Source organism: Rhinopithecus roxellana, chromosome 8, assembly GCF_007565055.1.
Source record: "Rhinopithecus roxellana isolate Shanxi Qingling chromosome 8, ASM756505v1, whole genome shotgun sequence".
NCBI classification, from domain to species: Eukaryota; Metazoa; Chordata; class Mammalia; order Primates; family Cercopithecidae; genus Rhinopithecus; species Rhinopithecus roxellana.
Genome location: NC_044556.1, coordinates 59,664,084 through 59,952,441, shown reverse-complemented (window position 1 = coordinate 59,952,441; position 288,358 = coordinate 59,664,084). Strand labels below are relative to the sequence as shown.

The 288,358-nt window shown below is 40.0% G+C and overlaps 3 protein-coding genes across 6 annotated transcripts; 1 reads left to right on the top strand and 2 right to left on the bottom strand.

Annotated features, from left to right (window-relative positions):
• Nucleotides 1–95,612: 95,612 nt before the first annotated feature.
• On the bottom strand, nucleotides 95,613–194,045 carry TGFB2 (transforming growth factor beta 2). Of its 4 annotated transcripts, none has more exons than XR_004058961.1 (8): nucleotides 192,278–194,045; nucleotides 176,312–176,395; nucleotides 134,195–134,358; nucleotides 106,392–106,524; nucleotides 106,158–106,268; nucleotides 104,456–104,518; nucleotides 102,784–102,937; nucleotides 95,613–99,040 (listed from the first exon to the last, which is right to left on the bottom strand). XR_004058961.1 is itself a non-coding variant. In XM_010363252.2 (8 exons), the coding sequence occupies exons 1-8, from the start codon at nucleotides 192,621–192,623 to the stop codon at nucleotides 98,882–98,884; spliced, it is 1,329 nt and encodes a 442-aa protein (XP_010361554.1). In that variant the 5' UTR covers nucleotides 192,624–194,045; the 3' UTR covers nucleotides 95,613–98,881. The 4 variants fall into 4 exon arrangements, 2 of the variants coding, with proteins under 2 accessions (XP_010361554.1, XP_010361563.1); XM_010363252.2 differs by having other exon boundaries at nucleotides 104,456–104,633; XR_004058962.1 differs by lacking the exon at nucleotides 176,312–176,395.
• On the top strand, nucleotides 193,114–194,005 carry LOC115899242. The gene is made up of 2 exons (XM_030936886.1): nucleotides 193,114–193,733; nucleotides 193,941–194,005. Exons 1-2 carry the CDS (start codon nucleotides 193,147–193,149, stop codon nucleotides 193,987–193,989), a joined length of 636 nt encoding a protein of 211 aa, XP_030792746.1. The 5' UTR covers nucleotides 193,114–193,146; the 3' UTR covers nucleotides 193,990–194,005.
• Nucleotides 194,046–207,882: 13,837 nt separating the features above from the next.
• RRP15 (ribosomal RNA processing 15 homolog) lies at nucleotides 207,883–260,638 on the bottom strand. Its single transcript, XM_010363242.2, has 5 exons — nucleotides 260,488–260,638; nucleotides 243,464–243,738; nucleotides 240,590–240,687; nucleotides 238,076–238,277; nucleotides 207,883–208,507 (listed from the first exon to the last, which is right to left on the bottom strand). The coding sequence occupies exons 1-5, from the start codon at nucleotides 260,624–260,626 to the stop codon at nucleotides 208,364–208,366; spliced, it is 858 nt and encodes a 285-aa protein (XP_010361544.1). The 5' UTR covers nucleotides 260,627–260,638; the 3' UTR covers nucleotides 207,883–208,363.
• Between the last annotated feature and the right edge of the window lie 27,720 nt (nucleotides 260,639–288,358).

Sequence of the window (288,358 nt, the reverse complement as noted above, 5' to 3'; positions counted from 1 at the left end):
TGGTGTAAAGTGTAGGTGCAGGGTGCTCTTGGGTCACTTAGCTGCACATTGTATCTACTGGACCACTCTTTAGCCAGGACTTCTGAAGGAAGTGTCTAAATTCCCACTGCCAGCAAGACCAGCCACATTTCTAAAGTGGGAATGACAATATCACTACATTACCTCATGAAGCTGGAAAGGAGATTAAATAAAATAATACATGTAAATCACTTCTGATGATGCTTGGTACATTTTAAGAACTAAATAAAATTTGTTATGCAACTCCCCTTACTCAGTCTTAACACACATACAAGACTGTATGCTCCATAAAAGCAGGAGCCAGGGCCGGGTGTGGTGGCTCACACCTGTAATCCCAGCACTTTAGAAGGCCTAGGCGGGCGGATCACGAGGTCAGGAGATGATCATCCTGGCTGTGGTGAAACCTTGTCTCTACAAAAAATTAGCCGGGCATGGTGGTGGGCACCTGTAGTCCCAGCTACTCAGGAGGCTGAGGCAGGAGAATGGCGTGAACCCAGGAGGCGGAACTTGCAGTGAGCCGAGATCACACCACTGCACTCCAGCCTGGGTGACAGAGCGAGACTCTGTCTCAAAAAAAAAAAAAAAAGAAAAAACAGCACTGGCCAGATGAGCTGATTCATAACAGATGAATGAATGGATGAAGAGTCCCTGGCCCAGGTTTAAATGGCCTTAGAGCAAGATGAGATATTGATTTATAGGTAATTAGGAAGCCCAATATCTAGCACAGGCCTGAATTTTACTGGGTGTTTCATTAATATTTGATAAAAGAATTATCAATAAATTAATGAAATTTCATCTTTTTGTCAACCCACAGTCAAACTGGCATGTCTTGGCCCATTGCAGGAAACAGTGCACTCCTGTTGGCATAGAATGAAACACACTCAGTCCTAGGCCCTGTCCTGTTGTACCTTTCACAGAATGATTTGGATAGAAGCAAAGGGAATGTGTTTGTTGAATTTAAAGATGATACAAAGCCAAAAGGTATGGGAGGAGCTAATAGAGTGTGTGCCAGAAAAATGATTCACCATCATCTGCAACGATGACGTAAAATGATTCCATAAAAGCAAAAAGGGGCTTCATTTAAATGACCACTGGCTCCGCTTTTGTGTAAATCCTTCCAATATTTTTTGTTCATATTTATCTCTCTCTCTACCCTTATATAAATATGTATATTTAGAGAAAGATAAATATGCACTTTTATTTTTTAGAGGATAAGCATCACATGCAATTGTAAAGCTTAATTTTTTTCTGACTAATGCCACGTTATTAAATATTCTTCTATAATGTCACTTTTCAACACCACAGTAGGCATTCTGTAATTTATTTAACCATTGCATGATTGGTTTCAATTTTGTTCTTTTGGACATTGTTGCCATGAACATTCTTATAACTGAATGTTTGCCCATAACCATTAATTCCTTAAGATAGTTTTTGGAATATGATTGTTGACATGGTATATATATGTTGCTAACTTGCTTTCCAAAAAAGCCATATATATATTACTCTCCCACAGTGGTATGTGAGGGTCCTTGTTTTCCTGCTCCTTTGCCAAAATTCTTGGTTTCATCTTTTGTTAGTCTTTACTCGTGTATACGTTCTAAATGATACCTCATTGTTTTAACTTACTCTTTTTATTGCTGTTAAGATGGAATTATTTTTAAAATTTTATCAGCTATTTGTATTTCTCCTGACAAAATGAAATTTAACAAACGTAAATATGAAGTTCTACATTTGTTTTCCAAAAACAATCATATAACTGTAAAATGGGGAAACTTGGCTTAACTGAAGGATACATGAAAAGGAAAATTAACAGAAAAAAAAGCAAAGGGAATGTGATAACTGTTTTTAAATGTTTGAATAGTTATCATATAGAAAAGAAATCATGTTCAGTTTATATTTTTCCAAGAGGAAAAAGTAGGGCAAGCAGACTGGAAAGTTATTGGTTGGCAGATTTTAGCTCATCTTAAGAAAGAACTTTTTAACTGTCCCAGCTAGCCAAACATGGAACGGGTTGCCTCATGTAGTGAGATCCCCACCGCTGGAAGAGATCAAGAGTGTAAATGGTCTACTGTGTGGAAATTGTAGAAGGGCTTTCTGAATTGGGTTAGATGGATGACTGAACGTCACTGGAAACTCTGTGATTCTTTGCTTCTATGAACATGAGCTCACAGTAATTCTCTTAAAAATGCATTATTATTCACTCATTTGCTGTCAATTCCTATGTAAATGAGAATAAAAATACCTTTAAAAGTACCATTTTTATATCACCTAATCAAAAGATTATGAAAGTTTGTGTTTGGGGGTTTTTTTGTTTTGTTTTGTTTTTTCACTCTTGTCTGAGCACAAAAAACTGAAACTCACTACATTTTCAAATCTAGTCAACTTAGCGTATGTTTATATTATATTATAAACAAGATTACTATGGTTATTACACTTTAAAGTAAATCATTTTATAGAGCATAAACAGTTTAATAACAGACTAACAGAAATGAAAGAATTGCCTAGTTAGCAGGCCTGCTAGAATTTGGGAGCATTTCACTGACATTTAGTTTAAGTAACATGTGCTCTTTAAAGGAATAAACTTATGTTAAATGAATCTACAGATTTTCACTGTACTAGATGTGTCTGCAACAGAGTTCAAAATGTCTAGTTATGGAGGGTTGGCTTTATTTGAAAAAATACAGTTGATTCGATCAAAATTATGAAACATTTGCATCTTTCCTTTAGCTATGTTCCCTCTCCTTTCCACTCTTGGTTCACTTAGTAAAGTAACACCTATATTTCTTTCACTGTTTTCCAAGTTCTAAAGAAAGGACTGTACTGAACACCTCTCATGCCAACCCAGAAGAGTATAATCATTCCATAGGGCAGCCCACTTTGCTGCATTAAGCTGCAGAAATCAGTCTTCACGTTTGGTTTTATGAGAGAGGGCATCACATTGCAGAGCCCAGGGATTCAGAGTCAATTAGTCAGATCTAAAGCTTTAACTCATCATAATACAGTAAGGAGCTAGACATGCAGTGGTATGCATTAGCACCTCTTTCCAATACTATGCCATGGGTTTGTTGTTTTTTTTTTTTTTAACTCAGCTTGTTAAGTGATACCAGCCTACGTTGTGTTATATGATCTTGCTGATACTGCAGATAAAATATAGCTGCTATTTATTTTAGTAATTTAATATGGTAGAAGGAGTTTGAGAAAATTGTGGTGTTCACATGCTATTTCAGGATAACAGTGACCCACCCTGATCCAGAGAAATCGAGTTAAACAGGGCCTGGTGTTTTCCATTCTGTTTTGTAGCAACGTGTTTCTGGGCTATGTATAACCCCAAGAAAGCTGAAAACACTGACCAGGTCAGGGAGGAAAGTCCACAGCTTGACTGTGATGTAAGAGTAAGCCTGACTTCCGCATCAGTGCAGCATGTATTTTTGGGAAGTCATTTATGGTGTCCCCACTCCCATTTCCAATTTAGGGAGCTAATAGTCCCTTTTAGGATTGTTTTCTTTCTAAAATTATGTGGCAGAAAGGAGACTGTCTCTAGCTTCTTCATTTGGCGAATAATGGAAGTGCACACATCCACTCTAAAGAAATTTCAGGTGATAGAGAAAATTAGATGCCATGCAGAGTTTTTCTGTCTTGTTCTGACAGTCCATTTGAGGAATGTAACTAAGAGTTCAGGAGGAAAAACTGTCGAAAATCTAGGCACTCAAAATAATATGCTTTCTCAAAATGAAGTTTATCTGTTTTCCCAAAATGCTATACTTCTTCAGTTTCACGCCTTTGGATATTCTATTCTCTTTACCAGGATATGAATCCAAATCTTTTGGGGGTGGTTTGGTGGGTTACATTGGTTGTGATTTGTGTGGAGAAAAGAAGGGTATCTCACAATTACCTGGATAATTTTCCAAATGCATGTTGCTTTTTCCTCTATACTTCCTGCCCACCCCCCATGGGAACTCTGGTTTATTGCCAAGTAAATACTGACTTGGTAGAGGTTTTTATGCATTTGATGAAAAGGAAGATAAGTGAAATAGTGAATATTTTTCAGTCATTCAAACTAACTCTGCTCTTTGTTTCTTTTCCATCTACCCTTCTGTTCATTCTGATATTTCATGAAGGAACGTTATATGTCAAGACCTCTGGTGAGTGCTGGAGATGGAGAGAGAAATCCTACTTCGTTCTTGCCACTGCAGAGCTCATGAAGATCTAATTAGAAAAACAAATATCTGTCTATCTACATGCATAAACAATTCATATAGTGGAAAAAATAGACATAGTGTTTCACTGGAATGGCCTAATTAAGACTAAAGTGAAATGTAGTCTAAGTGCCAAGAGATGCAAAAAGAAGGAGCAAATTCATAGAGTTGGGTTTGCGTTACTATCCCTTGGTTAGTGTATTGGGTACAAACCTTGTGTGTCTTTGCAGTTGCTCCACTGTTTCCTTCATTCATTCTTTGTCAGTATCCCATGCATGCCAAGCTATTCCTCCCTTTCCAAACTTGGTCGGAATGCCACATTGTGGAGCATGGGCTCTGGCTTCCTGAGAAGCTGCAAGGAGGCAGAGGCTGCAGCTAAATTCAGGAAAATTAACTCCCCAGAGATTAAACCTTGACCAATGGGAAACAAGAGACTGGAGGGAACACAGCTCACAGTTTCTCTCTCCATTACCCTCTCCATGAACTGCTCTGAGGTATTCTCCTTGCAAACCTACCAGAAATGTCTTCTCCATGAGATGAGTGAACATACATTTTGAGTGACCTGCTATATATGTTTGCAACTTGTTGTGAAGCAGTGGTCACCAAAGTTATCCATCACATCACATTGATTCTCATCTTTCCTTTTTCTCAGTGTGCCATTCTTCCTCACTCCTATTGTCCTATGCTTGCACTTCCAAAGTAACTTGTTGATGTAAGCAACAAAAAATCATTGCCTCAGGCTCTGTTTACTAAAAGATCCAGAATATAACAGCTGGAATTGAGAATATCCAGTGATCCTTCTTCAACTTTGATTTTAAAGAAATTGTTAAAGAAAAGAAAGAAAACTAATTCCTCTTTGAAATCTTGTCTGCGTATTTATATATTAAAGCAAAAATAACTTAAATATAGACAAAACATTTGTTAGTGGTTACACAACCTCAAATGAGCAAATGTTTAGCCATTTTCTGGTAAGGGGGATTAGTCTATTCTTGGTGTATTTATGGACCCGTCCTAGCTCTGCAGATTATATAAGATACTGTTGCTATTTATCTTTTCTTCCATAGTTGATCTTCCTGTGTGGATTCAAGGGTTGTGTAAGACAAAAAGCTTGAAAGTTACTTGCAATGCATCAAGAGACTAATTCGCATATTCTCAAGTGGCCACTAGGATAATTTTTCTTCTAAATCTAACCTTCTGCTTCCTAATCTAACCCCATACACTTCATATTTCTTCTGCCTTGCATCAAGTACTACAAGTGGTGCAAGTCATTTCATTCCTATTGCTTTAATTCTTGTTCTTTACCTCTGGTGGAAGCTAAGGGGTTCTTAACCACTATCATCTTCCTTTCTCCTCAATTTATTGACAGACTGTACACAATTCATGTGGTTTTTTCTAATTGTTTCTTTAGGAAATTTAAATACTTCTATAATTTTTGCTTGAAGTTTTATTTGTGCATATTTGAACTTTATCTCAGCATTTTCCCTGACACCTACTCTAAAATCTTCTAAGAAGCTCAAACTGATTAGTTGGAAAAACAACCTTGCTCCATTTGCAGCAAATACCAGTAGTCTAAAGTCAACAAATGTTTGAAGAAAATAAAATGTTCAAATACCACCACTCCACCCTAACAAAATATCAACTTGATGGAGAATATTTGACTGTTTGGTTCTATGCTCCACCCCTAGAACCTAGAATACCTGCAGTGGCATAAAAATTTATTAATTGAGCAAATGTGTCAATAAATGTTCAGTGTTCTATTGAAAATTTATGCAAACCTATTCAAGATCACGTCTCAATCCTGTCAAATCTTAATGGTGCATTGTAAATACTATTTCTTTAAGAAGACTCTATTGGACCTCATCCTGTCTAAATCATTCCTCCATCCTTCAAACTCTCATAATATTTCATCTGCCCATATCTGTGACATTTATCACTTCCTTTTTTTTTCTTTTCTTTTTTTTTTTTTTTTTTTTTTTGAGGGAGAGTCTCACTCTGTCACCCAGGCTGGAGTGCAGTGGTGTGATCTTGGCTCACTGCAAGCTCCACCTCCTGGGTTCACACCTTTCTCCTGCCTCAGCCTCCTAAGTAGCTGGGACTACAGGTGCCTGCCACCACGCCCGGCTTCTTTTTTGTATTTTTAGTAGAGATGGGTTTTCACTGTGTTAGCCAGGATGGTCTCAATCTCCTGACCTCGTGATCTGCCCACCTTGGCCTCCCAAAGTGCTGGGATTACAGGCATGAGCTACCACGCCCAGCCGACATTTATCACTTTCTACCTTGAATTATTTTTTGCATTTGTATTTATATCTTTGAATTCTATTTCATCTTTTTCCTATTCTTCATTGCACTTAGCACAAGGCCTGGCCAACCTTCATGTTGTTGAATAGGGTGCGTGTATGTGTGTGTGTTTGTATGCGCATGTGTGTTTAGACCATGGATTATGAAATCAATTCAAACCATTAACTTTGGGAGTGCCATAATTATCACAGTCAGAATAATCTGCATAGATAACAGGAAATTAATCCTAATAATACTTGGTCTAAGCAACCAAACAAATTTTTCCTCATATGCTCAGCAATAGTTTACTAAGTCATATAATCTATCCTAGCAGTTGAAAGGGAAGAAAAAAAAAAAAAGCAAAAATTACATGACTATCACATTTCCCCAGAGTAAGTACCTTAGGCATTCATCTGCTGATTTATCTTCTACCATGCACATAGTTAAAACTAACTGTATTATTATTATTACTTATTAAAAGAAAACATAGGATTTCCCCCTTATACATTCCTTTGGGTTGACCCCAAATTTGTTTTGAGTTCTTTGCTCTAACATGCACTCTAATTTTCCTCTAAACTTCTGGGTCATAATTTACCCAGATCATTAGCAATTTTCTTTCCGTATTGTATGATTTCTGTCTGCCTCTGGGTGGCTTTATTTTAATTAGAAAAAAATAGAATGGAAAAGTTTCAATTGTAAACACACAAAGGTTCTGTTGGCAAGTAGGAGTTTGGCAGAAGAAAGACCCATGGTGAGCTTAGCTGCAGTTTATTGGCTCAAAAACAAGAACAATTTTGAAGGAAATTAGGATAGTTTTTTTAAAGTGACAATTTTCTCCATCAGGTAGATTACACTATTTCCTGTTATTTTATGATACTGATATTCTACTTATACATTTTCTCCAGAGCCCATAAAATTTTCCATCTGGGGTGCAGTTTTCTAATCCCTTTGTAAGCCTTTGGATTCAGTTTCTCCTTTCCTTTTTTTCCCCTCTTACTTACTTTCTTTTTTTTCCTTTTTTTTTTTTTTTTTTTTTTTTTTTAAGTGTCAGTCCCCAGGAACCTTTATCAGATACCAGGGAACATAAGTTTACATCTTAGCTAAAGAGCTTATCCGCTCACAGAAAGCTTCCCATATAGCTCTGGAGGACAGAGGGTGGAAGTAAAAATCAGACTTAACTACTAAAATTACTTCTGCCTGAAATTTTAGCTTATACCTTGAACAGCTTACAACGAAAATCCTTGAAAATGAAGTCTTAGCGCTTCCAGCCGATAGATGTTTTCCACACAGGAGATGAAAGAGCAGGTACGGCCTGGGTTTCTTTCAACGGGAAGGAATAGCAATTGGTTGTGGTCTGTAGGAAAAGAAAAAAAGCAAATGTCCTTTAAAAGCTTAATAGTACCAAGAAGATCTTTTTCTCCCTTTCTCTCCCAGTGGAACCATAAAGTCCTCCCAGGCAAAGACCAGGCCGACAAAAAGAAAAAGAGATAACAAAAAAACTGAAGTATCATGTGGATAGACTTACAGACTGATCACAACTCACGTGTTGACATTTTATTACTGATGGAACAAAACGGGAAACAGTTATTTCTTAATGGACATTATTTCCTGTTTCTGGAATACAGTAGTTTGTTTCTTTCATTCATACCACATAGCAGGTCAGTTGGCTTCCCAGCGCTCACCTTTGTTTATTGGCCATGCAATGGTTTGACTTTTCTCCCACTGGACATATCCTTGCTCTGTCTCCTTCCTGTACCAACAGTTTTTGTCATCGCTTTCGGAATTTTAACAGCATTCTGAGAAAGTTTGTTTAGAGAAAAATATGGGAAGGATAATAAAGGAATTTTTAAGTAGGAAAGCTGGGAGTGAATACTGGGTTCTAAAAGGTGAAGAGTTTCTTCTGCTCAAATGAAGGGGAGGATAACCAGGCTGCTGGCTGTGGGATCACATCAGTGACCAGCAGTGAGTTTGGCACTCAGGCAGAGTGCACATGGAGAGGGCTTGAGAATATGAGTGTGCAATGAGACAGAAAAATGTAAGCTATGCCCAAGAGCCTCTTGTGGGCAGGATGTCGTGGCATTTAAGCATTGATAACATTGCTTTCTTCCTTCTCAATGTTCTGGAGTATCATTTCAGTGTTAGGACTCGGACTATCTGCTTCAATATACAGGCAAAGCTAATATGAAGGTTTACCCAATTATCTGGATAATTCATACCAAAAAGAAAACTACCACGGAAGCAAAAGCTTCACAGTATCTCCATTCAAAAGGCATCCCTGACTGCTCATCTACCAAAATCAAATTCAAAATACTACCTGACATAGTAAATCCTTGGTTCATATTTGCCCAGTGAATAAACGAATGGGATGAATGAGTAAACTGAGTAAATCACTGACTCTATTTTATTCTCCACTTTACTTAAGCCAGTAGCACCTCAGCATATGAACTGAGATATTATATACTGAACATTTCACATTTCTTCCCTAAATATTTTACACAAGAAACCAAAAGTTGTCAGCTGTTTGAAGAATCCAGGTTACTTTTACAAAAGCAAAACCACTTCTTAAAATTATGGCGTTAGCCAAAAAACTGCCTAGTCTTATGGCTGCAAAAGTGTCAAAATGTAGGCTTCTTCCTGGGGACTAAAATTGTCTCTTGGAGAAAAATATCAGGTGAGAATTATCCGGAGAACAACTTACTAAAAGGGAGTCATTAACATCATGTTAAAGACATTGCTTAAGGGAGTAGCATATTGATCTATAACAATTACAATAAATGACTTATTCATTAATTTAAATATCATTTTATCATTGCTCTAAATGGTTATATTTGGAGTCTGACTTTTCTCATTTATTTCTGTACCCCATTTAGAAGTTAAATATTCTTCTGACTTTGTATAGCAAGAACAACACATGTAAGTAAAATCAGGAAATACAAAAGGAACACAAAAGAAAATTGCATTTTGTGCAGCTCCTACTAAGATAGCTAGTCACATTTGTTTTCCCCAGTGCTGTCAGAAATCCTTATCCACACTATCCACACATCTCCCTTATTACTCTAATTTGTCAAAATGATGGGTAAGAAAATAAACCCTTTTTCTCGATCTGTAATCAAATTATTAAAGCAACATGTTTGTAGTTATTGAAGCCGAGACAAGATAAATCCAACAACCAAGGGAAGGATGAGGTAAATGTCCAATAAGAAGAGATAGAATAGTTCCTGTTTTCAAAATGTCCTATTAATTTTCTAACTAATTGAGCAATCTGATGTATTTACCCAGCCAAATAATTTTTAGTGGATGAGTTAATAACACTTTTAGACAACTTTAGAGAAGAAAAAAATCAAGATGCTGGGTTTTCTTTTGTTTGTTTTTTTTTTTTTTTTTCATTTTTCAATTGTGGTAAAATACACATACAGGTTACCATCATAACCTTCTTTTTTTTTTTTTTTTTTTTTTTTTTTGAGACGGAGTCTTGCTCTGTCGCCCGGGCTGGAGTGCAGTGGCCGGATCTCAGCTCACTGCAAGCTCCGCCTCCCGGGTTCACGCCGTTCTCCTGCCTCAGCCTCCCGAGTAGCTGGGACTACAGGCGCCGCCACCTCGCCCGGCTAGTTTTTTGTAGTTTTTAGTAGAGACGGGGTTTCATCGTGTTAACCAGGATGGTCTCGATCTCCTGACCTCGTGATCCGCCCGTCTCGGCCTCCCAAAGTGCTGGGATTACAGGCTTGAGCCACCGCGCCCGGCCCATCATAACCTTCTTTAAGTGTACAGTTTGGTGGTGTTAAATATATACATTATATTGTCCAAAAAAATAAAAACTCGGCTGAGTAAAGTGGCTCACACCTTAATCCCAGCACTTTGGGAGGCCGAGGAGGGTGGATCATGAGATCAGGGGATCGAGACCATCCTGACCAACATGGTGAAACCCCATCTCTACTAAAAATAAAAAAAATAAAAAAAATAAAATAGCCAGGCATGGTGGCACCTGTAGTCCCAGCTACTCAGGAGGCTGAGGCAGGAGAATTGCTCCTGGAGCAATTGCTCCTCCCCAGGAGGCAGAGTTTGCAGTGAGCAAAAATCGCACCATTGCACTCCAGCCTGGCAACAGAACGAGACTCTGTCTTAAAAAATAAATAAATAAATAAATAAATAAATAAATCTCACATAAATAAACAACTTTTCATTTCTCCCATCACCCTAGCCGCTGGCAACCACCATGTTACTTTCTGTCTTTATGAATTTAACTATTCTAGGTACCTTTAACTATTCTAGGTACCTATCTAGAATATACCTTATCTTACATATATAAGTGAAATCATGTGATATTTGTCCTTTTGTATTTGGTTTATTTCATGTATAATGTCTTCAAGGTTTATCCATGTCATGGCATGTATCAGAATCCCCTTTCTTTTGATGGCTGAATGTTATTCATTCTGTCTATCTATCTATGTATCTATCTATCTATCTGCATATGCGAAACTGTCCCATGGATGGACATTTGCGAAGTTGTTTTTATTGACAGACGTTTGTGGATCTGTTCACTAAACTGTTGCCACCATGTAGCCATAGTGTCCCTTCCCTCTAAAATGAATTACATTTTTACATTATAAAAATGGGAAATAATTGCTCACATTGCATTTCCCATAAAATGACCTTGTATGACCCAATCAATATGCAAATATTTTGACTTTTCACAATTCAGGTGTCTGAATCATTAGATTCTGTCACTCGTTTGATGTAAATAAAAAGTTATTCGATTCCTAAGGATTTATTCGCAAGCCAAACTCAACGTCCATGCTTTTGGAAATTCAAACTATAATACTATGGAGCTAGCTTTTGGATATTAAACTTTAAGGAAACCATACTTTTTTTTTTTTTTTTTTTTTTTTTTTTTTTGAGATGGAGTCTTGCTCTGTCGCCCAGGCTGGAGTGCAGTGGCCGGATCTCAGCTCACTGCAAGCTCCGCCTCCCGGGTTCACGCCATTCTCCTGCCTCAGCCTCCCAAGTAGCTGGGACTACAGGCGCCCGCCACCTCGCCCGGCTAGTTTTTTGTATTTTTTAGTAGAGACGGGGTTTCACCATGTTAGCAGGATGGTCTCGATCTGCTGACCTCTTGATCCGCCCGTCTCGGCCTCCCAAAGTGCTGGGATTACAGGCTTGAGCCACCGCGCCCGGCCAGGAAACCATACTTCTTAAATGGCATATTAACTTAGCCCTGGTCCACAGCTGCATTGCTCAAAGTACTTGTATACTAAAATTTGCTTAAGAAAAGGAGCCAATTTCTTTCTTTTCCATATGTGATCTGTTACACTAGCTATATTCTGAGTGTAACGAGGGGCTTGAAAATGAGGAGATCACTAATTTGGATCTAGTATTTATTGATAAAATACAGGACATCCAATTCAATTTGAATTTTAGATAACCAGTGAAGAATGTTTTAGTATAAGTATGTCCCATGCAACATTTGAGACATACTTATGCTAAAAAATTCTTCATTATTCATCTGAAACTCAAATTTAACTGGATATTCTCTACTTTTATTTGCTAAATGGGACAGTCCTCTGTGATTCTTGATCTGTAGGAACTTGAGCCAAGAGACAGATGGAAAAGACAATTGAATGAAAGTGTGCCAACACTAGGGGGCGCTGCAAGAAACAGAGTGAGGCCATTCTGGGAATTAAAGAAAGAACAGTAAGGTTCTCCTGGCTCCACTGTGAAGAGCACTTGAAGAACACATAGGAGAGGAGTGACATCGGCATGTATAACCATCAGAGCCACATAAACCAGCCCCAGCAGGGACAGGGCGCAGCCAGGCAGGCCGGGTCACTAGCAATCAGGAAGCCTCCAAGTCCAGCAGCCAGGGCAACAGAAGTAACAGCTATCGCTACTGAGCAGCTGATCAGACGCTGGCCTCCACAACCACCAACAAAGAATTTTACTGGCTTCCAAGAAGGACAACTGAGCCTCCCAGGGATCCTGCCAACGAGGGTTGAGTGGATATCTGGGAACTGAGTTTCTAATAATTCTGGTGGAGTGGTGGGGATACAATTTAAAGCCTCTTTTTAATCCCACTGGTGTGGCCTCCTTCTTGCTCCCACACAAGACACACGCACATTCCCAGAGTGACGTTCTCAAAAGCCAAAGCTAACCAGACTTCTCAACAGCAGAAAATATATCATTTGAACCCCCACAACTTCCCAAAGTAGCCTTCTCCATGTTCTGCATTACTCTTCCCACCTTGCCTTCCAATGTAGACATCTCCACCAACACAGATACCTCACTGAGCCCCCCATCTTCCAGATATAAAGGAAAACACTTCAAAGTTAAAGAAACATTTGTGATTCCAAAAATGATAAAAAAATAAAATAAAAATAATAAACAAAAAAAAGTCTGTGCCAAAAATAACAGCAACAAAAAATGTGTTAAGATAAGTCTTACTGACCAGACACAGTGGCTCACTCCTATAATCCCAGCACTTTGGGAGGCCAAGGCGGGTGGATCACCTGAAGTCAGGAGTTTGAGACTAGCCTGACCAACGTGGAGAAACCCGTCTCTACTGAAAATACAAAAATTAGCCGAGCATGGTGTCCCATGTCTGAAGTCCCAGCTACTCCAGAGGCTGACTCAGGAGAATCACTTGAACCGAGGAGGCAGAGGTTGCAGTGAGCCAAGATCACGCCGCTGCACTCCATCCTGGGCAACAGAGCGAGACTCCATCTAAAAAAATAAAAAGCAAGAAAAGTAAGTATTACCAAATGTCAAAGTATCAGTTCTAAGCAAAATGTTCTTTTAGTCAGACACTTCCCTTTCTGGATCCTTAAGAGAAATATAGGAATTGTAAATAACATAGCTGAAAAGTGAATAATCTCTTCTCATCTTCCCTCTGGCTTCAAACTTCATTCACTTTCTCTGTTCAAGAAACTTGGCAGCTTGGAAACCAGGTACTGAAAGTATGAGAAGCTATAGTGTTATAAGCGTTCACACATACTATAAGTGTGCACACATACTATAGTTATCCGCCAGCTACACATACCTTTCCTTAGAAAATGGCAAATCCATTTGAAGTCAGAGCAAAACATTGAGACAGGCTTAACACTTATCTGTCCTGAGTCTCTCTTATCAGAGGAAAAAAATATGAAAATAACGAATCCTAGATTTACACAGTGACCTGAGCCACAAGCTGGGTGCAAAAACCCAGGCTTTAGGTTTAACCAACAGAGGAGAAATACTGGCTGGCTCTTCTGAAGCAAATTACTCACAATGCATTGCTAAAATTCATTCTTGAGAACAAAACCAGAAAGAAGGCATGAACTGGGACATAGAAAAAAACTTAAGCTTGATTCAGCTATCAACTGAGAGGGCCTAGAATTGATGGCGACAGAGCAGACAGCAATTGTCTAGGGAGTACTTAAAACACCTCTAGGTGTGATCACTGCCTCTATGATATGATTTCAGGGTTCTGGGAAATGTTTCTCATGTTGTTTGGCCATATATACCAGGTATTGCCAATATTAAGTAATAGAGACATCTATAAAAAATGTATAAGGAAACAGAAAACAAATAGACAAATACACCATATTATTGCAATTTATGTTTTCACAAAAAATTCCTGTCACATTGCAACTTTGGTCAAAAAGATCATCAGAGCATAACTCTGTGCAGAACTGCTCCTGCTCCTGGAAAAGTGAACCACAGTTCACAGCCAACACCCAGTCAGAATATCTTGCCTTTGTCCAGTGCTTTGTAGATTACAAAACTGTTCTGTGAAAATTTTCTCCTTTGATTCTCAGAATTTGTATCTGTAGTGGACATTATTATTACGATTTTGTGTTTAAAGAAACCAAAAATCTTACCTACTTCTTCCGGCTTATTTCCCACCACATTTCTCTTATCTCTGCCCCCCAACCTCTCCAGGCTCCCTCCGGCCTTCCTCATGCATCGTATTTTCAGCAAACTGAAATTCTCTGAATTCAAGTTCCCTGCTTGCAGCTCTCTTGTCTCCCTGTCTAAAACGCTGTTCCTTTCTTGCAAAACACTTGTTCCTCGAATATTTATTTAACCTCTTCAGAGTCAGCTTAAACCATGGAAAGTTCTCTCTGACCCTTTAAGACAGATGTATCTCCTCTGCACTGCTATAGGCTCCTTCCTGTAGGTCCCCTAAAATAGCACTTACGGCACTTGGTTTTAATGACCTGCTTAATGGTCTGTCTTCCCCATTCAGCTTAGAGTCCATGAAGGCAGAAATCATCTCCAGTGCTAAAAAGATGTAGGTACCTAATAAATATTTGTTGAAAGAATGAATAAAGTGACTTCCCCAGGCTCACAGAAAGGTGAGTGCCAGACCTGGGATGAAAATTCTTATCTGATTCCAGTAAAGGGCCAGTTGTTTATGTGGTTGACTGATGTATGTGTTTTCAAGATGAAAGAGTATAACCATGTCAAAGAATGTTCAGAATAGCTAGGACCAGGTGAAGAACTCTCAGTAAATATTAATCAACAAAATGTTAAAATTCACTAGACAAATCTGGGATGTATCACCAAACTATTCACAATACACCAAAGTCACACTCTTGACCTTCTTCTAGTGGAAACCACAGCTCCAAGAGGAAAAACACATTATGTAATCTAAATGTTGGCCACAATGTGCCTCAAAAAGCATTAAACTGGAGTTGACCATCTTGTCCCTCAATTAAGCAACTTTGTGTTAAATGTAAAGATGGTGCTGCTGGCTCACACAAAGTTCTTTGCAACTTGAACACATGACCTTATCCCTAAACAAGGTGAAAGTTGCTTCTGATGTTGTCTCAGCATCAAAACCTTGGCCAAATTAGTCAACATTCTTCACCAGCATCAACGTCATCTTTAACTTATGTATTTGTCTGCAGCTGTTATATCATCTTTCTATGTCTTTCTCCTTTGCTGTTCCTTTGTTCACCTAAATTAGCATTCAGGCCCTCCTTCTCCACCAAATGTTCTGACTGGTTTCTTTTTTCCCCCTTGGAACAGAAGCATATGGCTTGCATCTGAAATCTATCCCCCTCATTTATTTTTTGGCCAATCCGGTAAAACAATTGGCTTCACTGCTTTTCTCCACTAAAATGACTGGGTGTTTCACTTGCTTACCCAAAGGGTAGAGTTATCTGACTTTAAGCAGAGGAGCCAACATTAATTTTGCAATTTGGAAGCTAAAGGACTGTCTCTGATCACAAAGTTTATAGGCGTTAGAATCAATTCAGCTCAACTAGAAATCATTTCAAATCTTTTCTGCAAATTCAAAACAAAAACTTCTGAAAAGACAGTTTCATTACTTTTAGGGAGACATTTAAACTCTACCTCTTCATATTTCCTTGGAAGGGAAAAAAGTTCCATTTCATTCCAAAGAAGAAAAAAATGGAAAAGGTGTTTTGTCCTTTCTATCCATTCTTTACTTCCTAAGAGTAAAGAGTAAATTATCAGATTGGCAAGAATGGAAGAAGGAACTGAACACTGGCAAGAATGGAGGAAACAGGAGTGTAACCAGCCCCTTCCAACAGATTCCAACATGTCCCAATTTCACTCCTTCCCAGGGCAAGCAAAGTGGGGCAGGGGGAAAACCTGCAGTATTCTTTACTGTGCTGTCTGCAGCTGGGTGAGCACATTGGTTCAACTCATGGGGAAGCAATTAGGAAACCTAATTATAGCCTCTTTTCCAAGCCATGTTTTCCAATCTGCTATTTCCAGTACAAAAAAAAAAAACGATATTCATTTATCTTATCCCACTGTCTATCTGGTTTAGAATTTAGAGGGAGACAGGAGAATGATTCATTACCAAATTTCAACATGTGTCTAATTTTCTGTTCCTTGGCTGATTACGTTGCCTACATCTCACGGCCACCAGAGAAATGCAGGCGTTTATAATCTTACATACCATAGTCTGAATCCTGCTGCTTACAGGATTTGTGAGCATGGGCTAAACAAATTAACTTCTTTCTGCCTCAATTTTGTCACTTCAAAACAGGCCCAAAAATAGCTATCACATTCTGTTTCTACAGGAAGGTAATGAGTGAATTATATACAGTTTCTATCTAGCTTGGTACCTGATACAGATAGGTCTTGGTAGCTCTGTCACTTACAAACTATAAGATGCTTTCCCAAAGTACCCATAATGATCAAACTAAGCAGAGAATAGAGGATGTTATCGGCATATAGTGTGGAACTTTTGTGTTTTTTTTTTTTTTTTTTTTTTTTTCTGAAGAGAGGGTGTCTTATCTAAAAGAAACATCCCAGGTGGTTCAGATTTACTAAATACAGTTCAGCTCCCTCTGTCTCTCCTTCTGGGGATCTCTTGCCATAGTACTGCTGAGAAAAGAGTGTATAAGAAGCTCCCTTTTATTGTAAAGCTAAAAGAAATGGCATAGCACCTGGTCACCCATTCTAGTGGTAACGAAACTAAAAACTATGATCTTCCCCTCAAGCCTGCAACAGGATCTTTTGAGAACCTCATGAGGAAAGCCTCTGAGATTTTCAGCTCATGTGAGCAATCCAAAGAGTTAGATAACTGAGATAAAGAACTCTGGTAGACTAAGTGGAGGCCATTGCATTTGAACAAATACCTTTGAAAGGTAGGAATATTCTTTGAATTTTTTCCCCTCCTAGAAACCGAAACTAGGGATATTTAGGATCTCTTTATCCTGCCCTCTTGTGCAATTTCCTTTTCACTCTCAACTTCGTTTTGCTGTGCTTGTCATCACTTCATATTCTATGGACTGTATAAGCTCTCCTTTGTTCCTGCTGTTTTCAGCTTCCTCCTTATCGCGGGACTGACGGTCTTAGCATCAGGTTTGAAACCCCTAGACATGCTGGAGCCACACTGCAAAATCACAGCAGAGCTGAAGGGGTCCTTTTTCTTTCCCGAGGTGTTCTCAGTTTCTGAGGTTCAAATCATGAAAACAAAAGAGTTATTTCCTTTAACAGAGGCTCTAAGAGCATTTTTATTCTAACAAAATGCTATGTTTTAGTAAAAGAAGCTGGTTGGAGATTGCCCCTGTAGTAGCTTCCTATGAGAAAAACTGGCTTCAAATGGAAGTGGTGTGTAGCATGTATGTATTTTGATTTTTCTGATGCTACGTGTCCATATTAGAATGATGGAACATAGTTAGCTTCAGTTTGAACACAGGGTCAGTCTTATCTACATGTGGCAGCTATCTAAGGCACTTTAGTCTTTCTTCCCTGCTTGCTGTTATCTGAGGTTCCCTCAATAGAAGAAAGAGCCTTTCAATTCCCAGTTAGCAATAAGGATTAACATTGAAAATGCAAAAAGAGTGGTTCTCCACCTGGTCTATTTCCACCTCAGTACACCTGAAGGATATGACACACATAGTAGGAGCTTATGGTAACAGTCAATCTCACCATGTTGAGGTTAGGAGAGCAAAGAGCTTTCAGAGAGTAAGATTTGATAGGGAGATAGACACTGGGAGAAAGGAGCCATAGAATGGAGAGGTCAGGAGCATTAAGACAAATTTGGAAGACTCCCAATTCCTGTCCAAGGCTTACCCTGTCAATAGTAAAAAGCAAAAAACACTTACATGCCCCGTAGTTTCTGTATCATGGAGACTCTCATCTAGTACTTATATACCAATTGTTCAAATCACTAGCCTCCCTATATCTGCTTTTAAGTGGGTCTGCCAAAATCCACAGTTTGCAGCAACCCCTGCCTTCTCAGATGCATAACTCGTCCAGCTGTCTCTGCAGAGCAGGTAGGGACCCCATGACAAAGTTATAAATGCAGGAACTTAGTCACCGTTTATTAGGAAGTATTGGGCGTTCCATACAAAAAGAGGGATCTTATACACTTTTAATTCTTATACCTTCTTCATGAAGTATTAACATACCGCTTTTTGTTTTTTTCGAGATGGAGTCTTGCTCTGTTGCCCAGGCTGGAGTGCAGTGGTGCGATCTCGGCTCACTGCAACCTCCACCTCCCAGGTTCAAGCAATTCTGCTGCCTCAGCCTCCTGAGTACGCTGGGATTACAGGTGCACGCCACCACACCCAACTACTTTTTGTATTTTTAGTAGAGATGGGATTTCACCAGGTTGGCCAGACTGCTCTCGAACTCCTTACCTCGTGATCCACCTGCCTTGGCCTCCCAAAGTGCTGGGATTACAGGCATGAGCCACTGCGCCTGGCCAATATACTGCTTTTAAGAAGAGAAAAATGAGTCTTACAGTGTTTAAATAACATGATCACACGGCTGCTGACTCCAGAAGTCTTTAGTCTTTCTATAACATCCTCCTCCCCTCTGCCTTTATATCCTACAAAAATGTTCAAGACCCACAGGTAATAGTCCAAGTACTAAGGAGATGGGCAATCCTAACCCTCTTGCCTGGGTTGGTACTTTTCAGTGGTCACATATTTGAAAGTATCCCTAGAGCTTTGAGCATAATGTTTCTGTCCTAACATTGTAATCAAGTATGTTAAACATGACTCAGAGACGAACTAATAAAAGTGCTCATGAAACAGACAAAGCAGCTTGTTCCTTCCCATGGACATATGAAAGGAAGGTTGGAGCACCACTCTCTAGACATAAATTATGGTCAGGCTGTCAGACCCTTGCAACTCAACAAGATCCTGCTCTGTCTACCAATCTCCCAAAAGACAAGCCAAATTCATGGTACAGTTGTGGGCAGTGATTCTTAAAGTGTGATCCCTGGAGCAGCAGCAGCAAAACTTAAGAACCTAAGAACCTAAGCAACAGAAGAACCTAAGAACTTGTTAGAATGCAAATCTGGCCAAGCACGGTGGCTCACGCCTGTAATCCCAGCACTTTGGGAGGCCGAAGCGGGCAGATCACGAGGTCAGGAGATCAAGCCATCCTGGCCAACATGGTGAAACCCCGTTTCTACTAAAATACGAAAAATTAGCCAGGCGTGGTGGAGCATACCTGTAGTCCCAGCTACTTGGGAGGCTGAGTCAGGGGAATCACTTCAACCCAGGAGGCAGATGTTGCAGTGAGCTGAGGATCACGCCACTGCACTCCAGCCTGGCGACAGAGCAAGACTCTGTTTCAAAAAAAAAAAAAAAAAGAGAAAAGAAAAGAAATGCAAATCCTCCCACCAATCCCAGGTCTACTGAATCAAAAGTTTTCCAGGTGATTCTAAGCATATTAAAGCTTGAGGACCACTCAGCATCACCTCCTGTACCTTGATAATTTCAGCTCTCATTGGTCCAGTCAATCAGCTAAGCCACAAAAATTGAGCCATCACCAGCTGTACCAGTCTTGCGTACATAAAACCTTATGTACAGTGCCTATAATCACAGCTATTGGAGAGGCTGAGGCGGGAGAATCGCTTGAACCCAGGAGGCAGAGGTTGTGGTAGATCTCTCCCTGTACCACGCTATCTCTAGAAGATAGAATCTTCTCTATCCTCAAGAAGTTGCATATAGACTTAAAACAAGTAAAAAAAATAAAAAAGTTAGTACATAATACCATGCTGCACTATGTATAGGCCAGACTCATACAAAGAACCATGTGACTATTACATATGGTTAGTGGAGATCAGTCAATTCCAATTTAGGTGTGCAGGGAAAATGCATATTTTCTTTCTTTCTTTTTCTTTTTTATTGAAACAGAATCTCACTCTGTCGGCCAGTCTGGAGTGCAGTGGCACGATCTCAGCTCACTGTTACCTCTGTCTCAAGCAATTCTCCTGCCTCAACCTCCCGAGTAGCTGGGATGACATGCGTGCCACCATGCCCAGCTAATTTTTGTATTTTTAGTAGAGACAAGGTTTCACCATGTTGGCCAGGTTGGTCCTAACCTCAGATAATCTGCCCACTTTGGCCTCCCAAAGTGCTGGGATTACAGGCTTGAGCCACCAAGCCCTGTCAGAAAATGCATATTTTCAAACAATGCAAAAGATCTATGAATCACTAAACATCTATGGCAGCCAATGGCTGTCCTGATGCTAATTCCTTGAAAATAGGGTGGCTCTTGGAGAAAGCATTAAAGACATGAAACTCAGAATTACAAATAGCTTCAGATTTTACACATAATTGCCTTTGGCTGCCAACTAAAGGCTTGTGTGTTCAGTGAGAGTAGTATTTTTGATCATCATCAAGTCATACTCCTGTCTGCAGATAGAGATCTCCACATTAAAGAATTTCAGTCTCAGGGTTTAGACAGATGGCTATGCAGGCCAGTCACTATAGTAGATAAGAGAGTTATATCTTGGACTTGGCTCAGGCCGAAAAGATTTAAGTACTGTACCAACAGAAAATTGGATATTAATTAGCCATTTATTGAGTGCTTTATGTATACAGAACACTTACTGATTATAAGAGGTAGTTAAAACAGCACTCACTTTTGAGAAGCTCAAAAATGCCATTAAGATGTCAAAAATAAACAATTAAATAAACAAATAAACAATTAAAAAAGTAAAAAAGAAAGACATGTGAGTACAGAATAACTCTCTGAATTAAGTAGAGTTATCTAAGGAGTGACTAGAAACAAATTATGTTAGTTAAGGAGAATGCAAATAAAATATAAAAAATTAACAATAAGGAAAGGAAAATAGAAAGGATGATGACTGAAGACAGGAGGAACAAATGATATAAAGAATGTGGAAAAGCTAGGCACAGTGGCTCACATCTGTAATCCCAGTCCTTTGGGAGGCCCAGGTGGGTGGTTCACTTGACATTAGAAGTTCGAGGCCAGCCTGGCCAACATGGTGAAACCCCATCTCTACTAAAAAAAACAAAATGCAAAAAAAAAAAAAAAAAAAGAAATTAGACCAGTGTGGTGGCAGGCGCCTATAAATCCCAGTTGCTGGAGATGCTGAGGTGGGAGAATCGCTTGAACCCGGGAGGCAGAGGTTGCAGTAAGCCGAGATCGTGCCAGTGTGCTCCAGCCTGAAGACAGAATGAGACTCTGCCTCAAAAAAAAAAAAAAAAAGAAGATGGAGAGTGTCAATCTACTTGAAATCTACAGAAAACAGACCAATTTCTAAAGAGAAATGGGAAAGGACCTGGAAAGGTCAATGAGTTGGTAACCTTGAGTTCTGTTATCTTAATTGTATTTATTTAAAGTAGACATTCAGAATTCAATACAGAATTCTGGATAGAATAATGCCTCGATAGAAAGTATGCTTGAAGACAACTTCCTGTTGTGTATCAACTAGATAGAGCTATAGGAGAAAAACAGCCTAACTCTGTAAAAGATTCTACACAAATGTTGAGAGTAAGAGGATCACCATCTTGCCTTGTGGTTGTGGAGTGGAAGCAAATGAGAGAGGACTGAAGAAATGCACAGAGAACAGTGAACAAAGCCGTGTAGAAGAGCAGCCAAAACCCAGGGCTTAGTTAGGTTGCCTTAACCCTAGCTGTACAACAAAATTACAAAACAGTCCAGGTAGAGTGGCTCATGCCTGTAATCCCAGCACTTCGGGAGGCTGAGGCAGATGGATCGTGAGGTCAGGAGATTGAGACCATCCTGGCTAACACAGTGAAACCCCGTCTCTACTAAAAATAGAAAAAAAAAAAAAAAAAAAAAAAAAAAAAAACTAGCTGGTCATGGTGGCAGGCACCTGTAGTCCCAGCTACTCTGGAGGCTGAGTCAGGGGAATGGTGTGAACCCGGAAGGTGGAGCTTACAGTGAGCCGAGATTGCACCACTGCTCTCCAGCCTGGGCGACAGAGCGAGACTCTGTCAAAAAAAATTTAAAAATTTAAAAAAAACAAACGACCAGCCCAGACCAATTAAATTCTAGTCTCTCCAAGTTGACATGATATTGGTCCTTTAAAAAAAACTCCTCACACACCTCACACATTTCTACCATGCAGCCAGAGTTAAGAGGCACCAGTCTAGTGCCCAGGAACACTGCAGTCACAAAGATTATTAGGAGTCAATGATTTTATTAAACTGACCCATTCAGTGAGTTGGTGGCAAATTCTTTCAAGGTAGATTATCTGTAGGGAGAAGGAATATGGACGTTCAAGGCAAGAGATAGAAAGTGAAAGTTATTAACTTACAGGGGAATTTTTTTTTTTTTTTTTTTGAGATGGGGTCTCGCTCTGTCACCCAGGCTGCAGTGCAGTGGCACAATATCGGCTTACTGCAACCTCCACCTCTTGGGTTCAAGCAATTCTCCTGCCTCAGCCTCCCGAGTAGCTGGGACTACAGGCATGTGCCACCAAGCCTGGCTAATTTTGATTTACAGGGGATCTTTAAAGCTGTGTTAGCAGGTACCTCTGAGAGACTGCAGAGAGAACAGAGTAACTAACACAGATTTGTGGACCACTGCTTCCATGGTTTATCAGGGTAATGAGTGGATTATGGGTAAATAAAATGGGAAATCAGCAAACAGGAATCAAAAAGCAGGGGCGAACCTTCAGTCATCAATCACATGCAATGAAATGATTCCTTGTCAATACTGAGCTCTGACTTTTTGCATTATTTTCTTCCTTCCTTCCCTTCTAAATGGGCTTAGCTTTACCAGGTAGTCTCCTAGCTTTGTAGAATTTTTCCTATAAAATGCTTGCCAAAAGAAAGAGAAACATTTGCCTACCTTTTCATGTCTGCCCTGAAACATGTGAGTGGCCCTCCCAGTGGTATTTTCCTCCATCTCTGCTCTATTTTAGTTGACTATTTCCTGCTGCCCCAAATTAGCCTGCCCCTAACTGTATGGATTACTTAGGTATGGCTTGCCTAGAGTAATAGATCCTAGTATTACAAACATTTGAATAATTCCTATCCACTAAAGTTATTTGATTTTAATTGAACTGAGCAGAATAAACTGACCTCTCCCAAATATTAATAAGTCAGATTGAATGAATCTTTCTGGGTTTTATTCTGCCTCTTATCATCAAAGCAGAATTTTCCAATCTTGAAAATCTCAAAAAGAGACCCTCTGTTATAGCCTGCTTTTAATGTCTGCTTAACTTAACTCATTCTTAAATAAATAAGTGGTAAAAGGAACAGGACTACCATCATCCGCTTAGGTTAATCATTGGTAGTGGAAAAAAATTGCTGAGTCAGCCACAGAGATAACTGTGCTGGTTAAACTCTCACAGATCCTCATGGTTAATGACCAAGATTGGTGAAGCAGTTCTCCAGCATCACCTTTAGTGTCTGTATGAAATCCTTCATATTTTGTAAGAGATGTAATTTCCCTCTGTGTTTGCATGGTATTGTCAACCACCAACAGTCAATGAGAGACAGACAGCATAAGATGGACAGAGGTGGGACAGAGACGATAGAGACAGAAACCAGGGTCAGTCTGTGGGGAAGAGAGAGTGCAGCATGGGTTAGTTTCATAAATGGTCAGTTCAATCATAAATATTTTTACTTTATGATCACTCATTCTTTCCAGTGTAATCTTGTAACTTCTGGGACTCATACAATTCATTTTCGAATGAAAAGGTACTTATGCTGTCCTATATATTGTAGTATTTGCATTTTTGAGTATATACCTCTTGTTCTCTAGTTAATTTCATCAAACATATATTTCTGATATGACCCCTGTTTAAAAAAAAAAAAAATGTGAATCTTTTGAAACTCGGGCCTATTCAAGCTACTTCTTCCTTAAAATACTTCAGTGGTTTTCCACTGGTTTTTAGGAGAAACATCAAAATCCCTAATAGGGCCTACAAGCCAAGCAGTGTGTGACCACTGCCTGCCTTGGAACATACTCTACCTTGTCCTTTATATTCCAGAATTTATAAAATGGCTCAGTAACAAGCTTAGTCACATTATTACAGGATGTTCTCTCTTGTTCTCCCAAATTTTCGTGTAAAAATTCCTTATACAGTTATAATGCACCTCAAACGCAAGGCATTAGTTAAATTCTTATATGTTCCATGTTTTTGTATTAAGACTTTTAAAAAAATTTATCAAAAAGAACTTTTCAATTAAAAATCATTTTATCGCACAGTTGGTTAGTCCTAAGGCAGAGTGTTCATGTTGCTATTTAAAATGTCATCTTTTCTTTGCCAATTTTGTTTTGTTTTGTCTCCCTCACCATCTTTTCACTTTTCATTATCTCTTGCAGCACTCAAACTTGTTGCTAAAATTTGGTGAAAATGTTTGACAAACTCTATCATGAATCACAAGTAGATCTTATTAAATTTGAATTCTGAAGTCTGATCTTGGGTGACCTCCTTTCTCTAAGCGTTTATTTTTCAATTATGTCATACTTGGGTAGGGGAGAGGGTAAGAGGTAGTACTCGTTTCCTGTGATTACACAAGTAATTTATTCTTTGTAGAAAATGTGCAAAGACTAAAAATATATAAAGAAGCAGAAAAATAGACCATAATCTTAACACTCAGAGACAACCACTGATAATACCCTGGCGTGTTGACTGCTCCCACTCTGGTGCCAGTCACCAGCACCCCACACTGAAACCAACCCAATAGTCCCATAGATCAGCAGTCTCCCAACCTTTTTGACACTAGGGACTGGTTTTGTGGAAGACAATTTTTCCACAAACTGTAGAGAGTGGGTGGAGGGAGTGCCGGCAGGTGATGGTTTCAGCATGAATCAAGCACATTACATTTATTGTGCACTTTATTATGCTGGGGAACTGTTGGCATAACTGTGTTTTGAAATGTGAGAAAGGTGAGATTTGGGAGGGACCAGAGGCAGAATGATATGGTCTGGCTCTGTGTCCCCACTGAAATCCCATCTTGAATTGTAATCCAAATTGTAATCCCCACGTGTTGGGGAGGGAACTCATGGGAAGTGATTAGATTATGGGATGGTTCCCTCATACTCTTCTTATGATAGCGAGTGAGTTCTCACAAGATCTTATGGTTTTATCAAGGGCTTTTCCCCCTTTGTTTGGCACTTCTCTCTCGCCGCCATGTGAAGAAGAACATGTTTGCTTCCCCTTCTGCCATGATTGTAAGTTTCCTGAGCCCCTGTGGAACTAGGAGTCGATTAAACTTTTTTCCTTTATAAATTACCCAGTCACAGGCAGTTCTTTATAGCAACATGAGAACAGACACAATTATGCCAACAGTTCCACAAAGTCTTAACTGATTTCAGCATTAACCCAAAAGTCTAAGTCCACAGTCTCATTGAGACAAGGCAAGTCCCTTCTGCCTATAAGCCTATAAAATCAAAAGCAAGTTAGTTACTTCCTAGATACAATGAGGGTACAGGCATTGGGTAAATACATCCATTCCAAATGGGGGAAGTTGGCCAAATCAAAGAGGCTACAGGTCCCATGCAAGTCCAAAATCTAATAGAGCGGTCATTAAACCTTAAAGTTCCAAAACGATCTACTTTGACTTCATGTCTCACATCCAGGTCATGCTTATGGAAGAGGTGGGTTCCCACAGCCTTGCACAGCTCTGGTCCTAAGGCTTTGCAGGGTACAGCCCCCTCGTGGCTGCTTTCATGGGCTGGCATTGTCTGTGGTTTTTCCAGGCTCACGATGCAAGCTGTTGGTGGACCTACTGTTCTGGGGTCTGGAGGATGGGGGTCCTCTTCTCACAGCTCCACTAGGCAGTACCCCAGTGGGGACTCTGTGTGGGACCTGTGACCCCACATTTCCCTACCACACTGTCCTAGCAGAGGTTCTCCATGAGGGCTCCTCCTCTGCAGCAAACTTCTGACTGGACATCCCATATATACTCTGAAATTTAGGTAGAAGTTCCCAAACCTCAATTCTTGATTTTTGTGTACCTTCAGGCCCGACCCCTTGTGCAAACCACCCAGGCTTGTGGCTTGCACCCTCTGAAGCAATAGCCTGAGATGTACCTAGGCCCCTTGTAGCCACAGCTGAAGCTAAAGCACCTGGGACACAGGGGACCATGTCCCAAGGCTGCACACAGCAGGGGTCCCTGGGTCCAACCCAGGAAGGCATTTTTTCCTCCTAGGCCTCTGGACTGTGATGGAAGGAGCTGCCATCAAGGTCTCTGACATGCCCTGGATACATTTTCCCGTTGTCTTGGTGATTAACATTTGGCTCCTCCTCATTATTCATGCAAATTTCTGCAGTTGGCTTGAATTTCTCCCCATACAATGGGGTTTTCTTTTCTATTACATCCCCAGGCTGCAGATTTTCCAAACTTTTTTTGCTCTACTTCCTCTTGAACACTTTGCTGCTTAGAAATTTATTCTGCCTGATACCCTAAATCATCTCTCTCAAGTTCAAAGTTCCACAGATCTCTAGGGCAGGGGCAAAATGCCACGAGTCTCTTTGCATAACAAGAGTGACATTTACTCCAGTTCCCAACAAGTTCCTCATCTCCACCTGAGAACTCCTCAGCCTGGAATTCATTGTCCATATCACTATCAGCATTTTGGTCAAAACCACCATTCAACAAGTCTCTAGGAAGTTCCAAAGTTTCCCACATCTACCTGTCTTCTTCTGAGCCCATCAAACTGTTCCAAGTCTCTGTCTGTTACCCAGTTCCATAGTCACCTCAACATTTTTGGGTATCTTTACAGCAGTGCCCCACTCTCTGTGGTACCAGTTTACTGTATTAGTCCATTCCCACACTACTAGAAAGAACTTCCTACGACTGCTTAATTTATAAATGAAAGAGGTTGAATTGACTCACAGTTCTTCAGGGACACTTACAATCATGGTGGAAGGGGAAGCAAACACATCCTCCTTCACATGGTGGCAGGAGACAGAAGTACTGAGAAAAGGGGAAAAGTCCCTGATAAAACCATCAGCTCTCATGAGAGCTCACTCACTATCATGAGGACAGCATGAGAGGACCACCCCTATGACCTAATCACCTCCCACAAGATCCATTCCCAACATGTGGGGATTACAATTCAAGATGAGACTTTAGTGGGGACACAGAGCCAAACCATATTATACACATATGTTTATTACAGCACTATTTACAATATCAAAGACATGAAATCAACCTAAAAACCCATTAATAATAGACTGGATAAAGAAAAATGTGGTACATATACACCATGAAATACTATGCAGCCATAAAAAAAAGAATGAGATCAGCCAGGCACAGTGGCTCACGCCTATAATCCCAGCACTTTGGGAGGCCGAGACGGGCAGATCACGAGGTCAGGACATCAAGACCATCCTGGCAAACATGGTGAAACCCCATCTCTACTAAAAATATGAAAAATTAGCTGGGCGTGGTGGCGGGTGCCTGTAGTCCCAGCTACTCGGGAGGCTGAGGCAGGAGAATGGTGTGAACCTGGGAGGCGGAACTTGCAGTGAGCAGAGATCGTGCCACTGCACTCCAGCCTGGGCAACAGAGCGAGAATCCGTCTGAAAGAAAAAAAAAAAAGAATGAGATCATGTCCTTTGCAGGGACATGGATGGACCTGGAGGTCATTATCCTTAGCAAACTAACAGGAACGGAAAATCAAATACTGAGGGTTCTCAGAAGGACGCAGAAGTGAACAACATACACTGGGGTTTTTTGGCGGTTAGAGGGTGGGAGGAGGGAGAGGATAAAAAAAAAACGACTAATACATACTAGGCTTAATACCTAGGTGATGAGCTAATCTGCACAACCAACCCCCATGACAGAAGTTTACCTATGTAACAAACCTGCAATGGTACCTCCAAACTTAAAAAAGTAAAAAAAAAAAAAAAAAAAAAAAAAAAAAAAAAAAAAAAAAAAAATTGACCTTTCTGGTCTTAAAGCTTTAAATATATTTGTTTTGTCTGAGTTCCTTCCTCAGGAAAGGGCCTTCAAGTTTCTCTAAAAAAGTATGAAAAAGCTGAAGCTCACCAGATCACCACATGAAAACAATGAGATGCTGGACCCCTCATTCATCATAATTGCTTCTTGTCCTTCCACAGTTCCTGTTTTCTTGCACATTGTTACAGTTCTTCCCGGCTAGAAGCCCTAGTTTTAGTCCATCATGGAGACGGATTTGAGACTGAGTTCTCATTTCCTCTGCTGCAGCACCCAATTAAAGCCTTCTTCCTTGGCAATAATCGACATCTCAGTGATTGGGTGTGTGGCAAGGCCAGCAGTAGGACCTAAACCAAACCCCTAATGTTTCAAGTACAACACCTGGACTATCGCACCAGGCCTCTGAGCTACCCTGTCTCATTTTGTCATCCACGGAATCTTTCACATGCTGTTTCTCAAATAAGCCATGCAGCTCCTGTCTCTTTTGCCTGCTACTACAGAAGCTTCTTTTTCCAGAGAGACACATGTTTTACTCCCTTATCTCCAGGTTTCTCTCCTAATGTGTCCGGAATTTGTGGGTTCTTGGTCCCACTGACTTCAAGAATGAAGCCGCGGACCCTCGCGGTGAGTGTTACAGTTCTTAAAGATGGTGTGTCTGCAGTTTGTTCCTTCAGATGTTCAGATGTGTCCAGAGTTTCTTCCTTCTGGTGGGTTCGTGATCTGGCTGGCTTCAGTAGTGAAGCTGCAGACCTTCACGGTATTACAGCTCATAAAGGTAGTGCGGACCCAAAGAGTGAGCAGCAGCAAGATTTATTGCAAAGAGCAAAAGAACAAAGCAAGCTTCCACAGAGTGGGTTGCCACTCCTGCTGGGGCAGCCTGCTTTTATTCCCTTATCTGACCCCACCCACATCTTGCTGTTTGGTCCATTTTACAGAGAGCTGATTGGTCCATTTTGACAGAGTGCTGATTGGTGCGTTTGCAATCCTCTAGCTAGATATAAAAGTTCTCCCCACCCAACTCAGGAGCCCAGCTGGCTTCACCTAGTGGATCTCATGCAGGGGCTGCCAGCGGAGGTGCCCGCCAGTCCCACGTGGCATACCCGCACTCCTCAGCCCTTGGGCAGTTGATGGGACTGGGTGCTGTGGAGCAGGGGGCGGCACCCATAGGGGAGACTCGGGCTGTGGGGTGGGGGGCTCGGGCATGGTGGGCTGCAGGTCCTGAGCCTTGCTCTGCCTGGAGGCAACTGAGACCTGGCAAGAATTCAAGTGTAGAGTGGGCAGGTCAGCAGTGCTGGGGGACCCGGTGCACCCTCCGCAGCTTCTGGCCCGGGTGCTAAGCCCCTCATTTCCCGGTGCATGGCATCAGCCTGCTGCTCTGAGTGTTGGGCCCCCTGAGTCCATGCTCACCTGGAACTCGAGCTGGCCTGCAAGAACCATGCTCTGCACAGGTTCCCGCCCGCACCTCTCCTTCCACACGGCCACTGCAAACAGAGGGAGCTGGCTCCAGCCTCGGCCAGCCCAGAGAGGGGCTCCCACAATGCAGTAGTGGGCTGAAGGGTTCCTTGAGTGCCTCGAGTGGAACCCCAGGCTGAGGAGGTGCCCAGAGCCAGTGAGGGCTGCTAGCATGTTGTCACCTCTCACTGATGTTCCCTTATCAGACCTTTTCTAACTAGTCTATCTGAAATAGCACCCTCCCTGTAAGCACTTAGCACTATCTGATTGCGTGTGTGTGTTTATGTACATGCCTATTTACTTATTTATTTATTTATTTGCTAATTGTCTGGCTCCTCTCACCATAATGGAAGGTTTATGAGAGCAGGGACTTAGTTTTTGTTCACTGCTATATTCACAGTGTTTAACATAGTGCCAGACAAGTCACAATTGAGAGGTGACAATGTGCTAGCAGCCCTCACTTTCAGCGCCGCCTTGGTGTCCACTCTGGCGGTGCTTGAGGAGCCCTTCAGCCTATCATGGCACTGTGGGAGCCCCTCTCTGGGCTGGCTGAGGCCTGAGCCTCCTCCCTCAGCTTGCGGGGAGGTGTGGAGGGAGAGGCACGGGCGGAAACCGGGGCTGTGCTTGTGGGCCAGTGTGAGTTCCGGCAGGTACCAGCACGGGCTCGGTGGTCCCGCACTCATAGCGGCCTGCCGGCTGGCACCGCCAACCCAGGGCAGTAAGCGGCTTAGCACCCGGACCTGCAGCTGCCGAGGTTGTGCCGGGTCCGCAGCAGTGCCAGCCCACCAAGGTGCCGCAGTCAAATTATCGCCAGGCCTTAGCTGCCTCCCTGTGGGGCAGGACTCGGGACCTGCAGCCCGCCATGTCTGAGCTCCCCCGCTGCAATGGGCTCCCCGCGGCCTGAGCCTCTCCGATGGCTGCTGCCCCCTGTTCCCTGGTGCCTGGTCCCATGGACAGTCCAAGGGCTGAGGAGGGCAGGCACCATTGGGGACTGGCAGGGAGCTTTGCCTGCAGCCCTGGTGGAGGATCCACTCGATGAAGCCAACTGGGGCTCCTGAGCTGGATGGGGACTTAGAGAACTTTTATATCTAGCCAGAGGATTGTATATGCATCAATCAGCACTCTGTATCTAGTTAATCTGGTGGGGACTTGGAGAACTTTCATGTCTAGCTAGAGGATTGTAAATCCACCAATCAGCACTCTGTGTCTAGCTCAAGGTTTGTAAATACATCAATCAGTACTCTGTATCTAGCTCAAGGTTTATAAATACACCAATTGGTACTCTGTATCTAGCTAACTCTGTATCTAGCTAACCTAGTGGGGACTTGGAGAACTTTTCCATCTAGCACTCTGTGTCTAGCTCAAGGATTGCAAACGCACCTGTCAAAACGGACCAATCAGCTCTCTGTAAAATGGACCAATCAGCAGGATGTGGGTGGGGTCAGATAAGGGAATAAAAGCAGGCTGCCCGAGCCAGCCAGCGGCAACCCACTCTGGTCCCTTTCCACACTGCGGAAGCTTTGTTCTATCGCTCTTTGCAATAAATCTTGCTGCTGCTCACTCTTTGGGTTCATATTGCCTTTATGAACTGTAACACTCAATGTGAAGGTCTACAGCTTCACTCCTGTCAGCGAGACCAGGAGCCCACCAGAAGGAAGAAGCTCCAGACACATCTGAACGTCTGAAGGAACAAACTCTGGACACACCATCTTTAAGAACTGTAACACTCATCGCGAGGGTTGACAGCTTCATTCTTGAAGTCAGTGAGACCAAGAACCCACCAATTGCAGACACATTCCCACCATAATGGGAGGTTTATGAGAGCAGGAACTTAGTTTTTGTTCACTCCTATATTCACAGCATTTAACATAGTGCCAGACAAGTTACAGGCCCTCGAAAAATATTTATTAATGATTGAATGAAACAATTGGTATTTTTATTACCGTGTCTTCTTCCAATACATGTTGAAACTTCAGTTCTCCTTGAATGATCTCAAGTGTAGCTCTAAATTTGGGTTTGGTTTACATAGCTGTTCAGGCTGAGGTGCATCTATCTGCAAATCAGCAGGTTTCTAGATGGGTTATAACAAATACAGTTAATTTTTTTTTTTTTTTCTTTATGGAGTCTCACCCTGTCACCCAGGCTGGAGTGCAGTGGCACGATCTCAGCTCACTGCAAGCTCTGCCTTCCAGGTTCACTCCATTCTCCTGCCTCAGCCTCCCGAGTAGTTGGGACTACAGGCACCCACCACCATGCCCAGCTAATTTTTGTATTTTTAGTAGAGACGGAGTTTCACCATGTTAGCCAAGATGGTCTCGATCTCCTGACCTTGTGATCCTCCCACCTCAGCCTCCCAAACTGTTGGGATTACAGACGTGAGCCACCGCGCCTGGCCACAGTTGACTTTTTGCCTGTCTTAGTCTGTTCGGAATGCTGTAAGAAAATACCATAAACTGGGTGGCTTATCAACAACAGAAATTTATTTCACACTGTTCTGTAGACTGGAAAGTCTAAGATCCAGGCACCAGCAGATTTGGTGTCTTGTGAGGGTCTGCTTCCTGGTTCATAGGTGGCACCTTCTCAGTGTGTCCTCACATGGTGGAAAGGGAAAGGCAGTGCTCTGGGTCCTCTTTTATAAAGACGCTAATCCCATTCATTACTGCTCTGCCTTCATGATCTAGTAATTTCCCAAAGGCCCTACCACCTAATAGTGTCATTACATTGATAATTTGTTTTCAACATAGGAATTTGGGGGAAGCAAAACGATCAAATGATAGCAATGCCTTTATGCAAGCTATTAATTGTTCTATGCATTTTTCTATCAGAAACAAGGCTCAACAACTTAAAACAAGAATAATCAAAGTGGACCGGGCACGGTGGCTCACGCCTCTAATCCCAGTATTTTGGAAGGCCGAGGTGGGTGGATCACAAGGTCAGGAGATCGAGGTCATCCTGGCTAACATGGTGAAACCTCGTCTCTACTAAAAATACAAAAAAATTAGCCGAGCCTCGTGGCAGGGGCCTGTAGTCCCAGCTACTTGGGAGGCTGAGGCAGGATAATGGCGTGAACCTGGGAGGCGGAGCTGGCACTGAGCCGAGATCGCGCCACCGCATGCCAGCCTGGGCGACAGAGCGAGACTCCATCTCAAAAAAAAAAAAAAAAGAAAGAAAGAAAAGAAAGAAGAATAATCAAAATAATCAGCAGTAAAAGCGGCAGCACCCCAGTGTCTGGAAGATCTTCATTGTGTGCACAAAGTGAAGTTGCCAGCTGGGCTTGGTGGCTCACGCTTGTAATCACAGCATTTTGGGGGGCCGAGGTGGGTGGATCACAAGGTCAGGAGATCGAGATCATCCTGGCTAACACAGTGAAACCCCATCTCTACTAAATATACAAAAAATTAGCTAACACAGGGAAACCCCGTCTCTACTAAATATACAAAAAATATACACAAAATTACATGTTTGTGACCCCACCCAAATCTCCATAATCCCCATGTGTCATGGGAGCGACTGGATGGGAGGTAATTGAATCATGGGGCGGGTTTTTCCCATGCTGTTCTAGTGATAGTGAGTAAGTCTCATGAGATCTAATGGTTTTATAAAGGACAGTTCCCCTGCACACACAGCAGTAAAAGCGGCAGCACCCCAATGTCTGGATCATTTGTGGATGGTAGGTTCATTTCCATTTCTCTTTGGTAAGACTCCTGACTGGTCCAGAACTTTTATTCTTTTCTCTGAACAATCCCAGATTATGCCTACTTCACTTTTTATTTATTTATTTATTTATTTATTTATTTATTTATTTATTTATTTATATTGATGCGGAGTCTCGCTCTGTCGCCCAGGCTGGAGTGCACTGGTGTGATCTTGGCTCACTGTAAGCTCCACCTGCTGGGTTCAAGCTATTCTCCTGCCTCAGCCTCTCAAGTAACTGGGACTACATGAATGTGCCACCATGCCCGGCTAATTTTTTGTATATTTAGTAGAGATGGGGTTTCACTGTGTTAGCCAGGATGATCTCGATCTCCTGACCTTGTGATCCACCCACCTCGGCCCCCAAAATGCTGTGATTACAAGCGTGAGCCACCACTCCCAGCTGGCAACTTCACTTTAAAACTGACATTCTGTAATTTCACATTAATAAAGACTGTGATGATGATGATGATGATGATAGGTGAAATGACATTATATTACAAAATTACATGTTTATGACCCCACCCAAATCTCCATAATCCCCATGTGTCATGGGAGCGACTGGATGGGAGGTAATTGAATCATGGAGCGGGTTTTTCCCATGCTGTTCTAGTGATAGTGAGTAAGTCTCATGAGATCTAATGGTTTTATAAAGGACAGTTCCCCTGCACACATTCTCTTGCCTGCTGCCATGTAAGATGCACCTTTGCTCCTCCTTCACCTTCTGCCATGATTGTGAGGCCTTCCCAGCCATGTGCAGCTGTAAGTCCATTAAACCTCTTTTTCTTTATAAATTACCCAGTGTCAGGTATTTCTTCATAGCAGTATGAAAATGGATTAATACATTTATCTAACTATTTAAATCTTCTGGCAGATGCAATTTTGTCAGTCAGAGCATTTATTGACCATCATGTGTAGGACAGTATGCCAGGTCCTGAGGGAAATCATAAAGGTTTGTGTTATAATGTAATTGTCTTGGCCATGAAAATGTTCAATAAATATGTGTTGATTGATTCATTATTAAACCCTTTGGTTTCTTTGTTCATAATCCTATTCTGGTTTTTTTTTCTGTTAATTTTTATTCCAAATTCAAGGCATATTTTACAAAATCTCTGGTTACAACCCAAGGAAAATACCTAATGGCACAAATTAGGAAATTAAAAAAACATATAATAAAAGAAGCATAGTAATATTTCAATTGAAAGCATAAAATAACTGGCTCACTGTCACCAAAAAAGAACATTTTGTGACTGCAGCAACACAAAAAAAAGGTTAAAAAAAATCTATTCCCCTTGTGCAGTCAAATTCTGTAACTTACACTCAACTTACTTAGACTATGTGGTAATTCAAACAAAGCCTGAACTGAAGTGTATTTTTGCCCTATATATATATTTAATCTATTCTGTGAGAGTGAGTGGTATAAGCAAGAGTTTAAGTGAATATTTAACCTACATAAGGGAATGTGGCAGACACTGCTGGCTGCATATTCAATATGCGTTCTTCCAGTCTTCATTACTAACAGAGCCCAGATTTTGTTTAGGGCAGCAGTTTAGCCCAGTAAAAGTAGTCAGCTTTCCAGACTCTTTGCAGCTCAAGGTGGTTTTCTTACCCAGCACAGGACGTTGAAATTGAAGTGCAAGGTGATGGGGTTTTTTTTCCTAATAAAAACACCAAGCACAGCTGGCAGGCATCTTTTACTCTCAGCTCTGCTCCCTTTTTCTCCATCTTGAATAGAGATGCAATAGCTAAAAGTGAAATAGTCATCTTGCAACTATGTAAGGATGCAAAGCACATGGTAAGAATGATGGGACAGGAAGTGTGAAAAAGCCTGTGCCCTTGGCTGGACACAGTGGCTAACACCTGTAATCCCAATGCTTTGGGAGGCCAAGACGGGAGGATTGTTTGAGCCCAGGAGTTTGAGACAAACCCGGGCAGCATAGCGAAACCCTGTCTCTTCAAAAAAGAAAAAAATTAACTGGGCATCATGCCATGCACCTGTAGTCCCAGCTACTTGAGAGGCTGAAGCAGGAGGATTACTTGAGCTCAGTTTGAGGTTATGGTGAGCTATGACCATACCTGTACACTCCAGCTTGGGCAGTAGAGTAAGACTTCATCTCTAAAACAAAAACAAAAACAACAACAACAAAAAGCTGTGCCTGTGATGGCTTCCTTGAGTGATTGCCAGCTCTCAACTGTCAAATTTCTGTAACATATAGCCAAGCACAATTCTAGCAGATAGGATAATCTCCTGATCTCTTGAAGGTTTCATTTATGTGCAATTGGATATAGACATGACAGACACATTATAAATAATTCATATTTTCTTTCTGGTCATATGTGTTAGTCTCTACCACTCTATTAGTCTACTTCTAGTCACTATTATTAACTATAACACTTTCTTTCTATTTTTTTTAAGACGGAGTCTTGCTGTGTCACCCAGGCTGGAGTGCAGTGGCGCAATCTTGGCTCACTGCAAGCTCCGCCTCCCGGGTTCATGCCATTTTTCTGCCTCAGCCTCCCGAGTAGCTGGGACTACAGGCACCTGCCACCACACCTGGCTAATTTTTTTTGTATTTTTAGTAGAGACGGGGTTTCACTGTGTCAGCCAGGATGGTCTCGATTTCCTGACCTTGTGATCTGCCCACCTCAGCCTCCCAAAGGGCTGGGATTACAGGCAAAAATTTTTTTTCATAAAAATAATGCATAATTCCATATTTTCCACTGAAATGGCCCACATGAGTATGATTGTGGTATTATTTTATCTCAGAATCTAAGTATTATTTACTAATTATTCAAAGTCAGTGATGTGGACAACTGAAGAAAGAGTCATCAATCTTAGTGCATACACGCACAGATTTCATAGTCATAGACACTGAGATTGAATCCTGCCTCTCCCTTTCCAAGCTCTGTGACCCTGAGTACATAACCTCTTCTTTCTCTGCCAACCATCCCTTAAGGCCTATGCTACCACAATCATCACAGCACTTACTACACTTCACTGAAATCACTAACTTACTTCTCTTTTTCCTCAACTGTACTGTGAACACTTTGAAGTTCAGGAAGGTGTCTTTAACAACTCTTTTCTCCTAATATTCATCCCAGTACCTACTACCTAGACGGTATTCAATAAATATTTGTTGAATGAATCAATAAGTAATTCTGAATCCATAATTAAGTAATTGGCTTTCCAAATATGACATTCCCTACAAAGGAAATTTAGAAAACACAAAAATTGAAGATACGAAAGGTGGCTGGAAAGTGACTGCCATGATCACCAGAGAGAATTAATCCCACCAGAAAGCATTTAAACAAACCAACATGGTAATGCATCTCAAGTGGGAAGGGCCATGTGCCTTCTAAGTCTCTCTCTTACTGAGTCTTAGTGGAACACGTGGGAATTTAAGAGGCTACTGGATGGCATTTAAAGTCGGTATAAAACGAAATGGTCCCCTGGAATTAAAGCCCATTGCGTTCCTTAGATTTGGCTTCTTTCCATCTGTGGAGGACTTTCTGTGCTCTGGACCACATGGTGTGGCGGAAGGGAGAATCCCTCTCTCCACATACAGGACTCCAGTATTAGTTCCACAGAATTGTGTGTCATGTGCACCCATAGCCTTACGTGGGAAGCAACAGAAGCAGAACCGGGAGTGACAGTGCTTCTCCAGATGGCTGTGAGAGACAGCTCTCTGAAACAAGAATCCACATGCTGCTATGAGTCAGACTGTCAGCTACATACGTGAAACATCCACCAGAAAGAAAGAAAAGGAAAAGAGAGGGGAAGAGAGAGGAGGGGAGGGGAGGGGAGAGGAAAATTGCTCTTGGATCTGTGAAGGGAGGAGATTGCCAATTAATGATACCTAAGATCTCACTATTGAGAGCTGCTTATATCAAGCACTGTGCAAATCACTTCCCACACACTATCTCACAGCAGCAATCTTAATAAGGTGGGTGTTACTGTCATCTCCATTTACAGGTGAAAAAACAGAGGCCAAGATAGTTTTTTTTTTTTTTTTTTTTTGAGATGGAGTCTCGCTCTGTCACCCAGGCTGGAGTGAAGTGGCGCAATCTCGGCTCACTGCAACCTCTGCCTCCCAGGTTCACACCATTCTCCTGCCTCAGCCTCCTGAGTAGCTGGGACTACAGGCATCCGCCACCATGCCGAGCTAATTTTTTGTATTTTTTTTTTTTTTTAGTAGAGACGGGGTTTCACTGATGAAACCAGGACGAAACCAGGATAGAGCCAGGATGGTCTCTATCTTCTGACCTCATGATCCACCCACCTCGGCCTCCCAAAGTGCTGGGATTACAGGCGTGAGCCACCGTGCCTGGCCGATGAGGCCAAGATAGATAGATTAAGCAGCATGTCTGCAGAGAGTCATGCAGCTAGAGAATGATGGCACCTCGATTTAACCCTTGGTTTCTGATTCCAAAGCCTATGCCTTTAAATATTCTGTTAAACTGCCTGAAAGAGCCTAGAGTCTACAAGAAAATGCAGTCACATATAGAGGTACACTTATATACACACATATACTCACATACACATACACATGTACATATACACATAAACACACAGTCACGTATATATGCATATATACTCACATACACATATTCACACATACACCGACATGCATAACATATTCACACGCACACAAACATATACACATATACACACATGACTAGGGCTGCGCATCCATGGAAACTCTCCCAATGTATGCTAATTATTTTTATTTTATTTTATTTTAATTTATTTTATGAGACAGAGTCTTGCTCTGTCGCCCAGGCTGGAGTACAATGGTGCGATCTCAGCTCACTGTAACTTCTACCTCCCTGGTTCAAGGGATTCTCCTGCCTCAGCCTTCCGAGTAGCTGGGATTACAGGCGCCCGCCACCACTCCCGGCTAATTTTTGTATTTTTAGTAGAGACAGGGTTTCACCACGTTGGCCAGGCAGGTCTCAAACTCCTTACCTCAGGTGATCCGCCTCCCTCAGCCTCCCAAAGTGCTGGAATTACAGGCATGAGCCGCCATGCCCGGCCTCGTGCTGATTTGAGAGAGCACTTTGCTGCATCCAATGCACATCCTCCCTTTTCTCTCCCACTCCTCATAAAGGTCCTTGGAGTTAGCCAAGAACTCTCTCTTACATTTTGTTTAAGGTTCTGCAGATAGCAGAGGGCTAAAAAGACATTCAAACCACAAGGGGATGTTCCTGTGTGGGGATTTTTCAATAATCAATTAGAACATGTTTTTATGGACCCTCTGAAAACACTTTTTAACTCAAGGGAGTAGCTTGACTCTGATTGGTTTTGTTAGAAATCAAAAGGAAGAGTACAAACGCCTGACCTCCTATTTCAGGCTTAAAAAAGAAAAAAATAGCCTCATCTCATTTTGTGGATTTTTCCCCTTATCTGTTTGATACCAAGGGAACTTATTTCTTTGTTTTTGATTACACGTATCACAGACAGTGAGTGAGGAGGCAATCCTTCAAGAGCTTCTATTTGAAGTGGTTTAACTAAAAGATGAGTCGCATTCTCAGTGCTGTTTCCCAGGTTCCGAGATATTTTTCACTCTTTTTCTTTCCCACAGCCAACACAAGGAAAATGAACTGTGGGTCAGGTAATATAAGCAACAGACCACAAGATTATTGCCAAAAGTGTAACCATCCAATCAACTTCAAAGGAAAATATTCATTAAAGTGACACATGTTAATAGTATTGAATTCAAAACACTTGTTTGGACACCCAGGTGCCGGAAAGTGCCATATCCTGATTAGCTGAAATATTCTCAATTCTCTCAGATCTTCCTTCCTTATTTTGATTGCAAGTCAGGTTTCAGGGAAATTCTTTCCCACTACTGTTTACTGATCACATCACTAAAGCATTTAAAAATCTTACTTGTTTCCTATAAGAAGAAATGGAAAGCACAACCACAGATATTTGTGTAAATGTCACCATTTATTATTGGAGGCTTTGTTCATGCTGTTAGAGAATTATTGCAGCAAGTTCTTGTAGCTGGACTTCTCTTCAAACACTTCCTACACTGAACATGTACACTCAGACACGCCCATATGCTCACTCACTTTCTTTTTTCTTTTTTATGCAGATGATTTTCCATTTCTTTTACCTTCTATATGTAGTCTTCAGATAGAAGGTATACTTTCTACTCTGAGTGTTTTCAAGCCTAGGGGAAGAGGAAAGGCGAGGGAGTTGTTATCTCCCATAGAAGGTAGAAAATAAAATCCACAGAAAGAAAAAGAAAGCACTTCCAGAAAGCAACAAGTTCACGTCCTAGCCTATCATTCACCAAAAAGGAAGAACAGAGTGAGGCAGCAATATTAGGCTTTAACTCTTTCCTGTAATGCTCTGAACCAGATGCCCAGGATTTCATTTTTATTGAATTAGATCATAAATGGGACCAAGCTCCCGGTTCAGTCATTTGTCACCAAATAGCAAGAATGTGGTGTCCTAACATGGAAAGAATGTTATGTCCTAAACATTTATTTCTGGCTATGTCTTTCCCAGCCTTGAGATCAAAACTTCACCTAATAGATAAGCATGGGGCCTGGACCCCTTGTCCTACCCACTCCTCGATAGATAGCACCCCACTTGCCCAGCCTGGCACAGTAATCTTCTCCATGTTGCAGCCTGGCTGGGGCTGCAGTGATCTTTAGCCTCAGTTATGTTTATGCATCAAGTCTCCCTCACATTTTCTCACACCCATTCATCTCTCTGGTAGGAGCAGGATTCCTCTCTCTGTTTCCTTTTGCCTTGCTGGTGTTTCTAGGAAAACAACTCTGTATTTTATTAACTGAATAAATATTGGTCATTTGTCCAACTCTATCACTCATTCATGCTTGTTGCTATACCAGGAGTGTATATGTAGGGTGAGTATGTGGGAGTCAGGGAGGGATCCAGTGGATTTCCAAACAATCCAGGTGCTAGACTGAATTATCTTCGGGCAACATCATGAAATGCTGGAATTGGTCCCATCCCCATTAAAAACTGTGTATGAGGGGTGATTCACTACAGCAATGTCAACAGTTTCTGGTCCAATAGTCAAAGGCATTAGTCTCTGCATTCTGTACCAAGGGAACTATACTTTCTTACACAGAGGAAAAATCTAGATTCACAGTTTTTCCTCATTCTGTCTTTGTTTACTGTGCCTGTCTTTCAATGCCCAGGACTAGCATTTGCCACATGGTTACACAGGAAGAATGCAGTGTATTTATTTGATATCAGATTTTCCAAAACTTAAAAAAAAAAAAAAAAAAAAAAAAAAAAAAACACAAAAAAGCAGAATTCTTAATGATGGAAAGGAAAACATTGGCTAAAACGAGTAACATTTGGATCCAGGCCAAGGGTTAATATTTTTATTTCTATTTACACCTTTGTTATAGATGATTGCCCAAGCTATTTGTACAGATGAGCTGCTTTGCATAAGAGCCATGGAACCCCAAAATACAGAAATACTGCTGAGAAGAGGGAGGTACAGGCTATAGGATCAGAATCCCAACTACATCTCTTATTAAGATGTGACTCTGGGAGAGTCACTGAATTTTCTAAACCTCAAGGGTTGGTTTGTTCGTTCGTTTTTTCAATGAGACTGAATATCTTTTAAAAATTATTTTAATTTTTATTTTATTTCAATAGATTTTTGGGAACAGGTGTAAACCTCAAGTTTTAAAATACAGAGGATAATGATGTTACCTTACATCCTAGCATGATTGGGAGACAGAAATGAGGTATTTCACATAAAGCCCTTAGCTCAGTACCTGGCACAAAAGGTTTATAAATGCTAATTGTATTATTATTGTTATAAATACTCATATAGCAAATCCTATTTTAAGGGACCTATGGAAGTTTACTAGTTCATTCACTTATAATCTTGTGAGGAATCATTTTGTGAAGGAAAAAAAAGTTTTGCAAGGTGAAAAATTATGCTCTTATTAATTGTTATATACATATGAACTGTTTTTAACCCAAAGATATTTACATCAATTTAATATTTCATTAATAAGTTTTACCAAAAGATGTTTACACATACACAAAGCATACATAAACATGCATATACATATGATATACATGCATAGGTATTATATGTGTGTATATATAGAAATCTATGCTTTCTTTTTTTTTTGAATCAATTATCAGTGCCCCATAAATCAGAGGACTTATTGAAGACACACACCAATGTTTTCTTCTTAAGGTTCCAAGAGGGAAAAATCATTTGATAATCAACAGCTTCCTATACTGCAATACTCCAGGCTCCTTTCAGAGGACAAAGTTTAGTAACATTTGTATCATCATTACTCCATCTATATTCTCAGCCTCTAACTGCCTTAAGGGATACAGTCACTGTGAGCACAAGCCTCTGAGGTTACCAGCAGGACAGGGTGGAATTCCACCCTCCCCTAAATGCTCAGAACATAAGTCATCACTGATGTTGACTTGAACTGATTCACACTGCCCAGGACTTCTTCCTTACTGAGTAGCAGTCCTTCACAGGATCAAATGAGATCATCTCTCTCTCGCTCTCTCTCTTTTTTTTTTTTTTAATAGGGATGGGGAAAAAGTGCTTTAAAAATTGCTGGGTCTTGCAATGTTTTCCAACATCCTAATACAGATAGTATTTTGCCTCTCCTTTGACTTCATTACATATCTAACTCTTCTAACTTATGTATATAAGTTAGAATTATGTATATAACTCTTCTAACTTGTGTATAACTTTCCTATTGAGTTCATATTTTCTTACAAAAATGTGTCCCCAAGAAGAATGCATAAGAGAAGACAGACAGTATTTTTAGAATTCTTAAACACCCTGTCACTGGAATTTTCACGTGAAAAGCATTTTCAGTTGACACATGTTATCTACTGCAATGTGTATAGATGTTGGGCCTCAAGAAAGAATACCCCAAAATGACAGCCTCAGCAACAGCCTCAGAAAGCAAAAGTTTTTCTCTGACCTCTGCCCTCCTGTCTCACTCTCATTCTCTCCTAAGGCTAGCACAGAAACTGGAATCTCTCTTTTCTAGCGAGTCTTCTGGACAAAACTCCTTTGCCCCAAAGCCAGCCATAAGACCTAAAAATATTATTCTAATTTTCCCTCTGTATTTCTGTGTAAAAACTGGTCATAAAGAAATGATCTGACCTACCTTGTTTGACTGTAGGTCATAAGACCGCCATTCCAGAGAGGGCCCTGCCCCATACTCAAAAAGAAAGAAGGGATGATCAGAGAGGCCAAGAAGAATCTAGGCAGACAGGCCTTGCTGGGTTACCCCACTCAGTCTATTAGCATTAGACCATAACCCTTTTGTCTAATCATATTTCTACACGGCTGTCCGTACTTTGTATAACCTAAGCATAAAAATGGACTATTTCCTCTGTATCCTTGGGTGTTCATTCTGAAGACACTCACTGTATACATGTTAAATAAATTTGTATACCTTTTCTCCTATCAATCTGCCTTTCGAGGGTTGATTTTTCAGCAAACCTTCAGAGGGCCCTTTGTCCCTACATAGGTCATGTCTGGTCAGTGAGGAAGTATTTTGTTCAGGAACTACCATCATTACATTTATGCAGGACTTGAAGTCGGGGGACAATGGACACTTCAGTAGTTGCTTTTTATCCCCCAACTCGGGCTCTGCTTAAGCTTTAGGAGAAGAAGAGGATGCGAGAGGAATGGAAGGAAAGGAAAGAAAGAAGAAGCCGGAGAAGCAGCTCCCTCATCTATATAATGAGCAAAAGTAAAGACACTAAAAGAATCAAAGCCCCACCTAGCCCCAAGTTCAAATCCTAATTTAAAACAGTGTTTAAATCACCCACTTTGACTGGATTACTGACCACATTCACACACTGATCTGGCCAATATTAGTTAAAACAGAGAATGTTTCTTCTCAGATATAAATGTATTTATTCCTTGTTCGTTCTTTGAATAAATTGCTCTCTTTCCTTAAGTTCAGGAGGTTACCTTAACTTTTTCAGTATCTTGAATTTTCCTTCCCATGGATGACAGTTCATGGACTTTAAAATAACAATTGAAAAGCCGTTAATTTAACTGTTACAATAACAATTAAAAGCACGCAGGTCTTGTTATTTTGGCCCTTAGCAACAGCCATCCTCTAGTTTGTTTAAGGGTGGGAAAGGAGAAGAGAGAGCAGAAACCTGCTGGGCATTATTCTAATCAGGGTTCTCCATTTGGCAGCCAGCACAGACCAGCTCCTGTTCTGCAAAGCGGTTATCCCCAGGGTGCTGGAGAGGAGAATACAAAGGCAGAGCAGGTGCTGGGCTTTCCCGACTCACCATTCAGGAAGGCGTTCTTTTGTTTTGTGCCAGAAAGTTGTTGGTAAGCCACTAATGAAACTCAGAAGTTGCAACTGGGCATGTTCAAGTAGTATAGCAAAAGCATTCTTAGTGCCTCCAGACCAAGCTAAGGGTAGCAATCTGAGAAAAAGCTCATAGAAACAATATCATCTTGGTTTCAAGAATATAACGGTTATTTAGTCAACAAGCTGGGCTGAGAAATGTCTTTCTTTCCCTTGGCCAACCTCGTGTGTTTGGAGGCATGTCTCCAAATGCATGATGTCATAGAGCAGAGATATGTAAGCGGAAATTGATATCCATCAATCACCATATACCACACGATCAACAGCTCCACCGAGAAATCCCTAAATGCCAAAAAGGAGCAACCTGCAATGCAATCTCCTTTCTCTACATGATATGAGAAAGGCGTGTGGCACAGAAGCACAGAGGGAGGTTTTAACAGCACTTCTCTTTTTCAGCTTTTTGGTCAAAGGTCTACTCTTGCTAGCAAGGGGAAATCTGCCACTTCATAAAGATTTGAAAAGTAGTACGAAGACTAGAATAAAATAGAAAAAGCACATGGAATGGGAATCAGGAGAACCTGGGATTTTGTCCCAGATTCAAAAGACATGTTATCTAATCTCAATGGATCTCTGTTTTCTCATCTGCAAAATATGGGAATTAGATAGATTGACCCCAGGTATCTTGTCACTGTGGGGTTTTGTGACTTATGATACCTTATTATCAGATATTGGCGCTCCTATACAATGGAGCTGCACTGGCACATGGAGGAGAGTCAGCAAAATTTTATGGAATGTATTTTCTCACTATGCAAGAGTGTAATCATCCCCTTATCTTTGTCAGCTAGTCACTGCTCATTCATTCAAAAACTATGAATCAATCATTACACTAGATGTTGGAGATAAAATGTCATTTAATCAAACGTTCTTCGTCATGGAGAGCTCACTCTAGTAGAAGACAGACATTCATCAGATAACCACATAAAAATTCAGTCTATAACTGTTGATATGATGGTACAATGAAGGAAAAGGCAGAGCAGTCTGAGGAGAGGCCCCAACATGGTCTTGGCCTAAAGTGAGAAAGCCTATTCCAGAAGCTTCCTTGAAGCAATGACTGTTGAACTCATATCTGAAAGATGACTCGCAGTTGACAATGTGATGATGAGGAAAGGGCAATTCAGACATAGGGACTAGCGTGAGGCGGATGTCAGCATGGAAGGTTGGAGCGTGATAGCCAGAGCACAGAATGTGAGAACAAGATTCCCAAGGCAGGAGACATCGGCGGGTACTGCATCCCAGAAACCATATTAAGGACTATCATCAATTAGCTGAGTATGGTAGTTCACACCTGTTAAACCAAGCACTTTTAGAGGATCCCTTGAGGCCAGGAGTTCGTGGCTGTCATGCGCTATGATGATGCCCCTGTACTCCACCCTGGGTGACACAATGAGACTATGTCTCAAAAAAAAAAAAAAAAAAAAAAAAATAGAATTTCCGTCGATAGATCAATAGTAGCCAATTCCAAGCAGATGCTTTGTGTAGGGCACTTTTCTTATGTGCTGAGCATACCAAGGAGGTAAGGCTCAATCCCTCACCTCAATCAAATAGAACTCTAGTTTGTGAAAATAGGATGTTTTTTAGATGATTAAAAATTAAAGTTAACAAGTGCCTTCAGCTAGGGGCCAAATGAATGGGTCACAGGCATTGACAGAATGGAGAGCTCACTGGAAGCCATCCCAGAAGAGGAAGAACTTGACCTGGACACTGAAGAGCAGACAGGACAAATCACACCAGAGATTCCAAGTGTGAAGACCAAGACCGGGGGAGGAAATTTGCTAGGATGCTTGGGGAGTCATCCTAGGATGCCTTTGACATTGTCCACCTAACAGGGTAAAATCCAGTGAAAAGAGGACCACCAGACAAATCATAATAGAAACTCTGACACGGTGTCTGTCTGTCTGATTTCAACTGAGTTTTTTCCTAAATTCCATCAAAACAGAGAGTAGATGACACACCGATTATTTGCTTTTTGTATGTATCCCGCAAAGATTAGTTAAGGAAAAGCACAGTCTGCGTGTAAATTTTTCCATCTGCAACAGAAGGAAAATGTATCTGCTCATACCAACTAACCCAAGATTCAACAGAATAAACCAGTGAAGGAGGGAAATGAACTTAGTCGTTTGTAATATGTCTGTCAGGATAAATTAAATGCACATCCCTACATTTTGATATACCTATCCTCAGTTCTTTCAAACCAGTTTCAATTACTTTCTCACCATACAGTAATGTTCATGAGTATGTTTCTGGAAGATTTTAAGTATTTCACAAGTATTAACTCATTTTATCTTCACAACCACCCAATGTGGTTAGTATTGCTGTTATCTCCATTTAATGGTTGAGAAAACTGAGACAGAATGAGGAGGGGTGACTTAACTAAGGCCGCAGCAGGGCAAAGGAGGAAATGGCATTTGAACCTAGGACATCTAGCTCCAGAGCTAAACTCTTACTCTTTACATTATACTGCCTACCTAATGTGTATAATAAAACAGAGGCCAACAAACTTTTTCTGGAAAGTCCCAGGTAGTAAGTATGTTTGGCTTTGCAGGCCATACATTATCTCTGCTTTTACTACTCTATTGTGTCATTGCAATGGGAAAGCAGTCACAGACAATACTTAAAAGAAATAAATGTAGGCCAGGCACGGTGGCTCATGCCTGTAATTCCAGCACTTCGAGAGGCCGAGGTGGGTGGATAACTTGAGGTCAGGAGTTCAAGACCAGTCTGGCCAACACGGTGAAATCCCATCTCTACTAAAAATACAAAAATTTAGCCAGGCATGGTGGCATGCTCCTGTAGTCCCAGCTACTCAGGAGGCTGAGGCAGGACAATTGCTTGAACCCAGGAGGCAGAGGTTGCAATGAGCTGAGATCGAACCACTGCATTACAGCCTGGGTGACAGAGTGAAACTCTGTCAAAAAAAAAAAAAAAAAAACAGAAAGAAAGAAAGAGAGAGAGAGAGAAAGAAACGTGGCTGGATTTGACCCATGGCAGACCTGACAAAGCCCTTCTATAATTTGCCATTGCAAATTAAAATAAGGTCACTTTTCATACATTTACATAGCGTGAAAAAGATCTTGCTTGTTAGCCCTTTACTCCCCATTTGTAAACATTCATTTATTTACTCAACAAATACACAGTGAGTCCATACTCTGGGACAGGCACTTTTTTATGTATTAAAGTAACATCAGTAAACCAGATAGTTTCTATCCTCTGGAGCTATATTCTAGTAGAGGAGACAGACAATAGGCAAACAACAGAGATAGGCTAGATAGATCATAGAACAGTAGGTGGTAATAAGTGCTATGAAGAAAAACAAAGCAGAGCAAGAGGCTAAAGACAGACAGTAGTTGCTATACAGGGTGCGTGGTCAAGGAAGGCCTCCCTGTTGGGGAGGTTTCTGTAGAAGTAGTCACTGAAGTCTGGGAGTTGGGTGAGATCTCCAAGGGCATACCTGCCATTCAAAACTGAAAAGTGAAGGATTCAGCAAAGAAGGCTAAGAAGAATGCTTCAGTAAGGAGAGTGAACCAACTGCAACTGCATTGAATACTGCAAACATTCACACGGAGGAGATCTGAGAGGTGCCCATCGATTTGGCAATAAGCATGACCCTGGTAACATTAATGAGAGCATTTTCAGAAGAGGGAAGAAAGCCCAGTTAAAGGAGATTCAGGAGCAAGTGAAAGAAAGAGAAAGGGAGACAGTGAGTGTGAAAAAATTCTTTCCAGAAATTCTGCTATAAGGAAAAGAAGTAGAACAGAGTAGACAGAGGATAGTATAGTATAAAGGAAGTATTTTGCTTTGGTGTGTGTGTGTGTGTGTGTGTGTGTGTGTGTTTAACTAGGAAGACATAATACACAATATGCTTTTATATTAATAGAAATAGTCTAGTAGAAAAGATGAAATGGATGAAGTTGAGACAACGAATAAATACTCTTGTGTTTGATGTTGCTATTCACCTGTATAATGGACATTAAATGTAATTTAGATGTTTTATGTGTTGATCTTCACCTGTAAGAGATATATAGTGTGATTTTCATGTAACACAGACCAGTGAGCTCAGCACAAAAGCAGGGCTGGTATTAATATGCACTGGAACAAACATAGCAGTTGTCCATAGTCGGTATCTATTCTGACTGTTTAATGCATTTCTAGTTAAATATTTTATTTATCATCCCTGCTCAGAGTGCTTCTTATATAATCTTAATCTTTACACATAGTCACTGTATAATATAATAAAATTTCCTTGAAATTGAAAAGAATCTTTGCTTTTCAATAGAATTCACCACCAACAATGAAATAAATAAACCACTGGATTAGAACATCAGACATGGGTTACCAGTTTTCTGGTTATTGGTTGATTTTAGCTAGAAAACATGTCTCTATTACCCTATCTATATTTTGGGTAGTCATCCTGAGTTGCTTGCTGTGGGCATTTTTAGAAATCTTAGGTCACTCTAAGTAGAATGATACCTTATACCCAAGCCATTGTGTTTGTGTTTTGCTTAACTGATCTGAGGCTAATGTAAGTGCAGAGCAAACAAGCTTTTGCCCATGTAAGGACTGATTGTGAGTCCTAAATGTGCCGAACCACAGACAGGATTCCTGCAGAGTTTATGACATTAGACCTGGTTGGCGGCGGGGGTGGGGGGGCGGGGAGCAGCTGCCACTAACTACATTCCTGAGATGTACAACTGCCTTTGGAGGAAAGGTATCTTGTTTGAAGGAAATTCCAGAATCATTTGTGAATTCCCAGGTCTGGGGACAAAATCATGAATTAAGTGGGCATCCTTAAATTCCTGTTGACAACACATAAAGAATAGTGCCAACCTCCCTTCAAATGTTTTTTTAGTATTTTCTCATTTTATTTTATGCTATAGAACATACACATTTAGAGTGGGGGTGGAGAGGGAAGTAGCTGAATATATTTGGAGTAGATATATGGTGAGCTCCTTAAAAGTGATCATTTTGTAGGTTTTGTATCCCACCAAATGGCACTTACGCAGGTGTTGTACGAATGAATGAATAAATAAATAATTGGACAAATACATACCCAGAAGTCCAGCTTTGGGTAGATTACATCTGGTCTCTCACTCACTGATTGTGTGGTCAATACTGTGTAGTTTACTCATCTTTCCCTTGTATTTCATATCTAAATGATTGAAGTACAATTTCTCAAGCCAGATTTACTTAACAAAGCCTTAATGAGACACTACATGTTTATAACCCAGTATCAAAAATATATTTGAGTTTTGGTTCTTGCTATTTATTTTTTCTCTCTCTCTCTTTCTTTTCTTAATTACAAAGCTATACTTGTTTAGCCACCTCTCTCTCATCAGACCCTTCATTCATTCGACACACATTCACTAATGTGAGCTAGACAGTGTTCCAAATACTGGAGATACCAAATGAAAGAAAGTGCCAGACCTCTGTGAGCTCACTGACTGGAGGCTGTGGCCATGACAAAGCAAGGGGTTGTTTTAATAACAGCTCGCTTCTCCATCAGCACCCTCCTTGATGTCTCTTAACATTCATCTTTGAATCATCCAGGTCATATCAATGTCTGAATCTGGCTCGTTTTCCATTGGAAATATCTCTACTATGCCTGTTAACTAACAAGGTGGCTAATAACTATCACATTGTTATATAACCCTCATGAGGGCAAAGCCTTCCTTCATTTTCCTCTGACTTACCCAAAGATGACGATAACTGAGTGTTACCTTGGAAAGACTTCTGTTCCTGCTCCTGACTGCTATAGGAGCCTTCAGAAAGTCATTACCTCTTTAAAATTCAATTCCCTGAATATAAAACAAGATCAAGGAGATCAATAGTCTTAAGATCCTTTCTAATTTCCAGTGACTGTGATTATTTAATACTCAGAAACATTCATTACTCAGCTAGAAGGAATTTCTGGCACCTAAACTTTTTTTTTTTTTTTTCTGTCGCCCAGGCTGGAGTGTAATGGTGCGATCTCAATTCACTGCAACCTCTGCCTCCCGGGATCAAGCAATTCTCCTGCCGCAGCCTTCTGAGTAGCTGGACTACAGGTGTGCACCACCACACCCAGCTAATTTTTGTATTTTCAGTAGAGACAGCGTTCGCCATGCTGGCCAGGATGGTCTCAATCTCCTGGCCTCGTGATCCGCTGCCTCGGCCTCCCCAAGTGCTGCGATTACAAGCATGAGCCACCGTACCCGGCCTAAACATGTATTTTGAAGGAAATGTAGCTTAATAGTGAAATTTGACCTTTGAAGTTTCCCAAAGAATCAGGTACCTGCTTTCAAATGCAAATACCTAGTCTAATAGGAGTAACACAAAATTAAGAGTCATGAAAAATCACAATTAACTTGAAAGGAAACTACACTTTCTGAGTATTGGCCCCACTGATTTTCTCAAGCCAGACACGAACAATAACTTAAATTTGGTTAGATAAGTTTTGTTTTTTTGAAGCTGATCTTTCTTTTAGTTATAAAGGATCAAAACAGGGACTGCCCTGAGAAAATCGAGGCAGTAAGTTGCAGCAATTGAGCCCCGGAATAGAAGCACAGGCTTTCGACCCATGCCTCACTCTAACAGCGATGGCTGATGGTATCAGGCACCTCCCTGGCCCTGTTTTCTTATCAAAAAAATTAAATAGTCAAATCCAGAGACTGCAAAGGTCCCACACAGTTCCATCATAACATGGTTTTAGGAAGTCTGTAACATTAGCATAGTTAGTTATGTACTTCAGTAAATATCCTAATATTTCAGAAGTCCTTCATAGCATCAATTTAGCAACCTTAGTCAATAATCCAAGAACTTGTAATTCCAATTTCAGCCTATATTGCTACAAATTCCTGTAGTTTCCTGGGCTCAAGCCAAGCAGCACAGACTAATTCATTTGATAATTACGGACCTACTATATGCATGGACCTTGGTAGACACTTATAGCTGACAGGGATAAATATATCTTAGACCTTGTCTTCAGATAATATGGTAGGTAAATACATAAAACACACACAATTCGTTGACTTCTTTTTTTATATATATACTTTAAGTTCTAGGGTACATGTGCACAACATGCAGGTTTGTTACATATGTATACATGTGCCATGTTGGTGTGCAGCACCCATTAACTCATCATTTACATTAGGTATATCTCCTAATGCTATCCCTCCCCCTCCCCACACCTCATGACAGGCCCTAGTATATGATGTTCCTCTTCCTGTGTCCAAGTGTTCTCATTGTTCAGTTCCCACCTATGTGTGGGAACATGCGGTGTTTGGTTTTCTATCCTTGTGGTAGTTTGCTGAGAATAATGGTTTCCAGCTTCATCCATGTCCCTGCGAAGGACATGAACTCATCCTTTCTTATGGCTGCATAGTATTCCATGGTGTATATGTGCCACATTTTCTTAATCCAGTCTATCATTGATGGGCATTTGGGTTGGTTCCAAGTCTTTGCTATTGTGACTAGTGCCACAATAAACATACATGTGCATGTATACATGCAGCAGCATGATTTAGAATCCTTTGGGTATATACCCAGTAATGGGATGGCTGGGTTAAATGGTATTTCTAGTTCTAGATCCTTGAGGAATCGCCACACTGTCTTCCACAATGGTTGAACTAGTTTACAGTCCCAACAGTGTAAAAGTGTTCCTATTTCTCCACATCCTTTCCATCCTTTCCAGCACCTGTTGCTTCCTGACTTTTTTTTTTTTTTTTTTTTTTTTTTTTGAGACGGAGTCTCGCTCTGTCGCTGGAGTGCACTCCACGCTGGAGTGCAGTGGCTGGATCTCAGCTCACTGCAAGCTCCGCCTCCCGGGTTTACGCCATTCTCCTGCCTCAGCCTCCCGAGTAGCTGGGACTACAGGCGCTCGCCACCACGCCCGGCTAGTTTTTTGTATTTTTTAGTAGAGACGGGGTTTCACAGTGTTAGCCAGGATGGTCTCGATCTCCTGACCTCGTGATCCGCCCGCCTCGGCCTCCCAAAGTGCTGGGATTACAGGCTTGAGCCACCGCGCCAGGCCGCTTCCTGACTTTTTAATGATTGCCATTCTAACTGGTGTGAGATGGTATCTCATTGTGGTTTTGATTTGCATTTCTCTGATGGCCTGTGATGATGAGCATTTTTTCGTGTGTCCATTGGCTGCATAAATGTCTTCTTTTGAGAATTGTCTGTTCATATCCTTTGCCCACTTTTTCATGGGGTTGTTTGATTTTTTCTTATAAATTTGTTTACATTCTTTGTAGATTCTGGATATTAGCCCTTTGTCAGATCGGTAGATTGCAAAAATTTTCTCCCATTCTGTAGGTTGCCTGTTCACGCTGATGGTAGTTTCTTTGGATGTGCAGAAGCTCTTTAGTTTAATTAGATCCCATTTGTCAATTTTGGCTTTTGTTGCTATTGCTTTTGGTGTTTTAGACATGAAGTCCTTGCCCATGCCTACGTCCTGAATGGTATTGCCTAGGTTTGCTTCTAGGGTTTTTATGGTTTTTAGGTCTAACATTTAAGTCTTTAATCCATCTTCAATTAATTTTTGTGTAAGGTATGAGGAAGGGATCCAGTTTCAGCTTTCTACATATGGCTAGCCCGTCTTCCCTATAATAAAATCTTGAGCCAACACACAAATACAACAATGAAACAGATAAAATCAAGCATGACAGTCTGAGTTCAGAGGAACAGAGGAGTGGGGAGGCACAGCAACTTAATATGGTTAGAAAGAGCTGAAAGAGAAATGAAATTTGGAAGGAGGATTGGTCATTGGGCAGAAGTTTCACAGAGAGGCATGGAGAGAAGAGCATTTTAGGTAGAAGGAATGGCATGAACAGTTACGCAGAATTGCAAGTGAAATGAAAAAAGAAAATGACTTTTCCCAAGCTGTGAGTATGACTGGAGTTTAGAATATAAGAGAGGTCAAAGGTGAGACTTGGAAGGTAGACCGAGTCAGACTATGAAGTGTGTTGGATGCCAGGCTAAGGAATTTAAATCTGTTTTGCTGATGTGCGGATTTGCATCAAGGAAAGGCACATGCTTTAGGAAAGTTGCTCGGTAGCTGCCATTATGCTTGTAAGTAGGGAAACACAGAAAACCGGAAGAGTGAAGAGGATGTTGGCACAAAGATTCTTATTATTAAATTATTTATATTAAGTAGAAAGTAAGAAATTACTTGCTGAGCGTGGTGGCTCACGCCTGTAATCCCAGCACTTTGGGAGGCCGAGGCAGGGGAATCACAAGGTCAGGAGATCAAGACCATCCTGGCTAACATGGTAAAATCCTGTCTCTACTAAAAAATACAAAAATACAAAAAAAAAAAAAATATGTAAGGACTGATATAAGAGTAAGTTGGATTATTACACAACCATTAAAATATGATTACCAGGAGTTTGTAATTACATGGAAAAAATGACTATTTCATAAAGTTAAATTAAAAGTTTACGAGACAAATTGTATATATATATAATTTGTATATATATATAATTTTTGTATACATATATATATGCACACAGAGACATATATATATGTGTGTATATTTGTATGTACATTCATGCATCATTTAACGACAAGGATATGCTCTGAGAAATGCATTGTTAGGTGACTTTGTCACTGTGTAAACTCCTTCACATACTTCACAAACCTAGAAGGTATAGCCTACTACACAGCTACAGCTATCTACACAGCTACAGCTACAGCTATCCTAGCTGCACAGCTAGGATACAGGGTATAGTCTATTGCTCCTAGTCTACAAATCTGTACAAGACATTACTGTACTGAACATTGCAGACACATGTAACACAATGAAATTTGTTTATTTAAACTTACCTGAGCATAGAAAAAGTACAGCAAAAATATGTTATAAAAGATAAAAATCGGTACACCTGTATAGTGCACTTACCATGACTGGAGCTTGCAGAACTGGAGGTTGCTCTGGGTGAGTCAGTGAGTGAGGGGTGAGTGAATGTGAAGGCCTAGGACATTACTGTACACTACTGTAGGCTTCGTGAACACTGTACACTTAGGCAGCACTAAATTTACTTTTAGCGTTTTCTTTGTTTAATGATAAATTAACCTTAGCTTACTGTAACTTTTTAACTTTATAAACTTTTTAAGTTTTTTAGCTTTTTTATTCTTTAGTATTATCCGTGAGCTTAAAACACACATTGTACTGCTGTACAAAAATAATTTCTTTATATCCTTGTTCTAAAAGCTTTTTCTGTTTTTTAATTTTTTTTTTTTTACTTTTTAAACTTTTTTGTTAAAAAACAAATCACAAACATACACACTAGCCTAGGCCTACCTGTGACTGGGACAGGACTATCCTTATCGCTGTCTTCCACCTCCACATCTTGTCCCAGTGGAAGGTCTTCAGGGACAATAACACACATGGAGCTGTCATCTCCTATGATGACAATGCCTTCATCTGGATACCTCCTAAAGGACCCGCCTGAGCCTGTTTTACGGTTAACATTTTTTTTATAAGTAGAAGGAGTACACTAAAAAATAATGATAAGAGGTTGGGCATGGTGGCTCATGCCTGTAATCCCAGCACTTTGGGAGGCTGAGACGGGCGCATCACGAGGTCAGGAGATCGAGACCATCCCGGCTGATAGGGAGAAACCCCGCCTCTACTAAAAATACAAAAATTAGCTGGGCGTGGTCGCGGGCGCCTGTAGTCCCAGCTACTCCGGAGGCTGAGGCAGGAGAATGGTGTGAACCCGTGAGGCGGAGCTTGCAGTGAGCTGAGATCAGGCCACTGCACTCCAGCCTGGGCGACAGAGCCAGTCTCGTCTCAAAATAATAATAACGGTAATAATAATAAGAAGAAATCATAATAAATACATAAACCCCTAACACAGTTGCTTATTATGATTATCAGCTAGTATGCATTGTACATTATTATATGTGCTATACTTTTCTATGAATAGCAATGCAGTAGGTTTGTTGACACCCACATCACAACAAACGTGAATAATGCATTGCACTACAGCGTCAGGGTCGTCATAACACAACTAGGCAGTAGAAATTTTTCAGCCCCATTATAATCTTATGAGACCACCATCATATATGCCATTCGTTACTGACTGAAACACCATTAGTGGTGCATGACTATACATATGTGCATGTATAACTCTCAACTATAATTGGAAAAATAGCTAAAAGAAAATATAACCGCTATTCCTAATTAGGGAACTTGAAAGTGAAATTTCTTTTGATGCCAACTTTTCTTTATTTTCCATAATTTTGACAAAATACAATTATATTAAGTAGTAAGAAATAACATTTTTCAAGGGAAGTTTGAGTAAGAAGAAGTGAGAAGCAGCCTGAGCTCTGGTATTAGCAATAGGAATGAAAAGCAGAAACTTAGTGATGTAATATGGAAGATACGCTTTTGGAATCCACAGATTATTTATATATATTTATTTATTTATTGAGATGGAGTCTCGCTCTGTCACCCAGGCTGGAGTGCAATGGTGCCATCTCGGCTCACTGCAACCTCCTCCTCCCAGGTTCAAGCAATTCTCCGACCTCAGCCTCCTAGGTAGCTGAGATTACAGGCGCGTGCCATCACTCCTGGATAATTTCTGTATTTTTTAGTAGAGACGTGGTTTCAACGTGTTAGCCAAACTGACCTCGAATTCCTGTTTTCAAGTGATACATCCACCTTGGCCTCCCAAAGTGTTGGGATTATAGACATGAACCAACCATGCCAGGCCTGGAATCCACAGATTATTCAAATTATTTCTCCATTTTGGCCAATAACATCAATCTTCTCTGGTATCAAACCTTTCAAAATTCATATGCAAGGGGCTCTAAGGAATAGTGTTCAAGAGCATCAGCTCTAGAGTCAGATTGCATGAGTTTGAATCCCTTTCTGCCACTGGCTAGCTTGGTGACTTTGGGCAAGTCATTCTCTAAGCCTCAGTTTTCTCATCTTTAAAAGGGGAGTGATAATACAACTTCATAAGGCTGTTGAAAGGACTGAATGAAGTTACACATTAAATCATTTAGTAAAATATTGCTCACATAGTAAAGACTCAGGAAAGGTTAACTGCTATTTTTATTATTATTATTTGTCTTGTTCATCTCTAAACAAAGATCAAGTGAAAATGGGATCATCAGAGAGAAAGAGGCAATATCCATGCAAGTGGATAACAAAAACCACTGGGAGCCAGAGTCGCATTCATACACAGTCAATAAACTGAACCTCCTTTCTTGTCTGCAACACTAATTTAGCTATTCTCTTTTGTTCTGGACTGAACTTCAGTTCTCTAACAGCTCCTGAAAGTTGTTGATTATGCTGTTACCCACCTCGTCAGCCCATCCTCCTAAGTTACAAAGTACATTTTATTTCTTTATTCCTTTTTTTTTTTTTTTTTTTGAGACAGAGTCTTGCTCTGTTGTCCAGGTTGGAGTGCAGTGGCTCACTGCAACCTCCACCTCCTGAGTTCAAGCACTTCTCCTGCCTCAGCCTCCTGAGGAGCTGGGATTACAAGCATGAGCCACCATGCCCTGATAATTGTTGTATAGTTAGTGGAGACAGGTTTTTGCCATGTTGGCCAGGCTGGTCTCAGACTCCTGACCTCAAGTAATGAGACCACCTTGGCCTCCCAAAATGCTAGGATTTCAGGAGCGAGACACCGCACCCAGCCAACAAAGTACATTTGATTTCTGACTGTATGTATGGAACACTTACTAGTGGTCCTTGGACACTTGTTCTCACTCAGCCTTGTGCCACAAAGTATTATGTGGATCTACACATGTTCACCATGAAATAATAGAGCTGCATCACTGCATTAAAGAATTTCCAAAAGATGCCAAAAAGAAGCAGAATTTCTTCCTCCGGGGAACTTCTTGTGTTACAATATGTACTTCAGGAATTAAAATAGAAGTTTTGTTGATTGAAAACTAAAAACCAGTCAAAAGGAAGTAGTACCTTTGTACTGTGACTTTTCTGGACCATAAAATACTCTTCATTATTTATTGCTATAAAACAGAAGCATTTCTGCTGTTAGTGTTGAAGAATTATGTACCTGTCATCCAAAATATATTATTGACCTTCATTTATCCAATGGAAAACATGCATTTCTTTTTTCTGCTGCTTTAAATTCTACTTTCCATTATCCCATACTTCCACTCTTCCTCCTGTCTATGTTAATATATACAGCATAGGCAGAAATGACTATCAAATAGAGTATAAAGTGATAAAATAAATTCGGGGCCGGGTGCGGTGGCTCCCACCTGTAATCCCAGCGCTTTGGGAGACTGAGGTGTGCAGATCACAGGATCAGGAGATCGAGACCATCTTGGCCAACATAGTGAAACCCCATCTTTACTAAAATACAAAAAAAAAAAAAAAAAAAAAAATAGCTGGGCATGGTGGTGCGTGCCTGTAATCCCAGCTACTTGGGAGGCTGAGGAAGGGGAATCGCTTGAATCCTGGAGGCAGAGGTTGCAGTGAGCTGAGATCATGCCACTGCACTGCAGCCTGGTGAAAGAGCAAGACTCTGTCTCAAAACATAAAATAAATAAATAAACAAACAAACAAACAAATAAATTCGGACTGGGCACAGTGGCTCACGTGTGTCATCCCAGCATTTTGGGAGGCCACGGCAGGCAGATCGTGAAGTCAGGAGTTCAAGACCAGCCTGGCCAATGTGGTGAAACCCCATCTCTACTAAAAACACAAAAATTAGCCGGACATGTTGGTGTGCACCTGTAGTCCCAGCTACTTGGGAGGCTGAGGCAGAAGAATCGCTTGAACCTGGAAGGCAGAAGTTGCAGTGAGCTGAGATCACACCACTGCACTTCAGCCTGGGTGACAGAGCAAGACTCCATCTCAAAATAAATAAATAAATAAAATTCATTTAAAAGTTTTTAAATGAGATCCACATATCTGCATATAAACCCATGTAGATAAATACTCAAGCTAATTATGTAGTCTCATGGTTAAATTCTTCTTCCTTTAGTCAGTAGATAAAGAAACTTATTTAGAGAGAAACCAGAAAAACTAACAATGGTACAGTAGCATCTAGGCAGTTGAAGAGCCAGGAAAGGAATACGGTAGCCCTCCCTGCTTATCCTGTTATTTCCCCACACTATCCCCTTCAGAGCAATGATAACACCCAACCTTTCTTGGAAAGCACCACATTTTTCAGGCTATGTTTCTTTTGGAATTGTTCTGGAGACAACAACATCATTAAAATTTGAGGGAAGGGACAGACACAATACCTATCTGGTTGCTATTAGTGTTTTGGAAACTCCAGATGAAATACTGCTAGTTAGCAACTAGAGATGTTGATCAAACAATAGTTCTCCAGCCAACATAAAAACTGGCTGTACCCAGATGACTTTGCTCTCAAGCATTGGAATTTTGGGGTATGTGGGTAAAGCTTGGCTAATTATGATACTGACCACAGTAAAGCACACATATGTATGGCAAAACACTCATATATTGAATTTATGGCATGCCAGAGATAGCCATTCCATATGACACTACCAGCTTTATAAAAACCAAAGCAACTTTGTCTCAATGTAGTAAACTGTTAGGGTTCGTGATAATCCATTGAACAATTAATCTATCTCACAGCCTGTCTTGCACTCCACTTTACAAACTGAGAATATACTTCAGGACTGAAAATATGGGAAAGCATTCAGATATGAATTGCTGAAATAGCTACAAGGAAATCTCATTGCAAACCATACAAGTTATGTTGACATGGAAGAATATCTCCCCATCAGTCTGAGTAAACTATTACATAACAGCTAAGCTATAATAAAATCCTGATTCCAAATCAAATAAGTCTCCCAGACTTCTAAAATGAGTCACCAACAGCTTTATAAACATACAAAATACTTGACAAGGAAGTCTCTGATAATTTTTTAGTAATTATGTCTGCAAATTGTTCCTTGCTGACATCACCATTAGAAATGGTTTCCCATAAGCTTGTATTGCCTCTTCACATCTGTTCATTAATCACTAATGCTTTGAATATTTCTATCATTATTAGGTAATTCACAGGGTTTACATGATTCCACAGCACTCTCTTCAGTGGAATTTTTAATTAGTGGAATCAGGGTGATCAAAGCTGATATAATTATGGTCTCATACTCCTTGCAGTATTTTTAGTGCAGATTCACGATATTGACAAACATTCATCCTAAAACAAAATAATATTTCACAAACAAAGATGACACAGTTTCTAAACATCTTGAAAAAATGTGCAAGGGAGAGAGAGGGGACTGAGTTGAGGGGTCACTAAGTTGACATGTTTTGTGTTTAAAGACATTTCAAAGCACTGGCGTCATCTTTCTTTGTGTTGGACATGAGATTTGAAGTCCTGCTCTGACATGTGATTCACAAAGCAGCCCTGAGCCAAGTATGAGTGTCAGATGCTGGGTTCTGTATACTGTATTGTCTGGCAATGGGTGTAGGAGAGAGGAAGAGCTATGCAAAGCAGTCCTGCTGTTCTAGAATAAAGAAAGAGCAGTCCCAGCCTGGCCACATGGGTTTATCTCTCAAAGGAGGGCAACATGGCAGAAAATGTAAATCTTAGACCTGGGAAAGTTGTTGGGGACAAGAGGATTCCTTGGCCTAAACTATGCCATTATAATGGATGTGACCCAGAATAAACTAAGTCCTTGATCTCTCTGTAACTGTATTCACCCAGTGATAAACACTGGCTCCCTGGAAGCCTGAGAAAGTACAATATTTAGAGGAGTTCAAAATGTGTCTAAGTGGAATTTGGATTTCTCCCTAAATGACCTGCGTGGTGGGCATGCCAGAAGCTTGCCACTGGAATGCCACTGGAATGAAGATGGTTGAACAAGCAAAGGAATAAGCACAGTACTTCCTGTTGAAAACAAAATTGCTATCTTTGTCAGGCCTGAAGCCTTCAGTTTAATACATAAAATAAATACTTGGGAAACAGAAGATGTTTTCTATGGGAAAATGGAAGTTCTGAGGGTAAGATTTAGGTTAATACAAAATAAAAGCTTTCTATCATTAGAGCTATCCAACATACTTGGATAGGGTTGAGAAGCAAAGTAGCAAGTATTTCACAACAGGAAGCTTTCCAGTGGAAACTGTGTGTGTCATATAAGCAATTCATTTATTAATTTATTCACCCATAACACATTATTTATGAAGTGCTTTTAAGTAATCATAGGGTACAGAGAATGCAAAGATTGATAAAATATAGCCCCTAACATCCAGGAGTTCACAGAACAGTGGATGAGACACACACCAAAGCAGAACATTAAAACAATATAGTCAGTAATAAGCTAACAAAATGACCCAGCTTTGGGACCCACATAAGACCCGATTTCCAAAGGAGCTGGAGAAATAGACTGTATTCTTCCACTGGGCTTTTGAGTGGTTGATTTTCTGTGCTTCCAAAAAGACAGAGCTTCAGACCCATTGGTCATGTTAGTAGAAATTGATGCCCACTCCTTTAACTTGAAGAGAATCAGCAAGTTGGAATAATAGAAAGATAACAGTAGAACAAGCAGTGCTGCCAAACAAAAGTGAATTGGTAGGGGAGGAAAAGATAAATAAAAAAGAAAGTGGTATTGGTAGACTCTTGGAAATCATGGTTTCCATGGCAAAAAGTTTGCTTTCTCTCTGCCTCTGACCCAGGAAGTAAACACTTTCTCATGACCCTAATTACAAGATACTTGAAACTGTAGAAATTTGCAATGACAGGAAAATTCACACACACACACACACACACACACACACACACACACATAAGCCTGTTTCCATAAACTAACCATGGAAACTGTTTGAAAACTGATAGTCATATAACCTATACCAGAATGTATGAAAATAATTTTTATACCCAAAACATAGAATAAATATCAAGAGAAAAGAATTTATGCTGAAATAGAATGAAAACCATTTATTTTATATAAGCTCCCTGATATAAAAAACCAAAAGCTGAGACCCATGAACCATTAGCAATTGTTTTGAGGAAGTATGAAGAATTCAAAGGGTGGCAGAACATTGGAGAAGAAAAAATGCGGTTCCAGACCAAGCCCACCATGAAGTTCACGAATTAATCAAGATATACGAACTTATTTCCTGTTCCGACAACTAAGAACTTTGACTGGGAAGGACAGTAGACAAGGTGAGTCATGATGTCCTTGTGGGGAAGATGAAGTAATGTGGGCTGAGATGACCAGTCCATTGGTGACTTTGTAACTGGTTGAATGACTGTAACCTAAGTGGGATAACTATGGAGGGCATTTAACCTAGAAGAATTCTCAGAGTGAGCCATGAATGGCTCTTCCTCTGTCTTATGCCTTATCTCAGTCAACATGTTTACCACTGAATTAAATGAGAATCCTGACAGTGTGTTGACTACATACATAGATAACAATAAGCTGAGAGGGATACCTGATTAGTTCTTTGAAAGAATTCTGTTCCAAAAGAAGTTTTGTCACTCTGGAGCAGTGGGTATAATAGCTCTGAGTAGAAAATTCTGTAGCTGATCTAAAAATTCCAATTTCCAAAGTAAACCAGGGTGAAATGAGATTCAAGAAGAGACTACTTGAAAGTAATGAGAGTTATACCACAATATATTGCCACTACTGAAAACTATTATAATATGAAATTTTCAGTAGTATTAAAAATATGATTGGGAAGGTAGAACAAAGACTAAGGTAGAAATGGAAAGTATGCAGGTTTTAGTGCAACACAAGGAAGAACTTTCTGATATCGAGAACTGTTTAATACCATAATGGATTTCTGGAGGAAAGTCAGAGGGTACATCAGTGAATTCTTCCTCTGTGACTATATAAAATTGTCTTGTCCAGTACAGTATCCACTAACCACATATGGCTAGATAACACCTGAAGTATGCTGGTCCAAATTGAGATGTACTTTAGTTGTAAAAAAACACTCTGAATTTTGAAGACTTGGTATGAAAAAGAGAAATACAAAGTATCTCACTGATGGCTGGGCACGGTGGCTTATGCCTGTAATCTCAGCACTTTGGGAGGCCAAGGCGGGCAGATCACAACGTCAGGAGATCAAGACCATCCTGGCCAACATGGTGAAACCCCGTCTCTACTAAAAATACAAATATTAGCTGCGTGTGGCGGTATGTGCCTGTAATCCCAGCTACTCAGAAGGCTGAGGCAGGAGAATCACTTGAACCCAGTAGGTGGAGGTTGCAGTGAGTCGAGACCGTGCCACTGCACTCCAGTCTGGTGATAGAGTTGAGACTCCATCTCCAAAAAAAAGTATCTTGCTGATATGGTTTGGCTCTGTGTCCCCAACCAAATCTCATCTGGAATTGCAATCCCCATGTGTCAGGAGCGAGACCTGGTGGGAGGTGATTGGATTATGGGGGCAGTTTCCCCCATGCTATTCTTCTGACAGTGAGTGAGTTCTCAGGAGATCTGATAGTTTAAAAGTATGCAGTGCTTCCGCCCTCTCTGTCTCTCTCTCCTGCTCTGCCATAGTAAAGAACTGTTTGCTTCCCCTTCACCTTCTGCTATGATTATGTTTCCTGAGGCCTTCCAACCATGCTTCCTATTAAGCCTGCAGAAATGCCAGTCAATTAAACCTCTTTTCTTCATAAATTACCCAGCCTCAGGTAGTTCTTTATAGCAATGTGAGGACAAAATAATACAAGCATTAATTCTTATAATGATTACATGTTGAAGTAGTAATCGTTTGAACATATTGAGGTAAATATAGTGTTAAAATCAATTTCACCTATGTCTGATTACTTTTTTAACATGACTACTAGAAAATTTAAAATTACATATGTGGTTTGCTTTTTTGGCTCACAGTCTACCTCTAGTGAACAGTTAGTAAAAGAGGCTAGACAATTCTAGATAGTTTGGGATGGGAGTCACATGCTGGATAAGGACTTGGCTCAGTCTCTAAGTCCCCTTCAGATTTCAAATTTTACGCTGTAGGTTAAAGAGCTGCTAATAGAAGCTGCAAAACAATTAATATCTTCATTGTTAAATACAAATGCCTTTCTAGCAACTAACATTTGTTGGTTTAAGAGTCGTGCTCAAGTTAAGACCATTTGTGGAAGAAGCTAAATAGCAATGACTCATTACAAAAGTGTCTCTGGACTCATGGCATTTTCTAACAGGATCATCATGTTGATTAGCCGTCACGTTGATATCCGTTGACACAGAATGTCAAACTAACAAACGATTAGCCTTTAAAATAGACACCAATGATAATCGTATTCAAGAATTTTCTAATTTTTGTTTCCTACAGTATTTTATAAAGATGATATTTAGGAGTTTGATAAATGAATTTTAAAAGTTGCAGAAAAGACCAAAATAACTCAACCTCAAATATTTATTCTATGTGTTAAGGAAAATTGAGGAGGCAAGTACAGTCTACATTCCTAAAATCTCTATAATGGGTGTTCTTCACATTTCAAGATTGAATTGTTTATCTCCTTAACCAAGTTATTATAATCACCTTAAACTTAGTGGGTAAGTACTTCATATGTGAAATATGAGCTTTGTACAGTAACAGATCTGTTAGGCACCAGACAGATGCTTGCTATGTATAGAGATTATAATAATTAAGTATTTGGGAATAAGAAGTTCATTTTCAGTGAGGAGTGGAATTTTCAGATAAGCCCTGGAAGACATATGGGAAGTTATCCTAGTTCAGATCACTGCAAATTCTAACCCCACCTTCCTCCCTCCAGAAATCAACAAGCCCTTCAAGGAGTTTATAATCTAGCTAAAAAGTTCACCGTCACATATCATGGGATATTAGGGCTGAATAAGCCAGCTCTGAAAATTCCTCTGACTCCAGTCTTGATCTCTTAAGTTCTACTTGCGTTTGTTACTACCTAGGCATCTCGTGTAATTATAGTTTAGTATTTTATGGGACGGGGAGAAGGTCAGGAACAGAAGTAGTGGTTAATATTGATAACAATCCTCGACCAGAAATGTTCTGCTTTTTACTTATCTTAATCAGGGATCCAGAAATTTTGAAAAAATGTCAGTATTCCAAAGCTCTGCAAAGACTGCTTATATAACTGTTATCCCTATTGTTTCATAGGCATTTGGCTTGATAGAAAGCTAATGATGGGCACTTAAAAGTCAAATGACAGGAGTAATTAAGAATAGCCATGAAGGATGATGTAAAGGCATCTCCATTTCAGACTGGGGAAAACACAGAAATGTTCTACCTAGTGGATCATAGATAAAAATAGCTGCCATCTGCTGGTGCCAGGTACTTTTCATGATTCTCTCATTGAATACTCACAGCCAATTTATGAGATGGGTGCTACATTACTCCTATGTAAGACATGAGGAATCCAAGGCAAGCAGAGGTTTTGCTACTTGTCAAAGGTTACAGTCGCTGGGGCTGGAACTCAGTCCCACACTGATCTGGTTCCAAAGCCTCATTTCTTAACCACTTAACTAGTGCTGAGATGAGATTGTCTCAGATGAGTCCCTGCTTAGATCTGGATAAACTTGTAAGAGTTGTTTCCTCTGAAGGAAAAATGGGTGCTTTTCACTTTTTCCTGCTATAGAGCAGGAGAGAGAGAGGGTGAACTGCCAAGACAGAGCTGGATGTGCTCCTGGGTCCCACTGTAGGCCCTCAGGGAAATCTATGCCTAGCAAGCTCTTGATGATACAGGACATTGCTCCAAAGAATTCCATATGTCTCATAACTGTACACCTCACTCAGGACAGCAACTAAGAAAAAAAATTACCTAAAATTCGAGTTAAGTATTATTGGCAGCACAATTGCAGTAATAATTCACTCCCTAACTCCCACTAGAAAGAGGTAAATCAATGCCTCTTATTTTTCATTGAAATCTGTCTCTTTTGTACCCTTAATCATTTTGCTGCTCCAGTGGAACTATGTGCAAATTAAAACCCTTAATGAACTTGCTATCTTTGTTTTCTGATCTGAATTCAGTCAGAAAATGAAGGACTCCAGTCCCAATCACAAGCCAAGAGAAAACAAATGCATGTAATTCATTACCATTAAAACCTTAGAATCTTTACACTAATGATGTTGGGTAAGAAATGTTATCTTTGGGTAAGAGAACAGAAAAAAAAAAAGTGATGGCATGTCTCTCAAAGAGTCAAGCAGGAAATATTCTGGAAAAGTGGGTCATATCAGAAAATCTCTGCAGTTGTTACGAAGCCGAAAAGATATTGACTGTTTTGTGCAGAGCACAGTTCTAGGCACTATGATGGGAAAGTGCAAGAAAAGAAGGCGGAAAGAAAATAGGGAAGGATTAAAGGCAAGAGGGTGGAACATATGGCTAGTTGAAAGGAAACAAAACGTACTTCCTGCTTTTAAAGCCTTTATATTTGCACAGGCTTCACTCTCTGAATTATTTGCAACCACCTGATAATCAAAGCTGTAATAAAAGCAAAACTATTCTCCATCGCTAAATTAGCTAATGGTTAAAAGGGAGACAAGATGAAAGAATGTGGATTACCCACTCAAATTTATCATCAGTAAAATAATAATTCAAACCACAGGACCCAGAAGAGGATGATTTAAATAAGGATAGGCCTTTGCTTCAAAAAAAGAACAAAGCAGTTAGGGCATTCAATGAATAGCACAATGCAAGTGGCAGATGTCTTAATTACCTAACCTTAGCTGAGTTAAATTGTGTGCCTGCCCTTGCCAGTGAAAAATAGCAATCTAACAATGCGGCCAGTTGTTAATAAAGTAGTATTTAGAAAAAGAAAACAATTCCAGATTTAATATCATATAAAGGTAATGGCCTCATTAGGTGTGCATCAAAAAGATGCCTAACCAGTACCATTACTATTATTTATTAATAACAGCGTTATGGAACCCGATTTCACAGTGGCTGAGGTCAGCCTCACATGGATGACTCACACACATGGCCGATCTACATAAATAGCATGTGCTAAGATTACCATCTGGTATAACAATCTACATCACAAGACTCCACATTTCCTGTTACCCAGGGTAAGTAAATTTCAAGCATGAGGGAAAATTTTAGCAAGTTTCTCCAAGTACCTTTACTGAGAGACTAATGTGGCTTACACAGAGAGGAGGGGAAAGGAAATTATGAGGTAAAGGTTATTCTCCCTTTCATCTCCCCCTGACTTCCTCTTCACATGAGAGGAGAAACACCACCTTTGCAATTCTGGCTCATATCATCTATAAAATCAAATTTGTCTAATTAATCTCTAACAAAGGCACACCAGGCATACTGTAAGACACCTATTTGAAACAGCATTAAAAACAGGTGGCATGCATTTGAAAATTGTTTATTCCTTTCCTTGTACCTTTCCTCTTTTTTGATCCCTATTCTTTTTTCTTGTCCTACGTGAAGACATCGGCATACATCATGAAATGACACAGGAGAAGCTGTGGCCCCTGAAGATTACTTTGATATTTTGGATTTCCAATAAAGACACCCACATTTGAAACCATTTTCACACAAAACTAATTTTGTCTCGTGTTTAAGATTGTACTACCCATCAGATTGTTATTACTGCCATATCTACCACCAGAGATGGGTGAGGGACCTTTTATATCTGTACCTGCTTGCATGAGGCCCTCTAGTGCGTGATCTAAACATCCCTCACTCTCTGAGAACTCCCCAGGGTGTACCAGTCTCAGAAGCCCTCAGATGGTCTTTCAGAGCATGGGGCACACCAGCATCTCTACTCTAGGTTTAGTTATTCAGATTCTTTTTATGTTTTAATGTAACTGAATTTTTTCCTTCACATTTAGACAAATCTAGAATTTTGCAATTCAGTTTATGAAAACAAAGATTACAAAATTCAGGTTATATAATTAGGCAAGTAATAGATTTCTCTCTCTCTTTTTTTTTTTTTTTTACTATTTGTAAGAAAGAATATCATATTATACTCATTAAAAGTGTAAACAAACAGATTTAATATAACTAGGAGGAAAAGCAAACAAATAGTTTACAGCAACCTTTGCTTCTGAACAATGACTATATTTATTACTAATAATATAAATTCCTTTTAAGTACAACACTTTATAGCAGAGATCAACACATTTTTTTTCTGTAAAAGATAAGATAGTAAATATTTTGGGCTTTGTGAACTAAGAGGTAAAATAGAGGATGTTAAATAAAAGCTTATACAAGGGAGAATACAAATATCTACAAAATTTTTACTAATGAAATGCAAAATATAATGTTAGTAATTTAGCACAGTTTTTTGTAATACCAATCTACTGATGAAAAGAAAGAAATTCTTTAAAGGGGGCCTGGAGGAAGTGATATTTTTTATAGTTGGGGTTCAAATGTAATGTTTCCCATTAGCAAACTGGTGCAAATGTTCATCTGCATCATTCTTAGCTCAGCGGTTATACAAAGGTCAGTGACAGGCTGGATTTGGTCTATGGGCCATAGTTCACCAACTCCTGTTTTAGAGTCTTGAGTGCTTTCAAAGGAGCAAAGTGTTCTTACATTTACTATGTCAGTTATGTCTCACCATAACTCCATGAGAAGCCTGGCTAGATACCTTATTCCCACCCTATGGATGAAGTTCCTAAAACTTCCACAAATGAAGTGGCTTCCTGAGGGAATATACACCAAGTAAATGTTGGAACCAGGACTTGAATTTGGACTTCGTAGCTGTTAAGTAGATTCCAATTTAGGGAATATATTAAGTCTCTTCTTCCTCTGATTTGCCAAGGTAAATATTAAATTAAACTCTAATGATATTTCAAGTATTGATATCACCCAAAAGATTTTTGGAACCTCATTTTTGGTAATGTTTACCAGAATATTTTTAATGGTAGTCTATCTTCATCCTTAGATGTTTAGAAATGGCCCCAAATCTTCTCATGCCATCTCATAATGTAAACTTCATTTGAGTCACAAACAAGATTTAGCCATAATGTAATGAGATATTTCTTCTGGATGGGCCTCAAAAACCAATTCTGAAGACAATGTTTAAGCAGAAACACCCCCCAAAATATCTTTAAAGCAAAGACATCTTTATTAGATGAATAAATAGCCTTTCAGTTAATTGATTGTTATAGAATTTTAGAATTTACAATTTAGGAACTTTGAAAATAAATGTTTCCAATTTTCTTATTTATAGAAGAAGAAGGAAACAAATTTAGAAAAGTTACTTTGAAGAACAATGTTCAAATTGTGAAATCTAATGTTTGTTTTAAAACCTTTCTCTCAGTGGTAATAAACAATAGTGAATTGCTCTCCAGTACACATCTTGTAAATTACATTGTGTATAGTGACTTTAAACCAGGAAGGGTAAGATCTGGGAAGTTTGGACTTTTTAGGCCAAGCTACCGTTCAGATGAATTCCCAAAATCTCTTACAGTCAAAACCTCAGTGATACTATGTAAGATCAGCTGGAGTCAAAGCCAAGCTTTGTAAGTAGTGATAACTATTTACTGAGTGCTTCCTACATGCCTTGTAGAATTCTCAGCCCTGAGCTCATAAAATCTTCACAACAATCCTATATGGTAGTTAATGTTATTCCCATCTTATAAATGAGGAAACCTAGGCTTAGAGATGTTCACCTAAGTTCACATGTATAGTTAGAGACAGATATTGGATTCCCAGTTGATTGGTTAGTTAGGATTAAATCAGAGAAAATTATTAAGAGTGATATATATTTGACATCATACAATTACAGGAATGGTCTAGACTATTTACTATTGCTTTTGCATTTGGTGCTGGGTTTAAAGTCAACAGAGCAGGCTGACAGGAAAGAAAGATAGACATAAAGTAGAGAAGAGCAAAGACAAACTAAATTCATGAGAATAAGCTGGAATCTATGAGGATGAACTGGAACCTGTGTTATCCTCTCACCTCTAAACCTCAACTTCAGTGATAATGTGTATAACCTGCAGAAGAACTGGCTTACTTTGCCACAATGCTCCATGTGATACTGATCAGGTAGCATTCTCAACTTCCAGTTTAATGAAATCATTACTGTGCTCACTCCTTTGGAAACTCAAACTTCTAGACCAGCAGAGCAGGACCAGGAAGCAAAAATTCCACTAGTTTATCTCTAGGAGAATAACTTATTCCCATAGATAGGATTTGCCATTCTAGGATTCGAAGGATTCGAAGGTGCATTTGCATAAATAGGTGAATTTTATTTATTTAATTTTTTTCTTTAATTTTTTTTATTTTTATTTATTTATTTATTTTTTACTCAGAGTCTCGTTCTGTCGCCCAGGCTGGATGGAGTGCAGTGGCGCGATCTCAGCTCACTGCAAGCTCCGCCTCCTGGGTTCACGCCATTCTCCTGCCTCAGCCTGCCAAGTAGCTGGGACTACAGGCACCCACCACCACGCCCGGCTATTTTTTGTATTTTTAGTAGAAACGGGGCTTCATCATGTTAGCCAGGATGGTCTTGATATCCTGACCTCGGCCTCCCAAAGTGCTGGGATTACAGGCGTGAGTCATCACGCCCAGCCATAAATAGGTAAATCTTATCTCTGGCAGAAAGAGCATTATATATTGGTCAGTGAATAGAGCAAATAAAACATCCTAAAGGATATTACTCTTGTCTTCCAAGTTATTTACATCCAGTTGGCACTGTATCCCAGTCTTCAAAAGGCCATCTCACTGTTCTACAAGACCAACTGCTTTACAGTGATTGGGAACATAGAAAGACCAGTGAATTCCATGAGTATGAGCCCCATGTTGCACCTAATTTGCTGTAAACTGAATTGCTTTGTCAGCAGCAATGTGTAGTGATAACAGCATTCTGTGAGTTCATAGATGGTAGTATTGGCACAAGCACTACAGGAAGTTAAGGCAAATCTAAATCTAGAGTAAATGTCTGTTCTACTAATAACAAAGTGCTGCTGCTATCTCTAACCTGATGGAATTGATCCAATGTAATCAGCCTCCAACCAGGTGCCTTGTTAAACCCACCAGCTAGTGGTATCATACAAGTGTTGTTCTTGCTGTTGGTAGGACAGACCGTTAGCAGTGGCTGAAGCCAAGTCAGCCTTAATGAGTAGAAATCTATGTTGCTGAGCCCATGCATAACTTCTACCCTTTCTTTTATGCCTACTTTCTTCATAGAGCCCCTTAGGCAAGGATGGGTGAAGCTGGAGAAAGAAACTGACTGAAGTCCATAAGACAAGTCATCTCATCCACCTGATTGCTGAAATCCTCCTCTGCTTAGATTGCTCTTTGGTGCAAATTCAAAGAGGCCCATCGACAAATCTTTTCCCCAGACCTCTTTGTCACTAATTTTCTAATAGGGCTTCTTCAAAGTCCCTAACGATCCAGGCATACTAATAGATACAGTCAATGAGTCACTGTACATCCATACTTTTTGCCCTTCTCCTTTCAAGCAAAATGAGCAACCATGTGCACTTCTTGAAGTTCTGCCTACTGGTAGGTTTTTTCCTTACCACCATATTTAGGGCCACCCCAGAGTGGGGCTACAGGGATGTAGCTATCTACTTTTGGGCACTGACCGCACATCATCAAGAACGATCTATAAACCAGGCTGAAATTGTTTCTTCTTTAGTCAACATCTGTGCCTTTGCATGTGCAATTTACCTTTGCCTTCAATACCTGCTTCAACCTGATCTCATTTATACCACTTTCCTTTAATAATGGAGCACTTCTATACACATATGACTTTTCTTTTTAAGAGATGGAATCTCATTCTGTTGCCCAGCCCAGGCTGGAGTTCAGTGGTACAATCATAGCTCACTATAACCTCAAACTCCTGAACTCAAGTGATCCTCCTGCCCCAGCCTCTCCCAAGTAGTGAGTAGCTAGAACTACAGGCATGTGCCACCAAGCCTGGCTAAATTTTTATTTTTGGTTTTTGTAGAGTCGAGGTCTTCCTGTGTTGCCCAGGCTGATCTCAGACTCCTAGCCTCAAGCAATCCTCCAGCCTCAACCTCCCAAAAAGTTGGGGTTACAGGTGTGAGCCAGTGTGCCCAGACACACACGCACGACTTTATGAGACAAATATGTGTGTCTCCATAAACCCATAATCTTAACTATTGTGCTACACTTCTGTCATAACAAACAGGAACTAATATATTTAACATAGAAGGAAAGGTCAGGTGACCATCATTCTTTTCAACATTACTGTAGACATTTATCATGTTAGTACTTGTAATTACGAGTATAAAGCAGAATTAAAGGAAGAGCTATGACTTAAGCAGCTTCTGAGAAAATAACAATGGAGGATGTCTGACTTACACTCTTGGAGATAATGACCTGTGACTAATAACTAACTACACAGGAGAAAATGTCTCTCAGATTATATATAATTTAAATTCTAAATATCTTTTAAAATAAATGTCTCACAATATTTTTTTCTGTTAACGATGCATTCCCATTGCAGAAGAATAAAGGATTTGGTCTCTTCTTCACTCTTTAATTTTCTTCTCAGTCTTTCTAAAATAAAACTTTACACAGATTATGGTAATTGGTCAAAAAACATAACATTTATTCCATCACCAACCTCAAAACGTTCTGTATCATATGTTGACACGTTATAAACTATAGGTATTTGGTAACCTTGGTTGTCCTTTTGGGAGGTTCTAATTTGTTTCAGGCAGGTTTGATCCCTGAATTTATATAGAGAAAATAAAAAAAGAGAGAAGCAATTCCTTCATGAAGCACAAAAAAGAAACCACGTTGCAGGAAACAGAGTGCAAAGATGACACTGGAAAAGCACGGCTGTGATGTCAATGTTGCTGCTTCACCCATCATGGACCAAAGGAAGGCTCCATCTAAGTGGAAAGGTTGTGCACCTATGAATTAAGAGACACTAGCCTCATCAACATTGGACACATATGAATAACAAGAAGTAATTTTCTTCTAAAAAGTTCTAGTATTGCATTTATAAAGATTAAAATATTAAAAATGGAGTCAGCTATCCCTTGAATTTTCCGTCTCGTCTTCTAGGTGACTTTTACTCTCTGGGCTTCACGATGGTGGCTGTGACCTGCAAATCTTGGCTCTACTCCCTTAGTTTCTGGTATCTTGGAATTTCTCTAGGTTTTTTATTTTTATTTTTTTTCACTTTTCTTGTATGATTGTCCTACTCTGGCTACTAGTTGACATAAATGAGAAATGAAGTTAAAAATGCAGTCACTGTCAAGGGTATAAAAAAAAGAAGGAAGTGGTAACAAGCATAATCCAAGAACTGCAGTTACTGTCAAATGCAAGGAGAATCTAAGAATTGCAGTTAAGCCAGAGCATTAATGCTTGGCTTTGGAATGGATCATCAAATTTAGATAGCTTTCTTGCTGAACTCTAACAAATACTAAAATAAGTCTGTGCCCTGGGGATATCCACCAACTTATAGTTCTGAGAGGCCAGGCTGCATTTCACATTTTTCTTCAGTTGAGGTACAAAGTGGACAATCCACATAAATTAATGGAAAATCAATTGTATATGTTGAGTGTTGAGAAATGCCAGTGGGATGAGAAAAGGGAAGAAGAGATGAAGCAAGGAGGCACATTTCACATGTAGCCAGGCCTACAGGGCCTCCAATCAGATCCGTAATTCTATCTCCCACACTTTAGATGATGCTTACAATAGTCAGGGTCGCAACACGAAATCCTTTATTCCCATGGCAAATAGCATTTGAAAATGAAGCTCCGTGCAATTAAGGTTTGTTGGGAATTTTTTCTCTTTTCACATATGGCAATATTTATCTTCAAAGTCCTTCTCTTTGGCTCACAGGCTCCTTTATAAAGCAGCTGGTCTTGTGTGGCCTAATTGTGAGATGATTTGTTGTGTGATTCAGTAGCATTGTTTATTTGTTCAGCGGTTCAGTGGAATTTATAAACTGCATAATATTGTTCTAGACTGTTTTCCTTTTAGTAAGAAGCCACATTTCTCCAGCATTCATGACTGGGATATAATTAGGTGGAGCACTTGAGATATTTTCATCGCAACTTCCTCTGTTAATTAATGACATTAAATAAGAAACTCTTGCAATTAAATGAAAAGATGTGAGCAGAACATGGAAAGAGAACTAGAGTGATGAATCAAGTTGAACTCAATCTTTGTTTTGCATATGAGAGCTTGTAACAAATGCTCACATGTAAGTAATACAAGCTGTAAGTTATTTCTAATTAGTCCTAGCTGTTCTCAGGAAAACCGAATCGAATCATGGAGTCCTTTAGAAAAGATCTCTTTCGCTATTCTTGGTCTGTCCCTGAGAAACCCTCAGCAAATGGTCCCAGTTACTTGTCACATGTTCTTCAATGATGAAATGTCTCCAGTGCTGCCAGACCTATAAAAAGTTCTAAAAGCAATTTGACCTTCCCATTTCGTTTCCTTTATTAAAAAGAAGCTGCATGTGGGCATTTTGGTTTTTTTCTGATAGAATATTTCCAGATCAAGTATGAATGGAATTTTCAAAGTACTTCGGAGATTAAGAAACAAAGTGATAATATCAGGATCTGGGATGAAATCATTAAGATTTGTTGAAGCTCAAGAAGAATGGCTTGGGGCAAAATCAGGATGTCACAGAGGAACAGCCAGTTAGCTATTGGTCAAGCAGTTTTCAACGTGACATTGCTTTAGTGAATGAGTCACAAGCCAGGATCTGGCCCTCAGACTTTGCAGCCCAGCAAACGGACCTTATCAATAATCCCAGACAAAGTCAGCATCTTGGGGAGCCACTCACACCCTAGTCCACAGGAGATTAATGTATAAGCCAAAAGATCAATTTACTAATTTATTATGGGTGGTATCTCTGTCCAGAGTCTTGAATGTTTGCCCCTCCTAGCTAAGGCATCCTCTTGCGCACGCTGATGGAAACATTCCCATCTTCCCAGCTGGGAAACTGGCTTATTAATCCGAATGTTGTTTGGTTGGCATGGAACTGAAACAAATGGAAGGGAAATGTCTCAAAGATCATGTCATCTAAGTGAAGATAGGGTTCAATAAAATTTCCATCATATCACAGGGAACAATCCTCTACACATATGTGTCCCCCAAATTCAGCAATTTCAATCCTCTTAAGATTGAAGGTAAATTATTAATTTTGTTATTCCTTTCTTCTTGTGCTGCATGTCTTTATTTAAAAGTTTAAGATTATTGTTAATTAACATCCAATTAATATTTCTATAAACCCCAGAAGACATGCTATCTATTTCTGTTATATGCTTATTTAATTTCTTTAAATTTCTAAGAGCAACCATTTTTACCCTATGTCTAAGTTTCTTGGGAAAGTTGCCATCATCCCAATGTATCATCTTTTTTTTTTTTTATCTAAATTCTGAATTTATTTTTTCTCTTGAGTATTTGATGAAGGACAGTCAATAATTGCTAACTAACTTACCTTCTAACAGAGAATCTACATATATATGAACTCTTCAGAGTGAGAGTTTTTTTTTTTTTTATACTTTAAGTTCTAGGATACATGTGCACAATGTGCAGGTTTGTTACATACGTATACATGTGCCATGTTGGTGTGCTGCACCCATTAGCTCGTCATTTACATTAGGTATATCTCCTAATACTATCTCTCCCCGCTCCCCTCTTCCCACAATAGGTCCCGGTGTGTGATGTTCCCCTTTCTGTGTCTGAGTGATCTCATTGTTCAATTCCCACCTATGAGTGAGAACATGCGATATTTGGTTTTCTGTTCTTGCGATAGTTTGCTGAGAATGATGGTTTCCAGCTGCATCCATGTCCCTACGAAGGACACAACCTCATCCTTTTTTATGGCTGCATAGTATTCCATGGTGTATATGTGCCACATTTTCTTAATGCAGTCTGTCACTGATGGACATTTGGGTTGATTCCAAGTCTTTGCTATTGTGACTAGTGCCGCAATAAACATGTGTGCATGTGTCTTTATAGCAGCATGACTTACAATCCTTTGGGTATATCCCCAGTAATGGGATGGCTGGGTCAAATGGTTGTATCATCTTTAGGATTCAGCCATTCACTAAAGATATATTCACTTATCTGAAACATATTGAGTACATGCTAAGTGCAGAGCACTGGGTTGGGCATAAAGGCATAAAAAGAAAAGAGGAGATAAGTCCTACTATCAGGAAACTTCAAATTCATTTAGGGAGATGAACTATACACACATGCATTCAAAAAAATAATATAGTGCAGTACATCACTTAGTGACAAATAACGTAGTCAAGTTCAAAGGAAGGGATAACTAGAATTGTTCAGAGAAAGTTTTTGTTTTGTTTTGAGACAGGGTCTCTCTCTGTCACCCAGGCTGGAATGCAGTGGTACAATCATTGCTCACGGCAGGCTTGACTTCCCTGCCTCCAGTGACCCTCCCACCTCACCTCAGCCTCCTGCATAGCTGGGTCTACAGGCGTGCACCACCACAGAAGGCTAATTTAATTAATTAATTAATTAATTAATAGAGACAGTGTTTCACCATGTTGCCCAGATAATCTTGAAGTCCTGGGCTCAAGCAACCCACCCACCTCAGCCTAACAAAGTGCTGGGATGACAGGCATGAACCACTGCCCCCCATTCAGAAAAAATGTTTAATGGAAAAAGTGGAATTTAGGAGAAAAACTGAATAAATTTCTTCTTAGATTAAGGCAAGTTTTCACAATCTAGGCACTATGGATATTGTGAGTCAGAGAATTCCTTGTCGTGGGGGCCTTTCTCATGCATTCTAGGATACCTAGCAACATCCCTGACCTCTACCCACCATGCCAATAGCATCTTCCCCTTAAGTTTCAACAACCAAAAAATCTCCAGAAATTGTCAAATATCTCCTGAGGGGCAAAATCACCCCAGGCGAGGACCATAAGGTTTAGGTTACCGGTGATGTAAGTGAATTATTCAACTGACCCTTAGAGATGGGTGAACAGTGCTCAGGGGAGAAGTTAGGGCTTTAAAGATTCAGAGCGGTGAGTTGGCAACACAAGGATGCAAATAAATAATTCCAAGGACTGGGCAAGAGGAGCATCTAAAGAAGAGGTGGGCCTGGGACTGGATATAACATAATTGTCGTTATGACATTTATTTTTTGCATGAATACTAATGTTTTATAAGTGCTTAAAAGTTCCCATCTTTATTCTAAATTGGTGACATTTTAAAATAGAGTTTTCTTTGAAAACACTACAAATAAAGGGGAGGGGTGGAGATTATCTCAGAAGACATCAAAATAATATCTCAGGGCCAGGTGCAGTGGCTCACCCCTGTAATCCTAGCACTTTGGGAGGCCGAGGTGGGCGGATCACTTGAGGTCAGGAGTTCCAACGTGGCCTGGCCAACATGGTGAAACCCTATCTCTACTAAATTACAAAATTAGCTGGGTTTGGTGGCTCTTGCCTGTAATCGCAGCTACTCGGGAGGCTGCAACAGGAGAACTGCTTGAAACTGGGAGGTGGAGGTTGCAGTGAGCCAAGATAGCGCCATTGCACTCCAGCCTGAGGGACAGAGCGAGACTCCCTCATAATAATAATAATAATAATAATAATAATATCTCAGAAGACACGTAAATTTGTACTATAAGAAAAAAATGGATTATGAGAATGCTACCAACAAAAATTTGCAAGGGGAGCAGAGAGTTTCCTCCTTACTATGTATAATTTTGCTTGAGAACTTGAAATCTAAACTGAGTGCCTGAAATATTATTATAAAGCACATTTCAAAATAGCAGTCGTCATAAGAAATGTCATTCACAGCTATCATCCAATACCTTTCCAGAGTGGTGTTTTTTCCCCCGCATTAGGGCTGCGCATGAGCAAAATCCCAATCAACAATAGCCATTTGGTTTTCCCAAAATGCCTAATGAAACAAGCCAGCTCGGGAGAAGTAATTGTTATCTATGGCCAGTCTGTGTCTTTGCTAGTGACCCTGGAAAGGGGACCAAGAAAGAGGGCAGCTAGCCAAGGGGAGCCTGATCCCACAGCAGGCCTGTGTGTAGTCTGTGAAGGGAAGTCATCAGCAGGCTCACTGTCTCCCAGATATATTTTGTAATAATTCTAGCAGGAAGTGAGAAGGCCCAATGAGTCATGCAGAAATACATCCTTAAAAAGAAAAAATCCAGTTGACCTTTCCAACTTGTCCAGATGTACACCGTTTTTAGATTTTGCTTGTTTTTAACTCACCGTACAAACAGGTACTGTGAGGAAACCCGGTTAGGTGTTGGTCCCAGGATATTCTTTTGCCTAGAGGGTGGTGCCCAGAAGCATAAAGGGGCAGAGAGGAGAACAACAGATTCAGAGAGGAAACTGGGCTCTATCTGAAACTTTTACCAGCCTTGCGGAATTAGTTTCAATTCTTTTTATTTTGCTCTTTGCCTGGCCTCCAGCGTGTCAGGAGCAGCGGTGCAGAAACAATGCTGATTCAGAAAGTCTGGTTACCAGACATTCTGTTGGAAACAGAAATCCGAAAGGGATTCTGACCTGTGTTGAGGGGGCAAGCTGGACATGGCTAGGGCCTGCTATCCTTGCATGCAGAGGAAAGAATCAGAATCCCTTGAGTCAAAAAAAATCACAGTGCAAAGCAGACTTAAAAAAGAAAAAAATAAAATAAAAGTGCTCACTTTCCTTGGATTTTCAGTTTTGGGTTAGGCTCCAATGGGAAATGCCACAGTGGGGAAAATATTCTCAGACAATTTCTCCCCCCAACAACCCCGCCCCAGATAAAACCTTTTCTATGCAGTGATTCTTTCAAGCCACAGAGAAATGTTTAGGGTAAATTTTATTTTATCCAAACCCTTTATCCATTCTTCACCATTTATTCCTTTTCTTCCCCAACCATTACCATTTGTTTCCTTTAAACAAAGAAGAAACTGCTCACATGATGGCACACACTTGAATACCTCCAAGACCTATTCTTAGACTGATATATAAGGAATTTACTCACCACTCCCTTCAGTATTAATGGGCATTAACCTTTGGAATACAGTCTTTTTATGTATGTCAGAGTATTTTTAAGAATGGGAAAACCCAGGATACAGATAAACAACAATGGTTCCAAAGGAGAGTTATTTTTAGACCTGACATCCCCAAGTATATAAAGCTACAGACACCAAAATGGTTCTCACTCATGTGCCCCTCCTGTCACTTTTACAAATCACTCTCCACCCACCCGCTTGGTCTGGTATGTTCGTGCATGTGCACAAACATAAACACACATGCGCACATACACCTCAGACCTCTGCATAAAATCCCACTGTCACAATCTCTAGTTTTGATCAAAACCCAAATCATGCTGAAGAGTAGAATTGTAACAGTTTCCCCCAGATAAAAGACCATTCTTGATAAGCCTTTCTCCTAAAACTTTTGTAAAAATATCTGGGATGGTTGCAAGTTTTTCTATACACATTTAAATGTTGGATGTTTCTCCAAACCAGTCTTGATCTCTTGAGGGCGTCATGAGAAAATGCTAGCGATGTTATCCTTCCTGCTGTTACTACCAACAACCAGCCTCTGAAAAAATGGACAGAGACTCCATTGAAAAGAATGGAAAAAGCTCACTTATGTGATATTGCATATAAAATCTGCAACAGAAAAGAAAGTAATAACACCTGAAAGTTTAATTCATTTATGCTGATCTAGAGCACTCTGTTGAGGTTCCACTTGGGACATGCAAAATTACATGTTTATTCCCCAAATGTGAGTCTGTCTAAAATATGGAGTACACTTTAGTGGATCTCTTTCTTTCCACTTATGTAGGGTATATTTCGTACTCTAAAGAACTAATAGTGTCTGAGGATAATGTGAACTGTTAGCCATATATATATATAGCAGCTGAATAGTTCTAACACCCAGAAGGAATCAATTTCTAATTTCTCTGGATGGTTTTACCAAAATTGTTCTAGGCATGTTTATGTTCCAGGAGCAGAAATATCATTGTGTTAACAACTTTAAAGATCTTAGTCAATTGAGTCACTATCTGGGATTTCTTTCCAAATAATCCAGTGGAGGAAAAGGGAAAGTGAAGAATAATGCAAATAAAGCAGTTGCAATTGAATAAAGGATACATGAGGCTTCTGTACTCTTCTTGTTACTTTTGTGTATGTTTGAAATTTTCCATGATAATAAACTTTTAAAATTTCCACAAAGCCATTCATTTATTTCCAATATTAACTCTTTGAGTGACTTTCAAAAAAGCACATTTTTCCAGTTTGATTTACATAATCAAAGCATACATATAGGTAGAAATCTAGTTTGGGGGCTTTATGGAGCAGTGTAAGCAATAAGACACCCAGAGACCCAAATCCCGGCTTCGCCACTTCCCAACAGAGATCCCAGGCAAAATTACTTACACTCCCTTAACATGGTGATTTTACAGGTAATTTGATGATGATGATAATAATATCTACTTTATCATAAAGTTGTTGTGAAGGGTAAAGAAGTTAATAGAACTAAAAGGGTCTTGATGCAATTGGTGATTAATAAATATGAGGTGTTTTTTCCATCAAAATCATTATTAGAATGTTAAAAGCCACAATTATTTCAAACTAAAAAAAAAAAAAAAAAAAAAAAAAAAAAAAAAAAAAAACCAGAGTAAGTGCTTATTTAGGTATGAATTTGACCTACATGTATTAAGCACCATTTGTGTGCTTTGAACTGTGCCAGGCTCAACACAGAATAATATATAATCATTGTTTTAGAGAATCCTATAGCCTTGTGGTGGACAGATACACAAATTTATACACCAGTGAAGAAGAGCCAAAACAGGGGTGTGGATGTGGAACTCCTGGAGTCCTAGAGAGGACATTGTGAGCCCAGCCCAGAAGGGGTCACTGAGTGGTTAATCAGGCACTCAATTAGGGCATCCTACTGACCACTAAGCCCTGTTCCACAGTCTCCCAGGGAATCCATCCAAGCTCCTGGCCAATCCTTTGCCTCCCCTGGCCATATCCTAGGTAACCAACAGACAACCACGGAAACGGAGCATACACAGTGGAAGGAAACCAGAACAAATAACCTCTGGCATTTCCACTCATTTCAAGACAGTACATCTGAATTGTTAATAAACAGAGAACAGAACTGTTGGAAGGAGCATAGCAGAGTGGAGGGTCTAGCTAGAGGGGCTAGGGTGGGGATTTGGGACAGAGGGGGATATAACGGGAACACTTGAAAGGTTGTTTATTGCCAGTACATGGGGTCAGTTGCACAGCCCCTTGGCCATCAGAAGGCTGTCTCTTGCAGGCTTTGCCTTTAGGCAAAGAAGATGTGAAAACTGAAAAAGAGAAATAGCTGGCAGGGAGGAGAGTGTGCAGAAAAAGGCAATGCTCCAAATAACTTGCCCCTCCTATTTTCTATTGGCACTATAAATACCATTCTAAAATGTTACCGTAACTTAAGGAGTCTCTTTTAGGAAGCATTTGGTAGTGAGTCATCCCACAACTATGTATAAAGCTGAACACCCTGCTGTGACTCTGTGAAACTCCTCAACTGGCTTTTACTGGGTCTGTTTTGGAATCCCATCTCTGTGGCAAGGAAGGACATGTGCAATTTGCAGACAAGGTCACCTTTGCTGCCATGATCTCGCACACTGCACTTAACTCCTGTCTTGCCCAGGGGACTTCCAGGAGAGGAAGGGGAGCGTCAGAAACCTGGACGACACAGATACACTTTCAGGAGACGAAGGCAGGGGCTAAATTTAATGAATAAAATGTTTTTGGAACATGACATTTTTCAGATGACAGACTACAGACAAAAGAGAAATAGACCCAGGGTTCAAGGCAATGGACTTGAGACAATTGAGTCTTATTCCCAAACATCCTAGATGCACTTTTGCCCGGTGTCTTTGCTGCTGCAGCCGCCAAGCCGCCATCTTGGCCGCCTGCCTAAGTAAGCTCCACGCACTTCCCTTTCAGGCCTCATCCCCTCCACCCCGTGGCTCTTCAGAAAGTCAGCAAGAACAATCAAGGGCCCGCACTGTGCTGACACGATGCTAGCAAAATTGTCACATTAGCTTACACAGAGAGGGCCTTTCAGTTTATATGGAATCCTTACCAAACCCCTTGACATACGCAGTGCTTATTAGCTTTGGGTTACTGATGTGGTTTAATGACTCTATCTTTTGAATAAAGTTTATTTGTCAGTATAATAATGTATGTTTACTATGTGAAGATAATAAAGCAAAAATAATAACCCAAAGAGATAAAAACTAGTCTCGCATCACACAGAGATAGGAATGATGAGCCTTTTGGTCCATTTCTCTGCTGTATTGCATAGCAGCAGGTCAGTGCATAGGCTCTGGAGCTCATTGCCTGCTTTTGTATTCTTAGCTCCTCGTTTTAAGACCTGTATGACTTTGGCCCATCTACCTCTCTGGTTATCTCACAGTACTCACCTGAAAAATGGGAACTGTAATAAACTCTATCTCATAGGATTGTTGTAAAGACTATGCATATTAATAAATGCAAAGCACTTAATAACAGTGCCTGATAAAGTAAGCAGTATAGAAGTGTTTGCTCTTCTCAAGGTTCAGCTGTTCTATGCATGCACTTTTCTATCCTGCTTGCCACTTCAAATCGAACCAGATATATTTTTGTATATCAGCAATTCTTCATAAACATAATTTTGTAATATTTCTGCTTTCTAATGATAAACTATTAAATATTCGTGCAGTAAACTTAGAAAGTATTGAAAAGCACAAAAAAGAAAATGACAGTGTCACCAAATCTTACTGCCCTTAGGTAACAACTGTTAAAAATTTTCTATGTGTCTCATTATTTTTGTATATAGAGATATTGGCAAAATTTAACCAACAATTGTGAGCATTTTACATTTTACTAAATATTCTGCTTTAGCACTTTAATAGCTCGATTGAGGCATATAGTTTACATACTATAACATTCACTCAACCATAAGTCTATAGTTTGACAAATTTTAACATATTTATTCTGCTGTGCAACCATCACCAAAACACAGCTTGAAAACCCTTCCATCTCTCTAATGCAATGTGATTTTAACCACTATGTAATATTACCCTATAGGGTTATACTGTGTTATATATATTACATAAGTAATTCATCTAATTAAATCCATATTGTTGGGCCTCTGGATTATTTTAATTTTCTGTAACTATAATACTGTAATTTATGCCTGGAGTTATTGTGATTATTTTATTAAGATAATTTCTCACAAACAGCATTACTGGATGTGTATAACTATGTATAATCATCTTTTTCTAATTTTAATTTTTGTGAATACATAATAGGTGTATATATTTATGGGGTACATGAGATGTTTTAATACAGGCATTAAATAAGCACATTATGGAGATTATGCATTTACCCTTTGAGTTATGAACAATCCAATCCACTCTTTAGGTTATTTCAAAATATACAATTAAGTTGTAGTTACCATCTTGTACTATCAAACAGTAGGTCTTATTCATTCTTTCTAACTACTTTTTTTGTAGCCATTAACCATCCCCACCTGCCCCTCATCCTCCCACTATCCTTCTCAGTCTTTGGTAACCATCCTTCTACTCTATGTCCATGAGTTGAGTTGTTTTGACTTTTAGATCCCACATATAAGTGAAAACATGCAATGTTTGTCTTTCTGTGCCTTGCTTATTTCATTTAACATAACAATCTCCAGTTCCATCCATGTTGTTGCAGATGACTAAATCTCATTCTTTTTACGAGTGAATAGTACTCCATTGTGTATATGTACCACCACATTTTGTTTATCAATTCATCTGTTGATAGACACTTAGTTTCCTTCCAAATCTTAGCTATTGTAAACAGTGCTGCAATAAACATAGGAGTGCAGATATCTCTTTGATATACTGATTTCCTTTCTTTTGGGTATATACCCAGCAGTGTGATTGCTAGATCATATGTTAGTTCAATTTTTAACTTTTTGAGGAACCTCCAAACTGTTTTCTATAGTGATTGTACTAATTTACATTCTAACCAACATTGTACGAGGGTTCTCTTTTCTCCACATCCTCGCCAGTATTTGTTACTGTCTGTCTTTTGGATATAAGCCATTTTAACTGGGATGGTGTATCTCATTGTAGTTTTGATTTGCATTTCTCTGATGAACAATGATGTTGAGCACCTTTTCACATGCTTGTTTGCCATTTGTATGTATTCTTTTGAGAAATGTCTATTCAAATATTTTGCCTATTTTTTGATGGGATTATTAGGTTTTTTTTTTTTCTATAGAGTTGTTTGAGCTCCTTACATATTCTGGTTATTAATCCCTTGTCAGATGGGTTTACAACAATCTTGATAGTCAAAATTGGTTCTAAAAGGGTTAAGCACGTTTATGAATTAACTTCATTGCAGAAAGATGTTCATTTCACACATCTTCACCAGTACTGAGTGTTAACAATTATTTCTATTTCTTAATAGAGGAAACAGAAAGTTTAGTTCTGTGTTATCTAGTACTGTAGCCACTAGCCACATAAAGTGTGGCTTATTCAAATTGAGATGTGTGGTAAGTGTAAGATACACACTAGATCCTGAAGACTTTTGATGAAAACATAATAATATAAAATGTATTACACATTGGAATGATAATATTTTGGCTGTACTGTGTTAAAATATATTGTTAAAATAATTTCACTTGTGGGCCAGGCACGGTGGCTCACACCTGCAATCCCAGCACTTTGGGAGGCTGAGGCAGGCAGATCATGAGGTCAGGAGATCAAGACCATCCTGGTTAACACAGTGAAACTCCATCTCTACTAAAAATACAAAAAATTAGCCGGATGTGGTGGCAGGTGCCTGTAGTCCCAGCTACTCGGGAGGCCGATAGGAGAATGGCGTCAACACAGGAGGTGGAGCTTGCAGTGAGCCGAGATCGCATCACCTGGGCAACAGAGCAAGACTCTGTCTCAAATAAATAAATAAATAAATAAATAAATAAATAAATAAATTCACTTGTTTCTTTTTACATTTTTAATATAAATTGGTCTCAGTTCATTTTCCATTGCTATACTTGAATACCACAGACTGAGTAATTTATAGTGCAAAGAAATTTTATTTCTTACAGATCTGGAGGCTGAGAAGTCTAAGATCAAGGTGCTAGCACCTGGGTGGGGCTTTCTTGCTGCATTGTAACATGGCAGAGGGCATCACATGGTGTGAGGGCAAGAGCATGCCAGCTCAGGTTTCACTTCTTCTTCTTATAAAGCTAGCAGTCCCATCATGGGACACCACTTTGATGACTCTATCTAATCCGAATTAGCTCCCAAAAGGCCCACCTCCAAACGCCACCCATAAGTAAATTTGGAAATTAAGTTTCCAACACATGAAATCTGGAGGACACGTTCAAACCATAGCAGGATTCTAGAATATTTAAACTATATATGCAGTTTTCATTCTACTCCTAGTGGAGAGTACTTTCTCTAAGATTAAATGATGTATCTCCAGTATTTATGTATCTGGTGAACAGCAAAACGAAAACCGGGCTAATAATGTCTTACAGCTTTGAGTCCAGAATTTTCCTACTTTATCACTGGAAGAAAGTTATAGCACTTTCTTTGTATAAAAGCTACTATTTATTGAAATGCTTTTCTGCCACGTGCCAGAAACTGTCTTAGCTATTTTATAGACACAATCTGTAATTCTTAAAGATATGTTCTCCTGGCCGGGAGTGGCTCACGCCTGTAATCCAGCACTTTGGGAGGCCAAGGTGGGCGAATCACGAGGTCAGGTCAGGAGATGGATACCTTCCTGGCTAACATGGTAAAACCCTGTCTCTACTAAAAAAACAAAAAATTAGCCAAGTGTGGTGGCACACACCTGTAGTCCCAGCTACTCGGGAGGCTGAGGCAGGAGAATTGTTTGAACCCAGGAGGCAGAGGTTGCAGTGAGCTGAGATCATGCCACTGCACTCCAGCCTGGATAACAGAGCAAGACTCCGTCTCAAAAAAAAAAAAAAAAAAAAAAAAAAGATATGTTCTCTTTTCCTTATTTTACAGCTGAAGGAAAAAGAAGTTCAATGTTGCCTTTCTACATAAAGAAACTATCTCACAGCCCTCAAATCGCTGATTTCTATGATTGTGTTACTCACGGACCATGATCTCAAGGGAGAAAAAATTACATTATGAAGACAGGAAATACAGATAAAACACAAGAAAAACATACAAATATGTAAAAATGAAGCAAAACTCTATTAATAAGAACACACTAATTTAGAAATTGTGATTTTTCATATGGAGACTGAGCTTGGCACGGTTTTCATTTTCATTAATGTTAATTTTTCCTTTTATTTGTATTACCCATTCCTTGCCTATCTCCAGAAAAAAATGAGTTGCAACAAGAAGAGAGGTAACAGAATGGGGTTTAAGTAACAGACAGCAAAGGAGGAAGAAGGAGAAAATTCTACCTGGCAACCTAGGCTGGGCTAAGGAAATTCGCCTGTGGTAAGCTATAATTTAGCTCTGAGTTCACTGGCAGCCAAGATAAAATATAATCTATGCATTGTATTCTTTTTTTTTTTTTTTTAGACGGAGTCTCGCTCTGTCCCCCAGACTGGAGTGCAGTGGCGCAATCTCGGCTCACAGCAAGCTCCGCCTCCCGGGTTACGCCATTCTCCTGCCTCAGCCTGCCAAGTAGTTGGGACTACAGGCGCCTGCCACCACTCCCGGCTAATTTTTTTGTATTTTTAGTAGAGACGGGGTTTCTCCGTGTTAACCAGGATGGTCTCGATCTCCCGACCTCGTGATCTGCGTGCCTTGGCCTCCCAAAGTGCTGGGATTACAGGCGTGAGCCACCGAGCCCAGTTTGCATTGTATTCTTATAATCTCATTTAAGAAAGTTTCCTGCGACATCAGGAAAGATTTGTATTTTATTAACAGTTGACTCTTATAGTAATACAGAAATTATTATGTGGTATTTTATGTGTGGGGCCATAAGGAACATAATAGAGATTATATTTTAAATTTTTACCCAAAACAGATGTTTCTTTGGCAACCATTTCTCATCTTCTCTCAGTGCTGTCCAAGTGCATAATGATTTGCTTTTAAAATTGAATAATATTTGTAAAAACAAATTTAAATCACCCCCACATACAATAGATCATCCTTAATTTAGTAATCTATTATTGCTTTATCATAAGTCTATGTGGGTTTTTGGTTTTATATTTTAAATTTCTGTGGATAGTCTACGTGGTTTAATGTAGTATTTTATTTTGCTACTATATATAATTACGATGTATGCTGTTTCTTGTTTGTTTGTTTGTTTGTTGAGACGGAGTCTTGCTCTGTCACCCAAGCAGGAGTGCAGTGGCACGAACTTGGCTCACTGCAAGCTCTGCCTCCCTGATTCACACCATTCTCCTGCCTCAGCCTGCCAAGTAGCTGGGACTACCAGGTGCCCGCCACCACACCAGGCTAGTTTTTTGTATTTTTAGTGGAGACGGGGTTTCACTGTGTTAGCCAGGATGGTCTAGATCTCCTGACCTTGTGATCTGCCTGCCTTGGCCTCCCAAAGTGCTGGGATTACAGGTGTGAGCCACCGCGCCCGGCTTGTTTGTTTGTTTGTTTTGAGATGGAGTCTTGCTCTGTTCCCCAGGCTGAAGTGCAGTGGCACGATCTGAGCTCACTGCAACCGCCCAGGTTCAAGTGGTTCTCCTGCCTCAGTCTCCCAAGTAGCTGGGAATACAGGTGTGTGTCACCATACCCAGCTAATTTTTGTATTTTTAGTAGAGATGGAATTTTGCCATGCTGGCCATGCTGGTCTCGAACTCCCGACCTCAAGTGATCCACCCGCCTCGGCCTCCCAAAGTGCTGGGGTTACAGGCGTAAGCCATCGTGCCTGGCCCAACAATGTGTACTGTTTCTTGATAGAGAGAATGTATAAATTCATTCTGCTTAAGGAGAGAACATGAATTTTTAAAATAGTGCCAAGACAGCATGTTGACAGTGGTATCAGAAAGAATTTTTTTTTAACAAAGCTTGAAAAGATTGCACTGAACTTATTAAACATACGTGATAATAATTTAAAACTCTTCAAAAGCTGTTTACATACCAAAAGCTGACCATTAAAAATAGTTCTTCTGTGTCTTATCTACATCATTTGTGTGATTTCCCAAAGCCTCTATTATATAACACTTTGTTCTAGAGTCACTGCATACTGAATACTTGAAAATATTAACATTGCATTCTTAAATCATAGCTTGCAATTAGACTTTCTATCAATTCAAATGGTTCAATGAATACATCCTATAATTATACTTGCCTAGATAATCAGGGGATAAAAATAGGTCAGTGATCAGAGAATCAGGCCCTTAGAACTGTGGAAATTTCCACAACCATCCATGGAATAGGACTTCTCTTTTGAACTCCTGGTTGATTTTTTCCAAAGATCATAAAAACCTTGAAATAGCATTTTGTTTGTGTGAGAGACTTAGGTAAGAGTTAATGGTATTTGTAATTAGAAAATGATGTCACAGCACCTTCTCCAGAAGGGATTTTGGTTCACTACATAATTTGTGCATGTAGTATATCTGATGGTTAGTCGATTGTCGTGGAGGTGGGGGCAGACAGATTTTTTCCATGCACCTCTGTTGCACTTTATAGTGTAAGGGCTGCTTTCAGGCTGTGATGTCACTGGAGGTGACTTGAGGTTTTAAACTATATTTGTCTGAAATGGTCCCTGAGTTTTGCAAGTTCAACCTCAGATGGTCCATGTTCAAGTATTATACCACTACGATCAACCTCATTTAGCCACACTGCACAGCATCCAATACACCATATGTCCCTCCTAGACTTGTGGAGGTTTTAGGCAGAAGACATAGTAAGAGAGTACAAGACAAGACAAGCTGAGGAAGAAACTTCTGTTTGAAGGCTTCATGTACAACTTCAATTGGTTCCCTTTATTGGTAAAGTTTTCCTTTTGTTGGTTTTCTTTCTGGTCTCTTGGGGACTTGACCAATAACTCATGGAATGTGTCAGCTCTGATTGCCTGTGTGGATTGGCACAAGTCATGCCTCAAAATTGGAATGTTGTCACATATAACATAGTCCTGCAGGGGGATAAATGTGGCCTGGAAAATGTTTTATCCAAACATTCCTTAAAAGCAATTGTGTTCTGCCATAGTAAGAGGCAGACAACCTTTAAGAACCAGCTGAGTGAACTCCCAGGATGCCAAAGTTTCAACAGGTGTCAGGACACTGCTCTCTTCCCCTTCCCTTAAAAATGGAGATGACTTCCTTACTCCAAGGACATCAGACAATGGCCAATTGCCCTCTGGGGTACTGTGGCACAGTTGTAGTCAGGGCAGCTTTCCAAAAGAAGTGGGTAATTGGTGAGTTGTGAGGACAGATGAGGGATCTATGAACCTGGGCTGGCTTTGGTGAGTGCTTCCTAATTGATGAGTAACTTACGCAAGTGTTGCCTGATGGCCAGGTAATAGCTGTCAAGCAAGCTCCATTGGAATGGGTTTGAGGAAAGCATAGAAGCTATCTGTAGGGGGAGATTTGTTTTTAAGAAGCATGCCATGAGGTAAGCATATAATATGATTAGGGAGAAGAAGAGTGGACACAAATATCTGTGGAGCACCTATTGTGTGCTAGGCACTATGAGTTGACATTTTCACATATTTTATTGCAGGACTCCATATTACTTACATTCTCATTGCAATGTCTGTTTTCTTTAGAAATAAATTGTGGCAACCTGGTCCCTGGCCACCAATTAAGTAGTAGACTGGGCTAGGCAGACGAATCAGTTCTTTGCTTATTCATTCTCCTTTCCTCTGCACCAGGCGGACAGGTGCTGGGGAGGAAAACAGATGCTTGAACCAAACACTACAACATAGTAGGGAAAACATTCATTTCAAATGTAGTAAGCTCAGATAATGTTCCTCTTACCTCAGAAATATTCCTCATTAAAGGTGCATATGCAGTTACCAAAACAGTTGTTGAATATAGAAAAATAACAATTATTATTTTGGCTACCTAAAACTAATCAACTCGTTAATTTAATTTTTGGAAAAAAAATGTGGAATTGAATTGCTCTTTTTATCTGGAGAGACTGAGTTGGCTGGGGACTACTAGCAAAGCCAAAACTATCAGCTGGGGAAGGATAACCAAAAGCTGCCACCAGGGATGGGCTCTCTACAAGAGAAACATTCAAAAAAGTTCCCATAGAAAACTTCAGGCCCACAGGAAATGTCTAGTTGAGATGATGGATCACAGACTGCCCCAGTCGCCAGACTTCCATGGCAACCTTTTGCAGGCACCATCATGTGAAGGAACAATTCTCCTTTTTGTCCTAGGATACGTCTTTTTTGGGAAATGACAAACCGTGATCTTCTAAACATTTCATGTTTGATATTTGACATTTTCCCAAGACTTCCAACCCTGACCTTGCCATGCAATAGAATGGGGAGAAGGATGCTTCTTTTTTTAGAGATGGGCAACATTGCCTTTAGAGAGCTGGGCAGATATACAACCATCTCCTAACAGAGCATGGAGCTGATATGATTGAGATTCCTGGAGAAGTGAGTATGAATCTGTTACCAGACCATATCACAGATTCTTATCTTCTGATAGTAGTTCAAATATTTGCAGTTATCATGAAAATATCTTTCATTGAAATGGTCTCATTTTTGTGAAGACTTCCTCGTACACTTATATCCCACTTTGTTAGACAGTAATTGACAAATGCTAGCATTGTACTGCATTAGACTTACCTGGAATATATTTCTTCTTTACTATAAAATTCCCTTTCTATTCTCCCAAATGGCCTGACCCAGTGGGTTTGGGATACACCTGAAAATCTGTAATTTTAGAAGCTGTCCAGGTGACTGTTGTGTGCCCTGGTTTGGGATCAGCAAGGAGAGGAGGAAGTACCCATCCGTACAGAAATGTGTGAGCTTTGCTCTGAAAGTCTACAACTCTAGACATTTTCAAAGTGTCTTACAAAGAAGACCGGGTTACAGAGATTGATCTAATTGACTCAAATTTTTCCCTATTACTGGCAGAAACATCTGGCCTTTAGCAGGTTGGTAAAACCCATTTTTCATTCAGTTTATTATTCCTTGAGTTTCCTCAGAAATAACTATTAATAGTCACTCTCTTCTGCATTTCGGAGTTAAATTGTTATAGGTTGAATTGTGTCCTCTCTAGAAAGGATAGATTGGAGTCCTAACCCCTAGTACCTCAGAATATGACCTTATTTGGAAATAGGGTCTTTATAGAAGAGATTCAATGAAAATGCAGTTATTAGGGTGGCCCCTAATCCAATATGACTGATGTCTTTATAAAAGGGAAATTTGGGCACAACAACAGACACATATTGAGGGAAGACAGTGTGAAGAAATGCAGGGAAAAGATGGCCATCTACAAACCAAGAAAAGAGGTCCTGAAACAGATCTTCCCTCACAGCCCTCAGATGACACCAACTATGTCAACACCTTAATTTTAGACTTCCAGCCTCCAGAACTGACACAATAAAACCTTGTTATTTAAACCACCTAGTTTGTGGTACTTTGTTACAGCAGTCCCAGCAAACTAATACCTAAACATTAGTGGCCCAGCCTCCATATTTCTTCCTAATAAACTTAACTTTTCTCCTGTGTAATCGTTTTTTCTTTACGTAGGCAGTCTTCCTGGGAGAGTAGCTACTCCCTGTTGCTCTTCTTACCACAGAAGCCAAAGGACTCAGATTCTTTCCCTAAAATCCCATGTTCTAGCAAAGGAACTGGCCCATGACCTAAGTTCAGCCAATTGATTTCCTTCTTTTGGAACTTTCCATCTTGACTGAGGGAAGTACTGAGTAAGGAAGTATTAGGAGACCATGCCCATAGCCTCCACAGAGCGGTGGTGTCTCTCTCAGCAGTGACTCCCCTGAGGCTATGGTCTGAATACTTGTCCCTACAAAATTCTTATGTTGAGATACTAAACCCCAAGGTAATGGTGGTAGGAGGTGGGGCCTTTGGGAAGTAATTAGTTCTTGGAGGCAGAGCCTTTAGGGATGGCATTAATGCCCCTATAATAGTGGCCTATGACACGCTCCATGGCCCTTCTACCATGTGAAGATGCAGTGAAAAGATGACCATCCATGAACCGGAAAGCAGGGTCTTATCAGATACTGAACCTGCTGGTTCCTTAATCTTAGACTTCATAGTCTTCAGAACTGTGAGAAATAAGTTTATATTGTTTATAAGCCACCCAGTCTATATGATAGCAGCCTGAATGTACCAAGACATCCCTCTATTCCTACAACAGTCAATTGGATTTCCTCTTTTCTGCCTCTAGTCCCTCCAGGGCTTCCTTGATCTCTGCTAATCCCCAAGTCTGTTTTCCCTGTGTCCTATTCATTCTGTGAACTTCATGTGAAATAATCAAGTCGGTTTTTTATTTTTTCAGTTTTGGCCCACCAAAGAAAACCCCCAAAACCCCAGTTCATATGGTTTAGCCAGAGTCATTTTTTTTTGTTACTAGTAACCTCAATATTTCCAATGAATCTCACACATATGTTACAACCTAATAGTATAATTTACATGTGTCTGTCTTCCCAGAATGACTGTATTCTCAATACCTGTAAAGTCATTTGTAATTTTTGTTTCTGATTCTTTGGTTGCCCTGGTGTGTTTTTCTGTGATTGTACCAATGAACAGGAAGCAAGCATCTATTCATTAATTCAACAAATAATTATTGAACATATTCTATATGTCAGATTTTGTTTTAGATTTTAGGTTCTAGGTTTACCAAATAAACAAAACAGGTCTTTACAGGTCAACCAATCCAATGCTTTTGTCTTATTGACAAAGAAAGCACTGAGAAAGTTAGGTGATTTTAATGAGTTCCACAGTATGTTAGTAGCAGAGTTGGAGCTAGAGTCCCATCCATGCCCTTTTTCAATTTAGCAAACATTTGTCAAATTGCCATAAGCTCAATTGTGTACTAGAGGCTGGAAATAGGATAAATAAGGAGTTGTATTAGTTTGTTCTCACACTGCTATGAAGAAATACCTGAGACTTGGTAATTTATAAAGGAAAAAAAGTTTAATTGGCACAGTTTCATATGGCTGGGGAGGCCTCAGAAAACGTACAATCATAGTGGAAGGCACCTCTTCACAGGGCAGCAGGAGAGAAAATGAGTGCCAGTAGGGGAAATGCCAGACGCTTATAAACAACTGGATCTCGTGAGAACTCTCACTCTCATGAGAACAACATGGGGAATATCGCCCACATGATTTAGTTACCTCACATGGTGTCCTTCCAACAACACATGGGGATTATGGGATTATAATTCAAGATGAGATTTGGATGGGAACACAGAGCCAAATCGTATCAGGAATGGTCTCAAATAAGAAGCATAGGACTGGGAACACTCAGTGATTTTAGGGAGGCCCCTGGGAGTGGGGTCCGACAATTTCAGAAATCCAGCACAACAGGGCAGATACTGAGAACAAGGAGAGACTTTTTCCCGCCACATCACTTCTGCAAATAGCACTTTGGCTTTTAAAGACTCCTATTGAAAGACAACGGCACAATGAGAGTCCTTGACTGAATCTTTTGCTTGAAGTTAAGCCCAGTTGACCAATTTGTTCTGTTTTTATCTCTACATTTGTTTATTGCTGTGATGGTATACACAGGACATCAAACTTGACTAAATGTGTGGCACACATAATGTCAGTGCTCAGGGTCCCCAACTCCCTTTCTGGCTCAACTCCATTTGTCCCTCCGGCCTTTCCACTTCTATCTTGCCTTGAGTTATTCAATGGTGGTCTCACTATTCCGGGTCCCAGATGGAGATTAAATCAAAATCTATTCTAGCATGTTTCGGTTGAAATTGTTTCCTGTGCTGCCCCATTGAGGATATTCATATTTAAAACTGTATATATGAATGTATGTATATTCTTGTGGAAAAATCCTACAAGAATAATTCCTCATGGAAAACTCTCAGAGCTTGTAACAAAGGGGTAATATTCAGGGGGTTGCTGGACTTCCTTGGAACTTCTTGGTGCCTCTCCCACCAGTTTCTTCTGAAATTTCAACTTTCAGAAATTTGAGTGGAGCCAGTGATTTCTTGGAAGGCCAGGTTATGGACAAGGGGAAGATGTGCACACACGGTGATGTGAAATTTGATACTTTACTAAATGAACAACTGCCACTTGATTTAACATTCTCCCAGTTTTCTGTAGAGTTTAATTTGGTTCAAATGAAGAAATTAGTGTTACACCCATGCTTGAGGACAAGCCAAACTGCATGACTTCACATCGCTTTTAGAGCAGTATTGAATTACATAACTTCTTAGCTTGTTTGCTCCCAGCAGCCTGAGATTCAGGATTTTCAGAATTGAGATTTGGGCCTGAGGAGAGGGTTTCCAACTCCAGGGCTGGCCAGACCTTGGTGATGTCACCTGAGGAACACATCTGTGTTCTTTCAGTTGGGTTGGCATCTATAGGAGAGAAAATCCCATGTTGGAGGGAAAGCCTAAGAGATTATATTGGGCCTCTTTCCTTACCACTAATTTTTTGTGTTTCTGTTTAATTATGTCTGTTCTCTTAGGCTGAATGATTTTCCTAGTTCTGATCACACAGCACAAAGTCTCTCTCAGTACATTCTGTTCCTTTTACAAGGTCTCTGCCCAATTACAGGAACACACTCATCTCTTCTCCAAACAACCATTACTTGCTGAAATAAAGAAACTAACTACAAAGTATTTCAGGGAAATAAAGACTCAATCAGAGAAAAACCTAAAGCAACACTTTCATTTAGAAAAGCCAATTAAAAAGCATGACATTTGCAATGTTAAGTAAAATTATTTGTATATATTGATATAATTACCTAATATTTATATTATTTCTCTAATCTCATCAGATCTAGTTATTATGCTCCAAAAGAGGCATAAAAATAACATTTCCTCTACTATCTCTGACCTGACCTGGCATGTTAGTAAAATCAGGGTCCTAGTTTTCTTTGTTCAGCACAGAGGATGTGGTTGCAGAGACAAAGGAAGGACTAGAGAATAGAGTGATGATTTAGTAGATTAGCAAAAAGAGACGCAATCTAGTTTTTGCTAGAATTACAAGGTAATAGTCTTTGATAGAACAAAGGCATGTATTAGCTAAAGTTCAGAGACAGGTTTGCCATGATGTGCTTGAATTCCTAGTCTTTTGCTTTTATGGGCCCTTTCTAAGACTTTGAATCTAATTTTGTATTTGAAATTTTGCTTCATATTTTTTTAAAGCAATCCCTTTCCCACACACATTATATGTGTTTCAGGGAGTTTACAAAGCATAGGTCTATCCATAGTCTAAGGCTTAAGTCTAAGCAAAAGGAGCACAGCTCAGCTTATTCCCAGATAGAAAAGTAATGTCATCTCAAGACTAGTGACTACAAGGAACAGTGAGTTTTTGGCTTTTTCTTTTTATTCTCCCCTAAAAATGGTAGAAAATGTTGTCACAGGTACATTAATGAAGATTTCTAAGGGCTGAAATCATTTCATACAACAGCCCATCTTGCTTAGGAGTAGGTTGTGCTGTTCCACTTAGTGGTGCTTTGCTTGTACATAACCATCAGTTTCATCAAGGACTTTGCCAGTGGGGCTTAGGTAATATTTGTACTTTCATTACCACATTTTTCAGTCAGCACCACCTTTTATGTTGAATTCTATAGAATGTGAATATTCAACAAATTTTGACCTACAAAAACTGCATTTTCATAAGGTATGACCTAATATAGTTCAATCATATGTAAATTACAAAAACAAAGACTGGTAATACTATAGATAATGGGAATCATGTAGTCATTGTTTGTAAACAGAGCTGCTTTCAAATTCTTCGCCAGAGGTGTCTACTAGAAACACAAGAATACAAGACGCAAATGTGAGCCACATATGTAATTTTAAATTTCTGGTAACTGTATCAAATAAGTGAAAAAAAAAACAGGTAAAACTAATAATATACTTTATTTAATCCCACATATTCAAAACAGTATTATTTAGACATGTAATCAATATAGAAATCAATATAAAAATACAAAAAAATTACATTCTTTTTTGTACTAAGTCTTCAAAATGTGGTGTATATTTTACACATCTGTCATATCTCAATTCACATTAGCTATGTTTCAATTGCTCGATGGCCACATGTGGCTAGTGGCTAATATAACAGACAATGAAGTTCCGGACCCTTCACTAACAAACTGAGTGGTCTTGGACAAGTAATTTAAGCATTCTGAGTCTGCTCACTTCCCTTTAAAATGGAGTCATATTTTTTTAAAAAACTACATCCTAGGATTAAATATGAGATTAAATAAATTAAAAGAGAGCAGTGTCTGGTAGATACTTAGAATACTATAGCTATCAATACTGCATTATCATGTTAGGGAGTGGGTCATCAAACTAGCCACTGTTCTCTTTTACTTTGAATTTTAGTTGGTGGACTTCAGCAAAGCTTAAAATGAACATTTTCCCTGTAAATAACTTCTGTCAGTCCTGTAACCAAAAGGTTAACATATAGAGTTATACAATATTCTCAGGAATTACTGATGTCCTGATCAATTTATGAGATAAGGGTCTGGAGATTTTACACATTTAGTATCAAGGTGGAGAAATATGAGCCCAGGTTATAGTCTGGAGGTTAAAAGTTCATTACAAGATTGCCAAGAAACCAAAAACAGAACAGGCTTGGAAATATTGTCAGCCTGCCTGCCATTTACTCAGCCAATTACAGAAAAAACACTAAGCAAGGAAGCTTTTCGCGTGTCCATTCACTTAACAACGACAAGGGCACTAAAACACACTGACAAAATGCTATAGATCAAGTATTCTCATCTTCATTTTAAAGCTAAATAGAGGCCCAGAGTTGCTGACAAATTTGCCAAAGTTTGTAAGGCTGTTAGGTGGCTCTTTTCATCTCTCTGATTCTATGATACCCTCTATTCTTACTCATCAATTAAATATAATGTTGCAGTGATAGGTCTGGGACTAGCCAGGCTGCACAGAAGCATGAATGAATGAGTTGGGTGACAAACTTCCTCTCTCTATGAGTTTACTATGAAAGATCAAACACAGATGAGATTGCAGACAAGGGAACCATTTTCTCTTCTCCCTCAATACTCGAATTGATGGTTTGTTTCTAGATGGTGTTTAGACAACATAACAGGCACACACTAGTTCTTTCACTAGACAAAAAGCAAGACAACCAGATTGAGTCACAATTACTATTTTTATTAGTCCTGTTTATTAAGAGATTGGCAACTCATTTGAGGAGTCTGGTCTTGTAGGTAACAGCCAAAAAACTTGGAGGAAATAGGGTGGGATTTTTTGTTTGTGGTGCAGTGGTACCAGTGAAACTGACAGGCGAGTAGCTGATCCCAAACAACCAACCCCAAAGAGCACGTGGCTCTTGTTATATCTGGCTGGCTCAGCAACTATCCAAGTTATGGGGCTACAGGGGATACTGTCTAGACCAGTTCTTTTGGCCCTGGCGTTGGCAGAACATAGAACCAGAAAGCCAAAGCATGGTGCAAACATCTCTCTGCATTTTTTCTGGTCAGCAGTCAAGCTGGATGGAAACTAAATCTCAAACAATTACCAAATACCAATAAATAAAGGAATAAAAAGACTGCACAGGGATTTCTTCCATCCTTGATGAATATGGCCATCTTGTGCTTTAAAGCATGACTTCTGAAGTGACTATCCTTAAGAGAGAAAGCAGAGGGCAATGTGAAAGGTGGTATGACTTTTCCAGCTTGAGATAGTCTTACTGCATCACAGGTGTTTTCTAGACTTGATGATGGTACTGATAGGAAAAAGACATCCATGTATCATTGAAATAATTTATTTACCACTAGAGCACCACAAAAACAGACATACATCGTGTTAAAATACAGCATAATTGGTCATCAAAATACAAAACAGCTAATCTTATATTCCATTTTTTAACCATGCCAACGATCAAATTGTACTGCTGATTAACACAAAAATAATTGCTGCCCGCTTGCATACTAGCACTTCCCCCCTTCCTTCCCACCTCCACCCCCCTCCCATGGCAATATTTACTTATGGGAAATAAAGACCTTATAGAACCCCCAAATTAAAAAAAAAAAAAAAAAGATTCAAGAGATCTTAAAATAGAGCATTTAAAATATTATCAGTGCATTCATGAGGAAAGACAAAATAATACAAAACAAAATGTCATCCTATCTGAGAGGAAAATACCTGCAGAAATAAAAGTGATTTACACATAATTAATAGAAAAGTGGAAGACAAAAAAAATAAGCAACACACACTCAAATCCGGGATTGGGCTACATCCAACACAAGGGCTGTTTACTATTATGGCATCTCATCTCTTGCTTTTCCAGTTTTCAAACTTGCAAATCCAATTCTTTACTTTAATTAATGGTCAGGAAATTCCAAAAAAGAAGTAGACCATATCAAACAATTTCACTTTGGGGAATCCAAAGCCTCCTTATGCTGTTCTTTAGGTGAAACTGCAAATATTCCATTGCTTTACCTATTCATTTTTATTGTAAAGCTAAATAAGTGACAAGTGACAAACTGACATATTCTATAAACCCCAACATGAGGATACCTCTTCTGCAATGATGTGGCAAATTATTTATTAAAGCGAGGTAAACTTTAGCCTCAGATATAGATAAGTCTCACTCAGAGGAAAGAAAGAATTTTTTGATCATAGGAAAAATTGGCTTGTGCCTTTTCACCTTCAAAGAACATTTATAAAAACCTTAACTTCAGTGAAATACACAAAATGACTTATGCTAACCTGGACTTTTTTCCCCGTTTGAAAAGTCGACGAAAATGTGTATCTTTCCATTTCCCCCTGAATATTAAAAGCCTGACTAAAGAAAAAGAGGTTTCCTATGAAGTGTCCACTTTGTAATAACAATAGGATTTTATGAAAATATTGATTAAACCAAGGTAGAGAAACTTTTCTTAACGAAATCAAGATTCTGAATTTCAGTTAGAACCTTAAATCCTTACTAAAACTAAAACATTTTACCTCAATTTTCTATGTATCTGTAACATTCCTCCTTTTCCTAACATAAAAGTTTGTTAATGTCTGACTTGGTTAGTAATGATGCTTGGAAGATGAAGGAAGACCACTGAACTTGAATCCATCTTTTTTGTAAAATAAAAAAAAAGGACAAGTAGATCCAGGTAGCTTATGTCATAATAATGAACAAAACACAAAGCACAAGTAGGGCAAATGTTATAAAAAATGCATCTGTAGTGCAAGTCAAAATATAGGGGCTTTACTCAAAAGTACTGGCCAGCTAAAAGAAACATACATTTGTGAGTGATCATTAAAAAGAGCCCAAATTTAAGTCAATCTAAATCGTAGTTGACATTATTACAGAATATAAAAAATATGGTAAAAATTTACACATTACACATAAAGTAGTTAATGTTTTGATTTAATAGTTTGCAAAAGAGATCCGCAGATGTGTTTTCAATTATGCTGGCTTCTATATCCATCTATTTTAATAATATAGGTATGGTTACATATACCAAAACAAAGGAAAAAACCTATAGCATAGCTATACAGCAATATTTTAAGGTCTGAAGTTTGACCAGTACATGTCAAAACATTTCAACATTTCACTGGTTTACTAAACTGACAAAGAACCATTTACAATTAAAAAGAAAAAAAAAAAATCTTACAGACTTATTCTGACTGAAAGTTTCTTTTATTAACAGGCTTTTTAGTTTTTGGACCTTACAAGAAGCTTCCTTAGGCAGCTGGTACATAACATGTGTTTTCAGGGTCTTTATCTTAATGCAGACTTTCTCGGTCATATAATAACTCACTTGGGTTTTCATCCCATTAATATGACCTCTTTTTTTCTGGCTCGTTTGAGTTCAAGTTCCTTAAGCCATCCATGAGTTTCTGGCAAAGTATTTGGTCTCCACTTTATACACCTGTTTTATTTTCCAAGGGCAATGAAACGTTCATTATATAGTAACACACAATAAATAACTCACTGTTAACTCTAAGAGTAAGAATGGGAAGGGTGCCTATTGCATAGCAATACAGAAAAATCAAGTGAGGCGTGGGATAGGAACGGTACGTACAGCAACTCCACTTAATGGGATTTTCCTGTTTTTTTTTTTTCTTTTTGTTGTTGTTGTCGTTGTTCACATAATTAACACTAATAAATTCTTCCAGTGTTTATTTTTTCTTTAAAAAAAATTTGCTTCTTGTCTCTCTCACTTACAAAGTAGGTGAAATGTAGAATAAGGCCTTCAACTTTTTTTGTGTCAGATGCCAGTTTTAACAAACAGAACACAAAATTCCTAAGTGTCTGAACTAGTACCGCCTTTTCAAAACTTTTTTTAACACTGACGAACCAAGGCTCTCTTACGTTTTCTTGTTACAAGCATCATCATTGTCGTCGTCATCATCATTATCATCATCATTGTAATTTTGGTCTTGCCACTTTTCCAAGAAGTTTAGCTGCATTTGCAAGACTTTACAATCATATTAGAAAGCTGTTCAATCTTGGGTGTTTTGCCAATGTAGTAGAGAATGGTTAGAGGTTCTAAATCTTGGGACACGCAGCAAGGAGAAGCAGATGCTTCTGGATTTATGGTATTATATAAGCTCAGGACCTGAAAGGACACAGGAGAGGAGAGATATCATAGGGAAAGATGGAAAATGAACACAATTAGTTTTTAAAAAACAATTCTGCATTGTTATCAGTCACAGCACTGAGTAGGTAATTTGAATTATTTTCTGTCGTTAATTTCCTAAATTACAGTCAAACTGGTATGTGACCTTCGCAATCATCAAAGTAATTATTTTCCCACACAGAACTCGTTTTTTACACATCTTAAGCAAATGATTCTATAAGAGCCAGATTGGAAAAAACTGCTCATTCAACAGATTTTCCCAGTTTTTCCAATAAGTCTTTCCTCTGATCAGTGCTTGGCTGCACATACTTCCTAGGTCTCCACAAAACTTGATCCTTGTAGCATTTGGTCTTTATTCTACACTACTCTGTAAATGAAGTTGTTTCTTGAGTATACGTTTCAATTCCATCTAGATTAAGAGCTCACTTCAGGTCAGGAACTCTATAGACTCTGCTTTTATCTTATAGCCCCAGTAAGTCTTCTCTGGACAAAATGAGATTCATGTACTAAGTGAAGAAATGAATACATGAATAAGTAGAAGAATAAAAAGTTTTATCAAAGCTCTCATAAGAGCTTTAATCTACCCTTGGGTAGAGAAAAAGACACCTGTAAGCAACGTGAAATCTTTCTACAGACCGGGCACAGTGGCTCACACCTGTAATCCCAACACTTTGAAGAATCACTTGAGTCTAGGAGTTCAGGACTAGCTTGGACAACACACTTAGACCTTGTTTCTTTAAATAAGTAAATAAGGAAGGAAGGAAATGAAATCTTTCTATGTTAAGTGTCTCCTCAGGCCAATTTAAGGTATCCTCAATTTTCATTAAAAAAAAAAAAGTCTCTTTATTTACCATTGCTTCATAGACACAAGGATGCTAGAAATGACATAAAAGCGATCTCTAAGATCTCCTATGAGAAATAATTATTCACTTTCTTACATTTTGCTTAAAACGATCCTAATCATAATCACAATCATAATCAACCCTCCATTAACTTTCTATGTGGTAAATAGTAGTTGCTGAGTTGGAGGAGTTAACGGCAAGTCCGAAAACAGGATGAAGAGACGGTTCTATAATTAGACTTATACCTTTAACCCCATTCTGTATCAGAGGGGTGTGCGACTTTTACTAATGGAAGTATGTAGGTTCCCCACTGATGATACAGAGACATTTCCAAGGATGCCATTAATGTGTTAGTCAAACAGCAAGTGACCTTTTCCTCGAGATTCACTGCAATTTTTTCAGCCTAAGACAGAAGATCTGTTCAGCACAGCAACACTGACTACTTTATTAAGCTACCTCTGGCTTCTTGGGTAACTGTCCAAACCACATATTTGTGACCATGACAGTTATTCTTCCTCTCTCCTTGAAAAACAAGCGTGGTCTCAGCCTTCACACACTCCCTCTGTGTATCAGAGAGGAGAATTATGTTTCTACTTGGCAACAGGGCCTTGCCCACATTACAGCTACTGCTGCCGCAGCCCAGAGGAGGCAGCCTGGCCAGAGAGCTCAGACAAAGGGACAGGCATGAGCAAGCTTCCCTCACATGGCCAAGCACACGGTCGCCCCCGAGTGCCAAAGTCTACAGGGGAGTTGGGAAAACAGCTGAAGGAAGGGGAGCCATATTTGTCAATTTAAATTCCAGCATATGCAGTCATTTATAAATAAATATACTTTATGCTCCATGAACACATGATTTTTCATATGAACTAAAGAGGAATTTTTATAATACAGATTGTCTAAAATAATTGATAACCCCCAAACTCATGAATTCAGCTGAATGTAGTATGTGATCTTTCTGGCAACTGATCCATTTTCCTACCCTGCAGTGAAGGCAATTTTTCTAATGCCTCTTTAATAGGGAGATTTACAGAGGCATAAAGAGGAGAATAGAAACCCTAACGTTTAACCATATTTTAGGAATTAAACCCAGTAAGACAGGGCAAATGGAAGCCTGGTTATAAAACAAGGAGGCCTATGTGCCAAGCCTTGGTTTGTCACTAATTTTCTCTTTGGTCTTGGGTATCATCTAGACTACATGATCTAGACCTCAATTTCTTTTCTTTTTTCTTTTCTTTCTTTTTTTTTTTTTTTTTTTGAGATGGGGTCTCACTCTGTCACCCAAGCTGGAGTGCAGTGGCACGATCTCGGCTCACTGCAACCTCTGCCTCCCGGGTTCAAGCAATTCTCTGCCTAAATCTCCCAAGTAGCTGGGATTGCAGGCGCCTGCCACCATGCCTGGCTAATTTTTTTGTATTTTTAGGAGAGATGGGGTTTCACCATCTTGACCAGGCTGGTCTTGAACTCCTGACCTCGTGATCCACCTGTCTCGGCCTCCCAAAGTGCTGGGATTGCAGGCATGAGTCACTGTGCCTGGCCCCTAATTTCTTTAAGAAAATGAAAGAGTTGGATAAGATGTCCTTTCTATCTCTAAAATCCTGATGAGCCATCAGGAGGAAGCATGTGAACAAATATCATTATTACATAGAAAAACTCTTCTCTAATCTTGCTGGAAACCCATACCATCCAATCTGGGAATTACCTTCTGAATTAACTCTATCTTCACTGAAACAACTTGATAAAATACTCAGATTCTCATTTACTTTGTGTTACATTTTAAAAAAGTAGAGAAACTAATTTCAAGTCATTTTTACATATATTATCTTTTGTACTTCATATCAACTCTTGCATTTGGCATTATTATTTTAAAGATGACTTTTAATACAGACATTCCTTCTTACTGACAAGAAACTGAGGTTTAGAGATGTTAAACTACATTCTGACTGTCATACATTAGTAAATTGCTAGTGTATTTACTAATAATCAACACTCACTGGCATTAACTGAAATGCCCAGTGTTCTTTCTAATATAACAGTCCCTGATGACAGCAGATTTTTTTTTAGACGGAGACCTGGGTCCTGTCACACTTTATCTATAAATGATACTATGTGACATATTGATTCTAAAAAGGGTGTGCTTTTTTTTGGCTATTTATGCTTATAGCTGTTAAAAATATAAAACTCATGGAGGCAGACAGTAGAATGATGGTTACCAGAGGCTGGGAACAGGGTAAGAGTGAAGAGAAGTTGATTAATAGATACCAAAATACAGTTAGATAGAAGGAACAAATTCTAGTGTTTTATAGCACAGTAGGGTTACTATAGTTAATGGTAATTTATTGTATATTTTTAAATAACTAGAAGAGATGATCTGGAATGTTCCCCAAATGAGGAAATGATAAATTTTTGAGGTGATGGATATCCTAATTATCCCGATTTCATCATTACACATTGTATACATGTATCAAAATATCACATGTACCTCATTAATATATGCAAATATGTATGAATAAAGATTACTTTTGAAAAAAGAATATAAAATAAAGAAAAAATTAAACAAAACTTCCCTCCAGTTGTTTATAACTGGGCAGGTGAGACCTGTGGTCTGAAACTGATCAGTGTCACTTTCTGATTTCATCTGCAGCCTACATTCTTCCTCCTCATCTATTAGGGGAGTGCGAAAGTAATCGCGGTTTTTGCCATTGAAAGTAATGGCAAAAACCGCGATTACTTTTGCACCAAACTAATAAAAGAATTTCTCCAGTACCCATACATGTGTGATGGTAAAAGGGCACCAAGTTAATTACAACTCATTTGGAAATACTATCAGTAGGTGCACATGGTAACCCAAGAACAGAGACAACAAGTAAGCTGAACACTCACCCTGCTGTGCTGAGTGTCTGAACTCCATAAATACGGGCATGCTCCAGCACAGAAGTTGGCATTGTACCCTTTGGGTTCGTGTATCCATTTCCACCCTAGATCCCTCTTGAAATCAATGTAAAGTGGACGTAGGCAGCAATTATCCTGCACATTTCTGTTAAAAAAAAAAAAAAAAAAAAAAAGCAATGGAGATTTTAAAGCTGATTCACCACCCTCACTCTACCACCACCTCACCCCAAACCAGAAAAATGACTCATTCATTTATTCAACAAACATCTAATGAGCAAATACCATGGGCCAGGTGTTTTTTGTTTGTTTGTTTGTTTGTTTGAGACAGAGTCTCGCTCTGTCGCCCAGGCTAGACTGCAATGGCATGATCGCAGCTCATTGCAACCTCCGCCTCCCGGGTTCATGCCATTCTCCTGCCTCAGCCTCCCAAGTAGCTGGGACTACAGATGCCCGCCACCACGCCCGGCTGATTTTTCATATTTTTCGTAGAGACAGGGTTTCACTGTGTTAGTCAGGATGATCTCGATCTCCTGACCTCGTGATCCGCCCACCTCAGCCTCTCAAAGTGCTGGGATTACAGACGTGAGCCACCGTGCCCGGCCCATGGGCCAGGTTTAAATGGCTTTATTGTAATCTTAAGTGACTTTCATGATACGGTGTTGTGTGTGGTGATCTGCTGGACTACTTGCCCTTATGAGTTCTATACCCTGACTTCCTTGTCTGTGACCTGGAAAATCATACCTTTACCTTCAAGTGACCAGATATAATCAGGGAGTGGCTGGGCATGATGAAGCCCTTTCCAATCAACACTGGGCAGTTCTGCCATCCAGCCTCTATTGCCCTTTCAAATACAAAATGAAAGGAGTACAACAGCAATTTTCAAAGAACCGTCTAAGGCATTTTCCTTTGAGAATCGATCCTTTATTTCACCACATGTTCCCCAATCTAGGAATGAACCAGAGATCAAGAAACATGGAGTCTTGCTGAGGGCAACCACCGGATCTGGCAACCAAAAAGTGCCACTTTACTCCTGGCATCTGACATTTTGAGCCCTTCATCAGTGAGGACCCTTCCCTGTCCTGTACCTCTCAGAATAAGGAAAGAGCCCTCCTCTTATGGAGACCACATAAGAACATTCACATTCTCCCTCCATGCACTCATGTGGGAATGGGAAATAAATTCTTCTTGCTTCTCTCATATGCTGTTGCTAAAGGTGTGACACATGGCATTCTTCAGCTGTCTCATCTCTGTTACTATGACAGAAGTGTGACTATGAGCACTCGAACTTGGTGAGGGTGAAGGCATCATACAGATGGTGGGTTTTCCTTGATTAAGAAGTTGACATCACGCACCTCCAATAAGCTTTTATTTGTTCTGAGTGGCAGAGAGCTTTTTTTCTTCTTCAGTGCCAAAGAACTTCAGAGGAATGTTGGGGAAAAAATTCAGGGGGCTAGTTTTCTCCCTTCACATTTGGTTCACTGCTAAAGACCTGATGAATATAAGCCTCTGGGAAGAATGGTGGTATGAGATACAGGAGCTGTACTGCACTATATCTGGCCTTAGCAATGAGTTCCACTCGGGTCAATACACCGTAGAAGAAAGGGCAAAGGCAGTGTAAGAGTTAACAGATGCAATTACTTGATTTTATTTTTATTTCCTTTACCTAAAGCAATAGGCCGCATCCAAAGCACGCTTCTTCCGCCGGTTGGTCTGTTGTGACTCAAGTCTGTAGGAGGGCAATAACATTAGCAGGAGATGTGGGGTCTTCCCACTGTTTTTTTTCCTAGTGGACTTTATAGTTTTCTGATCACCACTGGTATATGTGGAGGTGCCATCAATACCTTGAAAAAATGCATTTGGGTAATAAACATTTAGCTTCACCTTCATCAAATATAATCAGCCATATTTTTTTCCTTTGTATATTGTCACAAATAGCAGTGATGACCACCAAAGCAGCATCAGCTGGCAACAGTCATTCCCCATGGAAATAGATATGGCACAACAGGACTTCGACTAACCCACGTGACAATTAACACTTCTAAATGGAGCTCTTGTCAGAAGGCAGTTCAGTGTCAAAGCCAGGGCTGTTGGTTATGAAAGTCACTACAGAAGCAGTCTTTGACCTATAGTCCAAGGGCAATCTAGGCAGTTTATTTTAGTCAATCCTCAGTTTAGGCAGTGTTCAAGTCCTCAACAACTGAACACATGGCAATAGAACATGCCTTGTCACCCGCTGGTTAACACTCTTCCTAAGACTACTAAACTCAAAAGACTTTCCTAATGAACATAAACTGAGACTTAACTGAATTGGAGTGAATTAGGTTCAAGTGAAACAGAAGTCACCCTTACCTAATGCTATTTTGGGAAGCTGTGAAGAAAGGGCTTTTTCATTTATTTTATGGCATCCTCAACACTTTCCTGATTCCATCTAAGATTTAGAAACATGAGCTCCCCAAAGCATGCTCAAGAGACTGCCAGTTTAAGCATTTAATCTCCACACTCCAGAGAATCATGACTAGGTTAGAGACTGAAATAAATCTCTAGACCTCTGGGAGTATTTTTCCATGAGCGAGCACTGCTGTAGTCTTCTAAAAGTGGATGGAGGTCCTGGGTGATGTTAGGACGGCAGGGAAATCAATTCTCTGGCCTGGCATCATGGGCAGATGCTGCATTGGCACATGGGCACAGATTTCCTCTCACCTCTCATCATCCAACAACTCATCATCTAATACATGAAGTGACTTGAACCCTTGGTATCTCCTCACTCTCCATGACTTTTGTCCAACTTACTTAAAGGTGAGCATGGGGAAAGCCAAAACCTTTTTATGTGTTTATAAACTAATATAAAATTCTAATAAGGAACCCATTTGAAATATTGGGTATGGGCTAGAAAAGGTGGAATATTCTTATACATGGAAGGTTAGTTATGGGAGCTGTAGCATGAGGAGACTCCTTTCTTCTGTGAAATATGGTTGTCAGTTCCTGACATTTGGCTTGGGGGATTATCATTGAATTTTCTTAAATACATTCTATCTTTCTCTATAATATCAGTAGAGATGGAAAGTTGATTTGCTACAATGAAGAACAAAGGTCTTAACTTACTACCAGAGGGTTAATGAGTTAATAATCAGTTATTATTGACCAAGTCATCACTGGGCATTGAGAATTATAAGCAGGGAACCTATCCCGTTCTTCCAATCCTTTTTCCCTTCACATACGTATATCCAACCATATCGCTGTCCAAATGAATGAAATTCCCCAGGCCTCACCAGTCTCATTTTCACATGCAAACTGATTTTATCCCCCATGAGATTATCAATATAGACCCTTCCCTCCCCCACCTCATATGACCAAGTTTCAGTTACCTGCAAATCTTGCTTCTAGTTCTTCGCTTTTATTTGGGATGATGTAATTATTAGATGGCACAAAAGTGCAGCAGGGACAGTGTAAGCTTATTTTAAATCCCAGGTTCCTGTCTGGAAAACATTAAGTCAAGGAGGTCATTTTTATGTGTGTCTATACCCTTAAATCTGCAATCAATTTAAAGTAACTTAGGGATACCAAACATCTTGGAAGGAAAAGAGAGAGTGGCCTGTAACCTTTATGGTGAAGCCATTCATGAACAGCATCAGTTACATCGAAGGAAAGCCATTCGCCTTCTGCTCTTGTTTTCACAACTTTGCTGTCAATGTAGCGCTGGGTTGGAGATGTTAAGTCTTTGGACTTGAGAATCTAGAGGGAAAAAGAGCAAGAGAAAAGGCTGAGTTGGCATTCTGACAGCATGACTAAACCAAAACTATTAACAGTGTTCTAATTCATTATCTAAATTTAGCTCTACTATAGTATAGCCATGTATTGTCATCTCAATAGCATGGTCACATGCATAAAAACATAACACCAGGCTATTTGCCATGAAAAATAGAGCTTCTAAATCAGCTGCATGTTATGATAAAGGTGACAGGAACCATAAAGCCAAGTGTCTTAAAGAAAGTGACAGTAATTATTTTACTTTGCTGACATAAGCTTTGCAAGGTTTCAGCCATAAATTCTATGCTATTAAGTTAATGGTTTTCTTGTTCTGCTTCCCTACTTATTTAATTTGGGGAGTTGGGGTACAGGAAGGGACAAGAGGAGAAGTCCAGTTCAGAGGACCCAGACTCACTCTCAAAGGCCCTGAATTATAAATCTCTTTCTAATAAAGAAAGAACGGTCCTAACCTTGGTTTCCGGATCCGTTGCCATTAAAATATGTGTCATGCCTCAGCTTTTGAGGTAAGTCCCTGGCTGGGATGTTTTACTCTTAATGTGACTTGTTATGATTTATAAAGATATTCCATCTCCTGTAGACTCAGAATGAATCTAAGCAGAAGTTGTTTAGTATTCTGCATAGATGAATGTCTAAAAGCAAATCAGCCTAAACACTGAGACTTTAGAAAAATGTATTTATCTCAGGCTGGGTGAGGTGGCTCACTGTAATCCCAGCACTTTAGGAGGCTGAGTTGGATGGATCAGTCGAGGTCAGGAGTTCAAGACCAGCCTGGCTAACATGATAAAACCCTGTCTCTACTAAACACAAAAATCAGCAAGGCATGGTGGTGGGTGCCTGTAATCCCAGCTACTTGGGAGGCTTAGGCAGAAGAATCACTTGAACCCAGGAGATGGAGGTTGCAGTGAGCTGAGGTGGCACCACTGTGCTCCAGCCTGGGGGACAGAGTGAGATTCCCTCTCAAAAAAAAAAAAAAAAAAAAAAAAAAAAAAAAAAAAAAAAAAAAAGCAAGAATAAAAGAAAAGAAAAAGTGGTTTTTTTTTTTTTTTGAGACAGAGTCTCGCTCTGTCGCCCAGGCTAGAGTGCAGTGGTGCGATCTTGGGTGACTGCAAGCTCCGCCTCCTGGGTTCACACCATCCTCCTGCCTCAGCCTCCAGAGTAGCTGAGACTACAGGCACCCATCCAGGCACCCATCACCACTCCTGGCTAATTTTTTGTATTTTTAGTAGAGATGGGGTTTCACCGTGTTAGATAGGATGGTCTCGATCTCCTGACCTTGTGATCTGCCCGCCTAGGCCTCCCAAAGTGCTGGGATTACAGGTGTGAGCCACAGCACCTGGCCAAAGAAAAGAAAAAGTTAAAATTTTGAGAAAGGTGTATTTATCTCAAATGAGTAAAGCGCAACTGCAGTATGTTCCTAGGTTTCGACAGGAAGTGAATATTTTAGGTGGTTTTTTTTAAATTCTATTTTGAAATGATAGTGTTTTAGGAACTAAATCATGATTCTAAGTCTACTAGAGCTATAGTAAATCCCTACTGAAACCCTGTATCGTGCCTTTCCTCAGTACTTAGGGGTTCAAGCTCTCTCATTTTTGTACTACTCTTTCTGATTTTTGTACTACTCTAACTGTTTTGTGGTCATTCCATACCAACGGGCTTGGTCTCTCCAGTAAGCTCATAAAACTTCTCAGGTCAGGGATCATGTCTTCAATTTGATGTCATTTCAAACCATAATACTCAATTGAATCCATGTCTATTAAATGTTTATTTCAGTATCTAGAAGATTTATTAACTCTCCTTTAATCCTTATAAAACAAAAATGCATCATTTTCCCACTGATTTGAAAATGCACTTTCCTTCCATGTGTTTACATGATTTGTTTCAGGTACTTTGGCAACAAATGCTTCCTGAAATACTTGTCATAATGGTAGACTTTTTTTCTGGATTAAGTAAGTATAGTAAAGGAAGGAGATTCATACAATTAGACCCTTGGGTGCCCTCATGAATTTTACACAAGTCCTGTTCTACAGACCTGACCCTGTGGTCCAAAAATTCCACTAAAAGAAGAGAATGTGGAGGCAATAATGACTCTATGATAGGCAAGACATGCTCTTGGTGAATTAAAGAAAGCAGATAAACATGACTTGAGGGCTGAGCACACTACTCTCTGAGCTTGGCACACATTATTATATTTTATTTAATTCTCAAAATATTCCTGTAGGGTAGATTAAGGAAACAAATTCAAGGACGTTAACTTGCCCAATGCCTCCCAGTGAACAAGTGTGAAGAGAGGATCCAACTCAATCCTGAGTCATTTTCCCACTTCAGTGCTGGATTTTTAAAGACCAAACAAGTTATCTAGTCAGGAAAACATTCAATGATAGAGGCAAAGATTTTTAAATAAGATTAAAATGAATGTTGGTACAAGATGAAAATATAAGATGGTGGAATGTATACACAATGAATGTTGGCAAAAAGCTATAGCTTTAAAGATACAGCTTAATAGCAATCCATCCCTTGGGAATCAAACTTGCCTTGAGAATATTCCCAGTTGGGAAAATAAAACATCACTTATCTAATTCTGAATAAGTGGTATAATTAACCTACTATGGAATAGCAATGATAAAAACAATGGTTGAGAAGAAGTTTTCAGGCATTTTGATCTGCCTCACTGACTAAAACCTGGTAACAGTCACAGAACTCATCGTTCTGTCTTTAAATTCTTCCTGTAGCTAATCTGCAACAATGCATTTTTACATAACTGCTTTGCATATTTCTGTACTGCTAATTAGCACAGTGTATATCTTATTCCTATAGCTCACACTTAAACATACTACCTAGAACTGAACATTGTCTCCATTGCTGAATTAATTACTTATGATATACATGTCAAATGTGTATGACATTGTATATATGTGTGTGTGTGTATATATATATCTATATATATGTCTAGTGTCACTAAAGACACAGAATTTTTTAAAATTATGACCATATCAACCAAATAAGCAGAAAAGACACATAATGCCAAATCTATAGAAATCTTTCACCTTACAGAAAAGGAGTACATTTAGATTATCTTGCCTGGAAAGAGTCCAAAGAGCAGCAAAGAGACTCTGAAGCTTTTTCTCTTTTAAATCTCACTAGGAGACTTATGATAAGGGCTTCCTCAACCACAGAGCACTGGTAGGCTCAGACAATGGACAACTTCATCCCCTCACTTGAGTGAAAGGTCCTCTGGATCTTTTTCACCTAGCTCCAGATTCAAGAACAGGCCACATATGAAGCACCCATGAAATACAGTTAGTTAGCCACATAATTCTCAAACATAGTGGCGACTTTTGTCTGGTGGATTTGTTGTCTTGAATTTCATGGCCAAAGAGTTCTTAACCCACTTGTTGCATGTTAACTCCATTCTTCTTATCCAGTCCTTAGTGGAAACAGGAAACAGCTGCTTTCCATCACTCAGAGAATATCCCTCATATTCTTGGAGACTATGATTAAGTCCCCCTCAGCGTGCTTGCTTGCTCTCTCTAAACTAAATAAACCCAGTTCCTTTAGACTATATTTAGAGGGGTAACTTCCCAAACCTTTAATCATTTGGGTTGCTAACAAGGATGAATGATGCTATATAAAAGTATTCCTCCTACAGCTTCATGATTTTGCTTCAGAACTGTCTAGAAAACCCTCTAATCACATCGTAAAGTCTTGAATCTTAACTTGAAAGGTATCTTCTTCCTAAGAATAGGCACGACCTCACTGGCCTCTGTTTATCTCCCATTTATCACCCACACTAAATTGAACTGTAAGAGAAGAAGGCATGGAAAATCAACCTGCTGCTTACATTCAAAAGTTTATACAAGAAGTGACCGGATCAGTCAACTTCCCATTCTATTTTAGCCTTTGCTGTCTGTCTTTCTCCGGTCTCTGAACAACAAGAGTATTAAATGTTAGCAGTTGTGGATATGTAGCTGTTAATTGTTTTTCTAGATTCATGAGTCATTTGCTTCTAAATTTCTTCATACTTTTTTTTTTTTTTTTTTTTTTTTTTTTGAGACAAGGTCTCACTCTGTCACCCAGGTTGGAGTGCAGTGGCACGATCTTGGCTCACTGCAACCTCCGCCTCCCAGGTTCAAGTGATTCTCTTGCCTCAGACTCCAGAGTAGCTGGGACTACAGGTGCGCGCCACCCACCCCTGGCTAATTTTTTGTATTTTTAGTAGAGACAGGGTTTTGCCATGTTGCCCAGGCTGGTCTCGAGCCACCTGCCTTGGCCTCCCAAAGTGCTAGGATTACAGGCTTGAGCTACCACTCCTGGCCTCTTTATATAGCTTATCATGACTAAGATAATTTAGTTGAATAGTAGAAGCTCTCTTAACTGGCGTCCCCTTAACCGGCCAGAGTAACCAGCATTCTCCATTAATTTCATGTTTTACAATATGTATTGACTGATGCCCAAAGCACACTGCTGATCATTGGGGAAAGTTACTCTCCAAGCACTTCCATTCTTACCAGTTGAGTTGTATGCTTAACAAATATCAATTATACACATTTCTTTTTTTCCCTAGAAAGCATGAAATGATATACATTTCTAAACCTGTTTATGACACTTGGACTTGTTATTGTAATTATGCAAGTTAATTAAATGGTCTAGAAACTGATGAAATGCAGGACCAAAAGTAAAGAGAGCTGTTTCTTCTCTGAAAGTCAAGTTGACTGTCTTGGAAAGCCTTCATAAAGACAAGTTCCTGTAGGAAAGAAGTTTTTTGGAAAACAGTTTGGTAGTTCCTCAAAAAGGCAAACATTGAATTATCCCATGATCCAGAAATTCCACTCTTACATATATAGCCAAAAGAACTGAAAGCTGGCACTCAAGCAGTACTTATACATCAGTGTTCACAGCAGCATTACTCACAACTAGTCAAAAGGTGAGAAAAAAATTGAAGTATTCATCAAGAGATGAATGCATAAACGAAACATAGTACACTCATCCACTAAGATATTTTTCAGCCATAAGAAAGAATGAAATTCAGACACATGCTACACGACATGGATTAACTCTGAGGATTATGCTAAGTGAAATAAGCTGACACAGAAGAACAAACACTGTGATTCCACTTACAAGAGGTACTATGAATAGGCAAATTCACACAGATAAAAAGAAGACTAGGCCAGGCATGGTGGCCCACACCTGCAATCCCAGTACTTTGGGACGCCAAGGTGGGCGGATTACCTGAGGTCAGGAGTTTGAGACCAGCCTGGCCAACATGTGAAACCCCATCTCTACTAAAAAAAAAAAACAAAAATTAGCTGGTTGTGGTGGCACACGCCTGTAATCCCAGATACTCAGGAGGCTGAGGCAGGAGAATTGCTTGAGCCCAGGAGGTGGAGGTTGCAGTGAGCCGAGATCGTGTCACTGCACTCCAGCCTGACCGAAAGAGCAAGACTCTGTCTCAAAATAAAAAAGAAAAACAAAAAAAAAGAAGCAGAATAGAGGTTAGCAGGGGTGTAGAAGGTAATTAGAAGATATTGTTTATTGGGTACAGAGTTTCTGCTGGGGATGAAAAAAAGTTCTAGAAATGGATAGTGGTGATGGCTATACAATATTGTGAATGTACTTAATGCTGCCGACTTGTATACTTAAAAAATGGTTGAACTGTGATGTTTATATTATGTATATTTTATCACAATAATTTTTTTCAAATTTTAGGTGCAAGAGAGACAGCTATAAAAGAAATAATATGACAAAATTTAGAATAATCCTGCACTCAGGTTGCTCAGCAATTGTCCTTAAATATTTCTCTCTGCTTCAGAGAAACTAAAGATAGAAATTGTAGATGATACACTATGAATGTGATTTATACAAAAAAAAAAAATGACATGGATTGGCACATCCATGTCCAAGAAAAGTCCTTGGCCTTTCATAAAAAAAACCCAGCCTCAGCATGTGAATGTGTATGTATACATCCATATGTACACATATATATATTTGTTTTAAGTTTTAAAAAGTTAAGGTTTGCATCTCTCTCTTTCTGTTTCTCTCTCTTATGTTTTTCTAATCCCTTGCTTTAACTGATTTTTTAATCTTTAAGTGACCAACAACTGTTTCTGGCTGAATTAGAAAAGAGGGCTTCTCATGTATTGAAAATGAGATTTAGCTGTATCTGGCTTAGCTGCCACCCACAGTGATGTTTGAATGCCACCTTCATTGCATTACTGATATATACTCATTAGACATAATATGTGCGAAATACCCACATATCGCCTTCAGCAAGGCTCTAAGCTCTTCATTGAATTACCAAACTCCCTACACAAAAGCATCCATTCATTTCTCTGCCATTGGAAAGCAGCCAACCAGGGAGTGGATAAAGGTGAAACTCACTGATGTTACCCAATAGTTTCAGGGGGAAAAAACAAGTAGAAGTCTAGATGCAAAATTATAGCCAGAAGAAATTTTAACCTTAAAAAAAAAAAAAAAAGCTGTAAAACAACTCAGGATTTGGGTTAGACACTAAGGGCAACATCTCTTACACATCTATGAGACATTGCAAAGAGTTATTAAGAAAGCATTGGGAATTCAATGTTACTTTCCATATTCATACATCAACAGACGCACAGGAGATCATGGGGCAATTCAATCAGACTTCTAATGCAAAGGGAATTTAACTATAGCGCTGTAGAGAAAAATTGACACCAGGTTCATTAGTGTGGGCCTATCTTGTTTTTAAATGCATTTAATGTTTTTAACGCTTTACATATGTTTAATCATTAAATATCTTTAAGTGTATTCAATGTTTAAATGTATTTAAATGTTTGAAATGTTTGCAGTGACTTGCAAGGAGTGATGAACAAATGATGAATCAAACATTCACTCTGCTGGCTATGAGCATGAGTCTCCCAGATCTGCCTGACCTCAAGTCATTCACTTCAGCGTTATGAAATACTAGCATTGGCAAGGCACTTGGAGGCCATCTGCTTCAATCCAATACAGTTCATTCTCTAACATCTCTTTGTCTAAAGGCCTCTCATGACCGTGAACTCACTATTTAACGAGAAAGGTCATCCCCGTTTTGGACAATCCATATTGTTGAGATTCTCCATTACCTTGGACTTAAAATTTCCATCAACTAGTCTTCCTTAACAATAGCGCCATTGCCTCATATTTGTACAACCATTGTAGTTTTTCAAATATTCGAACACTTTGCCATGTTTTTGGCCCTTCACAGAAACCCTGTGGGATGAATGTCATGGCCCTTATTATCTGCATTCTTAAAGAAACAGAAGCCCAGGCCCGGCGCCGTGGCCCACACCTGTAATCCCAGCACTTTGGGAGGCCGAGGCAGGCGGATCACGAGGTCAGGAGATCAAGACCATCCTGGCTAACACAGTGAAACCCCGTCTCTACTAAAAATACAAAAAATTAGCTGGGCGTGGTGGCGGGTGTCTGTGATCCCAGCTACTCGGGAGGCTGAGGCAAGAGAATGGAGTGAACCTGGGAGGCGGAGGTTGCAGTGAGCTGAGATCGTGCCACTGCACTCCAGTCTGGATGACAGAGTGAGACTCCGTCAAAAAAAAAAAAAAAAAAAAAAAAAGAAGCAGCAGCAGCAGAAGCCTGAAGCACTCAGGTGTGTTAATAAACCCTTCAGGAAGAGCCTGGACTAATGTCTTTCCCTATTAATACCAGTGGAGAAGGCTTTCCAGTATTGTGTTTCGCCCTCTGGAGCAAGATGTAAAATTCTTTCTTTTCCATGTCAGGCTCCAATCACAAGAAGTGGCTTCCCTCAACTGATCCCTTTAAGGCAAAGTTCAAGGTGTGTCACCATCCTTGTTAAACCTCTTTCCAATGTCTTCTTAAAAACCTCTTAAAGGCCGTGCGCGGTGGCTCAAGCCTGTAATCCCAGCACTTTGGGAGGCCGAGACGGGTGGATCACGAGGTCAGGAGATGGAGACCATCCTGGCTAACACGGTGAAACCCCGTCTCTACTAAAAAATACAAAAAACTAGCTGGGCGAGGTGGCGGGCGCCTGTAGTCCCAGCTACTCGGGAGGCTGAGACAGGACAATGGCCTAAACCCGGGAGGCGGAGCTTGCAGTGAGCTGAGATCGGGCCACTGCACTCCAGCCTGGGCGATAGAGCGAGACTCCGTCTCAAAAAAAAAAAAAATCCTCTTAAAAACTCCAGATATAGTCTAACAGAATATGGAGATACACAGAACCTGTCAAATGTGAAGAGGGGAGTAGCTATTGCTTCCCTTGTTCTGGTCACTACTTTTAATGCAAACTATTTACTTTTGGCAGCAGCCACATCACACCATACAGTCAGAGAAATTTTTTGTAAAATAAAACCTTTGTTCTTATTCACAAACTGTTGTTAAGTCAGATTTTTCCACTCCAGATCCTTTCTGGAATGAGGTGGAACAAAGAGAAAGAAATAATGGAAAGCAAGAAGGGAGGGAGGACTGGTCTTTCTAGCCTAGTGGTCTCCAATGTTAGCCTGCTTCAGAAACATCTGGAGTGCTCATTAACACAGATTGCTAAGCCGCATCCCCAGAGCTTCTGATTTAATAGGATGAGGTGGAGGCCCAAGAATTTGCATTTCTAACAAGTTCCCAGGTGATGCAGAAGCTGCTAACCAGTGATTACTCTAAGAACCACTGCTGTAGCCTGTATTTATATAATTCATTTTTCAAACGTAAATGCAAATTACACATACATATCTGTTAATGCTGAACTCTATTATCTGACCCAAGTTTTAGCTTCTTGGAATCTCTCTGAATTTTCAGTTTGCTATTCAATGCATAAGCTACTCTTCCCAGCCACAGAGCATCAGCAACAGTGCAGCCAATGTCTTCATCACATTAGCGATAACAATGTCAAAATCATAAGGCCAAAACCAGAACCTGTTGCTGGCTTCTTAGTTACCTCCTTCCTGGTAGCCATTTCTGAAATCAACACTCTGTGGTATGTTGTATACAGCAGAAAAAAGTGGAATTTCGCTTATTGACTAAGAGTCCTGACCATCTGGGCCACCTGACAATCAATCCATTCCATTTACTCAGGGGTCCCTAAGAGTTCTCTGAAGAAGCCATGAGGGCTGTGCCAAGTGCCTTTGAAAATCATTAGCATAGTGAAAAGGTCCAGAGGCTTTGGAGTCAGACAAGCTAAACTATGGCTTACTGGATCTATAATTTTCTCATCAATGAAAAGGAATAATAAAATCCACTTTGGATGCTTGTTGAGAAAGTCAAGTGTCACAGAGTAGGAAGAGCATCAGTCACATTGTCTGGTATTCAACAGTGTGAGTTATTGTTATGATTATGCTCCTTACCTGGTCAGAAACTTTCAGAGGCTTCTAATGCCTAGTGAATAAACTCCAGATTCCTTAGTTTAGTATTGATAACACAACTGGCCACCAACTTATCATCCCAGACTTGCCTTTCATCCCTAGAAGCCTAATCTAAACAATATCTCTAAAACATGGATTATGTACTCCAAACTTTGGCTTCTGACTAGTAACCCTATCAGAATGCCTTTCTCTCCTCCAGTTTTCCCCTTAAAAAACCAAAACAAAACAAGCCTTTCCACTCTTCAAATCCAAACTTGAAGTCCAGTTTTTCAATGACATGCTTACTTTCACTCTAAACTAAAGTCAGTTCCCTTTTCCTAGTTCCCCATTCAGTGCTACAGGGTTTGCTGAGCATTTGGTCCCTTGTGCATAGTGGCTTCAAGGGTAACCCTGGATGTGTGGAAATGTCCATTTCCTCCAATAGAATATTAAGCCCATAAAAGATAGAGGGAAACATAAACTTATTTAAATCCCCTCAAACCCTTATATTTTGGTTTGCTGACACTGGTAACTTAAAGAATACATATTCATTGATTAATTTTGGAGGAATCTGACTCTCTAGGTCAAAACCCTGTTATTAAAAACGAAGATTTTCTCTCAGGCAGACAGGCACAGAGAACACACTCCTGTGAGCATTTCTTGGCTTAACCACAGCAGGAACAAATGATTCTCCAACACATCATTCCCACATCCATACTCTGGAAAGCTTTCATTGGCTTTGGAGGAGCCTTTTACCCTCATTCAAAGTAATGATAATAATAATAACTAATAATATTCAAATATTTAATATGATCAGTTAATTTGTTTGGTCAGTCATTCATTCATTGCCGAGCATCTTGTATGCACCTGAGTCCTCATTTATTCATTTGTTTGATTTTATTTTATACCTCACTTCCCCCAGTTTAGTTCAACGAATATTAAGCACTGGCTGTAAGCAAAGCATTGCATTATACGTACACCCTGAGACAATAAGATGGACCCTGTTCTCAAAGGAGTGCATTGAATAGTAAGAGAATATAGACATCTCAACAAAAACTTAAAACAACGTGTTCATAGGTTACCAGGAAATGTTACAGGCAGGGCATCTACCCTTGCCAGGTAGATGGGGTCAGGGAAGATTTCCTGGAGAGAGGAGAGTGTAAAAGGATGACTATGAACATCCAAAAACCAGCACTAAGAGAACACAGTCCAGGTAATAGGGACGTGATGGTTCATTAGAAAGAAGAACAAGGCCAGGCGTGGTACCTCACTCCTGTAATCTCAGCACTATGGGATGCTGAGATGGGAGGATCGTTTGAGCCCAGAAGTTTGAGACCAGTCTGAGCAACATAATGAGACCTCATCTCTATGAAAACATTTTTAAAAATTAGCTGGACATGGTGGTGCACATTTCTAGTCCAAGATACTCAAGAAGCTGGGACAGGAGGATCCGTTGAGCCTGGGAGGTCGAGGCTGCAGTGAGCCAAGATTGTACCATTGCACTCCAGCTTGGGTGACAGAGTGAGACTCTGTCTCAAAAAAAAAAAAAAAAAAAAGAAAAGAAAAAAGAAAAAAAGAAAGAAAGGAGAACAAATAAATGCATCCTCCACTTTTATCTTTTCTAACAATATATACTAGGATTTAGGGAGAGTTGGCTTGATAGGTGTATGGGTTTCCTAGAACTGTAGTAACAAAGTACCATAAACTGGGTCGCTAAAAACGACCAAACTTATCCTCTCACAGATCTGGGGGCTAAAAGTCTGAAATCAGGGTGTTGGCTGGGCCATGTTCTCTCTGAAGCCTCAAGGGAGGATCCTTCTTTGCCTCTTCTAGCATCTGGTGGTTTGCTGGCAATTTTTGGTGTTCCTTGGCTATAGTTGCATAGCTTCAATCTGTGCCTTCATCTTCACATGGCAGGCTCCCTGTGACTGTCTTCACATGGCTGTCTTTTTATAAGGACACCAGTCTTACTGGATTAGGGACCCACCCTCCTGCAAGATGACCTCATCTCAACTAATTATATCTGCAATGACCCTATTTTCAAATCAGATCACATTCCAAAGTACTGGGGATTAGGACTTCAACATATCTTTTTTAGGTGTAGGGGAGGGGACACAATCCCACTTCCAACAGTACGGATTCATAAATCATATTGTGGGGAGTATAATGCTAAATCTATGAGCTCCTTCAAAGCAAAAAATGTTCTTTCTCTCTCTTATTACCCCCACAGAGTCTTTTTCATGGCAGCTTACACAATCCCTGCTTGGTAAATTCTTATTAACTAACAGACTTCATTAGAAAGACACATTTGATCAAGTGACAAATAAGCCCCCAAAGAGTCTTTTCTAGTGATAAAAACAAACAAACACAAAACAACAACAACAGAAAACTGCTTCTTGGATTTTATACCCACCCAGAAACCCACCACAGAGATTATATATATCAAGGACAGAAAGCATCATCAGACAGAATAAGCAACTTAATACTGTATTTTACCCTTTCTGTTTATTTCATTATGAGAATGAAATGAGGGAGAGAAAGCAAGAAAGAAAATTTCCAACTAATAGCCAGTGGAGGCTTATAGAGAATCAGAACTGGGTAAAGTGGTTTTTATTTCACAGAGGCACAAACGGAGTTCTCTCTTTCTGTCTAACTGTAGCCTCCTTGATTACGCTGGGTCACTTTGGGGGTGCCTACCACACTGACACACTGCATGATTATCCTTCAGAAGTGGCTTAACCCGCCCAGTACTTATCTTGCTTCTGCCATCACCATGTCCTGTAATTGCCATGGCTCCTTTATAATTGCATCTGTCTAAGAGGTCGTAAGTAATGCATACCTGGTAAGAGCTTCATGAGGGCCTGCAGTCAGCTCCCATGGAATACACATCAGCCTCAGAAGACTGAGAATACAAGTCTCTTTGGAACTCGGATAGCTACACTTCTATGTCACAACGTGAACTCTTTCTCTTTACAGTACAGAGTATTGCACATTGATATATACCTCTATTATACATACCCACATGCAATTATGATAAAATATGGCATACGCAGACCTTTGATGACCTTTATGGAAATGTCAGTAGATGTGCTTTCAAGTTACACACGTATATACACATGCTCACACACACGCACACACACACAGGAAAGTCTCTCCTCTGTGATGAAAACACCTTATAATTCCCTATTGTTTCTTTCATTAAAAAAAAAAAATCTTTACAGATGAACCTCTGTGCTAAGTGCACATGTGCATAGCAAGTAAATACATTTCTCCAGGTCGAAGGGATGAAGGAGTCCTTTGTGTGAATAGAAAGTCTCTTGGATGCTGCAGCTCAGTAGCATTCATGAGACCATCAGGCACAAATCACACAAAAGAGAAAAGGATTCAACTGGACTAAAGCCACATCAGTATAGACCAGGAGAGAGAGGGGTGCAGTACAATATGTAATGGCAGAATTTGAAGGAGAATTAAATCAAGACCGTACTGACTTTTTCTTAGCTGAATTCCTACAGTCTTTGAGGCTGTACCACACAGCCCAGCACTATGACAATGATCTAGCTGTTTCCTGCCATTGAGGGAAAGACTGTCCACAAGACCTCAAGCTCTCTGGAGCCATATCTTCTAATTTTTATTTGACCTCCCCCTTCCAATTCCACTCTGACTTTAACACTAACATATGTGCACTTGGGGAACAGACTTCTAACACTCGATTTCTACCTCCTGGCACCTATAACACATGTGGTCTGTACTATAATTTAAGTGAGCACTTTAATTTAGGGCATGTGACTATAAATCAACAAGCCCAGATAAGTAAGTAAAGAGTCTGTTTTTTCTAAAAACATCAAGTTTATGGGGTACCCAAGAATATCAGTTTCATTAATTTGTTACATCACTTTATTTTATTTTTCACCTACATGGTTATTATCTATTCATATTAAATACTTTATCAGAATTAGCTCTGAATAAGTCATAGAAGAAGCATACTTATGTACATTTCTTTCTTCATCAATATTTAGATATCTTTAAAACAAATGGAGCAGAATTTCCAAATCCGAAAAAATGAGTGATGTTTCTCAATAGAATCCCTGCATAAAGTTACAGACTTATTTGAAGGATGTTCCTTGTAGTTGAGTCTTATTTTGACATTTTAGTTAAATTCATTCAAAAACACTTATGAACACCCACTGTGGACCAGACACATCTCCAGGAGTTTATGGTTAGAGGTGGAGATAAGATTATAAACAACATAAAGATGGAATAGATCAAATATGGCAGACAATGAAGATTATCAAAGAGAAAAGCACAGTAGACACTGGGGCTAGGATGTGTTGGGAAAAGTGACTCTGACCTCTTAGGTAATGGTGGCCAAAGAAGGTCTCCCTGAGCAGGTGATCTCTGAGGAAAGACCTGAAGGAATAAAGGGAACCAACCATATGGGTAGTTGGGAAAAGCACTGTGGGTGGAGGGAACAGTGGCCACAAGCCACAGGAAGGAGTGAGTGCAGTGTTTGAGGAAGAGCAAAGAGGTCATTGACACACAGGGGAGCCCTAGGAATGAGGGGAAAGTTATGGCTGAGGGGCAGGTGACCAAGGAACAGGTCAGAGCCAGCCTCCTAAGTCATGGTAAGGACTTGCCTTCTACTCAGGGTGAGATACGAAGTCACTGCAGGGCTTTAAAGAGAGGATTTTGATCTGACCAACATTTTATCTGGAATCACTTTGACTGCTATGCTGTAAACAGCTGCTGAGGGGGTGTATTAGTCCATTTTTATGCTGCTGATAAAGACATACCCGAGACTGAGCAATTTACAAAAGAAAGTTTATTGGACTTATGGTTCCACATGGCTGAGGAGGCCTCACAATCATGATGAAAGGCAAGGAGAAGAAAGTCACATCTTACATGGATGGCAGCAAAGAGAGAGAGCTTATATAGGGGAATGCCTCTTTCTAAAACCATCAGATATCATGAGACTTATTCACAATCACAAGAACAGCATGGGAAATACTTGTCCCCATGACTCAATTACCTCCCACTAGGTCCCTCCCACAACACATGGAAATTCAAGATGAGATCTGGGTGGTGACACAGCCAAACCATACCATTCTGCCCTGGCCCCTCCCAAATCTCATGTCCTCACATTTCAAAACCAATTATGCCTTCTCAACAGTCCTCCAAAATCTTAACTCATTTCAGCATTAACTCAAAAGTACACAGTCCAAAGTTTCATCTGAGACAAGGCAAGTCCCTTCTGCCTATGAGCCTGTAAAATCAAAAACAAGTTAGTTACTTCTTAGATACAATGGGGGTACAGGCACTGGATAAATATAGTCATTCCAAATGGGAGAAATTGGCCAAAACAAAGGGGCTATAGGCCCCATGAAAATCTGAAATCCAGCAGGGCAGTAAAATCTTAAAGCTCCAAAATTATCTCCTTTGACTCCATGTCTCACATCCAGGTCACGCTGATGCAAGAAGTGGGCTCCCATGGCCTTGGGCAGCTCCGCCCCCATGACTTTTCAAGGAATAGCACCCCTCTTGGCTGCTTTTATGGGCTAGTGTTGAGTGTCTGTGATTTTCCCAGGTATGTGGTGCAAGCTGTTGGTGGATCTACCATTCTGGGGTCTGGAGGATGGTGGCTCTCTTTTCACAGCTCTACTAGGTGGTGCCCCAGTAGAAACTCTGTGTGGGGGCTCCAACCCCATATTTCCCTTCTGCACTGCCCTAGCAGAGGTTCTCCATGAGGACCCTGCCCCTACAACAAACTTCTGCCTGGGCATCCAGGCATCTCCATACATCTTCTGAAATCTAGACATAGGTTTCCAAACCCCAGTTCTTTACTTCTGTGCACTCACAGGCTCAACACCATGTGGAAGCTGCCAAGGCTTGGGGCTTGCACCCTCTGAAGCCATGGCCCGAGCTCTGTGTTGGCCCTTTTCAGCCATAGCTGGAGTGGCTGGGATGCAGGGCACCAAGTCCCTAGGCTGCACACAGCACAGGGACCCTGGGTCGGGCCCACGAAGCCACATTTTCCTTCTAGGCCTCCAGACCTGTGATGGGAAGGGCTGCCGTGAAGACCCCTGGCATACCCTGGAGACATTTTTTCCCATTGTCTTGGTTGCCATTTGGCTCCTCATTCCTTAAGCAAATTTTTACAGCCAGCTTCAATTTCACCTCAGAAAACGAGATTTTCTTTTCTATTACATTGTCAGGCTGCAAATTTTCCAAACTTTTATTCTCTGTTTCCGTTTTAAAACTGAATGCCTTTAAAAGCACCCAAGTCACATCTTGAATGCTTTGCTGCTTAGAAGTTTCTTTCACCAGATACCCTAAATCATCTGTCTCAAGTTCAAAGTTCCACAAATCTCTGAGGCAGGGGCAAAATGCCATCAGTCTGCTAAAACATAGCATAGAGTCATCTTTGCTCCAGTTCCCAACAAGTTCCTCATCTCCATCTGAGACCACCTCAGCCTGGACCTTATTGTTCATATCACCATCAGCAATTCAACAGGTCTCTAGGAAGTTCCAAACTCTCCCACATTTTCCTGTCTTCTTCTGAGCCCTCAAAACTGTTCTAAACTCTGCTTGTTACCCAGTTCCGAAGTCACTTCCACATTTTGGGTATCTTTTCAGCAGCAACCCACTCTACTGATACCAGTTTATTGTATTAGTCCATTTTCGCACTGCTGCAAGACTGGGCAATTTACAAAAGAAAAAGGTTTATCGGACTTACAGTTCCATGTGGCTGGGGAGGCCTCACAGTCATGGCAGAAAGTGAAAGGCACATCTCACATGGTGGCAATCAAGAGAATAGAGCTTGTGCAGGGGAACGCCTCTATTTAAAGCCATCAGATCTCATGAAACCTATTTACTGTCACAACAGCAGCATGGGAAAGACTTGCTCCCATGATTCAACTACCTTCCACCTGGTCCCTCCCACAACACATTGGAATTCAAGATGACATTTGAGTGGAGACACAGCCAAACCATATCAAGGGGCCAGGGTGGAAACAGGGGACCAGCCAGGAGGCCACTGCCATGGCCCAGGTGACAGACAAGAACTGCTTGGACAAGCATAGTAATAGCAGAGACATGGGAGGTGGTTGGCTTTCAGAGATATAAGAACCAGTAAAATCAGTTGAATGACTTATCATTTTCCTCTTCCATAGAACTTTGGCAGTCTTCAAAAATCAACACTACCTTTCGCAAATCTGGATTTGTCCCCTTTGAGGGAATTCTCAAGTATGTATGCTAGGCTCTGCCACAGTTCTAGAACAGGGGTTCCAAAAAATATCCTGGGTACTGTTGGCATTGAGAAATAAACATACATGCTCCCTTGAAACAGCTTTTGCCCTAAAGGAGGTTACAGAAGAGTTGGCATACTGAACATTTACAACTTAAAAAAAAAAAAAAGGAATCTTATTAAAAATCAATTGGGAAGCATATATCAAGCCTATTTGTGTGGTGGTAGAGCAGGAGAGGTAGTAACAGGACAGGAGATGAGATAAAAAGACACCCCTATTGGAGTTAGTCATTGTAATCATTCTTCAAAAAGAGAAGCAAGACAGAGCACAGCCCCCAGCTCAGCACTGCAGCTCTTAGCATCTTGATAAAGCGAATGTACACAGTGATAAAACAATGGCTGTTCCCCAAAACCCTGCTCTGTCCCACTGTTAACAGAAAACAGATCAGACCTTATCCAAGCAGAGATGACTGACACCACTGTGGTGGAGTGGTTTTAGAATCACAAGCCAACCTTAGGGGGAAATATGAACCATGTTCAAGATGACAAAAAAAATCCTGACAGTAACCTACTCCTTCTGCATCTTATGTGCCAGACACTTAACCTAGGTGTTCTCCTCATAGGAACTCATTAGGCAAGAGCTGTTATCTCTGTTTTCAGATGAAAAACTGAGGTTCAGAGAAAGGGTTGACTGGCTACCAAGGTCTTCTCCTTTCCCACCCTTTTCTTTTTTCTTTTCTTTTCTTCCTTTTTTTTTTTTTTTTTTTTGAGACACAGTCTTGCTCTATCGCCCAGGCTGGAGGACAGTGGTGCAATTTGGGCTCACTGCACCCTCCGCCTACTGGGTTCAAGCGATTCTCCTGCCTCAGCCTCCTGAGTAGCTGGGATTACAAGCACCCGCCACCCCACCTGGCTAATTTTTATATTTATAGTAGAAATGCGGTTTCGCCATGTTGGCCAGGCTGGTCTCAAACTCTTGACCTCAAGTGTTACACCCGCCTCGGCCTCCCAAAGTGCTGGAATTACAGGCGTGAGCCACTGAGCCCGGCCTGCTCATCTGCAACTTAATGAGATGACCACAAGCTGAGTGAGTGGAAAATATTCTTGAAGGAGACCCTGACAAAAACTCCTGGGACAGCAACCAAGAACTCAGACCCCACAGCAAGAAGGGCTAGGGGAAGTGGTTCATTTTTAGCAGATTCTGAGCAGATCATAAATTTCACACTGTTTCTTACAAAAGTTCAAACTCAATGCTCGGAAACTGTAATGATAATAATAGTAACCGTTGAGGATACAGATACTGTGCTAGAAGTTTCCATGCATTATCTCTATGCCTTACAAAATCTTTGCCAAGTAGGTGCATTTATCTGCATTTTACTGGTGTGGAAATAATGTTAGTGACATGACTTCCTCAGACTCCCCAAAGGACCAAAGCTATGCCTTGAACCCACCCTGATCAACTTAAAAGTCTGTGTTCTTTCTGCTAGTATGGAATCATGGTCAAGAGCATGACCCCTGGGGTCAGACTGCCTGGGTTCAAATCCTGGCTCTGTTTCTTCCTACCTGCCTGGCCTGGGCAAGCTACTTAACGTCACTGTGTCCCAGTTTCCCCAGTTGTAAAATAAGGATGAGACCAGTACCTACCTTAGCACACAATAAGCACTGCATGTATTAGCGATAATGATCAATATTGTTACTGAGTCACATTATAATAAAAGAATAAGATTATTAGATAGTATTGGATATTCATTAACATTTATTTGAATACAGTGGAGAAGGGCTGCTGTTCATTCTACTTTTTGGGGGGTCTTGTCTGCTGACAAGGTTAACACACTTGTGCTAATGTTATAACCTAGTACAAATGATAACAATCCAGTTTCCTTATGAGGCACGCACGCCATTTGATCAGTTTGAAAAAAAACCGGAGATATTAATAGCCTTGTGCAAACAATGTGTTTATTATACCTCATGTTTTTTTTTTTTTAGGTGGGTTACTATGCTATGTATGTCTCCAATGTGGCGCCGGGGACAATCTTCTTAATTGTAGATTATATGCTGTAAAATTATGTACAACAGGAGCACAGTATGGCTTTTTGTTTGTTTGGTTGGTATTCTTTTTTCAGTAGCACTTTTATAAGTCTAATTTAACAGACGGTTTTTTTGGCTGACCTCTTTTTATTTTATACCCCCTTGGGCAATATGAGAAATGAAAGCTGAAGTGTGTGTGTGTGTGTGTGTGCGCGCGCGCACACACATGCACAACCACAAGCACATGCATGTGTTTAGGGTTAGGAGAAAGGGATAATTTTCATTAATCCCATTAGTGCTGTGCTCCCTGGTATGATAAAAACCCCACCTTTCAATTTTGCAGCATTAGGATCCCTTAAACGGTAGGCCTAGGCCATCTACCCTGAACTTTCACTATGAAGCCTTAAGAATGTGCATTTTAAAATCTGTTGCAGAGATGTTACATATGTAATGTCCATTAAAGGTAGCTGATGATTCACTCCCCCCACCACAATCTTTGCTTACTTATTTTGTTCCACAAACATCAATTCACCCTATCATCCTCAAGTCTGAAAATCATTTAATATTTACTATACAACTTGAAGCCAAAACTAAATGGACGTAAATGACTTAGGATTTCACCACTGTTTTATATATCCTTGCAACTGATAGCCTCTAGAAATGACATTTCATCACATTTGACAAGCTGGTTACCGTTTAAATGCAGATTCAATGAGGCATTAAAATCCTAAGGAAAGAGGTCAGAGCAAATAGGAGAACAGATTTTATTTTACAGATGCTCCTCGACTTACAATGGGATTGTGTCCTGATATCATACATATGAACAAAAGTAAGTTGAGTCACTTTTACACCATCATAAAGTTGCAAAAATCAAAAGTAGGGGATCATCTGTACTTTTCACTTGCCAAAGTCTTGTGAGTTTTCTGTAGAGAGGGGGGTTCCTTTGCCATCCTAGGGGTGGCTTCAACTGAAGCTGGAGTTCAGTGGCGCAATCTTGGCTCACTGCAAGCTTCACCTCCTGGGTTCACGCCATTCTCCTGCCTCAGCCTCCTGAATATCTGGGACTACAGGTGCCCGCTACCATGCCCAGCTAATTTTTTGTATTTTTAGTAGAGATGGGGTTTCACTGTGTTAGCTAGGATGGTCTTGATCTCCTGACCTCGTGATCCACCCGCCTCAGCCTCCCAAAGTGCTGGGATTACAGGCGTGAGCCACCATGCCCAGCCGAGATGGGTTTTCACCATGTTGTCTAGGTTGGTCTTGAACTCCTGGGCTCAAGTGATCCACCTGCCTCAGCCTCCAAAAGTGCTGGGATTATAGGTGTGAGCCACCGTGCCCAGCCTCTGGATCTAGTTTTTAAGAGGACTTGCAGCTTCTGCCTTGGACATTTTCACACTTGAGTCTCCATCTAAGAAGTCAGACTACTCTTCTGGGAAGACCACATGGAGACAACTGAGACTATCAGCCCCATGGGAAAAGGCAACATTTTAGTGATTTTTTCTCCTGATACTGTAAGATGTAGGAACCCAATACATCACTCTTCTTCCCCCAGGGAGTTATTTTTGCATGATTTTATTCAGTGGTCTGAAGCTAATAAATCGGTCTTAAAAACAATCTGGCAACTGACTTTCACAGGTAACTCAGGAGAGAGCTCTTCCCACTGCACGAGTCAAAGACATAGAAGTCAAAATCTAAGCAGTGACAGCAAAGGAAGGGAACTAACACATGTGGAACATGCACTCCCCACCTGGCAGTCACAGACATTATTTCATTTCACCCTCACAATAAACCCCAAGCTAATTGGGAATTACTAAGAAAGTTAGGTCACAATGCCCATACCATTGCATACTATGCCATGCTGCCTCAATAAGGTAAACGGGGAGGCCAGACGTAGTCATCAAATCCTGGGACATGAGTGTGCACACTGAAACATGAGGAAGGTCGTTCTGACAAAATACTATGCATACCAATTAACCAAACCCACTCCTATTTCAATCTAGTCTATTCTGATATCTCTGCAACAAATATTGTTGGGTTCAAAGGAATCTCTTGATTCAGGCATATGGCTCAGTTCCTTGGAATTATGTGTCTGCCCACGAAAGGAGCCCAACCAAGATGGCAAGTTGCCCACAAATTCTCACAACTCCCTTTCTGGCAGGAATGAGTTCTGAGGCATTTCTCTGGATTCTCCAGCTTTTGCTCTAAAAGTACCTTGGGTATATCTTTATTCATATACAGATACCACTTCCATGTACATTTCTTCACAAGACCCTGAGCAACCAGAAGGTGGAGGCTAATTTATCTCTAGATGGCTGGCACGAGGTATGATGCTGATGCCAGGAGGTGTACACTCACAGTCTGCTGACTATTACTTTACTTTACACAGTGGGTTAGTGTTCGAAGATTAAAGATGGCTGCAATTTCTTTGACACATTTCCCATTGATATATGGGATCTATTTCCTTTCCCTTTGAATCTGGGCTGCCCTGCAGTTGATTTGATCAATAGATTAAGGCAAAAGTGATGCTGTGTCATTTCTGGGCCTACTATTTTTTTTTTTTTTTTTTTTTTTGAGACCAAGTTTGACTTTGTCGCCCAGGCTGGAGTGCAGTGGTGCAATCTCTGCTCACTGCAACCTCCACCTCTTGGGCTCAAGAGATTCTCCTGCCTGAGCCTCCTGAGTAGCTAGGATTACAGGTGTGCCACCATGCCTGGGTAATTTTTGTATTTTTAGTAGAGATGGGGTTTCACCATGTTGCCCAGGCTTGAACTCCTGGGCTCAAGCAATTCACCTGCCTCAGCCTCCCAAAGTGCTGGGATTACAGGCGTGAGCCACCACGCCCAGTCTATGGGCTTAGTTTTTAAGAGGACTTGCAGTTTCTACCTTAGACATTTGCACACTTGAGTCCCCATGTAAGAAACCAGACTACGCTTCTGGGAAGACCACATGGAGATATCTGAGACTATCTAGGGGGAGGAGCCCAGCTGAGCCCGGCCTTCCAGTCATCCTACTAAAGTTCCAAGCATAGGCACAACGCCATCATCAATCCTCCAGACCAACACAACTGTCATCTAAATGCCAGCAAGTGACCCCAGCCAAAGCCACATGGAGCAAAAGAACATCCAGTCAAGCTCTGATCAAATTTCTGACCCATAAAAACTTGTGAAGTACAACAAAATGATTATTATTTGAGGCCACAAAATTTTGAAGCTTGTTATGCAGCACATAGATAACCCAAACAGTGGTATGAATCTTACTATTCTGGAGGTGGTAAGGTTTTAAACGAGAAATGAGTATTGAAAGGATGTGAGTTGGTGAGAAGAAACTAGAAATACTGGAGAGCTCCAAGTCCTCTGAGGTTAGCAAATTTAAATATAAGTATTCTTTGGTGGTACCAAAGGATTATTTAGGGCCACGAAGTTATGGGTACCCTTAGATAAGTCATTAAGTTCCCCAGGCATTTCTTAATGTGTAAAATGGGGATTTATCCAACTCCAAGATAACAGGTGTTCTTGCCCATACAGGAGATGTTCAACTTGAAGGGAATTCTCCTTCCTATTTTCTCTCCCTCTACCTCATAATTCTGGTCATGATTTTAATCATACATAGAGGGGAAATGTAATCAAAGAAAAGTGTGTTCAAATTTATAAATGGGCTGAGAGCTATAACAGCTATCATAGGTTTGAAGGTATTCCTAGAGCACTGGAGTTTTGTCCGAACATATCACAATAAAGGCTGCCTTTGGCATAAAGCTTTAAAAATATGGCAAGGATCATTACTATCTAATAACAGTTGTTTTTCATCTTTGTTTCCTCCTCTTTCCCTTCATCTGTCAGACACTTTATCCCTCTCATATTCCCTCCATTATTGTTATACATGGGAAGCTTGTCTTGATCACACCAGTAGATGCTATTTAGAGTTTGTTAACTTGAAAGAGGTTAGAGAAAGCAGGAAAGAAAGCTTTTATTTTACTATCATTCATTAATGTTCTGACAGACTGTTCTGTAAAGAGAGCAGGGTAATGAAAATCTTAAGTTCACAAGCTTTTAGGTTTAAACAAGCTCAGAGTGACTTCAACAGAAGCATGGGTTTCCTAACTATCCCAGGTGGAAAGAAATAAACCTTTACGGCTCTGGACAAGACAAATCCTGAATTCATGTACAGAATTGCTATCCTAGGTCCATCCAGCCTCATATTGTGACTCTAAAACAAATACCTGGAGGTATTTTTATGAGACAGAATGACCCAAAAATTTGGGCTATATTTTAAATCTGTGAATTCCAATTGGAAGATCCAAATCTGAACAATCACATGTGAATCACCAGGAGAGTTCTTTGAAACAAACATCTGTGCCGAGGCAATTCTCATTTTCCTTTCCAGAGAAAATCAGAATCTCCGTGAAAGAAACTGTGGTTAGTCTTTGTAAAATCTCCCCCAGGGATTCCAAACCTGGTGGAGTGCCTATGCTCACATGTAAGTTCACAGGCACGTGTGCACACATGTACACACATACATACTCTCCTCCCGCTGAATATCAGTGTCCTGAAGCGTCCTAATAAATCATCCAAACAACCATGTAAATGACCTGAGAAACTTTTCATGGTCACCCTGTCTTCTTCTAGGGAGTAGGATGCCAACTGTGTGTCAAGTAATACAGTAATCAAAGGGTATTCAAGAACTTCAGAGGCTTTGTTCTTCTGAAGAGCTGAGCTTTCCAAATAGCTGAAGATCTGCCCACTTAAGTACCAGATCTTTTTTTTTCCAAAATAATATTTCAGCAATTTTGGATGTTAAACTCTGTAAAATCTATTGCATGTGTTCAGTTTCCTGACTATAATTTAACCTCGTCTTCATAATTCAAGGCTATTACCATAGGCATCAATTCCTATAATGGGACTAGAGATGGGAGTTTATTACCGAAGACTACAAAGACCTCTAAATGGCAGCTGAAGACAAAAGGAAACTTGGAGAACACCATGCTAAAAATGGGACTCCAAATAAAGAGGTCAGAAGCAAAAGTCAGAAGCCAGACAGGAAGCCAAGCAGATAAAGAGTGGGTTAACTATAAACAGGGTAAGATTTAGAAAACTTGTCCACAACAGGCATTGCTTCTGTGGTCTGATTATCTGAGATAGCATTACTGTGATACACTGGTAAAAATCTTTAGTCTAAAGCAGAGGTCCCCAACCTGGATGGTACCGGTCCATGGCCCATTAGGGGCCCGGGCCGCACAGCAGGAGGTGAGCAGCAGGCAAGCAAGCAAAGATTCATTTGTGTTTACAGCCACTCCCCATTGCTTGCAGTACTGCCTGAGCTCCATCTCCTGTCAGATCAGCGGAGGCATTAGATTTTCAAAGGAGCAAGAACCCTATTGTGAACTGCACATGCTAGGGATCTAGGTTGCACGCTCCTTATGATAATCAAATGCCTGATGATCTGACACTGCCTCCCATAACTGCCAGATGGAACCGTATAGTTGCAGGAAAACAAGCTCAGGGTTCCCACTGATTCTACATTATGATGAGTTGTATAACTATTTCATTGTATATTACAATGAAATAAACTGCACAAGTAATGCTCTGTGGAAAAATTGTATTCCATGAAACTGGTCCCTGGTGCCAAAAAGGTTGGGGACTGCTGGTCTAAAGGACCTGCTGCTGATGTCACAGTGTCCTCCTCTAGCTCTCCTCTTTTAATTTAGTGCTTCTAATTTCTTGTGTCCCTACAGATAGTCAACCCAGTTGAAGCAATAAAAGGTAAGAGGCTGCCTTTCTGATCCATCAAAAGTGTGTGTGTGTAGTCTTCTCTTCGGGTGTTCAAGGATCTCTGTGACTTGCTCTCTGGACCTTGTCTGTGTTTCAGGAGGTGTATAGCTGAGCCCCAGAAAGATAAAAAATTGCCATTATTTTATGTTTTTCTGCTAGAACTTTCTCCTTCCAGATGCCCATGTATAGTGACAGTGAACGTGCCCATGCTTCTCCAAACTAAAAGCTTCCATCTTGGGCCGTTCCTCTTTCAAGCATGGGACTCTAAGCCATGCAGATCATGTCACTTGTGTCATGGAGCAGCCAGTGCTGCAGAAACCTCTGAGACACATCTACCAAGAACTCACTAAGGTCCTCTAAGTTGCCAGCCTCAAGAGAAACACCCTTTCCTGGAGAAGGGTTGGGCCCTGGGAGGAAAAAAGTCATTGGCAAGCCTGTTGGCAGAGGCTACTCCTCAGAGGACAGGGTCAAGCGGCCACAGAAAAATAGTGACTTAGCAGCTTCCATTACAGGTAACAGGACCTAGGTGACCCTGCCTTCAATTTACTGAAGCTAACTAAAGTAGGGCCAAAGAGAGCAACCTATAATGCTATCGTCAGCACAGAAGGAAGTTTAAGAGTGATTTAATTGGTAAAAAAAGAAAAGAAAAAGGAGATACAATCATATTTATTGTTTGTTTGCTTAAATCATCTTGTAATTTATCTGGCTACCCCTAATCTGGCTTTTTTTCATAGGAACCAATTTTTGCTTTCCCTCCAAATATTACTTCATCCTCTAGCCTCGTTTGTCTTATTATTCTTCTATTCTGGCTTATCCCAAGAGTCAGAGAAAGGGAAAAGTTTGCTAGGAATAGCATAGTATGTGGTGAGGAGACAGAAGGACTTGGGAGTCAGAGGTGGATTTGTATCCCAGCCCTGCCATTTCCTACCTGTGTGACCCTGGCTAAGTTACTTAATTTCTCTGGGATTTAGCATCATTCTCTGTGAATGGAAAAAGAATAGAATAGCAGAAAGAATATTTCATTTTACGAACTCCATAGTATAGCTGTGAGTATCACTGGAAACAATACTTCCAACTCTTTGCTCAGCATAGTGTCTGGTCACACAAGCATGCTCTCTGACCTTGGGGTGACGAGCAATGGCCGGCCCATTGGTGCTACCCAGAATGCGAGTTAGGATTTAAAAGTCTCCAAAAACAGGTTCTCAAGGGCCTATTTAAATAAGTAAGAATTATTCTTCATGAACACACATGTGAACTACTACTTTAAAACTGGGGCCAGGCACAGTGGCTCATGCCTATAATTCCAGCACACTGGGAAGCTGAGGTGGGATGATCGCTTCAGCTCAGGAGTTAGAGACCAGCCTGGGCAACAAAGCAAGACCTCATCTGTACTAAAAATTAAAAAAAAAAAAAAATTAGCTAGGCATGGGGATGCACACCTGTAGGATCGCATGAGCCCTGGAAGTTGAGGGTGCAGTGAGCTATGATTGCACCACTGCATTGTAGCCTGGGCGACAGAGCATGATGCTGTCTCAAAAAACAGAAAAAGAAAACAAAACGACTGCTTTGAGTATTTTAAACTATTCTTCAAGTCTCATATTCATTTGTATGGTAGTTCTCCATTTTCATAACGAATACAAAGAAAATTTTGATCCTAATGATCACAAATTCCAAATGATTAGACTCCAGAAAAACCAGAGGTTTCTGCACATAGATGCCAATTTCTTTTTCTCAAGTAATCTCATGTTTTAATCATATTGTCATATATATATACCCCTTATCACGGGGATCCCAAGGGGTTTGTTCTTAATCCTCTGTAGTGTCACTCTACACACTATCTCTGGAGGGCCACCTTCTCCCCAGTCTCTCCTCACCTCCAGGCACTGAGCACTATGTACCAGGTACCCTCAGCAAGCCCATTCAAGACTGTCTTTGCAGTGACTGCCCTTCCTGCCAAGAATGATGATCCCCCGTCGCGTTTTAATAGATACTTCTCAAGGCCTCACCAAAATGTCGGCTCCCTGGTGAAATTTCCCCACCTATACCCTATATGCGAGTACCACTATTCATATGGCATCAGGATGTACTTAAATTGCCTGTTTATAAGGCTGCACCAGACTCAGGATTTTTCTAGTAGCTCTTTAATGTGCACAAGAAGCACCTGCGAATCTTGTTAGAATGGGGATTCTGACTGTGTAAAGTCTAGAGTGGGGCCTGAGATTCTACATTTCTCACAGCCCCTAGGTGATGCCGATGCAAATGCCCTGTAGACTACACTCCGGTAACCAGCTTTTAAGAACATCTCTGAAAATCTCAGCAAGTTGGCATTTCATCATCATCATCATCATTATATTTTGATGCTGCTGCCCACCAACTCCAACTCTACTAGAAAGATGAGAATAGGAGACTTCAGGACTGTGTGTGTGGGGGGCGGGGGGCATTGTATTGGGTAGGTGGATTGGAGACTGTGGGTAGAATTAGAAAGGAAAAGGAAACGGGATAAGGTTAATAAAGACACAGGAGGTTGCAAAGAGAGGAGGAAAAAAGTGAAAAAGACAGGAAGAGAGAAGACAATAAGAGAACAAAGAGAAAATCATAGAAAAGGAGAAAGAAACAGCCATAGGATGAGTAAAGGAAGGTCAGATGACTGCTTCCCAGGAAGGAATCAGACCTATATTATCTGACTTTACAGTTTAAGGGGTTGAATTCTGGAACCAAACCCTCTCAAGAGTACATACTCCAGCTGTTCATGCAACCGAGGAAGTGCACTCAGAACTTCGATACTGCATTCTAAAGGGTTCTTCCCTCCTGAGTGATTAGGAACAAGTTATTACTATAACAGTAATAGCAAATGAGGGCCTATATCATGATTGTGACTACATAGAATGGCTTATATCAGCTAAGAAAATCTAAGACACTAGAATTCTTTTGTGCTAAGACCTCAAACTGATTGCCCATTACAACAACCTAAATGAGCCAGGTATGGTGGCTCATGTCTGTAATCCCTAAACTTTTTGAAGCCAAGGTGGGAAGATTGCTTGAGGCCAGGAGTTCCAGATCAGCTAGGGCAACATGGTGAGACCCCATATCTACAAAAAGTTTTTTTAAAAAGATAATCGGGTGTGATGGTGCACTACTGCAGTCCCAGTGACTTGGGAGGTTGAGGCAAGAGGATTGAACCCAGGAGTTCAAGGTTGCAGTGAGCTGTGACCATGCCACTGTGCTCCAGCCTGTGACAGAGAGAGAGAGATTCTGTCTTAAAAAAAAAAAAAAATGAACATTACCTGATACAGCTCAATCCGTTGTTCAGGCACTCTGGCTTTTGGATTCTGCAAACGAAAGACTCTGAACTCTGCTTTCACCAAATTGGAAGCATTCTTCTCCATTGCTGAGACGTCAAACCGAACAATTCTGAAGTAGGGTCTGTAGAAAGTGGGCGGGATGGCATCTGTAAAAAGTTAGGGCAATCATTGAAAATGATAAAATCCATTGTGCTTTCAGAAAAGACTGTAGCATGAGATAATCCCAAGAAGCCATAAGGAAAATATCTACAGAATAATTTAGTTTCCGACGGCCAATTTAATATCATTAACAACTTAACCAGAAAAAAAAAGAAATAAAATAAACATGTGCATTTAGTTATAGGAGTAGCAAATTAATAGAGATTAACAAACCACTTCCAATTCCATTTGAAAGCATGCAGTTAACCCCATCCTTTGAAGGCTGACAGAGTGGTGGAAAATCATAGATGGTTTTGAATTGGGACAAGTTTATGACAGTTGATGCCTGGAGAGAGCTGACAGGCCTGCGTACACTTTAATCAGATATGCCAAGAAAACAGTTCCTAGTGGCCAGCAGTTTGCCCATGTATTTTTTTTTCCTTGAAAGTTTGGCATCCAAATAATTTTTTTTTAACCAGGCTCATATATCGAATCTCCTTTGACTTCAATATTTTAGTTTTTCACACACATATGACTTAACACATTCTCTAGTCAAGTTATGATGAGGAAATCTGAATAAACAAAAGTATAATCCACATACTAACTTATACCAGATCCAATATTAGAATTCTTTATGCAGGATAATCTCTGTTGGCGGGAGGTCATCCTAGCTAATGAAGAAAAAGAATTGGCACAAATTCCTTCAGTTCTAAACCATGTAAAATACAGAGTTGCTGATGGCACATGACAATTTAAAGCTCCTGGGAAGACCGGACACAGTGGGTCATGTCTGTAATCCCAGCACTTTGGGAGGCTGAGGTGGGCAGACCACTTAAGGTCAGGAGTTTGAGACCAGCCCTGGCCAACATGGTGAAACCCTGTTTCTGCTAAAAATACAAAAATTAGCCAGGCGTGGTGGCATGCACCTGTAATCCCATTTACTCCAGAGGCTGAGGCTGGAGAATTGTTTGAACCCTGGGAGTGGAGGCTGCAGTGAGCCGAAATCGCAACACTACACTCTAGTCTGGGCAACAGGGTGAGGCTCCATCTCAAAAATCAGTCAATCAATCAGTTAAGCTCCTGGGTTGCTTTAGAGTTGTGCTGGTTTTTGTTTTGTTTTGTTTTTGTTTTTGTTTTTGTTTTTGTTTTGGAATCTGCCAATGTCTTTGAATGTGCAACTGAGGCTAAACCAAGACCAGAGCAGGTCCTATTCTAACTCCATGCTTTCAAATACAATATCCATTTATTAAGCACATACACTGTGCAGACCACTTGTTACAGGTATGTTTCTACTATCTTCTTCCAAAATCTCCTATACACTTTCTTTCCCCTTTCCAGGGTGTTTCATCCAACTCTAGTGGCTCCATTTATTTCTACCCACTCTTCAATTATCTGACTTCATTACAAATAATCATTCACAGTTGTTCATGTTTCTTTAAAAATGCTTTTATTACTTCTGCATTGTGTTTGTTTATTTTGTTTCCCCTGTGAAATTTTAAGAATCTTGAGGGCAGAGACTGGATTTTCCAGGTCTTTCTTCTTTCCCACGTATCTGGGGCAGGGTTCTGTAAACATGGAGTTCACCAAATACCCTGTTGGCATACTTGGTCATCAACAGGAGTCTCTTGAAAGACTCAGGCATCTGACTGTTGGCAACACTAACTTCTTTTTAAATAAATGAGCCATCTTGCCGATCTTAAAATAGACATAAATACCTTCCATGATTTATTGGGAAATCCATGCCCTGACGATTATGCTGAAGAAAAAAAGATGCTAGGAACACACCAACATTTTCTCATCTTAAGACCTCTGAATTTTTACCTTCATAGGAACGTTCTCCCAACCCATCTCCTTCCCCTATATATATGTGTGTTTCTCAGCACACAGGCTCATGGAGAAGCAGGGAATTTCTACACTAGTCTGCTCCATACTGGTTCATAAAATGACTGTGTAAATTGAGGCTTTATAACCCATGAGTCAGAAGTCTCAGAAACAAACAAACAAACAAAAAACCCCCAAAAATCCAAAGTATCCAGGTTTCAAAGAAAAAAAGTATTCATGCAGACATGGTGATGATCCACTGCATCACCACTGCGAATTAGTTGATGGGTGGCTTCCAGGCCAGGGAGCACTGGTACACGCAGAAAGGCTTTTGGAGTCCCCTAGCACAGCATTTTGACAAGGTAATTGCTGAGAACAAATACTTTTTCTCCTCTGGAATATGCCCGCTCCCATGATTGGAACAGCTGGTCCTATGCTTGACCAGCTCAGCTGAAAACAGGCCAGACACCCAGAGAAGGCTAGGCCGGTATGGGGCCAGGCTTTCTGGCTTTGCCCACCCTCTTGGCCAAAACCTTCCACAGGCTGATGGCTGCATTCATCTTCGCATAGCCTCCGCATTAGACAGCAGAAGCTTCAAACATTCTTTGAAGGAGCATCCTGGAAGAGCGAAGCTAATTCAGCGTGTTTCCTGTCATTAGGAAGAGTAAACATCTCACTGAATTTGTGGCCCCCCCGCCCTCCGCCCTTTCAGTGGAATCCCTGCAGGCCTCTTCCACTTTCACAAGCACCCATCTTTCACACCCGCCCGCCTCAATCTTATCCTTCCATCAAGTTTGTAAATAAGTGCTCTTGAGATTTATTTTTATCTCTTTTGTGTTTATTAAACTTTGGACCATTTCCCCCTCCCCCTTTCCTGGTCCTCTGCCCATCCACACTCTTTCTTTTTATGGCTGCCTCAGACCATGAGGTCAATTTTGTTTCTTCTTCTTCTAAGCAAATCATCCAATGATCCTGTCCTAGGCTTTTGAGCTTTGAAGGGGCGTTTGCAAATATTTACAGGAGTAGCTTGCTAGTTAAGTACAGTTGTTCAGCTGGGCTTCCTATACATTGGCAAACAGCCCTCCTCCCCTCTGGCTCTTACAAGCATTTAGGCTGTTTATATTTCAACTGTCTAATAACACAAATCTGCATTTTTGGTCCTTGTTTTATAAGTAGAAGTAGCTAACACACACAGTGAAAGCACTGCTGAGCAGCCTCCATCAGCCACTCTGCTTTGGTCTTGTAACCACAGCGAAGCGACCAGGCCAGGAGGAGCCGGAAGCCTTCCCTGCCTATACTCCTGCTCCAGTGTGTGAGAGTGTGGTAAAAACTGTCAACTGAAGAACCGACTACCCCTTCCAGGGGTCGATGCCAGCTGTCCTGTGCTGTCATCTGCCCTGGGTCACAAGCCCCCTGGCTGGCTGAGGAACGTGAGCAACTGGCCAAATGTTTCCTCATTTGGAAAAAACAAAATTGCTGTAAATTGCACTAGCAGTCTTTGACCCTGCCTTTACTTCATAAACACCCTATACACGGGGCAGGGAGACCCAAAAAGGCCCCTCAATGCCCAGTCGGGATGCAGCAGGCTCCCGCCCTCCACTGAGGGAGCTCGGGGTAGGGGCTTAATGGCTTGTGCAGCTCTGATCCACCCACTTAGTCTTGGAGGGATGGAGCTTTTTCCTCTGCTTCTTCCAAGAACTAATTTCCCCCTTTGGAATGGGAGTTCTTGCTAAAGTCCTCTGTAATACACATCCCAGTTCCTATTCCATTGCCAGGTGGTCAGGTACTTGTGCTTGACCTTTGCCAACTTATCCACACTCACATCCTGGCCCGCTCCCTTCTCTCAATTTCTGACCTACTTTTTCAGTTCAATCAAATCGATTTTCCTTCAACCCTTTGGATTTCACACCAGGAGGCTGATTCTGGTCCTCCTCCCAGGCTTTCTCATGGGCCTTCCTCCCAGGGAAAATTTTGCACATAGAAGATTCCAGTATGTCATCAAGTGGTGTCCCCCTCACCTCAGCCTTGGCCACACATGCCAAATCATATTTTGCGGAAGGAAGAGAGAGAGAAAAAAACCTGAGAAAATCTAACTAGTCACTAATTTCCAAAGTAACAGTATACAAAAAACTTAAATATAGCACTTAATCACATACTACTGTATATACATTATATGTTGACTTATATCTGCTCCAAAAAATTTACCAACTTATTGTATGTAAGCACTTTGAACTCACATATCTTTCCTTATAGTTTTTCTCCACAGTCCAGGGTGGACTTCATGAGAGTGTGGCCAAGCACAAGTGCACAGGGTCTCCATCCTCAGAAAGGTCTCATACCTGAATTTAGTGCTCTGTGGCCTCTCTAGTCATCATCTTGAAATCCTCAATCATTTCATCTTTGAATTGATGCTTTGTAAATGAGGTCTTATGGGATAGTGGAGCATGCACAGAGGGCTGGGGACCTCAGCCCCGGGCCATCCCACCTCCTGTCACCTGTCCACTTGCCCAGGACTCTCTGCCTCTTACCCCTTGCCCTCTGGTGTCCCCATTCTCACCCTGCCTTCCCTGCCCCACCCAGTGGCCACCGTTTTCCTCCAGCCAGTGAGAGTTGGGGTCAGGCACACAACCCATGCCATTTCAGGGCAGGGCCTGGTGGCAGCTGTCCCCACCACAAGCTGGTAGTGCCACAATATGTTCAGGGAGCAACCCAGTAGAAGCATGTCTCTCACCCACTCCTTTTTAAAAATTTTTTTCAATACTTTTTGGGGTACAGGTGCTTTTTGGTGACATGAAATAGTTCTTTAGTGGGTGATTTCTGAGATTTTTGTGCACGCTCTTAATTCAGGTACCAACCACATCCCAGTGCAGAGTTTGCAACCCTATGGGTTGAAGTGGCAGTCCCATGGGAAGGGAGATACCTGGCTCAATATGTCATCAATCTTGTGGGCTTGTGGCAGGGGGACCCCAGCAGTTGCTGGGCTACACGCTCCAAGTTTTAGGGCAAGGGTCTCAAGTCCCTGTGAGAGTCTCCTGTCACTCTAGGAGCATCCCCATGCCCAAGCGAGCACAATATCAAACAGCACATGAAAAAACACCGCGACAGTTGGAGAGAGAGAGAGAGAGACAGAGAGAGGGAGACCATGGAACAAAGGAAAAAGTTTTACATTTTAACATCTTCAATAGTACTCTTTTCCCTTTTTTTGAACAAGAGACCCCATATTTTAATATTGAAGAAGGATTCTGCAAGTTTTGTAGCTAGCCCTGCCAAAGCCTCATATAGTTACAGGATTCTTATGTACTGAAGGACCTTCAGGGCTACCTGAATTCTAATCCAGTTAAGAATGAACTGGTTGAACTGAACCAACCAGTTCCCAGCTCTGTGGCAACAGGGATATTATCTGGCTTTTCTGAGCCTGTTTCTTCATCTATATAATGAAGTAAATAATTTTCTACCTCATATGTAATGGATCATATTGTCAGGATTATATAAGTAAGCAGATGGAAAGTTGGAGCGCTGGGTCTAGCACAAATTTCCACACAGTTTCCTCCCTGCCTCCCTTCCCATCCTGCAACAAAGCTGCCAAGTGGTCAGTGGGCCTTTCGTGAATGCCCCCGAGAGAGGATGCTCTGACTAACTGACAGACTTAATTAGAAGAGGAGAGAAAGAACAGGAGGAGCTAAGTGTCCTGGGGCAGTTTATAAATGACACTATATACTCTAATTCCTTTCCACTGAATAGGGAGAAATTCTAGTCACCAAAGTTCTCACAGACTCCCCACGACTATCCTTTAACATTTCACCTGATTTACTATAAGCCTGACCATCAGAAAAGGTGACAAGAGAATCCTAACTTTCCACTAAACAGCTCTGCATCAAGCAATTTCACCTCTCACTACAATGTTCATATTAGGACTCTTTTTATTAAAAAGGTTAATTGACATTGGTACAATACTATTAACTAGGCTTGGATTTCTTCAGTTTTTAAATGTTCTACTTTTTTAATTTTTAATTTTTGTGCCTAGCTAGTAAGGGTGTATATATTTATGTGGTACATGAAATACTTCAATACAGGCATGCAATGCCTAATAATCACATCATGGTAAATGGGGTATCCATCCCCTTTGAAAACGTACTATAGTTGTGATTATCATTGGGAGAAGCTGTTGAAGGGTACACAGGAACTCTCTGCACTATTTTTGCAATTTCTTGTGAGTCTAAAATTGTTTCAGACCTGGCACAGTGGCTCATGCCTATAATCCCAGCACTCTGGGAGGCCGAAGTGAGAGGACTGGTTAAGGCTAGGAGTTTGAGACCAGCCTGGGCAACAAAGCAAGACAAGACCCCATCTATATTAAAAAATAAAAAATTAGTTCTGTAATGTGGCAAGTGCCTGTACTCCTACCTACTTGGGAGGCTGAGGTGGGGGAATCACTTGAGCCTGAGAGGGTGAGACTACAGTGAGCCATGATTGAGTCACTGCACTGAAGCCTGGGCAACAGAGTGAGATCTGTCTCTAAAAAAAATTAAAATAAGCCATGCACAGTGGCTCATGCCTGTAATCCCACCACTTTGGGAGGCAGAGGCAGACAGATCATGAGGTCAAGAGATCAAGACCATCCTGGCCACATAGTGAAACCCTGTGTCTACTAAAAATACAAAAATTAGCTGGGCATGGTGGCAGGCACCTGTAGTCCCAGCTACTCGGGAGGCTGAGGTAGGAGAATCCGTTGAACCCGAGAGGCAGAGGTTGCAGTGAGCCGAGACTGCACCACTGCACTCCAGCCTGGTGACGGAGAAAGACTCCGTCTTAAAAACTAAAATAAAATAATTTCAAAATAAAGTTAAAGAAAAGGTTAATAAAAAACAAAACCGAATAAAGGTCTTACAACGTTACTCATACATGATGAGTTCTGAAACAGAATGTAGATTTGAGGCTTGCAAGAAGTCCCCCAATGATGTCTAGGGTTCAGCCCTTCAGGAGGGCAATGCTTCAGCTATCTATCTATTGTTTATTCCCTCTTAGATTGGTCACACCACAAAACTGGCAGAGAGAAAGTGTGTGTCTCTAAACTTGCTTGTAGGTGCTTGGGTCAAGAACCTACAGGTATTCACTGTATTTGCTAAAGCAGTGGTTCTTAAAGTAAGATTCCCAACCCACGGCATCAGCCTTGACTAGGAATCCGTGATAAATGTGAATTATCCAGGAAAGTCTGATGCACCATCTCATCAAAGTTTGAGAACCAATGGGTGACTACATATTGGTTGACTCCTAGCTGGTGAAACCAGTCCTAGCTAACAATTAAAAGCAGATTGGAGGCCGGGCGCGGTGGCTCAAGCCTTTAATCCCAGCACTTTGGGAGGCCAAGACGGGTGGATCACAAGGTCAGGAGATCGAGACTATCCTGGCTAACACGGTGAAACCCCGTCTCTACTAAAAAATACAAAAAACTAGCCGGGCGTGGTGGCCGGCGCCTGTAGTCCCAGCTACTCGGGAGGCTGAGGCAGGAGAATGGCGTGAACCCGGGAGGCGGAGCTTGCAGTGAGCTGAGGTGAGCTGAGATCCGGCCACTGCACTCCAGCCCGGGCGGCAGAGCGAGACTCCATCTCAAAAAAAAAAAAAAAAAAAAAAAAAAGCAGATTGGTAAAGTCCAGGGGAAAAGAAGGAGGCCTTAGTGTTTAACACCAGCTTTCCTGCAGTCAGCACTGACCACAGTCCTCAAGGACAGATGAGCACTGGTCTCAGTGTCCTTGTGGGAGATTTTCCAAGATAAGCCAGAAAGGTCAGTAGTTCAAAGTGAAACACAGAAGGTGTGGGTATGAACGGAATTGGTAGTGGCCTGGAGGTTTTGTTTATCCTCCTGCCTGAGGTACTCACCAATTACCTGAACATCAAGTCCAAGCTAGTCCCCCTCCTAGGGGAAAAGCTAAACGAGGCTTACAAAGCAGCACAGGTTCCTGCTGATTAACAGTATTTCTCAGCAGGTGGTCTGCATTTTAGCAAACTCCTTGAGCAATTCCTATGTACCCTCACATTTGAGAACTGCTGGAATATAGGACAGAAGAAAAGAAGTCTACAAAGAAATACAGAAAGACAAAGGAGCACCTAAACTTTTTTTTTTTTTTGAGATGGAGTCTTGCTGTGTCACCCAGGCTGGAGGGCAGTGGCACAATCTCGGCTCACTGAAAGTTCCACCTCCCAGTTTGCACCATTCTCCTGCCTCAGCCTCCTGAGTAGCTGGGACTACAGGCACCCACCACCACACCTGGCTAATTTTTTTATTTTTTAGTAGAGACAGGGTTTCACTGTGTTGGCCAGGATGGTCTCAATCTCCTGACCTTCTGATTCACCGGCCTCGGCCTCCCAAAGTGCTGGGATTACAGGCGTGAACCACCGCGTCCGATTTTTTTTTTTTTTTTTTTTTTTTAAGATGGAGTCTCGCTCTGTCGCCCAGGCTGCAGTGGAATGGCGCAATCTCGGCTCACTGCAACCTCCCCTTCCTGGGTTCATGCAATTCATCTGTCTCAGCCTCCTGAGTAGCTGGGATTACAGGCGCCAACCACCATGCCTGGCTAATTTTTTGTATTTTTAGTAGAGACGGAGTTTCACCATGTTGGCCAGGCTGGTCTCAAACTCCTGACCTCAGGTGACCCACCGCCTCGGCCTCCCAAAGTTCTGGGATTACAGGCTTGAGCCACTACACCAGGCTCAAGCACCTAAACTTTTGATCAGGCTTTATACCTAGAAAAAAAGAGTAAGACAGATAAAAGAAGAAGAGTTCTAAAGCTCTTAAACTGGAAAAATAGGATTCCTCTATGATTTGCAGTAGTAGTCTGCCTTGACTGCACGCTTTAATCAACTGAGTAACTCTGAAAATCCTGATGCCTGGGTTGAAGTCCCTAAGAGTCTAGTTAATTGACTGGGGTGGACTTAGTTCTAAGTTCCTCAGATGATTTTAATGTACAGACAGGATCAGCACTCCTCACTGAAGGAAACTGGTAGTACTCAAATTGAAGAAGGGAAGACTTAGGGATATCAAACCTCAAGGGATTTCAAATATTTCAGGGACTTAACTTTCTATATAGCTAAGGAGCCACAGTTTGACTCAATATAAAAATAATTTTCTAATAATTTAGAAGATTTAAAAAAAAAAAAGAAAAACCAACAACTCACTCTCTTTCAAGGTTGTGAGAGATCACACCTCACTGGTCTCACTGGAAGAATCTGTGTACTCACAAGACGCATTATGTCCCAAAAGATGCAGTGGAGCTTCCTGAATGTGGTGGCAGGGTGAGCTAGATGGCCTCACAGCCCACTTCCAGCTCTGCCATTACATCACGCTCTCCACTGATGGAGCCTCCAAAAATTGTTTTTCTCCCCTAAATCCCACTATGTTAGATATTTGTTCACTCACCCCCTGCATCAGAATCACCTGATGGGCTTATAAATATGCTTGTTACTTGGTTCCATCCTAGACCTACTGGGTGAATAGTAGGCTATTCTTTTTTATACTCAAGTTTGAGAACTTCTGCCCTAGACTATGATGGTCTAACCACAATGCACTTGACCAGGCTTCCCTTCTGGTTACTCAGTGTCATGAACTAGCTAGAGAGGAATAAAAAATATCCATCCTACCTTCCCTACTCCAAAAAGAATGACCTGATCTTACTGCAGACTCAGAATTCTATTTTATGTCCCCTTCTTATTTTATAATAGCTTTACTAACTTCATCACTGCAAAGGCCTTTTTTAACACCCATTTCACAGATAAAGAAATCAAGAGTGAGGAAAGTGAAACTTTGGGCCAAAGTCAAAGTGAGGCTGGCCTTTGAATCAAAAGCTTTTCAGCACAATATCCTGCCTTCTGTGCAAAGGAGCCCTGAGTTGAAGGCATGACTACCACGCCAGGCAGAAACACCAACACATGCAGTGGAGTGTGGTGGCAACAAAAATACAAATAAAATAACAAGGCAGCAGTTCCTCCTCCGCTAGAGATAAGTTTGACCTTGCAATACAGCTTGAAAAACTTTATTGCAAGCCCACAGTATTTTCATGGATACTCCCTAAGAGAATGAACCTGATGTGGAGACCTGGGGGTTCACCCAGCGTGAAAGTTTCCCAGTGAGAGGCACCTTATTAATACCAGCATTGCCCAGGGTCTTTCAGATCCCCATACATTGGTGCCTAGTGCTGCTGTTCTCAGTGGTATCCCCTGGCTCTTATTCTCAAGCCCCTAGAATGAACAGAACAAACCCCCCATTTCCCTTTCCAGAAATGACTGTACTTTTCCTGCAGCTCAGCAGTGACTGGTGTGGACTTCTGACATACTTAATGAGTGTGTAGTGGCCCCTCATTCCTGACATCCCTAGCTTTGAAGGAAGTTGTTTGGGGTTCATTAGCCATTCCCCAGAATGTGACAAGACAAGCAACCCACCGAGTGGTTGGAGGGCAATAAACTAGCTACTATTTGTGTGTGCACAGACACAGCCAGCAAGAAACCAAGACAATTGTGTTTTGGGGTTTTCTGAAATTTGTCTTGGCATACTGGATATGGATTTTATTTCACTACCACATCCCAAACACTGCTGACATTCAAGTCACAGCAATTTAACATAAAATGACTGAGAAATAAACAGCACATCAGCGGTGGTTTCTGATTTTCTCTCCGGCCATCCCACCTATTAAATGTAACACAGCACCAGAGCATCTGCTTTGTAAAGACAGAGTCTCTGAGAGGGGGATGGTATCAGACTTGACGAGCTGTTGGCAATGGTGAGTCTAATTGTGTCAGCATCAGCTTATGTGACTTGGCCTTCATCTAACTGCTATTTGAGACTGTGCGTACTGTCAGCATGAGTGTTTGGGCTCCTTCTTACACTGCAAAAAAAGTAAAATAACAGTGGTGCCGGCCCATGGTGTTTAGTTTTCTTGAACTGTGTCAGACATGGGGTTTCCAGTTTCTGTTCCAAAGTTTCCATCATCCTCATAAAACCCCACCTACACAGAGACACCTATTTCACTTCAGTTCCTCTACATTTCTCATCAGGCTCAGGGCTGTGCAGGCAGTTTGTGTAGGGTGTACTGGGTGTTAGCAGTAAAAGCATTGAGTGCTGAAAGGGCAGGCTGACTATTGCTATTAAGAGGCCAATGCCTAACCTAGGGGAGTCTCAGAGCCCATGAGCATGAAGAGTATGGCTGGATCCACGTTTTTGGGCAGGTAAAACGTGAATGTCATGTGTCCCTTCCCAATGGCCTGAATGGGGAAGGCAGTTCTCACACTTGGAACAGGCCACTGAAGCAGCTCTTCTCTGCCATAATCTCATCCCTTAAAGCACATAAATTTATCTTTTTCTTTTTCTTTCTCTCTTCCTGTCTTTTCTCCTTCCTTTGCTCCATTTTCTTTCTCTCCTCTTTTTCTCACTTCCCTTCAATCTGTGCTTTCGTTTACTGTGATATCCAAGGAGCAAAATGATCATCTTTTTGGTCCTTTCATGGCTTTTAATGAGGCCAATGACCCCATGACACAGATAACAATATACTATTCTAGAATGCAGCAAAGGCTTCAAACAAGATCAGTAGAAGGAAGCCAGCCTGTATTGATTCCTTTAATGAACAAAACTTGGAAATTTAGGATCTCATCCTTAACCTTTTAATACATTAGAAGCACATGTTATTTTGATCCCTTTTACAGATTAAGAAACTGAAGGTGAAATCTTTGCAGGATGACACCAAGCATTTGCAAAATAGGACTTAAACTCTACAGCTCTGGACATTCTTGCTCAACATTAGACATTCTTGCTAATCCCTGCAAAGAAAGCATTCTTATCCCACAACAAATAAACACCAACATTCCCCTTTCCAGAAACAAATGCACTTTCCCCTGCAGCTCTGCAATAACTAGTATGGACTTTTGACATGCTTAATGGTGTAGCGAGCGGGTCCTTATTAGCCCAAAAATCTTTCTCTAATCTTTTCAAAATTATAGCAGTGATGCATGTAATGGCCAATGCATGTCTTGTACTGTGAGATTTTCTTTGTGTTTTCTGTAAGCTTCTTGCTTGTGGCCTAATTTTTCTGTAAGGCAATTGCCTAATTACTTTGAGGCACTGTGCTGATTTGTTGCTCTGCCCTAAAGCTTAAGCTAATAAGTGGCAGGGCACACCCTGCTAGGATTACAAGCTGTTTACCAACTTAACCAAGTGGCATGGGCTGTTATTACTAGCATATTAAATTAATGGCTTGAGAGTGAATAAATATGAAGAGGAATACATGGTCTGGATTATCCAGTTTTAGAGAAGTGGAAAGCAAATACAGCTGATGTTCAGTCTCTCTGCAAGTCTTTATTGAAATTAGAAATGATAGCACACAAAGGGATTGCCTGGCACCTATTAGGTGCTCTCTTTTATAAGCATCTAACATTTCTTACTGCAATTTTCTTTATAAGACAAGACAAGACAGTTTCTCTTAGAACCCTTCAGTGACAGAGATCTTAGAACCCAGAGAGGTAGTCCACTTCAGCCTCTGACCATTGTTCCAATGGTACAAGAGTTCTTCCCTATCTTGGGCTGACAGCTGCTTTCTATAAGGGCTGCACCACAGTGGGTCTAATTCTACCACATAAGATGATCTATTCCCTTTCCACTCGGTCCTACTTATACCAAGCCAGTTTTTTGTTTGTTTGTTTGTTTGAGACAGAGTCTGTCATCCAGGCTGGAGTGCAGTGGCATGATCTCAGCTCATTGCAAGCTCTGCCTCCCAGGTTCACTCCATTCTCTTGCCTCAGCCTCCTGAGTAGCTCGGACGACAGGTGCCCACCATCATACCTGGCTAATTTTTTTTTTTTTTTTTTAAATTTTTCTAGTAGAGACGGGGTTTCACTGTGTTAGCCAGGATGTTCTCGATCTGATCTTGTGATCCGCCTGCCTTGGCCTCCCAAAATGCTGGGATTACAGGTGTGAGCCACCGCACCTGGCCGGTCAAGCCAGCTTTTGAAGCCAGTTTTTGCATCTTCTCTTCTTCATCTCCTTTCTTCTGAAAGCAAACATCCCCTCTTTCCTTTCACATTTTGTCATGAAAGCCATTCACTTATTCTAGTTGTTCTCTACTTTGCCCCAATCTTAAACCCGAACCATTACATCTGAACATAATTCTCAAGGCAGAATGAAGTAGAACTATCTATCACCTTCTTTAGTGTGGAACTTATGCTTTTCTGAATGCATCCCAACACTGAATTACTCTTTCTCTTTATTTTTTGACCTTTGCACTCACATCACATATTCTCTGTATTCTGAATGTCTAATAAATTACAAGTCTTTGGTCTTTTCCACACAAACAATTTTGCAGATGTCATCATCTTATGCTTACACCCTGTGCAATATTTACAATATACTCCTGTTCAGTGTATACTTATTTGATGTGAGTCCTCATTTTAAATATGCTGAGAAGGATTTGAAGTCTGATTTGGTGAACCTGTGAATTCACGTGTTAAATGACACTGCAGGGCACAGTGTTGTATAATAAAATGAAGGATCCTTGATGCTATTTCATTCGATCCCCAGAACTCACAGATAAGGAACAAAGGTCCTCAAGTCAAGTTTGTTTAGGTGGAAAAGGACCTGAATTCACACTAGAACTTATTCCTTCTGAGGTGCTTCCTCTGCACCAGGCACTTTCCACTGTGCTGCTCAACACCAGGGACACAGCCAAGTCTACGGGCAGGAGGCTCTGGACCTGAACAGGCACCCACCACCACCACAGTGAGTCTTCCAGTCTGCCCAGTGGCATATCTTCTTCAGGCGGGACCAGTAGGCCAGTTGTGTCCTACTGCAAATCATCAAGGAAAACAGCCAGTGGGACAGAACTCAGGAAGGTTCTGGAACCCATCTTGGCCCAGAATGCCCATCCTCTATTAATGAGCACTCTGAGGGATTTGTTTCAAAATATACTTCCTTGAAAAGCTGAATGGAAAGTCTGAATTTTTCTTTATGCCAAATGGTAGCCCTCTATGTAGAATATAAAGATAGTAGGGAGTAAGCATTGCTTGGAAGAAACGTTAAGTTACCAGATATCCCTATTAGCACTTCAGTAGATGGCCATTTAGTGCCAGAAAGAATATTAAGAGTTTCAAATGATGGTGCTTTCTTAGGGTTGGTAGATGTATTCATTAAGGGTGTGCACTCTTCCCTCATCCTGTTTGTACTGGCAACACAGCTATGGGCAATTAAGATATGGGAACATACAGGAATTATAGGAATCCAGATGAACTGTGGCATGAACGAGTTCTGGAATGGAGCCAGGGGTGTTATACTTGTTTTAAGGAATCATGTTCATTTGGGTGCTAAGCAGCTTTCTGTTCTTCAAGGTTGGGCCACTGTTTGTGAGAGGAAGAAAAACAGCCTTTAAGAATCTCCACTGCAGAAGTAGACCCTGGCTAAGTGCTTTAAAATGTTTAAGTGTGTGTTATTTCAATTCAATTGAACTAGCTGAGAGTAAGCCCCTATAGTTTACCTTCAATCTCATTATTTTTGTGCACAGAGGCTATGAAATGTCCGAATTTTAACCTGCTCTAGGGACACTGATGGAAGAATGGCAGCTAGGGTCTCCAAAGAGTTAATCCAACCAGTCCCACTTTATTGGAAAGCACAGTAGTTTTGAGAATGGAAGGAGAATTCTTAAGAAAAAAGTACTTTTTTTTTTTTTTTTCTTTGGGGAAGCTTAAGATCTGTCATATAGCTCATTCTGTTTTCTTTAGGAACCTTCGAGAAGCCATTGCAATGGAGGTGCAAGAAAACTCAGATGGTTTTCAAAGCTTTCCTGCTTTCTTTTCTCACTGGTGGTTGTGTAGACCAGGGGGCAGGACAAATGCTTTTAGTTAGTCCCAAGTCAATGGCTGTCCTGTGCTTACTAAAAAGCATTTACTAAGTCCTCTTTAAAGAAGTGTTTCTTGATTAAAGTCAGTGGTTTATAAATATGTGAGGATGAAAGCAAATAGAACACCATAGTGGAGTGGTACATATATAACAAGAATTAAACAAATAGCAAATGAAGGTGTAGAGATGGGAATTTTACATAAAGTCTGCATGAGGCTTACCTATGTGTACTCAAGTATACCCTAAAGTCAGTGGAATCACTTTTCGTATGTCAGGGTACCTCAGTGATGTCACTTAAGATATTTATTTCTCACATACTACATTGGTTTCACTAGACAACATATCTGAAAAATTAAAGGTTAGACAACGTATCTGAAAAATTTCCTTGTGTCAGAAAAGTGAAAAAATAGTGAGTTCCACAATCGCATCTGAATAAACTAATTCAGCTTCTGTATGTAGTGCCTGAAAGGTTACCAAGAAAGAACGTATGTTCCTTGAATAGTTGATTAGCACCCATATGCACTGTACCACAGAGCACCTATGAGATACTATCTGAGTACATTCATTGGCCAGAGGGGTTTTGATCAGAGAAAATTGATAACTCCTCTCAATTCTTTTCAGTGCTCTTAAACACTCAAGAATGCTCTTTAGCCAGAAGCAAGCTGTGCTGCTGCCTGACTGTAGCACTGGATTAGAGATCACCGAAGGCCAGGAAGAGGTCTGCTTTACTTGTAAGCAGGTGCAAATGGGACTGGTACAGGAAGAACAGTCTCTGTGTTGGGCAAGGGTGCCTTTGTAAGTTTCAAGAGCACAGACACTGAATCTGTCATCTTCCCACTCCTGTGTCCTAGCTCCAGGCCCAGGACAAGGTCTCTTAGTACACAATAGGTGTTCAACACGTATCACAAAGCAAAAGGAAATTAATTGCTTTCAAACAGCTAAGTCACATAACAATGATGAATGTTAATCCCAATCCTTTAGGTCTTCATAGTGTTTCACCAAGCACCTCCACATACTATTTCTTGCTAGTATGATAACCCTGTAAGCCAGGTAGTATTATCCCCATTTTGCTGTTGAGAAAACCACAATTCAGAGGCCAAATGATTCGATGTAAGTGACTTCCCCAGACTTCTCAGTGCTAATTCAACGCTCATCTTCTGACATCAGGCTCAAGAATAGGCTCCCGTGTAGGATATCAAGTAGCCAGTAGAACAACCAACCCCATATAAAGTGCCTTCTAAAAGGGAAGCACAGTCAGCTGAGAAGGCCAATTCAGAGACTGCCACCATATTCCAATTTGAAGAGATACAGCAACATTAAAACAGCACCATAGTGGAGTGGTACATATATAACAAGCTGCCTTTTCAACTGGCACTGATACTCTGACAAGAGCGGTTTTTCTCTTCATTATGATTGTGAATAGTTATTACTAGTGCTGAGAGCAGAAGTATCTTCCTCTAAATGCACAGCAGCCTTAGAGGATACAATGTCTGGAAGGGACCAGGATGGAGAAAGTTATTAGTGTTCCGGCAGCCAACTCAGGGGTCAGCTATTCAGCGGCTCCCAACATACAGTGACCTTCTTTAGAAACGGTACTTTGGGAATGACCTAGGGATAAGATCCAGAGAGGGACAAGCAGGGAGAGGACCAGGTCTCCCATATTTCAGCAGGAATAAAGACGTCTTCAGAACAGCCTGCTTTTTCTTTCATGGTGGGCGAGGGGGCCACTTATCCATCTCAGTGGGCACAGCAGAGACTCAGAGATGCTGTTTGATCATCAACCTCAAAGACCAAAACACTTTTTGGTGTTCCAAGCAATCCATAATTGCCCAGTAGTTTACTGAACTTTTAAAATTTCCCTCTGGATGTGGGGGCACCAACTGTGACCTCTCTTCCCTCAGGATGGCCTGACGCAGATCAGTCTGCCTTGGACAGGCAATAGGTGAAGTCTAAACGCAGACAGACTTTTAAGAACTCCAGCTGATCCCTTTGCTTCCTTTTATTGAAAGCAACTGACTGCACATTACCCCTTTTTATTGTCAGAAGGAAGCTGGGGAGCTCTAGGATCCAAAATGTGCCTTCTCCATAGCTCTACTCTAATTATATACTATGCCTAATTCCACGTCCATTCCTCTGTGGGTGCACAGGTCCTTTAACTATAGCTTCTATTCTTGCAGAGGATACAGATGTGTTCTTGCTGTCTATGGGCCTTCCAGATCACAGTCATTTCCATGTAGAATAATGCCAGTGGGGGTGGGGAGACATAGAAAAAGACATGATCTTCATGGTATGGTGAACCTTTAAAATATCTCAGAGAAGGATCCCAGAATCCTAAAATGATTTTGTAAGTCTAACAGCCAGGCAACATAGAGTCATCAATCCTAATTTCCCAGCCTTCAATCAGACCACCTTTTCTCACAAGTCTGGCTTGGGCAGAAGAAACAAAAAGGTCAGGTGGGAACAGGCCTTGTACAGTAACCACTTGAGCTGTGAAGGGATTTAAGATGGGCACCATGGGAGGGGTTTTTCAGAAGTGAGCATTAAGAGAAGGTAGTAGGAGTACAACTGATTTCTCTGTAGATCTCAAACAGGGTATTATCAACTTCCCAGGCCTCGGTTCCCTCGTGTCCAAAAGAATAATGGGCTTGGATGGGACTCTTCCATCCAAGGGTAGGAGAGACACTACCCGCCCTTGAGGTTACTGGGGTTCAAGGTAAGAAAGCACTACCCTCTGTGGCTGGACATGCCTTCTCCGGGAATATAGACAGCATGGTACCAAGGAAGCCTACTTCCATTCTTAACCATCCGTTCCTCTCTCTTAACCTCTACCAAGCGCACAGTCTTGATAAATTTCAAATATCCCAAAGAGACAACTTCATGGCATGTCAATTTTTGTATCTTCTGACCCCAAACTCCCTTTCCAGCTTAATGGGCACCCTGCTGTCTCCCCTCCACTCCCCTCCCACCCCTGCCATACTGGACTCTGCCCCAGACCCTAAGTGCACCACATCACTTCCAATCTCCAAATATGCCAAGCACCACCACACCCATACCGTGTCAGTCTTTCACCTAGAAACCTTCACATTTGGCAAATTCTATTCATCCTTGAAGGTCCAGCCTAGTGTCACCTCTTTTTAGAAGTGTCTCTGGGTCTTCCAGAGCACAATGAATTCTCTCTTCTTTGCATCCTGACACTTATCATACTGTGTATTATAGTGGCCTCTTTAGGTGTTTATCTTGATAGATGGGAACAGCAAAAGAGCAGGGACTCACTTTATTTCTGTATCTTTAAAATATGATAATACTAGCACTTGCCTGTAAGAATTGCCATAAGGATTAAATAAGGCAATAAATATGAACACAGTAAGTACTCAATAAACATAAGCTTATATTATTTATTTATTTATTTATTTATTTATTTATTTATTTATTTATTTATTTTGAGACAGAGTCTCGCTCTGTCACCCAGGCTGGAGTGCAGTGACCGGATCTTGGCTCACTGCAAGCTCCACCTCCCGGGTTTACGCCATTCTCCTGCCTCAGCCTCCTGAGTAGCCGGGACTACAGGCGCCCGCCACCTCGCCCGGATAGTTTTTCTGTATTTTTTAGTAGAAACGGGGTTTCACCGGGATAGCCAGGATGGTCTCGATCTCCTGACCTCGTGATCCGCCCGTCTCGGCCTCCCAAAGTGCTGGGATTACAGGCTTGAGCCACCGCGCCCGGCCAGCTTATATTATTAACAGAACACTGGAAGCCAAAGAGGAAAGGGTGCATCTACTTTCAGAATCTGATGTCTATAAGACTTTTCTAGGCAGGAATATAGAAAAGGTCACAAATCTGAAGAGAGGAGCAGTATCAAAAAGCTTGTGGATGGAAGCCCTCCCTTTCTCTGCCATCCAGAATCCAACAAACGAGAGTGGCCCTGTGGTCTGCCTCTACTCCTCAGTTTGTAACTATTAGCATCAGGAACCTGTGGGCAGGCTTGAGCCTGCTTCAGTAGGACACATCTTAGAAAGTCATTCTTGGAGTCATTAGTTTTGTTGTCCCATTAGATTACTTGATAAATCAGCTATACAAAGAGACTTCCAGTGATTTTCTAGGAGCAGTGCCTACATTTGAAAACAACTTACAAAGGGCTTTCTTGGACATAATATCATTTTTAATGATACCTGGCAATCTCATATAAATGCTATCTTATTGACAGTGCCTACTAGGTTGGCTAGATAATTTCCAATTCCCACCACTCTCACTGTATAAATGAAGAGACTGAGGTTTCCAGCAGACAAGTCACTTGTGTAACAGCATACAGCTGACACAGAAAGGTAGCTGCAAATTGCAAACCAAGTCTGTCTGATCCCAAGTCCACACTCTTTCCACTGTCCTATGTCCCCACCTCTCCTGATAAAGATTTGTTCTGTAGTACCTAAAGGATGAGGTGGGCAGTGATAAATCTCAGAACAGCCCAAGCTCAGTACAATGAAGAGCCTTCAGACAGAGTTACCTGCAAAAGGATCAAGCAACATCCCTGCGAGTAGCCAGGATCTTCTGACAAGATTCAAGGAGTAGTGACAGAACTAGATGACCTTTAAAATGCTACCATTAGAGTCTCTCTGAACTTATTCTGGTTTGGGGGAAAAGGTTGGGGGAGAGGCTGCCCAATTAAAAAAAATAAAAATAAAACAAAATAAAATGCAACCACTGTGACAACCTGTGACACTGAGGCTTATTAGAGAAGTCTGGTTCTAACAGTTTAAATCTTCAATTTTCCTCCAAGGGGAAAGATGGGGAAAGAGCCAGACGGAACTGAGTTCAGAGGCTGAGCTTATGAAAAGCCTAATTTAGGTTTTGAAGGAGACACTAGGAGTCCCCTGCTACGCTCCTTCTCATGAGCCTCTCACCAGCCAAAGACACTCTCTGTGTGTGATCGTCTGTAGCTATGTGAGAAGACCTTGCTCTTAGTCTTGACATGGGGTCATGTTAAAACTCTTCAGCAAAAATATCCCGAATATCATGGTTAAAAGGATAAAGGGGATTATACACCAAGGATGGCCACTTCTTAGCAGGAATTCCCATTTTCCTCTGAAGTCGTGTTACTTTGGGGAAGGCCCAAAACCTTTGTGCTCTGGGAACTGGTGATCACAGGGCTCTCATCAAGCTCAAATATGATAATGCATGTCCACGTCCTTTTATTAAATACGAAATGATAAGTGCAAGGTGGCATCACTGTACTTCAACTTATTCTTAATTATCATTGAATAACAATATGCTGTCCACATATTCCCAGAGATCATTCAGAAATAACAAGAATTTGCTTACATTATCTTATCTAATTCTACTCTACCCTTCTACCCAACTTTTGAGGTACATCTCCCCTTTGCAGATAAGGAAACTGAGGCTCACAGCTACCAACCAGAGAGTACTAGTAAGAGAGGGGGAAAAAATAGAATCAATCCCAGATCCTACCTCCTAACAGGTGTTCCTCCCACTCACCACATCCATCCCAAACATGGGAAGGGTTCACTCTGGTTTCAATGCATATAATAATACGAGCCATCCTCTGGGTGGTTATGTGACATCACTGCGGCATCAATGCCTTATGAATAATAACTGCACAGGCTGCAATGTGTCCTGGGGCAGCCTCTGAAGCATCTGCAGCCACTTTGTCCTCAACTGTCAGAGACATTCGGGCTTCACTGAACCTCCTCCCGCCATGAGTCATCCCCCACATTTCATATTAACCATCCATTCTCAGCAGATTTGAGTTCTGCCTTCTGTCCTTTTCTGGTAAGACTCTATGGGTGTGAATGGACTGTCCATAGCCCCTGAGTTTAAGGAAAAATGAGATGAAGCAAACGTATGTTAAATCCACTGCCTGGAAAGCCAGCCTCTCTCAATATGTACAGGGCCAAGAATAACAGCAGCTGGGTCGGACCTGGATTATCTCGTGTAAGCCTCACAAGAATTCTGTGAGGTAGATACTATTTTCATTTCCATTTTGCAGATGAGGAGACTAAGGCTTATGAGGATTAAATAATTTATCTAAGGTCACACAGCTAATAGGTGGTAGAGCCAGAGTGGAAGTGACTTGTAATGAACCACTTTTAGTACTTTATTTTAAAAGGTAAGATAGACTTTTATTATACATAATCTTTCTTATGACACCTAATAGTATAGGAAGCATTTAACATACTTGTTTTTCTAAGGCTTTCAAATATCCCACATACCTGCTAACGCTTTTTCCACCACAATATTCCAAATTATTCTAACTCCATTCCAACATACATAGCTACTTTAATTATCTATCTGAAAATGATTATAACTTTTAACCCAATAAAATAATGAGTGACAAGATATAGTTATTAAAAAGAAAACACACAACCAATGCATTCAAAATACTTATGCTATTTAATTCCTTTTTTCTTTTTAATGAATCAAGATGTTCTAGAAACAGGGGGGAGGGGAATCTGTGACTTTTACTATTTAAATAAACCTTAAAAATACTTTCTCTGTATCTCATTTTCACAGAACTGTTACAACAACCACAAAATCGTCATAAATGACAAACTCGGTGACGTGGAAAGGAAGGAAAGGGAGGAGGAAAAGCATTCTTGTGTTGTTTCACAATTATTTTCGGGATCCCAAATGTGGTGCTTTTTTGTCAGTACATGTTTACTCTCTACCTTTCTAGATGGGGAAATCCAAAGCCAATATTTCTTAGTCTAAAACGTCTTTCATGAAAAGTTTTTCCAAAGCCTGTGGTTGATTTTGTTGCAATGTGTAACCCCTTGAAACTTGACTCATGGGATATATAATCAAATCTTGCAAGTCCTTCAACACATAGCTGTGTTAAAATCCTTTAGTAAAAAAACTCACAAACATTATGGAAGGGACAAAGGGCTTCTGCAAGGACCGCCACTTCTTGCTAATACTTTCTATCTGCCTGTGAAGCCACTTGAGGGCTGTGTGACACTGAAGGCCTGAGGAAACTCTCCCTCTCACCCACATCCCCCAGATACACACACTTCTCACGTACCTACTTTCCCAACAAAGAAAATGAAAAATGACTTCTGAAGGGCAAATTAGCAGCCCTGTTATTGCATTTTAAAATGGTCTTGTGTTTTTCTTAAGGCAGATTCATATTTGCAATAGAACTATACATTAAAAAGGACACATGCTTTCCAGACTTGAATTCTGAACCCTCCTAAAGGTCACTTGCAAATTCCTATAGAATTATGCATTGACAAAACAGAGGTTTCAGATTCTGTCTAAATGTGGCTCCATTCGTGCTCACAGTCTTCTAATTAAACCCCTGGTTGCATCATCAATCCAGTCCTAGGGGCTTGCTGTAATATCCAAGGGCAGAATACAAAAGCTTAAGACTCCATCACATAGGTTTCTTTCCTCTTGGTTAGGAATTGCCTTTCTTTTTAACTTTATCCTCCCTTGAAACCTTTCCTTATCACCTAGTGTTTAATTTAAAAACTCAAATATTTTCAAGAAGATTCCAAAAAGAATTTACAGTAGGCTTATGTCATAAAACAATCTACTTACCCCCATGAACATTTATTTTCAAAATTTCAGATGAGTAGCCAAAAGAGAAACACCACCTCATACCTTCATAGACACTACCAGTGCTTAAAATTGAACACTCATGAAAGACTGGAACTCCTATGGAAAGTAGAGGTTGCATTTGAAGAAGATCTTAGTGATTGTGTTGGGAGCAGAAGTTGGTGACTTTAGTCCTTGTTTTCCTAGTCCTGACTTTTTTACCCAAAGACTGGCTGATTCATCACAAGCAAATTACTCCACCTGTCTTCTACTTTAAGATTTCCAGGGAAGGGGAACATCACGCACTGGGGCCTATCATGGGGAGGGGGGAGGGGGGAGGAGGGAGGGCTTGCATTGGGGAGTTATACAAGATATAAATGATGAATTGATGGGTGCTGACGAGTTGATGGGTGCAGCACACCAACATGGCATAAGTATACATATGTAACAAACCTGCACGTTATGCACATGTACCCTAGAACTTAAAGTATAATAAAAAAATAAAAAAATAAAATAAAAAAAAAAAAAAAAAGATTTCCAAGTGATAGAAAATCATCCCTTGGATTCAATTCCTGTGCCCAAATGTCCAATGGGACATGGTGGTGCCGTGAAGTAAGCAGAGAAAAAGATCTCACTATCCACAAAACAAATTTATTATTTCTGAATAAACTATGAATACTTTAATTCAGAAGTATGATCAACTGCTTAAAACTAGTCACTTTATCAGTATCACATCAGCAAGCGCCTGGATGAATCGGTGGTCCTGCTCAAGCATGTGTATGTGTCTTGGGGCACCAATTACTCCAACGGGGTGACTGTTCTTCCACTGACAACACTAACCAAAGAGCTTCACTTCACACCTTTGCTTTTATAATTTTCTGCCTTCAACTAAAAACATTGATTTTTGGGTGAGACTCAACCAAAGCATAGTCCCCAAGAGCAAAGGTACCAGTAGCTGAATAAGGGCTCTTGCCAGGGGCCTCTGGGCAAGACATCTTTTCTATTTATATTTCCAGCTTCCTTGGAAGACAGCTTTGAGCACTCCAGGAGGTGGGGAGGGGGACATAAAGAGTGGTTTCCAATGCTATAGCTTAATTTTCACAAAAATACTTCATAACTTTTTTTTTTCAGTTGAGTTGAGGGTTTTAATGGCAGCCTCCATCTGGTAAGGTCAGAAAAGAACTAGAGCTAGATTTCACCCTCTCTTTTTGCTGACCCGCAGGAATCCCCTTAAAATTTATTCGTCAGATGAGGTGACGATGAAAGTAAAACATAGGACATTGCACATGTGCTTCTCTGGCAACTGCTAATTTCTTCAATTTAAAAATAAACCTTCCCTGCTCCAGCCTGCAACTGCCCCACTGTGTGCATATGCGTGTGCGCGCGCACACACACACACACACACACACACACACCCCTGGTAGCACTATCTCATTTACTAGCTCTGTTTATTCAGTACAAGCTATCTAGAGCTCTGCCTCAATTCCCTTCCCTTTTACGACCATCACAGAAAATTGAGCTTGTCCAGAGTTAGAGTTTTGTTTTGTTTGTGATCTTGTCACTGGTGCCTAATGAAGATGTCATGTTTGAACACAAAGATATTTAAGATGTGGGATTCAGCAGACCCATATTCTACTCCTGGATTTACCACTTAAAAATGTGGCCTTTCAGCTGGGCACAGTGGCTCACGCCTGTAATCCCAGCACTTTGGGAAGCCACAGCAGGTGGATCATGAGGTTAGGAGATCAAGACCATCCTGGCTAACATGGTGAAACCCCACCTCTACTAAAAATACAAAAATTAGCCAGGTGTGGTGGTGCATGCCTGTAGTCCCAGCTACTTGAGAGGCTGAGGCAGGAGAATGGCGTGAACCTAGGAGGCAGAGCTTGCAGTGAGCCGAGATTGCGCCACTGCACTCCAGCCTGGGCGACAGAGCGAGACTCCGTCTCAAAAAAAAAAAAAAACAATGTGGCCTTTGGCAAATGTCTTAAGCTCTAAGGCCTCAGTTTCCTCATCTATAGAATGTTAACAACACCTAATCTTCAGGGCAGTTGTGAAGGTTAGAGAAAGTAAGAACCAAGGATACAGTAAGTGCCTTGACTTGTTGGGGTTCAGCTTCATGCACTGTCATTCCTTGCTCTGTACTAGTTTTAGTAAAGTAACAGAGACATTGGAACAGAATAGAATTGATCTTGGGTAATTAACTCTCTAAGCTGCACTTTTCCCATCTACAAAGTAGGGATAATAATAGCATCTGTCTCATAGAACTGTAAGGATGAGACAGGATGGTGAAAGCAGAACATTTGGCACTGTGCCTGGCACATGGTAAGCACCCCAGCATGTTAGCCTCTGTTATTTTTTCCTAGATTCCAAGTTGCCAGCAAAAGGGCTTTTTCTGGCAAATCTCTGCTGCCTTCCCAGCTACCTACTCATTCAGGGATTCCTCTCAACACTGAGCTCCCTTCCCAGCAGCCTGACCCACCCCCACTCTATTCATCTCTGCTCTTCATCTCCAGATGAAGCAAAAATCTGGTAAATATTACACTTACAAGGTAACAGGTCTGGAATGCTTGGCATCCCAGGCGGAGTGCAGTTTGCTTCTTGGCACCCGGACACATATACTCTGCAGCCTAGGGCCAAACTACATTTGGCTGCTTTGTGCAATTCAAATAAAGATATTAAAAATCTTCCAACTCTATAAACATTTGTACTATTTGCTAATCAAAGGAGTTAGCTGGGAAAAAAAAAAAAAAGCCATCTAAAGAGAACTTTGCATGCTGATTACTCTTGCCAGTTTCAGACCGTAAGGAGCATAGCATGTGTGTGCACCATGTAAGTTTCTAACTTGGTGTGATAACACAATTATTTATATATTTCAGGCCAGGTGGAATCTACTTCTAGAGTGGAATGTCCTTCCCCAAACATACAAACCTAGGCCATTTTCATTCCAGAGTTTGTGCCCTTAATCATTACACTATACTGCTGCTTTAGGGACACGTGATTGGTAACTGACTTGAGCTTCCAATGAATGCGAGTGATGATGATGGTGGCAACTTTGATGGGTATAAATCTACCACTTCACGGCTTGGACAAGTTATTTAATCAATTTCTGCCTTGGTTTCCCCACATGCAAAATGAAGAGAGTAATAATACCTATTATTGCCAGGATCAAATGAATATCAATGTCTCTAAAAGTGTTTAGAAGAATGCCTGCAGTATATGAAGCACTACATCAGTATTATTATTGCTGTTATTGTTATTATTGACTAAATACCAACTGTGGATAAAAAGAACTAGACATAGGTACTTATCAAAGGGTAACTGGTTCCTTAAGTAAGTAAAAGAAGTTAAATGCAACTGGTTAAGACCCAGCTTCCTCCATTAACTAGAAGCATGTGAAAGAAAATGGTAAAATGAGATTGTATCACAGCCAGCTGACTTAAATTTTGGTCTTCCCCAAATCAAAAATAAGGACTGACTGAACTTCTCTCAGGCATGAGAACAGAAAAAGAACACTGTTTTCAACTGGTTTCATCTTATCTTCCAGGTATTTAACCTCAGAACTTTTAAATAAAACCTCCTGCCAAATTGGCAACCTTGAGAAAAAATACGAAAGCTAGATTTGAGCATTACAGAGGAACAAAGGTGCAACATTTTCATCATGTTAAAGAAAAGATGCTCCAGGCTCGCAGAAGAGAAGTAAATAAATAAATAAATAAATAAATAAATAAATAAATAAATAAAATTTAAAAATAAAAGGTACTGGCCGGGCATGGTGGCTCACGCCTATAATCCCAGCACTTTGGGAGGCCGAAGTGGGCAGATCATGAGGTCAGGGGATCCAGGCCATCGTGGCTAAACAGTGAAACCCCGTCTCTACTAAAATACAAAAAAATTAGCCAGCCATGGTGGCAGGCGCCTGTAGTCCCAGCTGCTTGGGAGGCTGAGGCAGGAGAATGGCGTGAACCCAGGAGGCAGAGCTTGCAGTGAGCCGAGATCACACCACTGCACTCCAGCCTGGGATACAGAACGAGTCTCAAAAAAAAAAAAAAAAAAAAAAAAAAAATTAAAGGTACCATGTTTTCTTGGTCTGCTTTTATAAGTAAAGGTACTAATGAGACCAGATTTCCCTTGCTGGTGGCAGAAGGTCACGTTTTAAGGACTGCTGGGATGACAACTAGAATCTGCTGGCAGACAGCTTTCTAGGCCGAGCTGCCCTGAGAAGGTGCTACTAAGGAGGGTAACAGCCACAGACAGAGCAAGGAAGCAATGTGAAGCCTGCTGCCCTTGCCACACCTCTTCTTCCATTACCCGCCTTTCCTTGTCTGCCTTTCTCCGTCCCTCTGGTGTGCACCCACAATGCATACTGTTGCCTCAGGTCCCTTCTGTATAAGAGAAAAAACAGGCCAGGTGTGGTGTAGCACCCCTGTGATCCCAGCGCTCTGGGAGGCTGAGGCAGAAGGATCCTTTGCTGCCAGAAGTTCCAGGCTTCAGTGAGCTATGATCACTGCACTCCAGCCTGGGTGGCAGAGTGAGACTCTGTCTCAACAGCAAAAGGAACAGGCTGGGTACGGTGGCTCACACCTATAATCACAGCACTTTGGGAGGCCGAGGGGGGAGGAGCACTTGAGGTCAGGAGTTTGAGACCAGCCTGGCCAACATGGTGAAACCTCGTCTCTACTAAAAATACCAAAAAGAAAAAAAAAAAAAAAAAAAAAAAAAAAAAAAATGGCCGGGCGCGTGGCTCACGCCTGTAATCCCAGCACTTTGGGAGGCCAAGGGGGGCGGATCACCTGGGGTCAGGACTTCGAAACCAGCCTGGCCAACATGGCGAAACCCCGTCTCTACTAAAAATACAAAAATTACCTGGGCGCAGTGGTGGGCGCCTGTAATCCCAGCCACTCGAGAGGCTGAGGCAGGAGAATCACATGAACCCAGGAGGCAGAGGTTGCAGTGAGCTAAGATCACACCATTGCACTCCGGCCCGGGCTACAGAGTGAGACTCCATCTCAAAATAATAATAATAATAATAATAATAATAATAATAATAATAATACAAAATTAGCCAGGCATGGTGGCGGGTGCCTATAATCCCAGCTACTCGAGAGACTGAGGCAGGAGAATTGCTTGAACCCAGGAGGCGGCGGTTGCAGAGAGTCAAGATGGCGCCACCGCACTCCAGCCTGGGAAACAGAGCAAGACTCTGTCTCAAAAACAAACAAACAAACAAAAACACTATAACATATATAATGAATTAAAACGAAGGAGGTGGTGGCAAATGGGAAGCCTTATCTCAGGATTCATTTTAAGGAAAATACAGGAAGATGCCGGGGTTATATTAGTAAGAGAGAAGAAAAGACTTTTTTCTCAGTAAGGCATTCTGGGATCTCAGACTGCATCCTTTGGAAGCATCTGTCCTGCTTCCCCGTGAAACTGGGCTGAGTTTCCCCCCAGCCACAGCTACCCAGAGTATAGGCCATGACGGGGCTTCCTAGGGGTCGGGGATGCGACAAGGCGGCACAACAGAGGGGCAGGCGACCAGCAGAAGAGTAGGATTTCTGTTTTTTGTGCTTGAGGAAGCATAAGTATCTCCCAATGTAAAGTATATTAGGGAGAGAAGGACTAAACTGAATGAATCATAGTGCTGATTTGGGGGTAGAGCTGGTGGGGAGGGATGCCCTTGTGGTTAACCACATTTTACTGGGGTTTTTATTGATTGCAGTTGTATTGAAAGAGACATGACTCACACATACCATATTCAAAGCCACGTAAAGCACTGGGTTCTAATGGGATTTCAGTGTCTGAGAATGTCATGTACTATACTACAAAATGTGAAAAGTTAGGCTATCAACATAGATATCTATGTTTTGCTTCTGTCCTCTACCAGCTGAAGAGGAGGCTGATTTTTCTCTTTCCCTTTCATGTTAAGGCTGTGGCTAAGCACTTAAGAAATACACATTGTTCTAGGCATGCTAGGGACTGCTTCTCCTAAAAATTGGTTTCAACTGGGCACAGTGGCTCACGCCTGCAATCCCAGCACTTTAGGAGGATCCCTTGAGCCCAGGAGTTTGAGACCAGCCCAGGCAACAAAGCGAGACCTCATCTCTATAAAAAATTTTTTTTTAAATTAGCCAGGTGTGGTGGCATCATCTGTAGTCCCAGCTAACCTCCTAGGCTGAGGTGGGAGAGTCACTTGAACCCAGGAGGTCAAGGCTACAGTGAGCTATAATTATACTACTGCACTCCAGCCTGGGCAACAGAGCAAGACCGTGTCTCAAAATAAACAAAGCTGGTTTCATTAACCAACCATCTTCCTATGTGTTCAGATTGAACTTTGCTTGTAAATGCCATTCCGCAGTTTTTAAATTTTTTGCTTTGTGCAGGGTAGTGTGTACAAATGGCTCTCCACAAATAGGCTATAAGCTACTTGAGGGCAGGGATAATATAGTAATAACAATAAAAAGAATAAGCATAACAGCAGAAACAATGTTGCTAGCTATTGGGAACACACCAGCTATCAGGTACACACCTGGATTTATCCCACTTAGGTGGGGGATAAGAAACTGAGGCTTAAAGAGGGTACTTGCCTGGTGCTATGGAACTAGAAACAGTAACGCCTCCACTTAAACCTAGGTTGTATGGTCCTAGTACTCTCTGAGCTGTTGGTGATGCCTCTTCCAAGAGGGACTTATCCCTACCTATCTCATTTTTTATTCATCTCCATGATTCAGGCAAATTCTTAAGGCAGTATATGCCTGGTGAACTATAACTGAATTAAATAGAATAAAACAAAATTTTGTAGGTCATTGTTTTCAGGAACCATCCAGGCAGAGCTTAGTGAGATGACAAGGAAGTGAGGTGGCTGACGTTCCGCCTGGTTGTAGAAATAGTTACTAACACACATTGTCCTTTCATGCAAGGTCTGATGCTCCAGCCCTCCTAACAAGATAAAGAATGTCATTCTGCCTTATTCACTTCTAACAATATTTTTAATTCTATTGTGTAAGAACACTTAATGGCAGATGTACGCACTTAACACATTTTTAAGTGTACAATCTATTATTGTTGACTGTGGGTACAACGTTGTGCAACAGCTCTCTAGATCTTATTCATCTTGCTCAACTGAAAGTTTACCCCATTTATTAGTAACTCCTCATTTCCCCCTTGCCGCAGCCCCTGGCAACCACCATTCCTCCCTTTGATTCTATACATTCAACTTACGAATATAAATTATTGATATCCCATATTTTTTCTTCAACTTCTTACGTTCAGGGGTACATGTGCAGGATGTGCAGATTTGTTACATAGGTAAACGTGTGCCATGGTGGTTTGTTGCACAGATCATCCCATCACCTAGGTATTAAGGCCAGTATCCATTAGCTATTCTTCCTGATGCTCTCCCTCCTCTCCTGATATCCCATATTTTAAAATACTATCTCTAATATTGTCTTCCTCTCACAGAAATTGGTACCACTTTTCTTCTTTTCTAGACTTTGAAAAAAAAAGCACTGGCTGTTCTCAATGTATGCTGACATGAAATTTAAAATATGGGCTAGAATTTCTATTTTTTCTATGGTTTTCAGAATAAGAAAGCAAAAATGTTAAAAGCTTCAATGATCACCTTAAAATGACTGACTGAATGAATGAAAGAATGATCATTTACTCAGCCTCTACCATGTGAAAAACATTTTTATACGTTAGATAATTTCTTCTTTTGAAGAATCATTAAGAAGTAATGTTGAGTTTTTTGTCCTTTTTTTTAATTAACTCTCATTTTAGGAAAAAAAAAAAAAAAAAGAAGAAGAAGAAATAAAGTTCAAAAAGGGTAACTGACTTTCCCGATGTTACAGTCAGGATTTTACCCAGGTCCCCTGTATGCAAAGCATATGTTTTATTTCTACTCGATTGTAAGACTAACTGTCACACTCAAGAGTCACTGTTGGCTCATGTGTGAGTCACTTTCTTGCCTTATCAACAGCAGGTTGGGATAAAAAGAACCAAAGGTTGACATCTTCACAAAGTTTAAAGGAAGGGACCACCGTCTGTTATACAAAGCGAAAGAAACAGAGAGGCCCATTATATGAACTCGTCTGTCTAGACAGATGACTAAACAGGGGTCCCTCCAGGGTTAGACTTGAATTTCCTCCGTTCAGCCTGTTGGATATTTAGCAATAAAAAAAAATTTTTTTGAACTGTTTAAAGGCTGTAGTACTAATCCAACCCCTCCTACACTACCCAGAGAGTAGTTTAAAAGTATTTCAGTGAAGTCTGCGTGTGTTAAAGTTTCAAGCAGAAATCAAATTGAGACAAAAAGAGCCCTAAAAATACTTGTGCTGTCTGGCTACAGACCCAAGAACACAAGCCTAAATGTCCCTTTATAACTCCAGTGACAGCAGTTTGAACTCACAGAGGGAGCAGGGTCTCATCCAGGTGTCCCTGTAGCAGGGGACATGAATGCATCCAAGTTGGGCTTCTCATCTTTCACATGGGCTGGCAAGCAACTTCTCTCCTGTTCCTTATGTGCCCTGGGGACAACAGAACTTTTTCTAACTTGTAATATGAAGAATGCTACTTCGAGTAAAGCAAAAGTCAGCTTCCTTTCATCAAGGCTGAGAGATATAAACAGAAGCTTGTGATGATAAGATTTTTAAAAAGCCTACTAATATTGCTATGTTTAGTGTACAGAAAGCTGCTTCTGGTAGGCAATTAGGAGTTGGTTAGCAGAACACAGGGGCCCTGTGGAGAAACTGGGAGCATAGCAATTGACTAAAATCACTCTCATTTCCCAAGAAGTCCTTAGCTATACGCAGGATGCTATTTCTGTTATGGTACACATATGCAAAAATTCATTCACTCTCTCAGTTAATAAATATTTATTGGATGCCTCAACTGTAACATTCCTTCATAAGTATGGGACCTATCAGGAATTGGCTATGGAATTTCCAGGATCCTGCCTATTGATAGGTGCTGGTACTATTCTAATCTTTTAACAGGCATTAGAGAATTAACACAGTCATTTAAGTAAGATGTATGTCCTCTGCCAACAACAAAAGCAACAGCAAAACAGTTGTCCTATTCAGGGAACAAAATGAAAACACTGGAGTTTATGTTGCCCACTCTAATTATCACCCAGCCTAGACAAGAAAATAAGTGTAAGGACACACTCATCCTTCATATAAATTCATATAAGCTATTTTCATTCTTCTAATGGGAAACATGAAGGGCATGCATGAACTAAGTTCAGAGACCACTGCTTAATTCCAATACCAGTATGCAAGCCCTTGGGTTCCACTGCCTGCCTTGAACTTTCACAGGTTCTTAGGAAAAAAATACTGTATTTAAGAGAAAAAAAGAAACACACCCAGACATATCTTTTTTTCCTTTCATCAGAAGAGAATGATTCCCTGACACATACAGATGCATATGGTTCTCACTCAGAGGATTCTCCTTTTTAGACTTCTCATTCTTTAATCCACATTTTCCATATTTAAATCTAAATTTATCATCTTGGAGGAGTAATGAATAAGATGAGCTTTGGAGTCAGACAGCTGTGTGATCATAAGGAAATTAAACATGGTGTGACTAAACCTCAGTTTCCTTATTTATAAAACTTAGAATAATAATAGTGTTTATATATAGTGCTAATATGGAGATTAGCCCGGAGCCTAATATAACTATTCCATAACTGAAAGGTATTATTATTACTAATCATATTGTTATAAAAGATAGGATCCACTGCCCCCATCCATCAACATCACCACCCAAATAGATGTCTTTTCTTCATGCAGAAATTCATTCAAAACATAACATGTATATCTAGACAGAGCCACACAGTTTTATTAAAAGCTTTGTAAGCTCCCAAAATACAGGTTCTCAACTCCAGTTGCACATTAGAATCTCCTTGGAAACTTTTTTTTGAGACAGTTTTGCTATTATGGCCCAGGGTGGAGGGCAGTGGCGCGATCTCGGCTCACTGCAACCTCCGCCTCCCACATTCAAGCGATTCTCCTACCTCAGCCTCCCAAGTAGCTGGGACTACAGGGATGTGCCATGAGGCCTAACTAATTTTTTGTATTTTTAGTAGAGACGGGGTTTCTCCATGGTGGTCAGGCTGGTCTTGAACTCCCGACCTCAGGTGATCCGCCCGCTTCATTCTCTCAAAGTGCTGGGATTATAGGCATGAGCCACTGTGCCCAGCCGGGAAACTTTTTAAAACTAAAGACACCAAGTCCCACTCCAGACCAACGGAATCAGAATTTCTAGAGGTGGACTCTGGCCTGAGTAATGTAAGTAATATGTTAAGTGCTCCCCAGGTGATTCTGATACATAGTGAAGTTGAGAATGTCTGCACTACAGCTACCAAACAGAAACATCAGCCTTGACTGTCGAAGGTCCCAACAAACAACCTAAGTGCTTGGATATCCCAAGTCCAAGTCTTTGCCATGGTACCAGTGCACCATGTAGTAGGTTAGCTATTCTTGGTGCTTCACCTGTTTCATTTCTGAAAAACAATCTGCTCTCTTCCTAACAATAACACTAGAGTTAATGATCCTTGAAGTCCTAGTGACCACAGTTCCACAGGGAGTTACCTTCCTGGTCTCCTGAGTATAGACAATGGACAAGGTATGCAGCAGTCTTGGGAAAACAAGCAACACAGACCAGGAAAACAGAGAAGCAACCCCTGCTGCCACTGTGAACACATAAGAAGTCAGCTCCACTTCAGAGCAAAGATACAATCCAGCTGAATATTAGAAAAATATGGTCTGACCATTTAGATTTCAGAGGGATCCAAAACCAATTTAGACTCCAGTCGGTCGACAAAGTTCACATTCAGCAAAACAGCTCCAGCAGTTGCATCATACACACAACAGGGCAATTCAGAAATACAGATGTCCAGCCATGTGCAAAACAATGCTTTCATTTTTTTTTTTCTCTTTCCCACCACTGACCCCGAGAACAGGCTGGAAAAGCTCAGCATCTGTTGCTACTAATAATAGGCTGTGGGGATAATTATTTATGAACTTGCAAGCACTGAGCTACCTAGCATGCTCAGGGGCGGTCAGAGCAGATCACTGTCACTGTGCTGAGGGTTCCACAGCAGATGCCCCATGCCAGGCAGGGTTACTTTCCAGTTTGCTCACTGGAAACAACAGGTAGGAGCATGACTCTAAACAATCAACCTGGTGGGTCATTCTCAAGAGACTAAGGTTCAAGTTATAGATGGGGTTCTAGGGAACTACACGGTATACAATGTTTAAGATGGCATGGAACTCTCACAAGAGAGATAAGAAACAGGAAAGCCACGCTCCTTCTGGCAAAGAGCTAAACATCTACAGACCCTCATGGAAACTCACCCTGAAATCTTATTGTGGACAACATCTACTAGACACTGTTAGACATACCAGGACCAGAGTGACAATCTAGGACCTAAGGCTAAAAGATATCCCTGCATGCTTTGGAGGTAAGCCTGAGTTTCCGAGTTTGTCGGACATACATAAACTCCATATAATGTATCAGGACTTGCTTTAGAAACCTGGTACTGCCAACAGGGCCTTTTAAAACAGATAAACTTATCCTGCTTGGAGGAGAATGGCATTAATGAAAATTGAGGGAAATAACATGCATGTCTTATAAAACCAACCAAGTATGCAGTACATATTCATATTTCAATAAAGTGCTTCATATTCCCACAGATACAGCAATAGTGTGGATCCAATCATGTCATATCCACAAAATAGAAAGTTTTTCTTTTCTGTTTTTAAATTAATTAATTTATTTATTTATTTATTTATTTTTATTTTATTTTATTTTATTGAGACAGGGTCTCCCCTCTGTCACCCAGGCTGGAATGCAGTGGTGTGATCTTGGCTCACTGCAACTTCCACCTCCCGGGATCAAGTGACCCTCCCAACTCAGTCTCCTGAATAGCTGGGACCACAGGCACGTGCCACAGTAGGCCCGGCTATTTTTTATATTTTTGGTAAAGATGGGGTTTCATCATGTTGCCCAGGCTGGTCTCAAACTCCTGGGCTCAAGTATTCCTCCCACAGGGCCTCCCAAAGAGCTGGGATTACAAGCGTGAGCCACCACACCCAGTCAGAAAGTTTTTTAAAGTGGGTGAAACATCTCTCTGTTCCCCAACTCCTCCACCTCTACAGATACTGTGGTAGACTGTATCATTTGTTCAAAATGCTGGCTGTCCCTCTCCCCCAGGCCCATCCCCACAGCCTCTCTCCCTTGTACCCAATTCCTACTCTACTGAAATCATGTGTGGCCATGTGACCTGCTTTGGCCAATGGAATGTGGGTAAAGACAACTGCCACATCTCCTGGTTCTGCCATAAGGTCAGCATGCCCGGGTTAGGGGCTGCTCCCTAAGCCCTGGTCCTGGAATAAAGAGTTCATGGAACAGAGCCACAGCCATCCCACAAGGCCATCTATATGAACATGGGAGAAACCTGTGCTGTTTATCACTCACTGAGATTGAGAGAAAAGCTCTAGACAGTGACCCTGAGCTTATAAAACAATGCCAAATTCCAGAGTCCCAGTATACCACATCATCACATGGTTATTTACATACAATAGGTCCATTATGTCTTCTTAATATATCAACTTTGAATAACAAATACTTGATGTAACCATATTGTCCTATTCTCTAGTCTCAGTATTTCAAAGTTGTTTCCTTGTAAGAATACATCAATTTTTTCAAAGACCACACTAAGCATTTCTTGGTTTTCATGACTCATTAAGACAGTAGCCATGCAAACTCACAGAGAAAGAAATTACATGAAGGGGCAAATCTCCTTCCAGAAAACATAAACAGTTTTCTATTGCTGCTTGATGACTACCAAGCTACAATCTCAAAGGTCATCTTTCAAGAGGTAAATACCATCTCCCCCAATAAGGCTTCCTTCACCACTTGGCCAAGTTGCACAATTCTTTTTCTGGCCTCTAAGATGCTTTCCTTGTAATTAACCACAGGGTTGGCTTTTTGTTTCTGTTTGGTTGGTTTGGTCCGCCTGACTTCCTCACTAAATGCAGGCTCCCTGAGGACAGGATCTATGCAGTTTTCTTATATCTATCACCTGGCACACAGTAGGCTTAATTGATGCTTCTTGTACAGATGGATGAAGAAATAAAATCAGCAACCCAGTGTGAAGTCTTCCTGTTCAAAACTTAAGAATTAGAAAGCAAACTTTAGTCCAACAGAAATTCTTTTTGACTGATAAGAGACATAGTTTTACAAATTCTCTGGCTTATGACCTCAGTTCAAAGTTTAGGTAAAAGCCCTTCTATTACATGCACAGAGCACAGCTGGACAGATCCAAAGAAGGATCCTTCCAAGCTTGACTTTCTATTTCACACCGGAAAAGGTAGTTTGACATTCTCCTAGGCCAAAGTATGGTCAGCTATGGGTACAGTGTCACATGTCCCTGGCCATGATGTCAAAGAAGGCCATGACTAGGCCTCACTGCAAGTATGAACTCCAGTAGCTGCCATTCCACATGGGTGAGCACAAGTTGGGAGACCCAAGGGATTATTTTCACACACAGAAGGCTGCAGAACTGATTTCTCCTCAGAAAGGAAGGGGGTGAGTTGCCAATAACTAAGGACTATTAACTAAAAACCATCAAACAGAAACATATTTCCTAAATACAAAATCCACTATAGCCTGCCTATCAAACTATTTGGTAAAGAAAAAACTCAGCATAAGGCACGTCTGTTTGAGATTCTTGCTATAGAAGTGCAGTTGCAAAGTGCCATCCTGATGTATCACAAAGACCTCCTCACTGAATTTCCTACTTCCACCTTGGCCATTCTACATACCATTCTTTTTCTTTTTTTTTTTTTTCTGAGACGGAGTCTTGCTCTGTTGCCCAGGCTGGAGTGAAGTGGCATGATCTTGGCTTACTGCAACCTCCACCTCCGGAGTTCAAGTGATTCTCCTGTCTCAGCCTCCTGAGTAGCTGGGAATATAGACGCCCGCCACCACACCCAGCTAATTTTTGTATTTTTAGTAGAGACGGTTTCACCATGTTGGCCAGGATGGTCTCGATCTCTTGATCTCATGATCCTCCTGCCTCAGCCTCCCGAAGTGCTGGGATTGCAGGTGTGAGCCACCGCAACTGGCCTGACATAACATTATTAACAGCCACATGGCCCTTTGGCTAAAACCATTCTTCTCTCCCTTTTAGTCAGAGGAAAAGCCACATACTTGATGATGGCCTACAAGGCCCCACATCACTTACCCCTCGTTATCTCTCTAATCTCTCCCTAGGATCCTTTTCACAATCCTTGAACATGCCACAACAGAACCAGCTATTCCGTCTGTCAGAATAGATCAGAATAGAAGGCCCTTCCCTAGCTAGTCCCAGATTACTCTTTAACCTCCTTCAAGTGTCTGCTTACACACACTGCCTTCCTAACAAACGCATCCATGCCCAGCTTATATAAAATTGCACCTCATCTCCTCATCCCCATGACCAACCTCTACTTCCCCTGCAAAACATTTATCCAATTCTAAATTCTTATTTCATCTTTATTATTAATTATCTATCTTATGCCACCAGAATGTAAGCTCCCCAAGGACAAGGATTTTTGCTATTCAGTTCACTAGCAGCTAGACTGCTGTCTGACACAAGTAAATACTCAATAAATACAGCTGAATAGGCTGGGCACGGTTGCTCATGACTGTAATCCCAGCATTTTGGGAGGCCAAAGAGGGTGGATCACCTGAGTTAGGAGTTTGAGACCAGTGGGGCCACAATGGTGAAACCCCCTCTCTACTGAAAATAGAAAAATTAGCCGGGTGTGGTGGTGTGTGCCTGTAATCCCAGCTACTCAGGAGGTTGAGGCAGGAGAATTGCTTGAACCCGGGTGGTGGAGGTCGCAGTGAGCCGAGATCACGCCACTGTACTCCAGCCTGGGCAACTAGAGTGAAACTCCATCTCAAAATAAAATAAAGTACAATAAATACAGTTGAATGAACTAATACATCATAAGAATGTCCTCTCTTCGGCCAGGCACGGTGGCTCATGCCTGTGATTCCAGCACTTTGGGAGGCAGAGGCAGGCGGATCACAAAGTCAAGAGATTGAGACCATCCTGGCCAAGATGATGAAACTCTGTCGCTACTAAAAATACAAAAATTAGCTGGGCGTGGTGGCATGCACCTGTAGTCCCAGCTACTCAGGAGGCTGAGGCAAGAGAATTGCTTGAACCCAGGAGGCGGAGGTTGCAGAAAGCTGACATGGGCCACTGACTTCTAGCCTGGTGACAGAGTAAGGAGCGAGACTCCATCTCAAAAAGAAGAAGAAAAAAATGAATGTCCTCTCTTCACTTTTCTCTTCCAATGGTCTCTATGCATTTGACATTTATCTTAAAATTATATCTATATTTGTAGTTAATGTACAGCTCTTTTAACTGAAGACTTATGCGGGAAGTAAAATGAATACTATCAAGTCATTCTTCTCACACTTCAATAGCGATGTGGGCTATTTAGTGATGCAGACCACATACGAGAACTGGATATTTCTGTAAATAGTTCAGTAGCCAAAAAATCTACAGTAGTTATAGAATATCCATACTGTACAGTTGGCTTCAAAGTATTAGGTGGTTCAAAAACATCAGAATACCAGGAGGTACAGGGTTGCACAAAGAAAATACCAGGTGATTTATCATTAACTTTGCTTCTTAATAGGTTGGTAAGATTCTTGCCTGCTGTAATGCCTCTGGTTGAACAAAACCATTTGGAAAGAGAACCCTGCAGTTACCCAAAGCTGAGTTTGGCTGAGATAGTAAAGTTTACATTCTATTGTTTGCTAGGTCCTTACCCCATGGAATGTCTCAGAACAGGATTCAGGCCATCAAGAGGTCAGCAGTGCTCTGGCCAAACGCTACCTCAGGGAATTACACATTACCTTATACATGATATGTGCCACTTATGCATTAAACACTAGCTTTGAAAGTCCCTTCCCCACTCCACAGTTGCCCAGTTGAAGGCATCTGAGTGCAGAAATTCACTCCCATACATAACTTCCAAACTAGGCATCCAACACCCACCCACATGATTAATTTACTTCTTTGCATACTTGTTCCTCTATGAAGAACAGTGAGCAAAGGGTATGTGTGATACTATTAATAACTACCTCAATATTTGCATTCATTTGGGAAAATGGAAAGCACATGGCAAAAACTCCACAGGGGCTGTAGGTTCAGGGTCACACTTGAAGGACCAGCTGATCAAACAGAGAGTCCACTGGATCTGAATCCGTCCATGTGGTAGGACTGAGTAAACAGATGTGCATAATCAGAGCATCCTTTGACTTGAGCAGCTGCAAACTTTAGTGAGGTCAGAAGCACCTGCAGTGCCTGTTTAAAATGTGCAGAGTCCTCAGCTCCACCCACCCCAGTGATTCTGACTCGGCAGCTCTGAAATGGGGCCAAGGAATCTAATGGATGTCCCAGGAGACAGAAATGCAGATCACACTTTAAGAAACACCACCTCGGGTCAGGCACAGTGGCTCCTATCTTATAATCCCTGCACTTCAGAAGGCTGAGGCAGGAGGATTGTGTGAGGTCAGAAGTTTGAGCCCAGCCTAGGTAATATAGTAAAACCCCGTCTCTGAAAAAAAAAAAAAAAAAAAAAAAAAATTTTTTTAAATTAGCCAGTGCGGTGGTGCACACTTGTAGTCCTAGCTACTCAGGAGACTGGGGTGGGAGGATTGCTTGAGCTCAGGAGTTAGAGGTTACAGTGAGCTATAATCATGCTATCACACTCCAGCCTGGACTACAGAGAGAAAGACCTTGTCTCTGTCTCTAAAAAAGAGAGAGAGAGAGAAACACTTTAAATCTTAATCAAGTTACTTAAAAGCCTCTTAGTAAATACGTTTTTTAAAAAAATTATATTTGCCTTCATGACTATTAATCCATTCCTTCATAGAGAAACTTATCTCTACTGTTATGTCTTAATAGGAAAAAACCTTTAGGCAAGCTAACCGTATCTTAACCAATATTATTGGGGATAATAAGCTTGAAAAGAGAAAAATGATTTCGCAGTCACATGGGCTGTGAGGAGCATAGACTATTTTCTCCTTCAGGATATTTAATTTAAAGCTGATGCAGCACCAGAGCTGCCAGTCCAATTGTCAGTGTCAGAACACGTCGTTATCAACAACACCCAGGTTAGAGAGTGAGAAAAGCAAGAGGCGCCACAGGCCTCACGCTCCCTTCAGCCGCTCCCAACATCTCCTTGGAATGGAGAGGCGGTTCACTCAAGGTGACAGGGATGGCCCTGGAGCTGCTTGGCACCGGCCAACTTCACTTAACGAGTGTTCAGAATCACACTCAGCATGGAGAAATTCACCCTGACCCTGGATGCCTGCCCCCTGGCATACGCTCACTTACATTTTTACTCAATTACTATTTCTAAGAACAGAGACAAAAAAAAATGCAGAGCCCCACAGCTCAGCAGCCTTGCATGAAGGTCTGAAAGGGGTGTGCAGGGTTTTTCCAGAGCCTGCGAGCTGCGCAAGGTGGAAAAGCCTCCCACTGTATGGGAATCTATGTGGAGCTTGCGCCCCGTCTCCCCTTCCACACCCTCAGACACTCCTGATTTTCCCTGACTCGCTGAGGAGCAGGGTGGGTTTCCAATGTTTTTTCACCAAAGGAAGAGAGAAGCTCGCAGAAATTAAGTGACCGAAAATAACCCCAAGTGAGGAGTGTCTGAGAAGAAAAACTGCCCAAAAAACCAGGGTAGGCCTCTCACTTTGTTTACTATGGGAGGAAAAGATGAAAAGGAAATTAATCCCAAGTAGTAGGCAAGAAAGTTACAAAATTAACAGGACAGGATTCCAAAGGAAAAGCCAAAGAAATGGGGAAAAGTTTGGGGTCTCTGTGTATGGTGGCATCCAGGCCAGACCTGAATTCAGATTTTGGCTCTGTCACTAGCCAGCTCTGCGACCAAAGACAAGCTGTTTACCTCTCCAAACCACAATTTCCTAAAAAATGGGGATCGTCATTCTGGCCCTCCCTGACCAACCAATGTGGGGAAAATTAGGATGATGTGCTTTAAGTACCAGGGACATAGTGGGTATTCAACAAATGTTTTCCTTCTCTCATTCCCTCCCGTTTTCCTTTCCAAATAGCCAGTTAGCTGGGGCTGGGGGTGGGGGGGAGGGGGGAGCGGGGGAAGTCAGATGTTTAACTCCTTGGTTTAGCTAGTGAAATAAAATTAGAATTTAGAGTATAAAAACAAAACATAATGACTCACAAAAGGGAGCTTTAAAGGCATGATTAAACTTTTCATTCTTTTTATTCACATTGCAGCTTCTAGCCACTTTGAGGCTTTCTGTACTAAAATCAATGTATATTCTCAACAGAATAAGTTCTTTTTTAGGAAACCCCAGCTTAGGCCACTGTAAATAAACTATACTGATTTCTAAGCAACAATGTGTAGGCATGATACATTGCAGAATAGGGTATCCAGTGACCTAGGCTTTTCCTAGGATAATAAAAACATTTCTTTTGTCTCTAGCCGGGACCTCCACCCACATTTAGAATCAACATAATCCAAACCTTCTCAGGGCCTCAAAAATACGCAGTGAACCAATGCGACGATTGCAAGTCTGTTTCCTTTTTTCTTGAGCATGGTTCAGGGATAACTTTAGCCACTGAATTCCTTGAGTGTCGGGATCGCCCAAGCTCTATTCTTTGCTGTGGACTCATTGTCCAGTATATAGTAAGCATTCAATAAATGGCTGAATTAATCAGTGTTCCCAATGGGAAAGGAGTGAAGACCTCTGGCTTTTGTACCCCTCAGCCTAACACCTGGTGCTGGCTCTGGGGAGCCTGCACCTGCTCTGAGGGTCAGGGTTAAGCAGTTTGAGCAAGTGGCAAGCTCACAGGTCCCGTTAACTGAGGGCCTTACCCATGACAATCCATTTCCTCATGTAACCCAGTCATGTCAGTACAAAGGCCACAGATAATCAGCAGCGTAACTCCCCCACAGGTCTCCCTGTAGAGCAGGGGCGTCCAATCTTTCGGCTTCCCTGGGTCACACTGGAGAAAGAAGAATTGTCTTGGGCCACACATAAAATAGACCAACACTAACGATAGCTGAGAAGCTTTAAAACAATTGCAAAAAAAAAAAAAAACCGCATAATTTCTTAAGAAAGTTTACAAATTTGTGTTGGGCCGCATTCAAGGCCATCCTGGGCTGCATGCAGGCCGAGAGTTGGACAAGCTTGCTCTAGAACCTTAAAGGAGAGAAAATCTCCTTTCAACTTTGGTTCAGGACAAGAAACATTAATTGAGCAACTACTACGTGTCAAGAACAAGAACACAGATACAAATAAGATATTAAAAAAGAACATCCTCTTGACATTCAGGCTATGCTGTCCAACCCTCCAGAAAGTGGCCTCCATGGGGATCAGAAAAGGTGTATGACAAATCACTCTGTGACCCCTGGAACACATATCTCATCCCCACAAGTCATTCTTTTACATGCTGAAATATAGTCATTGTACTACTTCAAAGTTATTCATCAGTTTTTCTCATGTAAACTCTTACTAAAAAAAATTCTAGGCACCTTAGTGATCGCTTAACTACAAGGCTGCATTTCAGAATCTCATCTTGCCCCTGGCAAGTTCCCCACAGAAGACAAACACTAAAGATGGATTTGATATAACTATGTCAAACGAGGAATAAAGCAGACAAGTGTACTCACCAAGGTACCCACAGAGCACCTGGGACTGTCTGGAGCACAAGCTGCCCACTGAGCCAGAGGGTGTTGTAACAACTGGGCAGACAGCTAGGAGTTTTAAAAAGCACAGTCATTAGCTATTTTACTGAAGAGATGCCTGGCACAGAACTATACAAAGATTCAAGTAGAAGAGGGACTCATTGAATGTTCTTATCATTTCCCCAGATATAAGGTCCCTGCTACCTGGGGCCAGGGGATTAGACACTGAGGATCTAAGGAGGGTTCCAGATTCTAGTCCCAGATCTTCTGACATCCCTTAACCAGCAGTCAGACTCCTGAATTCAGTTTTCCCTTTAGCATGTTCTAATGTTAAAATAACAGCATACAATTTATAACTGAAACAGTAAAATAAATACCTTGATTTATATTAAAGATGAATAAGAAAGGCTTTGACCTCCTTTGACAAAAGACAGCCTACCTATTAAGAATAAAACTTTGGTTTTCATTTGGCTGGCCTAGATTCAGTGTTCTTAAAACCACCTGTCATCATTTCTAACCTGCATGTGAAAACTCCTTCTTGAATCAGTCAAAACTACAAGTGAATATTGGTTTGGGGCTACTTACCTACAGTTTAAAAAGCTAGAGCTCTCTGAAATGGACTAAACACATCTTCCACGACAGTTATTACATCTGGAAAATTTGAACTTCGCTTTCTTTAAAGTAAGAGCAACCCAATTTGTATTTTGCCCACCATATTCTTAGAAAAGAAAGTACATCCTCTCTCCCCCTAAAATACCTCAAATTGAAGAGAAAATATTGCTGAGTGTTCAAAACTTTTTCTATTGGTGGTAGGGTCAATAAAAATATAGAATTTTTGCAGAAGAAGATGTGAATTCAAACCCCTGTTCTGTCACTGATTTCCTGTGAATCCATGGGGAAGTCTGTAAGATGAGGCAGACATAACCCTACCCCTGAGGGTTTTTATAAACTTGAAATGAGATGGTATATTTAAAACAGACTGACAAATAAACAGTGGTCAAGGAATATGAGCAGTTGTCAAACTTGTGTGACAAAAGAAGCCCTGACTGCCTTTTAGGGCCTGGTATGAATGTCATTCTTTCCTGGCTCCTTACATGCATTGAGTCCCTGCACCTTCCATTTTTATAGGGCATGTCTTCTAGAAGTAACACTGCCACTATTCAGACCTGACTTGAAAACTTCTTTCAACACAAGACAAAGGCTTTGTGGACTCTTCTCTTGATTTTTATTTTTATTTTTATTTTTCTATATGTGTGCCTCTTATCACTCAATTTTTAAATGGATAACAGAGACTTTTTCCATACTCTGGAACTTACCTATGTCCAATATTCAGCCCACTATCAAGATCCCAGTGGCATATTTTTCACAAATGTGTGGATTACACCTTCTAGGTGGAACACTCTTGAACTGAGATATGGGGCTCTGACTGGCCAGTGTGGCATGGAAGACGGAGACCCAACAGTGGGGATTCTATAAGCACATACTGCTATCATGTTGCCACCATATGCTGCTTCCAGCTGACATCTGCTCACATATGTTCCCACCAATAAGAAACCATGCTGTTTATTTTTAGAGGCTTCTCCACAGTCTTACAGGAAGAAAATTCCCTCAAATAACCAGTCAGCAAAGACAGGAAGCTACACTGCATATAAACTGTTTGTCACAAGATTAACAAGTCAAACAAAGTTTTCTCATTCATATCTGACCTTTAAAAAGATATGCTGAAAGTTATCTTAAATAAAAATCTCAAAGAATACAACCAGAAAAAGGCAGAATATGTAGAGTAAGTCACTTGGTTAGCAATACTTTTTCTTCGAAACTATGGCCCTATGCATTTCTTGGGGGGATTTAAGTGCTTTTCCTGGGAAACAGCACCTTCTTCAGGCCAGTGTATGCCGTGGTGCAGAAGAGGGACAATTCTATTAAACAGAATTCAGATCCCAAGGTCATCGAGGTCATAGGAAGTCTGTGTGGGAATAACGTGAGGTAATTATTGTCACTTGCAGTTTCCAGCCTGCAGTTCTCAAGCACGCACCTTTGGTTTACTTTCACTCGCTATAAAGCAGTACTAAAATCCCTTCTTTTCTTTCCTTTCTTTTTCATTTTTAAGCAAGGCGGGAGGACAGGGAGCTGATCCAATGCCTTAGAGGTTAAGACCATGAATGAGATAGAGATGTAAGGATGCTAATGATTGTTCAGTCCACAGAAAGCAAACCTTAGTTTTAAAATAATCAGTTTTCAGGCCGGGCACGGTGGCTCACACCTGTAATCCCTGCAATTTGGGAGGCTGAGGCAGGCAGATCACGAGGTCAGGAGTTCGAGACCAGCCTGGCCAATATGGTGAAACTCCCTCTCTACTAAAAATACAAAAATGAACTGGGTGTGATGCCATGTGCCTGTAGTCCCAGTTACTCAGGAGACTGAGACAGAAGAATTGCTTGAACCCGGGAGGCAGAGGTTGCAGTAAGCCGAGATCACACCACTGCACTCCAGCCTGGGCGACAGAGTAAGATTCCATCTCAAAAAAAGAAAAAAAAAAAATCAGTTTTCAATAATCTACATCATTGAAGCAGCACTGAGGTATGGATACACTCTGTTTAGAACAGTGAGGCTTTGGATATATGCAAAAAGGCTTTGTAACAAAGAAATGTAAACAATTATCAAAATCTGAGGCATGTATAGTCTTACAAACATAACTTTTTTATTTCAAATTTTATTTTATTTTATTTTAAGTTCTGGGATCCATGTGCAGGACGTGCAGGTTTGCAACATAAGTAAATGTGTGCCATGGTGGTTTGCTACACCTATCAACCCCATCACCTAGGTATTAAGCCCTGCATGCATTAGCAATTAATCCTGATGCTCTCCCTCCCCGCTCCTCACCGACAGATCCCAGTGTGTGTTGTTCCCCTCACTGTGTCCATGTGAGAAACATAATATTTTAGAAAAACACAGGCACTCACTAATGTATGATGGAGGACTATGGGTAACAAAAGTCATAAAATAGAAACAGTCCTAGAATTAAAACTTTGCATGGGTAATTTACAATGTAATTAAATGACTATGAAGTTAATTAACTATAAAAATGTTGGGGTTTATTTTTGCCTGCGATGACACAGCTAAGAAACAAAGCAACAAAACAAAAATACACAGTGTTTCCAGAGTATGTTTCTGAACTAACTGCACAAGAATTACCTAGCCTTCTTATCAAGATGCAGGTTTCTGGAGCCCACCTTAAAATGACTGAATTATAATCTGAATTGGGGTGGGTGACAAAGGTTTGGGAATCTTCCCTTACAAAGGTACATCAGTAATTATTTTGCATGGTAAAATTTGAGAACCCTGGTACAGGTTATTGTGCCTTACAGGTTAGCAAGGCCTTTCAAAAAACCACATTTGACCTCAAAACAATCCAATCAGGTGAATCAAGGAAAAATTATTCCCTCATAAGGGCTATTTGTTCTGAGTAGGTAGTGGTTTTGTGTAGTGTGACTGTCTATAGGATAGAGATAAACCATTCTTACTGCAATGGTATCTTAAGCAAAATTAGATGTCTTACAAATGTACAACTAAACTCCCTATCAAATAAACTCCTGCCCTAATCCCTCCAGCCTCTCCACACAAACAAACAATGCATCTCTCTTGTGATATAGCAACTCTGTAAGCAGGTACAATTATTCCTCCCAACACTGAACTACAATGAGTTTCTACTCTTCTTGGAGAATTCTCAGCAAATGTTACTGAGAAAGGGAAAACTGATCCAAATGTATAACACTTCAGGGTCAGCTTGGATCAAGACCCTCTTTCTATAATCTGAGTACTTGTGACAAACAGTTAATAAATTAGACATGACTTTACACATAGTTTCATTATTGATGGTGATATTTTCTGACAGTGGAATTCTTCTGAAATACCTCTCTCTCCAGGACAAACTAGCACCAGTCACCTCATTCTACGTGGAAGAAAAGTGTAAGTTTAGTAGGTGGAACTGTGGCAGTTCAGGACTTAGAGATCTGATCAGTGACTGTAGTTAACACACATAATAACCTAAGGCTTAATACTATGAAGAGATACAAATGAGTGACTAAATTACTATTCAAGACAACTTAATGTTTTAAAAATGCCTCAAGATATCTCAGATAGAAAACAGTGAAGACAGGTACAAGCAACCCAGGGTGGTGAAGTTTAACAGACACATCTGAAGGTGGAACTTGCTGCTTCAGAGCCTGAGGTCATGGCTATCATTCATCTTTGCTTCTGCTTGGCTACTTCCAGGTAGGAGTCAGGAGGTTTGGAGCACTCCTTTTTCTGTCTCCCTCTCTTTAACCTGCAGAGCCCAAAATGCCAAGGATGTACTTGAATGTAGAAACGTTTTCCCACAGAAAGCCCTGACTGACCTCCGGGGGGACTGTTCCTTGACCAAACCACCCATCCTTTGCACAGAAAAGTCCTCGGTCTGCGATTGTTTCTTTCTCCTTCTAAAGTAGAATCAGAATAAGTCATTCACACTTTTTTGGAGTTTCTAAGCCAGTAGTTTTATTAAAAGAGGTCACTGCTGGGCGTGGTGGCTCACGCCTGTAATCCCAGCATTTTGGGAGGCCGAGGTGGGCAGATCACAAGGTCAGGAGACTGAGACCATCCTGGCTAACACGTTGAAACCCCGTCTCTACTAAAAAAAAATTAGCTGGGCATGGTGGCGGGCGCCTGTAATCCCAGCTACTCGGGAGGCCGAGGCAGGAAAATGGCATGAACCCAGGAGACAGAGCTTGCAGTGAGCTGAGATCACACCACTGCACTCCAGCCTGAGTGACAGAGCGAGACTCTGTCTCAAAAAAAAATAATAAAAAAAGAGTTCACTATAAAGGAAGTAGAAACAACTTCAGTCATATTGCCATAAGATGTCAAAGCAAAAGTGAAAATAAGTGAAAATGAGATTAAGTCAATAGATAGGGAAATAAATGATCATATTTTTTAAAAACTGAAATAGAAGAAACGACAAAGTTACTGCTACATCTGGTGTAAACAGAAAAATCCCTGATAAACTTGGTCTAAGAAGCTTTGACATTACCAACACTGAAATGAATCCAAAACTTTAAAATTAAATTATATTTCCCAGAAACTTCCCATTTATGTTTTGGCAACAATAAATATTTTAGTGCTCTGAAAACCCACTAAAAAGTACACAGTCATCTTTTTCAGATAGAGAGATTTGCAAAGACCAGTGGACTTGCGGTCATTTCAGTATCTTTCTGAAAACCAAATTTTGCATTCTTGCTCACAAGATGAAGTAACAAACAAGGATTCTTACAACAGCCTAAAATTATGAATGAATAGTTATTTGCAAACTAGTTTGTCAAGACAGATGTGGTATTTGTCAGTGTGGTGTGGGTTAGATAAGAAAAGGAAAATGAACCAAGCCAAAGTCACAGTCACATTTCTTTTTCTTTCAGAGACCAAAAAGATGCTACAGTACTTCCTGAAACAACATCTCTGAAAGACCAGCATTATTCTTAAATAGCTCCTCTGTGACTTTTTCTTCAGAAACGCAGTGTCTCTTCTTCAGAAATAACCTGTTTCATAATTATTGACATATAGGTAGCTTGAAAGGCCTGAGGGACAGTGACACGTTAGTGGAACACGCTAGTGTGAGAGAAAAACAGCTGCCTGTGGAGGGATGGAAATGCATTCAAACTATTTCCAGAAGGTTTGGACTTCACAATATCCAGGAAGCATTTTCCATTTGCCTTAAGTTCCTCAAGTCATTGTGGTTAAGAGAACATCTAAGCCAAACATTTCTGACTTATCAGGCAGTAACAAATCCAAGCCTTCATTTGAGAGAATGAAGGGATGGTCCCGGCCCAGGGAGGATCGCTTTCTCAGCACCATGAGGCTTTCCCTCCTAACAGACACTAAAGCCAGTGAATTCAGTTCCTCTTGGACAGCAATGTTTTTCCACACCAGTGAAGTGGTGTTACTGGGTTGCCCCAGGAAGGCCAGGATGCTAACTCACTGAGTGAACATGTTGCACTGTGAACAACTATCCAAGGCCTTAGTGTGGCTTCCCCTCTCTGATATCATTTCTACTCCTCAAACCCTCTGCAGTGACTGTTGGCCAGCCCCTCCCCTTCTTCTCATCCAGCCTCCTCTTTGAGATTTGTTTTTTGTTTTTTTGTTTTTTTCAAATGAAGTCTGGCTCTTGTCTCTCAGGCTGGAGTGTAGTGGCACAATCTCGGCTCACTGCAACCTCTGCCTCCCAGGTTCAAGCAATTCTCCTGCCTCAGCCTCCCGAGTAGCTGGAATAACAGGTGCCTGCCACCATGCCCGGCTAATTTTTGTATTTTAAGTAGAGATAGGGTTTCACCATATTGCCCAGACTGGTCTCAAACTCCTGACCCCAGGTGATCCACCCGTCTCAGACTCCCAAAGTGCTGGGATTACAGGTGTGAGCCACTGCACCAGGCTTCCTTTTTTAGATTTCTACACTGTAATGTCATACTATTGCTAAAGCCTCCTTTAAAATGAATTGCCTGACAGCTAAGAGGCGGCTGTGGCCAGTTCTTGGTCGTAGAGGTGAAATGAGGTCTACGTGAGTGTAACCACAGGGGCCTGAGCTGCCTCAGCCTTGACTTCAAATGTCCTGGCTTCTTTTCAACTGGTGGAGGTGATGAGAGGCAAGGCACCTGTGGGAAGAAGCGAAATCAGCCCCAGAAGTGCATTACACAGAAGTCCCGTCTGCATGTCAGCCTTTTATAGGCAACATCCCCTCTGTTCTTTGATTTTGGACTTTGGGATCCAGAAAAACAAACAGGCAAGTACTATGTGACTCATAGGCACCTTCAGAGATCAGTTCAAATAGTTTAAACAATTTTTCCCGGTTGGGTGTGGTGGCTTACATCTGTGATCCCAGCACTTTAGGAGGCAGAGGCAGGAGGATTGCTTCAGGCCAAGAGTTCAAGACCAGCCTGAGTAACATGAGGAGACTCTGACTCTACAAAAAATTGAAAAAATTAGCCAGGCATGGTGGTGCATGCCTGTGGTCCCAGCTATTCTAGAGGCTGAGACAGGAGGATCACTAGAGCCCAGGAGATGGCGGCTTCAGTGAGCCATGTCTGTGCCACTTACTCCAGCCTGGGCAACAGAGTGAGACTGCCTCAAAAAAAAAAAAAAAAAAAAAATCCCCTTAAATTTTATATACCCTGTGAAACAAATGGCAAATCTTGAGATGTCAAAAATGAAATAAAAATTTAAAAAAATTTGATTTCCAAGACTCTGGCTGGGAGGAGTATATACTATGTGCATCTCCTGTTCTTGATTCCACAGATGGGCTCCTAACATTCATTAACCAGAAAACGTTTCTGAGGGCAGATGTCATGCCTCCACTTAATTTCATTTTCCATGTACTTCTGCTACAACACGCTATGCCATGTGCACACAGACCGCTATTCTTTCATTTCACAAGCATTTATGCGATTTCACTGATTCTATATATTTTTCATATTCTATTATCTCTAAAATCCAGATTCTCTCTTGTAATCAATGGCCAAGTTAATTGGCAGTGATATTTAGTTAATGTCATAACTAATAGTTAAATGGGCAGTGATATTTCTTTGTTAGTGGCACATGAAATAGTGGTGCATTTTAAAGTCAATGAGATTCGATGAATACTAGCTGCTGTGCAAAGAAGGCCAGAAGCAGCTGCACCAGGTGCTTTTTCACACACATCATCCTTTACAACCCCTAGAAAGTCAATGTTCTTCTTTACAAATGAAGAAACTGAGCTGGGCTAAGTGAAGGGGTTGCAAATCCAGCTGCAAAGCCAACAACTGCAGACCCAGGATCTGAATTCAGTAGGAAGCAACTTAAATATCAATGAGGCAATTTTAATAACTTGCACTGAGAGAGCCAAGTTGCTAACCAAAACAGGACCACTCTTCAACAATTGCCACAGGCCTGGAGTAGGATTTCTTGTCTTTGATGTTACCGCTTCCCTTTCAGCCTCTGAGATTCCTTTGGTACAATTCCCTTTTATTTATTCTCCTTTCTTTATTTAATGGGTCTGTCTAGCTCCAAAGTCCACATTCATTGTACATCATCTTGCCTTCCCAAATAAATTAATTCTCTGAAATAGGAATGCCCTATCAATAAAATTTATCAAAATTTTTGTGAGGAAAATGATTGCAGTTCAAAAACAAAACCAAGGCTGGGCGTGGTGGCTCAGGCCTATAATCCCAGCACTTTGGGAAACCGAGGCGGGTGGATCACTTGAGATCAGGAGTTCGAGACCAGCCTGGCCAACATGGTGAAACCCCATCTTGACTAAAAATACAAAAGTTAGCTGGGCATGGTAGCACATGCCTGTAATCCCAGCTACTCAGGAGGCTGAGGCAGGAGAATCGCTTGGACCCGGGAGTCAGAGGTTGCAGTAAGCCGAGATCGTGTCACTGCACTCCAGCCTGGGTGACGGAGCAAGGCTCTGTCTCACAAACAAACAAACAGAAACAACCAAAGGCTTAATAAATCACACTTTTTGTATCAATTAAGTGCAGAAATAAAAGTTGAATGTGTTAGAGGCAAGAAAAAGAAAAGCCTAGGTTGTGTGCTTCACAGGTATATTTTCTCAGAGCTTGTGAATGTAATTCTTGTTAACAGAGGAGAGTCACCATTCTCTCATGGATGTATTACATCATTTATCAAGACAGCAAGAAAGGTCATATTCTCTATCTCCCGGGCTCTGTATTAGGGCTTCTATTACCTGTGGTGGCTGAAAGTCTAATTTCCATTACACGTCATTAATAGAAATAGCTATTTCCATTTCCTCAGCTGTCAAAGGGACAATATGAGTATTAACGTCATAGGATTGCTTGTGAGTATTAAAGAGTACATGCATGTAAAATATTTAAAACTATGCTTGGCCTATAAGTCTTTAATAAAGGTTAGCTATGCTTCGCCTATAAGAAGTCCTCAATAAAGGTTAGCTTTCATCATCATTATTACCACCTTCATTATTATCTGAGCGTTGGAAACAGAAAAGATATGGTTATGAGAAGCCCTGTGCTCTTTAGCATAGTGACATGACCCATCAGACACGTTTTCCCTGATAATGAAGGTCAGAACATTTCATCTCTCCACATCTCCTGGCCCTGACACCTCTTTGAACTCACAGATTCTTCTTCTTCCTGTAGTTCAATCTTATTCTCTAAAGGAAATGCTCATTCATTGGTCAAACATTCCTTGATCAAACACAATATGCTAAGTTCTATAAGAATACAGGTAAGTTAGACTTGAAGGCCTTCTCATAGGAGAATTAGATAGTGCCAGACATGGTGAATTACCAACCCTATGTTCTGTGTTTCCAGCCCCACCCCATCCCTGCCCTGAAGTGGCAGAGGCCACCTAAGGAACAATCTGAGTGAGCAAAGGAAAGAGATCCAATGAGTGAAACTATCGCAAAGGAAAGAATGAGCTGGAGGTTCGAAGACATCCCAGGTTAATGGAAGCGGTGTCCGGGGCATTGCTTATAATCACATTTTCATCTCTCTAAAATCCAGACCCTCTCTTAAAATCAATGGCATGTTCACTGGAGTGATATTTTTTTCTTAGCGGCACATAAAATAACAGTACACCCTAAAGTCAAAGGCAATGGAGACTCAGAGAATTGCTGTCAGGCAAGGAAGGCCTACTCCATGCCAGAAGCAGCTGCACTAGGTGTTTCTTCACATATGTCATCATCAATCCTTTACAATCCTAGAAGGTGAGTGTTACTTTCTTCATCTTTACAAGGGAAGAAACTGAGGCCTGGTTAAGTAAAGGGGGTGCTATCTCCCACAAACTCAGGGGATGTGATGTGTGAGCACTCGACCACCCATCCATGCAGACATTCCATCACAGTGAAGGAAAAGAAGGCAATTTAGAAATGGTGGGGAAAAGGCCAAGGTGCAGTTTTATTCTGAGTCAAGACCACCAAGCCAATTCAGGAAGTAAGGTAGTGGTGAGAGTGTGGTACAGTTAAACACTCAGTTCTGGATATCAGTGCTTAGCCGGGCGCGGTGGCTGAAGCCTGTAATCCCAGCACTTTGGGAGGCCGAGACGGGCGGATCACGAGGTCAGGAGATCGAGACCATCCTGGCTAACACGGTGAAACCCCGTCTCTACTAAAAATACAAAAAAAACAAACAAACAAAAAAAAAAAAAACAAAAAAAAAAACTAGCCGGGCGAGGTGGCGGGCGCCTGTAGTCCCAGCTACTCGGGAGGCTGAGGCAGGAGAATGGCAGGAACCCGAGAGGCGGAGCTTGCAGTGAGCTGAGATCCGGCCACTGCACTCCAGCCCGGGCGACAGAGCGAGACTGCATCTCAAAAAAAAAAAAAAAAAAAAAAAAAAAAAGAAAAGAAACAAAACAACCAACCATCAAAAGCAGCTTGTGGTTGTAGCATGATGCAAATTTATTCTTAACAAATGACAGAAGCAAACTTTTCAGTCTAAACAAACCCATCAAAGAATCCCCTAAAATATTATTAAATCTAAAATAAAATACCTGGAGAACGTTGAATTCCCAGGTTAAAAACTATCCTTGTTTAAAGGATATTTTTTAAAATGAAAGCACACATACGCCTTCAAAATGACAATGGACATTTGTTTATCTTGCAGAGCCACACTTCATCAAGCTGTGCAGAATCTGCAAAATGGAATACACCCTTGAGCAGAAGCGCTGCCTAAATAGAGCAAGCATATAGGGCAAATCCAAATCCTCTCTCCTGGGAGCCCATCAGTACCAGAAATGCTACATCAAGATAGCGGAAAGGGCTATTTCCAGAGCTCTTCCATGCAGTCTCTTGCTCGCTGCTCACCTTACTCCTGAACCTATAACAGGGCAGGGTGCAGTGGGTGAGGGGCAGGGGGAGGCGGGCTGGAGTGGCAGTGGGCCAGAGTCCCACTCCAGTGGTGACCCTGCACACTTCTCCCAGGTCCAGGAGCCTCCACTCTAATTTCTCGAACCTTCTAAATATGCAGCCTAAAGTGTGTTGTAATCTCTGGGCAAAGGCCTACAAGTCAGTGACCTCCTTGGTTCTAACCCAGATTTGATGTGGGTTCAACAGTGAGTCATTAGCCCTTTTTTCACATCTCAGTTTCCTCTAGGAAAAATGATCTGTCATTCTTTCATATCTTTATATGAAAGATGCTGTGACTAGGTTACATCACCATCTTTTCTCCAGGGAGAAGTCCTCATTCAAAAAGTGCAACTCCTCGAGTAGACCACAGGGGTTGCTGTGGAGACACAGTGGCCTCCCCCAACCCCTTCCTTCTGTGAGGTGGAGAGGTCCCCGCTTGCCCCTCAACCTCTGCAAAGCCCCTCTTTCATCAGGTGGGGTCTTCTCAGGAGAGGCATAAAGCTGGCTGGCCTCACTTGGCAACACAGACAACCCAACTGCTTTCGTTATAAATAGTATACTTCTTTGAGAGGCTTTTCTAGTCATCGAAAAGTAAAAAAAGAGGAAATCCTGAAGGAGGAGCATGTGGCCTAACTTAAATGTGACCACAATTAGGCACTAGAGTTAGTACAAGCAACGATGCAATAAAAAAGGGAGAATTAAAGTTTGGTCTGTTGTGTATTAATAACTCAATCATTCTGGAAGTCAAGGAGTTCAAGTCTGTCTTTGATATGCTCTCTTTTTCTTTCTGTTTCTCTTACACCCACATACAAACACACACACAGGGAATCCTAAAAAATAAAACAGTAAAAATACTTACTACATAAAGAAAAATATCACTATGTTCCAGCAATGGCTAACTAACATTTCCCTTCATTGGGCAACTGGCCAACAGACCAGCAACTTGTATATAGAAAGACATATTCATGAATTGAATGCTAAGTCACATTCCCCAAAACCCTGGTGTCATTGGTATTCATTCTACATTCCACAATTTAACTTGGAAAATTACAGAGGAAATAGAAAAGGAGATTGCTTCATGTTAAATGTTTAACATTCATGTGAAACGACTACAAAGGAAATCTCATTGTGATTTTTCAGGCTGTATATTTTTAGTGTATCTACTTCAAAATGGTAGAATAAATCGAGATGATTATTTACTTTCTTCTGTTGCCTAGCTTGGAGATTCCACTCTTTATTAACACAAACTGCTTATTTCCCTTGCAAGGAGAATCCATGATAATTCCTCACTTCTTTTTTCTCTGTTCTAACATCACACTGCTGCTGACTGAAGCTAGTAATGGATAGCTCAACACCATCATTTAAGCTAAATAAATGGGAAGTTTTGATGTCTCTAATTTAAGACCACAAAGTAAAGTACATACCATATACAATGGTCTAATCCACACTCCATTTAATTAAGATAAGTGTCTGACTATCCTCCTATTCAGTATTCTCATTTGAATATCCTTTGATCATAAAGATATTTTATTTTTGTTATTATTTTCTAAATGGTACTGTTAACAGAATTCAGTAACCCCAAACAAATACCAGGGCTCCTCAACAGGGGCATTACTGACATTGTGGCCAGGATAATTCTTTGATGTTGGGAAGGGGTGTTGCCCTGTGCATTATAGGATGGTTAGAAACATCCCTGGCTGACCCACTAAATACCAGTAGCACCCCTCCACCTCCAGTCATGACAACCCAGAGTGTCTTTGGACATTGCCAAATGTTCCAGTGGGAGTAGAGGTGGGGGGATTGGGGGCAGTACAAAATTACCAGGGTTAGAACCACAACATGTGCTGACTGGTTACAATGAAAAGGGGAGAGAAAAGCAAGACAATGAAACTTTGTGTCTCTTCCTCTTTGTGATTGTCCAACTGTGTACAGATTTTTACATGTCAATTATTTGAATTCTTCCTGTGTATAACTGAATCACCCTAAGTTTCTAAAACCTTGTGCAGCATCTTTCGAATAGATGTGCCTCGAACTTCAAATGGATTGTTAAACTACTAGAGGTCCACTAATTCCCAGTGGGCAAGCTATCGGCAAACCTTAGCATAACTCCACTTTGAGTCTTAAACTAACAGCACGTGAAAAGATCAATACGAATAAATTCAAAACTAATCAGACCCCTTCTTTAAATGTTGACACAGTATTATTTATAGCCCATAAATACATTCTTGACTAAAATTCATCCTAGGAGATTGGCACCTGGCCAGTTCTATTCATATTTACTGTATTTATATAGTACACTTGGCCAAGGATAATATTTAAGACAAAATATGTCTGAGGGCATATACAATATCTCTTATATTTTTACTTTTAAATCTCCACATTGCTAAAAATATGTAGTCTGAACTTTATAAAATGTCCCACAAAGGGCTATCAGCAATCTGTAATGATATATAGCTCATTGAGTATAATTAGAGCATATTTGTAATACTTGAGCTGAAGTCACTCCCTGAACGCTAATAAGTTGGTGGTAAAAAATGAACCAGTGATCTTTCCCATGCCTTCATCTCTGGGGCTTATGACCCTCGCCAGATTCACTGCAAGGAATGGCAGGCACACTCCCTCCCCACAGCCACTTCAGTGACAGCTGAGTTAAAAGTTAGGCAGAAAAGTCCTAAAGAGGGAAAGCTAGTATATAAGCCAATACTATACTTTCAATTTGCTTTTTAAAAATACGTTTTTTTCTTTTTTGGAAAGGTTTGCTATATTCCAGTATAACTAGAAAGTGCTGGAAAATCAGTTAACCTATGTTCTATAAAATTATCCAGTCCTTGCACAGTAGTATCGAACCTGCTATTAATATGGCTTTCTGCTCCTAAACTTCCACACAGAAGATAGACTTTTTAAAGCCTGTTTTCTTTGTATGAAAACTGGCAGCGTATTTTATTTATCCTGGATGTATTGGAGGTTTTCATTTATTTGGTGGCTGGGGTGAAATGGAGAGGAGAATCCACACATTGATGTTAACTGTCATACTCTGAAATCCTCCTAAAAATCTAGAAATTTTTCTGGTTTGTTGATGACCATGACCCCGGGTTGGACCATCTCAGCTCCTCAGACTGAAGTGTGCTTGAGAGAACAAAGAACTAATGCCCTCTTGGATTACTTGCTCTCTCCACACCTATTCAGTAATGAGATCAGAGCTCCTTTCTGTGTTATAAAAGCACTGGGAGTTTATTAGACCTCTTGCATATAAACATTGAAAGATGAGCTATTCAGGTTCTACATAACATACTCTCCGCTCTGCCCAAATACCAGTAGAACCAATGCACGTGCTAGAGAAAGCAAACTGACTCAACTCCTTGTTTGTCTCAATGGTTTTGGACTAATTAATGAACTTTCTTTCCTAATATCTCCTTGGCTCCACCCCAGATAGAAAGCTTTACTTCTCAAAGGGTATAACCAGGGGTGGAGTGTATTTATCACCACTGTTATGGATAGCGCCATAATTACAATAATAAAATCATTCTGCTTGCCAGAATTCTCTGCATCTGTTCTGCTATTGAACAAGAACAGGAGAAGTTGCAGCAAAATAAAGGTCACTAGGAAGACTGGGTTTAGATACATGGGCTGACTTCCGAGACCATCAAGTACAAGACATGGCAGGTCACATAGCTAGGACTTGCCAAATTAAAAATAAATATTAAAAAAGAAAAGCACCACCCTGCAATTAGAACCTTTAATATAAAATTACCAAGATGGCTGTATTATCTATTTAGGCAAGGCACAGAGACTTTGCAAAGGCAGCCAGCAAGTATATAGAGCATGGAAAGGGGAGGAGAGAAATGAGCAACCAATGAAAAGTTTATGACTTGCGATTTGGAATACACAAATGTTGAAGAGGTTCCCCCCACCCCCCACCGCCCCCACTTTTCTTTTTCTTCTTCCTGGGATTTAACCCTCTCAGGTATCAGTGAATGATGCTGCCTCTTTTCTTTTCTTTTCTTTCTTTTCTCTCTCTCTCTCGCTCTCTCTATTTCACTCTGAAATAATTCTACACTGTCTCTTCCTTTCCCCTACAATAAATCATTTCACTCCTATTGCTACCGTATGCCAGCTGGTTTTGAGGACACTGCTCTCAGAGAAGCCAGTTTGAAAAAAAAAAAAAAAAAAGACGGCTATCATCTACTCTAAGTTTTAGGAATGCATTGAAGTAACTGCAGGAAGCCTACGAAAAGGCAGGAGCAGGATAACAGACCCGTAAGAAAAATGATCTGCTACACTGGAGATCTGAAGAAGGCAGGTTTGAGTGTATTCTGAAAAATAACGTGAACTAAAACCTTTTAAAACAGTCAGAAACGGAGTTGTTCTTTCTACACTCCAGGTGAAGTGAAAAGGGAACGTGGTTATAGAATTTTGCCTTTGGGTAATGAAACACCTAGTGATAGCAAACGACACATCAAGGACTGAGGGTTTCCAGGTAGGTTTCTCGAGGAGTCTCCAAACCGGGTTTTGTCTCGGCGATGCTGACATTTTTAGGGGAGTTAGAGACAATAGAGAAGACTTGGGGGACCAGTTGATAGGTCAGCACGGAAAGGGGGCGCCTTCCGGAGAGGCTAGCTTTGAGACACTTTTTTTTTTTTAACCCTTCGTGCACCCGTTCGGCGCGCTCCACGCCAATCGGAGCAAAGAAAACAAACCTACCAAGATTCCCCAGTTAAACTCTGCCCCTGGGAGCACCTCAGTTTGACAGAGTGGGGCTGACTCCTAGCTGGTGGCCGACTAAAGAACTTCAGTGAAGAGAAAAAGAGAATAACGCCTTTTAAAGCGCTGAATTGTTAGGGGGGAGGGAAAGATGGAGAAAATAAAGTAGAAAGTAAACGTTTTAAAGCCTAATGGCCTCAGGCATACAACTGGAAAGGAGGTGGATGGGGCAAAGGACAGGAGAACAGGAAAAGAGCGAACGGGAACCGTGAGAGGGAAGGGCGATCCCGGGAGCTGCTGCGTTTTTGAGAGTTCCGGGCAGCGCTAAGCCTCGGGGGATGGAAGTCAAAATGAGTACTTACTTTCGGAGGGGAAGAAGGGCGGCATGTCTATTTTGTAAACCTCCTTGGCGTAGTACTCCTCGTCGCTCCTCTCGCGCTCGCAGGCGGCCGCCCTCCGGCTCGCCTTCTCCTGGAGCAAGTCCCTGGTGCTGTTGTAGATGGAAATCACCTCCGGGGGGACTTCCTCGGGCTCAGGATAGTCTTCTGGGGGACTGGTGAGCTTCAGCTTGCTCAGGATCTGCCCGCGGATCGCCTCGATCCTCTTGCGCATGAACTGGTCCATATCGAGTGTGCTGCAGGTAGACAGGCTGAGCGCGACCGTGACCAGATGCAGGATCAGAAAAGCGCTCAGCACACAGTAGTGCATTTTTTAAAAAGGTGGAAAAAAAAGTTGTTTTTAAAAGTCAGAAGAAAAAAAATCAACAATTCTCAAAGTATAGATCAAGGAGAGTTGTTTTTTTTTTTGTTTTGTTTTGTTTTGTTTTGTTTTTGATGCGACACTTTTGCAAACAATCTAGTCAATGCCCAATAGAAAAACGTATCTTGCTTGAATTCCTTTAAAAAAAAAATGCTAGTAGTTCCAAAAGTGGAAATACTAATACGGGACGGGCAGAGGGAACCCTGACTTTGGAGAGTAAGAAAAAAAAAAAAAAATTCTTGGAGCAACGAGATGGGGTAAAAAAAGAGACGAGTGGCTATTAAGTAGAAATAAATTTAAGAGGAGGAAATGGAGTTCAGTGTGTCAGTCTCGGGTGCGGAGTGGCGGATCTGAACTCGGCTCCTCCGGCCAAAAGGAAAGAGATGAAAAAAGGTCCCGGGGCTGGCAGCTGGCGAACTGACGGGAGGGGCGCCGGGAGCGCAGTGAGGGGGGCCGCCGAGGCTGACCTGGGATGAAATTTATATATTTAAAGAAGGAGCGGTTCGGCCCTGCCTTCCACTGCGGCGCTGAGAGCAGGAGCGGCAGCAGCTCCGGAGCAGAGAAGCGCACACGTGTGTGCGTGTGTGTGTGTGTGTGTGTGTGCGCGTGTGCGCGCGCTGGGGGCGAGCCCGGCGCGCCGCGGGGAGGAGGGTGCGCTTCGCACGGAGCTCGGGACTCGGTCGGGTGCCGCAGGGGCCGCAGAGGCTGCAGAGGCGGCGCGGATCCTGCTCCGGGAGCTGCGCGCGGTGGCCTACACCCGGGCGGGCGCGCGCTGACCCGCTTGGTTACTCCACGTTGCTGCCGCCGCCGCTTGCAAACGCTTCCAGCCTCCAGCTCCCTCCTTCTCCTGCTCCTCCTTCTCTTGATCCAAACGCCAACCCAGCCACAGACGATCAGCCGTCGCGGTTCTGTTCACCCCCTGCGGATCACAACGGCAGCCCTTGCGACACCCTGGCTGGGGAGTTTTATTCCTGAGGGGGTTGCGCAGGGGCTCCCTTGGACTTCCACCCTTTCCCAACCTCTCCTGGCTTCTCCCCAACGTGGAATTGCTCGCTTAGGGTAGGTAGGCACTTGCCACCCTAAAATAGACCCTCTCTGTCTCCTCCTGTCTGCAGCCGAGCAGCCCCCTCAGTTTGTTCCTGGATGACTCCCTAGACCGTTAGGCTAATATTCTCCATCCCCCTCCCCTGCCTCTTTCACTTGCGCTCTCGCTCTGCTGTCTCTTTCTCTTTCTGTCTCTATCTCTATCTGTCTCTCTCTTGTCAGGAGCTTCTGGAGCTCCGCTCAGAGCGAACCTTCTGCTGCCAGCAGATAACATCACGATCTTGCCGGGGAGGAGAGATTTATAAGTTCTCTGTGAACCACGTGTCTGCCTTCAACAAAGTGACGTGCTAGGATTACAGTCAGAAGTCCTCTCGTTACTTAGACCACGAGCTCTCCCCTAACCGTTGAGGGGGTGTGGAAATGAGGGCCGCTGTGGGGAAGGGAGGAAGGAGGTGGAATGTGCGCCCTGACAATAGTGATTTACAGTATTTACTTTCTAGTCATTTTGGACAGGTCTGTTGAAGGACAATCAAGTTTCCCGTTTTTACTTAGTGTAACTCAGTCACAGCCTCCCAAAGTGAATCACTTGCCCTAGAATGGAAGGCTTTCCTCCTGTATTATGTGTGCACACACACCCCTGTGGGAGGGAGCACCAGTCTACTCAGGGCCAGGCCAGTCCTGAAGACATACTTTCCAATCTTTTAAATTCATGTCCTACCTCTAATTTTCTGGGATACCTTAACAGGTTGCTATCCTAGAGTTTATTTTGTTAGTTTGTTGTTTACAATATAGCCCTCTGTTTATGAACTGCTGGAAAACAGAGATCCATCAATTTTATCTAAAGAATAAGGTATATTTGTCTGTTTCACTGATTTGAATGAATGGTCACCTTTATAATTTGCTGCCTAAGCCACTTCTTGTATGGCTTTCTCTTCACCTTCTTGCTAGGCTAAACATTATCAACCAACTTCATTCTTTCCACAGCATTAATCCAGGAAGCTGGAATTTTAGTGTTTGATGTCTACTGTTCTACACTACTCATAACTTGACATTTTCAATTTCAACCAAGTCTAAATTAGATGAATACAAGAATAACTCTTACCACTGTTCCACTTTTCCTTTTTCTTTTATTTTACCTTTAGTTACTCAAAGTCAACATTTTCATTTCAGCATGACTCTGCAGCCATACTGACTAGACAGATGATTTAAATTGGAAACTCTGTTGAATTTACCCCCAAACCCAAGATCTCTATACTATTCCCTAGTTCAGATGTTCCCTAGTTCAGAAAAGTCACAAAGAACTTTCTATCACCTTTGAAATTTATACTTCAGATGTGTATGGGGCCTAGATTATTAGTAGAGCACTGAATAAATAAAATAATAATAGCTATCATATACTATGCTTAGTAATTTGATGTGTGTTGTGTATGGTCATTTAATCTTCACAATAAACCTATAAAGTAGGTCTTATTATCCATATTTGGCAGATGAGGAGACAGGTACAAAGAAGTTAAGTTCTTTGTTCGAGACCACAGTAAGTGGTAGAGCTGGATTTTTGCAGTCAGGATCCACTGTGTTCTTACCTACTATGTACTTGTGAGAAACAGTGGTCCCAGAATATGTTCTGACAAACAGGAATTCTGGGGTCGAACAAGTTTGGGAGATACTGGGTACTCTCCTGTCCTCTTAGATTCCTCATTCTGGAACATTTTCATGTTAAAGGCTCTGAAACTCCTGTAGAAGAGAAGACCTTTTCACTCTTTTAACCCAGCATTTTCCGAACTCCCTTGAATACAGAATTTTTTCCATTATCACACATTGAAAAACTCTGGAATAAAATAATTGGTCCAACTTACCATTTCTGAATAATTCTAAAAATTATGTATAAATCAGCACCAGCAGGTTCCTTTCCTTGGCACCAGTTTTGAACTGAAGCAACTTGAAAGGAGTTAGAAACCAGCTACCATCCCAGTAGCCCAAGGAAAAGATAATCAGGAGGTGCTACTGTCAACCTAGTAGTTTCATCCAGTTAAGTCCTCCCTCTGAGATCAGTTTGAGAACTGCAGTAGGCTAGCTCTACAGATTGTACAAAAAGTGAATATTCCTACACCTGTGGCCATTATAGACACAGAGCAGGAGCTCCAAACCAGAGCTACTGAGTGAAGATGCTGCTGTGGAATATGGCTGATTACCTGAGTTAGCTATCACCATATTTTGCTGAGGATATAGGTTCAGCTTCCCCACAAGCCAGTGAGCATCTTTCATGTTTACAGACAACCTTCTTGGTACAGATACTGATGCACCTTAAGTAGATTCAGATTAGAGTGCAGATAGAGTAGCAAGAGTCCGTTTACATCACTTCTAGGAAAACGGCATCTAAGCTATAAATTCTGATGGCCACCCCTCTTCCTTACATAGACATATACACTTTTGTTCATAATACTTAGTCTATTGAGTACCTATTGCTCACTTAACAGCTCCTTAGACCTGAGACCCCTGACTTACTCATAAAAGGCTACTTTAATTTCTCCAAAGCCCAGGAGGGTAAGACGGTAGGTATTGGTAAAAGCTTCTGGAATGGGTAAGTGCAGTAAGTGAGTATAGCAGGAGAGGAGGAGCCCCTTTCCACCTCTCAAATGATCAGTTCTTTGAAGACCTAACAGGCAAGATTGCTAGAGCTGTATCCCTGGTAACTGTAAATGAATCATTTCTTCTATTAAATAACTCATAATGTTTTTTCATCTCTATATTTAAGAGGCAAAACATTCACTAAATTTATGGAGGTCTTATGTGCCAGGGTCTCTACAGTCTTCATGGTAAAATGGTATTTAAATGATATACACCATCTTGATTACTTCAAGGAGGCAGGAGAGCACAGTGGTTTAAAGAGCAGGCTCCAGTCATGGTTTCTTGGGTTCAGATTTCTGTCACTTTCTGGCTTTGTGATCCCGAACAAGTTACTGACTCTGTGAGTTTCTTATCCTATCATGTCTTTATTTCTGTCACGGAATTTATAATAAAAATATCTGGCCTTCTCGCTCTCTCTCTGAAAAGCCAGGGAAGAACCCAAGAAGAATTTGCTTCTAGTTCTGCCTCCTAGTAGTTTCTGTAAGCACATTTTAAATATTACGGTATTTTGCCCCCAGTAATTATAGGAGGAAAGGACAAGAAAATTCACTTTTGGTGAATAAAATGCTAAATGACTATCAAAGTTCAGTTAAGCATTCACGATTAAAGTCTCTTATTAACGCCCTCAAATGGAATTTTTTGTTTCGAAATTACAGAGGTAGAGAGTGGAGCTGTTTCCACTCTTAGCCATTCTCCACTCATCAATGGGTCTATTCAGTTAAGTAATGTGGAATTTCTACAAGAGGCTGAAGAAAACAAAACTACTCATCCCTGTCCTGGAGTTTTACGCCTATGGATCATAGGTCCTTACTAACACTGACCAAAGCATAACTTCATTTGTAACAATTCTGGAAGCTTTCCAGGATGGTTTCAAGCATGAAAAATCAGGAGGCGAAAAAAAGAAATATATGGAATGACTGTAATTGATTACATTTTCCCCCAAACAGTGATACTTGATAAATGCAAAATAACCCTTTAATATGAAAAATACACCAAAAGTCCTTTAAGATTTTATTCATAATTTTATATTTGATACCACTATTCAAGAACAATGTTTGGTCTATATCATTTTTGTCTGATCTTCTATATGCATTTCTGTAAACAGCTTTATTTCATTATTCTATTTGTGAATAATGAAATGGAAAGGTGGTTTCCTCATGAAAAATAATCCAATTATTATTTCCATTTGTATTTAACGATTAATCTAAGGAAGAAGTGTTAAGGAAAAAGGAGGAAACAATGGGAAGGGAGGAAAATGGAAACAGTGGGTTTAAAGAGATCAGAAGTGATAAAAAATAAAGAGCTAGGACCAAGAAAAACCACAGTATATCAGCAGGTTGTGAGGCCTTAAAGAGATAAACTCATCACACTAATGATACACTATGGGAACATTATCTCATCCTTTAGAATTATGATTAGTTGATTGATTACTGCTTGTGGCTTTTGGGCCACTCATATCTCTACAATTTTAGCTCTCCAGGAAAGTCTTTCTTGGGGAGGCGGTCTCAAAGTGGCCTGCGCTATGTCATCCCTGTAGCTGCAGCCTCTGGTTTCCTGCCCCTGGTGAAATTCATCCAGTAAGATAGCATTTAGTGACTGATATAAATAAAAGAACATATGGTAATAGTTGGCACACAGCAGGGCTTAACAAAATCCTAATGTTGACAAAAAGAAACCAGCGGCAGAATTTTCCGTATTTTTTAGGGCAGTACTTGACACTCACCTTTACAGAATCTCTACTCCTACTTCATTTACTCTATCACCACAGAAGTTCACAGATACACTTCATAAAGCAAGAAGCCAGAATGAGGTTGCTGGGGAGAAATGGAGAGAGTGTTTTAGTCAACTAAAAATAAAAACAAAAGATGAGAAAGAAAAAGAGAAGGTGAGTGATAAAGAAAAATATGCCTGTGTTCTCATAATTAAAATGAGTATGATATAACAAAAGTTTTTTGTTTTTTGTGTTTTTTTTAAAGATACGTGGTCTTTAAATGAATTTATGTGTCTGTCGTCATCTCAGTGGGCTTCATAGATTGGGTAAAATTCCAAATGTCTAAATTTCCACTACCAAAATTACCAACCTACATTTCAAACAACTTTGCCCTTCTGCTGCCTTGATTAGCCTGCAATTAAAAAAATAAATGAATACATAAATAAAAACCAAGGGTCAATAGTAATTGCATAAAAAAGGAAAACCTCAGTGTAGTTTATGATAGTGGAAAAAATTAGTAAATATGTATTTTTAAAAGCCTAAGTATATAAGTATTTTTAAAAGCACAGCTATATAGATGGTTATAATTTATAAAACTAGAGACTACAGACCACAAACTCTCACTGATGATTATTTTAAATCTTAGTAGAAAATAAAGTTATCATAACTAGGGAAACTACATTATTTATCACACAAATCCAAACATTTTTTGGGCTAAAGAGGATGCCACTCATTGAGCACATTTTAAATATTATGGTATTTTGCCCCCAGTAATTATAGGAGGAAATGACAAGAAAATACACTTTTGGTGAATAAAATGCTAAATGACTATCGAAGTTCAGTTAAGCATTCATGATTAAAGTCTCTTATTAACACTCTACATTAAGACGATAGGGGTAAACAAGGACTGTTCCAGATAATTACCTTATTTAAAATGAAGCCGCTTTAAATCTGTAAGAATACATCTGTTAGTCTTTCACCTTTTTTCGGTTACAGTGGTGATACTGTATTTTGCATACTTCCAAGACTTTTTTTTCCCCTTTCGCTATGCAGCATATTCTAAAAATCACCATCAGAGATACATTTTGAAAATGCTACTTGCACAATTTTAGCATTGATACAAACCTGCACTGCCACAAAAATGAACCCCCAGGAGGTGCTTGGTCAAGCTCTTTTGAGCTCCATGAAAGCAGTCTCCCACAAAGAAAGGAAGAAGATAAATACAACAAAAATAGGATTAACAAGCATGTTATGTATTGTGTGTATAGCCAGAGAAATTAATTTTTACATTTTTGAAAATCAACAACAGAAAAATAATCTCAAAGGTAAAAATGAGTTTGGCCCCCTTTCCCATTTTAGTGCCAGTAAAGAAAAAAAAAGAACAGTGTTTCTGTTTGTTCTTTGGTGTTTGCAGGTCACATATTAATGACTTTTCACATGTTGATCCTTCTTGTTTAGCACACAGTAACTGCTTCATAAAACCAGGACACCAGGAAAGTTACCTTCACATAATTGAAGGGACTGTTTCCTGTTAACGTGAAAATTTTTGTAATCAAGAATCCTATAATTTGTGGTTTCTCTTTAGATTTGTTATATCTATATGAGTCCTTTTAAGTAAAAAGGCAGTATCTTTACTGTTCCAAGCATATAACAAGCTATCTACCATAAGAAATAAATATCTGCCAAAGAAATAAATCCAGAAATGGGTGTGTCATTGTGACCTGAAGAGACAAATAATTTTGGCTGCTAGGTTATTGGAGATAACAAGTTTTTTATATTTGTTTAAGAGGACTTTGTCTTATAATTTTAAGTTACTTAAGATCATTAAACAGTAGACTATTATAAGGTCAATCTGGTTATTTAACCAGTTGTAACAATGAAATCTAATCAATGTCACACTTATACTGATTGTTCAGAAACTACATACATGTGGTTATAGGGAAAAAACATTTTTATCAGTTGACAATGATAGCTGAAATCATGCCACCTAGAGGAAAGCTGTGGTATGTCTTACAACTTTGTACTGTTACATTCATTAATTTATAATTTTGCATTGATTTGTTGTTACTGCACATCAAATAAAAATTAGTTTCACATAAATATTGTAAAACATGCATTTTTAGAAAAGATGCTAGAACAACAGCAATGGAATATCCTTAATTATAAAGTTTTAGTTACCTGCTATCTCCTAGGAAAAACATGCTAAAATTCTAATCCTCATTTATAAAGCGTAATTTGAATATTTAAATTCTTAATAGCAAAAATGTCAACCACTTACACCTTTATGAGTCACCTGTCATTAAGTGACAGAGAGCAGCAAATAGTCAATATATTGTATCTTAGGAATAAAGAACCAATAGCTGTATATAGTAAATTATTGGATACCATGTTAGTAAAGTAGTTCCATCTCTGCAGCATCCAGATAATTCAAATGTAAAGTTTTAATTATCAGACACGCTCAGGCAAGACCTATAATGAATTATCCAGTAGCAAGTTACAGAATAAACTGACAGCAACAGCCTGGGGTGATATGTTAACTCTAAATTGACACAGCCAGGAAAATTTTCACCTTCTGATTAATGGCATCTACTAATTTTTTGTAAGTACTATTTCCATTTTACTTTCCTCCAGAGGATAGTTTTCTTCAGTCCTTAAAGACTCAGCTCCTTACATGAGGTTTGGTGCCAGCATCTGCTGGTCTAAATAGGAGAGGGGCTGTCCAGTTCTTACAGGCTTCCTGCTGTGAATGGCACAACTCACACAATAATGTAGCCTCACGTACAGCTTGGGAAGCACATAGGCATTGAAGACACTTGCTGCAGCCTCTACTGTATTTTGAATAAAGAACTTCTTAATAGCCCTGTCCTTGGGCACACATGTGGCCACCACCCTTTTTGGCATGATCATTGTTCGTTTTGTCACCTTGGAAGTGAGGCCCCAAAAGAGCATGGCATCTACTACTACCTTCCATTGGCCATAGGTTAATGTCATGGTTAAATGAGAGCAAAATACTGAATGCCCATTTATCTTTCCAGGGAAGAGTTCAATTTCTAGAATCTCATTTTCTATAAGACATTAACATCATCTAAAATGTGAGGAATCACTATTGTGTACAGCAGCTCTGTGACTCGAGCCTGGATTGAACTATACTATCTGTGTGGCCCTGGTCAGGTTACCAAAACTTATTGCTTGTTTCCTCATCTGTATAATGGGGACAATAACAGCATCTACTTAACAGCGTTATAAGGAAGATGGTATGAATTAAGGTTCATTATGAAACCTTTAAATATTGTCTGGCATAAAATCAATATTGTTTAAATGTTTGCTGTTATTATCACATGTTCTGTTCCAACTTTTACTTGAATAAGTGATAGAACTATGCAAAATAGGAAGGTTAAAAACAAAATAGCAATGATTTTTTTTTTAATCAAGAAAACAGCGGTTCTCACTTAAAAATAAAGTTTTATTAATCAAGAGGCACAAGGAAACAGTGGACACATGGAGAGGGAGTCAAATTTTTTATGTTCAACATTCATTGCAGGGTAATTAGCAAAACTTAAAAGATAAAGTAGGATTCTAGCACATAGGACTCTTTATACATTCATCAAATATAGCTAGTATCAATAGTACTCTATTAAACAGTATTTAGAGTTTGGATTCTAGAACAGAATAAGTAAGGAAAAAATAAAAAATGTTTTAGTGTCTCACTAAATGTCAGGATCATTTTTCTCAATATAAGGCCTGTCTTTTCAGACTGTCAAAAATTACATTCTTTAAAAAAAGTATTATTCTATTCACCTCATGCATTGTTGGCATTTAAGAAACTTATACTATCCATAAAGTTTTCAATCTTACTTTTTCAGTTAACATATCATTGACACTGTGTTTTCATCAGTCTTCATGATAGTTTATGTAAATGTCCTCAAATCACTGAACTTGTAAGTTTTAAAAAATTTCTTGCTATTAAAAACAATTCTATATAATACTGTTCACACAGCATTTTCTGTCATCAGGATCTTTTCCTGAGGAAGGTTTCCAGAAGTAGAATTGCTGGGCCTCAATAAGCATCTACCACCTGTTAGACTTTAAACTTTTGTCGGGGGGAATTCTATCTAGAAAAGGAACACTCACAATTACACAGATGAGAAATGAATGGAAATCTATAGGCACAGCACCGCACCTAATCCTCCAAATGCATAAGAGAGAACATCTCTTGACACTCTACTACATATCAGGCACTGTGCTAGATAGACACTGTATACATTAATCTAATCTTTACACTATGAACTATATATTATTATATCTGATTTACATGCTAGCCTTACAAAGGTTAAGAAACTTACGCAAGGAAACAAAGCTAGTAAGACTTAAAACAGAACTCTGAACTCAGTTGTGATTCCAAACTCATGCTGTCTCTCATCCAACAACAAACACTGGTATTTCTTAAAATGTTCAGTGTAAATATAATCTTACTGGTTATTAAGGAGTATATTTGGGAATCCTAGTAAGGACCAAGATACGGCAGTCATGTCTCATGCAATCTATCCTAGTGTTCCCGTCATTTGGAGACAAGGATATCATCACATTGAACCTTTTGGACTTTGAGCTTTTATATTTATAATATACTTAAGAGAACCCAGTGTTGCTGTACAAAGACAAATATTATTGTGTAGAAACAGTCTTGATGTTATGTTTGGTACTTCTCAGTATTTCAGGGCAACTGCTGTGTCTGGCTGCTACACTGATGTTTTCAAAGCTGATGTCAATCTACTGTTTATGTCCTGTCCATGGGAGGGATACATTTTTACCTAAGATTGAAGTCTGGTTCTGCAAGTGCAAAGAGGCAACTGTCTGGTAGCCTGAGGGTGAATCAACAGCTGCAAGGCCACCCACACATAAGGACACAGCTCTCAGCTGTCTCTCCATTTAGAGCCCCAGTTGGTCCTGACCTCTTACAAATTTGGTGTTTTCACTTTGATGTTTATGAACCTATTGCATTAAAAATGCAGGATAATGATTCAGGGTTAGAGAAACTATTATTTATACAAATGTGGTTAACACCTCATCATTTTAAATTGGCTGTGCTAATGCTCATTGTGCTCTTCAGGGTTTTGTGTGTGTACGTGTGTGTGTGTGTATGTGTGTGTGTGTGTATGTGTGTGTGTGTGTGTTTGCCTGAATCTACAACCTACATTTGCTCTGGCAGTATGTTGAGTATGTGCTAGAATAGAATGGACCTAGGCAACTCTAGGGTCCTACAACTAAATACACTTACTTAGGAAACCTCCTAAATAAGTAGGCCCCTCGATGATGTAAGTGAAAAACATGGGAATTCACTCCTTACATGGTATCTGTTGCTCCAGCAGTTCTCAAGATGTCCTTTTGATGCGTCATAAACCCATTCTTTTGGAGAACAACAAAAAGATTTAAGGTCTGGTGTATTAATTCTGAAAGCCTCAGATGATAAACAATGCTAAAAAACCAAATGCTATTTGTTATTAACTAAGTGGTTTAACATTTAAGGCAATAGTTACCCTACAATACAAGTTAATTATAAAGAAACATATCTTTTTCAAAATATAAATACTGAAAGAAAAGTCAACAATAATTCAATCAATAAAATTTCACTAGTATTTGTATATGCCTAAATTGTATCAATAAAAGTTTATGGAAAAAGCTTAAGACAAATTCACAATTCCCAAATTCACTGTTGTTTTATTAGACTAGATATATGCTCTGTAGCTTTATTCTCTTCATAGTTGGGATAGACCCACTAGCCACACGTAACTTAAAATTTAACATAATTAAATAAACTAAAATTAACAGTTTAGTTCCTCCGTATCACTAGCCACATGTGAAATGCTCAATAGCCACTTGTGCTAGTGGCTACCATATTGAACAGCAGAGACGTAAATTACTTCCATCATCACAAAAAGTCCTATTGACAGCAATGATTTAGACTTTTAGACCCTATAATTTTATTATAAGGTATTATGCCCACTCTTCTAACATATATCCTTGCTTGCCTTACTCAGTTGAAAACCAAAGAGCATTTAACAGAAAGCTGAATATGTGCTCCTCCCACTGAAGGAGAGGGCAAAAAGGAGGGAGAAGAAAGGTGAGCAATGTTGGAACAGGTATTTTAAGAAAGCAAACTTAAATTTAAAAGGTTTACTGCATCTCTAGGTAAAAAGTCTTAAATACTAACTCCCTGAAATTATGTTCAGTAGACTAGGTAAAAAATATTAATACAGCTCTCTAAGCTAGAAAACAGTCTAAATTTAGAGAATCTAAAATTATTTAAGAACTGTTAGCATATAACTTCCATCTATATAACTATGATTAGATTCATTCTAACTTAGCATTTTATTAAAACATTAATCACAATTTTAAATGTCTTGTCAACCACCTCAAACATTCTACTTCTAAATCTGCTCACAGATTCCCTTGAGCAATATGTTTAATCAAATGTCAGAAAAGCTCGCTCACTGAAAAAATTTACCAGGACTACCAATGCTGCAATAGTCAGTAAGATTCAAACACCCAGCTGGCCAAAATTCAGACTCCTGTTTTCTTGAGGAAGGAATGAGAGAGCTTTTTGTAGGCACGAAGTAGTTCTCTCTCCTGTTTCCAAAATTTGCTCTCACTGCCAATTCACCTCAAATAGTCTTCATACTCATGATATCTACAGGGTTTACCAGCGTCTATGCCATATCACTGACATGCAGAGTGGAGATAAATATCAATCACATTGATCCTAATTGATGAAATTGAAGGAAGAACACAATGAATTCTGCTTTGGTCAACTGGAAAAAATGTTTCCAAATAAAAACAAAGCTAAATTATCAATAAAGTATTGACAAATTATAATATTCACTATAATAGTCAACTTTCCTCGAAGTTAAATTCCTTCAAGTTAGCACATTAATGGAAATGTGGAAGGAAATAGAAGGAAACCATAAGAGGTTTCCCAGAATTTATACATTCCTTTTTCACCTGTTTTGAAAGACAAAAAATATTTTATTTTAAAGAAATTGGATTGCCTTCAAATAGACCTTCCAGAACCTCCTACTGAGTGACTTTAGGCTCTATGTACTAGTGGTAACCCTCTGAACTATTCTATCCACAGGGTTTCCAAGGTATATTTTGCAATTAATTGAGTAATATTTGAGCAACGCAGAATTCTAGGTAATTTGAAAATAAATTCAGTGCTCCAACTCCACTATAAAAAGTGCTACACTACTAAGATAATTATATTTTCAGTCCTAATCAGGTATTATCATTGGCTTTCAAATTCTGATGCTTAAAAATAATTAACAACCAATGCTAAACTATGATAAAGACTAAGAACATTAACCCCAGCCATCCAAGTATCTAGAACATTCTATATATGAAATAAGGAAATAAGATAATTATTTCTATATATGAAATAAGGAACTAATGCTTCCAAATTATTGGTTCCTATTTTCCATAGTTCTTTCTAACCGAGGAAAAGTAACCTACTATATTATTCTCAGTAGTTACCAAAAATAAAATCCTAAGTGTTACGTTTAAATAAATGGGGAGGCAGGAATTGCGGTTTTCTTTCCCCTCATTAAAAAATTCAAAGACAGGTGGTATGGCGGCTCACACCTGTAATCTGAGCACTTTGGGAGGCAAGAGGCAGGAGGATCCCTTGAGCTCAGGAGCTCACCAGCCTGGGCAACATGGTGAAATCCCATCTCCAGCAAAAAGACAAAAAATTAGCTGGGCATGGTGGCACATGCCTGTAGTCCCAGCTACTCGGGAGGCTGAGGTGGGACGATCGCTTGAACCCGGGAGGCGGAAGTTGCAGCGAGCTGAGATTGCACCACTGCACTCCAGCCTGGGTGACAGTGTAAGACCGTCTCAAAAACAAACAAACAAACAAAAACCACAAAGACAATGTAGAAAGATGAAATAGACTCGGATTATTTATCTGATTGATATCAGAATAATGTAAATGTTGTAGGTAAAATATTTAGAATAGAGGTGACAGAACTAAACTCAAACATTCACTTAAGACATACAATTAGTTTCTAAAATATGCACATTCCTGGCTTCATATTTATACATAATGGTATTTTGCTTAATACCCAAGATGCAGAAATACTAATACATAGAAGATATCAAATCTATATGATAAAAATTATGTCATATAATTCATATATACTTCATAGCCTTCTAACAGAAGTGATACAATTTTTTCCCTGATAGTGGCAACTCAATTTTGCTTTGGAATAAAATAATTTCTGAACAAAGGAAATCTGCAAATATTCTTTTCCTTACTTCCAATGTGAAAATCTTGTCAAATTTTTTCAAATTAAATGAAGGACTATAAAATATGACTATTATGTTTCAAAACAGTAAATAAGCTACTTATCCATATCTATCATGTGAATGTACTATTCAGAAAAATTCCTGCAAAACTCTAGTATAACCCAGAAACAGATTAAATTAAATTAAGTGTAATCTTAGTTCTGGGGAGAAAAATGTGTTTAAGTTGCTGCACATTTTTTTTTTTTTTAATTATGTGTTTGTTAGGTCATATTGAAATATTTATCTGTATTAAGTTATAGCAGGATATTTAGTTCTCCTGTATTACTATTGAGGCATATTTGTTCACATTTATTTATATTGAAAGACACTAATGTTCAAAAGTTAGAATAAATACAAAAATGCGTCTTGTACTTTGCTGTTTTAACCACTTGATATCTTAGGCGTACATCTTCCTTTATGATAAAAATACCAGGCCACAGACTGATTCAGCTTTAGTCATATAATACTGTAACACTCAAATGGGTTTCAAAATATAAACATCTCTGCTCTTGCATAGTTTTTTGGGGGGAAGATTATCCTTCAATATGTAACAGATGCAAGTATGTGCAACTGGGTGGTAGGAGGGAACTATTTTTATTATGAAAAGGGATGGATCCTTTTCAAAAAGGGACAGATCATATTTATTAAATAATTCCCTTAAAAACTTTAGATCTTGGGCCACATTTCACAAAAATTTTGGAATGATATTAAACAGTCTTTCCTCTTTTTAATAGATGGATACTAAAACTCACCCAATTTAATAGCCTTTAAGGCAATAATATGGAATCAAGTCTCAAATAGGATGCAATATTCTGCTGCAGATTACTTGTTGTCTAACTGCATCATTTCACTGGCTGGGCAGTCCATAAAAAGAATTTAAGCTAACTCAAATATTTGGGAGGGAAAAAAAGAAGAGAGAGACTAAAACATGTCAAATATGCTTCCTGTGAAATTATGTCTCATTGCATAAGCATGAGAATTTCCACCTCTGTAAATCTCTCCTGCAAAAATAGCCTAACATCTAAAATAAATCTGTCATTATTTATATTATTTAATAAATAAAAGGAAAGAAAATAAAAGCTGAAATCTGGGCCGGGCGCAGTGGCTCACGCCTGTAATCCCAGCACTTTGGGAGACCGAGGCGGGTGGATCACGAGGTCAGGAGATCAAGACCATCCTGGCTAACACAGTGAAACCCCGTCTCTACTAAAAATACAACAACAAAAAATTAGCCGGGTGTGGTGGTGGGCGCCTGTAGTCCCGGCTACTCGAGAGGTTAAGGTGGGAGAATGGTGTGAACCCGGGAGGCAGAGCTTGCAGTGAGCCAAGATCATGCCACTGCACTCCAGCCGGGGCCACAGAGCAAGACTCCGTCTCAAATATAATAATAATAATAATAAATAATAAAATAAGTTGAAATCTGTTGTTTCTTAAATCATATCTTCCAGATTACCCAAAACTAAAATCACCACCCAAAATCTGAAAAACTATAATTTTAAATTTTATTATATAGGTTTTCTCAATAACTTCCCAACACAAACCATAAGACACCAATCATTCCCAAAAACTACAGATACATAGTTGGGTCTATAAGTTAGAAGGCAAATAAATATTAACTTCAAAGAGTTTAATTATGAATTAGTACTGTATTTCTGAAAACATTGGTGATACTGAAATAACACACCAATAGACATGACCAATATGATCCTGGCAAAATGTGTATCTCGCTAGTCAAGCAGAAATATATCCTTTTACAAATGTTCTGAGGAGCAATGCTTAAAATTATGCAAGGGTTTAAAATATAATTTTTAATGAAGTATATATAAAATGTACATAAAAAGGGAAATATGAAATCTGGCAAAAGTCTTTTAACTTTTTTACAAATGGTATCCTTATAATTCACCATCAGAGGATGACGTATTTCTCTAGAAAAAAATAAAATGACTGCAATTGTATTTCCTATGATGCTTTATGTATCAGAGTCACTTGCAGATTCTGGTCTGCTGTCATCTGGCCCATCACTTTCCTTGTCCCAGTCTTTCATAGATGCTCCCATCATGAAATCATCACGTAGGATTGTCCAACCCGGGCCCTCTTCTGATTTCACTTCAGTCTGAGGAAAATTATAGAATCAAAATATTCCAAAGTCAATTCCATCATAAGGAAACAAAAAGGTACAAGCTACAAAACAAACTTCTCAATGCTTAGTTTTTAAAATAGGGGTAAAACCAAGAGAAATTATAAATTGACTTACTTTATACACTATGATTATGTACAAATGTATAATAAAGAACTAAACATTAATAAAATATTGCATGGACTCCATAAAAGAAACATGAAAGCAAAACAAAAAATTTTTTTTGAAGTGAGGGAAAAAAATATAAATCTAGGTTTGGTATTAATTTTTTAAGCACTTTTGACAACCAAAACAGACTTACAATACTATTTAATCTTCCGTGATAATTTACTAGAAAATTTGGGGCAAATTATTTCACCACAAATAACAATTTAACAAAGGCCTTTAACCCAAAGTAAATTAAAAGTGAGAAAAAGAAACTACCTTGGTACTATGCTAGGTTTTTTCAGATGCTATCTCACTTAACCTTTTTATAAAAATTTGAACCAAATGTTCTTTATTTAGGTTATGAGCTCACTGCCTGACCCAATCATGTAATCAAAGACTAATCGCATGTTGAAATTATAAATAAATAAAGCAGGGAATAAACATAATAGGTAGTCAATTCATTTCATTTAGTCACAGGATTTATGTGGTACTAAGAATTTCAGGCTTTCATTTCATGGTACAATAGTACCACCTTGTGGTATCAATTAAGTAACACAATAGATGCAGCACTCAAAATTTTTCATTCCTTCCACAAATATTTATTCAGAATTAGCTGTGTATCAAGCACTATGTTAGGAACATAGTGATAAACAAACCAAAGCCCCTGTTTTTGGGGGGGGTTAACAGTCTATGCATATCTATTTATGTCAATCACAGAAATACAAAATTTTGTAAAAACCTAAGGCACAAGAACCCATGACATTTGGTTAGAAAACAGTGTTATCGTTATGCAGTCATTACGTAAAAAACAGTTTAAAATATATACATATATATATTAAAGGTATTTGCTGGGTTACAAGAGATTACTTACCTAACAGGCGAAGTTTCCCTTTATTTAAAAAAAGATAGCCCCGAAACATTCATTCCATTAAAAAATAAATAAATTGAACACTATTAAAGCAAATAAGAAAACTGTCCTATTGGCTCACTCTTGTCTTCTTGAGGTCAAAATATCAAGCAAAGCTTGTGCTTAAATATAACTTGAAGACTGAATGGGATATAAATATGAGCAAAGATTTCAGAACTGACTTGGTATGTCAAACATCAGCACACTTTTTACTATAATTGACCCAACATACAGAAACAAATAAAAAAACTGTGCTATTTAAAAACCAACATAAAACAGTTCCACTGCTTCTCACGCCACACTGATAGGAGAACAATAATGTAGGAAGATAACGAGTATATTAACAATTTTTCATTTCTTATTTCTACAATATCAAACCTACTCTTAAAACTGAAATTCTACTTCTATTAGATTAAGTTAGCTAGCTGGATAAAGGGCCATTTTCTCTGATTTTCACTCTGTCACCCAGGCTGGAGTGCAGTGGTGTTATCATGGCTCACTGAAGCCTTGACCTCCCAGGCTCAAGTGATCCTCCCACCTCAGCTTCCAGAGTAGCTGGGACTACAGGTGCACACCATCATGCCTGGCTAATTTTTGTATTTTTTTTTTTTTTTTTTTTTTTTTTTTTTGTGGAGACAGGGTTTTGCCATGTTGTCCAGGCTGGTTTCGAGCTCCTGGGCTCAAGCAATCCACCTGCCTTAGCCTCCCAAAGTGCTGGGACTACAGGTGAGAGCCACCACACCCAGTCAACCCAGGTTTTCTTTAAATAAAAAACTGATGTTCACAATGAACAAAAATCCACTTAGAACCAACAATTATGGGGGGGGCGGAGCAAGATGGCCGAATAGGAACAACTCCAGTCTCCAACTCCCAGCGCGAGCGACACAGAAGACCGGTGATTTCTGCATTTTCAACTGAGGTACTGGGGTCATCTCACTAGGGAGTGCCGGACAATCGGTGCTGGTCAGCTGCTGCAGCCTGACCAGCGAGAGCTGAAGCAGGGCGAGGCATCGCCTCACCTGGAAGCGCAAGGGGGAAGGGGATCCGTTTTCCTAGCCAGGGGAACTGAGACACACAACACCTGGAAAATCGGGTAACTCCCACCCCTAATACTGCGCTGTAAGCATACAGGCATTCCAGGAGAATATATCCCACACCTGGCCGGGAGGGTCCCACGCCCACGAAGCCTCCCTCACTGCTAACACAGCAGTCTGCCGCGATCTATCCGCAAGGCAGCAGCGAGGCTGGGGGAGGGGCGCCCGCCATTGCTGAGGCTTAAGTAGGTAAACAAAGCCGCTGGGAAGCTCGAACTGGGTGGAGCTCACAGCAGCTCAAGGAAGCCTGCCTGTCTCTGTAGTCTCCACCTCTGGGGACAGCGCACAGCTGAAGACCAACAGGGGAAGTAGCGGGAGCCGGTGCAGACGCGAACGACTCTGTCTGACAGCTTTGGGGAGAGCCGCGGATCTCCCAACGCGGAGGTTGAGATCTGAGAACGGACAGACTGCCTGCTCAGGTGTGTCCCTGACCCCTGAGTAGCCTAGCTGGGAGAAATCCCCCACTAGGGGCAGTCTGACACCCCACACCTCACAGGGTGGAGTACACCCCTGAGAGGACACTTCCAAAGGAAGAATCAGACAGGTACACTCGCTGTTCAGCAATATTCTATCTTCGGCAACCTCTGCTGCTGATACCCAGGCAAACAGGGTCTGGAGTGGACCTCAAGCAATCTCCAACAGACCAACAGAGAGTCCTTCTGACTGTCAGAAGGAAAACTATCAAACAGGAAGGACACCTATACCAAAACCCCATCAGTTCGTCACCACCATCAAAGACCAGAGACAGATAAAACCACAAAGATGGGGAAGAAGCAGGGCAGAAAAGCTGGAAATTCAAAAAATAAGAGCGCATCTCCCCCTGCAAAGGAGCGCAGCCCATCACCAGCAACGGATCAAAGCTGGTCAGAGAATGACTTGGACGAGAGGAGAGAAGAAGGCTTCAGTCCATCAAACTTATCAGAGCTAAAGGAGGAATTACGTACCCAGCGCAAAGAAACTAAAAATCTTGAAAAAAGAGTGGAAGAATTGACAGCTAGACTCATTAATGCAGAGAAGATCATAAACGAAATGACAGAGATGAAAACCATGACACGAGAAATACGTGACAAATGCACAAGCTTCAGTAACCGACTCGATCAACTGGAAGAAAGAGTATCAGCGATTGAAGATCAAATGAATGAAATGAAGCGAGAAGAGAAACCAAAAGAAAAAAGAAGAAAAAGAAATGAACAAAGCCTGCAAGAAGTATGGGATTACGTAAAAAGACCAAATCTACGTCTGATTGGGGTGCCTGAAAGTGAGGGGGAAAATGGAACCAAGTTGGAAAACACTCTTCAGGATATCATCCAGGAGAACTTCCCCAACCTAGTAGGGCAGGCCAACATTCAAATTCAGGAAATACAGAGAACGCCACAAAGATACTCCTCGAGAAGAGCAACTCCAAGACACATAATTGCCAGATTCACCAAAGTTGAAATGAAGGAAAAAATCTTAAGGGCAGCCAGAGAGAAAGGTCGGGTCACCCACAAAGGGAAGCCCATCAGACTAACAGCAGATCTCTCGGCAGAAACTCTACAAGCCAGAAGAGAGTGGGGGCCAATATTCAACGTTCTTAAAGAAAAGAATTTTCAACCCAGAATTTCATATCCAGCCAAACTAAGTTTCATAAGTGAAGGAGAAATAAAATCCTTTACAGATAAGCAAATGCTTAGAGATTTTGTCACCACCAGGCCTGCCTTACAAGAGACCCTGAAGGAAGCCCTAAACATGGAAAGGAACAACCGGTACCAGCCATCGCAAAAACTTGGCAAAATGTAAAGACCATCGAGGCTAGGAAGAAACTGCATCAACTAACGAGCAAAATAACCAGTTAATATCATAATGGCAGGATCAAGTTCACACATAACAATATTAACCTTAAATGTTAATGGACTAAATGCTCCAATTAAAAGACACAGACTGGCAAACTGGATAAAGAGTCAAGACCCATCAGTCTGCTGTATTCAGGAGACCCATCTCACATGCAGAGACATACATAGGCTCAAAATAAAGGGATGGAGGAAGATCTACCAAGCAAATGGAGAACAAAAAAAAGCAGGGGTTGCAATCCTAGTCTCTGATAAAACAGACTTTAAACCATCAAAGATCAAAAGAGACAAAGAAGGCCATTACATAATGGTAAAGGGATCAATTCAACAGGAAGAGCTAACTCTCCTAAATATATATGCACCCAATACAGGAGCACCCAGATTCATAAAGCAAGTCCTTAGAGACTTACAAAGAGACTTAGACTCCCATACAATAATAATGGGGGACTTCAACACTCCGCTGTCAACATTAGACAGATCAACGAGACAGAAAGTTAACAAGGATATCCAGGAATTGAACTCATCTCTGCACCAAGCGGACCTAATAGACATCTATAGAACTCTCCACCCCAAATCAACAGAATATACATTCTTCTCAGCACCACATCGCACTTATTCCAAAATTGACCACATAATTGGAAGTAAAGCACTCCTCAGCAAATGTAAAAGAACAGAAATTATAACAAACTGTCTCTCAGACCACAGTGCAATCAAACTAGAACTCAGGACTAAGAAACTCAATCAAAACCGCTCAACTACATGGAAACTGAACAACCTGCTCCTGAATGACTACTGGGTACATAACGAAATGAAAGCGGAAATAAAGATGTTCTTTGAAACCAATGAGAACAAAGATACAACATACCAGAATCTCTGGGACACATTTAAAGCAGTGTGTAGAGGGAAATTTATAGCACTAAATGCCCACAAGAGAAAGCAGGAAAGATCTAAAATTGACACTCTAACATCACAATTAAAAGAACTAGAGAGGCAAGAGCAATCACATTCAAAAGCTAGCAGAAGGCAAGAAATAACTAAGATCAGAGCAGAACTGAAGGAGATAGAGACACAAAAAACCCTCCAAAAAATCAATGAATCCAGGAGTTGGTTTTTTGAAAAGATCAACAAAATTGACAGACCGCTAGCAAGGCTAATAAAGAAAAAAAGAGAGAGGAATCAAATAGATGCAATAAAAAATGATAAAGGGGATATCACCACTGACCCCACAGAAATACAAACTACCATCAGAGAATACTATAAACGCCTCTACGCAAATCAACTAGAAAATCTAGAAGAAATGGATAATTTCCTGGACACTTACACTCTCCCAAGGCTAAACCAGGAAGAAGTTGAATCCCTGAATAGACCAATAGCAGGCTCTGAAATTGAGGCAACAATTAATAGCCTACCCACCAAAAAAAGTCCAGGACCAGATGGATTCACAGCTGAATTCTACCAGAGGTACAAGGAGGAGCTGGTACCATTCCTTCTGAAACTATTCCAATCAATAGAAAAAGAGGGAATCCTCCCTAACTCATTTTATGAGGCCAACATCATCCTGATACCAAAGCCTGGCAGAGACACAACAAAAAAAGAGAATTTTAGACCAATATCCCTGATGAACATTGATGCAAAAATCCTCAATAAAATACTGGCAAACCGGATTCAGCAGCACATCAAAAAGCTTATCCACCATGATCAAGTGGGCTTCATCCCTGGGATGCAAGGCTGGTTCAACATTCGCAAATCAATAAACGTAATCCAGCATATAAACAGAACCAAAGACAAGAACCACATGATTGTCTCAATAGATGCAGAAAAGGCTTTTGACAAAATTCAACAGCCCTTCATGCTAAAAACGCTCAATAAATTCGGTATTGATGGAACGTACCTCAAAATAATAAGAGCTATTTATGACAAACCCACAGCTAATATCATACTGAATGGGCAAAAACTGGAAAAATTCCCTTTGAAAACTGGCACAAGACAGGGATGCCCTCTCTCACCACTCCTATTCAACATAGTGTTGGAAGTTCTGGCTAGGGCAATCAGGCAAGAGAAAGAAATCAAGGGTATCCAGTTAGGAAAAGAAGAAGTCAAATTGTCCCTGTTTGCAGATGACATGATTGTATATTTAGAAAACCCCATCGTCTCAGCCCAAAATCTCCTTAAGCTGATAAGCAACTTCAGCAAAGTCTCAGGATACAAAATTAATGTGCAAAAATCACAAGCATTCTTATACACCAGCAACAGACAAGCAGAGAGCCAAATCAGGAATGAACTTCCATTCACAATTGCTTCAAAGAGAATAAAATACCTAGGAATCCAGCTTACAAGGGATGTAAAGGACCTCTTCAAGGAGAACTACAAACCACTGCTCAGTGAAATCAAAGAGGACACAAACAAATGGAAGAACATACCATGCTCATGGATAGGAAGAATCAATATCGTGAAAATGGCCATACTGCCCAAGGTTATTTATAGATTCAATGCCATCCCCATCAAGCTACCAATGACTTTCTTCACAGAATTGGAAAAAACTGCTTTAAAGTTCATATGGAACCAAAAAAGAGCCCGCATTGCCAAGACAATCCTAAGTCAAAAGGACAAAGCTGGAGGCGTCACGCTACCTGACTTCAAACTATACTACAAGGCTACAGTAACCAAAACAGCATGGTACTGGTACCAAAACAGAGATATAGACCAATGGAACAGAACAGAGTCCTCAGAAATAATACCGCACATCTACAGCCATCTGATCTTTGACAAACCTGAGAGAAACAAGAAATGGGGAAAGGATTCCCTATTTAATAAATGGTGCTGGGAAAATTGGCTAGCCATAAGTAGAAAGCTGAAACTGGATCCTTTCCTTACCCCTTATACGAAGATTAATTCAAGATGGATTAGAGACTTAAATGTTAGACCTAATACCATAAAACCCTAGAAGAAAATCTAGGTAGTACCATTCAGGACATAGGCATGGGCAAGGACTTCATGTCTAAAACACCAAAAGCAACGGCAGCAAAAGCCATAATTGACAAATGGGATCTAATTAAACTAAAGAGCTTTTGCACAGCAAAAGAAACTACCATCAGAGTGAACAGGCAACCTACAGAATGGGAGAAAATTTTTGCAACCTACTCATCTGACAAAGGGCTAATATCCAGAATCTACAAAGAACTCAAACAAATATACGAGAAAAAAACAAACAACCCCATCAAAAAGTGGGGAAAGGATATGAACAGACATTTCTCAAAAGAAGATATTCATACAGCCAACAGACACATGAAAAAATGCTCATCATCACTGGCCATCAGAGAAATGCAAATCAAAACCACAATGAGATACCATCTCACACCAGTTAGAATGGCAATCATTAAGAAGTCAGGAAACAACAGGTGTTGGAGAGGATGTGGAGAAATAGGAACACTTTTACACTGTTGGTGGGATTGTAAACTAGTTCAACCATTATGGAAAAGAGTATGGCAATTCCTCAAGGATCTAGAACTAGATGTACCATATGACCCAGCCATCCCACTACTGGGTATATACCCAAAGGATTATAAATTAGTCTACTACAAAGACACATGTACACGTATGTTTATTGCGGCACTATTCACAATAGCAAAGACTTGGAATCAACCCAAATGTCCATCTGTGACAGACTGGATTAAGAAAATGTGGCACATATACACCATGGAATACTATGCAGCCATAAAAAAGGATGAGTTTGCATCCTTTGTAGGGACATGGATGCAGCTGGAAACCATCATTCTTAGCAAACTATCACAAGAACAGAAAACCAAACACCGCATGTTCTCACTCATAGGTGGGAACTGAACAATGAGATCACTTGGACTCGGGAAGGGGAACATCACACACTGGGGTCTATCATGGGGAGGGGGGAGGGGGGAGGAGGGAGGGATTGCATTGGGGAGTTATACATGATATAAATGATGAATTGATGGGTGCTGACGAGTTGATGGGTGCAGCACACCAACATGGCATAAGTATACATATGTAACAAACCTGCACGTTATGCACATGTACCCTAGAACTTAAAGTATAATAAAAAAAAAAAAAAATAATAAAAAAAAAAAAAAATAAAATAAAAAAAAAAAAAAAAAAAAAAAAAGACATTTCCCAATCTCATTTGCAGATAGGTGTGGCCACGTAAAGGTCAATGGTATCTTAATAGATAGAACAAATTCAATGTTCAGTTTATGTCTTGAAAGAGGATAGCTGTATCTTCCCTTGTCTTTTTCTCATCTTCTTGGCAGTTAGTATGTGTTTGTGGTAGTGAGAGCTGAATCGTGTTACCATATCCTACCTGGACAACTTAGGATTGAAATACTGTGGAAAAAAGAAATAAACATCTGTCTTTTAAAAAAAAAAAAAAAAAAAAAAAAAAAAAAAAAAAAAAGAACCAACAATTATAACATCTCTCCTGTCAAAGTAAGAATTCAAAGCTTTCAATTAAATTCAGAAAAGTGTATAGCCATATCCAAACTGCTGACTAGCAAAGACCTATCCTGACTTTGGTATTTGAGTTTACATATGAACAAGTGCAATCTCAGTGTGAAGCCTCTATGTTAGGCAAGTACACCCAAAATGCCATCAACACGTTACCGAAAGAGCACACTGATGCCACATGACTGACTCAACACAGTGTTTCTATAAGAGAGTTCACCCTGGCAACCAACCTCTAGCTGGACTGAGCTACTCCTCTACTCCTCTCCGAGGTAGCACCAGAAAACCCGCAGGCAACAGAAGAACGAAGAAGAAAAGGGAACATGGACAAAACTTTTTATTTTTTTTTGAGATGGAGTCTTGCTCTGTCGCCTAGGCTGGAGTAAAGTGACGCCATCTCGGCTCACTGCAAGCTCCACCTCTCGGGTTCACGCCATTCTCCTGCCTCAGCCTCGCTAGTAGCTGGGACTACAGGCACATGCCACCACGCCTGGCTAATTTTTTTGTACTTTTAGTAGAGACAGGGTTTCACCATGTTAGCCAGGATGGTCTTGATCTCCCGACCTCATGGTCCGCCTGCCTCAGCCTCCCAAAATGCTGGGATTACAGGCGTGAGCCACCGTGCCCAGCCAACAAAACTTTAAACATGTATTTCAGAAAGAAAGGAACAATAGTAGACCAAAGGAAGGAATTCACTAATTAAAATGGTGACACTAGCTATATCATGTTTGTCTTGGAAGATGAGTGCTGTAAACATCTATTTTAGGCAAGAAGAGCAGCAACAGAGTAAGTTCAAAGTTTTGCTCAATTGTCCAATGTAAAGAATAACAAGAAGAGCTTTACAGGGGGATTTTGGTGATGTTTTTGTTTCTTGGTTTCAAGGATCAATATAGTCTGTATCAGTGATTCTTAAAGTGTGATTTCTAGACCAGCAGCATTATCCACTAACTTGAAAATATGTTATTAGCAATTCAAAATCTCGAGCCCTATTAAATCAGAAACTCTAGGCATGCTGCCTAGTAATCTGTTTTTATAAGTCAGTCAGTGATTCTGGTACATGTTAGAGACAATTATTTATTTGCTTAAATAAACATTTTTTCTTAGTGACAGTTTTGTTTACTGCTATAAAACCAAGTACACTTTATGGCTGAGAGGGAAAGATTTTAGAAAATCCAATATTCGATTTTGTAAATCTAACATAAGATTCAGCATTGTATGCCGTAAATATGGACATCACTCAAGCTATCATTACATTAGCATTTTTACACTGTGAAGCAACGATTTGGAAACAAAAAAAAGACACGACAGAAAATTTATAAAAACAAGTGCGGGTTAATACATTTTAAAAATAGATACGTTAGATGGCATCTGTCAAGATGGCAGCTCAAGAAAACCTTGTTTTAGGCCAGGTGTGGTGGCTCACACCTATAATCCCAGGAGTTTGGGAGGCCAAGGCGGGCCGATCACTTGAGGTCAGGAGTTTCAGACCAGCCTGGCCAACATGGTGAAACCCGTTTCTATTGAAAATACAAAAATTTGCCTAGGCGTGGTAGCACAGGCTTATAATCCCAGCTACTGGGGAAGCTAAGGCGGGAGAATCACTTAAACTGAGGAGGAGGAGGTTGCAGTGAGCTGAGATCACACCACTGCACTCCAGCCTGGGCAACAGAGTGAGACTCCATCTCAAAAAAAATAAAGAAAACCTCGTTTTAAAGGCAGCAGAATGACTTTTTAAGTTCTAATGCCTACATTTGCTAAAGACTTATGCAGAAAGAAAAAGGCAGAGGGCACATGCTAAAGTGACAGTTTGAACATAAACAACTAGTCTTGCTCAATTGCAATACTCAATAAAACTTCAGAAAAGTGATTTGTTGTTTTAAAGACACAACTCAGAAGGACAAGATCAGAAGAGACAATATCAACACAATTTTGAAGGTGAAGGAGATGGACCAGAAGACACCAGGAAAGTTAAATCCTAAGACTGTAACTGTCGCACTGACAAAACTAACCCTATTTACACTGCAGAATCTGTGAAAGAATCAGAAACTGGCAGTAAGTATCAGGGATTTCTGTAAGTTAAGGGTTGAAGTGGAAGAACCAAAATAAAAAGAACCGGGGTGCAAGATATGTTTTGAGAAACTTCCCCATCCCATTCCACAATAACCTGGCATAACACCCTAGAGGTTTAACTTCTGAAGAGGTAATGGGCTTACACAGATGAAGGCATAGGTATAGAACTGAAAATGGGATTAAGTTACACACACACATACACACACACACAGCAACCAGATATTGAATCCCAGCTCTCCTCTCACACTGGGCTCCCAAAATGCTGGTAGGCAGACCTTTTTCTTCTAAGTAGGAGAACAGAAGAGTTACTTTATTGAAAATCTGACCAGTTGCTAATAAATTCACCCAGAGAACCCTACAGTGAAATTTAAGGTGGATGACATCCGTATATTCATAGCTTCCAGTTGAATTTTTCGGTCTATTTGATCTAATCATGAACACACAACTAAGGATTATCAGAAAGAAGACTGAGAACAACACAAACACAAAATGTAAAAAGTGACTTGCAGAAAAAAAATTTCAAGAGAAATTTAGGGAAAAATATCATCAACATCCTTGAAGAGTTAAAATATATTGCATCCATAAAATCCGAACAGTTGCTACTTGATTTTACTTTGTTTATTTATTTATTTTTGAGACAAAGGTTCACTCTTGTTGCCTAGGTTGGAGTACAATGGCGCAATCTCGGCTCACTGCAACCTCCTCCTCTTGGGTTCAACCGATTCTCCTGCCTCAGCCTCCTGAGTAGCTGGGATTACAGGCAACTGCCACCACGCCCAGTTAATTTTTTGTATTTTTAGTAGAGATGTGGTTTCACCATGTTGGCCAAGCTGGTCTCGAACTCCTGACCTCATGTGATCCACCCACTTTGGCCTCCCAGCTAAGATTACAGGCCTGAACCACCATGCCTGGTCAACAGTTGCTATTTTAAAAGAAACATTAGGAGAATAACAAAGACCTTAAAATTTAAAATATAGTGGAATAAGTAAAACAAAACAAAACAACCACATTACAAAAGTGAGAAGATAACGGTAAGGAAATTGCCCAGAAAATAGACTAAAAGAGATGAAAAGTAGAAGAAAAAGATAACTAGAGAACCAGTCCAAGTGGCCCAGGATGCAAATAATACGAGCTCTACAGACAGAGAAAAAATGTACAGGAGGAAATTAATGAAGTACTTTAACAAAATTTCCCAAAGTGAAGGACACACATTTCCAGATTAAAAGCACCCCTCGAGTGTCCAATACAACACAATGAGAACATTACTGTAAAATTTTAGGATAACAGGAACTAAAAGAATATCCCATAAGCTTCCAGGAAAACAAAAGTCACATACATACCAATAATCAGAAATCAAAAGATTCAGATTTTCCAATAGCAATCCTAGAATCAAGGAAGCAACAGACAAACACTTTCAAAATGTCAAAGGAAAATAATATCCAACCTAAAATTCAATACTGGGACACATTATTATTGAAATGTGAATACTGAACAGAGGTGTTTTCAGACATACGAGGTCCCCAAAAGTTTATTTCCAATGCAGCCTTTCTCAGGACACTGAGGATGTTCTCCACAAACAGACGTAGTAAAACAAAAAGAAGACAACATGGGATAGAGAAAATAGAGCCCCACCAAAGAAAAAAGAAAGAAATGGCCAGGATGAGAATGAATGGAGATTCCGAAATAACAACACACATCAAGCATGAAGGACAACCTGCGGCCAAGTGACTCCGTGGGACAGCATGCTGAAAGCGGTCATTACCATGACATCTGTCACTGTATGTTATTTTAACTTGACAAAACCACGGGAGAATATGCTTTACCAAAAGAGTGAGAGTAAACCAAGAATAAAAGAGATCCAAGAACCCAGAAATAGGGAATTCAATCCAGGAGAAATTCCAAGGATCATAGAAAATGTAAGTCCCAGATGACAACAGTGAAGAAAGCAATCAGGGGATACAAAGGAAAATAGAGGTTTTTAGGAAAGGAAGTCTCAGAGAAAAGAATTACAATAGATACATTACTTGAGATCATTTGTCTTTGAAAAACTAAATAAAGGAAATTAAACATGAAAAGTCAAGACAATTATTAACTTCAGGAAAAACAAATAGAAAGGAAACATAAATATGGAATATTACAACATTCAGCTATAATTTTTTCACATGAATAATAAATGCTGAATACTGACAACATATAATTGTAATCTAACTATACTGAGTGGACAAAGGAGAAGAGATTGTGTAAGATAATTAAATCTTTGCCTACTGTAATAGAAAACTGATAGATAATGCCTCAAACTGATTAATCAAAAGATACCACTGTATATATGCACGAGTTAGTGATGGCAGCGGCCGACCATCCGGAGTGGCTGCTGCCATCATGCCAGTTGCAGCAGGGAGGTGCAGGCAGTGGTAGCAGGAGCGGAAGCAGCAGTGGCGGCCTTAGAACCCTTGTGCCCCGCGTCCCGAGGCAGACAATTGTGTCACACCCACGCTCACACAGGCAGGCAGGATCCGCTCCCAGGCCGGGAGCCACTGCCATTGCCTCAATCTCACTGCCAGCCGCATTTTGGGAACCCGGGAGTAGCTGGCCAAAGGCGCAGCCAAGACTTAAGGGGCCAGCCCCCAGAGTGTCGGGTTCATTTGTACGGGGTTGGCAGGGGCCGTGCCACCTGCAGGGGAAAACATACAGTAGGCAAACAGTTCCCAGGCCCGCTCCAGGGAGCCACAGCGATGGGGCCAGACTAAGCCGCCCGCCAGCGGCAGAGCAGCACAGTCAGGCAGGGAAGGGCAGGCTGAGAGGGACCAAGAGGAGGACTTGGGCCTGGGACGGTGCCAGGCTCCATAGAGCTGGTGGGAGCTAGGAGCAAGCAGAAGTCCCGCCCTCGCAGGCATAGCTGCAGCAACCCAAGTTCCGGCTGCAGACCCAGGTATGGCTGCACTCTGGAGTGGAGGGGGCCAGCAAGGTGCCCCCCGCCCCTGCAGGCTCGGAAGTATCTTCTCCCGCTGCCTGGCCTCTCCCAGTTCCCAGTGCCCGCTCCGATCTCAGAGCAAGGTTGGAGCAGAACCCAGAACTGTTGCAGTCCGGCTGAGTGTATGCACACTCGGGGTAGCGCTGACACGCCAGGCCCCCTGGGCCCCCTCCAGACTTTGGGTGCCAACAACCATGAGAGGGAGGCCAAGGTGGGGCTAAGGGCAGCTCAGCATTGACCTGCAGGCACTCCTTGGCCAGGACAGTCTGGGCGCCAGGAGCAGCGGCAGGAAGCACACAGGCTGCTGGGTAGAAGGGGGAGGGTCCCCGGTGAGGCCCCACCTTCAGGCCAGGGAGGGCCCAAAGCCTGCGGACCAGAGTGGGAACTTGTAGTGCTTTATCTGGGCCAACCCACCATAGTCCATGGACCAACTGGCACTCAGTTCCTCTCCTCTAAGGCCCATAAAAAGCTCCTGACTCAGCCAGACCCAGAGACAACAAGACCACCAGCTGCAGAGAGGAGCTATCCACCGCAGGGTCTCCCCTGTTCTATTGCTCAGTAAAGCTCCTCTTCATCTTGCTCATCCTCCACTTGTCTGTGTACCTCATTCTTCCTGGATGCAGCACAAGAACTAGGGTCCCGCTAACTCGGGCTAACAGAGGTGTAACACAAACAGGGCTGAAATATGTCCCTTGCTCACCATGTTGCAGGTGACAAGGAGAGAAGAGAGAAGGAGAGAAGAGCTGCAGCCCTTCGGGAAGCCCAGACCTAGGAGCTCCCTGAGCCAGGGCTGTGACACCTCTTTAGGGCTCTGCAGTTACTGGCATCTCCAAGCTTCCAGAACACCACGACATTCCCCAGTGTCAGTCATGAAAGCTGCTTACAGTACACCTGGCCCAGCCGCAGCCTCGCAAGTAGCCGGCACCCATGCCAGTGCCTGGAGCTCTCCACCCTGCTGCAGCTGGCGTGCCTGGCTGTGTTCAGTGGCAGGACCCCATGCTCGCTCATACACCCCACACCTTTGGCAGGCATGGGATCCAGGCCGGTAGCTCGAGCCAAGCGCAGACTGCCAGGCTGAGTGGGCAAAATGAGCCCATAGGACGGGGCAAAACAGGCAAAGGCACCACTGACCACAGAGGTTTCCAGCTGGTGAAGCGACACCCAAGGCTCCTGTAACATTAGGAATACAGAGATGTATAAATGCCAGTAGGACTAGCTAGAGAAATAAGAATTAGTTGCCCCTGAGATAGGTGATATGAAGGGTGGGCAGAATGGGGTGGAAAGCAACTTTATTTTATAATAAACGTTTATGGCAAAATGTGGCTTTTAAAACTACATGTATAAGAATTAAAAAAAAAAAAAAAAAAAAAAGGCAGCAAGAAACAGAAAAAAAAGTAACACCTAAACCATTTCCACGAATCCTAAGTTTCCCAAGCTTCTTTTCTACCAAGATCTTCCCAAAAATATCCTAAGAAATCCTTCTGGTTTTATTAACAATGATGATTCTGCTTTACTTTCTAACAATAAATGAAAAAGGGTCAAACACAATAAGTATACTATGAAGTCATTGTGTGCCAAGCACTTTATATAATATTGCCTTATTTTTAATTCTCTTAAGATTCCTGGCCAGATAGCAAGTATATCATGCTTACCTTATAAGAAAAATAAGGCTCAAAGAAGTGAAGTAAGTATTCAAGTTCAGAGTTAATAAAGAGCTGAGTCTATACCCAAACACAGATCAATTTGATTCCAAAGCCCATGTTCTTTCCACAACACTAAACTTCTCTAAAACTTAACCGATGATATGAACACAATACAGTAATATACTTTGTTCTTATATAACCTGTTATAACCTATGAACGAGTACTAAAATACATGCAAAATGCTGAATATGCTTAAGGTAATTTCCATAAAAGATTTGGGGTAAATTACATTATACACTGGATTGACATAATTTCAATTTGCTGTATCTTTCCATAAATACGATTTACCATTAAGTATAAAAACTTGCAGCACCCATAAAAAAAAAAAAATAGATCAAAGATTAATATAAGAAAAAAGAAAAAAAAAAGCCTGAGGCAAATTCTAAATGTGTCATTCACTGGAAAAGCTTGCTTGGGGTGATCCCTGAATAGATTTCATTAAATGTTAAGACATCCTGAGAATGGAGGGTTTTTTGTTTTGTTTCTGAAACAGAAGTAGTAGCAATTTGGTGTATTCTTTTCACAAAAGGAATAAAAACAGAGTTCTGGATTTGAATCTTAGATAAGCCATTGACTCCAATACTGCAAATTAGAAAGTTTTAGAGGTCCAGCCCTTCGAAGAAATAAAAAATTTATTATTTTTTATTAACTGGGAATAGCTATAATGTAAGATAAAGTTAACCATACTATACATGTTAGACCAGGTATTTACTATCATTAGATGGAAGCTGTGTTAGCTGTTAAATATAACTAACTAATATAAATCGTAAAGTATAAACTGAAATAATCAAATTTTATCAACTTACAGAGTCTTCCAGTGTTCCTGCAAGGCAGCACTGATTCAGTGACTTAAAGCAACCTATATAACTCTTTCTGCTTATATCAAATGAAAAGTAAAAGTGACTAAATGCAAGAACTTAATGAAAACTTCATGATGCAAGGAAACAAACAGTCCCCACCTTCCTTGGCCTAGTTTTACACAAATATTGAATAAAAACCATACAGAAGGAGTCTGTGTCCATTTTGAAGGTGAAGACAACCCTTAAAAATGTTAATCAGCTTTCATTTCAAAGTGCAAACATACATTGGCAGCCACTGAACACTGAAAAACAAGGTTTGGAATTACACATGCATCTAACACCAATGAGATAGTTAACTGCATTTCATTTGCTGGGGTGGGGGATAATTAAAATCAAACCATAAAGAAAGAAACAGTATAGTCTCATCTATATTTAGTAATCAACAATAGTTGATTTCATTGCTTTCCCTAACAAGAAAGTTGTTTTCATTTTAACTCAGTTTCACCTAAATTTTAAAAAGTTCTTAACATTGACTAAATTCATCTTAATATCTTTGCTGTTAAAAATTTTCAGTAAGATATTTGCAACTGTAGTTAAAAACATACTTTATGGATTCAATTTTTTTCACCCACTGATTTTTTTTGTTTTAATTTCATTTACTGCCCTTGGTTTTACTATGTACCCAATACATATGTCCTTGCTCAAAGTGGTTCTATTTGGTGGTTTCTATTATTATACATCTTGTTATCCATACATTTAGTTCTTAATTCAACATTGACCTTCCTCAACATTTAAACTCTCTTAAGAACTCTAAGTAAGTTAAAGTTAACTAAATTACCTGAAAAGTCAAATGTAACACTTCAGGGAGCCTTTTGACAGTGCTCTATTCATTTTCATAGTAAATTAGTTGTTTGAAATATTCAGATACACTCTGCCAATTAGTCTCTTAAAGCACATTTTATCTGCTACATTATATAGCATATAAATGAAAATCCAGATTTATAAACAAATTAGCAGAGCTGTGAATTCAGCTGAAAAATAGATACCAATGTCTTCTTGATCACAAATTTGCTAAAAAGCTTAAATAAGAAAACATATATAAAAGTGTTTTGCAAAACTATGAAATGTTATATAAACAAAATAAAGCTGCATCCAGTAAGGAATATGCACACTATCCAACTACTGAACTCAACAAACAATAGATTGTTCCCATCAGATCCCCTTGGATAAATGGGTGATTCTAGGTCTGGGACACAGAAAGCATAAAGTTTGGGCCGGACACCTTGTCCCAGAATGCAAGGAATCACTCAAAGAAAATGAGGTCATGCCAAAAGGACACATGAGCGTTTACACAGGTTCTCACAGCCACATCTGCAAACTTAAGCAACAAAAAGTACAATGATACTCACTGACTGTAAACACTGAATGAATAAAAATCCCTGTGTCCATGACATTTTAAAAAGAGAAACAAGCCAGGCACGGTAGCTCATGCCTGTAATCCCAGCACTTTGGGAGGCTGAGTTGGGCAGATCACCTGAGGTCAGGAGTTCCAGACTAGCCTGGCCAACATGGTGAAACCCCATCTCTACTAAAAATACAAAAATTAGCTGAGCATGGTGGCGGGAGCCTGTAATCCCAGCTACTCAGAAGGCTGAGGCAGGAGAATCACTTGAACTCGGGAGGTGGAGGTTGCAGTAAGCCAAGATCACGCCACTGCACTCCAGCCTGGGCAACGAGAGTGAGACTCCATCTCAAAAAAAAAAAAAAAAAAAAAAAAAAAGACAAACAAAAGAAGAAAAAAGAGAGGAAAACTCAAGTGCCTGCACTGGAGGTGACTATTAAACTCCTTACTCTGGAAAACCGTAATTAAAAGGGATGAAACATCAACCGCCATCTTTAGGAACTTTAATTCATCTCCTGAAAAATGTCAGCTAATAAATTAGAAAACAAATGAGAAAATCACCATTCTGTAACCTCAAGTCACTTAACTGTTTAGGCAAGGATCACTAATTGATGGTAAAAGGCAAAAGAGGGAGACAGGTATACTTGCTTCTGTGAAACTATTTGCCCCAGAAATTACTTTCTAACTGGGGGATGGGGAGGGTGCATCTTTAATATTTTAAAAAATGTATTTACTATCACTTTAACCAAGTGGAAACTGGCATCACTAGCATGAGACATTCTGATAATGTGTCTCCTGATGTGTTACAATAACAAGTACATAGCATAAGCTATTACACATATGATATAATTATGGCAAAAAGAGTTTAACCTAAATCTCAGCAAGACTTTAGTCCTAACTTCTAGCTTACAGGAAAAAAAGCATAAAACAAGATAAATGACACCATAATGAATTAATCAGACAAACTCATAAACCTAGATTCATTATTCATTCTTCAAGACAACTGGCTTGTCTCTTTAAAAAGCTAGTCTTTACAAGAAAAAAAGAAAGGAAAGGGATTGGTCTAGAATACAAGAGAACAAGACAGAATCAAATGTAATGGGTGAGCCTTAATTGAATTCTGGTTCTCAAAGTTATTTTAAAAAATCTTTTAATTGTATGGTATATGAATGTCATACCTCAATAAAGCTGATTTTTAAAAAAAAAAAAAAGAGAATCTTTGGGGCACATGTGGTTAATACTTTCAAATAATCAACCTAAACAAACAAAAACTAGATGGAGAGAAAGGCAGATAGCTATTAAAACAAACACAGTAAGTGTTAACAACTTTTAAAACTAAGTAGAAATACAGAAATATAGGTGTTTATACCACTATTCTTTGTAATTTTCTTCCTGTGTGAAAATTTTCATAAAAGAGCTGGGAGTTCACGCTTATAATCCTAGCACTTTGGAAAGCTGAGTCAGAAGAATCACTTGAACCCAGGAATTCAAGATCAGCCTGGGCAACATGACGAGGCCCCCATCCCTAGAAAAAAAATTTTACAATCAGCCGGGCCTAATGGTGCCTGTGGCTCTAGCTACTCAGGAGGCTGAGGAGGGAGGATCGTTTGAGTCCAGGAGGTTGAGGCTGCAGTGAGCTGTGATGATCACACCACTATACTCCAGCCTGAGTGACACAGCAAGACCCTGTCTTTAATTAAAAACAAACAAACAAACAAACAAAGGGGGAGCATGGGGGAAGATTCTAAAATCTGTATTAAACACACAATCATCAAATACATGATGCATTTGATTTCTAGTAAATTTTAATTCCTTGACAAATCAAGAGAAAGTAAATTCTAACTTTATAAAGAATTTTCTAAGTTAGTTTTATGAGTTTCATAACTTGAAAATGTCTTACTATGGTTAACATTTTATCTTATATAACAGTTTTGAGAAATCAGATTTTAAAATGTGTCAGTCTTCATTATGCTCTACATGGGGCATGTGAGACCTAGGAAAAAGCAGAATGCAAGCTGCTTCCTTCACCATTCTCTTCCTAGTCTTGCTGGTACTGTGGCTCATCAGCCAGCCACAGTTCTTCCGGCTCATCTGGGTGAGAGAAGGAAGAAAAGTTTCCTATTGGAAATGGAATTAGGTAAAAACATCTGCCATAGCATCTGGCACAAAGCACACACTAGTAAGTGCCCTCTCAGTCCTTCTACTTGCTATCCTTAGTTGCTGATACCAAGTCATTGTGCATCATATAATCCCCAACTTGGGACACGTATGATCTTCTCATGATGTTCTGCACATTATTCACAAAGATGAGGACATTCAAATAGTATGACAGCACCCCCATAAAAAACAAACATCCTAGTAAGTAAATTCTTGTAAGTAATATAGTTAGTTCAACCATAACTTGAAATGAGGAACAAGAGAAAGTGGACACATTTCTAGTTCCTTCAAATCTAGTTTTAGATTTTCTAAGAATTATGTATTATTAGAGCCATCACACCTAAAGTGACTGAGAATGTCCAAATCTAAACATAATTTTAATCCAATTATTGGAAGATTTTTGGATTATTCAAGAATTCAGACAAAAAGTAGTAATAGTTCCCCTTCAAATTGGTTTCCAACTTTAGAATTCATCTTTGACTACAATTTTTAAAGAAAAAATAAGCACTAAGTATAAGGAACTCGTTTTAATGGCATGCAATGCAAAACAAAAATTATTGCAAACCTTTATATAGCGCTTACTATGCACTAAGCATCATTCTAAGCACTTGATGTATATTAATTCAACTGACTCTCACAACATCCCTATGAGGTAGGGACTCTTATTACTACTATACATAACAGGCATTTTGAACTCAGGCAGTCTGGTTCTAGAATCTGTAGTTTTAGTACTATGTGTTATATATCCCCACAAATGGTCTCAACTGCCTACTACTCAAAATGCTAATTTTTACCAAGACACAATAAAATATTATTCTGATTTTTAAAAATGCATTATAGGTGCTAACACATAAGACTGATATCTTAATATAATGCATTTTAAAAAGTCAAATGCATAAGACTCATCTGTGCAGGATAATTTTTTTTTAAAGCCTCAACCTCACTAAAGAAAAGTGAATACAGGCAGCCACTTCAGCCACTTCAAATAGCACGTTTCTTCATATAGGGGCAAAAAGATGCATGGCACCATTAATTTTAATTTAACAGTAACTAAAGATTTCTACAGCTGTTCTGTAATAACCAGTTCTTATTCTTCACTAATATCTGTATTTTCCATAAGTCAAAATGCTGCATGTGCCATATTGCCAAACCTAAGTTCATTTTGATTAAAATTGTTCAAATCAGAAACCACCCTATATTAAAACTAAATAGCATATTTTAAAAGACATAAATACAATGAGAAACTGGCTTAAAACCGTTCCCATCAACAGTAATATGTACAATCCTGCTCATTCTCATTTCAAACATGGAGGCTCACTTTTGCCTAAACTCTATTTCGGCATTTTCGGTAAACAAACATTAAGCTGAATTATTTACAAAGTTAGGATTCCACACATTCCTATTAGAGCAGCTTTACGTGAGAGTAAAACACCGTTGTCCTGCAATACAGGGGCAATCTAAGGACAGCATCTTTCTCTACCCGCTCGCCTGCCTTCCACACCCCAACTTGATTTAAAAGCTAAATCCTGGCTGGGCACGGTGGCTCAAGCCTGTAATCCCAGCATTTTGGGAGGCAGAGGTGGGAGGATCACTTGAGGCCAGGAGTTCGAGACCAGCCTGGCCAACATGGTAAAACCCCATCTCTACTAAAAATGCGAAAAAAAAAAAAAAAAAAAGGCCAGGCGTGGTGGCATGCGCCTGTAATCTCAGCTACTCAGGAGGCTGAGGCATGAGAATTGCTTGAACATGGGAGGCAGAGGTTGCAGTACGCCAAGATCACGACACTGCACTCCGGCCTGGGTGACAGAGTGAGATCCTGCCTCAATAAAACCAAAAGTAAATCCTGAAAATTGCCGGAGGCCCACGAAGGGACCTGAGTGAGGAATTCCTCCTTTCCTAGGCTTCTGTCTTTGGAAGCAAGAATTCAGCAGATCTAAGAAACAGAAGAAATGCACATTTTCAAAGGTACATAGCAATTTGGAGTCTGGGTCTAAGTTGCAAGATACCTAAGAGGCCAGGTATTTCTAAAGCATTCTCACCACTAACTATTCACCTATGAAGAAATTATGAGGGTGCCATTTATGATAAATAAATGAGAAATAGAGGAGTACCCTACCTTATCTCTATGTTTGACATTTAAAGTGCTCATATCACAAAAATCAGAAAAAAATAAATAAGTACCTGGACTTTTCCGGTAACTCTTTTTCCTAGGGACTTCTATTGAAAACTATTGTCCAGCAATCACTAAGGAAATCACTTTCTTTTTTTGTTGTTGTTGTTGAGACAAGAGTCTTGCTCTGTTACCAGGCTGGAGTGCAGTAGCGCAATCTTGGCTCACTGCCACCTCTGCCTTCTGGGTTCAAGTGATTCTCCTGCCTCAGTCTCCCAAGTAGCTGGGATTACAGACCCACACCACCACACCCAGCTAATTTTTGTATTTTATTTTATTTCATTTATTCATTTATTTATTTATTTATTTATTTATTTATTTATTTATTTATTTATATTTGAGACGGAGTCTGGCTCTGTCGCCCAGGCTAGAGTGCAGTGGCCTGATCTCAGCTCACTGCAAGCTCCGCCTCTCGGGTTCACGCCATTCTCCTGCCTCAGCCTCCCGAGTAGCTGGGACTACAGGCGCCCGCCACCTCGCCTGGCTAGTTTTTTGTATTTTTTGGTAGAGACAGGGTTTCACCGTGTTAGCCAGGATGGTCTTGACCTCCTCACCTCGTGATCCGCCCGTCTCGGCCTCCCAAAGTGCTGAGATTACAGACATAAGCCACCGCACCCGGTCAGTAAATCACTTTCTAACAGAAACCAACTAGCATTTTCCCTTACTATAAAATTATAATTTCAATTTCATTATCAAAAAAAAAAAAAAACTGAAATTGATATATTGGCACTTTCAAGTAAATGAAAACCTTGTAGAAAGTCTATAATTCAAGAGTACAAGTACCATATAGCCAATGCTTTCCTAACAGTAGCCAATACATTCTCCTTAGAGACTCATAGATTTAACATCACGTATGCTTCTGTCCAGTCTTCAGAGTAACATAATCAAATTCCAAGAAATCTGATTGAATTTTAGTTGGCTTTTCAAGAAAACAGCAAAAGGAATAATTATGACTTTGAAAGCTAAGGAAAAAAATTAATGCCTCTACATTAATAAAATCTTGATTAACATACTGAGAAATAAATCACTCTAGATAGGAACATGTTTTGAATAGAGGAACAGAAGTATTAATCCTTTAAGAGTTAAAGCTTAAATTTTTTATAAAACTTTTCTAAAAAATATGTTTTTGTTGCTTCCTTAAACAGTGTTCTAAATACAATGTAATATTTTAAAAAATCACTCAAAGTCACCAGGTATGGTGGCTCATGCCTGCAATCCCAGCACTTTGGGAGGCCTAGGTGGGTGGATCGCTTGAACCCAGGAGTTCGAGACCAGGCTGGGCAGCATAGCAAGATCCCATCTCTTTAAAAATAATAAAATAAAATAAAATAAAAATCACTCAGGGTCAACATCAAGATACTGGTCAATATGCCTTGCCAAGTGTTGACATATAACTGGCATGATGCTTCCTGTATTTGATCCAAGAGAGGAATTACAGCTTCTGGATTAGGTCATTCCTTCCAGATAACTGAAAATTAGTTCTTTAAATCTAGAAGATATTACATTTATCCATGTGAAAAACTCTCTAAAATAGACTATTCATCTTCCCTGACTCAGTAAACAAGCTAATCGCTCTTAAAGATTCAGGAACCCTACTAAGGCATACAGGACTCATCAGCTCCTGGCCCAGGTGGCCTCACCATACTCTGCTATTTTGGTTGCCTCCTTGTTTCTAGCCATGCTATTTCCTACACTAACCAAACGCTTCTCCCGCACTGTTGCTGTTAACCTGATCTTTACTGTCATCCTTCTCATTTCTGAATATAATCTGGAGCAGCCACTGCCTCCAAAAATCTTTACCTCTCAGACATGTTCCATATTTTATATTCTCTATTTTAGTGAAAGTTGTCACCCTTTCTGAGTCTCTCAAGTTGTAAACCTCTGAGTTAATTAATAACTCTTCCCTCTCCCATATCCCTCTACATGTGTTAATCGCACATCAAGTCAATCTATACCTTAAAATTGCTTCCCAATCTGATTCCTCTTTTCCCTTCACCCCAACTCACTTTACCCCTCACAATCTTAGTTCACGTTCTCTCTTCCTGCTTTGATTATGTCAATTGTCTTCCACTAATTGGTCTTCTGACTTTTCCATCCTTCAGCCCTTTTTCCTTAAAAATAATGAAATCTTCACTATCTGAGCAACAGATTAAATCATTCCCCAAACCTCAGCACTGCACAATATTACCCTTGTAACAAACCTCTACATGTACCTCCTTAGTCTAAAATAAAAGCTGAAATCAAAAGAGAAAGACAGAAAAATCAAATCTGACCAGATCACTTACCTTATGGCATTGGCCTCCAATGTGTAAAGAATAAAGTCCAGATTCCTCAAGAGAAGATAGAAGACTTCAAATCTGATGCCAACCTACTTCCTCAGAATCTCTTTTTCTAACTCCCCACTCATTAGCAAATATCCTACATTCCAACTTCCATGGAAGAAAACAGGAAAGAAAACTATAAGGAATCTGAAAAACTAGAGAACCGGCAGGCTTTTTCCACCTTACCATGTTTACTTCATGCCATTTTAAAAATCAAAGCTAAGTTTCTTATATTCTTCTAAAGTACATTCCTCCTGAGAATCACATTTCCTATGAATATCCCCACATCACAATTTTTCCAACTTTACGATTTTCTAATTTCATGAGCAATATATGTACCACCCAGAACAGCTACTAAAACTATTTGGCAAAGGATTTCTCTTCTTGTTTCTAAATGAAATACGTAGTGATCTGATTCATTCCATACAACCAAATCTCTACTGAATTTAACATTCAACAATTTACCCCAAAGTTCTATTTATTGGCTAAGAATCATTCTTTTTTTTTTATGTCTTCTCACATCCACTAACAGTATCTTTTTCCATAGCCCTATCTCACAAAAATACAAATAAAATAAAATTAGTGACTACCAATTAGACAGTACAAATGTTTTAAGAATGGGGATACAGAAGATCTTAAAAGGTTCCAAAAAGAAAAGAATCAGAAAGCAGAACAGCACTGAACCTCTCAATGGCAAAAAAAAAACAAAGAAAAGAAAAAGAAGGAAGGAAGGAAGGAAGGAAGGAAGGAAGGAAGGAAGGAAGGAAGGAAGGAAGGAAGGAGGAAGGAAGGAGGAAGGAAGGAAGGGAGGGAGGGAGGGAGGGAGGGAGGGAGGAAGGAAAAGAAAGGAGATAGAAAGAAAAAATTTCTCTCAAACTTCTGAGAGAAAATTACTTTCCAACATGGACATCTATGTTCTACTAGTTTCTTGTGGCTGCCATAACACATTACTACAAACTAGGTAGCTGAAAACAAGAGCAATTTACTCTCTCACAGTTCTGGAGGCCAGATGCCCATATCTGGCAAAGCCTCACTCCCTCTTGGGGCTTCAGGGGAGAACCCATCCTTTTCTGTCTCCTCCAGCTTCTGGTGTTTCTTGGCATTCTTTGACATGCAGCCACATCACTCCCACCTATGCCTCCATGGTCACACTGCCTGCTCCGCTTCTGTCTGTCAAATCTCTCCTATGTGTCTAAGAACACTTGTCACTGGTCTTAGGGCCTACCCGAATAATTCAGGATTACGTCTTCATCTCAAGATCATTAACTTAATTGCATCTGCAAAAACCCTTTCTCCGAATATTGGAAGCCATTTATCAGGCCAATATATCAATAAAAAATAAGGACACCTATACTCTCTCCCAGAATGCTGGTAACTGTGCCATCACTAAAATGCAGGAGAAAGCCAAGAGAAAAGAAGACATTTAGTTCAAAAAAACAGAGGATACTGCATAGGAGAGAGGCAAATGGAATTCCCAAGAAGGGGATAAAGCAATGTTGCAAAATGACAGTGCACAGTAGGTAAAGAACAACCAGTTTAGATAGCAGCAGCAGGATGACCACAAGAAATATACTACTGAAAAGGGTTTAACACTTCGGTTGAAGAGTGTGGAGGGATTTTGGCAAATACAAAACTAAGAAAAATAAAGGCAAATGATAACTCCAGGAAAATAAAAATTGTAACAAAGCTGAAGAAAGTAAGTATTATTATTGTATAGTATTTTGCTCAGCAGTGAACAATATTCACATTGAATACTAGTATTCAATCTAGTATAAGAAATTTTAATATACTATGTTGGAAGGACAGAATATGGAGAGGTGTGAGAAAAACCAACTTCATCCTCCATAAAAGATAGTATCTAGTATTGTAAAGAAATAGTGTAAATATTATTTAAGATATGGAGGTAAATATCGGAAGAAAGAACTAAGAGTTGCCTAGGTGTAGAGAACAATGGAAAAGGGCAGTGGTTATTTTATTTAATCATAAATTCACTTTTCACACTGTGCTCCTATTTCTTTGATAATAAAACTCTAATGCAGAAAAGATTCTAAGAAAAATGACTTGTTCGGCCAGGCACAGTGGCTCATGCCTGTAATCCCAGCACTTTGGGAGGACAAGGCAGGTGGATCACCTGAGGTCAGGAGTTTGTGACCAGCCTGGTCAACATGGTGAAACCCTGTCTCTACTAAAAATACAAAAATTAGCTGGGCATGGTGATGCACACCTGTAATCCCAGGTACTCAGGAGGCTGAGACAAGAGAACCGCTTGAACCCAGGAGGCGGAGGTTGCAGTGAGCTGAGATCACTCCACTGCACTCCTGCCTGGGCGACAGACAGAGACTTTGTCTCAAAAGAAAAAAAGAAAGAAAGAAAGAAAAAGAAAAATGACTTGTTTGGGCCCTATCACAGTTAAAAAACATTTGCCACAATGTCTGTTTCTTATACCTTGAAGAAACATGAAAGTTCTATAAAAATTATTTTTTTAAAAAGTGTTCTTTAAAATAAATTCCCAAGTCATGTGTACATTAGGAGAAAACAAAACCAAACACCAAAACCACTCCTAAAGTATGGTTAACTATAATGGGTTCAACCTATATAACCTATGTTATATTATTACAATTCTATCCATATTTAATATAAAACTCCTGCCTCTTTTGGTTATTGAACATAAGACTTTAACATCAAAACTGAGTAACACATTTAACTGGGAAAAAGAATTGAAATCATTAAAATGAAGGTGTTTCCAAACTGGTATCCTGATAGCTGACTGTGAATCTAGTTTATATGGGGGTGACCTCTAATTTTAGAGACTTCACAATATTAGGAATACTGAATTTAAAAATCTGTGCTCTGAATATCATTACAGCCCAGGGAAGGGACAACAGTAAGATTTCTTTTGTTCCATGCTATGATGAGAGAAGGAACATCTATGAGGAAAGAGTACAATAGCTACGGTGCTAGGACAAGGTTAAATATAAGAAAAAAATGGCAAATATTGTTTTCTACTTACTTAATATCTTCCTTTATTTAGTTCGTTCATCAATGATTCAATTCTAAATAGCACTTGGCACACCAAATCTACGCTCACTTTTGCCACCCTGCCTTCCCTTGAACTGCATTTAAAGTTCACCTATTTCATATGATGATCTATGCTCTAAATAACTAGTACACAGTTACTCTGAAATTCCCCACACACAGGGGTAGCCACTTAATGTACATTTTGTTAGAACTGGTGTAACTAATGTTAACGTGTACTCGACATACTAATTTAGAATTTGCCTACTATCAAGTTAATCTTGCTTACTTATTTACTTGAAGTCATTTGTCCATTGTCCATCTTAATTGTTAGATTTTAAAGGACACAAGGATAACACCTGGTAGAAACAGGTCCTTAGTAAATATGGTTTTTTGTTTGTTTGTTTGTTTGAGATGGAGTCTCGCTTTGTTGCCCAGGCTGGAGTGCAGTGGCACGATCTTGGCTCACTGCACCCTCTGCCTCCCAGGTTCAAGCAATTCTCCTGCCTCAGCCTCCTGAGTAGCTGGGATTACAGGTGGGCGCCACCATGCCCGGCTAATTTTTGTATTTTTAGTAGAGACGGGGTTTCACCATGTTGGCCAGGCTGGTCTTGAACTCCTGACTTCATGATCCGCCGGCCTAGGCCTCCCAAAGTGCTGAGATTACACGCATGAGCCACCGCATCCAGCCAATAAATATGTTTTATATCAACAACTGATCCAATCTCAAATAGTATGGTACTTTCATAGTTATTCAGATGCAAACTCAAGCAAAATTTTTTTAAAAGGAATCTGTTTTTCCATAAATATGCAATCAAAATGAAAACACATATTTTTAAAAGAAAAAGATATGTCAGGGTATTGGTGGCATGGGGCAGGGTGTTCTAGAAACAAATTACTTTTAGAGTAAAACCACTTTGGCTTAAGTCTCAAGCAATTTTTGACCTTGTCCCAGAATTACAAATACTGTGATCACTGAAGTAGGAAAAAAACAAAGTCAAGGGCAAGTGTAAATGCTAAGAAAAAAATACAATGCCAGTGGAAAGAATCTGTTGTACATTTTCATAACTCATGAAAGAAATAATCCCAAAGCAAAAGTATGCGCTTCTATAAAATGTTATTTTGAAACCAATAGGAAAAAGAAAAAAAATAAGTCTCTTCATCTTTCCACTAGTTCTTTACCATCCAATGCTGCTGAATCTTTCTAACTCTTACGGTAAAAGGTTACTAGTGCGAATACAGCCTATTAAGGCTTTTGAACTAAAAAGTATAAATCCCCAAACACAGTGTTCATGTATTTACAAGCACTTCTGATAAACACTTTAAAATAGCAGCACTAGTGAGAACTATTATTATATAAATATACAATTTGAGCCCTTTGATTTTTAAGAGACAAGTAGATTCAAAAACTTTTGTCGAAATTGGGTAAAATATCAACTTAATCAAGAAACTTTAAAAAATGCTCCAACCCTAGGCTAGCATAAAATTCCTAACTGCTCTTCTTGCCCGGGTTTCAATTATTTTCCCAAAATACAAACAAAAAATTTATGACAGAAACTCTCATTTCCTGACTGATTAAAAGTACCTTTGGTTTTGGCAACAGAAATCAAGCCATCAAAATACAACTACATATTTTGCTTTTTAAAACGATAACAATAGAAACCCACCCCTTGCAAAATTAAAGCACATTTCAAAACCTTTCACTTTCATTAAAAAGAAACTACTGCCTGGGCATGGTGGCTCACACCTGGAATCCCAGCACTTTGGGAGGCCGAGGCGGGTGGATCACCTGAGGTCAGAAGTTCAAGACCAGCCTGGTCAACATGGTGAAACCCCATCTCTACTAAAAACACAAAAATTAGCTGAAGGTGATGGTGCACACCTGTAATCCCGGCTACTTGGGAGGCTGAGGCAGGAGAACTGCTTGAACCTCGGAGGTGGAGGTTGCAGTGAGCCGACATCGTGCCACTGCACTCCAGCCTGGGCCAGGGAGCAAGACTCAGTCTCCAAAAAAAAAAAAAAAAAAAAAAAAAAGAATGAAAGAAATTACTGAGGTCCACAAGCCAAAAGGGCTGGAGAAGCAAAGTTCTCATGCCAAAGGTCATAGAAAGTATTTATGCTCTTAATCTATCAACCAAACATCACTAAAGATGCCTCAATGCAAGAATGACTTTCTACCATTATTTCCTAAAACTCTCTGATTCTTCATATTTTATAAGTTACACACCATCACAATTACTTCTATGGGTAAAGTCTGAAATTAAAGCTGTGGCTCACACAGGCTTCTCTTCTTCAAAATGCACAAAATGGCAGGATTTCAGATAAGAGAGAGGCAAGCCCTATCTCTAAAGACTGTGGGCACGGAGAAATTTTAATAAAATCTGGGGGAACAAAAGAACCCTGTAATTCTATAGTCTGCTTTTCCATCTCAAGACTCTAGTTTTAGAGCTGGAAGTCTGATACACTGAATCCTATATAAAAGTTTTACCTGTTTGGCTTTTGGTTTCTTTTTGCTTGAAGTAGTCTCATTTGTACTTCTATCCATTCCTCTCAAAACACTGATGAAATCTTTCTTGGAAACAGTTGATATCAACTTAGCACGCTTTCTCATAGAACTTCCAGCTTCCTTAACCTTTTCATCAACATTCTTTTGATGTTTCTGAACAGCATTAAATAATTGCACCACACCCCTATAGAATATAAAATGACCAGAACAATGTAGTTAAATAATTACACTAGAATACAAACTCTGAGGATAGGAAAAATGTATTTTTACTGTCTAGTAAAGAGGCAAGCATTTAACAAGTACTCAAAGAGCTGGATAAGTGGTTAAATACATTTGATAAATACATCTGAAAAATCAATATACATTTCAATGAATGAATATAAATTTCTAAACAGATAACAAATGTGGATTGGTACATAACTTTGTGCTTCACTCCAGGAAAGATTTTTCTGGATCTTAATTTCATCTGTAAATTGGAAAAATAATACCTGAGTAGCTTAAAAAGTATTTAGCTACATTATCTGTAACTCTTGTGTTATGTATGAAACTATTTTAAAATTCTACTTTAAAAAAGACTTACTTTAAAAACTATGTTCTGCATTTATTTGAGTTTATTCAAAGATAAATTCTGAAAATTAAGACCTGCAACATCCAATACAGGAGCCACAAGCCACATGTGGCTAGTGAGCACTTGAAATATGACTGTTATGAATTGCCATGTGCTGTAAATGAAAACACACAGCAGATTTCAAAGACTCAGTATGAAAAACAGAATCCTTAAATCTTATTAATAACTGCTTCATAGTGACTACATGATGAATATTTTGAATACTGAGTTAAATAAAATATTATTGAAATTAATTTCACCTCTTTCATTTTACATTTCTCATTGTGGCTATAAGAACATTTTAAATTACATATTCAATTACAAATGAATGTAGCTGACATTCATTTCTCCTGGATAGCATTGATTTATACCGTTAAGATCCCTTCCAGCTCTAAAAGTCTGCAATCTATGAATTTTCTTGCCCTAGTAAGAGGCAATCTGCCTCTTCCAATAATTATTGGGCCTTGCACATCCCTGTACATGGTTGCTGGATTTTTCAAGAATGAATGCACCTGACTGCTCTTTATCCAGGCCATTTCTCAGGGTTGTGTTTGTAGGAAGTGACCTTGAGGAATGAGGTAATGTCTCCCCCTAGACAAAGAGCAGGCTTGTTACCAATCAGTATAAAAGTGATAGATTCCCAAGCACAGTGTTCCAGCTCTTACAACACAACATACTGCACATGCGGGCATCCATCTGGGACACCTACACTCCCTCTATGGGACAAAGGAAACAGTGAGAACATGAAGCTCTGCTACTGCTTTTGCCATCAGTAATAAAGTCTTTTGTCTTTGACCCAAAGTGTCTTGTCTTCTACCAGCATCCAGGAAACTTAAACAGGCTAGCTTATGAGCTTATATAAGGAGAGTAAAATTCCAGACCCTTCACAGTAGTGACAGGACCAGGGTGAGGCAAGGGAGGTGCCCAGGACATGAAATTTAGGAGGCACTCACTCTCATGTACTGAGTCTGTACTTTTTTAAGCTCTGTGTATGTACTAATCCATTTAATTATCAAAGAAACCCTATAGGCTAGGTATATTATCCTCTATTTACAGATAAACTGAGAGAAAAAGAAATTAAGTAGCATGCCCAGGGACACATTGCTAGTAAGAGCCAGTACTAGGATTTGAACCTAGCAGTCTGGCTCTATTACTGATGCTCTTATTCACCACACCACGCTATCACACTGTGTAACACTGAGATGGATTAGAAAATGACCAAAATAATTTAGGTAACAAGAATTTAAAAGTAATTCTGCTAAATATAACTGCTACATTCTTTAGCAGCAGCCCAAATGTTATCTCCTCTGTAATGCTTTCTCAAACTCTCCCAGACATTCTCCTGTTCTATGTTCCCAACACATAGACACAATTCTATTCTCAAAGAGACTGTAATTCCTACAAATGACCAGGCAAGGACCACCCAGCAGCTACCATATCCTATTTGTCTTTGGACACAGAGGGCATCGAGTAAATGTTTGGCGCCAATGATTAAATAAGCAGAATAAAAAGATAGCTTGAAATAGCTGTAATGTGTAATGTATTATGCCATAAATATAATGCAAGATAAAAATCATCATCGAGTACCATAAATTTAGACAAGCATCATAAGAGAAATGCAGTAAGAGGTCTGATTACACAGTTCTCGTGACTATAAAAACAAGATGATCTGAAATAGGTTCATACCAAATATACACTTAGCACATTATATTCTTGCCTCATGAGACCTGGAAAATCTTTGGTTGAATTCAGTGTTGAACAGGCAGGCTTAGATATATATCACTTGGCTCTGAGAAAGGCTGAGCTTAAGAATCAAATGAGGTCAAAAATAGAATCACTATCAAAGCTTTAGTCTACTTATTTTTTAAAGGGCAAAAACACTGCCTTACCTCGTTGCAATTCGCTGAAGATTTCTCTCTGTCTCTTTGTCTTGGACAACATCTGGCTTTACTCTGCACATCATTTCCCACTCCAGCCTCTTATCACGCTGCATTATAAATATTGTTATGTGAAAGAATATTAGATATTTCTGAAAGTGCAGCAAACATTGGTATGATACTCTGTGAAAGGGTGAAGGTAATAAATCATTCTGGCTTAGTTTGTCAGGGACTTTTAAAAAAACACAATTTTAGGGGTTCAGCTTCGAGAGCCTGTGGTTAGCACTCAGCGTGTCATGCGAGAGGCACAAAGTGAGTTTCTGTCAGGCCTTCTGACAGCAGGGGCCTGGAGAGCTGCCAGCATATTCGGCCAGGCAGTACAAGATAGGGTGTGAGGGAGCCACATGCCTGCTCTGCCATCACCAGATCATCAGAAGGAAGCATAAGGAAGATTCCAAACTATCCTCTTTGAAAATTAAAAGTTTATCTTTACTTTCAGAAAATGACTTCCTCGGTCATCAGAATTATTACTAAGAAAATGTATCAGCTTTTAAAAGAACAGCATCGTATCCAGATACTTATATAATGACTATTTTTCTATGCACAAAATCATTTAAATCCATTTCTCCTCTAGTAGCATATCTGACCAATACTCTTGCCATATATGGTTAATCGGTTGTAAGCTATAGCAAACGGTACAGAAGCAGAAGGGGAGGTGGGAAATAAGAAAATCCCCTAGGTAACATAATTTAGTTGGAACTCGTCTTTAGATAGTATACTGGTCCCAGGAATCTGATTTGATAACATTGCTTGTTCATGTCTCCTTCTCAGCCCAACATTTAACCAAATATCAAATATAATGATATAATGAATTAATCACCAAGAAGCTGGCAAGCACCAAAACCAGTAATAATGTTTTTATTAAAAATTTTTTATCTTGCCTTTACTCATCTATTTCTCATTTTGTATTAATGAAAGTGTCTAATCACAGTAAAACCAAATTATTGTGCTCAATATAAAGATTAGCCTGATAGCTTTCTAAAGAAATAGATTCCTCTTCTAACCAGACAGTTCATTTTAATGGTCATGAAATTCACTGTCAGATTATGAGAGGAATTTATTTTAAAAATCTCGCTTTTAAGTTTGAAACAGTCAATTCTTAATTATATTCAGTACTCAAAGGATAATATGTATGCTTAATTCTGAAATACTTTTAACTCTGAAATTTATTTTTGTATTTATCATTAGAAATAAGTAACTGATATATTGGAAAACCATAATAGTTAAATCAGGAAATAATAATTACGTATACTCTTCTAAGAAATATACACAAAGAGCATTTGTAGCTGCCAAGTCTTGTTTCTGGTATCGACACATGCGCTTTCACGCATTATGGAAATAGTATCATCTCTAGCACTCAAAGTTTTGGCCTAGAGCAGAGTTACAGACTCATTCCTCTTGGCTTCAAAATGTTCTTGCCCTCACTAGAACTCTGGGACCAGAGGAAATTAAAGATTCTGATATTATTGAAGCCTCTTCTAGCATTTGCCAGATAATAAACAAAGACTCAAATTTTCAGTTGAAAAGCTAGCTGTAAGATTTAAAGACAAAACTTATCTTAAATAATGTACAATAAGAATATTGAATTAATAATAGAATATGCCATGTTTCTAAGAGCAATACTTAAAAATTTCCACCTTTCACACAGAGCAACCTGTATTAAGAACAAAGAAACATTCATCTTGAAACAAGATAAGGATATGGTAAACATAAAAAGAAATACGTGTCAATTCAAACCTACGTTTCTTTCATTTTTACCTATGAAGTGACTTTGGTAATTAGTACTTCTATGTTGCCAGTACATTTGTAGAAAGTTATTCTTCTTTAATTAAAAAAAAAAAAAATGCTTATTTTAGTAACCAAGTATTTTAGACGGAGATCATCAAGTACAGGTGATATGAAAACCTTATCATGGATTTTTAGCTTTTATAATACACAACAAATTTATGTACAACTTTTGATCTTTAATTAATAGATTATACCTAGTCTAACATCTGTCATCAGTAGTTCAACAAAAGCATAATAAATTCAAATTTATCCAACACTGATTTGTATCACAACACTGAAATAATCCATTTTCAGAACTACAACCAATCCTTGAGTTATGACATCTTCACAGATTCGTATTGTTAAATACGTTTTGGCGGCCGGGCACGGTGGCTCACGCCTGTAATCCCAGCACTTTGGGAGGCCGAGGCGGGTGGATCACGAGGTCAGGAGATCGAGACCATCCTGGCTAACACGGTGAAACCCCGTCTCTACTAAAAATACAAAAAAAAAAATTAGCCGGGCGTGGTGGCAGGCGCCTGTAGTCCCAGCCACTCGGGAGGCTGAGGCAGGAGAATGGCGTGAACCCGGGAGGCGGAGCTTGCAGTGAGCTGAGATCTGGCCACTGCACTCCAGCCTGGGAGACAGAGCGAGACTCCGACTCAAAAAAAAAAACAAAAAAAGTTTTGGCCAAAAAAAAAAAAAAGTAACTAACATGCTTCTTAGTTCATAACCTAATAAAGTTAGCATGCAGACAGCTAAAACAAATAAAATAGGCTCAGGAATCACTGCCATGTGTATAATTACTTGATTTTAAAAAGATGTTTCCTCGGCATTTACATTTCTATTACTTTGCCTTTGCATAGATTATTAAAAAGTGAACATGCTCAATGGAATAATTTAGACTAAATTCCTAAACATAACCTTAGTTATCCACCTTCACATAAAAAGCAAGCTAAAAACTGGAATGTTAATTGGACAAACACTGCAAGAAACAGTTCGGTCAAGATTAGAGCTAGCCTAGACAATCTAATCTACGAGACAACTGGTGAAACACACCTGTTTTATTTTCTCTAGTCTTTCTTGCTTTAACTTTTCTTTTTCCTTTTCCAGCTTCTTATTTTTGACCAGAATAGTAGGTTTACTTTCAGGAGTTTTCTTGTTGAGGACTTTAGCCATGGCATCTGCCCAGCCCGTATTAGTCCCAACACTTGATTCTCCGTCATTCTCATTTTCTTTGTCACAGGGCTCAGCATCACCCTCACTGTCAGCTTCTACTGCATCATCATCAGAATAAAAGCGGTCCTTTTCCGATCCACAGCTTCCTACAGAACCTAAGAGTAAAAGCAAATTAAATTTTAATATCCTAGGCAGAGGCTGCCAAGGCCCCCGGAACCCTTCCTGGTGCTCTGCCTGTCCCCATTTTTGCAAGGGGGGTACTTTTCTGAGTCCCACAGCTACAGTAATGATGAAGAGCAATAGGACCATCTTTCCCATTGCCATCAGCTCCCAGAGACCCAGCCCAGCCACATAGACAGGGGATATCACAGCGGCTTCCAAACCCAGGACCCACGCAGCAGGAACAGATCCAACAGCCTCTGCCACGTCCCTGTTGTCAAAATGGTGACTGCTGACATGGAGCTGGTGCAAGGTATATCAAGTACATGAACCCTAATTGTGTCACTAAACTAATGGAAGAGGCTAATGAAGGCTATTAAAACAAATAACAGAAAACTTTAATAAGAAAATGGTACAGTATTATCAGAATAAATCTTCTAAGAGATTTGTCCCAGATACTTAAAATTCTGAATTTGTGTGCAGAAAAAAAAGCCTAAAACTTAAAATCAGCCTCATATGAAATAATTTGCATATAACATTAGAAAACTGGGCATTTTAACATTTTTGGGAAAAAAATTATCTAACAACATGCCCAAGACACTAGATTCAACTGTAACGCTGAGGACTGAATGAAAATACCAAGTTCTGAGTTGAAGATACAAATGTGTAAGTGTACCACTGAATTTTATCATGCAGAACTACCAAAAAAAAGAAGCACCTACAGGTTACCAGCAAACGAATTCATCATTTAAAATTCAAATGGATGAGGAGGATTAGCAGAAACAATAGTCCAGAAGGTGGCTTGGCTTGCAGATCAACTTGCTGAGCAGCTCTGGGTAATTTAAACTTTCAGCATTTCTCAATTTCTTAAATTAAATGCACTTTAACAGCAAGATCACAAGCACCCAACACAGCATGCATGCATCTCTATGATCCAGAGCCCTCTGGAAAGCTTCTGTTCTTCAGAAACCTACAGAACTTACTAGGAAATACTTCGAAGAAGACAATCATCCAATAGGTTAGTAACTTGGAGTGGTTTTTAATTAGCAGAAGAAGAACTAACAAAGAAGTCTGAGAAGTCGACAAAGAAGAAAACTCGGTAATATGCAAACAGCTGCCATTTAGCGTCTTTGGGTAAACAACTGCGCGTTCTTTGGATGACTCCAAAACTAGTCGAATCTCAAAGGATTATTATGGAAAATGCCATTACCTGAAACTTTTCCTATCAAAGTACCTCTACAAATGTAACAATATTAGTAGTTTAATTACTTTTTTAAATATTGATATACTTGCATTAAGATCAAATACTATTTAAAGTAACACTAGAAGAAAAAGGCCAAGGCATAAGCAGGTTTCCTGCTGCTCCTTACTTTACTCAATTCTGTTTCACCCACCCAAATCAGAACCTTCACTTAAATGCAGAGGATTAGAAAGCAATCCATATGCCAGAAGCATTGCAGCATTTCAGTGAGGCTGCCCTAGGTCCATTTACCCTTACCAAAGCCAAGCATCAGAACCATAACTGCTGCTTCTACCTTCTGAGAAGTCTATTGATTGAGTCTTGCTGTTGCTTCAAAATTATCTGTTCTTCAACTCTGAGGCTTAATTTTTTCTTTAAATAATTTCAATAAAATATTCATAATTTGCCTTTAAACATCCTCTCAGCCTTTTTATATCAGCTTACTATTATGACCAAAGTAAATGGAAGAGAGTGCATAGTACAAGTATTACCTTCTGAGTGATCCCCTCTACTCTCTTGACTTTAAGCCATAAAAAGACCTGAGTTTTAGCAAGTGATTACAATACTTGCAATTTGTGCATTATTTTGGCATAATATCTTTATTTTTTCAGTGCTGAAAATTCATGAAACAAATAATGATGTAAAACATTAATACATTTCAAATAAAAATTTATAACAAATTAGAAAGTAGGAAATAAAAACATGCCTATATAAAAACGAATCTCGAGCATGAGTAAAACTGAAGTATCTTCAAAAAATTAACTGAACATTACATAACAAAGAAAAATAACATTTCACAATTTTTAAAAGCATGATCTTAAAACATAAAGTGCCAACAGTGTAAAAGAAAATGTTAAAAACAAGAAATCACTTGCAATTATCATGCTAATAGAGCTGCATATTTCTTAATAAAGAGAAAAAAATTAATGAAAACATTTAATTTGAAGCTTTTTCTGTATCTTATACACTGGGTCAATTTAAGAAATATGAACACATTTGTGACTCTGGGCTTTAACATACAAATATAGTTGATATATAAGAGTCTTATTATTGCCCATAACACTATAAAAAAAAGGTATCTAAATTAAAAGCTGGCAGTGCTATTAACCAATTCAATAGAAGACTGAATTTTTTTATTTCAGGGCCACAAAAGTTTTCCCCAAGAAGCATCTCCTGGGACCAGTGTACCCTCGAAAGTACACTGGAAAACAAAGTCTGGAGAATATAGTTAGCTGAAAGCTATATTATTTTAATATTATATATGTTTTACTCTTCAGAGTCAGTAGCATTACACAGAAACTAATAACAAAATAATTCTTAGAAAAGGTCCTTCCTGTAGTGAGTATTCAACTAAATGTAAGGAGGCAAGATGGCTTAAAAGTTTGGGTCAATAAAAAATATCTTGGTGATTAAAAGCAGAAAAATCATGACAAACTCCTGGGAACATGTCAAAACTGCAACACTGACATCTAGTGTTTGACATCCAGTGTTTTGTCCTGATGTATTCACACACAAACTGCTGCAGATTTCATGTTTTTCAATGGTACCGTAAAGGCAGCCAAAGCAAGCCAAAACACTTTCTGATGATGTAACCCACTCCCATTCCCCACTTCAAAACCATGGCTATTTTCTTTGGTGCATTTCTTTCCCAGCTTGACTACCACAACATGCATAATATGAACACACAATACATCCATGAAAAGTTTATAGCACCATTTTATACAACCTACACTCACCCCACCAATTAAAAAAAAAAAAAAATCTAGAAGAATTCCCTTAAGTCATGGTTTTTATTTTATTATTTTCTTAAAGAAGGTCTATCTCAGAAGTTTTTAATCAGGTATTCACTGGCAATGAAAATTACGACATTTAATATAAACAAATTAAAAATGCAAAGTAATGAGGTCTCCCAACTAAAAAAATAGGATTTACTTCTAGGATATCAAAGATTATCACTATGCAAATCAGAAAATAGAACTGGCTCAAAATATTATTATATCCTAATCAAATGAGGTTTTTTAAAAATTTTCCACGCACTGATCTATAACAGCAAAAGCAGATATATCCAGGTATCTAAGGGCATAGACGGAAATCAACAGACAAGTAAAAAATGCCTTTGAAGTCCTGTGTGTTGCCTTAAACATTAATTTTGCATTCTACTATAAAAATCTAGAAATTAAAGGACTACAAAGGATGCTTATTGAAGTAATGACTACAAGTTCCAATCATGGTAGTGTTCTCTATCAAAGCTGCTCAGTAGCCACTAGCCACAAGAGCCTATTGAGGACTTCAAATGTGGCTAGCACAACTGAAGAACTGAATTTTTATTTTCTTTAATTACCTTAAATTTAAATCACATGTGGCTAGAGGCCACCATAATGAACAAAGCAGGGCTAAATCTCTGACGTACTGAGGTAGTCATAAGGCATTTCTTACCTCCTGCTGCCTTTTTCTCCAAACCTCCAGCTCCCTTTCAAACTTGCCATCTGTTCCCTGACCCCACATATGAATGGTTAGCTGCAGGCAGGAAAGTGAGCCGTTTTCCATAGCCTGGGATAAAGTTTTAAGAAGACTCACAGTCCCTCGACATTCACTGAGCACTCATGAGTGATGGGCAAGAAAGAACAAAGGAAAAATCTAAATCTAGATTTCTCTCCTTGAAGAACTCAGGAGTTTAGCAGGGTGGATAAATTACATAGCTAAATTGCAATAGAATTTGTAGGTGTTCTAAAAGAAAAACAATGAGGAAAGGGTGACCAGGGATATCTGGGATGGCTTACAGAAAGTTTTACAAAGATGACAGATGATATTCAAGTTGTTTCTTAAAGAGCAAAGCAATAATTTGAATGAAAAAAGAAAGGAGGAAGCCAAGGAAGTAAGATTCCATAACCCAAGCCAGTTGATCAGATGGCAAGATCACTGAACCTAGAACCAAACACATCCTAGATTTGAGTCAGTGCTCTGTATGAAAATTAAGATTACTATTGTAATCATATTATTACTGGCACTCCAGACAGAAGAAATCAGCATGTTCAAAGGGATGGGAATGTGAAAGATGATGAAATATTTACAAAATGACATGAAGTTAAGACTGGCTGAAACAAAGATTTGAGAATTGGATGGTAAAAAAAATGGGCATAAAGAAAGTAAGATTGGGATTTCATAAAAATGTGATTTATGATCCAAGAAATGCAATACACATCAATTCCAAGATTAAAACCAAGTAGTTTAAAAGTTCATACTCCAGGTGTGTGCTTCCAATAAAAGGCCAAATAGCTGGAATTTTTTCTCTCTTAGCACTTATCTTAAGTCCCTACTTTTAAAAACATTCTCTATTACAGTTTTTCTTTTAAAATGTAAATACCATCTGAAAGTGGTAGGCCTATTGGTCAACCTTTCACACCTTTAAAATTTGCCCTAAGTCAAACAGAACTCCTGGTAAAAACATGATTGAGGACAGTTAGTAGGGGACAATGAAGTAAGGCTACCAGGATTCAATTTCAACTCCAGACACAAATCTAAGTGGCTTTTCTGACATTAAGTCTTCTGCCTGAGTTTCCTCATCTGTAAAAATAGGAATAAAATGGTACTTCATTGGGTTTTCATAATTAAAATATATAAAGTTCTTTGAGTGCCTACCTCTTAGTAAGCACCCCTTAAATGCTGATTATACACCACACGCACATGCAGAAATACACTCACAGGCACACATAATGGGAATTTTTATGTGGCTGTGGTAGAGAAGGAGAAAGAAACAAGGAAGAAATGCCTCTGGTATTGGGAATCTGGAATTCATGTGAGGTGTTAAATGAGAAGCTTTAGATGACTAGAGAGTTATAGCATAGGGGTTAAGAGCTCAGATTATCGAATTAGACTTGGGGTGTGATGTTCTGATTCCAGTACTTTCTAATAGCATAGTTTTGGGCAAGTGACCTAACCCTTCTGTGTCTCAGTTTCTTTATCAGTAAAATAGGGATAAACACAGTAACTACTTCACTGGGCTGCTATGATGATTAAATAAGATAACACATGAAAAGCGCTTAGTACAGACCTGGCACAATAGTAGGCACTAAATAAATGATAATCAGTAATCAGAGGACACACAGAGAATAGAGGATCTCAAAAGCTTAAAACTGGATGTCAAGAAAAGAGGGAAAATAAATGTGACTTCAGTTATAAAACTGCTGCCTAAGTCTTGTTATAGTTTATAACTCGTATGCCAGGGAATCATGCAGGCCACCTTTCACTTATTTCACGAGTGGCCAATGTCTCTGTGCTACAACCTTTTCAAAGTACTGTAAAATGATACTAACTAGCTAACACGTAGTTAGAGCTAGGCACTATTTATAAAGCACTTTTTATGTATTATCATTTCACAACACTTCTTTTCTTTTTTTGAGACAAGGTCTCACTTTGGAGCCCAGACTGGAGTACAGTGGCACAGTCTTAGCTCACTGCAGCCTATCTCCCAGGCTCACGCAATCCTCTCCTTTCAGCCTCCCAAGTAGCTGGGACTATAGGCATACACCACCACGCTCAGCTAATTTTTTTGTAGAGATGAAGTCTCACTATATTGTCCAGGCTGGTCTTAAACTCCTGGGCTCAAATGATCATCCCACCTCAGCTTTCCAAAGTGCTGGGATTCAGGAGTAAGCCACCACATCCAGCTCATTTTGCAACATTTCTATGAGTTGCTTTTATTATTGTATTTACACAGGTGACGATTCTGAAGCTTAGAAAAGTTAAAAACATGCCCAAAGTCAAAAAGGCAAAGCTAACGGGGCTGTCGACTTGTGAGACACTACAAAGTTTTGTATCAGAGATTCAATTTGGACTAATGTGTACTGAACTAATGTAGCTACTCATTAAATATTTTAAAACATCGTTTAATGAAGTTTGAATTTAAAAAATTTCTATCTAAGCCTCAGTAAAGGTGAACAGTCTACTCCCTGTCCTCCTTCTGATTTTACCTAAGTATACATATCCCCCTACTTATTCAAAGCTCTATAAAACTACTGCTCCCCATTCAGCTGTAAATCATCTCTTCTGCTCATGCCACATGGTCCTTCCTGCCAATTACTAAATTTGGAATATTCAAAATTGATGCTTTAAAACTTCAAAAAAAAAAAAAAAAGCTACCTTTGAAAAAAATGAAGTCATCCCAGGTTTCCATAAAAATAACTAAAAATAAAATGATAGTGCTACCATGGGAAACACTGTCAGATGTGATTACATGTGCTATTGGGCAAGCCAAAACAGATAGACTCTGGAAATAGTCTGTTTCCTGAGCCTGTCTTATAAATTGCTAAACCACTCAAGTAGGACTATGATATACTTCATTTCTTAGGCATGTTCCTTTGCTATTTTAAGTAACTTAAATGATAAAGGAGGCTATAAGCTACAGTTTGATGAAAAGCACATTTATCTGCTAGGTTATTATATCTTAAATACAGCATTGTAGCTTATCAAAAATGAAGTGATATCTCCTAGGACCTTCTAATCTGAATTGTTATCAAGTCTTGTGTTATAAGTAGATGGCCGTTTTTCACATACGTAACCAGAACAATTCAGGTTTTTTAGCTGCCTGGAAAACCTGAAATGATCCTCCTTATTATTTTATGGCCATATGGGCACATTCTATGAGGGAGGAGTCAATTAGATCATGGCCCGAGTAACAATCAAGGCTTCTTTCTTTTAACCTGGGTTGATTTACAGGCAACAGAAGCTTCTGCCGCACCCTGTCCCAAGACTACAAGCTTAAGAATCTGGTAAGAATTGCATCTGAACTTCCATAAATCTGAGTAGCTCAAGGATAACCAAAGGTAGAGGCTATCATCTTACCCTTTATCATACTTGGTATCATCAACCACTGTTCTCATTTTTTCACCTGAGGTGATTTACTGACTAGGGATGCTGTTTTTCTGTTTTTGGGTTTTTTTTTTAAAGACTACAAGCTTAAGAACCAAGTATATATTGTATCTAAACTTCCAACAAGTTATCAGGTCAATAAATCTGAGTAGTTCATGAATAACTCAGGTAGGGGCATCACCCTCCCCTCTATAACACTTGTCATTTACATATTACTTAAAATGCAGACTGTAGCACTTTACCTTCTGTGATACTGTGAAATATATATTTGGTCAACTCCTAAAATCCTTGGAATCTCCAAAGGAGTGTCTTTTTGTATGCTAATAATTGAGGGATGGTAGTCCCAAAGCAGATTCAGGATCAGGGTTGGTCACCAAGGCAGATGCACCAAGACAGGATTAGAGGTTTGGGACTTTCAGCTCCATTCCCCAACCTCTGGGAAGGGAGTGAAGCTGAAAGTTAAACGGATCACCTCAATGATTTAATCAACCATGCTTATGTAACGAGGTCTCCATAAAACGTTCAAGAAAACAGGGTTCAGAGAGCTTCTGGATAGCTGAACTCCTGGAGGTTCCTGCAGGGCAGCACACCCAGGGAGGGCATGGAAACTCCACACTCCTTCACCCTATACTTCACCCTATGCATCTGTTCATCTGTATCCTTTGTAATATGCTTTACAATAAACCCATAAACTTAAGTGTTTCCCTGAGTTCTGTGAGTTGCTCTAGAAAATTAATCAAACCCAACGGGAAGATTGTGGGAAGCTCAATTTTAAGTCAGTTGGATGGAGGTTCCAGAGGTCTGGATTTAGGACTGGTATCTGAAGGGTTTGGGCAGTCTTATGAAGTTGAGCCCTCAGTCTGTGGGGTCTGACACTACCTCCAGGTAGATAATGTTGAGATGAATTGGAGAGCAAACAACTGGTATCCACTGCAGAACTGATTACTTGCTTAGGGTGTGGGAAGGAATCCATACACATTTAATCACAGAAGTCTTCTGTGATGATTGTTGCTGCTGAGTGGTTGAGTGAGAAAAGAGAGAAAAGCACACTGAGTGGTGTTTTTTCCACATTCACCTGCTGTATATCCCTAACTCATGATCCCCTTCAATTTTACTATGATCAAATTTCAAATTGTACTGACAGTACTGCAATTCAACAAAAATTCAATCTGAGTCATTTTGCTATTATTCAAGATGATACATATAACTGCTAATTTTACCTCCACGATAATCTAGTATATGAGAAGAGTATTAAAAAAATCATGTTAACACAAATTTCCAATTTATTCAGTGAATAAATGGATATCGAGTACTACACCATGAATCAGGCTCTATGCCAAATTGAGATATAGCTGTCATCACAACGACAAGGTCTCTGTCCCCACAGAACTTAAGAAACTTCTGCAGTCTAACAATACTTGAGTTTTGAGTTTTGTTCTAATGAAAGCACACTATTCTATCTTTCTTATATAATATGTCAAAAGAAATTAAAGCCAGAAAAATAAAATTCAAACAACATATGGGTTATATCTGTGTGTTTTCCATGAAACTCAAGTAGCATCTTACTAAAGGAAGTTTTTCAAATGTCAATATAGGGCACATCCTTACCAATTTTTATAATCCAGGTAAAATTCAAAGATAAGTGTCTGATTCAGTACTGGCTGATAAAACAAGCCAGTACTCTTTAAATATATCTATAATTTACACACTGATTCCTCATAGGTCTGAAGCCTCTGCCTTTATAGTTTCTCAGTACTATCATCTAAAAGTTTTTGATAACTGAATAGTTTAACCAAGAGCACATGTATACAACTACCTGACTAGAAAATCCATCTCCATGGATCACCTTTACAGAAACATTTAATTTCATGAGAGGAAAAAATAAATTTCTTATATTAAATAACAAATTCTGAGTTAAACCAAACAAGAAATGTCCCATCTTTAACCAAAAGACCTATATTACTAAATTTATTAAATAAAGAACTCTTTAACCAGGCGTGGTGGTGTGCACCTATGGTCCCAGTTATTGGAAGGCTGAGGCAGGAGGATTGCTTGAGCATGGGAATTGGAGGTTATAGCGAGCTATGATCATGACACACTGGACACCAGCGTGAGCAACATACCAAGACCCTGTCTCTAAAAAATAATAAGAAAAAAATGGTTTTAAAATAAGTAAAATAAATGACCCTTTATTATTTATCTGTATTGCAGAGATAGGATAAGTTGTAAAAGACAAAGTGGAAGAGACATTTAAGTTGAAACCTAAAGGATAGAGAAAAGCTGGTTAAGAGAAAGTAAAGAACAAAAAGAGTATGCCAGTAGAGTACCATAAGCACAACTAGAAAGACAGAGAGCAGACTGTACTCCAGAAACCAGTTCAGAATGCTATGACCCTAGTCATCTAGGGAATGATAAGATGTGAGCCTGAGAGGCAAGCAGTGGTCAGATCACATAGGTTGGGTATGCAGACTGTTGCCAGTTCACAAGGAGATTCAGTCAGCCAATCGCTGTTATTTGTGGATTCTGTATTTGAGAATTCACCAACTCAGTAAAATGTATTTGTAACCCCAAGTCAATACTCATGGCACTTTTGCAGTCATTCACAGACATGCTTAGAGCAGTGAAGGGTTGGAGTCTCCCTACATGCACACTCCTAGCTGAGGTTGAAGAAGGAGACACTCTGCCTTGTTTCAACTTTCTCATTGTAAACTGGTGTTCTTCCTATAGACTATTTAGTGCCACATATTTCCATTTCTGTGCTTTTTCTTGGCTACAGCAATGTTTAAAATGGCCCCCAAGCATAATGCTGAAGGGTTGTGCAGTGTCCCTAAGCAAAAGGATGCAATGTGCCTTTCAGAGAAAATATTTGTTGAATAAGCTTTGTTCAGGCACGTTATTGGCCATGAGTTCAAATGTTAATGAATCAACAAAGTACATTAAATATAATTATTATTATCCACTTCCTCTAACAGTATAGTATGCCCAAAATGTATGGTGCTATGAGTTTACATTAAAGTTCGTTGTTTGAAAAGCTGAAGGCTGGGTGCAGTGGCTCACGCCTATAATTCCAACACTTTGGGAGGCCAAGGCAGGAGGATCACTTGAGCCCAGGAGTTTGAGAACAGCCTGGGCAACATAGTGAGACCCATCTCTACAAAAAATAAAAAATTAGCTGGGCATGATGGCACACACTTGTGGTCCTAGCTACTTGGGAGGCTGAAGTGGGAGGATTGCTTGAGCCTGGGAGGTCAAGACTGCAGTGAGTCCTGATTATGCCACTGCACTCCAGCCTAGGCAACAGACCCAGACTTTGTCTTAAAAAAAAAAAAAAAAGGGGAGGGGGCGCCGGGCGTGGTGGCTCACGCCTGTAATCCTAGTACTTCGGGAGGCCAAGGTGGGTGGATCATGAGGTCAAGAGATGGAGAATATCCTGGCCAACATGTTGAAACCCCATCTCTACTACAAATACAAAAATGAGCTGGGTGTGGTGGCATGTGCCTGTAGTCCCAGCTACTTGGAAGGCTGAGGCAGGAGAATCTCTTGAACCTGGGAGGCGGAGATTGCAGTGAACTGAGATGGCGCCACTGCACTCCAGCCTAGCGAAAGAGTGAGACTCCGTCTTCGGGAAAAAAAAAAAAAAAAGGAAAATTCAATGATTTCTCTTTTTTTTTTTTTTTTCCTTTTTCTTTAATCTCAGAGTTTTGTTTCTAAAATTTATTTATTCATTTTTGAGACAAAGTCTCACTCTGTCAGTATCTTGGCCCACTGCAACCTCTGCCTCCCAGGTTCAAGTGATTCTCATGCCTTAGCCTCACAAGTAGGTGGTACTACAGGCATGCACCACCATATTGGGCTAATTTTTTGTATATTTTTTTTTTGGTAGAGATGGGGTTTTGCCATGTTAGCCAGGCTGGTCTCAAATTCCTGACTTTAAGTGATCTGATCACCTTGGCCTCCCAAAGTGCTGGGATTACACGTGTGAGCCACCAAGCCTAGTCTAAAGTTTTTATTTTTTGAGACAGGGTCATGCTGTGTCACCCAGGCTGGAGTACAGTGGCACAGTCACAGCTCACTGCAGTCTCGAACTCCCAGGCTTAAGCAACCCTCCCACCTCAGCCTCTCATGTAGCTGAGACCACAGGCACATACCACCCACATCCAGCTAGTTTTTTCCATTTTTTTGTAGCGACAGGGTCTCACTATGTTGCCTAGGCTGGTCTCAAGACTCCTGGGCCCAAGCAGTCCTCCCAACTCAGCCTCCAAAGTGCTGAGATTACAGATGTGTGCCCCGACATGTGGCCAAGGAAAATCAAATGCTTTCTTTCTGAAAAACATACCAAGTGGAGCTCTTCTTTGTCTTTAAACAAAAACACACATAAGGCTGTGTGCGGCGGCTCATACCTGTATTCCCAGCACTTTGGGAGGCCAAGGCAGGTAGATCAATTGAGCTCATGAGTTCAAGATCAGCTTGGGCAACATGGCAAAACCCCATCTCTTCCAAAAATACAAAAATTAGACAGGTGTGGGTAGTGCACGCCTATAGTCCCAGCTAATCTGGAGGCTGCGGTGGGAGGATGGCTTGGGCCAAAGAGGCAGAGGTTGCAGTGAGCCAAGATTGCACCACTGTACTCCAGCAGCCTGGGTAGTAGAGCCAGATCTCGTTTCAAATAAAAAAAAAAAAAGAAAAAACCCCCACATAAGACAAGGTTATGTATTGACAAAATGACAAAAATGTTCTGACCAGAGACTCACAGGAGCCTACAACTGTACTTCCCCTAAAAGCAATGGTTCACTAATTCAGGGATTCAGGGTTTCCTGCAACTTTACTGAACATTATTGTAACTAGAATCAACTGTGAATTCATAAATTGAGAGCAAGCATTTATAAACTTTTATAGTAATTTGATATTACCATGATGTGCAACAATGTGGTCATGTTTCCAGTTATTCTTTTTCATTGATTTTTTTTTAAACACCTATCTATGACAGATTGGAGATTAAAAAACAAAAACCAGAATGGTCCTTCAACACTGATGGTTTAAGAAGCAATTGCCTAAAAGACTGAAGGGAGTAGGGCTACAATGACAGGCCCAACAAATAGGTCCCCTATGAACTAGCATAAACAAAAGAGATGCAGGCAAGGCCGAGCACAGTGGCTTACGCCTGTAATCCCAGCCCTTTGGGAGGCCGAGGTGGGTGGATCACCTGAGGTCGGGAGTTCAAGACCAGCCTGACCAACATGGAGAAACCCTATCTCTACTAAAAATACAAAATTAGCTGAGTGTGGTGGTGCATGCCTGTAATCCCAGCTACTTTGGAGGGTGAGGCAGGAGAATCGCTTGAACCCGGGACATGGAGGTTGGGGTGAGCTGAGATCGCACCATTGCACTCCAGCCTGAGCGATAAGAGCGAAACTCCATCTCAAAAAAAAAAAAAAAAAAAAAAAAAAGAGAGAGAGACAGAGATGCGGGCAAGAACTAAAGTAATGGCAACAGAATAAATGGATTAATTAAACCAAATGGATATGGAAGCAACAGGAAGAGTAAAGGATGACACTTGTGTTTCCAGCTTGGATGGGAGTAGATGGCAGTATCTTTCTTAGAGACAGAAGCAGCTTTGACAAAGAAAATGTGTCTATGGCACAACCAAGTAGACACAATCAATTGTTATCGACATCATTATCACTGATCTTGAATTTTACCAAAAATATATGATCTAATGGTTAGCCTATGGAGTAAAACGAGTGGATTAACAGATAACATCCTGCACCTATAGAGGTAACAGTTTCCTACTAGGAAGCAATATGATATACTGGAAGCACTATTTCCAAGCTTCTTTTCTTGTCTGTAAAATAGAAATGCCATCAGCTACCTTACAGGGTTACTAGAGTAATTCAAACCTCTTTTCTTGGGAGAGTTCCAGCTTACAAATACCACGTTACCAAAGGTGGGAAAACTTATTTGGCAAAAAGAGACGGGACTAGCAGTTTTTTTAGGTCAGAAGAGACATCATTGTCATCGCTAATATTTATGAGTGGGTACCACGTGCCAAATATTAAATGCTTAACATATATAAACTTATTTAATCATTACAACAATTCTAAAGTAGATATTATTATTATCTTCGTTTTGTAGATGAGGAAATTGAGGCAGATAATAGTAAATAACTAGCACAAAGTTACTCTGAAAGGTAGTACCAACACAGGTCCCTCTGATACAATTGAGTGAACATGGGAATTTGTTTCCAGAAATAACATATGAACTTTAGGAGAAAGGAAGGAAGGAAAGAATACTCTGGTTATAAACACTGGAAGTACAATAGAAATCTGAACACAAAAATATCCCTTGGTGATGAAATCTTCTTGAGTGGGAGGGAGAAAAGTTTGTCTCTATACCAAAATCTCCTTGTTCCCAATCCTTTCTTTCTTTAGATTCAAAGTCCCTGCCCTTTCACTCTCCAAATAGTTTTTTTTTTATTATCTATGTCCTCCTGGTTCCTCAAACATATTAAGGTAGTGGTCAAGAGCATAAGCTGTACAGTCAAACTTCAATAACTGTTGTATCATTTATCAACTTGCTTATCTGCTTATGTACAGAAGTGAGCAAGTTATAAACCTCTCTGCCTCAGGTTTTTAAATGTAACATGAGGATAATAGTAGCATCTATCTCATACAGTTTTCAGAATTCTCTGAGCTGATATATATAAGGAACTCAGAACAGAACCAGGCACATAGGAAAGCTCCAAAAGTATAACTATTCTTATTATCCAATTCCTCTAACAGTGTAGTATGCCCAAAACTTATGGTGCTACAAGCTTATATGAAAGTTGCCTGTTTGAAAAATTGAATACTCTCTTGCTGAAAAATATTTCAAGTGGGGCCCTCTCTGTCTTCACTGTCCTGTCCTAGTGCAGATCCTAACATGGAGTTTTGCCATTGCCTACAAACTGTCCTGGCACTCTTTGGCAGTTACCATACATCTGGCAGTAATATTTATAAATGTCTGTCACCATCTTGCTTAAAAATTCTCAGTAGCTCCCTGCTGCCTACAAATACACAAGGCCGTTTATAATCTACTTTTAACTATTGTTACCTGTTTCACTTCTAGTCACTTCTCTGAACAGCTAGAGCCGTAACAGAATGTTACTTTGTCTGAAATAGGCCATGAATTTTAAGAGACCGCATGCCACTGTATATGCTTTTATGTCTGAGAAAACTATACTCCCAGGCCAGGAAAACTATTCATCCTTCTAAAGCCTAGATAGAACGCCACCTTTTACATTTATTCAACAAAACAATTTACCGAATACTAAAATATGCAAAGAAGACCCTGTGAAAATAAACAAGACATACTTTGACATTTGGGGAACTTATCTCTGTAACAAGAGAGATATGTTAAAATATAATGATAGCATAGTATATTATCAGTAATACATGTAAGATACAAGTAAGCAACACCTAGGCTGGGTTCCAGAGGATATGGATTCCTCTGTCTCCATCCTTACCTTTCCAAAATTGAACCATGATCTTGAAAACTATCTTTTAATTATACCTAATACACTATATTACAGTCCTGTGTTTAATGTCTTTCCTAAAACTGAAATTTTAATGCAGAAATGTATTCATCCTTTGTATCCTCAACACCTAGAGGGTGATTGGAACCTAAGGGAACACAGCAATTGTTCATTGAATTGAATTGGATAAATTAGGTTTCCATATTAGTCAAAAACCTTCTTAACCCATAACATAGCTGATCTATAATAGCAAAAGAACCTTAAAACCTAATCAGCATTTATAATAATATGCTGAAAAGACAGAACAGTTCCAACTTGGAATTATCCAGTACTTGAACAGAAAAATCCAATTTGGCCAGGTGTGCTGGCTCACACCTGTAATCTCAGCACTTTGGGAGGCCGAGATGGGTGGATCACTTGAATCCAGGAGTTCAAGACCAGCCTGGGCAACATGGCAAAACCCCATCTCTACAAAAAAATTAGCCAGGTACAGTGGTATGCGCCTGTAGTCCTATCTACCTGGGGGAGCTGAAGCAAGAGGATCCCTTTGGAGGGCGGTGGGGAGGAGGTCAAGGTTGCAGTGAGCCTGGCTGACAAAGCAAGACACTGTCACAAAAAGAAAAAGAAAAATCCAATTTGTAAGCAGTACTGACATTTTTTTCCAAATATAGTACTCTTCCCTTCTTGAACAAAACTGTTTGAACCAGTTTAATGAGTTCAAAAAATATCAGAACCAGAAGTTCTAATTTCGGCTCAACAAATAGTTTGTTTTCCTTAACAGTGTGGCAGGAGATGAAGACTCTAATTACCTAGGAATTGCAGTAGCATATGACACTTTCTTCTTGCTCCTGGAAGTCCAGCTTAATTCATTAATTTACTTAAATACCTGTGAAGGACCCACAAGGCAATAGGAACTGGGGATACAGTAGTCTTTACTTTTATGGAACTTACATTCCAATTGGGAAAGATAACGCAGCAAATACATACATCAAATGGTTTGGGCAGGGTTGAGAAAAAATAAAGCAGGGCAGTAAGTCAAAAAGTGAAGAAAGGAAGACAGGAAGAAGAGTAGTGGTGGTACGTTAGATAGGGTAGTCAGGGACAAGTCTCTCTGGTAAGGCACTGGATCAGAGGCTGGTAAAGGAGAGACATGCCAAGCATTTGAAACCTATTCTAGGCAGTAGAGCCAACCAGTGAAGAAACCAGGGTGTGGGAGCATGTTTAAGGTGTTAAACACAAACATACCGGTATGGCAAGATTACAATTAGTGGTTTGTGAGGGGCAGATTGGTCTATGACAGACAACCTGGCCCAAATCATACAGCCTAAGGATCTTGGATATTATATAGTGAGATGGGAAGCCACTGGATTATCTCAAGCAGACAGCGGATGTAATTAGAAATACGTTATAAAAGAATAGCTCTGTCTGTTTTTTGGGTATCAGCTAGTACAAAGGAGCAGTAACTGGGCAGTAGGAAGTCAGGGATTATCTGCAATTCCTTGTCACCTAAAAAAATGGTGCCAAGAATGATGGTAAAGAGGAGCAACAGACACAGCATCGTTGAAAACCTCAAAACACATCGTTCCTTCCTTTCATTATCAAGCGTCTCTGAGAGACATAGTTATCAAATGCTACCAGTTTTTAGTCGACCTTAACCACCAAACTCTTCTTTTATTCACTATTATTTAGTTTCTAAAATACGCACACATCTACCGCATAAGAAAAGTCAAGTACACCCCCTTCTTCCTCTTACCTCTTTTAACCTTTTGCTTCTTACACCCTATGAGACCCATTCTTCTCCTGTTTTCAAGTACCCTCTTCCTTTCACCCTTTGCTACTCTAAGTTTCTCGGTAGCTGTAGGTGTTCCACCCGTTTTATTATAATTAATAATGGTGACCCTGAAAATACCTAGTAAAAGAATGTGGAAACTCAAAATTACAGTTGACAGCGTTCCTTCTCTGAACACGACTTCCCCAAGCCTCCTCACTAAGCCAAAGTCGCCCCTCTGAAGTGGTGCCAAGATAAAACCCAGGTGGCTAGCAGCAAATGCAGTCGCAAGGGCTGCTTGACACAAACTCAGCCCGGCCTTTCCTACCAGACACCAAAGCTCAGCCCTACCACATTACCTTCGCTATCAGAAGTATCTGTGACCTCGTCTTCCAGCACTGACGCTACGGCTCCGGTTACCATTTTCATCTTCTTCTTTGGGGTCTTTTTCGGATTTTCTTCCTCACTCACACGTGAGTCCGCAGCGGCGGCTGCCATTTTTCCGCGCCGGAAGTGTCACCTGACAGTTGCGTCCGGTGGCAACCAGAGGCACTTCTGCATTCAGTGCCGGTGACACAAGGTTCCGGGGCGGGGTCGTCTAGCCCGGAGTTCCGGGGGCGGAGCCTCAGAATGTGACTTGGAGAGAGCTCTGAATAGCCCGGTGTGTTTACGCGAAGTCGGTTCCAGGACGAAAATCAGTGGCTGAATGACCTCAGCCGACTCCTCCGCCAGCCCGGCGCGGTCCACTTTGATTTCCTCTCCTCAGCCGCTTTCCTTGTCTGCTACCTTAATGTTGGTTTAGTGTCCTCCTCAGGTGTCTCTTACGGGCCCCCTGAACGCAGCAGCAGCTAGGACGCGGGACAGATCCACTGGGGTTTGATAATTAGAATACGATCATATCCCCCCACCCAAGATAACACGCGAGACCTTTCTTGCAAACCGAATAGACTCAATTTCTTTCCCTGGGGCGGGTGTTATGGAATCCAGCCGCACTGCATATTCCAGTAGATGTTTGTGTAGGAAATAAATATGTATTCACATCCTAAAAACTCAATACAACATTTTAAAACTTGGTTTTGAATTTTTTTGTTTTCTAAGAGGGAGAGGATCTCGCCGGGGCAGTGACTCACACCTGTAATCCCAGCACTTTGGGAGGCTGAGATAAGCGGATCGCTCGAGTTCAGGAGTTTGAGACCCGCCTGGCCAACATGGTGAAACCCAATCTCTACTAAAAATACAAAAATTAGTCGGACGCAGTGGCGAGTGCCTGTAGTCCCAGTTACTGTGGTAAACCTTTAAAAAGTGCAATTATTGACCGGGCGTGGTGACTCATGCCTGTAATTACGGCACTTTGGGAGGCCGAGGCGAGAGGATCACTTGAGGCCAGGAGTGACGAGACCAGACTGGACAACATGGTGAAACCTCGTCTCTTAGTAAAAATACAAAAATTCGCCGGGCATGGTGGTGCGCATCTGTAGTCCCAGCTACCCAGCTACTCAGGAGGCTGAGGTGAGAATCACTTGAACCCAGAGGGGCAGGGAGGGTGCGAGGAGGGGCAAAGGTTGCAGTGAACCGAGATGGCAGGTATGGTGGCTCCAGCCTGTAATCCTGGCTTCTCTAAGTCTGAAGATCGCTTGAGTCTAGGAGTTCGAGGCTGCAGTGAGCCATGATTGCACTACTGCATTCCAGCCTGGGTGACAGAGTGAGACCCTGACTCTTGAAAAAATGAAAAGGGGTGCACTTTAGAGATGCCCTTTAGGATGCTGCTGATGCCCAGAAGCACTCACCATCCTGCTCAGTGTGATCCTTTCATTGCCACTGTGTCCTGGTCTGGAACCTATTTTTTGCTGTCTTTCATAGCTAACGCTTGCTTTTGCCTAGGGCTAAATGTAAATTGGAACAAGGAGTTCCAAATAAAGTTGGGAATGCATTGGAGAAAGTTGTAGACAGCGAAGCGACGTGAAAAAAAAAAAAAAAATGGTTGCAGTGATTCAATGGAAAACATGTTCCTGCATATTAAGCACAAAGTTCCTGCATTAATACTAGTGTTATTTAGTTATCAAGAAGTGATGTTTTGTGCATTTAACATGTTAATGTGAGTTTATGTACATATAGAAATTTTTGTGTGTTTAGTTGCAGTTTAAGAAATTGCATGGAGGGGAGGAATGGCAGATTTGTTACACATTCACATTTTTCTTCCTTTAAAATAATATAAAATAGGATCCAGGTTTTTATCTAGAAGTCTGATTTTCAGAAATTTATTACTGCTGTTAAGTTGGAGATACCTATGTTAGCTTATTTAGTCTTCACAATAAACTAATGAGTTAAGTACTATTATTTTTTCCATTTTATAGATGAGGAAACAGAGGCACAGAGTAAATAACTGCTGACCATCACACAACCAGTACATGGCAGAATCACATTCAGACCCAAGCACTCCACTGCAGAGTCTGCTCAACCACTGAGTTGCACTGCCTATTCAGAGGGTTGTGCTTTAGTGCTCAGCTTACAGTCAGAATAGGCAACAAAAATTTCCTTTTTTCTTTCTGTTTTTTCTTTTTTAAAATTTTACTTTACATTCTGGGATACAAGTCCAGAACGTGTAGGTTTGTTACATAGGTATACATGTGCCATGGTTGTTTGCAGCACCTTTCAACCCGTCATCTAGGTTTTAAGCACTGCATGCATTAGCTATTTGTCCTAATGCTCCCCCTCCTGTCACCCCCACCCATCTCCAATTGCCCCTGGTGTGTGCTGTTCCCCTCCCTGTGTCCATATGTTCTCATTGTTCAGCTCCCACTTATGAGTGAGAATATGCAGTATGTGGTTTTCTGTATGCCATAGACTAGGTGGCTTATAAACAACAGCCATTTTTTGTTTTTCCCACGATTCTGAATGCTGAGAAGTCTAAGATCAAAGTGTCTGGGGAGGGCTCAATTCCTGGTTTATAGACAGCTGTCTTCTTGCTGTGTCTTCACATAACACAAGGGGTGAGGAAGCTCTCTGGGGTCTCTTTTATAAGGGCACTTATTCCAGTTGTAAGGGCTCTGCCTACCAACAGCCCCACCTCCAAATACCATCACATTGAGAGTTAGGATTTCCACATATGAATTTAGGAGGGACATAAACATATAGTCTATAGAAACATCTAAGTAAAGATATTGATTAAGTAATTGGATCCCAAGGGAGAGACCGGGGCTAGAGATAATAGGTATAAAAGATGACACCTCCATATTGGTGGTTTTTAAAGCTGAGAAAAGGGATGAGGTTTTACAGGAAGAATAAGAAAAAGAAGCCAAAATCCAGTTAGTAGGAACTCCAATATTTAGAAGTAGAGGAGACAACATATGAAAATGCACATAAAGAGCAGAAAAAATTATGAAATGAGGGAAGCCAGAGAATAAGTTTCAAAAGGAAGCAAAGATTTTGTTAAATGCTATTGTGAGACCAAGCTAGGTGAGGATAGGAGTGTGTCCATGAGATTTTATTTAAGTGAAGATTATTAGGGAATTTGTCAAATGTCTGGTAGAATAATGGGAAAGAAAGTTATGGTAGAAGGGCTAAACAGTAAATAAAAACTTCAGTTTCCAACAATATAATGAACCAGATGTGCAAAGAAAAGCCTCTTGATATGGAACACCTATAAATAGTTGCCTAGCTTTTCTTGGGGGATGAGGTGGTGCTCAATAGTCGTGTATTGAATAAAATGAATGGCTCCAGGCTTTGCCAGATGTCCTGAAGTAAGCACAACATCTAATGCCCAGCTCCTCTCTTTTTGTCAACCTCTATGGTTTCGTTAAAAACTCAGACCTAGAGTTACATCAGGCTTTCAGTCCCTTCTCCTGAATTACATAATTCTTTGAATCTCTCTGAATCTCTGTTTCTTCTCCTGTAACACGGGGATGACCTCATCTATCTCAGAAGCTTATGAGTGGATAGGTGGCCTTATTTCGCAGACATGATACTCTCTGAAGTCCACGTTGTCATGATCAGAGACTACACTGCTAACCCTGGCAGTCTGCTGGGCACTTATATCTCCTGATGGGTATATAGAGCCCTGTTTTTGCTTGGCTATGCCAGGAACCCGAAACTCAACTTTGTGGAGTCCCACGAAGCTCCTGGCTAGAGCAGCCCTGAGTTTTCTGATGTGCTGCAGCCTAAATCATTAGCTGCTGCAATGGTGAGAGGAGAGGCTTTTCTTGAGTAAAGCAGATCGGGTGGGCTAGACCATTTTGTAACACTTCTCAATAGCCATCAGAAGCTAAGATTGTCAGTGCTCCATTTACTGAGTACTTACTATATACAGGAAATATATATAGGTTCTTAATATCCTCATTTTACAGATGAGGATATATTTTGGATCAGAAAGAGTAAGTGAGATGCCCTGAGCCATGATTTCAGTTCTATCAGTTTTTGCTTCATTTATTTTCCTTCCTTCCTTCCTTCCTTTCTTCCTCCCTTCCTTCCTTCCTTCCTTCCTTCCTTCCTTCCTTCCTTCCTTCCTTCCTTCCTTCCTTCCTTCCTTCCTTTCTTCTTTTTTGAAACAGGGTCTCACTCTGTCACCTAGGCTGGAGTGCAGTGATGCAATCTCATTTCACTGCAACCTCCGCCTTCCAGGCTCAAGCGATCCTCCCACCTCAGTCTCCCAAATAGCTTGGACTACAGGCATGTGCCACCACACTCGGCTAATTATTATTATTATTATTTGGTAGAGATGGGTTTTCTTCATGTTGCCCAGGCTGGTCTCGAACACCTGAGCTCAAGTGATCTGCCACCTTCAGTCTCCCAAAGTGCTGGCATTGCAGGTGTGAGCCACTGCACCCAGCCTTTATTTATTTTGAGTCTCTATTGTTTGGTGTAGACACATTTAAGATTGTTATATCTTCCAGGTGAATTAATTATTTTATCATTACATAATACTTTTCTTTATATCTAGTGATTTTCTTTGTTCTGAAGTCTACCTGATATTAATAAAGCTCCTTTGGGTTTTTTCAAAAATATTTACATGGTATACCTCTTTCCTTCCTTTTATTTTCAACCTGCCTATGAAGTATTTGAAGTGAGATTTTTGTAGCCAGCATATTATTGAATCACTTTTTTAAACCTACTCAGTCAATCTCTGTTTTTAAAATAGGTTTATTTAGACAATTTGTATTTAAAGTAACTATAGGCTGGATGCCGTGGCTTATGCCTGTAATCCCAGCACTTTGGGAGGCCAAAGTAGGAGGATCACTTGAGGTCAGAAGTTTGATTCCAGTCTGGACAACATAGTGAGACCCCATCTCTACAAAAAATTTAAAAATTAGCCAGGTATTGAGGCACATGCCTGTATTCCTGGCTACCTGAGAGGCTGAAGCAGAAGGATTGCCTGAGCACAGGAATTCAAAGTTGCAGTGAATTATGATCATACCACTGTACTCCAGCTTGGGCAACAGAGTGAGATCCTGTCTCAAAGAAATTTAAAAAATAACTATTGATATGCAAAGGTGTAAATTTGCCATTTTATTATTTGTTTTCTTTGTTTCTTATTTTTTTCTGTTTCTCTTTTCTTACCTTTCTGTGGGTTACTTTAAAATGTTTTGGGATTCCCTCCTGACTTTTTTATAGTACTTTGGATATATCATATTATATAGTTTTCTTAGTGCTTGCTCAAGGTATTATAACAGACACACATAACTTCCCTGTCCACTGATGTTGAAGCTTTACCACTTGGAGTGAAATGTAGAAACCTTACTTCCACTTAGGTTTCTTTACCTGCTACACTTTTTAAGTATAATTGTCTTAAGTATTTCCTTTATACTCATTGAGCACCACATCATATAATATTTTAAAAAATTGTACTTCAATGATAAAATATGATTTAAGAAACTCCTGAGGATAGTCTAATATATTTACCCCTATTTTAGCCATTCCAATGTTCTTCCCTTTCTAAAATTTCAGGCTTTCTTGTGTTACAATTTTCTTTCTGTTTAGAGAACTTCCTCTAGCCGTTCTTTAAAGGAGGACTTGCTAGAAACAGTTTCTCTAAGTTTTTATTCTGAAAATGTCTTTATTCCCCCCTCATTTCTAAAGGATGTTTTCATTGGAAACAATTTACAGCTGACAGTTCTTTTCCTTCAGTTATTAAAAAGTGTTGTGCCATTACTTTTTGGCCTCGATGGTTTGAAATGAGACACTTGCTGTTGTTTGAATTGATGTTCCTGTATATAGAATGAGTAATTTCTCTCTGGCTGATTTTAAGATTAAAAAAATTTTTTGTCTTTAGTTTTTCGAATTTAACTATGATGTCTCTTGGAGTTGATTCCTATGGGTTTATCCTTACTAGGGTTTGCTCACCTTCTTGAATCTGTGGATCTAAGTCTTTCACCACATTTGGAAAGTTTTCAGCCACTATTTTCTTGAATTATTTTTTTCAATCTCCTTCCCTTTCTCTCCTTTTTTTTCAAGTTCAATGATTCATCTTCTGTTACTTCTACTCTATTATTGAACCCATCCAGGCAATTTCTTGGGATTTTATTTGGCTATTGTATTTTTTAGTTCTATAATTTCCATTTCTCTCTCTCTCTCTCTCTCTCTCTCTCTCTCTCTCTCTCTCTCTGTAACTTCTATTTCTTTGCTGAGATTTTTCTATATTTTCATTTGTTTCAAAAAATCATGAATACTTGTTTAAGCATTTTTATAATGCCTCTTTTAAAAGTTTTTATCAGATGATCCAACATCTGGTTTTTGGTGTTGGAGTCTATGGACTGCCTCTTTTCATTCAAGTTGTGGTTTCACTCATTTGTGCTATGACAAGTTGTATGGTTTGAATGTGTCCACCAAAGTTCATGTATTGGAAACTTGATCCTCAATGTGGCAGTGTTGGGAGAAGGGGCCTGACGGGAGGTTTTCGAGTCATGAGGAAACTGCCCTCACAAATGGATTAATGCCATTATCATGGGCACTGGGATCCTTATAAAAGAATAAGTTTAGTTCCCTCTTGCGCTCTCTGTCACCCTTTCTTTCCCTCTTGCCTTCTGCTATGTGATGACACAGCAAGAAGACCATTGCCAGATGCTGGCCTCTGAATCTTGGACTTCCCAGTCTCCAAAACTGTGAGCCAATAAATTTCTGTTTATTATAAATCCCCCAGTCTCAGGTATTCTGTTAAACAGAACAAAACAGACTAAGACAATGAGTAATTTAAAACAATTTTTTTTTTTTTTTTTTTTTTTGAGACAGGATCTCTCTCTGTTGCTCAGGACTGGAGTGCAGTGGTACAATCAGAGGTCACCTGCAGCATCAAACTCCTAGGCTCAAGTGATCCTCCTACCTCAGCCTCCCAAGTAGCTGGGACCACAGGTTCATACCACCACATTTGGCTAATTTTAAAATTTTTTTGTAGAGACAAGGTCTCACTATGTTGCTCAGGCTGGTCTCGAACTCCTGAGCTCAAACTATCTTCCTGCTTCAGCCTCCCAAATTGCTAGGATTACAGGTGTGAGCTACTGCACCCAGCCAGGTGATTTTCTAAATTGTATTTTGGACTGCTTAGATATGATGACTCTAGACCCTGTTAAAAATTTTGGATGTCATATTATGAGATTCTGGATCCTATTTAATTTTCTTTCGTTAGCAGACAGTCCCCCTGTTAAGGTGTAACATAAGAGCCAAGTAGCTGTAGTGTGCTCATTTACCCACTGGACTTTGCTAATACCACCCTAGCAATTAGAACACTGACTCATACCACCAAATGCTTCGAGTAGAGGGGTAAGCTCAGCTTCCTATTGGACCATACTGACTCCAAGGAGGAAAGACATGGTGATCTGACACAAGCTTTGTTGTGCAAGGCCCAAGTGATACTAAGCCTTTTTGCTGCCAGGTGGGGTGGAGGCTCAGCTATTTGCTGGGCTCTACTGACACTATCTTGGTGAGGGAATCAGAGCGCCACCTGGCAGAGCAAGGCATGGAAGACTGCTCCCCATTCAGTCTTTTACATCACCTGGCAGGGTAATCAAAGCATCAAAGCACTACCTGCTTCTATTAGGCAGTGAATTGAAAATCAATTGTCTATTCTCCCTGAACACTTCTGGGCAGGGAAATTAGAGTGCTTCTGTGGAACAGAATGGGGATGGGTCAGGGAGAAGATCTGCTTCCTACTGAGAGTCAAGTCCTATTCATGAATAACCACGTCTAAATCTCTGAGGATAGAGTATCAGCACTGGTATTTAAAAAAACAAAAACAAACAAACAAACAAAAAACCCCAGCTTATTCAAATGTACAGTGAGGGTGAGGACCATAAGTCTACATGAATGCCGAAGTCTTTGAAGTGGACAACAGGTGCTAGTATTCCTAATGAATAGGTGCTGAGACTGAAGGATGATACTATAAGACAAATATGGATTAGACACTTCAGAGAAGCCTTGGTTTTCAAAGAGGAGAAGATTGGCAAAGAGAAACATGAAGAATAGTTGATCTATCTTAGGTGTGGCAGTAAAAGAAAAAACAGCCTACCTGTGAAAGAGCTCTAAGGCCAACCAAGTTCCAGTTGAACAAGGACATGGAAGGATTTCTGAAAGAAGAGGTTGGGAATTTGCCGATGGAAGATTTTGGTTGATGTAGGAAATAGTAGATGAGTTTGCAAGGACAGAGAGTAGAAATATTGGATCACATTAGAGATTTTTCCAAGCAGCAGAGGACAAGCGTCTAGGTGAAAATGGATGACCTAGGAGACTTCAAGTGGTGATTTACGGAAACTGGGAGATGCATGTGATGGTAATACTGAGTGTCAACTTGATTGGATTGAAGGATACAAAGTATTGATCCTGGGTGTGTCTGTGAGGGTGTTGCCAAAGGGGATTAACGTTTGAGTCAGTGGGCTGGGAAAGACAGACTTACCCTTAATGTGAGTAGGCACTATCTAATCAGCTGCCAGCATGGCTAGAATATAAGCAGGCAGAAAAATGTGAAAAGAGAGACAGGCCTATCCTCCCAATCTACATCTTTCTCCTGTGCTGGGTGCTTCCTGCCCTGGAACATCAGACTCCAAGTGCTTCAGTTTTGAAACTCTGACTGGCTCTCCTTGCTCCTCGGTCTGCAGATGGCCTATTGTGGGACCTTGTGATCATGTGAGTTAATACTTAGTAAACTCCCCTTTATATACATATATCTATTCCAGTAGTTCTGTCCCTCTAGAGAACCCTGACTAATACAATGCAATAATAATGGAGTTCATCTCATCATCAGTTAGTGGAACATAGTCAAAATTCAGATACAGTTGAACGTCTTTCTTTGGGAGATATGAGGTCTTGAAGCAACTATGAAATCCTATGGTAGCCTATGGGCCAGGCTATCTCACCTGAGAAAGATGGTGTGATGACTTGGGGGTGGCACTTTTCCACACATTCTTGGCCTCCCTGTGGTGCAGCCTTGGAGTAACTCCCCCTCTCCCTGTTCTCAGTCCACAGGAAATTTCTCTCCTCTCCTTTGTCACTCTTAAAGGCATTCTTCTCTCTTCCAAAACCTCTCAAACACATAATCTCTTACAGTGAGTTTATGATTTTACAAAAACTTGAAGAGTACCAGATTTCAGACAGCTCATTTACAACTCTGCACAAGTCACAAGGTCAGGGAAATACAAAGGCCTAGTTATCTACTTAAAACTGAAAAGGATGGAGGGGTTAGAGAGCAAAATACAAATTCATATCTCCAAATTATTATCCAGACTCCTCTTGCAGGAAATATTTAGTTCAGGCAAGTGTTGAGAACCATAGTTATTATAAGGAATCTTTATAGCATTACTGGGATTTGAAATCATCTTATGTACTTGTTAATATCTTTCAATAAAAAGAAATTGTTGGGTACCTTTTATATGCCAGACACTATTCTAGGTGAGGACACAGAGCCCAACCACAGATGAGCTTGAGACAAACTAAGATAATTGTTTTTTTTTTCCTCACTCTGTCACCCAGGCTGGAGTGCAGTGGCACAATCTTGGCTCATTGAAACCTCTGCCTCCTGGATTCAAGTGATTCTCCTGCCTCAGACTCTGAGTAACTGGGATTACGGGTGTGTGCCACCATGCTCGGCTAATTTTTTTTTGTATTTTTAGTAGAGACAGGATGTCGCTATGTTGGCCAGGCTGGTCTTGAACTCCTAGCCTCAAGTGATTCACCTGCCTCAGCCTCCTGAAGTGCTGGGATTACAGGTGTGAGCTATGGTTCCCGGCCTTTATTGTTTTTTTTTTTTTTTTTTTTTTTTTACAATAAAATAATAAATTTTCATTATAAGAATTTTGAAAAAGTTGCTTATGGAGAAAAAAACTTTACATTTATTTATATTTAAATATAACATGGATCATAATTGTGGTATACTACTTATATCCTAAATATTGTTACATGAGAATTTTTATTTTATTTTATGTTTCAATAGCTTTAGGGGTACAAGTAATTTTTCATTACACTGATGAATTATATAGTGGTGAAGTTTGGGCTTTTAATGTCAACCCAATAGTGAACATTGTACCCAACAAGTGATCCTTTTCTTTCTTCTTTCTTTCTTCTTTCTTTCTTTCTTTCTTTCTTTCTTTCTTTCTTTCTTTCTTTCTTTCTTCTTTCTTTCTTTCTTTCTTTCTTTCTTCTTTCTTTCTTTCTTTCTTCTTTCTTCTTTCTTTCTTTCTTTCTTTCTTTCTTTCTTTCTTTCTTTCTTTCTTTCTTTCTTCTCTTTCTTTCTTTCCTTTTTTTTCCTCTTTTTTTGTGACAAAAAAAATATGTGAGACAGGGTCTCACACTGTCACCCAGGCTGGAGTGCAGTAGTATGATCTTGACTCACTGCAACCTCTGCTTCCCAGGCTCAAGTCATCCTCCCATCTCAGCCCCCCAGTAGCTGGGACTACAGGTGCTTGCCACCATGCCTGGCTAATGTCTTCATATTTTTTGTGGAGACAGAGTTTTGCCATATTGTCCAGGCTGGTCCTGAACTCCTGGGCTCAAGCGATCTGCCCACCTCGGCCTCCACAGTGCTGGGATTACAGGTGTGAAGCCATCAGACCTCACCCAATAGGTGATTTTTTTTTTTTATCCCTCACCTCTCTCTCACCCTCTCAGCTTCTCTTCTTCTTCTTCTAACAACTAACTAATAATAATAATAATAATAATAATAATAATAATAATAATAGATAGGAGGCCTTTTGTTATGCTGCTCAGGTTGGTTTTGAACTCCTGAGCTCAAGTGGTTTACCCCCTTGGCATCCCACAGTGCTGGCATTACAGGCATGAACCATCACGCCTGCTCTTCTCCCTGCTTCTGGGTCTCCAATGTCCATTATATCCACGATATAAGGATGAGGACTTCTGTCATTAGATTTTCTTCCCTTTTACTGCACTATTGCCCAAACTAAAGTATGATTTTCTCTCAGTACCTGGAGAGGATGGTAAGCACAGAGGACTAATGCTATTACCCTACAGATTTTTTTCAGTTTTTTTTCTTACCTAATTTGTGATTATTGGCTACACTTAATGGGATCAAAATATGAACTCAACAAGAAGCACAATGCACCACTCAGCCCTCAGCCTTCTTTGTCTAAGAAAGTAGGTATTCTGTTGGCAGAATTTCTGATTCACAGATGGGTAGTGACAGGAAACTTGAAGTTTTGACAATTCAGAAATTTGTTTAGCTTCCCAGGCTTGATCTGAACACTTGCTGCCTAGGAGTAAGAGAAAAACATTTCTATTTTCAGAATAATCCTGGACCTGAACAGAAAGGGATCACAACATGCAGTGCATCTAGTTAAGCAGCTCCTGGGGTGAGAAAGAGATTAGGGAATTAATCACCAAAAGACAAACTTGTTTATTCTTAACAAGGGAATTTATTTTTTTGTTCCCTCTTATGACCATACTAAAGTCAGAGAATACCAAAAGAAAATATGTAATCTTGTGGATTTCTTTCTTATAAGTATAGAATTTTAATGTCTGAGAAGTCTTTAGCTATATATTAATAAGAGACTCAGGTGGGCTGAGACAAATATGCCCAGGGCCACCTAGGATGAACTGTCCAGCACTCACATGTCTAACTCATATGTCTGAGCTCTTTCCTCTGCACCATGTTGCCTCTCCGTGGCTAACAAGGTTAGCCTTTTCAGACTTTCTTCCAACCTCTACTGACATATTAACTTTCCAGTTTCTTGAACTTCACTACCTTGAGGAGTTGTTGTGGTATTGATAGGAAGAACTTTCCTCAAGCAAAATACAGGATGGATGAGGTGGCTCATGCCTGTAATCCCAGCACTTTAGGAGGCCGAGGCGGGTGGACCACCTGAGACTGAGAGTTCGAGACCAGCCTGGTCAACATGGCAAAACCCGTCTCTACTAAAAATATAAAAATTAGCCGGGCATGGTGGTGCCTTCCTGTAACCCCAGTTACTCGGGAGGCTGAGGCATGAGAATCATTTGAACCCAGGAGGCAGAGGTTGCAGTGAACAGAGATTATGCCACTGCACCCCAGTCTGGGCAAAAGAGTGAGACTCTGTCTCAAAAAAAAAGAAAAGAAAAATGGCGATAGTCATGTGTTTCATCAAGACTCATTATAGGCATTATTACAACACATGAAAATGGGCATTATTACAATAAATACTTTTTTAATTTTTAATTTTTTTGTAGAGATGGTATCTTGCTATATTGCTCAGACTGGTCTCGAACTCCTGGGCTCAAGTGATTCTCTCACCTCGACCCCCCAAAGTGCTGGGATTACAGGCGTGAGTCACTGTGCCCAGCTATTATACAACAAATACTTTCAAAGTAAGCTAGAGCACATTGCCTAATTTTTTAAAAAAAATCTTTGGTCATTTTGCCATTTAAGATGAAGTTATTCAAATGAAAGTAGAAAACTTAAAATTTAATTTTCTTAAGAAAGAAACTAGACACATGGGTCTAGTTTCATGGGTGTTGACTTCATGAAACTCATTGCACTAGGACCTTGGCATTGTACAGGATAAAATGGAAGAAGAATGTTGACATTTGCAATAGAATTTAGAGCAAGCGTCACCTCAAAGAAGATGTCTCTGTGAAGCAATTGGCTCTCAGAGGCTGGATTCGGATGTGCTGATCCAGATATATACCTACAAGACTTGGTTGTAATGGGTACCACTGATTTTGTTACTATATGTGTCTACTCACATATGTTTATGAGGGGGTCTCTTTATGTTGTTTATGAAACATTGCTGGCTTTAAGGAAACCTCAGTGTTCTTGCTAAATGCAAGATTTTTTGTCTCAGTGCCAATATTATTTCTGCACTTGACATTTAATATGATTCACTATTGTAAAATTATATATTTGGAATGGCTTTGGATAAGAAGCAGTTTCCAAATGTCTACCTAGCCAATAGACTTTTAAATACAAAGAATACTAATAGAATCCCTGGGGCTGGAATCTCACATTTAGAAAACCCATCAGTAATATTCTTACTAATTTTTGAACATCCATTGATGATCTGTGTCTCACTCACAAGACAACCAACAAAAATGAAATAGTGTATTTTTTACTTTGCTGAGAAATTTAGTAATGGCCCAATTATGTTCTCTAGTAAAAGGTCTCTCTAATTAGTGGATAAAAGTTGCAGGGAAGCTATGACCTTTTGTTCCTTCTTTTACTAATGGAAAAGGCCTTGTACTGTGTGAGGGTGGGCATAATAAAATTGTACTGCAACCCACTAAATAGAGCAATACATATATTCTGACTATTGTTGATTTTTTCTGTGAGATAACCAAAAGACTATTCTTTCAACTTCAGCAGATGCTCAGACTCTGGAAGACTCCACAATGATGATTTTTCCTTTAAACTTGAGATTCCTCCCTAAGTTTTTCTTGTCAAATAAAGATTAGCGGAATGATAAGAACTGCTTTGACAAGCTTCTGGCAATCCTGCTCTCAGGAAAAATAGGTAGATAACCAAAAGGGACACATTTAGCCTGGGTTTCACTTCAAGAGAAAATGCAAAAAATGTTTTTCAGATCACACACAGTCCACGGTCAACCTTAATAAAAAGTGCAGAGTTAAAAATTATCCTCTGCAAGAAATAAGCAAAGAAGTTTCCTGAGTCTGAAAAAAAGATGTAGTCAATTGAAATCAGAAGTTATAGCACAACCTGAAGCCCAGCTCAAAGCTTGAGGAAGACCCAGCAGAACAGATCAGATAACACAGTGAAAATGGTCATAAAGATTATTAATGCTACTTGCATTCTACTACCTAATACCTCTCAAATCCATCAGCTTTTCTCCATCCTCCTACCACTACCTCAGTCCAAACCTCCTCATTCCTCCAGTGGATTCTGGAATGAACTCTAAGCTGTCTCTCTGCATGCTCTCAGGGATATAGGGAATCATTTTTAATGCAAGTCAGATCATAGTAATCTCCTATACATTCCTCTTCAAACCCTATGTGGCCTGCATGATTCTGCAATGGCCTAATAATAGCTCAGTGTTTCAACCCCAGAGTTTTCCTCCAGAGGGTCATTATCTGAGACATTTTTCATTGTCACATTAGGTGTGTTATTACCACCTAGTGGGTATGCTGCAAAACACCCTACAAAGTAGGAGACTGACCCCACCCCCACAACAAAAAATTATCTGGCCACAAGTATCAATGGTGAGGCAGTTGAGAAACCCAGACCACTCTCCTCCTAACTTATACTTTGGGCATGCTGGATTTATTTTAGTTTCACAAATTTGTTATCTTCTCTTCCATTTATCATCCTTTGTACATGTTATTTTCTTTGAAGGATGTGCTTTCTCCCTACAATTCTTCCTACTCATCATCTAAATGCTACCGTAAAAGTCCCTTCCTCAGGGAAATCTTTACTAATGTCCAACTAGCCTCTTATATGCTTACATGCATTGTTAGGATTGTCTTAAATCCTGGGTAGGACTAAGACTACGTATTTAAAATCTTCAGTATTGGCAGCTAGCCAATGGAATAGGCTGTAGTGTAGACCAGTTCCAAAGGGGTCCATGTGGACATGGTTAAGTGCTTGAGTTTTCTTCTGCCTGATCAATTCTCGTTTACGTTGTCTATTGCATTTTTCATTTTCTTTATTGTATTTTCAGCTCCAGGATTTCTGTTTTATTTTTAACAAGTATTATTTTAATTTCTCTTTACATTTCTAATTCTGGTCACATTGTTTTCCTCATTTTGTTAATTGTTTCTATGTATTTTCTTTTTTTTTCCCCAAGAGTCCAATAAATTGTGATTTATTTTCTCATTCTAAATTCACATTCAATTCTGCACCTGTATTAGGGTTTCTCTGTATTTTCTTGAGGTTTGCTCAGCTTCCTTAAAACAGTTATTTTGAATCCTTTGTCAGGTAGTTTATACATCTCCATTTCTTTAGGGTTGGTCATTTGTACCTTATTTTTTTCCATTTGGTGATGGCATGTTTCTTTTTATTATTGCTCTTTTTATTATTATTTTTTAAGCCAGTAAAATTTAGCACTTGGGTGTTATATACCCCTGATTGTTCTCAATCTTTGTAGTCACGCATCAATATCTGCATGTTTGAAGAAATAGCTACTTATTCTAGTCTTTGCAGACTGGCTTTGTCTGGGAAAGCTCTATAGCAGGGGTGGCACTGGGGCACACTAGAAGCCCTAGGCAACTGTGGCTAGCATGGTGCTGCAAGAAGCCCAGAGCCACTGAAGGGTGCCTGTCATTGAGGGCTGCCTGAAGCCCAGGGCCACTGATATCAGCCTGGCAGCAATGCAGACTAGAGATCAAGTCCACCATGCAAGCCTGAACCCTGGAGCTGTGGGGTACAGAGACAAGTCCTCTACTAACTTCTCTCTCTTTTCCCCAAGCATACAGAATCTCTCTCTACATTGTGCTGCTTGGGGTTAGGGAAAGGGTGAAACAGGTAATATAAACCTGTCTTTTCCTATCCTCTTCAGTGCATCGTAACAAGGTACTTTGATCTCTCACCTGTGTTCCTTAGCTCTTATGGAGGCATTTTTGTGTGTAAATAATCTTTCAAATTGATGTTTCTGTGGGAGGATGATTGCTGGAGGGTCTTACTCTGCCATCTTGCTCCACTTCTCCTCAGTGCTTAAGTTTTCTATTTTCAATGATAATTAACCAACAGACTTTTTAATCAAATAAATTTCAAGTAGCCTCTATGTGTAGGGATTGTGTCAGGTAAGGGGAAGAGGAATACAAAGGTGAACAAGATATGCTCTCACATTGTGTGGTATTGTTAAAAGCACTGTACCAAATGTAAGAAGAAGAGTAGGATGAGGTAGTGACTAATTTGGTCTATGTTTGTTGTTCATAATTATGCAACCAATATTTATGAAGTGTCTACTAAATGCTGAGCATTGTGCAAAGTGCAGGGGATACAAAAGTAAATGGGAAACTGCTCTAACTCTTAAAATAATTTATAATCCAGTAGAAATATTAGCTAATTTATTGGACCTTACAATTCCTTCACATGAATTATCTCATGCATTCCTCGTACCTCATATGCTCCTCACAAATTAGATGTTTTATAGCCCTATATTAATAGAAGGAGCAACTGAGCTTTGGAGAAGTTAGTTAAGTAGAATAAAATTTCTTGAGTGAAGGTTTCATGTGTGAGTTATTTAATTTTTTTCACTGCAGAGTCCAGAATGTACTGGACGGTCAGTATTTATTGGTAGAACGAAGGAGTAAACTTCCTGGCCAATGGTTATAGCTTATTAACTGATGAGCTAGAACTTTTTGATCATAATTGAAGGGGGGTATCCTACCATGATAGAAGCTATAAACATGACTGGCTATGTATATCAATCCCACAAATTCTATGCTCTTTGAAATTAATTTAGTAACAACATAATTTACTGTTTACCATGTCATCTACATTTAATTGTTTATAGAATAACTTTTTAAAGTCCAGATTTTGAAGAAAAAAAAAATTTCTGCTGACATGGGAAAAATAGAACCCAAAATGAAAGAAAATTATTTCCCCAAATATTAAAATAGCAAAAAACAGATGAAATGCTTTCTACTTTGTTAGCATCTTCTTATTGCAATTACAGCTAAAATATTTTTAAAGATAAAGTAATTTATAAAAATTATTTTTTCCCCAAATGAATTTCTAGGCATTGAAAAAGCATTTCTTCTACTGTCTTTGCTATAATAGAGATCAGAAGAAGGAAAACCACATTCAAATTGGTAATAGGAAACGCTAGATCCCATGAAAATATTTCCATCTTGCCAGCCTCCTTATTTGTATTGTGTCGCATTTCCTGCATGACACTATTTGTTATTGTATTTAATGCACAGAAGTAGGAATCTATTTACACTAGCAAATTCAAAAACTAGTGCTATTAAGTAGAAACAAAGTAGTCATTTCCAAAGGAAAGAAACAACTCTCCGCTCTTTAGGACCCTTCCAGAGCACATACAAAAAAGCATAGCTAAGTCTGAAATCTGAAAAAATATTCTGTGCCTTCTCTGTGGTCAACTCTGATGCTCTGCTTTAGAAGGAGGGTCTTTTCTCCCTCTCTAGGGAAATACCATCCCTAAGCCTCACTTTGGCATTCTTTATTTGCGTGCGCTAGCCTTTTTATTGCAAATAGGGCTCTAAATCTTATTTTAGAAATGGATATTGCACTATGTGCGAGTACATGTGTGAGAGAAGCTATCAATAATGTTAGTTATGAAAACCTGATCATAAGTGTTTTTAGTCCATTAGCCATTTCACTTTATTTATGTCCCCTTTCAGGCAGGATTTGAAGCCAATATTCAAAAGATGAAGTTTGGATGAAGAGCAACACAAGATGGTATAAAACACTGTCACATTTTTTCATGCTAGAAAATATTTCTTCCTTATATTATTTCTTTAAACAGCTCCTAACAATAAGTAACCTCTGGGGGCAATAAGGAGTGCAGAATAAGGAACTGGGCCAAGGATAGGTATTATTCTTTCTCTCTCTCTCTCTCTCTCTCTCTCTCTCTCTCTCTCTCTACTATTCTTTTCCTTTTATTAAATTTAATTATTTTTAACAATCGTTACCAAATTTTAAAAGTTACTATGCACCCAATAAATGTACCTATAGGCAATTACGACATAGTTTGCTCAATTTCAGCTCCTAACAGAAATTCAGCTCGTGGTTTATTAATAAAATCCTGTTTGCTCTTATCTGTGGCTTTATCTTCCAAATAGCATGTATTATGAACAATTGAACCTGCAAGGAGATAATGCTTCCTGTGCCTTTCCTGGTGTACAGTGGCTTTCAACTATTGAGATCGTTGGTGCATGGTTATCAATTTAATGTATCCCCAAAGCTGTTGCTTGATCCTGCTGCAGTGAAAAGTGTCTGGAAATGTCAGCCAGCCCCCAGATTTCTCTCAATGCCTCACCTGAGCTGTAGGTAGCAAGGCTGTGGCAATCACTCCCAGATTTTGCTCATATTTCACAATGCCCAAAGAGAACAAGGAGAAAAAACAAGGCTGGAGAGGAAAAGGATGTCTCATATCATCTTTCTTTCACATCGAATTAAAACTCATAATAAAATAAATGCAAAGAAGAATAGATTTTCTCCAGCAGATCAATAGGAACTCATGGGGACTTTTAAGAAAAGAATCAAATGTTTAGTCTAATGTCCAAAAACAGTAAGCAATGTTGTGACTCAGTGTTGGTTCAAATATCCCACTTGAGTCTCGTGCACTTGATAGTGAGCCTCTGACTTTTATATTAATTTCCATCAATGACAATGCAGATAACATGTTTTAAATCTTCATGCAGCCCCAAAAGAAAGTGAATACTAGCTCCTTGAGTCACCTAGTCTTTCTCTGTGGAATTATTTCTAATTGAATGTTAAGATCAAAGTTTAAGTTTATAAGAAAGAAAAACAAGTGCAGATAAATAGTTATTATCTGACATCCTTATGAAAATTCATGACCTGCAGTTTTATCAGAGGCCTTATAAGAATTCTAATTGTGAAGTATGCAGAGCTATTAAATGGCGAGTATGCTTCAGTCTCTTGATAAGAAGTGAGTTAAATAATTGTCCTGTTTAACTTGTGCTTGTTAACCTTTAAGGTCAACTAGTTTGAACATACGTTTAATGAAATCCTGGAGCCAGAATTTATGATACTGCTGCTGAATGTTAAATTGGACAATTTACATAAGCAGGACATTAACCTTCTGAGCACTAAATAGCATTTTAGCACTTAGCCGCTGGGGACAATAAGGGACATGTTCTATATATTTGTGATTAGCTTGCCTGGAAACTCTCATGATGACCAATTGGCCTACCAAGTTTAGCAGCATAATTAAATGAATGGACTCAGCCTAAGTAAATTATCAGTGCTGTGTACAGTATATCATTATAGTCCAAAGGAAAAAAGATATGAATAATTTAATAATACATTACTAATTTATCAATGCTAAATGACTTCGAGGAGGCTCTTTGTAGTTCATTGTTTTAAATTTGATATTTGATTTACTGCTTATGTGATTAAAATTGAACCTATTTTATTTCCTACCAAAAATAAATAGAAGCAGATTTTATTTTATTATTTGGAGGAGAGAGGAGTGTTGTTTTCTGCTTTGGTGACGTTACAAAGTACCTACCACTGTGCACTGATGAGCATGTAAACTAGTAATTTGTCACAATCAGATGTATACAGTCCACACTACTTGGTAGCCTTACTGGAGGGGAGGGCACTAACCCTGGAGTTGTTCATAAGCCCAGCTTGCAACATAAGAGCAATTATCATTATGGTTTGGAAGGGTCAAGCACCAAGGAAAGCAATTTGCACTTCACCTACGAATATTCCTGCTGATTGTGGATAGTCAATCCACTGGGCTGGCTATCCGGGAGTTGTATTCTGCAACTGCAGACTAACATTATGGTGTATTGAACTTTGATGGCCAAGTACCTATTTGGGGAAATAGTATGTCACCCTGAAGTCAGCTGGGGCCCCTGCCCCTTAGACTTCTAAAGTCAGTCTAGCCTGGATCTCAATCCTTGTCAGTGGCATTACAAAACTCCTCCTTTTATTCCCCAAAGGCTCTGCATTTTTACTTCCTTATGCTTTTCTCTTCATCTCACTCGAATTCTCCTTTTTTTTTGAGAGGCTCTCTGTAGTGCTTAGCCCTTTTACTGGCTTTCTTCAAAATCTACCCACCTCCACCCTTTTGGGATTTTATTGACAAGTGAGGTGGTGGGGTCACATTGCTGTGCCCCTGATCTTTGACTACTCTAGTTGTCATCCTTTCTTCTCTCCTCTTTCTCTTCCTCTTCTGAGGAACAATGCTGTTTCTCTCTCTCTCTCCCCAGGGCCCCTGTGTGGTTTACCTTCTATCACAAAGATTCACGTAAGTATGTTTTCAAATCAATATTTTCCCCTTTAGGAGATGAAAAATGTCTTCACAGCTGATGTTAATAGAATAGGAATATGGTTCCACGTGAGGTGGATATTTGACATAAATTTGGTTGATTTGCTTGATGTATCCAATCTAACTGTATATGTTAACTCTTCCATTTCTGACTTCATGAACCAGAGCATGCCTCACCAATAAATAACAACAATAACATTTTTACACTTTAGAGAATCCTTATATTACCTCATCTGATCCTTGATAACCTGTGAGTTGTGGGGTAGATATTAGTATGCCAATTTCCCTCAAGAAGAAATTGAAACTAAAAGATTCAGATCTTATACAAAGAAATCCAGCTAGTGGTGACAGAGTCAAATTTAAAATTGACGTCTGATTCCAAGTCTAGTGCTTCTAGATTCACATGGCTCATGTGTTCTAATCACTGTTGAGGTCAATGAACGTTGATTGAGCATCTATCAATTTTTATTAATGTTAAAATACTTTTAAGTAATTCATGCATATGGTAAAAAATCATTAGAAAAACACAAATAATTATTTTATTTGATTTAGTTACCCTTTCCAGAAACAATTAATAACACTGATAGTCTATTCTATATTAGTTTATATGTCTATCTTTTAAAAAAATATTTTGGGGGCCAGGCACGGTGGCTCATGCCTGTAATCCCAGCACTTTCGGAGGCCGAGGCTGGCGGATCACGAGGTCAGGAGATCAAGACCATCCTGGCTAACATGGTGAAACCTCGTCTCTACCAAAAATACAAAAAACTAGCCGTGCGTGGTGGTGGGCGCCTGTGGTCCTAGCTACTCTGGAGGCTGAGGCAGGAGAATGGCCTGAACGCGGGAAGCGGAGCTTGCGGTAAGCCAAGATCTGGCCGCTGCACTACAGCCTGGGCGACAGAGCGAGACTCCGTCTCAAAAAAAAAAAAAATACTATTTGGTAACATACTAGACATAACCTACGCAGCACTCTGTTCACTTAACACTATGTCTTGGTGATTGATTTATATTAGCACAAATGCATCCATTTCATTTATTTTAATAGTTACACTACATTCCATTTTATGTATTTGTCATAGTTTATATACTCCTTTTGATAGTCATTTATATTTTTTATCCTTTCATATTATAAACATTATTAAAATCTTTGTAATATATCTTTATATGCAAATTTAAGTATATTAGGAAGATGAATTCCTTATTTTTAAAAAAATTCACTCTTCATCTTATTCATAGCCATTCTCTGGCTACTCAGCTTGGTGCTAACCTCCCGTATGAAAAAGAAAGTAGGCTTTTCTATTAATATCTACTCCATTTGCTCCCTATTGCTTAAACTTCATCCCATCTTTCTAAACTAAGCTATGTTTGGGTTAGATCACCAGAACAGAGCAGAACAAATGAAAGATTAGGAAAATTAGGAATAGGGCAGAACATTAGAAAACTAGCTGAGAAACAGGATCTAGCTAAGGTAAAGTCAAGCCAGTGTGGTGAGGACTCTGGAATAAAACATATCTAGATTCAAATGTTGGCTCTACTAGTTACTAACTCGTGCGAAGCAGGCAAGTTGTCCAGGCTCTCAGTCATCTTTTCTCATCTCTGTGTGGCTAATAACAGCACCGATATTCATAGACTCATAGAGAGATGAAGTTACATAATGCTTGTAAATGCAATTTCTGTCTCATAGTAAGTGGTTAACAATTCTTAACTAGTATCAGCTATTAACGTTATTAAAACTGTCCAAATAGTTGATTAGACAGCTGAGTTAATCTTAGATAACGTTTGTTTATTTCTAATTTTTAAATTATTCTTGTCAAACTCTTACTTGACAATTGAGTGTTAATTGGTCATAGTAAGAACCAGAACAGTCAATTTGACCTAACACTGGAATAGTCTTATAAGTAGATTTAACACAAAGGTTAGCCACTACTGTATACACATTGTTAGGAGAAAAGAGTATTATTGTTCAAGTGAGTATTTTCAAATGAGACCTTATACTAAAATATTTTAAAGGTATAAATTCCTAATTATTTCTTTCTCTGTTGCCAGTTTACTTTATTATTAATTTTGTATTTTCCCATAAAGTGAATGTATTAAAAAAGATTTTTGGCCTTTAATACTTTGGGATCTCCTCTTCCTTCCTTTATTTATTTTTTTAAACAAATGTAAAGGAGAGATACAATCGAGTTTCACGTCAGTTGCCTCCCTGATGCCTAGCCTGACTATACAAAGCTGAAGTCTCTCCTAGAATTCTCTGTGAGGACCACTGTAATCAATTGCTTTCTGGGATATTTGATTCTCACTTGGATTGGACCAGCCCTTCTCAAAGTCTGCAACTTTGCCTCTAAATGTTCCAAGGATTGACATTTAGAGATAATTTGGCACAGTGAAAAAAGCACTTGGATTTGGAATTAGAAGACTTGGGTGTTTTGTACCTTCAGTAGGGCAGTCACTGAAGTCAAGTGTTATGAAAATGTCCGTCAAGTGTTATTAAAAATTACTGTCCCTACTTACTTCAGGAACAAATAAGATGTTGAAAGTTCTTTATGAATAATAGAGCATGGGACAAATGTTAGTGATTATTGTCATTATAATTCCCATCAAGATTGGAAACAATGTTCAGAGAGGCAGAGATACTATAGTACCTGGGGGCTGGTAACAGAAAAAGCTCTGCCAGGTGGGCTGGAGAAGCATTCTCTCATCTCTGAAATTAGCTGGCTCTCTTGTAGTACTTCCCATTCTGTTATGCAAGCACTTGTCAGTATTTTCAGACCTACTAGAGCTTATCTATTGGCAGAACTTTTCTCTTACTCATGGTCCAGCTGTGAATTTTATACATGAATGTGTTGAAAATAGCACTGAATAATTTTCTTTCCTTTGCTCCCATGCACAGTGTCAACTGGCTCAACTGAAACTGTAAAGGTTCTTTTTCTTTCTCACCAGGTCTTCCCATCATCTCCCTGCTACTCTGTCTGCCAGTGGTCTCTAACAAATCACTGTATGTTCTGGAAATGCAAACTCACTAGAACAATAGCCGTATTAAGGTAAAATGAGAAAGGTGACACACTTTCTCTTGCAAATACATCTGTAAATTCTCATTTTTTAGAAAAGTTAGGTATGGAAAATAACTATTGAGACCAGTAAATCCTGGGACCTAAATATCCATTTGGGAATCCATAGTGCCCCCTAACCATTACCGTATTCATCCACATAGAGTTAATCTGCTTTTTCCTTTAGCCATATTGCTTGCCAGACATTATAGAAGCATTAGTTTCAGAACACTTTTCAAAGCATGCAAATACTTTCACAGCCCTCTTCTTATTAGCCAGTATAATCTTAGCTTGAGCTACTTTTCAATAAGCATTCAATGCTTCAGTGAGGCAGGTTACCTTGTCTCCTATTTATTGCTCTTCTGCCTTCCTTATATTTTCTTTCTTTTTTTGGCTTGGAATAAATTGTTTAGTTGGGCAAGGGTAACTCTGCATTAGTCTTAATCAACACATGGGTAGAAATATATATAGACAGATTTTTAAAATCTATCAGGACACACTCGAAAACTTGAAAGTGTTGGTGTTGCCATCTGGAAAGATTTGAAGCATTCTTTCAACTTCATTGCAACCATCACCCACTTTGCAAGAAACATGCTTCCTGCTAACTGAAAGGAAAAGAAATTTTTCTGACATATTTTCCACCCAGACCTCTTCAGGTTAATTCCTTTCATTGCTTTGGTAAGTCAATCACACTAACAGGTACCAGTTATTTTCTGCCTGCCTTGGGCTAAATAGAGCAGGTGACAAAAACTCTTTCTGGTTGTCGGATATTAATGTAAAATACCCCTAGACCTCACTGCTTATTCATCTTCATCTAGTTGACTAATGCTTTTCCCATGTTGTTACATGTTGGTAAATTAAAGGAACCTTTCAGACAGTTCTGTCAACAGTTTACTGAAATGTACCTCATTAGTGAGGTTGAGTTGTCACATGAGTGTAATTTAATCCTATTGAATTATCACTCAAAAATGCCTAAGTGCCTGGTTTTTATACACTGGATAGAAGGTTTGCTACTAACACTGTCACATTTCCAGTTGATGAGAGAAGAAACAAGCAAAAAATATGCAGGGGCCTCTCTGTCCTCACCTGCCCTGCTCAATGCAGTGATACTATGTCAACTCCTGAACAGAATATTACATTTCACTGTAGATCAAAAACATCCCCATGGATCATTTTCTTTTCAAATCTAAAATGTTAAGAGCAAGCGCTCACTGCTTCCCGCTTCATTTCCCTGTCCACTAACAAAAGGAGTCATTGATACAAAGGCCTTTCTGAATGAGACATTCAGTTTCCCTAATGTTAATGGAACTCTTTATTGTAAGATAGCATTTGTGAACTGCTGTAAGTGGCATTGTGTTTTGTAAATGGCAAAATAGCACATGAGATTATTTTTCTATAGTTGTATTCTCATTGTGCTTTTTATGCTATTCTGTGGTGAGCTATGTCAAGGGAAGGATAAGAACTAATTATAAGAAATGGATACAGGCTGTGTGATGCACAGTAGGAACATTTTGTTCATCTCTCTTTTCCAGAACACATTTGTAATTGTCTCCTCGGGTATTCTGATAATTGTGGTGTTGTGATCAAGGCATGAGTTTTTAATTATTGTGTCTTGCCAAGTTGATCAGTCTGATACGGTTTTGCTGTGTCCAACCCAAATCTTATCTTGAATTGTAGCTCCCATAATTCCCAAGTGTTGTGAGAGGGATCTGGTGGGAGGTAATTGAATCATGGGACGGTTTCCCCCATACTGTTGTCATAGTAGTGAATAAGTCTCATGAGATTTGATGGTTTGATCAGGGGTTTCACCTTTCACTTGACTCTCATTTCTCTCTCTTGCCTGCTACCAGGTAAGACGTGCCTTTCGCCTTCTGCCATAATTGTGAGGCCTCCTCAGCTATGTGGAACCGTGAGTCCATTAACTTCTTTTTCTTTATAAATTACCCAGTGTCAGGTACATCTTTATCTGCAGTATGAAGTGGACTAATACACTAACTTATAGAAGCTGAGGAAAGTCGCTAGTAGCTAAAGGCAGATAGCCAAAAAGGTATGTAGGCAAATCCAAAAAATTAGCCTGACACCACAGATACACTGATGAGGTATCTGTCATAATCATAACAGCCAATTTTTAGTGTGTGCTTAACATGTGCCAAACTCTGTATTATGCATTTGATGTGAATACTTTTTTTATTGTTGTCATTTCTCTCAACAACTCTAAGGGGTTGGCTTCATTTTAATCACCTGGTAAGGAAGCTGAAACTTAGGAAGGTTAAGGATATCTAGCTCACAAATGATAGAATCAGAATCTGGACTCAAAGTCCATGCACTTAGCACTGATGAAGCACTGTGGTAACAGCTACGAAGTCACGGAGTCTGGCCATAAGTTCTAGTTATCCTAACTTGTCACTACTGTTCTCCAAATGAATGCTGGCTACCAGGCAATGCTAGTTCTATCATTTGCATTCGGGTTCCTGGTTATTGTTTTCCTCTTCTGTCACAGCAGATTAGCTATGGCCCTAGAATGGGACATTGGTGCAGTGCAGTGCAGGTTGTGGGATAATGAAATAGGGTCCTGTAGCTTTTGGAGGCCTGGCTGGTGCTACTCTGACAGCACACTCGACCTTACCTGCTTGCTGTGCTTTTATGGGAATGAGGATTGTAAATTATATAGCTGTTTTCTTAGCCCTCTTACCTTCCTCCAATCTCTCCCTACTCACCCTCCATGTACCTGTCAGGTTTCACCAAAGATGCACTAAATTCTAGATGGTGAAAAACTGAGTAACGGGTGGGTGAAAAAAGGTCATGGTACCTTATATTGCCATTAAGATGGCAGCCAAATTTGCCTGAGAAATACAAAAGGAAATGCTAGGGGAAAAATTTTCAGAAAGAACATATATTTTCATACTCATTTTTTCTTCTAAAGACAAAACAAATAAATCAAAATAGGAGTAGTGCAGATACACTTCTGTTTTTTCCATTGATGGACTAAAACCCATAATCTATCTCTGAGACTGCTCTAGACACAGAACTCTTATTGATCTCGAGAACTATTTTATATGAGAGATACAAAGGCTTCTGGTGATTTTACTAGGTCTGGGAAACCTCATTCGGGAAACAGCAAAGATGGTGGAAATAAGTTGGGTCAGGAGTACTGAGTTCTAGTCCCACCACTACTAAGTACCACATGTAATTAAAGTTCATGTCTAGTGATTTACTGACACAGAATATATGTGTTTATCGGGCAAATTATTAACATGTTGACATCACCTTTTTGGAAATGTCATCACATGTCTTGGTACAGAAAAGGAACTGAAAATGATGCGTGAAGGCTGTTGATAAAGTCATTACAAATGCTGTAAGGGAAGAATAAGTTACTAGCCTTTTCCAAGGAATGACACCAAGTGAAAAGCCTACACTGGGCCGGGCGCGGTGGCTCAAGCCTGTAATCCCAGCACTTTGGGAGGCCGAGACGGGTGGATCACGAGGTCAGGAGATCGAGACCATCCTGGCTAACACCGTGAAACCCTGTCTCTACTAAAAAATACAAAAAACTAGCCGGGCAAGGTGGCGGGCACCTGTAGTCCCAGCTACTCGGGAGGCTGAGGCAGGAGAATGGCATAAACCCGGGAGGCGGAGCTTGCAGTGAGCTGAGATCCGGCCACTGCACTCCAGCCTGGGCGATAGAGCGAGACTCCGTCTCAAAAAAAAAAAAAAAAAAAAAAAAGAAAAGCCTACACTGAAAAATTAGGCGTTTCACTGTCATTCCTTGCCCGGGATCATATTGAGCCAAGCCACAATTAGTTTGAAATACTTACAGCTTTCAGATTTTACATCTCCTGACACCCTTTTAATAAAAGTGGGCATGCCCTTTCTATGACCATGGTAACAAAAAAATAAGAATTAATGATGCCATGCATTTTAGGTGACTTCAGAGTTAGTCTATCAGTGTTATTCCCTTCAATGTCTCTTCTTCCTATTTTTGTTAATGAACTACATACAAGTTACATGCAAGTTGTACATATAATGTACAACTATGTACCACTGCATACAAATTACACAGCTATCCACCTCTTCATTCATTTATTTATAAAGTGGTCATGCCCATTCCCTATTCCAAATGTTTGTCCCATTGTGCCTGGTCAATTATAACAACCTCTTGCTTATTTTCCTACCCTCTGTTTCTTTGTCTTTTGTATTTACTCTTTTCTTATCTTTTAAAGTTTTACATTATTTTTATTTCTTAGTTTATTTTATATTTTCAGAGATGGGGTCTCACTCTGTTGCCCAGGCTGTTCTTGAACTCCTAACCTCAAGGGATCCTCCCATCTGAAGGCTCCCTAGTGGCTGGGATTACATGCATGTGCCACTGCATCCAGCTCTGGTGTTCACCTGTTTTCAAATTTCATTGTCCTTTTTCTGCCCTCAGAGTCTTCCAGAAAACTGGAGAAATTGTAGTGCTCTTCACTTAGGTAGAAAATCTTGGAAGAGGATTAGAATTAGAGAGTGGGTGGGTGGAAAGAATGGTTTGGAACTTAACTGCATTAGGTACCAAGAAGGTGGAACAAATGTGAAAATGATTTCCAATATGCAATTGTTTGTATAGATCTGAGGCTCAGAAGAGAGATTTGCTGTGACAGACAAGGGTAGACATGGTGGTAGATGAGATCACTAAGAAGATCAAGTAAAGGGAAATGAGAACTGAGCATAACAGTGAGTACCCAGCAAACTTTTACTATTTGTGGTATCCTAAGTGGGAAATGTGTTCCTGGTATGTTTGTTAGGATGGTCATGACCTGATTTTTTTTTTTTTTTTTGAGACAGATTCTCATTCTGTCACC

Excerpts from the sequence above, each read along its gene's own strand:
- RRP15 (XM_010363242.2), bottom strand. The coding sequence starts at position 260,626 with ATGGCAGCCGCCGCTGCGGACTCACGTGTGAGTGAGGAAGAAAATCCG. Across the intron at positions 240,688-243,463 it reads GACTAGAGAAAATAAAACAG|CGTGATAAGAGGCTGGAGTG; the intron begins GTGTGTTTCACC and ends TTTATAATGCAG. Across the intron at positions 238,278-240,589 it reads CTTCAGCGAATTGCAACGAG|GGGTGTGGTGCAATTATTTA; the intron begins GTAAGGCAGTGT and ends TATATTCTATAG.
- TGFB2 (XM_010363252.2), bottom strand. The coding sequence starts at position 192,623 with ATGCACTACTGTGTGCTGAGCGCTTTTCTGATCCTGCATCTGGTCACG. Across the intron at positions 106,269-106,391 it reads TGAATGGCTTCACCATAAAG|ACAGGAACCTGGGATTTAAA; the intron begins GTTACAGGCCAC and ends AATGTTTTCCAG. Across the intron at positions 104,634-106,157 it reads ACTAGAAGCAAGATTTGCAG|GTATTGATGGCACCTCCACA; the intron begins GTAACTGAAACT and ends CATTTTTTCAAG.
- LOC115899242 (XM_030936886.1), top strand. The coding sequence starts at position 193,147 with ATGAAATTTATATATTTAAAGAAGGAGCGGTTCGGCCCTGCCTTCCAC. Across the intron at positions 193,734-193,940 it reads CGTGGAATTGCTCGCTTAGG|GAGCTTCTGGAGCTCCGCTC; the intron begins GTAGGTAGGCAC and ends CTCTCTTGTCAG.